The sequence below is a fragment of the Drosophila hydei genome, unplaced genomic scaffold (genome assembly GCF_003285905.1).
Source record: "Drosophila hydei strain 15085-1641.00,03,60 unplaced genomic scaffold, DhydRS2 tig00000001-arrow-pilon, whole genome shotgun sequence".
Classification (NCBI taxonomy): domain Eukaryota; kingdom Metazoa; phylum Arthropoda; class Insecta; order Diptera; family Drosophilidae; genus Drosophila; species Drosophila hydei.
In genome coordinates this window covers 1,754,599-1,990,303 of record NW_022045643.1, presented here as the reverse complement: position 1 = coordinate 1,990,303, position 235,705 = coordinate 1,754,599, and the positions used below count along the sequence as shown (strand labels likewise).

Genomic DNA, 235,705 nt, shown 5'->3' with positions numbered 1-235,705 from the left:
CGTTCTTCCAGTAAACCGCTTAAATAAATATTCACTCCGTCATTTGCTCGTTAAATGGCTTATTTCATTGTCTGAGCCCGAGGCCAGCAATAAGAGGCACAGTCGCCTCTCAACCTAACTTTCAGTCACCACAGGACTGGAAAACATATAATTGGCGCCCAACTAGTGGTCGGACTCCACAACCAACAACAATTAAGACAGCAGCGCGGGAGCTGCAATTGACAGATCTTATAAAGGGATTTTTTTTTTTTTGTTTTGTGTTAGTTGAATCTTGTAAGTGGATACTCTAGCCAAAATTTTTCTTCAAACACAAAAAGTGTTAAAATTTATTTTATAAAAAAATACCTAGGACTAGCGAGTATTTTATATTGCAATTGCATGTAAAAAAAAAAAAAAAAATTAATGATCAGAACCAAGTGAGAGTGACTACTTTGGGAATTTTAGTGGCAGCAATTGATCATTCAGATCGTCAATAAAATTACATTGTGTTACTTTCTGTGTGTCTGAAGTTGTGCATGCAGTTCTCGTAGTTCAGAGCTGTGACGTAATTCGACCCATCTTCTGACGGTCCGTTTTATTTTTCGCGACCACTGACCTGCGCATGTCTCGGTTCAACCAATAGAGAAACCCTCGCAGGCAGTCTAGCGACTCAGATTCCGACTGTGCAGTTCTCCCACCATCAGGTAGAATGGATGTAGATCAGCTTACGGAAGTAATAAGGACGGCTATCAGCAAAGCTTTAGCCGAACAGGCTGCTGTAAACCAGCAGAGGGAGCATGCATGGACTCAAAAAATTAATGAGTTAGCTGAACAAATAGCAGATGCATCCCCATTAGTTAGAAGTTCTTTTTTGAAAATGCTGAAGACCAGACAAAAGGCCTTTGCAGACCCAGACGAGACGTTGCCGTATAACACATCAGTCGTGGCTACCATTAGGACCATAGATGAGCAACCGATCTATACCAAGCTTTACCCATATCCAATGGGAGCGGCTGATTTCGTTAATAAAGAAATCAAAGATCTACTAAAGAATGATATAATTCAAAAGTCCGTCTCTCCCTACAATAACCCAATATGGGTAGTAGACAAGAAGGGCACTGATGAAGCGGGCAATAGGAAAATGAGGTTGGTAATGGACTTTCGTAAACTTAACGAAAAAACCGTGCCGGACAAATACCCTATGCCAAATATATCAATGATATTGGGGAATTTGGGGAGAGCCAAATTCTTTTCAACATTAGACCTCAAGTCTGGTTATCACCAGATCATACTCGCTGAACGCGACCGTGAAAAAACCTCTTTCTCTGTGAACGGGGGGAAATACGAGTTCAAAAGACTCCCCTTTGGATTAAAGAATGCAGCAAGCATTTTTCAAAGAACCATCGACGACATACTGCGAGAGCAGATTGGCAAATTTTGCTATGTTGATGTCAATGACGTAATCATCTTTTCAGAAGATGAGGAATCCCACATTAAACACGTGGATCGGGTCCTAAAAAGCTTATACAAAGCAAACATGAGGGTCTCCGTCAAAAAGTCACGTTTTTTTAAGAAAAGCGTGAACTTTCTTGGTTTCGTAGTCACCAGCACTGGCACCACGACGGATCCTGAAAAGGTTAGGGCAATACAGGAGTATCCAGAACCAAAAACGCTGTTCGAGGTTAGATCATTTCTAGGCCTCGCAAGTTATTACAGATGTTTCATTAGGGACTTCGCCGCAATAGCAAGACCCATCTCGAATATCCTAAAGGGTGAAAATGGAACAGTCAGTAAGCATAGGTCCAGAAATATAAAGGTTCAATTCTCTGAAGTGCAGCAGAGGGCATTTCAGAAGTTGCGCGATATTTTGTCATCCGAGAATGTAATGCTCAGGTACCCCGATTTTAAGAAGCCATTCGATCTAACGACCGATGCTTCGGCTCACGGCATAGGTGCAGTTTTGTCTCAAGAGGGTCGTCCTATAACAATGATTTCAAGAACATTGAAGGACAGTGAGGTTAACTATGCAACCAATGAGAGAGAGTTATTGGCCATTGTATGGTCACTTGCCAAATTAAGGCACTATTTGTATGGGGTGAAAGACATTAATATCTTCACTGACCATCAACCCTTGACCTTCGCAGTTTCGGAATCTAATCCAAATGCGAAAATCAAAAGGTGGAAAGCGCGCATTGACGAGTCTAATGCACGTATCTTCTATAAACCTGGCAAGGACAATCTGGTTGCGGATGCCTTGTCAAGACAGCAGCTCAACGCTATAAATGAGCAAGAAATTGAGTCCTGCGCAGCAACGATCCACAGTGAGGTATCTCTCACCAACACCATTGAGACGACAGACAAACCCTTGAACTGTTTTCAAAACCAGATAGTGCTAGAAGAGGCGCGTTTCCCCTTAAAACGAAGTTTTATTCTTTTTGGAAATAAGAAACGCTACTTGATCAGCTATACATGCGTCGAATCGCTGCTAGACGAGCTCGAAGATGTAGTCTCACCCAAATGCGTAAATGCTCTCCACTGTAATTTACACACGCTTGCAATGATACAAGATGCATTGGTGCGAAGATACCCAGCCACAAAGTTCTGGCATTGCAAAAATCGCGTAGTGGACATATTTGCGGTTGGAGAAGGAAGGGAAATCCTCACAGTCGAGCATAATAGGGCCCATAGGTCTGCACAGGAAAATGTTAAGCAGGTACTCTCGGAGTACTACTTTCCACGGATGGCAAAAATTGCCAAGGAAATGGTACAAAACTGCAAAACATGTGCTAGGGCTAAGTATGATAGACACCCCAAAAAACAAGAGCCACAAGAAAAGATAGAAGAAAAGATCAGAAACGCTCAGACGACGCTCAGAGCTAGGGAGAACGCAAAGCGGCAGAATAGAGTCTTCGATGTTGGTGACAAGGATTTGGTCAAGTCCAACCGACGGCTCGGAAACAAACTCACACCTTTATGTGTCGAGAAGGCCGTGGAAGCAGACCTGGGGACCGAGGTCCTCATTAAAGGAAGGGTGGTCCACAAGGACAACCTAAGATGACTCCCTTGTTTTTTTATTACACCTTTTATTATAAGCCGCTAGGCAATTTAGAATAAGTTAGATATAGTTTTTCAATTTACCTTTAGCCACTTGGCATAATTTTTATAAAACAATTTGGTGGCGGGTACACCCGATGCCGGTGATTTAGAGCAGACTAGGTCCACTGAAATGCGACTAATGAATGCCAACAGTAGACGGATAGAAGTAAACACTGAGGTTCAAGACCAACTTAACCAGTTAACATTTGCTGTCAGTGGAGTTCTCGGGATAGCCAAAACTCACAAATTGATTTTATTGATTTATTTATTTGAAACACTGAAACACTGTCCAGAAACAGAATGCGGACGATGGAGTTGCAAAGTTTAATGCTTGCTATTACTCTCGCGAAGGCTCATTGTTAGCCCAAACATTTTGGACTCCTCAGATTTAAAATCAATTTGGCTAGAGGAATCCATCAACACTATACATTTTATAACCAAATTCCCAAAAATTAAAAAAGCCTGCAGAAAAATTACGATTTATCCTGTCGTCCACAAGAACCAGCAACAGCTCTATTCGCCCCATAGTTGGATGCTAAGCCAGAACCACAGCATGCAAATCTACAAGCGGAATCGTTGAGGAAACCCCCTTGTTCACGGCACCACCACCAACAGTAGAAGCTCATCAGCCAGCAACAACTAACGAACTCTTCGCGGCGGCAGAGCCAAGCGACTCTTCATCCATACTAGAACCAAGTCAAGAAATCCCCAAAACACCGCCAACTGCATTAATTCAAGAAGTTTCACAGCCACAGGTTGCTCCAACCGCTGCCCATCTCTGTCGACACCTGCCACGGCTGCCTGCTCATCCTCATCCTCATCGGCAGCGGCGTCACGTCAACTGCAGCTGCCGGCATTGTCGGCAGTTGCCGCACGGCAACAGCAGCTACTGCTGAACGGCTCTCTGAAGAGCAAGACGAAGACATTTCCTGCGTATCGAGCATCGGTGCGCAGCGAGAGCGACGACAAGGAGTACAGGGCGGCTAGCAGCAGCAGCAACACGATACCGACGACGGGCAAAAGTCGGCCAAGATCAGCGGCAAGAACTGTAACAATCTGCTGCACAACGCCGGCAATAAGCTAAGCGTGAGCAGCAACTCCTTCGGCCTATACGCAGCATCTGGCATCATCGCCCAAGAGCCCTGTCTCCAGCAACGGCCATCTGAACAAATACTGCCTGACGGACTTGACGCGCCGCAAGGCCGAATTCAATCGCCAGCTGAGCGCGCCGACAGACTACACACATCACTCGTCCAGTAACGGCTCATAGCATCGCTGGAGTGGTGGGACACAGTCATCACGGCCATCACGGGCACGTGCACGGCCAGTCATCGACGGCGCCAGCCACACTCAAGTCGCTGCAGCTGCACAACTTTGGTATGCATCATCCGATGCCAAGGCCCACGTCCACGTCGTGCACCAACAGCTTCAACAGACGCCACATACGTAGGCGCAAGAGCAAGCTTAGTAAGCGCCTGCTGAACGGCGATAGCGAAGAATCAGTACGCTGCTCATACTGCTCCGTATTGAATGTGAATGAGAACGACTTGCGGATTTCATTCGAGAACACCTGCACCGACTCGCTGGTCACCGCTGCTAATATGCGACCAAGGAACCGAAATGGTGCACTTTGATGATGTGTCGTTGTACGGCACTCCGAAAGAGGAGCCATATGCTGTGCTTTAATCTGCATTGGCTTCACTCTTTGGTGGATCATCGACGCAAAGAAGTCCGCGAAGCACTTGCGAGGAGTCGTCGCTGGAATTGGGTCGGTCGAGGACGACCTTACACTTGAGGGGGGGGTAGTTAACTTATAACACTTAGTTAGCTTATAACACTTAATGTAAGGTATTATTCAACACTTATTATCGGGTGCTAGACAAGTTAAGGAACAGCCCTGGCAAGGGCAACTCTACTTACGCCGGTGAGGCTATGATTTGTAAAAATATAGATCAGTCTCGTGTTTTAACTCGTACTGATAGGACATGCTAAAAATTGGTGTCATATAAGTAAAACTAAAAATAGTGAATATAATAAGAAAAACCAATAAAATTAACTGTTTCGATTATTCAAAAAAGAACAATTAAAAGCAGGGTTAAAAAGCGTTCTTCCAGTAAACCGCTTAAATAAATATTCACTCCGTCATTTGCTCGTTAAATGGCTTATTTCATTGTCTGAGCCCGAGGCCAGCAATAAGAGGCACAGTCGCCTCTCAACCTAACTTTCAGTCACCACAGGACTGGAAAACATATAATTTGTATATAGTATAAATATATGTGCCACAAAAACAATTTTGCGCAACTTTGGAGCGCGCTAAACGAATTTGAGCATTTTTGCAGCCACCAAAACAGAAAGCGAAAAAAAAGAAGAAATAGACAGCGGCGGCATAGCACAGCAACAAACAAGAGCATTACGTCCAGCTGCCATTTGCCACAAAAAGGATTACGTAAAGAGAACGAAAAGAGCCTGTATGTGTATCTGTGTAGAGTATAATATATAAATTTGTGATTTCGCAGTTAGAGACAAGGATACAAACGAGATGAAATAACATAAAGAAATACGTTTTCTATTAAAGCTTTCAAGGCACACAACTGCTTGACAAGCAGTGCAAGAGAGCTAAGTCAATGCACTGCTTGCTAAAAATAAACCAAATACAGTCAAATAAATTATTTATAGGAAATTAATTATTTAGGTAAACTTTAATTAGTATTTATTGCTACTAATCAGAAGTATAATGAATTAGTTTTTGAAGAGAATAAGAGTAGTATGTCCTTTATTAGGCACAACCTTAAGCAAAAATGTTTTCATAATCAGTATGCTTAGACTGCAAAAAACATGCCAAGCCTGTCGGAGCACACATAAATTTGCTAAAAATTAATAATAAATTATAAAAAATGCCCAACAGTGAACTTTGTTTGTGTATGCATATATATTGAAAAATACAATTAGTAGAGCGGTCCACAAATCATTTAAAAATTCATAAGTAAACGACTCATAACTTTAAGCTTGGCATGCCCTAAGGGTGCGCTCAAGGCATATTTATGATATACAAGTTATTGACTCTAGAGAGATGCCAAAACATGTTTATTTACAGGTCATTCATCGCAATGTAAGCCTTAAATCAAATTAAATGCAGCGCTGCTGCTTTTAAGTCCAAAACAAATCAGCCATAGGCCAAAAAGTTGGGCTATTAAATTTGTGTAAGCTTAGCTCATAAATATGAGAAAAATTGAATTTAATATCACAGACACAGGCAGAGCCAACACTCACACACATACACATACACATATATATGTAGACACCCCCGCACAGTAGGCAAAGAGCAAGCAGCAAGTTGAGTGAAATTAAGCGCAAAAGAGCAGTGCAAATGGCTGGAAAACAAGAAGCAGCTAACTGAAAGAAGACAACAACAACAATAACAACAGCTACAGCAGCGACAACAGCAGCGAGTAACATGTACAAACAGTTCTGCGCGTGTGTATGTGTGTGTGTGTTTCTTTGACTGACAGTTGTGTCTGTCCGTCTTGCGGCCGCTTGGCCTTGACGCCAAAAGTCCGGAACTCGTGCGCCTTTCAAATGCTGCAGCCACAAAATGTTTGCGACTCGTGAAATTCTCGGTCGAGGCGCATTTAATTACTAACATTAAGCTGCTGTCATGAGTGTGAATGTGTGAGTGTGAGTGTGCGTGTGTGTTTGTCTATGTATGTTAGCCCGAATTAGACTACATGCATATAGCCTTTTCGCTTTATTGTTGTTTATCTTGATGCTGTCGGCCTGGCTTTTTTTACACTTTAACTCATATTTATTATCGCGTTGGTTTTTGGTTTCCTGCTTCCGTGAGTGCCTAAAATGTCCGGAGAATATTCGCGTGTGTGTGAGAGTACGTGTGTATGTAAGTATGTGTGTGCGTGGCCTTTTTGCCCATGCCATGCCGCGCTTGTTTATTATGTGATTATGCTTGAGTTTAGCGCGGGGAGTTTGTTTTTTTTCGTCTTTCATTTTTTTGTGTTATGCTCTATACCGGATATTTTTGTTTGCTGGCCGACGGCTAGATTTGTCCTTTTGCCTGTCCTGTTTATTTTTTTAAAGCGCCAACGACCCAAGCGCTCACACTTGCCTATTGCGAGCCATGATTGTTGTTGTTATTGTTGCTGTCAGTCTGTCTGACTTGTAAATTACGTGGGTCAGGGGCCCCCGCCGCCGTCGCCGACGACGACAACGACGACATCGTTACAAATTACATTGTTGCCAATGTTGTTTGTGTTCTTGTTGCTCTTGCCAGGACAGTGACAACCTGCGACCTATGACATTTTTGGAATACTCCCATGACTCGAACGGCACTCGTATTGCAGTTAAAAACATGATAAATTGTGAGAAGGCTTTAAGGCATCCGGTGTCTGTTAACTTAATCATAAGGCCAAAAGCTCTGGCTAAGGCCTCAGGTTTTAATTCGCAAAAGTTGCGCTGGAATTCCCTTTGATTTGGGCTCACATAGCGCCGGCTGCTGCGCTCGAGGCATGTTAAAATCGAGCTGAGTTTAATGTTAAATTATTCGACCGTTCGGCGACTAGATTCAATTGAGTGGAAGCGAACGCTTTTAGCTTCAATTGCTCTCAGAGAAGTTCCGCTTTCAGGCACAAATTCCACAAATAATATTGTCAAAAAGCTGTCAAACACACTTCAAGTGCTTCAACTAATGTTAGATTTAATTATATATATGTGCCGAGCGCTTGACAAACAAATAAACAACATACAAGAGTCGACATGCGAGTGGATAGATACACGCCTGTGTGTGCGTGTGTGTAGCCGTTATTGTGCAGCATTTGCTAAAGCAAACAATTACAGCAGCAACAGCAGCAGCAGCGGCGGGAGCAGCGGCAGCGGTTAAAAAGCATTTTCAAGTCAAGCACAGCAGGCGAACAGTGGCAGGGGCAAAAGATTTCGCATTTCGCATTTCGCATTTGGCATTATTTCGCGCAGAGCTTGACGGAGTTTTTCGCTGCTTACAAAACAGTGCGAGTAATTAACTGACTTGTCACATAAGCCGCATTAACACAATGTCGCAAATGTTGCCGCTGCAGCTGCATGGCATTACGATTACGTTTGTGCCACATGTGGCACATTTACATTGCATATGCAACGTGCTCCCCGCTGGCTTATTAATTCTACTCGCAGGCTGCTACGTGACGCAGCTGACAAAAGTTGTGAAAGCCTTTGGCCAATGCAACTTGAAAGCAGAACCTTTTAAGTTTTTGCTTCAATTACTTAAAAACTTCCATAATTGATAGTTTTTTGTTGGCCAAAAGCCGGGAGCAACCCTGAATTGAGTTAATTCAAAAATTCACTGTACCGCAAATTATCAACAATATTTTCTGCGGTCGCACAGTTCTCGTTTTTTTTTTCATACGCGACGCGTGTGAATTGAATCGGCAAAGTGCGAAATTGAATCGAATGCCTTTTGATTTAATTTTGCAGCCAGCGGCTAAAGCGATAAACGGAATGGGAAAGCCGATTGAAAGAAATATTAAATTTAAATTCATGCAAACGTGCGACAAATTGTTGTTGTCATGTAAAGGATATTGAAAACGAAAGTGAAGCATGGCGAAAGCAAGAACGGTATTCGAAATATACATTAAAATTATTATCTTTATAACTAACGTAACACTTTTCAACAATATTCAATAGCTGCTTAAAATATATACCTATATATATTTATATTTTTATTCTGCTATAAATATTGCTCAAGTATCTGCCTCGGCACTCATTTAATTACATTTTAGCGTACCAAGCGGCGTATGCGCAATTTCAACAGCATGTGGAATGCAAATATAGCTAGCTACGTGTTTATTGACATGCTGTACAGCACTTTTTATACGTGTTACTCTGTAATACTTGTAGTGTGGGGTATATTGGTTTTATTGGGGCAAGAGACGTATGCAAACATGTCGAGGGAAGGGCTCTAGTTCTACTGTCTATCTCCCTATGCAGCTGTCTAATTATCTATCTATGCATCTATCTGTTTCGAGAATATAAAAGCCATTATTTTTATATATTTCTTATTTATAGCATTTATTTATGTTATATATATCTTAACTATATCTAGCATATCTTCTGCCTTACAGCTGATCCCCTCGACTACTATGCTATCCAGTGTTCATTGATCTCAAATGTTTCGTTTCATATATAAATATATATTTATATACGTATAGATATATTCGACATTAAGCGTATCTCGTAGTCAATCACGTCCCAGCAAATCGAGAAAATCTCACTTATTTTCCCTGAAATATTGCAATTTTATTGAATATTGCAAGTAAATATTTTTGATACGTGTTTTTTATGTTACTTTCGACGTTTTTACAGCACATCGCCAAAATATATACACAGCATTCGGCAATAATTTGAATCAACACAATAAAATAAATTGTTTTTAACACATTGGAACGTGGTTTACATAGCGTCTCGTGTAGCAACTTGGTCTAACAACGCACGCACACAATTATCACCTCAAAATATTGATTATTAAGCGCATTTCGAAGGCTATTTAGGCACGCCCACGCCCACACCCACGCCGACACCACATCCATCCCGGCCCTGTATCAATATAGAAACAAATGCCTTGTTGTAGTTTTTGTGTGCGCTGTTTAGCAAATTTTTTGTATCCGCAGCTGCTTTGCATAAAAAGTGACAGTCCTCAATGCTGTCTCTCTCTCTCTCTATCTATCTGTCTCTGTCTCTGTCTGTATGTATTAGTATTTAGCATGCAGGTCGCCATTTGCGACTGCTAATGAAGTAATTTCGAGGCATATCACGCATAATCCAAAGCACGTGAGCTACTTACAATGTAATTCGTTGTCTATTTGTTTGATATTGAAAAAACGTACAGTTAGTCAGGGCTTGATGTGCGGGAAGGGCGGCGTTTGGCTGTCGCATTCGGTTTGGGGGCGTTTAAGCCTTGTCACACAACTGCTGCATACTTTCAGGCAACCAGCTCGCCTGCTGGCTGGATTTCAAGTGCAATTCATTGTCGTTATTACGTGCCATGGCATTGAAAGCCTTCTATACATACGTACACGCACACACACATAGACACAGCTATCGATAGCATATAAATCCCGCTCGGTTAGTGCCATTGATGAGCCACAAAATGGCCTGGCCATGGGGCATGTTATTAATTGCTTACAGCATATTTCAATATGCGTTGCCACAAGCTGCGCTAGCAACAGCAACAGCAACAACAAAAACAGCGGCAACAGCAAACAGCTTAATAACTTAATGCCCAAAAAGTTTCACACGCAGCCACATCGATATCCCAGCTTTGTGTGGCGGCAACGGGGATTGACTATTGCCCAATTGGCTTTTGTTGTAAGCCAATACGCACCATAAGTAACGATTACAATCTCAATTACTTGCCCTTTTTCTTTTGCTGTTGGTCACTTGCCACGCCCACTCATAAACAGCACACAGCATAAGAAATTAACTTAAATGCCAAAGCAGAAGACGCTAACGTCGACGCCCACCAAATAATCTCCAGGGCCGAACTTGCTCTAATTATACGCAACATAAAATTTACTCAGCACGAATAAAAGTTGTTCCGCGTGCGCGTGCCCAGCCCCCGCGCAGAGCAAGCTCTGCAGAACATATATTGACTTGGCGCAGGAATTAACGAGCTGCAGATAATACCACCTGAAGTTAAGGGAAACAAAAAAGCAAAGAGAGAGAACTGCAAGAACAACCGGAAAAGCAAACAAAACGCAATTAGATAGAACTGCGCCGGCAACTGACTCCTGCTGTTTGCAGTTAACTTCAAGTTTTCGTCTCTGTACACAGGTTTTTACAAGTGATTTATACAGCAAACTGAATATTATTAAATTTAAAACAAAAAGTAAAAGTCAACTAATATATATCACGCCTTAATGACATACAAAATGGATTCAACTTGAGTTGAACGAAGACTTTTTTCAACTGAATTTGAGCTGGTTTGAGTGAAATTATATTATATTACATATTAGACTATATATATATATATTTATTAAAAATTTATATATAAACCATATTCTCACATGTTATGCTAATGAAGTTCAAACGCCAGGTCAAGTTTTCCTTAAGCAAGCAAATCGTGTTACGTATACGTCACGTGTGCAGCAGCTAATAACAAATTTTTGTGCTTAAACAAAGGCTTTAAAAAATGTTTAATAAATATTAAAAAATTAAAAAAAATGTAATTATATACGATATATATCATAGTTGAATAGCGCACCAAATTGAGTTGGTTTAAAAGGAACTTGAAGTTGTTTTACTATATATTTGCCTTGAGTGATAAAAGCTAAAAAATATATAAAAATTATTAAAATGTTTTTCATAAAAGCCCATAATATCTCAAGTTGTTTTTTATTACACGCAAATCATGTTGCGTATACGCCACGAGTGCAGCGAGAGCTACTTGCTATTGTTGAGCTTTGGCTTGCGACTTTTATTACAGCCACGCTTAATGCTAGTTGCTGGCGCATCAGCAGCGCATTAAAGTGCATTGAAAATTGCCATAAAATAGCGCTGCAAGCGATGCTGTGGTTCACGTCTGTTGTTCGAGGGTATTCATGCTATGCTATGCTACGTGGCGTATGCGCAATTTATGAAGCACAGCGAAGTGTGTGTAGGGCGCAAATGGCAGAGGTGCTTGCTGTGTCTGGCAAGCCCCTATAAAGCTAGTGTGTGATGATAACGAGAGCTAATGCCGCACTTTAAGCACTTTTCAAACAGTTAACAGCTTTATGCACAGCTCATAAACTGACCCCACATTAAGAGTGTGCGTGTTTGTGTGTGCGAGTGTGCGAGTGTGTTTGCTGTTTGTGCAACTTAATTTCAAGTCAGCTGCAGCTAAAAACGTGTCCATAAATCTGAAGTGGGCGTTGCTGTCGCTGCAATTTCCGGCTCTGCTTTTAAGGCAACTTGTCGAGACTTTTATACACTCCAACGCTTGGGGCATAATCAAATTGTCTTGCAGCAGGAGTGAGTCTAGTCAAAGCTGAAATTCCTTGAAAACAATTCAATTGTCTTGTATCCTGCAGAGTATATAAAATTCGTTGAGCTTGGCCTTTGTTTGCTTTCTGTTATTGAAATATATGTAAGCCAACAGAAATCTGGCATTTGCATTTGAAATTTGTTTTGTTTTCGGCTTGTTCTGAATTTTTATTTGACATTTGATGGCATTGCTGACATACTTTGTGCTTGCTTTGGCTATTTATTGCATTCCGCTCTTATTCCTGGTACAAGCACTCGCAGCACTGTTGCCGTTTAACTTCCATTTGCATGCTCTTTAAATCAGAAATGGTTTTTGCAAAATAATTGCAGAGTGCGTTTACGCAATGTGACAAATCCTTGGGAAAGCGCATTAAAACACATTTTTAATTAAAATGAAAGCAAAGTTGAAGGCTTGAGCATTAAAACATGACACGAAAAAGCGGTTAAGCGAGCCAGTTGACACAACGATGCCAAGTGCAACGCGCTGGGGACCTTAAGCTGACCGCAAAAAATTAATTAAAATTACATAAAATACGGTCGCCGTTGCCGTCGTCGTCGTCGTCGCATTTGGAATCGCATCGGTGCGTAATTCACGGGCGAATGCAGAACGCAACTCGAAAAACTGAGCGCAATTCTTTGCCAACTTCATTGGGCGTCAAACGTGGCATAGTAAACATGAGTTGTATATAGTGTGCCTGTGTGTGTGTGGGTGGGTGATTTCGGCAAATAGTGTGCCATGCGTTGCTCAAAATGTTCGTTATTTGAATTGTGCAAATCGGATTTGTACGTGACCAGGCCCGATGCAAGGGCAGTCCAACAACAAGGACACAGCATGCGGGCAGAGCTTGCACTAATGTTTGGCCATGTGGTTGCCCTCAATGTCTGTGTGTCTGTGTGTGTGTGTGTGTGTGTGTGGCTTTGTGTTAACATTTGGGCCCAGACCGTGCATCTTTCTATTTGCCTTTGGCTCCACGCAGTCGCACACACACACAGACACGCAGGGACAGAGGGATATACATGGATTCGCGTTTATTTTTTGTTTGATTTCAAATTTAGCGCACAATTTCGTTTTTTGCTTCATACTTTACAGCGCTCAGCTCTGCATATGCGCCGGCCCTGCCGCTGACTTGTCTCTGGGTTGAGTGTATTGGTTTGGCAAAAGTTTTTTTTTTGTTGTTGGACCCGCCTGGCTGACTGCCACTTTGACCCATTTGGCAGCGACCAAGTCAACGTATATTCAACTCACACGGCATTTGAATTTGCATTCTGACAATGCTTGCAGCCATAATAGCAGGGGGCGCACGGGCCTGAGCAAACAAGAATGAAAACGAAAAACAACATTGCGGCATATATGCGCACAGTGAGTGCAAGCAGTATGCAAACAGCTGCATTTATTGCAATTTAAATGGATAATTGTCAGAAAAATTGCAGCAAATGGCAATTAATTTGTCTGTTGCAGAAAATGTTTATATTTGAGCAATTGCCGTTGCATTGTTTAAGCACTTTTTGCACTCACTGTACGCTAGATGCTTACATATTTCACATATTGGTCGAGCGAAAAAAATTTATGCGCTTTTGCAGTTTATTGAGAGAGCTCGTTACAAACGTTTGTCTATAAATTTGTTTATTGGGCGCCAAGCCGACGTCCAAATACTTGAAGCCATATTAAAGCGACGAGTGCGCACCTTAATTGTTTTTCATTTCACAGCGAGTCGAGCGTTGTGTTCAAATTTTCAATATTGCTCTATTGACACAGGACTCGGGGGCATTGAAACGTATGTCCATGCGGCTTCAATTATATACGTGTAATTACAATTATATCAATATACAGTAAATAATATATATATATATATATATATATATTTGTGTGCTTGTGTAAAGCCACAAAATGTGGGCAGCATGTGGCAGTAGTTTTGTGGCCACATTTGTCGACTTGGAAATCCGATTATAAATTTATATTTCTTTTTTTTTTGTTTAATTATATACAAATATATGTGAAATACTCTGCAATCTGTCCGCCTCTGCACTCTGGCATGCAGCTCGTAACAATTGAAGCGCCTCAAGCATTATCATTTGAGCATCATCCATCGTTCTCTGTCGCTCGTTTCTCATTTATTTTTTGCCGCTGCATTTTAGCCCAATTTGCAAGCAATTCGCATTTTGCATTTTGTGTGCGCTGTGTTTTTATTTATGGCAATTGCCAACTGCTAATTATACCATGCCCAATGACTGGGAAATGGTTTAATGGCAATTGGTTGCATTTGGCTGCTATTGTTACGGCTTTGCTCAATTACCGTTGCGTGGTGAATGTCTGCTGCCTGCTGCCTGCTGCCTGCTGCCTGTTGCCAGCCCACATGACTCCGCCGCAAGCCGCATGCATGGCGCCAATTAAAGACTCAATAAAATTCAATTGAATGAGCGAGCGAGCGAGCGCAGTTCGCATTGCAATCGACCTATCGACTAATTGAGCCTGGCCATAAAATGACAGCAATTGCAGTTTAACAGGAACTGAACCATTCAACAGATTCGACAGCTTTGACAGATTTTTCCAAATTCTCGTTATCGCGCCACAAATAATATTTGTTTAAGCCAGCAATAGTACATATTGAGGTGCTTTGTAACTAAGCTTAGCTTATACTTTTACATTCTATCTTCTTCTCTACTGCTGACTGCTTGGTGCTGCTTTGGCTATCAATGCTGGTGCTGCTGTTGCTTGATCTTATGATTGCAGTCTTTTGACTGAGTGTCTGGCGCCTCTCCTACTTGTGCTCTATCTCTACATCTGTCTGTGGTAGTCTCTATCTTATCAGCTGCCTCCGGCACTACCATTTGCTGCCTGCTCTCCCTCGTGGTATATCCTCTAGGCAATTGGAGTTGCAACTGCGCACATCAAATTACCCTAATGGCTAAACCTGTATTAGAACTCGCTTAAGTTCAACCTAGGCAATGTGCAATGCTAAGCCAAGCAATCGTCTTAATATTAAAGAGTTGTCATAACTGATCTGCCATAGTTTCCAAACTCTTTTATAATTCACAATTGCCGCTCAAACTGCAATTAGCCCAGTGATCGCTTGGCAAATTGATTCTGTGTTCGCAATCTGCTTCGCTAAATTAATAGAAAGCAGTTAAAGCGTTTGCACTCTTGCAGCCGCCACTTGCATATAAGTAAATGGCAGCAGTTTTTTTGCGCGTTAAGGGCAACGACAAATGAAAATGGCGGAAAACTGTGGTAAAAAAACAATGCTCATTTTCAGTATCATTGCACAACAAAATGCCCGGCAATTAATACAAATGATGCTGATGAGTAGGATAATGCGGCAGCGGCATGAGATGAAGCAGAACTTTCGAAGCTGCAAGTTGGCAGCTGAAAGCTGAAAGCCAAAGTTGGCGCAGGGGAAGCGGGCGGAAAGCCAAGCTGGAGCTAAGAGGAAATGGGCACATCGTAGTGTGTGTGAGGGCGATGGGGCGTGGCGTGTGCGGCAGCTGCAATCTCAACTTCGCATGCATGAAAAATGCAGCTCATCTACTTAATGCGCGCGACGTGCCGTGCTATGTTGTTAGAGGGGGTGCAGATGCACAGAGAGAAAGGGAGAGAGAGAGAGAGAGAGAGAGCTGAATCGGAGCATGAGCTCATAGTCAGAATGAGTTGGGCAACCAGCTTACAAGCAAAATGAATGCCACTCACACCATAACCCCCTGCCATACTTCGCACGCCTTGTCTGACTAGCTGTTTGTTTGTTTGCTTGTGCGGATGTGCTGCTGAGCATGCTCTTTTAGCTGCCTTGGCAAATTGCCGTCTAGCTGCGCTAGTGTATGTGTGTATGTACGTGAGTGTGTGTGATTGTGTGTATTAACGCTTTATAAATTGTTAATTATAATGAGTCCAAAGCATGGAGTCCAACAAACAGGGCTGCTTAAGACCAACAATGTCGACATGATTTACATTAGAGCTTAGCAAATTTATGCTGATGCGAGTTATAGAAGAAGGTTATGCTATGTATATATATAAAGATATAGATATAGATATAGATGATACCTAGAGCTGCTGCCAGGTTGCCTGCTTGGATTTTTATCGACGTTGCTTACGCTCGCTGCTGGCGCTAATCCGACTGACATTTTCATTTTACACATGAACAGCAGACGCACACAGCGAAAAACTGTCATTGATAAAAATGAAGCACGCGCACGTGCACACACACACACGTACACACAAGCACTGCTGCCACGTAGCGTGTCAGACATGGCGTATGTGTAATGTGGGCCCCCGCAGCTCCGCACGGCACTGCATAATTAGAATTACAACAATAATAATCATGATTATAATGACAACTTGCCAGGCAAACAGCCCTTAGGCAACAACATTGTCAACATCTGTGTGCGTGTGTGCCTGTGTGTGTGTGCGTGCGTGCAATAATTTATATGCAGCTCAAGCAAAATGTGGCTCACAACTAAAAATTTCTGTTCATTTATAATGCACGGCAAAATGCTGCAGAATTTGCACAATATCTTCAAGTGCACAACACCCACACTCACTCACTCACACACACAGAATACGCTGCCACGTGCTTAAGAAGATGATGATAGATTTGCTAACAATTGCCAGACTCAGTGAGCTTCATGTGCGCCGTTATCTGCTATCTGTGCCAACGGAACAATGGCATCTAGCAACATGGCAAAATGGCAGAGCCACACTCAAGCTGCTACGACGATGCTCTACACTTCCACCAAGGATAGCAAACGCCAGTTTGACAGTCGGGTGTAACCAACACCAATACACCTTGTGAGAACAATTATATCTTAAGATATGCATTTCGAATTTAATCCAAATATATTTTTAAAAATCTTTTGGTGCATTTCCTTAGTCAATATTTTTAAATTTATTCATATTAATTTTGATATTCATTTTTGTAGTTTTTCAATGGATTTGATGTGTATTGAAAGCATTGTAAACTCTTTTTTAGCTATTTCAAATCATTTCAGGTCAAGAATTTGTAAAATTTTGTGCTGATGCAATTTACCCTATTTACTTTTACTATGAGCTTAGTTAATACATATAAAACTGACCCCTAATAAAATTGAATTGCTTTATATTACCTATTCTTTATATGTCTTTTATATGCCTGCAAATTGTCAGTGTCACAAACTGTTGAGGAAAATCCGAATTCTTTTGAGCGTCTCTGTTATAGAGTATTAAAAAATTACTTCAACATATTGCCTGACAATGCCGTTGCCCGCTTAACTATGTGTGTGTGCGTGTGTATTTGGCCACTTTGTGATAAATTTGTAGCCATTTAATGGTTGCAGCAACACCCACGCGATCGGCTGACAGTCGTCGCAGTCGCAAGATAATTTTTCAAGCAGCCAACGGCGTCTTTTTCTGCCGCGGCATTTCTGTGGCTGTAAATGTTGCAGATCACAACTTATTCCTTTCTTCTGTGGCACAAAGAAAATTACATCAATCAAAATGCCTGAGGCGACGGGATTTAACTTTTATAATTTTTATTAATGGCCAAAATGCGCTTCGATATAAAAAGAAATGCTGTTGAATGCTTATAATTAATTAAGACATATTTATGGCAGAAGACATTGGGGAAATTGTTGTTGTTGTTGTTGTTATTATTATTATGGTTATTAGTGTTATTGTTATTGCTGTTGAGACGTTGTTGTTGTTGCTGTTGTTGTTGTTTTTGGCACATTTTGTGGGCTCCTTGAGCTGCTGGTTGACTGTCAACTTGGACCGCCTAATTGGGATTCAGCTTGAGTTCAGCGCTGACCGCATTGAGGCGCGATTTGGTTGGCAAATTGCGCTCCTTCTTCTCCACGAAGATCTGATAGTGGCCCTCGCCATAGCCAAAACTGTGCATGGTCTTCCTCATGGCATCCGGTATGAGCTTGAATCCGCCACGCCGCTCCATCAGCGGCGAGTCCAGACAGTCCGTTTGGCCCGGCTCGCAGTGGCAGTCGGGTTGCTGGCATGCCTTGTTCTCGATGATGCAGAACAACTGCAGGCACTTGCGCATGATATAAATCATGAGGAATATTATCAAATTGCTGGCCAATAGATGCTTGCGCGGCGCCAGAAACAACATCCTGACTGGTTAGACACTGGGCACTCACTATCACAGCACGTGTGCGGTATTTCTTTGCTTTGTTTGCTAGACGCTGCCAGACAGAGGGCCGAACGAGGATTGAGTGAAGGATGCCGCCGTTGCTTGGCTATATATAGGAGTTGCGCTGTTACCTACTTAGGTAATTTTTAGGGTGGTCAGGTCAGGCAGGTCCATGCAGGCAGGGTACAGTCGACGCGTTAGTCCTTCAGATTAGGTAATCGGTTTGCCTGTCAGGCAGACATCAGGCAGCCATCCAGCTAGCGTCTGATGTGTTTATGAGTTTGTGGAAAATATTAACTCAAAAATTGGTTTATCACATACAGGCAACGGCGCTTCTAGCGAAGTCTCAGCGACAGTTGGCAAACACAAAGCGACGCGCACACACACAGCTGACGGAAAAGTGAATTTCCCGTATGTCTTGATTCCTAAAAAAACTTGCATAAATTCGCAAATTGAATATAAATAAATTTCCTGCAAAAAGGCGAACGAAGGAAATCAATATCCATGCTGTGCATATGGCACGTGCCACGCCCATAGCCCCCAGTCCTGCATGGTAGAGCGCCCAATCTGCAGTCAATTCAATTTGACGTTGAGATGGCACAAAAATATCAAGTGAAAAAATATGGAGAAAGAAGTCTGTTGGCCATCTCCATCTTGCAGAAGGGACTTGGTCTAGGCTAATCAATGTGGCCAGCGCTCATTAGGACGTCAAAAAGTTGGCTCCTCTTTTTGCACCTCTAAATGTTGGTTATATATATATATATCTATATATATATATATTCTCACCTTGCGCGCTCTCGCTCTGCTCTGCAAAAAGTTGCAAAAACTTTAAGGCGAAGCTTCATTTGGACATCTGCTTTAGCTTGTTTTTCATTTATTTTGGCCATCGATTGATTATTTTTTATTTAATCTACTTTTTTTTGCAATTTGGCGCTGCAGCCCCAAACAATTTGACTTCATTTGTTGACTTAATCATTTGATTGCGTTTTTCTGCATGCGCTGATTGAATTTCTGCGCCAGTTCGTGTTCAGCCCGGGGAAATCGAGCTAATTAGTTTAATTGATAGTTTTGGCCGGGCCAACAGCACTTTTTCCTCTTTTTTGGCTTAAACTTTTGTGTGGCTTTCTCGAGTATATGTGGAATTAGGGGCAGCTTAAAGAGCATCAGCTTTGCTTTAAGTAGAGCGATTTGAGAGATTCTCTTAGCTGAGATGAAATCGCATTACTATCTGTGTAAGCTCTATAAACTGAGCTAAAAAGAATTCCAGTTTAAATTTTAACTGCTCGCTTTATGGCCGTGCATAAAGTATATATATTTCAATCTACGTTTTATTATGATTTTACGATTTTTGGTTTGATACTCGTTAAACTCTTTCAAAAGTGTTTCATATTGGATTTGCCACACGGGTACAATTGAATACATGTGAGTGCAGAGAGAGAGAAGGAGAGAGAGAGAGAGAGACAGAGAGAGTGAGTGAGACAGAGAGAGAGTTATACATGTTGTGGGCAATATTTATGTGCCGCATGTGTTGGCATTTAAGATGAGTTTTTGATGAAAGCAAATATACATATATATATATATATACATATCTATACGATATATTGGTTTGAATGGCGGCATATAAATCGTGGCATGCCACACGGCGCACGTGCTGAGCAGGAGGTCTTGAGCTGCCCTCACGTCCTTGCACTTTTTGGCAGCTTTCATAAATATTTATGATACGGCGGCGCTCCATACCACAGCTGTCCCTCCTTATAACAGACACAAGCCCTCACACACACATATATATTTATAAAGATATATTTGTGTTTGAGACGTAACAACAAAAGAAAGGTGCGTTGCCTTAGCCCGCAAGTTGACCCGGGGTTGGCGGGCCAATGCCGGGCTACGCGCCCCTATAAATTATGCATTAAAAAGTTCAACATTCAACTTGATTTTGATTGTGTTTTCTAGCTTCGTAATTGTGGCAGCAGCGCGTGCCGCAGTAAATCTGCAACGGGTTCGCTGCTCTCACCGCCCCGCCACCCACTGTCAGACTGCTCTCTAGCTACCTGTCGCCAAAGTTGGCTATTTTAAGCACATTATCCTGCAGTCACGGCGGCAAAAACAAAAGACGGAGCAAAACAAAATTTACTTTCAACGCGATTTGCATTTATTTCCCACTTGGCTGCCAACAAATGGTGGTCTTTAATTCCATTGAAATTGCGATTTCGTATTGCTGAAGAAATGTGCAGTCCGTGTTTGGGGCCACAACAAATAATGCGTCCACAAACTGTCTGCTTACTTAGCCAACTGATGGCCGAGACCTGCGGCAGACAGGGAGACACCGAGAGAGAGAGAGAGGCCATTAGGCAAAGGTAACTGAAGCACACTGTGGATGGGCCTTTTGCAACATCAACAGCAACAGCAACAGCTATAACAACAGCATCTGCATCCATCAGACCAAACAATTTCCGTCAAATTTCCATGCGCTGACAAAAGCTTTTCACTTGAGTGCCAGACAAAAGCCGAGAGCAGGGCGAAAGGCAGTCGCCCGAGCAGGCTGGTTGAGAAATGTTTGCATTACGTAGCCAGAAATTAAATAAGTACAAAGTCGAATCTAAAATGCGCTTTCTCAGCTAGATAAAGGCTATAAGAGTATTAAAATGAATTGTTCTATTAGAATTTCAGCTGAAAAAGGATTAGAGCTGCAATCCAATTGTCTGTACTGAAGCCTGAATTCTGGGCTTCCATGGGACGTTAAGCGTTTCATAGATATGGCAGCCCTCGATTAGGACCTGTCAAGCAGCAGGATTGAGACGTAAAGCAGGCCTTCAAATGACTACCTTGATGTTGTGCTGTTTACTCTGGGCTTCTGGGAAACATTTAGTGCTTCATAGGCATGAAACGTCAGCAGCAGCAAGCCAACTGTGAGACAGGAAATTGGATTCAGTTGCATACCTCAAGGTTCTATTACTGATCTTGGGTTTCTAGAATTTGCCTAGCGCTTCATATGAAAAAATCAAAGTCTTTTGGTGTCTCTCATCACTTCCTGACTTTAATTCTAAAGTTAGCGAAAGCAGCTTTTCATGTAACTGCTCCAAAAACTAATATGGATTTGTATTTATATGAAACTTAAGCTTCGACTGTCTGTGCCTTTGCTTGCAGCTTTTGCCAAGCGCTTGAGTTAGCTGAAATACTAGAATCGGTGTTAGGCTCGCTTAATGCTCAAAGCCAGTTAGGTGTCTGCCAGGGATCTGCGCCTGCCAGCCTCTTAACAGACATATTCAAAGTCATTACTTTGCATTTTACACCTGACAACAAGGTAGCGTAAAGGCTGAGCCACCAACAAAGGGCGCAGCTAACCATGTCTTTCGGCTTTTGGCATGGATCCAGAAATATTTACATATCTATATATACATGCGATGGACAGCAACATGACTGAGGCAATTGTTATCTCAGCTGGAGGCTGGAGCTCCTGACAGCGTGGACAGCTTGCGAACTGAGCCACTGCAGCCAGTTCACCCACGGATGGTCATTAGCCAACTTTGCTGTGACCGCGGCTGTGGCTGCGACAGCGACTGCGACTGCAACTGGCCGGCCAGCTGTTGGCCCTGCTGCTGTCATTCAAATGTCATTAGTCCATAGACTGGGTCAAGCCTGTCCAGCCTGCAGGTGAGGCGTGTGCGGCGCATGCGGCGCAGTCTCGTAATTTCATTTCGAAAACGAGCGCAAATTGGCGCTTGCTGCATGTGAGCAGCGCCTTGCCGGCTGCATTTGATTAAATGTTGCCACGGCTCCATTTGCTGCTCTTAGGTGCGCTCGATTCTTTACTTTTAATTGCATCGAAATTAAAACGCTTTGCATACTTCTCTGCGTCAGATTTATGATTGCAATTCGTTATTTATCACACAGCTGCCCCCACTTCGATGGCATTTTCAATTTTGAATTGGAAAAAGATTTATGCTTTTCGCTTGCTGCACTAAATTTCGCTTTTCATTTTCCATTTTCCATTTTCTTTTTTTGTGGAGTATCAAAAATCTAACCGCGGGCTGCAATTTTCGACTGTTCATTTTGATTCGTTATGCGAGTGGGCGGGCCGCGCCCTGCCAAGCCTGGTCTGGTCTTCTGCGCGAAAAACTAGTCTAACAAATTTATTGTGTAAACTGTTGTCGACATCGGTATTCGACGCATTGCTAATGGGTTTTTGAATATGTTTATACAAGTGCGCTCGCTGCGTGGATCTCGGCCAAAGCGCTCTATAAATATTTATTGATATTTTATCTTTTTTGTTTCTGCCACAAAAAGTGCAAAAGTGGCAAACGCAATTAAATTCAATTAAATTGATTTGAATTGCGTTTTTTATTGCCGAATATCGTATACAATTTAATCGCATTGATGCTTGCTCTCTTTTGGTTTTTTTTATTGTATTATTTTGGGTCTCCTGCATGGCGGGAATATCGCTAACAAATTGTTAATTGAATTCATTTCGCTGGCATTATCTGGCATATGAATTATTGCTGCGGCCATTTAGCAGCTAAAAAGCTGACAACATAAATAATGTAAATGTTAATTGAGTTTTTTGTTATGAGTTTTTGTGCATTTTGATTTGCGATTGGCTGATTTAGTGGCAGAGCGGATTGATGTGTGGTATGCATGTTAGATATAGCCAGGCTTATCGTTACGTAAGGGGATAATGTTTGTAGGCAAATACATGGGACAGGCAGCACAAGGCTTGGCTGAGAGCGAGGTGAGTTTGCTGTAGTGTAGTCTTTGATCTCAGCAGGGCTATAGACTTATAGGTAAGTACTTGTATAACAGCCGCATATCAAGTTCATTTGACATCAGCTTTCTTACTTTTTGTCATCGTTGACCGTCTCGTACTTAAACCCATCTCATATGTGTTAGTTTGATATATATTTATAATCTTCTAAGCTAAGCGTTGTACCTTATAGATACCTCCACTATATCCCTCCAAACTGCATTGTTTAAAATAATAATTCATATGATTATATTAATACTCGTTCATATACTTATATTCCTATTCATTCATAAGCGCATATTTATATGCATTTATATGTATATCCCGTGTCTGCATTGCTCCTATAGCAGCTTCGCACGAGGTATAGAGTATCGTTCAGTGCCCACTAGAGCACGCTTACTTGTTCCTCTTTACGATGTTTCCATGTGAAGTTTAATCAATGCCCAACAGCGTAAAAGCTTTTTTATGGAACGCAAGCTTTTATAGCAAAACTTATTCGCTTAAGATCACTGAGTGTATGCAAAGTTTATATGAATATATACAATCAAACAAGCGCACACACACATACGTATTTATACTTAATATAATATATATATATATATATATATATATATATATATATATATATATATATATATATATATTTATATAAATATTTATATATCTATATATACACTCTTTAGTAATTATCTTTACATTTTAAGCTTTAGTATTTATTTGCTTTTGCGATCCAGCTGTAAAAGATAAAGCATTTCTGAGTAAAAGCTCGCGCACTTGGTAGCTTGAGCTTTTCAGAAAGTTTGGCAGCTTTGCTGTTGCGCTGAGCTGAGGGAACGTATCAATACGATCAAATGACAAAGACTCGCTCTGCTACCTTCTCTCTTTCTCTCTCTCTCTCTCTCTCTCACTGCTCTCAGTTTCTTTCGCTCAGCTCATCTCTTCAGGTGTGTTCCTTGCCCAACCATTGATTAGCTCAGCTAATGAGTCCGATTAAAGGTCAGTTGGCACTCTTTGCTCGCATTTCCGTAGAACTTAATGTGAGCGACAAAACAGAATTTGTTTTAGTTTAGTTTGCGCGCTGTTCGCGTTCATTGCTCCGTTCCGAGTCACATAAAATCGCTTGCGGCAAATTAAATAACTTTTGCTATATTAAAACATATATGTAAATCGAATAGAAAGCATTTAGTATATGCATGTGCGTATACCTAGATTATATCATATTAAACGACGCGAGTTGGCACCAACATGACAGCAGTTCCAGCGGCCGGGCAGCAAATTGAACTCAATGAACAACTGCAACAACACGAACTGGTAATTAATTAAGCAACAACTGTTTGGGGCTCATAAACATTTATTAAAGGCAAATGCTGAGTTGCAGTGCGGCTTATCAGAGTCAGATACAAATCACACACACTGGCTATGTCGTGAATACCTTTGAACCGGTTCGATTGCAATTTGAACCGTCTCCGCTTATCGCCGCCGGCCCATATGTAATATGCCTGCCTGATAAGATTTTTAAGCCACGCGAATCAGAAATCAATAGGAAATTAGACATTTGCTGCAGCTGAACAAAAGTCTCAAGTTGAAATTCCGATTGCAAGTTAGATAAGTGGAGTTGAAACTTGCTCGGTTGCCCTTGCTGTTATTAAGCTCATTAGAAGTTCATCAAAATGTCGGCAGCGGCCGGGAGGAGAGGGGTGGCAGCGCCGGCAGTTTTTGGTATGAAACTTTTGCAGACTCTGTGTCACAGTTGAAAGCATTTTGCGCTAATTTTCAAGTTGAACGAGCGAAACTCTTCGGCAACAACAAAGACAATTGAAAAGTGTCGTGAAAAGTTTTTTTTGTGGCCCAAAACTACGAAAATCCATTTGTCGACATTTAAAGTTTGCATGCGCTACAAGTCAATTGCAGGCGGGCGGCAGGCATCCCTGGCTCAGCCTTCTCCTCGCTATCTCGGGGAGAAAAAACCTAGATGATAAATTGTTGGCTAGCTTCGTACTGACTGCTGGCCATCAATCTGCTGCGGCGCGGCTCAGTTGTCAATTGTTTGAACTTCTTTCACGTGTAAACCAAACGATTGATCAAACCAATATGAGCTGCCGAAGCACGACACCGCCTAACGAATACCCTAACAACCGCTAGAAATTGTTATCATACGGGTAAATCAACATTTGTGTATTTGCCTTGAATGATTTGTAAGATTTACACTTTGATTAGATTAGGTCGAGATTAAAGTCGAACATCGATTTAGTTATATAGTATTAGACAGCTACCGTTATCAATTTCTGTTTAGTTTTCTCGTCAATTTCGTTACGAGTCTCAATATATATTATTTGTACCCACTCAGGCATACTTACGAAATGAGCTGCCAAACTGCCATCCTTTTGTTTTGTTGCCGCTTCGAACCCTTTTCGATTGCTCAAACACCCTCGGGCTATTCCGTACACTATCAAGTTTTGGCATGTCAATTAGCTGTGTGTGTGTGTCGCTCTCTCACCTTTTTGCTACCTTTGCAGCCGATGGACGTGCGCATCAATATGCCCTGGGGCTATGTGGTAGGCCGCTGGTATGGCAATCGACAGGTACGTCCCATACTCGCCCTGCACGGCTGGCTGGACAATTTGGGCACATGGAATGAGCTGCTGCCGCTGCTACCCAAACACCTGGGCGTCCTGTGCATTGATCTGCCTGGGCATGGGTTTTCGTCCAAGCTGCCGGAGGGGATTGCCTATCATTTTGTGGACTACCTGTGCGTGATACTGCGCATTATGGAGGAATATGGCTGGCAGAAGGTGTCGCTAATGGCGCATTCGATGAGCGCCATGTTGTGCTTCATCTTCGCCTCGCTCTATCCGCATCGCCTGGACATGCTGATCAGCATTGATATTGTGAAGACGCGCTACCGCAAGCCACCATCGCAGATAGATTACCTGCGCACCAACATCGAGCGCTATATGGTCGAGGATGAGCGTTTCGCCAATGCGAAGCGCGAGGAGCCGCCAGCGTACACCTGGCAGGAGCTGGAGTATGTGCTGCACAAGGGCTCGGCGGGCTCGGTGCCGCTTGAGAATTGCCACCACATCCTGCACCGCAATGTGGCCAAGTCGACCAAGTATCCGGACAAGTACTACTTCTCCCGCGACGGTCGCTGCAAGTATTACTTCGAGTTCCACACGAGCCCACCCTTTGCCGCCGAGCTGGCGCGCACCATACGCAACGTGCCCTATTGTGTGATCAAGGGCTCCGAGTCGAACTTCATAGACGGCGAAAGTCAGGAGGTTATTGACATACTGCGCTCCAATAATCCACACTTTGAGCTGCACGAGGTGCACGGCACACACCACGTGCATCTGAACAATGCGAAGGGCGTTGCCGAAATAATCAATCCATTTATAATGCATCACAGACCGCCGCATCTGGAGACGTGGACGGTGGATGAGCAAGAAGAGCTGCCAGAGGTCGTACAGAAGTTCGCGCTGGCCGTCGATGAGGCCGAGAATGTGAAGCGCAGAAAGAGAAAAAGCAACCTCTAGCTGTTGCACTCATCTCTGAGTCGTTGACAGCGCGACACGCTTGACACCAGAACAGAATTTAGTTAGAACCTTAAATCAATCAAATCGTAGTTAAGCAGAAAAAGAAAATCATAATTTAAGCGTCAATATATTGATTATGAAGCACAATAAAAATATATATTTGGTTTGTTTTGCTTTCTTGCTACAGTTTGCCAAAATGCAGACGATTTTATCTTAATTACTTTCGGAATAACCTGGATTTTTTTAAGCTTATCTAATCCCTGCTTATATTTACTGCGAGCATTTGCTATGTGCAAATATATATGTACTTTTGTTTTCAGTAAATTACACCACATGCACCTTTTTCCATTCGATCAATCAAGCTCGGGCTGGCATTTAATTTCGCTTTAATCTTTGGGTCGCAGTTCATTGGCCACTTCATTAGTGATAAGGGAGCAAAGGATGTGCGGCATCCACTTAAAAACAATGGCGTTGCAGAAAAACAAAAGGGGCCACAAGAGAGTGTGTGTGGGTGTGTATGTGCGTGTGTGTGTGCGTGGGTGTCTCTGTGAACATTTTCAATGTGTGCCTCGAGGTATGCTACACTAAACAGCAAAGGCAGACGAAGTATCGATATTGAAAGCGAGGCACCCGCCATCGGCCACACAGCGCCTGCCAACCGCCGCCATTCAATGGGTGAAGCTCCCACGGCCCAACTTCTGGTTTGAAAAAATAAACAAATTTAACGTTTTTATTGCCATAGCACGTTGCGGCCGGGTTTTCTACGTAAATTAAATTAGGTAGGAGCCGGAAAAATTGCGCCACCGACGCTCGCAGTGGCAGAGAGACAACGCTGCTCCGGCTGCCAGCGGCTGCAATGCGATTACGTTTCTCCGACGTAACGAAATTGATAGCGGATATAAATGTTTAATGTTTCGGCAATAAAATTGTGGCAAAAGGCTGGCGAATCACGGCGAAGGGAGCAGGCAGCAGGCGGGCATTTCACTTTTGTGGCCAGCGCAACTTCTGGACGCTGGACTGATAAAGCATCTTTATGATAAATTCTGTTGTGGTTAACGCGCAATTTAATTTGTTAAAAATCAATAAAAGCGAAAATCATTTATGCGAACAGCACTCGTGCCTCAACTATTAGAGCGAGAGTAGCTAACCTGCACTTAAACTCTTATCATAATATTTACATTAAAATTCAGAGGGCACTTTTGGCAAATTGTATTGAGTGAATTAGTTCATGGAACGATGTTTGAGAAATGAATAATGAAAGCTTCAAGTAGTTGAGCTTAGAATGTTTATGTTGTTTTTCAGCTTCATTTCATACATTCAATTTGATAGACATTTAAAGAGAAATAACAAGTTTGATGTAGATAGGGGGATAGAGAGTGTTTCTGATGCATTTCCAGTAGCCATTTGAGAGTCTGTTTTGCTTTCAGTTTTGCTTTGTCTCTTTACTTTTCACATGCTCACTGAACTTCGTGTCCCTTACACTGCCGCTCTGAGCGTGCTTCACATTGAGTTCTACGAGAATTGCGCCACACTCGGTCGATGCGACTCTCTCACTGTCAAACCTTGCCCTTTGCACACATTTCTCACTAAAAGTTAACATTTAACAGTTAACATTTGTTATAACATATACAATCTGAATCTTCTTATACTGTGAATGGTGTGCAGTAGTAATAATATAGGTCAAGAATTTTTTGCCTTTGCTTTTATTGCCTTAGACTACATATACCATTTAGCCTTGGGCCTTAACAAAGGCGTGGGCCCATGGGCCAGCATACACATCTTAAATTCCTCTGTTTTGCCTTTTCAGCCTTCACCTGTTGTTGTTAACTGTTTAAGGGAGCTGTGTAGCCGAACTGTGGAAATTGCTAGACATTGATGTAACACTGAGTCTCGCATAAGCCAGTCAGTTCCAGTCCATTTGCGTAGAGCTTTGTTTTGTAAAATACGAATTTTATTGAAGTGAGACTGCATTGCAGGGCAGCATTGAGCGTTGAGCATTGACTTGGTGACTTTGCTGTTCCCTATGGGACTTGTTAGATACAAGTAGCTTTGCACTTAAAAAACTGAATTTGAAACCCACTCTCACATTCGGATTGATATCTATAAGCATCCAAGTGCAAGCCAAAGTTAAGCTTGGATATTGAATATATTAAAGTGGTTTTCTTTTTATATAATTTTTCTTTTAAATTCTGCCAAGTTAACATAAGTTTTAAAACTTGGCTTTCTTCGAATTCTATTACTACAAAATACATGTCTAGATATAGCTTGTTGTCTGTGTGCATAACTGACGACGTAACCTTCAGAAACTCAAAACTTATTCGCTTTGTCATTGCCAGCGTAGGAGTTAATTGGAAACTGTTGAAAGACGCGCGACTTGTCGAGCTGAACGGACTGCAGCTCATGGGGCTGCTTGTTGTGGGCGAGAAAGTGATTGGTGTGCCAGAACTGGGTCTGGGCAGCTGGCAGATTGAGGCGTCGTATGCCCAGCAGACGGTTGCGCACGTCAACCAAACTGGCGGAGCGCGGCTGTAGCCAGAGCACCAACATGATGGCCAACAATGTCAGCAGTAGATATGTCAGGCTGCTGGCCAACAGCGCTGTCCACACATTATCCACGCCCACCTCGTACTTGCTGGCCTCCATTATGGCCAGCTGCAGCACAAGGCCCACGGCCAGCGACAGCTCTGCATAGAGAAATGGCGAGCATTCCAGCAGCCAGTGTAGGGCCTGGCTGGACAGCATGCCCACGCAGGCATAGATGAGGCACAGAAACAAATAAGAATGCTCCGATTGATCCTCATCATAGATGCAAAGCAGGGCAGCTACCAGCGTCAGCTGAATGACGCCCATCAGCAAATACAGGAGCTTTGGCGTGTAGCGCAGCAGCAAGAGGGCACTCAGAGCACAGCCGCCGGCATACAGAGCAAATGGTGTGAATAGTTGGGCGCCTTGCATAAGTACCGTAGTGGAGGTCCACATGAGCTGCAGGTGGACAGGCGAGTGCAGCAGGCAGCAGCGTTGTATCACCAAGACAAGTCCGCCCAGCAGCAGGACAAGCCATTGGCGACTACGCTGAAGCCGATAGTCCTGGCGGTCCACAAACTGAGCCAAAATGGCCTGGCGTGGCAAAAAGACCAGACGTTCCTCGTTGAGCAGATTGAAGACCAAGTCACGTGACTGCTTGTAGTTGTGCACGCCCAGATGCTGCAGCAACTCATTGATGAGCACGAACATCAGCAGCAGCAAATTGATGCCCAGCTCGATGAGCCCGCAGCGCTGCGGCTCGAACTCGTTGAAGATGACAAAACCAATGACCAGGCCGCAGGCATGTGAAGCGTTGCCCATGGCAATCCTCGCCGGGCGCAAGCCCGAAGCATCGCTGCGCAGGCTCACATAGCTAAAGCTGGCCAAATAGACCACGCTCAAGCCAATGAAGCTGAAGTAGTAGCTAACCGCTGAGCGAAGCAATGTGGATAGTTAATTTAAATATGAAGTCAGCTCTACTGCCTCGCTTACCCAACTGTTTGCTGAGCATGAAGCAGCTGCCCAGCAGCGAGCACAGCAGCCCATAGAAGATGATGTAATAATGATCAAAGCTATAGCGCTGCTTGCCATGCTTGCGCAGTGTCCAGCCGAGGGCCAGGGCCAGCGCCATAATGCCAGCTAACAGAGCATACCAATGTGGCCACAGATTGTCATAGACCAAGGCGGACTTCAGATAGTAGCCCAGCGAGAAGCCGCTGCCCCACAGGCAGCACAAAGCTGTAAAGCAAGAGACATATCAGACAAGCAAACAAGTGTTCATTTCAAGTTTGTTTACACGTACCTAGCACGTCGGGCAGCTGGAGCATATTGCGTACTGCCTGCCAAAGGGAATCAGCCAACGAGCGGAACTGCATCGATGGGCATGGACATCTGTGTGTGCTGAGAGCGTTGTCACAAATGATACCAAATGCATTCGGCGAAGCGGGTAAGAGCTGTCAGTGGCTGCTGGCAGATAGCACGATCTTGTCATTGTCGAGCCAACTGATAAGATAAATGAAGCCGAACATGAGACGCCATAATTAAACGACTCACGAATCAATAAGGTCTGTGAATCAGCATGCTGTTAGATGGCATTCTTTTCTCAGCTCAGTTGCAACATAAACAAATCAAAATTTGACTGTGAGAATGAAAATTATAAAAAAAATAATAAATGATAAAATAGTAAAAATCTATATTTTAGGATTTGCCATTGCATCCAGATACTCTTATCACTTTTTATATCAAAACTGTGCAGAGAATAACTAAGCACAAGAATTGGTTTACATATGGCATATAAAAATATATATATTTAAATTTCAAGCTTCTGCTTCTTGTATTCATTTGCATAAAAACCATTTACCCATTTAGGGATATAAAAGTTATCTCTTAATTTATAGACATAAAATATTTATAGCCAACTGTCGATAAATTTTGAGTGAAATCAATTGAGAGCTGAGGCTATTCATGAAATAAATTCATTTCATTTTAAATATTGATAGAAATCTTCTGAGCAATTTCTTCTAGTGGGCAATGTATATGCTGTCAGCATTGCAAGCTATAAAATAAATCAAATTCAATCGGAAATGCAATTTGTTCGAGACTTAGAGAAAATATTTAGCTTGTGTTGGTGTAAGGTATGCTTGCTGGCTTGTAAATTTCATAGTTAATGAATTGGATCTAAGATATGCAATCAATTGAAACAAACGACTCGAAGTACACAAATCAAAATATTTGCAACAATGAAACAATGAAATACGATAATTTCAGGGTAAATATTGAATTGTGAGCAATGTTTGGCTCAGTACTAGATATGCATCTAAGGTGTGCTTCAGTTGAACTGCAACTGTTGCCGTTGGCAACTAAATGCAACTTGCCACATGCAACCAAGTGGCACATAAACACACATAAACACTTGACGCACACGCATGCATATCTAGCTAGACTTGCGACGTGAAGTGTTTGCGGAATTCTAGGCAGCGCCTAAAAGCATGCAACACTTTTTTCTTCCTGTCGAGCTCTGGCCGAGGGGCTGCTGAAGAGGCACCCACAACCCTTGAAGCCAAGCACTGGCTAATTAGTTGAAGTTGTTGCCAGTGTTGCCAGTAAATTGACTTTTGACGATGCGGTTGTTGGTGCAGTTGGTGTTGCACTTGCTGTTGCTGTTGCAACTGCCATTGGTTTTTATGCTTATTTTGGCATTTTGCACGCATTTGCTTTTGACCTTTTTCTGCGCTTGGAGAGTTTTCTTTAGACTGCAGCGAGGCAGACAGCGAGCGAGAGAGACTACGAAGCTTATGAATTCAGTGGAGCAGGCACTAAGCTGCTTTCATAGAATTTCCATTTAACATTTGCCATTTTCCTTTGCCAGTTGAATGAGTGTCTTAGCTTAAGAAGATTTGCTCTGTAATTACGCATTAAATAACTCAGCTGCGGGCTGAAGAATGCAGTTTAGTGCATAAATATTAGGCATCTTATGGGCCATAAAGCTAAGCACATTGTGTTGCCATAACAATAAATTGTGTTTAAAAACAGCAGCAGCAACAGCAGCAGCAACAGCAGCAGCAGCAGCAGCAGCAGCAGTGGCAACAGCAACAACATTGTTGACTGCATTTAATTTTGCTGAGGGTGGCCACTTAGTGGCTCTCGACAGGGCTTCCGTTTTTGTTGCTGTTGTAGCATAAATTAAATTAAAGCTGCACGAGCAACAGAATCAGTTGTGACCAGGCCAAGACCGAACCAATGGCTGGCCCACCAACGTGCAATTACTCAGTTCAGAGCAGGGGGAGCTGGCGCCTAAATCATGCCACACCCATGCACACACACGCCCCCTGTTTGACCTTCAGACAGTTGCAAATGTGTAAACATTTTTCAGCAGCAGCAGCCCACATGACAAACAACAACCCGACCTATGTCACCCCGGCCCGGCCCGGCCAGACCAGGCGAGGCCGGGCCATCTTTTGCGTTGTCACAGATACTTTGCGCTGATTTATGTAAATTGCTTCGGCCCCGCACTGAAATCATGAAAAATCGTTAATTGTGGCAAGTGCTGGACACTCGTTTGGCTTGAAAAACTTCTTGCATGCATGTGTTGCATGCAGCAACAGCAACAGCAACTACAATTATAAAAATCCGTTAACTCCCTCGCACGCTCTTTGACTCTCGCCTGACTCGCAGCAATTATGCAAATTTTAATGCCGCCTGCGCGGCAAAAGTTAATGCAACTTGCTGCATGTTTGCATTATTAAATTAATGCACTTTAAAGCATTCGCTCTTGCAACCTGCTTTTCATGCTTTTATCGCTACAAATATTTTGCCTTCTTTTTCTCTCTTTCGCTCTTTTCTCTCTCTCTCTCTCTCTTTGTCTCTTTCTCTCTCTCTGTGCAACCAAAGTGCATTTTAAATGAGCGCATGAAGCGAACTCTTGTGCTGAATTTTTCATGCAACTCGTGCAGCTGGACGACAGTCTATAGTGTATAGAGTGCGGGTTGATTGAAGTTTTCTAAAATACAAACATATTAAATTACTTTATTCGCCAAGGATATTGGCAAAGCTAAGGAGAGCAAAATATTGAAATATAATATGAATAAAATAGTGAATGAAATTTATATAAACCGATAGATAGAGCTGCCTGCTGACAGCAACTTTTAGCTAAACTTTTAAGCAAGTTGATGAAGTATCAATCAAGCAATGGAAATATAATTAAGGCTTAAGCCAACTGACAAAAATAAATGCTTCTGCACAATGATCAAAGTGAAATGTGCAAATTAAATAATTCTCAAAAAATGGTTGAAATCTATAAGAGCAAAGCGAAATGAAATAAATTCAAATAGAATTTCAAATTGTATTGAATAGAATAAATAATGGAGCAAATTAAAATTGCAAAAGGAATGAAATGAAATAATTGGAAAATAACATGTTAAATAAAATATGAAAGAAATGAAATATAAAACAGAATGGAATGGATTAAAATAAATTGCAATAAATGTTAAAATGATTTCAAAAATATATACAAGAAAATGGTTCAAATGGAATGGAACAATTGGAATGGAACAAACGGAATGGAACAAATGGAATGGAACAAATGGAATGGAACAAATGGAATGGAACAAATGGAATGGAACAAGTAGAGTAGATAATGTAATGACAATTGTTATCAATTCATTTTAAATATGAAACTATATGGAATGGAACACAATGACAACATATTTATTCACAATAATAAATACTTATTCACAATAATTATGATATACACGAGTAGTAATATTATTAACTGTTATAGAGCAAAGATCTCACAGAGTTTTACGCTTTGCCATATACATTTTTCATTGCCATTACTATAAATAATGAGTAAAAAATTAAATAAATTGTAGTCTTCTTCGTTACATGTACTTGGTGTTGACTCTGTGCTATTTGCCTGCAACATAGAGCTTAATTTGATGATGATGTTGATATCTGACAAGGTAAGCAAACAGCGTGCGCCTGCAATTACTTAAATTCATGACGTTTGTCTTTTATGAAAATGATGAGGCACTCAGTTGCTGCAGTTTTATTGACCAACGTACAGGTAGCTGCAGATGAAGTCAAACAAATGGTAGCTGTAAAAGTGCGAGTGGCGCAAAAAACTACATAAAAAAGGTTATGTGGCTGGCGAAAAACAAAAACTGAAACCCAAAACCAGAGCCGAACCCAAGCCCGAATGCGAACTCTAAACCAAAGCTAAGCCAAACCCCAAGCATTGCCAGTTTTTATGTGACGCTATAAATAAAGTAATAACATCATTTTGAAGTATCTCATTACGTGTTACGGCGGCTATGAGTATGTCAATTTTTTACGACATTCAACCGAACACCGACAAAAAAGAGAGAACAGCCGGCGTGCACGGCTCTGCCAAAGACATTTGCAGCCAAAAAGGAAACTTTCGAGTAGTTTTGGCCTTAAAGTGTGCCACACAATTGTAAGTGTGTGTGTGTGTGTGTGGGTGTTTGTGTGTGTTAGGCATTTATGCAAAACTTTGCTGGCTGACCTCAAATCCCAACGCTTTGGCAATTAGTTTTTTCTTTCTGCCAATGGCCAGCAGCCCAATGCCACTTGTGCTGTGTGGGTGTATGGGCGTGGCATGTGACAGCCTGAAAGCCATCAAAATGATGGCAAACTATCAAATGGCCAAGGCACACATTTGCACAGCTGCCGCAATTAGCACGTTTCGCACATTGATTTGACCCACACACAGACAATTTAAGAACTTAAGAACTTGAGTAGATAGTGCTTGGGCATGAGTTATTAAAATACTTTTTCTACTGTAATTATTAATTATGTAATATGTTGAAATGCGCATTCCCTGTTAGCCTCAAGTATTTGGCCAAGTTAAGAGCAATTCTCAGTTGTGATTGTGTTTGTGGATGCGAGCTTTGTGAAGTGTTTCAAGTGCTGAGCAAGCCAAAAGTTTTATTTCTTTATAAATTCTATTGTTAAGGTCTTGTTTGCTCGAATTACTTTTAAGGATATGAACTTGGAAGTTTCAAATAGATTATTTTTCGTAGCTTTTATCAATTTGTTGCTGTTGTCGAGCTCATATTGAAATTCATTTTAATAATCCAAATCATGGCCTTGCTTGCCTTTCTATCTGCTTGCGGCCCAGCTCTAAGCTTAGCTTAGTCACACACTTTGGCTCAAATTGTGTTCTTATAGCTGACAGAATGCACATCATTCAGGCTTAAAATTCTCTTTGCTTCAACTTTATGCCTAATTCTTGGCATGCTCGCTCTTGCTTCATTCGTTTCATTGATTTAGTTGAATTCGTGCACTTTTACACTCTCCAGCACAAACATATTCTCTTTTATTTTTAAATTAACTGTCTGTTCATTTTTAGCATATTTATTTGGCCCGCGCCTAGCATTTGGGTCTCGCATTAGCATAAAATGTCAATTTTATTTATTTTATCGCCTAGAAGAAGAAGAAGAACAAGAAGTAGAAGCTCAGCGACTCATTTAGTTTCGTCTGCTTTGCTGGCAACGCATTTTTCACTTGCAATTTACATTTCTTATTTTCTGTGGGCCTTATCGCGATAAGAAATAGCTGTTAGGCACTGTAGCACTCCATAGATGCCGTCAAAGCAAATGCTACTGAGAGAGAGAGAGCAGCTAACGCTTGGCTGTTGGCAGCGTTGGCTCATAAGAATTGAGTGCACTTTGGGCATGCATAAATATTTCGCATGCTCTCGCTAAGCATGCTTCAATTACAAGCTTTTGCCATTTGGCAATTATCGCGAGGGTACGAAATAGTGAAGCCAAGCAGCGACAACGTCTAGACTAAATAGGGGCAGCCAACACGTGTCTGACAGCGCCAGACACGGCCAAGATTGGCTCGCTGGCACGGCCTGGCTGACTGACTGGCTGTCAACAAGCGTCAGCGGCAGTAGGTGGTACTTTCTTTAAAACTGTCGCTTGAAGAAATTCTGAAGTGGGGAAAAAATTACAAATTGAAAACAGGCTGTCAGAGCAGAAAGAGTAAGAAAAACACAGCGGGAAATGCTGCCTCACACACACACACGGACACTCACAAATACATGCTTGCCTTGCTAACTGACAGGACGCTGCTGTTGATGGCTGGCAATGTCCTGGCATGCGTGCAAATGCTTCGCCACTTAGTTTTGATCAAGTTGCGAACTTTACATTTTGCACTCAAATGTTCCGACAATCAGAAGTGAAACAACTTTTTGCCTCAACACAAACTGTGTTCAAGAATTTTGCCCCACTGCATTTTGCAGTTGCTGTTGCCTACTTGAATGCATGTGACAGACAAGGCTACGACCATTGGTATACCCTGTATTCGTGTTAGGTGTTCCAGATAGTACAGGGTATGCCGTTGCCTCTCTCTCATAGAGTTTCAGATCTACTTAGGAATTGCATTCATATATCTCTCCTACACTGGCAACCAGTAAAGGCTTTCCAATCTAAATAAGATTTCATTGTGTAAATTTCTGCTTGTATTGTGAGCATTGCAAGTCCCAGGCAAATCCAGGTTTTTATACGGTTCAAATCCCGCCTTGCATTTATTTGTACAGTTAAATTTGCGTGCTTATAGCTAAATGGCTTGGTTTTGGGTTGTTTGTGTTTAAATTTGTTTATGGGGCTGGTTCATTTTGGTTTTGGCAATTTCACGGCTCAATTCATGCCACAGAATGTTGCCAGAAATATATTTGCCAAACAAATTAAAATTTACATTGATATCAAAAAGTTGTTGCAACAAATTACACGGCATTCGCCATTGGCAAACAGGCAAACAGCAGGCGAAGAGGCAAACTCGCAGCGAGAGAGCAGCCAAAAACTGAATAAATACAAAATGCAAGTGCAAATAAACAAAACGAAGGATGCGAATGCAAATGACGGCCAATGCGGAGAACAAAGTGCAGAGCAGCCCAGAGCAGAGCAGAGCAGCGCAGACAGGCGGTTAGCAAGGAGCTGCGTGTGGTGTGGCACATTTTTAGGCACTGTACGTGCCGCGTTGCCAGCTTTGCTTTATTCTTACTTTATTTGATGAATTTCTTTGGCTTTCGCTTGCAGGCACACTGTGGCACGTCGCCCGCCTGGCAAATTCCAGCAAATGGCAATCAAATTTCGCTTGGCTGCTGCTGTTGCTGCTGTTTAAATAGACCGAAACCCAACTACAAAGCTTATCTGGATGAGAAACTAATGTGCACATGTCAAGCTGTCTGGCAGCTCGGATATTTATCTTGATTGCCCTTTTTCAGTTGTTGTGGCAAGTTGGGGACAACAGTGCGTATGATTTATTTGAATTGGTTAGATAAAAAGTTTAATTGGATTTCATGCAAATTGCAGCTTCGCATTGCATTTATGCACTCGCTTTTAATTAAAAGCTGGCGCATTATTTGACTTTGGAGTACTTGGGAAATTATAGTTAATTGTGTTTAGCCAGCCAGCCAGCGAGAGAGATAGAGCGAGTCTCTTTTGCGGAATTTATTAGAATATTCAGCATGGCATAAATTAATACGCTAGCCGCAAATTCACAAGTTTTTGGGCCACAAATTGAAACAGCAGTGGAAATGGCCATTTCTAATTACTGACTCCGTTTGAACTATTGTGACAGTTCGTAGTTCAATTACGGGCCAAAATGCCAAAAATTCCAAACAGACCACACAATTAAGCACACAGACGCTAACACACACTCACAAACGGACACAAATACAAAAACTATTGTCTCTGCTTGCCTCGGAGTAAAATCAAAAATAAACTTTTCAATTACAAACTTTTTAACTACGATTTCCAATTACAAAGGATACGGCCAGTTGCATTTTCGTCCAACTCCAAACACGCTGGGGCCAGGAAAAACAACAAAAAATGCAAACTATCCTCTTTTGTTGCTGTAAATTCCCTGAACTAGCTCACTTACAGTGTAAATCGTGGTCTCTGTGGAAATTTTTGAAGGCAAAGCTGGCAACAAACACTGGGGACTAAGTCCTGCAAGCGTTGTAGCAGCAGTTAACCAAAAACGCAAATTTATGACCAGACTAACACTAAGCATCGATACATACAACTGCCGGGTAGTAAATAGCAGTTGCAAGCCAGCAGTCACTAGTCACTGCTAGCTGGCGGTCAGGTATGCAATTGTCTTTGCATAGACAACCGAAGTGCGTTTTTGTGGGTAATCGTAAATTACGAATGGCATGCGGCTCAAGTGGCCAAAAGCTTGAAATGTCTGTCCACGGACAACAAAGCAGACAACTCTCGAAAAGTTTCGGGCACATAAATCGAATGATTTGAGTTATGAAATGCGGTGCGGCTTGGGGCAAACTGCAAATAGATTTACGCTTGACAAATGCCCAAATATATATGAGCTAGCATTATGAGAAGGCATAAATTGGCTACATTAATTATTAACTGGGCAGCGAGGCGCAACTAATAAACGGATGAACAAAACAAACGAAGCCGATCCATGGGGAGAACAATGCGAGGCAGAGCTGAAATAAGAAAATAACTCAGCTCGGGCGGAATCATAAATTTTGTGGCTAATTAATTTATCGGCACTGGGATTTCCTGATTTGCCACAAAATGTGGCGCGTGGCATTAAGTGGCTGCGCATTGAGCATACGCCCCATGCGTCAGCATTAAAATCAACACCAAAAGACAAGCAGAAAAGCCATTGCATAATTTTGCGAGACATAATTTAAGAGTATTCGACACAGATTTAAGCGCACAAAACCATTGCATACTTTTGTGCGCCATCAATAATATTATGTCAAGCCCATTAGCTGAGCAGCTAAAACTGTTGCATACTTTTACGGGCAGCCAAATGTTAACAGCCAAATTGCACCAAATGACAATAACATAATACATGCATTTAGGATACATGTTTTTAATTTACACACACACACACAGGCGTTTTAAAGCGCATTTTCAACATGTGTTTTTGTTTATCGACAACTTCCTTTTAAATAAATTGCTGCAGTCCAGTTAGAGGCCATCAGCAACGTCGTGTGCCTGTCCGAATTGTGGTTTTTGTGCGCATTCAAATTAGAAATGCAGCCAAAAATGTAAATTTGCCTGGTTTTGTATAATTGCACGGCTCATACAATTCTAAACACATACCGCACACACACACACATAGAGAGAGAGACACACACACAGGCATTAACGTGGCAAATGCAGCAGTGAAAGAAACGCAAACCGTAAAACGGCACCACAAAACGAAACTTTTTAGCTTAAGTAATTTTCGTGTGAAAATAATTCATTAAAATTAGATTAAAACGCTGCACGGAAGCCGAACAAACCAAAAAAAGCCAACAAAAAAAGGAACAAATAAGAGCAATAGAATGAAACGTAAAACTCTAACGTGCTGCACATTTTGCCAAATGATTTCTTAATGCAATTTCTTCTACGTTTGTTTTGGGCCCGGTTCATGAGACCGGATGCTATTGTTGCTCTTAAAGCCCACACACATGCACACGCACACGCACACGCACACGCTTTAGCCGGAAAATTCGGGGTAGAAAAAAGCAAAAGCACATAAAGAATAATAGCAGAAGCAAGGCAAAAAGTTGTCCCATTTCATACTGTTGCTGCTGTTGTTGTTGCTGCTGTTCTTTGTTTGGCTGATGTGCGTATCAGAAGCAGCAGGCGGCTTCCGGCGTTGTCTTTTGTTGAAACATCCACCTAGCTGAGCTCGGCTCAGCGCTCTGTGCGCATACTTAGCTGGCAGGTTGAACGCGTCAGTCCATGAATTGAACTGAGTCAAGTTGTACGGAGTCGAGTTGAGTGGAGTGAAGTGGAGTGAAGTGCACTATTCTATAGATCCTCGAGCATTGTTTATCTACCGTTAAGCAAAATGAAAAATAAACGTCATGAATGTGGCTCTAAGAAATGGCAAAGCTCCGGTTTAACCCTTTTTTTGTCGGCCCCCATCCATTGTTGCCCTTCACTGTGCTATGATAAATATTTATCGAACAACTGTCATGGGGCTGGCAGCACTTAATGTGTCAAAAAGGACACACAGGACAATATGCTATAACCGCAAACGCAAGTAGGGCACGGTCAATAATGAAAGCAGTAAAAGAAAAAGGAAAACCAAAAGCGAACAAAAAAAGAAAAGAAAATTAATTTGCATATGTTAAGTGGCAGAAGCAATTAAAGGCGAAAGCACGACAAGGCAAACGAGAAGGCGAAGGAGAAGTGGCATGAGATGGTGGAATTGCTGTTGCCAGGACGCGGTTGATTGAGATGTGAAAAGGCGCAAACGACGCCAAACGGCACAAAGAAATTCGAGGGCCCAAAGTATGACTACGACCCTTACGGTGGGAAAATGGAAAATGGGAAATCATAATTGGCTTCCAAATGCTTGAGCTCAATTATGTGCGCAAATTGTGGGTGGCTGCTGTCGTTGACAGGCAAATTATGGATTCAAGGCCGACGCATAAGCATACAATATAATATGTACATAGCGTATAGATGACACACACCCACACACACACCCACACACAGGCAGATTTATATAAACATATATGTAGTAGGTAGTTGCCTGGGAAATCGCACTTTCACTTCGAGCTTAGGTGCCCAAGATAATTTGCATAGCATTTCCAGAGGCAACGGACACGCACAGCTTGCAAACCAAAAGGGAAATGGCACTGGGGCATGAGCAGCGCCTTGCACTTGAGCGGAGATCACAGACAGACATGATAAATTGCTCAAACACAAATTAAATATATAAATCATAGCGTTCACATACAGGAACTCAAGCAAACGCATTCCGAATTGCGGGCGTGTCAAGAGACTTAAGTCCAATTTAAAGACGGCAGCGCTGCTGCTGCGTCATTTGAATGTAAAGGTGATAAAAGTATTAAGTGCAGTTTCAGTTTGTATAGTCTTTATATAGTTAGACTAACATGAGATAAGACAATTTTGGCTGATCAAAACAAGGCAATAGAAATTTATTTAACTATCTAATGAAAGTCAAAGCGAATCTACAGTTACTCTTTAATAGTTTAAAGGAGCTGTGCATATATTTACTCTTATCATATATAAATATATCTCATTAGAATCATCATCTGCTCAGCTATATAGATATAAATTCACATACAACCATATAAAATATGTTATCGATAATTGTGCAAGCTCAAAGCGAATGTTAGAATTCATACAGTTCACAGAGTTCAAGTTGAGTCGTACTCCGAGCTTATCTACATATGCCCCATAGGGTATGAATATTTTTTTTATCACATAACACTTGCAGCATAGTATTAAGCCATATATATATTTTGGTCTGTCACAAGTTCAAGTTCCCAAGTCGAGTTGGAGCATTTGAAGGTCACGCGTAAGCAGATCGGTTGAATGCGCAGAGAAGGAGCTGACGGTACGTGTCGCTCAGTTGTTCAGTTGTTTTGGAACTAGCAAACCGAAAGGGGCCACGATGGACAGCAATGAGGTAAGTGAAGTGGAAAATTCGTTTCGAGAGTCACGTGCTAATCGCAGCGCATTCCGAAAATCTCTCGGCAGTTTATTGACTTTGACATCGGCGCGCCGTGGGGCCGCGTCGCCTGCCGCTGGTACGGCAATCGTCAGGTGCGTCCGCTGCTCGCCATTCACGGCTGGATGGACAATATGGGCAGCTTTGCACGTCTTATACCATTGCTGCCCGACCATCTGGGCGTCCTGTGCATCGAGCTGTCTGGCCATGGTCGCTCCTCGCCATATCCGGCTGGCATGCAGTACTCCGTCATTGAATGGACGAGCATTATTCGCTGCGTGGTGTTGCATTTCAAGTGGCGGCGCGTCTCGCTGATGGGCCATTCGTTTGGGGCCATCGCCTGCAATCTGTATGCCTCGTTCTATGGCCAGGATCATGTGGATATTCTGATTGCCATCGATCTACTCACCATACCCTACAAGAGCAGCAGTTTCTACATCAGCTACCTGGCCAACAGTGTGGAGCGCATGCTTCTGCCCCCGCCAGCGCCAAAGCTCTATACTGCTGCTCAGCTGAAAGAGACGCGCTGGGGTCCCGCGCCTACGATCAGCAAAGAGCTGGCACTTCCACTGGTCAATCGCTGTGTGAGGCGAGTGCCTGACCAACCTGAAAAGTTTTACATATTCCGCGACTCGCGACTTGCCCATCACACGCTCTTTCCACCCGGCGTTGGGTTTGTGAAGGAGCTGAATCGTCGCATACGCAACATACCCTACATGGTCATCAAGGCAAGCAACTCGAACTTCATTAACGAAGGCTTCATACCCGCCTTCGAGATTCTGCGCAAACAGAATCCCGACTTTGAGTATCATTTGGCCCAGGGCCCTCACCATGTACTCATCAGTGATCCCAAGCAGCTGGCTGCATCGGCCAGCCACTCGATGGGAGCACCCAGGGCAGCTAAATGGAATAAGCAAGCTATGAAGAGCTTAAGAGTTGCAGCAGAAGCTCCACTCTGTTCCTGTTAGAAGTTATTTATTTAATAGAAATACACATAAATGTTAATTTAATTATGTATAAAAATAATCATAAGTGTTATAGATTACGCATACAACTTTTTATTCATATGAGCTTGCTGCAGTATATATATATATATTTATATATTTCTGTATTTTTTTGTATTTTGTTGTGTTTGAATTGAAGCTTTTAAGAGCTTTCGCCGGCTGCCCAAGCTGCATGAGACTCTTTGGCTTCAGTAATTGGCACGCTGCTCTTGCTAAAAGACACAACCGGTTGTCAAATTTAGTTTGGCTGAGTTCATTTATGCAATATTTTTGGAAACAAATTTGCAAAATACATATGTATAAGATAAGTCGGACAAACTTTGGATAATACCTAAGCAAACCGCCGAAAGTTCCACAAAATTAAAAAAAACCAATGGGAACTTTGTCACTGAACGACGTGAGTAAGGAAATTCAAAGATTTTTGGTCTCGTGGCAAGCCACTTTCATATGTTTATACACTGTTCAGCATGAAATTATTTCTTGTGTGACATTTGATAGTACGAGGATGTGCGCATCTGGGCTCCTTGGGGCCACATTGCGGGTCGCTGGTACGGCAATCGATCGGAGCGTCCCATCCTGGCCATACACGGCTGGCTGGACAACCTGGGCACTTTTGATACACTGATACCTTTGCTGCCCGACTACCTAGGCGTGCTATGCATCGACCTGCCTGGCCATGGATGCTCCTCGCGGCTGCCACCGGGCATGCAGTACAACACAGCTGAGTATGCCCTCATCATCGCTCGAGTCATGAAAGAGTACAAGTGGCCAAAGGTTTCGCTGATGGGTCACTCCCTTGGCGGTGCTCTTTGCTTCATTTATGCCGCACTCGCACCACACACCGTCGATCTGGTTATCGCATTGGACAATATTTTACCATCCATCGAATCCTCTGAATGGATAAAGAGATTAGCTAATTGCGTGGACAGGTATTTAGTGGTGAGTGAGCATGGAGAAAAGGAGCCACCTTGCTACACGTTCTCCCACCTGCGCAAAGTTCTCAGCCAAGGCAGCAACGACTCCGTTCCGCCAGAGTTGGCTCATCATTTGCTCTATCGCAGCGTGGCCAAGTCGCAGTTTCATCCGGATAAATTCTACTTTACAAAGGATGCTCGTACTAAGTTTTACAATTATTTATCGGCCAACGCTCCATTAATCGCTGAAATGTCTAGCCGCATCAAAAAGAAGCCGTATCTGATCATAAAAGCATCAAAATCCAATTATATAAACTCGAAGGCAAACGAGGCTATTTCCATTTTAAGGAAACAGAACCCGCACTTCGAGTACCACGAGGTGCCAGGCACTCATCATGTGCATCTGGTTAGCCCCGACCTGTGTGCTCAGTACATCGTTCCCTTCTTGAGACACCATCGCCCGCCCGCAGTGTCAAGCTGGTCACTGAATGGCGAGGAGAAGAAGTTGAGCATGAAAGAGCATTGCAGGTCGCAGGAAAATTCGTTTGCAGGCCATTTGAATCTTCTTAGCAAGCTTTAATTGGAGAAGAAAATAACACTGAATAACATTCAAGAATACTGTACGGTATATTAACTATAAGGTAAATTTAAATTATTTTTTAAGAAACGTGATTTACTACAAAACATTCAGTTAATTTTATAAATTTAATCTTTGTCTTTGTATTAATTGCACTGAATTTTATAAGCTTCGTTATCAAACTTAAACATCTCTTAGGTCTTCGACAATATTGACTGCATTAAAATACAAATTTTGAAATTGTATAGATACAAAATACGTTACATTTCCAGAAGGAGGGTCTGATAAGGGTTACAGCTTTTCAATTACAAATAATTAATACTATAGAGCTGTAATATAATGCGGAACAGCTGATTGTGCTTGTTTATAGCATAAAGCTTTGTGCCATAATTGCGATCAAAAAGAAGCTTTTGGAAGCTTTTGCACGCTACTCAAAACACAACAAGCTTCTTCTCTTCAGTTTGCGGTGAGTTGTTGTAGCTAGAAAGCAAAGCGGGTTAGTCGAAATTTGTTTGTTTTTCACTATTCATTAACTCTGAACAGAACCATATTCATTAGAGAATACTAATGGTTCGATGATAACATAATCTAGAACAAGATAATTAGGAAAAACCTTTGGAAGTTCCGAAATAAGCAGCCGAGACAATTATAAACAGACGGGCAAAGTTCAGAGAGCCACATGGGAACTTTGTCACTGAACGACGTGAGTATAAACATTGAAAAGCTTCAGCCGGCTGGCCATGGTATTTGCTTTGTTTATACACTGCTCAACATTAAATTATTTCCTCTGTGATATTCGATAGTACGAGGATGTGCGCATCTGGGCTCCTTGGGGTCACATTGCGGGTCGCTGGTACGGCAATCGATCGGAGCGTCCAATTCTGGCCATTCACGGCTGGCTGGACAACCTGGGCACCTTTGATACACTGATACCTTTGCTGCCCGACTACCTAGGCGTGCTCTGCATCGATCTGCCTGGCCATGGATGCTCCTCGCGGCTGCCACCGGGCATGCACTACAGCACAATGGAGTATGTCCTTATCATAGCTCGAGTCATGAAAGAGTACAAGTGGCCAAAGGTTTCGTTGATGGGTCACTCCCTTGGCGGTGTCTTAAGCTACATTTACACCGCACTCGCACCACACAGAGTGGATCTGGTTATCGCATTGGACATTCTTGTGCCGCCCTTCGAGACGCCTTACGCATTATCGTATATTGGTTATTCGTTGGATAAGCATCTTGTGGAGGATGAGCGTGCAGAAGAGGACTCTATACATGAGCCACCTTCCTACACGCTGGCCCAGCTGCGTACTGTCCTCAGCAAGGGCAGCAAAAATTCGGTTGCGCCAGAGTTAGCTCAGCACTTGCTCTATCGCAGCGTGGCCAAGTCGCAGCTATATCCAGAGAGATTCTACTTTTCAAGAGATGGCCGCACCAAATTCTATAGTATTTTACCGGTCAATGCGCCCCTAGCCGCCGAAATGGCTAAGCGCATCAAAAATAAACCCTATCTGATCATAAAAGGATCAAAATCCAATTATATAAACTCGAAGGCAAACGAGGCTATTTCCATTTTAAGGAAACAGAACCCGCACTTCGAGTACCACGAGGTGCCAGGCACTCATCATGTGCATCTGGTTAGTCCCGACCTGTGTGCTGAGTACATAGTTCCCTTCTTGAGACACCATCGCCCGCCCGCAGTGTCAAGCTGGTCACTGAATGGCGAGGAGAAGAAGTTGAGCATGAAAGAGCAACGCAGGTCGCAGAAGAACTTCCTTGCGCGACAGTTGAAGCGTCTTAGCAAGCTTTAAGTATTGTAAACAATTTATAATAATCCTGTACAGTATATATTGAGTAAACGAATGCTCAACGATAATTTTCGGAAGGGTTTTTTTTGAGTGTATGCTCGCACCGGAAGCTAGGGCTGCAGCGACGCAGTCAGATTAGGAGGCATTATTCGATTAAGGTACGCAAAGAATAAGACTGTAAAAAAAGCAGCGAACTATGAAAATGAACTCTCATTGTGAGGCGGGCAGCTTTTTGAATTCGTTTGCTTGGGCCGTTGTAAAAGCTTGATTACTCAGCACTTTGGCCTAAGAATAGATAGTTTCATTGATTCAAATAGCCAGAAGATATTAACTAATTAAAATCCAATGCTTATCAAATCCATTGTTCGTTAGCTTACTACAGATAATAGAATAGAACATCGGACAGTTTGCATATAAGCAGCTAGTATCAAACAGTTACCAAAGGCCATCGCTGCCATAGCTACCATGGGGACTTTATCGCTGAGCAATGTGAGTAAGACTAAATGAACACAGGCAGCCTATATATGTGCGTTTTGGTCTTCAATAGTACGAGGATGTGAGTATCTGGGCTCCTTGGGGTCACATTGCGGGTCGCTGGTACGGCAATCGCTCGGAACGTCCCATCCTGGCTATACACGGCTGGATGGACAACCTGGGCAGCTACGATACGCTGATACCCTATCTACCTGACTACTTGGGCGTGCTCTGCATCGATCTGGCCGGGCATGGGTGCTCCTCTCCACTGCCACCTGGCATGCACTACAGCGCGGACGATTGGCTGCTTGCCATTGGACGGGTCATGAAAGCCTATAACTGGCAAAAAGTTTCGCTGATGGGCCACTCGCTTGGCGGCATACTAAGCTTTGTTTTCACAGCTCTTGGGCCACACAGGGTGGATCTGCTGATCACATTGGACGTAGTTATATCACCAGTGGACTCTCCTGCGAGTATCAAAATTATGGCCAACTTCATGGAGAAGCATCTCGTGGAGGAAGAGCGTGCTGCCCGGCCTGCAATGAGTGAACCGCCCAGCTTCTCACTGACTCAGCTACGCAAATATCTTAGTAAGGGGAGCAACAATTCGGTGCCACCGGAGCTCACTCATCATTTGATGTACCGCACTGTGGCCAAGTCGAAGCTGTATCCGGATAAGTTCTACTTCGCGAGGGATGGGCGAATTAAGTTTTATACGCTCTTTCCGATGAATCGTGGCCTGGGAGCCGAATTGACGCGTTGCCTCAAGGACACACCCTACCTCGTCATTAAGGGTTCCGATTCCTCCTTTATTGGACCAGACAGCGACGAGGCAATTGCCATTTTGAAGAGCCAGAATCCGAACTTTGAGATCTACGAATTACCAGGTGCGCACCATGTACATCTCACCAATGCCGAGCAGTGTGCCAAGCACATTGTGCGCTTTCTGAGACGCCATCGCCCGCCCAAAGTATCAAGCTGGTCGTTGGCTGATGAAGATGCTGCCCTCAGCACACGGGAGCACCGCGGTGCACAGAAGCGACAACAACACAAGCTGTAAGAGGTCGCAGGGAAAAGTTCAATCGGTAACTGCGAAAAGTGACGATAATATGGATGATGTTGAAGGAGCAATGGGGAACAAAGAAACATGTACTTAAATATATACAATACCTGATTAAAATGCCAAGCTTTTAATTTAGTTCCTGAGTACAAAGGAACTCTATAATTTGTTAGCTTTTCAATGTGTTCCAGCATGTGTGTGTGGAAGCAGGTTTAAGCTGCTTTAGAGACACTTGAGCTCCTTAGAACAATTAGCCAAGTCAGATTTAATGGCACGACGCGTTGACTTGCCAAAGTTAAACAAGCAGCGCGCAATGACTGCCAACTGGCTTAGAGCATAAGCTGCAGATATGAAATTCTGAAATTTGCGCATGTTCATTGGATATGCGCTGAACAATTAACCACATGTACTGGGGGACAGAGATGGGCACTTAAATGACAAGAAATGTAATCAATTGCTTGCCGAAGAGTATTTGAGAATAATTTCACTGTTGGCGTGACGACAAAAGCGTTGCCTACTTTTAGGCGGCGCCGACAAATTTAATTTCTCGCAGCCGCACAACATTTTCGTTGCCTACTCTTAGGTGGCGCATAGTAACGTACGGAGAAAGACGAGCGTCGATTTTATTTAATTTAAGCAGTTTGCCAGCTGCTGTAATACACTGTAAAATGTGTTTAAGTGGGGGCATATTCTGTATGCAAAATAGACAAAATTGTTATGTATGGAACTATCTCTTTGATAGAAGTTACGAGTCAAAGGCGGGAGTATTCAGCTCTCGTTTCATTTTATTTTAACAAACTTTATCGAATATACTTTTGGTAAATTTCAAACATTGACTCAACAAAGCAGGGTATCTGACAGTCGCACCAGCAAGGCGCTTCCTTTCGTGTGTCCTTGGAACATCTGATGTGCTTGTGTGGCAACGTCTGACGCGGCAACAGCTGCCTCAATTGCTGAATTTCAAATAGGTATTTGCTTTCCCAGCGCATAATTTTCTTGTCATACATTTTGATTGCTGATATTAATATTTATGCTTAAAGTTCCGCCGTAATTGCACGGAAAATTCAATCAATTAAGAGTCAAATTTCTCACATATTTTCGTACGTTGATTAAACAACAACAAAATTAAAACACTATCGATTTTGCAATTCGCCAGACTCTGCGCCTTTTCCTCTCCTTTGCCCACGCAAGCTTCGCCGCAGGACGTCTGCGTGTGTGTGTATAGCTAAAGCCATAAACTCTCAGGTATGGCATATGCCCAGATTTTTAATTTAAGGAGCAAGACCGCAGCAAGTAAAGCTGACAGCATTTTATGACGAAATTCGCCTTAGTTCACGTTTCGCCGAAATTCACGCAGCATTCTTTCAGACGCGCGTGTACTAAATTAAGTTAGCCAAAGGAAAAATGAAAATTTGAGCCTAAATTTGCTAAGCGACTAAACGACAGCCAATCAGGCTTAAATCGGAAGTTCAATAGAACGATAGCGATTTGGGTGGATTATTACTTCAATGCAGCAAAAGATATCTTCATGAGGGAGAGAGAGAGAGAGAGAGTGAGTGAGAGAGAGAGAGAGAGAGAGAGTCTACTGTAGTCTACTGTAGTCTACTGTAGTCTACTGTAGTCTACTGTAGTCTACTGTAGTCTACTGTAGTCTACTGTAGTCTACTGTAGTCTACTGTAGTCTACTGTAGTCTACTGTAGTCTACTGTAGTCTACTGTAGTCTACTGTAGTCTACTGTAGTCTACTGTAGTCTACTGTAGTCTACTGTAGTCTACTGTAGTCTACTGTAGTCTACTGTAGTCTACTGTAGTCTACTGTAGTCTACTGTAGTCTACTGTAGTCTACTGTAGTCTACTGTAGTCTACTGTAGTCTACTGTAGTCTACTGTAGTCTACTGTAGTCTACTGTAGTCTACTGTAGTCTACTGTAGTCTACTGTAGTCTACTGTAGTCTACTGTAGTCTACTGTAGTCTACTGTAGTCTACTGTAGTCTACTGTAGTCTACTGTAGTCTACTGTAGTCTACTGTAGTCTACTGTAGTCTACTCTACTGTAGTCTACTGTAGTCTACTGTAGTCTACTGTAGTCTACTGTAGTCTACTGTAGTCTACTGTAGTCTACTGTAGTCTACTGTAGTCTACTGTAGTCTACTGTAGTCTACTGTAGTCTACTGTAGTCTACTGTAGTCTACTGTAGTCTACTGTAGTCTACTGTAGTCTACTGTAGTCTACTGTAGTCTACTGTAGTCTACTGTAGTCTACTGTAGTCTACTGTAGTCTACTGTTTACTTTTGGAAATTTATGGACTGAAGGGAGGATCTGTTAGGAGGGAAGTCTCTGTCTATATAAAGCAGCAAAACACTATCTATAATTTGCTCTCTAAAGAAATTTAATTTAATCTTAGCAATAGCATTAGATTTTTGGCTCACACGCACACACACTCACTCGCTTGCTCGCACACACGCATCGATGCCTTGCACTGAAATGAAAAAAAACCCTTAAGCCAAATGAATTATGCATGTTAAGGCCATCACATTGAGCAGCAACAGCTATAGCTGGCCGCTTAATAAACTGCAGCTAAAGCCGTTGCTGCTTAAAATTCTAGTTGTGCAGCTCTCGACGCAGCAATAAATCTGAAATTGCACTCAATTGCTGCAGCGCATGCAACGCAGTCGACGTCGACGTCGACGTTGACGCAGACGCTTGTTTAAAACGTGCGCGCAATTTTCGCAATTTTCTAATAGCCGCTAACGCATTGAGCCAGAGTCGGAAACAGTTGGGCGTGCAGCGCTACGATATTCACTAGGGTTGATTATTAAAAAGAAACAGAAAATGGAAAGGGGAAGCGAAAGTGAGAGGGAGAGGGAAAGGGACTGGGAATGGGAAAGAAAAAACAAGCCGAAAAACATTTCACGTACGTTTGCAGAGCTGCATATAACGGGTTTTTGTTTAGCAACTTGGCCGGAAGCGCTTTCGACGCCATTTTGCGGCCAGCTTTTATGGCCACTATGCAGTGCAATTGCGAGTGCAATGCCAGCTACAAACTATACGCCGAGCTCCTTGAATGCCCCTTATCAGCTACGTGCCCATTTAACCCATCACGCGCTTTAACATCCATCTCCAGCCGAAACCAAAAAAATACAAAAAGGGCAAAAAAATTGCAAAATAACGCGCCTATGCTAGAAGATTGCCAATAAATTGTTGCTAAGCAGCGGCAGCACTCGTGACCATGGGCTTAGGCAACAGCTTTGGCTGCGTCATGGTCTCGTCCTTGCCATTTGCTTGCTGCGTCAGCAGCCATTGGCCATTTGCATTTTCTCGCCATCCATCGACCCACATTCCGGGCTGGCCATTAAGTCCTGCTACAATTTACTTGTGATTGACATGTTTATAAGGGTCGCACAGCAGGACCTTTGCGGCGCTGGCATCGCGTCCCTTTTCTTAGGGGATTGCCGCTAGATGCTGTTGCCATAGCAAGTGAAGCCTAAAAACTGGTCTTCGATGCCAGTCCCATAAATCTTTGATATTTGCACTGTCCAGAGCATACTAAATATCCTTTTGCATTTGCAAGTGCTTTATAGAGACAGCGGCCCAGACTTCAAATTCCACGAATCCCATACGCACACACAATTAAAAGTTCCCACGTTTGCGGCAGCATGAATAAAACAACGAGAGAAACACCAGATGAGCAGCTACATAGAGGCGATTGCATACTCTAACCATGCATAAGACGAGAGATGGAAGACTAAGATTCGACTAGATTCAATTGTGGAGGCTTTTACTAGACGATAAGCTTTAGAGTGAAAGTATGTTCATACATTCATATTCATATGATTCTATTAAAACTAAGGACTAAACTAAAGAAGGTATCCATATTGTATTTGTATTTGTATTTTAGAAGTCTCCTTCTCGTTGCCTTCGCCAAATCAACTTCATAGCTAATGTATCCGCTTGAAGTAAACTTCAACAACTGCACACACTTCGATATCAACTGCAACAGACAAAACGCATGTTTTGCTTTTAATTTAGCAGACAGCGAAGAAACCACAGCTTCGGCTCACCTGTGAACAGGTTTTTATGTGCAGGCAAACCATAAAAAAGAAAAAGGGCGATCGGCAGCAGCGACTAGCCAATTGATATGCAAGCAAGAGGCAAGAGTGAAAAACAGCTGAGCTGACACGCAACGCCCGGGGGCCAACAGTCACAACAGTCGCTTGCAACTCAAACTCAAACTCGAACTCGCACCGGGTTGCAAAGCGCGCGACGCAGGCGCCAAACAACCGACAAAGCTACAAAACGAACTTTCAGTTGAGCGCGCAAGCTGTTGGCCGACGCACACAGACGGCACGGACGGGAGAGATTAGCTACGGGTACGGCGGCGGCTGCGGCTGCGGGTGGGGGTACGGGCATTATTACGGGTTTACAGCCCAAACAACGGAGCAAGTGCAATTTTGAAAGTCAATAACTCGAACTGTGCCGCAAAAAGCGCTTAAATGGAATTTAATGTCAAATTACAATTTGAGTGCCACATAAAAAAGTCCAAAAGCGAAATAATTAATTACAGCAAAATTGTAATGAAGCCAAAAGCCAAATAAGAACAAAAAACAACACACAAAAAAACATTTGTCAGCTGTTAAAACAAATTTTTTGGTCGAAATGCTGATGGGTTTCGTGTTGCTGCTGCGGCCAGTTGAACTTTTCAATTAATTTAACAGCTCGAACAGAGACGTCGCTCATTTTCGCTTGGCCCGCATAGATCTTATCGCCATATCATAAAAGCAAAGTAAAAGAGTTCTTAGGAAAGTTTAAGAAAACGCCACAAAACGGTTTCTCATTTGTTATTGTTTTTTTGTTTGTTTTTTGTGTCTATTTTAGTAGCAGATTTAACTTGCCGCAAGGCCTAAAAACCGCCTGCCAAGGTGTGCCCCAAACAAAAGCGGGGCATTTAATGCCCAGCAGGCCTACCTAACTACCTCTTCCTCCCTCTCTCCCACTCTCTGTCTAGCTCTTTCTAAATTACTTCTTTATTTTTTTTGGTTTTATTTTTATGAATTTTTGCCGCGTTGCCACTTTTTGCCCCTGCAAATTATTCAATTTGAATCTGACATTTGAAACTTGAAATTCATGTTGCTGCTGGAAGTTTATGTCGAAGTTGTTGCTGCTGCTGCTGCTGCAATTTTCGTTGTTGTTGTTAATTGTAATTCGATGCGGAAGAGGCAGCGGGCCATAACCGCTAGCTGGCTCAAAAGTCTTGACAATTATATTGCTGGCAACAGGTTGGCAAGTGGTGCAAATTGCCCACGGGCCGCATTGAAAATTCTTGGCCATAAAACGGAGCAAGTTTTAGACTCACTTAACGCATAACTGTAAGATAGACAACGAGCTGGCCGAACAGAAACAGGATTTCTGCACAAGTGAAAGATTATGAGAGTGGCTGTGTGTGCGTGCCTGTCTGTGCGAGTGTGTGCCACGCCTCTTATCAGTCAGCAACAAATTAAGCCAAAACTGCAGCTGCCGTTTGGCCTGGCATAGAAAAAGTTTAGCGGCCTACCCGCTGACTACAATTTGTGTCAAGTAATTTTCAAAAATAAAAAATAACGCAAATGGCAATGCTCTAAACGAGAGTGCGCGAGGAACAGCTACCCTGTAACTGCAACTGTGAGGCCAGCGATAGAAGCGGCAGATAAAAGTGAAGAAGCTTTGGTTTCATTGGAGCTGAACGCAAGGCGAAGTCTAGTAGGTGGAAGCGGCTTTTGTCTATAGTTCATAAATTCTTAAGTTAACATCCAGCCCAACTCCGCTTAAACTCTTCAGACGACTTTGAAAAATGTACAGGGTATATGGAAAATTGGTATTTTCCATTAGTCGCTGACAAAAACAACTGGCTAGCAGGCAAAACGGGCAGCTCTGGCAGCCCAAGCAGCACAGGCAGCTCTTAAACTAACATGAAAATAGTGAAAATCATGTGTGCAGTTCCAGTCTTCAGTTCAGTCTTCAGTCTGCGACTTGTCAAACGTGTTCCACAACGGCATTGGAAATGCATTGTGCAGCAGCAGTGGCAGCAGCGGCGGCAACAGCAACAGTTGCTGCAACAACAACAGCATTAACTGTGACTCGTATTAATTTTCAACAACAACAGCAACAATAAGAAGCTGAAAAGGCCGCCCCAATGAAAAAAAAAACAAATAGTCATATGTACAAGTTTTTGCCCCTTTACACAGTTTTAACTTGGCTGCTTTGTGTTTTTATTTGAACCCTCGGCCCGTTAATAGAAATGACGTTTTCTGAAAGCTGAAAGCTGAAAGCCCTCACAATTAAAGAGTTCTTTACGGCCAACTCATGGAGGAGGACGTCTTGAATGCGCTGCAGATGCGCAGCGCTTATCTGTGCGGCGGCTACGATCGGAACAGGCGAATCATATTCATTGTGAATGCATTCAATGATCAACAATTGTGGAATCGTCGCTGTCTGCAACTGACGCTCGACTATCTCAAGCGTTCGCTCAGGTGAGTCTTTGAATCGCCAGGTGTATAGCAGAAGAAACAGGCCGCTAATCGAACTAATTAGCATAGACCAAATATGCAAATAGCCCGCAGATGATTTAGGCTCTATATCAGACTCTTTTCATTAGTTCTCTGCAGTTCTCCACACCCCGATATGCTAATACCATTTTATGAACTTCTTAGCTTTTCGTAGTTAGATCAAAGCGAACAGCCTGCCGCAGGCCAACTCGTATGATATGTCAAAGATAGATCACCCAACTATATCTAAATTTGTATCTCAACTGATGGACTCTTCTCTAGTTTTGAACACGCAACTTTTCAAGCCACAATAAAAACAAGAAATCAAATAAAATATGAGCAAAGATATTTATGTGATCAATCAACTGGCATTAGGCCCAAAGCCAGCTCCAGCTTAAGTTAATCAACAGCTAAACGAGATTTCTATGCCTAATGAACACTTTGTTAACTTTTCTCCACGTCCTCCTCCCTCTCTCTCTCTCTCTCTCTTTCGCTCTATCTTTGTAGCGCGTCCGTATTGCAGAATGGGGTGAGCGTCGTTGTCAACGCCCAGGAGATCAGCTCGCGCATATCCAGGCAGCACGTGCGGCAAATTTATGCGCTCTTTGGCGGCGACATCAGCGTCGATGTTTATCTAGTCAGAGCGGAGGGCTTCTGGGAGAAGCACGTGGAGCCTTGCGCCAAGTCGCAGACCAAAGGCGAGGTAAGCCACATATGCAAATGAGCCGCACAGCCAATAAACCGTGTCTGTCCTACAGCCCCTGGTGCTGTCGAAGGCGCGCCTGGCCAAGTTCATAGATCTACACCAATTGCCCGAGGAACTGGGCGGCACGCTGCAATTCAATTATGATCTGTGGCTGCAGCAGCGCAAGGTAAGCGCCAGTAATTACCAATGGAATGCCAACTAAGCAATGCTCTTTCCCACTCGCAGTCCATAGACGAGTTTAGCAAGACCCACGCGCAAACTTTGGCCGGCATGGAGCAGCTGTTGACGCTGCTTAAGTCGCTGCGGCCAGCGGAAGCGGATGTCGAGCTTAAGAAGTGCGCTCAGCTGCATACGCACGTGCAGCGCAGCATTGAGTCGGCCATTGAGATGGGTAAGCGAAACAACAGCAGCAGCAGCGACGGCAAATTCGTTGCCTGAGTCTTTCGTTTTGCGTGGTGAGCGAAACAATTTACATAATTTCAATGATCACCGTCGCCGCCGATGACAACGACAAACGAAACGAGTTAACAGACAGCAAATGTGACAAGTAATCCACAATAACAACGACAACTACGAGCATAAGTCGTGTGCGTGTTTCAATTAGAAATGAAAATGTTTGGCAAACTTGTTTTTTGGCTTTGTGGGTAGAGTTTTTATTACACTAATTAACATTGAAATTGATTTTGCGTTCTTGAAAACGTGCGTGATCTAGAAAGTGTTTTGTTTGAATTGAAACTTCAGCCAAGGCATAATTATAAATTTATTCATTTTAAATGCGCCTTTTGTACCTTTTCCCAGCTCCCACTGCTTAAATGTGAAAAGCTTCTTAAAAATCTGATAAAGATATAGGTGAAAACACAGAAAATCCAGATAAATTGCATTGAATAGTTTTCTATTGTTTCATTTTCATGTTGTAAGCCCATTTTACTTTTTCACATGGCGGGAGCAGAAGTTTCTTCAAGCCATTGTAAGTGTTAGAAATTAGAAAAATAATCCCAAAAATTATCATAAATATGTTAAGTAAGAGTAGGAGTATGGGAGAATGGAACTATAAACGAAAATAGAATAACTAAACACAGCTCTTTTGGATAGTAATTAATTCCAGCAGCTCGTAGGACTGAAACATGCGGGATAACTCATGCGTGGTAGATTTGATAGCTTTTATTTTGTATAGAAATTAGCTTGAAATTGGCGTTGAATATCACCAACCAAGCTAAGCTATTAGAATATTTGGAATATGAATATGCTTGACTTGCTGAATTCGAACTTCAAACTAAAATATTCTTATTTCTTATAAAGTCACATGCGTAGCAAAATCTTTATTTGTCTTCGATACACATGACTTACACTTCTACACCCAATCTCTCACTCCTCCACTTAACACTCTGTTTAGGCAAGCCTCTTACTCTTTCTGAGTTTCGCATAGCCAGCCTCAATCTTTATGCGTCAGAAAATGTTTAATATATAAAGTTAACAATATGATTGAATAACATCGCTTGAAGTTTCAAAAGTTTCAGATTTTGGGGCTCGCTAAAATTAAGTTGATTTTTGTGATCAATTTTTGTTGAGTGCCAATGCACACAGACGCATTTTACAATTAAACTTTATAGAGCAGAAATTCAGTGAATTTATATATTGTTTCACACTCTAATCTATTCTGTTATTTACATAAAACTAGTTTGACCCAATTAGTCACCTGTAATAACCATTATATTCTAAATGTAACTATCTATATTAAAATAAATCTCTTAATTTCAAGCCCAGCTTAGTTCACAGAGCTAAACTTCAAACACTTCCGATGCAACCATTTCACACACAGCTGAACCCAGAATTGAGCTGTGTTGTGCTGTGTCTTTGACGAGTGTTGAACAAATGGAGAATACCGCAGAAACCGCACAACTTGATGCTCATGTCATTTTTGTTGTTGTTGTTAGCGTGTGGCGCGTGTGTGGGTGTCTGGGTGACTGCTATTTGTATGTATCGTGACCCTTCACTTAGGCAGCTTTTTTGTTTTGCTTTGTTTTCGTTATATCTGCGTTGATGCGCAACGAAACTGGCACACAATTTGAGCGCAGCTTTTCACTTTTTACATAGGGCATAAGCAAATAGAAACGTTGTGTTAACTAAGCAAACGCACGGCTAATAAACAGATTTTCATTGAAACTTAAACCCTTTTCCCCATTTCTCTTTTGCTGCAGGTAATGCGATCTTGGCGCGCTTTAACGAAGTTTACGAGACGCAAACGACAACGCCACATGCCGCACCTGCTGCCAGCTCGAACACAACAACAGCATCGCCAACAACAACAAGTGGCCACGCCCAGAGCCCTGCTAAGCCGCTGCTACCGCCCGATCTGAACTGCGAGCGAGCCCGCATCGAGCTGCGCCTGAATGAAATAGAGAAGAAGCAGACGGCAATACGCACCGCTTGGCTGGAGCTGTTGCGTGCGCTGCGTGAGGCACGCGAGCTGTGCACTTTGGCCGAGGGCGTGGCCTTTGTCACCAACTGGATTCTGAACCAGGCCGAGCAGCTGCTCAGCCGCCAGCGCAGCGTCGGCAGCGACGTGCGCGGCTCCGAGACGCTGCGTGCGGCACACGATCAACTGGAGCTGGAATGCCGCGACACCTACGGCTGCTATGCAGAGCTGCTCTACAAAGTCGAGCAGTTTGCCAAGGAGCGCGCCACAGCCACATGCCAGGATCTGCTTTCGCAGCGCGACTTTATGCAGTTTGTGTGTCGTTCCTTTGCCGAGCGCCTGGAGCGACGCCGCAAGGTGTTGATGACGGCGCTGCGCTTCCATCGCCTGCTGGATCACTTCGAGGAGCAGCTGCTCATAGCCAACCAAGCAGCCAATGCGGAGCCCAGCGAGTTGACTGCCCAACAAGCCGAAGACATGCTCATGCAGCTAAAGACCAGTCAACAGCTCTTGGGTAAGTCTAGATGCAGACCTGACCTCCATGCCAGTTTTATGTGCAATCGTAACTATTTAATGGCCACAGATACCAAGTGAAAGTCTGTAAATTGGCTCGCTTGATGTAAATGAGTAGCTGTTGCAGATATTTCAACAGACTGTCTAAGTATATATAGCTATGCAGCTATAGCTTACAATCTCAAGTAGAAATAGTTGACGTTGCCCAAACTTTTCTTGAATATTCCAAGCACAACTATCAAGAAATTCTCGTTACCTTGATAATACTTGATAAGAGTTTCGACATAAATATCAGCTATGTCACTCACCTATATAGATAAGGTAGCATACAGCAAATTAGCATTACAAGATCTTATATAGACTCTGTGAAACAGCCAAGGCTTGCCTCTATATGAATGTTTATCTATACAAATTGTTCAGTTGCAACATGCAATGCTCTCCTTATCAGAGTCTCTTCTCTTATACCTTCAACTCCACCAATAGAGCAAGCCCTATGCACAGCCAAATAAGTTTCATAGTTTTGGTTGCGCTTACAACAATCGGTTGCAGCTGTTTGACTCGAACCTTGATCACAATTTCCACACACGCAGGCAACATCGAACACGAACTTGTGCGCGAGGGCGAAAAGCTGAGCGACATGTTGGCAATGCCAGTGAAAGATGCCTTGGGCCGTGACCTCCAGCTGGACTATAGCAACGACATTGCCCAGCTGCGGCGGCAGATCGATGCGAGCCGCGAGCGCCGGCAGCTGTGCGGACAGAGGCTGGCGCTGCAGCGGCTCACCTTGGAGCAGGTGACCCACATTCATGGCTACGAGCAGGAGGTGCGCTGCGCGCTCCAGTGGCTAAACGAGCTGTACGCGGTGCTGTTGCGCTGTCACTCCCATGTTGGCTGCAACATACACGAGATTCAGCTGCAGAAGGACGAGCTGCAGGGGTTCGAAGAAACCGGCCGGGTGAGTTTTCAGCTAGCACAACAACAGATCGAGAGGCAGAGAGCGAGTGAGAGAGATCTGCATTTTTTGGCCGGCCAGTTTGCGTGCAATTTTTGACGCCTTCATCGACTCTTCCACTTTTCCATTCCCCTTGCAGAGCATTTTCAACTATGGCTGTCAGCTGCTAGAGGCCTCGCAAACACTGCGCCTCTGCTGCAAGCTGGAGCAGTCGGAGCCTGAGCAGTTTCAGCTGCAGCTGCAGCGCACCTGGCACAGTCTGCAGTCCATTGCCCAGGAGCAGATGACCCGGCTACGCGTCTCCGCTGTCTTTCACCGCAGCGTGGAGGCTTACTACAGGCAGCTGCGCGACTTGCGCCCTTTGCTGACCCATGAACTTGCCACGCAGCTGCAGCAGCAGCGGCAGCAGCACAACCGCAGCAGTAGCGGCATTAGCAGCGATGCAGAAGCCTCGCCGGAGCTCTCGCCAGCTGACGGTCTTGGCGCACGCTTGCAGCACCACCTGCTGGCGAGAGAGCAGCTCCTGGTTGAGGTGGGTCGCATGGTGCGGCTGGGTCGGCTGCTCAAGAAGCGCCTTAAGGAGCCCTTTGTGCTGGATGCTCTCACAGGCAAAAGGTGAGTGAGATGCAGATTTCTAATCATTTTCCAGCTGAGGCGGCTGCGTGAGTGCTCACAGAGAGAGAACAAAGGAAAACCACTCAAAAGCGAAAACCACTCAGATATCTGACTAATAATTTCTTCAGATAAAACCAAAATAAAAGCTGACAAAACTAAAGCGAAAAGTGCCGCCAACTACACAGAATTTGGCTCTTGGTGGGCCACAACAGTCTATTTCGGTGCGTGATCCAGCGCAGAGCGTCTGATGCTCGACGGGAGGCGTCTTTGTCGTCGGGAATATTCATAAATACATATAGCGTGGCAACTTGTCAAACTGTCAAGTGAATGAAACAGCCGGCAATCGGTATACAGATAGTATATATAGACTGTGTATATCTTTAGCTTCAACCCGACTGGAAAAAGAAAACGTGTGTGCCAGCCAACAAGTAGGTCAAAGTGGAACTTTACATTTTTCTTGTGCTTAAAATAGAAGTGTCTGCATAATTAGTGCGCCCCTCGCTCCTGATCGATCCGTGTCTTGTGGGTGATCCTGAAGAGTTGAGTACTTAGCGCAATTGACATTTGCCCGCCTGGCTCGGAGCCAAACGCGTGTTTAGCTATTGCGTCAAACTACTCAATTGTGGGAGGCGCCAAGAAACGGAAGCAGAAATGTTTGCCAGATTTCGGAATATCTTTGGCAAGTCCAAAGCCGATGAAGTGCCCACAATAGTTGTAGACGAAGCACCGGCTGAGGAATCGCTGGATGCGAATCAACACACTAATGCGCCCTTGGCCTCTGAGGAGGAAGATTTGAGCAATGGCCACGAGCAGCCGCTGAGCGCCTCCACACAGGAGCTATCCCAGCAGCTGGACGCCATTAATCTAAGCAGCCAATTGCCAGACTTCAGCAGCGACGATACGGAACAGGATGAGCCAAAGGACGAAGACGATGAAGATGACGATGAGACGGCGAGCACTTCCAGTGTGAAAACCAAAATAGCCAAAGCTTCTATCGAGCGTGATATCATCTTGGAGGATGCCTTAGAAGAAGAGGAAGAGGAAGAAGATGGCTCGCCAGAGCAGCCTGGCCAAAACAGTCTTGACAAGATTAAGGCCCTCATACGCAATGACAGCGAAACATATCCGCAGAGCGACTACACGGACACCGATGAGCCCTCGCCCTTGCACTCACGCACCGCCTCAGTGGATTCGACTGCAGAGGCAGTGCAACAACAGCAGCAGCAGCAGCTGAGTAAACCCAATTTGTTTTCATGTGATTACAGCGTTGTGCCGGATGAGCTGCCGCTGGACAGCAGTCCGAGTCCGATGCACGACAGCGGCCGCAACAGCAGCGCAGGCAGCGAGCCCATTCATGTGGAAACACCAGCCACGTTGACTGTGACGCCGACGGGCAGCAATGACCTGGCCTGTGCTGCCATCTCGCACAAGTTGAGCGCAATTGCCGAGGTGGCCGAGTCCTTGGATGCGGTCATACGAGACTGTAGCGGCGCTGAGCTGGATTTGTCGAATGCCACGCACAAAAAGCTGGGCATGGGCAACGAGGTAAGTGCGGCAGGCAGTTGCTTTCGCTTATGTTTCTCCAGATTCCTTCTTCACTTGGTTTTCATTTGATGCATGCAGGACTGGCAATCGCGTTCAACGGAAGATGAATCCTTTGCCACGGCCTCCGAGGGCAATTTTACGCCCAATTCGCATTCGTCATCCTTTCAAACGGCCTCGGGTCGCACCAGCTCCTACATTGGCTCCGCCAAGAACTCCTTTGACGAGGCAGACGACTCGACGCTGAGCAACTTTGAAATACCCGAGCTGCCGCAATCGCCAGTCAACATGTCCTTTGAGAGCTCCGAGCTGAGCTACTTCTCCGCGCAGCAGCCCCTCAAAGCCGACGATCAGGATAGTGTGGTGGGCGTGGCCGAGCTGCACAGCCAAAGCGTAACGCCAACACCAGAAGAGCAGCAGCATCAGCAGCAGCAGCTGCAGCTGCTGGCCCAGCCCATCGAATCGGACAGCGAATTAGAGGCCTACGGCCTGGACGCCGCCCACATCAGCACCGAGCTGCTGCCCAGCGTCTCCACGGCCGTCACGCCGGAGGTGAGTGCCCAGTGCGCTGCCACGGCTGACAATGCGCAGCAGACGCCGCCAGCATCGTGGCGCCGCAGCAAATACTACGAGAATATAACGAAGCAAACGATCAAGGGATTTCTCTGAGAGATTCGCCCTCGACCCGCCGTCCGCCCCTCGAGACCCCGCCCCACTAGAACCCGCCTAATTAAGACGCGCCATTTGCCTTCGCTCCGCTTTGTTCTTTGTTGTTTGTTGGTTTTATTTTTTGCTCTTGCCAAAAACGAATTTGCTGGCATTTTATCTTATTTTATTTGATGTCTAATTTTATTTTAAGTTCGCTTCTATTTTAGCTATTTTAGCCCATGAGCAAAACGAATGCTTTCGTATTTATTACTTTTTAAGCGAAACGCATGTTTTTATTGTATTTATTTAAATTATGAAACTAGCTTAATTAATTAGTTTGTTTTGCCTGCGACAATTAGAGAATTCCAAAACATTTCCAACGCTTGGCATTTATTTTTAATTTATTTTTTATTGCTAAAGATTTAATTGCACAAAAACAAAACTTTAATTTTTAGCTATAAATTAATTTTTTATATAAATTTTTAAACACTTTTTAGTCACAAATAAGTCACACAACTAGTTAAATTGATAAATGAAACAAATATATTTCTATAAAATGTAATGCGTTTAGGCTGTAATTTATTGTTGCATAACTTTTGGCTGCAGCTGTAAAAGCCAACGCTTAACCCCTGTGCAGCCGAGTGGTCCAATTGCAACCCACAACACTTGCCCAATTTTAATTGCCTCGACCTGGGCTGTTCATAAATATTTATCAAATGCTTTTTAAGTGATTTTAATTAATGTGTGAGAGCTGTCATAAGGGTGTCGCACACACGCACTCACACATTCAAGTCAGCTACTCAAATGTCTCATTAATCTCAATGAAAAAAACATCATAAATAATATGTGTGCGAGAGGCGACACAGCTTGGGAGTTCTAGCTCAAAGTTCTTGTAACTAGGGGTAGTGCGCCGTTGGTCAGCTGCAGCCAAGCGCCATGTAGCAATCAAATCAAATTGGCCGCTGCTCGTGACGGCTGCGAAACGCTGGCCGGAAAATATAATTCAATAAATTTTTGGTGCCGTTGATAGGCTGCAAAATAATAACAGAATACGTTGATTGGATGCAGCAACACGAACGGCACGAACTAATCTACCCCTCACTCCCTGCACCCTCTACATGCCTTTGGTCAGCTCTCAAGCATTGCCTGCCACACGCATTTCGAACGCTCAAGTAGCGTAAAACTGCGCTGAGGGGGGAGCGGGTTAGCTGTGAATGCGGGCGGCCGCCTGTTGCATTCTATTAAGACACGATGCAGTCAGGTTGATGTTGTTGTCGTTGTCGTTGTTGTGGCCTCTTCGGTTGTGTCTGTTATTAAAGTACAAGCTTTGCTTGAGCACATTGTTGCAGTTGTTGTTGCCGGCGCAGGGCATTAAAAATTGAAATCATGAATTAACGACGCAACGAATGCCAAGAGCACTTGTTTATTTATGTCGTCACCGCCTCCCACTCTTCCACCGCCCGCTCGCTCGCTCGGCCCAGCTCAGCTCAACGCCGCTCAGCCGGCATCCAAGCTGCAGCTCAGTCGCGCGTCGTTTGAGAGCGCAAAAGCTGAGCGAATCGGTTAAGTGCCGGGCTCCCCCGTTTTGGCACTCGCACTCGACCCGATCTCGCGTCGATCTGGCGGCAGCCGTCGTCCGGTTGAGCTGCTCAGTCTTGTTCGAAGTTCGCGTCGTTCGGTTGTGGGGCACGCGGCGCGCGCGTTTCTTTTCAATTTATTTGCTCATCAATCCGTGTTGCTTCTCTATTTTTTCTCAACAAAAAATGTGCGAATAAAGTTTTTGAATAATGTAAATTTGGCATCGAAATGTAAATGAATTTCTGACGCTCGCAATAAATTAACAACTAATGACATTGAATGCTATATAAATTATATTTAATACAAGAGAAATAACAAACACACTTCAAACACATATATCTATAAACACATATATTTTGATGCGGCGGCACAAATTGTGTTCTAATTTAGTTATTGTTGTTGGCCGTCGTCGAACGCAAGAAGAATCGCAAAAAGAAAAAGACACGAAAAATAAATATCATTTCGCTAGAGTTTTTGGGGCTGTCTGTTAAAATTGACATTTGTCGAGGAGTTCGCGAACGACAGGCAGGCAGGCAGGCAGGCAGGCAGGCAGCCAAATTGTGGCAGCCACGCCTCATTTCCAGGCATGTGCTCTCGTTCGGTGTGTGCAACATTTTTATAGTGCCTGTTTATTTTTAGAAAAGTACAATTAAAATCATTTACATTGCCTCATACGAAAATCGCTTCAAATGGTTTGGCCATAAAAATCAAGAAACAGAAAAGAAATTACCTAATGCCACAGCCGGGCGCACACACAGGGCAGCGGGCAGTAGGCAGCAGCAGCAGCAGCTCACGTTGCGTATGCGTAATATTTCAAAAATAAATGAAAGCTGCCATAATTTCTGCCAGCCCAAAACAGTTGCAATTGATTGAGCAGCCAAGCATCGAACAGAGCAAAGGCACAACAGCCAAAAGGTTAACATTTTCAGACACTGCAACAATTTTGGCACATGTGTGCGATTGTATCTGAGTATCCCAAAGATACAGCAACAATGATTAGCCTGACGCACATCCGCCAAATGTGGGCTATTCAAACAAAGGCAGCAGCAGCAGCACCAGCAGCAACTGAGAATTACTCAATATGCGCGTAGTTCTACGTTTTAGTTTGATTTTCAAAAATAGCGCAAATTGAGCATTGTCATCGGGCCGAGCAAAGATCGGTGCGGCGCACGCATCAAAGGCAGTGCTAAAATTTGCTCAGGCGCATATGCAAAATACATTAGTATAGGTATACTCATATATATATATATGAATATATATATATATAGACATTGTTGTGCTTAGCACACAATAATAAACAGGCAGCGCGAGGCATGAAGTCATAGTCGATTTATTTGCCATAGTTCTTCGCTCTGAGCGTATTCTATGTGTTGGGGGGCCGTCAGACGATCGCCAGCATTGATAGTGAGCGCGACAAACGAATAACTCGAGCAAATTCGCGAAAACGAACAACGAAACAACAAACAAAACTCAACTAACTTAAGCTAAACACATTTCTTTTAGAGAAAAATAAAAAACAAATACAAAATGCACAACAACTAAGCGAAAGACGCGCGCAATAATAAATATATATAAAATAGAAAACAAAAGAAAACTAAACGGGAAAGATTAAACGACGCCCACGCCTACACACAAAACAACACGTAGCCACTAAGCCGAGAACAACACTCAACACACACACACATAGAGACAGAGACACAGTTCAGCAGCCACAAAGACAAAGACAGACAGCGCAACAGCCACAACATGGAACGTCGTCAAACGTTAGACTCATCGATGTCTTCACTGTACTCGGCCAGCTCCTCGAATCGCCAGCTCCAGCTACAGCCACAGTCGCACTCTCAGTCACAGACGCAGCTAGACGCCTTCAATTATTCAGCAACAATGTCATCATCGTCGCCAACGCCAAGCCAGGCAACGACGTCCTCCTCTCTGCGTGCCACCACAATTGGCACCGTTGTCGTACGCTGTGGACCCATACAGCTGGTGATAGCGCTCTTGCAAGTGAGTTGTTGTTGTAGTTGTTGCTGTTCTTGTTGTGACTGTTGCAACATGAACATAGTTGCAGATACCAATAGATAACTATGTCTTCAAGTAGCAAACGCTGCAATTTATGCAGCTACACTTGGCCGTTAAGTCAAAAGGGCAAATATGTAGATGTTAGTCCTGGCAAACAGAGAGATCTCGCTGGGCTACATAAATAAGATATCAGCGTAGTTTATTGCCCTTCTAGGCGATTTTCATGACCTCAAAAAGCGTGAAGATCTTCATGTTCATGTTCCTTCTATGATATATATGTTGTTCAGAGAGATGTTTGTTGTTGCATAGCTGATATGAGTTTTTCTCTATTTTTCTTTTCGAGTCCCTCAACTGCAATGCTTATTTGTCCTTCTCATTTTGTCGATTCTGCCACTTTTTGGCTTGAAGTTTCTATTCCTTTCTCTTAATTGATCTGTTTTTCCTCTTTTTTCTCCCTCTCTCTCACTCTCTATCTCTTTCCTTTCCTTTACTCTATCTCTTTTTAATTGTATCCCTTTTTACCCAATCTTGCAGATTCCTTCTTCAGTTATGCATTAGTCTTTCTAGTGTATGAACCTTTCATTCTTACTTTTATTTCTTATTGCAGAATAACTTTGTATGCTTCCCTTCTCTTTTTCTCTCTCTCTCTCTCTCCCTCTTTGTTTCTCTGGCCGAATTTATCCCTTTTTGGGTATCACTTTAAACAAACATTTACCCCAGATATGGCATCATTACACTTGAAACACATAACTGATTTACTTTGAATACGCTACCTCTCTTGGGGAGGCTAATAAGAAAAAAAACTCCACAACAAATCAGAAAAATTCAAAATAAAACTCAAATATTTGATTTTTATTTCGCCTAATGCCGAAAACTGGTTGCTTGATTGGATTGAAACCGGCTTTAATATAATTTCCGTGCCAATTAGCACATTGAGCGCCCCACAACGAAAGCAAAAGTTGTTGATAGCACTCATTTGAGTAGTGTGTGTATTTATTTACTTGTGTCTGTCTCTGCGTATGTGTTTCAAACTAAAACAAAAGGGTTCAAGGTTGTCTGACATCAGCGGAGCGAGCGTGCGCGTTCTAACGTGACAAAAGAAATGTATCTGCAAGATACTTTGTCAATTAGGCGCAGCTGCTACCTGCATGACCAAAAGAATATAAAAAAAATATATATAAAAAAATAAGTGCTACACAGAGTGAAAACGGTAACGGGTAACCCAGCAGAAGACCAACCACAGCAACACCAACAAGAAATCAATGAGAAATTTTAGGGCCTCACATGCGTAGCCAAAAATCTGTGGCCTGAACTTGAGTTTGGAGCGTTTCATGCGCCAGACAAGGTTCAATAATTATAGAAGACGTCAAAGTTTTATGCCACGGGCGTGTATATGTATTTTTTAGTATTTTCTGTTTTTTTTTTCGTTGTTCATTCAACTCGTTTGGCAAAAACTCATTGAAATTTTTTTGGCCACTTTGTGCCACTTTTTCGACAGCAATTTGAATGGGTTGCCCAATCTGAACACTCTCCATGTGTTTAGCATTTGATTTGATTTACACAATTTATATATTTCGCGCTACGTTCTCTCGGTACGCATGAGTCAGTGGAGGAACAGTTTGTTAAGCGCTTTTCAGCACGTTTTCATATTTTGGCAAATACATTCAAAAAATTCTACGAAATGAAAATAATATGAAAAGTTGTAGACCCACCCACACGCTGGCAACAGTTAAATTGATTTGTCGAGGACTTACCTGTTGCAGTGTTCGCAGTGTTGAAAAAAACACACGAAAGCATTTTAGTTCAGCAAGCAGGTAAACAAATTAGCTGACTTCGAGAGAACAAAGTCAAAATAAAATTCCCAAAAAACAGCAAACAGATGTGTGTAGCTATACATACAAGTACGCCAGCTATAACAATAGGCGTGGCATATGCTTAAAGATGCTTTTCGATGAGCTCAGTTGTTTCTTCTGTTATTGTTATGTTTGTTATTGTTATGCTGAAAGGAGGAGATTGAGAACGCGTATTGGGGGCGGAAGCACATCCAAAGTTATGGATAGTCTGTGAAAAGATTGAGGCAGCAGTAAGTTTCCATGCTGCGTAACTATGTTAATAAGTTCGAGTACTTATGCATATGTCAAAGTTTCAGTTACAGATAAATATTTAACTCTTTCTTTTCGAAGTTTGCGTAAGTTTGATTGCGTTTGCTCAGCACCAACTTTGCTGCTGAAGAGCAGCTGTGCTGAATATTTGAAAAGGCAATTTCTGTCATACAAACAATGTGATGGCAATTGTTAAGATAACAGCAACTGCTTCCTCTATGGCATAATTTTGTTGAAATTCTTCTGTTGCCCATTTAAAGAATATGTTGGCCAAGAGACTCCGAGACTGCGTGACTGCGAGCCTCCCGAGTCTCGTAACTCATCGACATGATTTACATTTTATGTTTCAATCTAAATCAGCATCTTTTGCTACGTATCTGCCATCTGAATGATGGCCCAACCCTTGGCCAATGAAATTCATTTACCAAACACATGTAACTCTTGGGCAACACTTCAATCTCAATGGCTTTAAGTTTATTATCTTGGTCGCACTGTTTGCTGTTGTAGCTTTCATGCTCCAAATGAAAACATTTCTATAAAAAAATATTTACAATTGATACAAATTGTATCTTTCGGTTTGTTTAGTTTCTTTCCCAAGTAAATTCCACGGGCTGGTCAAAAAATGGACGGAAAATAAAGCAAACAGACCAAGAAGCTAACTTCAAAGGGGGCCTTTAAGATTTACGTATTTCGCTTAGACTTACTCTAAATAAATAGTTCTCTGAAGCGTGCCAAGCGTGCAGACGCCTCCAGTTGCTCCATAATTGGAACTAATGCGCGAAATTAATTTGGCATTAGCATTGGTTAAGACCGTTTGATGGCTATAAATATATGTATGTAGGAGGAATTGGTGCGCAAAGGCGACCTGCTTTGTGCGACTGAAGATACTTGAGATCTATGGCTGATTGTTGATTCGCTCTGATTTGCAATTGAAGCGCAGCTATGGACCAGGGCAGCGCCACTAATTGAATTTATGGCATTTTCATTTGTAAAAGTCGCAGCTTTTCACTCATAAATTGCGCAGACATATGAGCAGCACACACACTCGCACACCCAGCTCTGTAGCTGTGTGAGACTAAGTTATGTGCCGTCGCTTTGGGCTGGCGTGGGTGAAACGCTGCAGCTGCGCAAAGCATGGACACTCAGCCAGAGTCAGCGTCAGCGTCAAAGCTGAAGCCGAAGCTGTAGCTGGAGCTGGAGCTGAAGTCGGGCCTGGCAAAAGAAAGCCGTGTGCCAAGTTAGAGAAATGTTTACGACGCTTGGCAGGCACATAAATTTACGCATGAAAAGCTGCGCATTCCACTCGCACTTGCGACGAGGGCTGGGCTAACCGAAAATCACGGCCAGTCACGATTGTCACTGTGATTTATTGCACAGTGATCCCAGTGATTTGCTGTCTGATTATGCACTCAAAAGTAAAGCCATAAAAGTCACAGCATGGCAAGACGAACTGAAGAGATATAAATTTGCAATTACAATTTTGACAAAGCTTTGATAACAGAAGAAAGTTACATACGATACAGATACATACGATATAGAAAATGAGGAAAATTTATTCCCTTTTCCGTTTAAATTACAGTTGTGCTTGGATTCTGATTAGACTATAACTTAAGCTGGAGTTTTGGTCAAGTTCTTAGCTTTTAGTTGGGCAGCTCCATCGATAGCAGGTCAACTTGATCAGCTTTGGAGTATCAGTTAGTCTGCATATATCCTTCTAATCCAGTTATGCTCTGAGCCTGCATTTTAGTCACTCGAACAACCAAGTGGGATTAGCATAAATCTGAGTGTGCAGCCCTAGCTGGCCGTATGCACAAGCCAAGAGGTGGCGCTGGACATTGTCAACATGTCCGATGTTAAAAAGCAAGAGATGTTAAATAATGTATTCTATGCGCAGACGCTGTTGCCGGTTGGCAAACGCGGCCAAGCCGGTCGCTTTGGCAGCTGGCTATCGTCTATCGTCGGGGCTAATGCAGCTCCTACTTTGCGCAGCTGACAAAACAGTTTTGGCACGCACTGATTGATAATCGAAGGCAGCGGCATAAATTCAACAGCCCCAGCAGCAGCCGAGGCATCCAAGCCTGCATTCGAGCCCGGCTGCATCTGCTAGCCAAGTTATCTGTGGAGCAGAGCAGCTGCCGTAATTACCAGGCACGTTTTCTGGTTTTCGGGTAGATGCGAAATGTATTGCATGTTTACATGAAAACTGATATTTACCGATAAATGTTCAATGAAAGTCGACGGTGGCTGCCGCAACTGCGGCTTTCGGCTGCTGCTGCTGCTGCTGCTGCTCCCGCTGCTGCGAGTCGTGGTTAGCAATTTGTACAAACAATTATAGAAATTATCTCTCGCCTGGTTGCGAATTAAATTGAAATTTAAATTGCATTCGATTGGAGCGATGCGATTGCAGCGAGCCTCGCTCTCACACACTCTCTCTCTAGCTCTCTCCCATAGGTAGCAGCAGCAGCAGCTGCTGCCTGGGAACTAGGCAAGTGCGAGAAACAAACATAGCCCAGAAATAACTGAAACATATTTGATGTTTATTTTGTTTATTCTACGTGTATTAATAGAAGTCTGACATCACACGCAAGCGACGCGAGCTAACCTTTGTTAGATCATTAAAGCTGACACAATGCAAATTAATGGAAAAAAAATAAAACAATGTTTTATGACAGAAATCAAGTCAAGCTGAACGGCTATAACTGATGGCCCAATGCTCTACAATAGCTGTAGATGTGGGGGATACCCTCTTAATGAGTTATCAATCTACGCAGTTTCTTTGATTTCCATTTAATTAAAAATTAATTGAGATAAACTGATTCACTTTAAGTCATACCTTGATCTATTCAGCTTGCACATGACAAGCCATTACCTGCTTCTGATACTTGAAGAGACCTCCAACCAATATACCCCTTCACTACCCATTGAAATGGATATTTAAAAAAACAATAACAATGTCCCACAAATCATTTGCATATGCGTATTTGCTAAATCTCAAAATTGTTGTTTAGTTCACACATACACAATACGCTAGAGCTAATGCTAATGCCAATGCTAATGTGGTTTTTATAGCATTTGGCTATTTGTCCAAACTCTTAAATCTATATGCTCTACAATTGGCAGTGAGTGCGGGTCAGTGAATGATTGATTTATGTCTTTTTAATGGACTCCATTTCATTGATATGCAGCTCATACACTGCCTATTGGGAGCATCCAAGTATATATTAGATAGATCTGAAGGTACTACTCTATGCTACTACAAATTAACTTTGACTCAGTTGTAGATAGTCTGTCAGGCAGTTCTCAGTTTGTGGCCAGTCGCGTGTCGCGGATTGCCAATTGCTGAAATTGCAAACGTTTTCCAATAAGAATCCGCCAACGCCCACGCTACAACGCGTGCAGAGCTGGCGAGATACTCAATCAAATCATCAAACAGCATCGGCTTACAAAAAGCCGGGCTCTGCGAACTAATAAAAGAGAGAGAAAAAAATGAAAATAAAAGCGCGCAATGATTTCATACAAACGATAACCACGTCAAGGTAATTTTATATCGAAATCGTGTTCTACCCGCTGACACAAAGTATTAATTTAAAAGCCAAAAACGTGTTTGGGGCTAAGCGCCTCAGAAGTGGACTTAGACAGACGGACGGACGGACGGACAGCTGGACATACCCTGTTGCCCATGGGAGCGCTTGGGTATTATATCATCGTTGTATCCTACTGACATGATCGTCTTAGACTTCCGTCTCGTTACCAGAGCTTAGCCAAATGGTGTCCAAACTCTCTTTATAAATGGCCAAAATACACACACACACACACACGCTCAGTTGAAATGGCCCGCTGCGTGCGGCACTCTGAAATATGATTCAACTAAAATGTTGCAATGAATGAAGCGCCGTGCGCAGAGTCGCGTATGAATATATCGCATATATGTATGAGTGCATGAATATAGTTATGGTCTATGGCTGCCTATAGTGATGTCATACCATATATGGTTCACATTTCAGTTAGTCGACTCTGACGTGATTCGTATTTTGGTGTAACGTGGCCCGTTACATCGACTTGAATTATCCGCAGCCATCTATTTTTGCATATTGAAAACTCACTCACGTCCAACTAGTCTAGCTGGAGCTGGGGAGCCGAATGCCCCTGGGCGCCAATGTTGTAATTTCAGTCTAATAGCACGGTTATTAGTTTTCATTGTAATTGATTGATTACGGTCATTAGTGAGATGGTTGATCTTGAGCGTATGCATTTGGGAACGGCAGCTGCGCACGCTGTGGACCCACAGCAAACAAATTAAAGCTCAATTTAATAGACAGCTAAACGATGCGTTCCGCGCCAGATATGGTTAAGAGACGCTAACATAAAAAACAATAACAATAACAATAACGAAACGAAGAGCCCTATAGGAAAACGCGTATAAAAACATTAGAGATTTCCGTGACTGTCAAACGAATTGACACCCACGCGCATGGGCCTCTTAAGTATTTGATGGGGCAGACGCTACTTAAAAAATGTCAGCGAGTGGCTTTCACTGCGCGTGGCTGGCAGGCAGGCAACAGCTGAAATGTTCTCCATGCTCCGACATGTGGCACTTTTTCTTCCAGCAAACTGGAACCACATAACTCAGGCCAAATATGCGCGAGCAGCAGGAGGAGCAGGCAGCCACTGCATCTGGGGGCGGTGCTGGCTGGGGTATTCCAACAAGCATATACATATCAACACATGCGCATCCCAACAGGAAAAACTAACGGATGCCATTACCATATAGAGTCGCAGCTGACCTTCATTGCAATCACACACAGGCTCCAATAGAGCTGGGAACTGTTGTTATTCTCCTGGTTGTTGTTGTTGTTGTTGTTGTGCATCGATAACTCGACAACTACCAAAATTAGAAGCTGCTGTGCAGCATTGTCGTCGCCTGAGCAGGTTTCGCGGCAGATCTGCGACGCTGTCAACGACTAGTTTCATGAATGAGAACGCAGCTTCGAGTCCGACTGAGCAGCAGAAGGCCGTGAACGTGACTCTGAATAATATTTAAAATAGGCACATTTATGAGGCTAAGGGTTAAGTTTTATTCCTGAACTGCTCTTTCTTTTCTATAACTATTCAATCAAATAGGTTCCTTTAGGTTGCCATTTCTTTTCGAGAATGTATTCAAGTAAGGTCCATAGACTTTAGAGAGTCATAAACTATAAGCAGTTCATAGTTTTTGAAGCAGTATAGCTGGCTTGGCTTGCTTATATAGCTTTTTCATTTAAACCCAACTTGCAGAGTCCCGAAAAGATTTACATCAAAGTTGTGGAGCTGGAGCCAAAAATAACAGCGCTCGGCGACAATCTGGACGAGTCGCTGCACATGCAAAGGGAGCACGATGAGACGCTGCGTAATCTACAGGTAACTAGACGCACAAACTGAACAGTCTCGCATATATAACAACCTTCTTCGTAATCCTTGGTAGAACCTGCCTGGGCCCATGGATGAGTTCGTGCAGAAGGCCGACAAATTGCTGGCCAGCAAACGCATCAGCTCGGAGCTAGTCAATGCCATGGCCGACACACTGAACATCATTTGGCAGGATATACTGAATCTGCTGCAGGATCGCCAGCACATTTTGCACCTGTGCACACAGTTTCACGACAAGATGACGCAGTGCTTCAGGCGCATGGATCAGCTGGAGGGGGCTTGCAACGAGGCGCCGCTGCCCGCCGAGGTGGCTGGCGTTCAGGAGTTCCTCAACAAATTTAAACAGCTGCGCATCGACATGCTGACCGGCGTAATGGCGGCGCTACAGGATGGCAACGAGCTGCTGTCCCAGCTGCAGGAGTTGGAGAAGCTCGAGACACTGGACACACGACCGGAGCACATCAAACGCGATGCAACTCGAGCTGTGCATCAGGTGCAGCAGTGGCTGGAAGCGTTGCACGATCGTCGCAACTCCCTGGAGCTGGCCTGGCAGACGCGCAAGGCACAGCTGGAACAGTGTCTGGCCCTAAAGCTGCTTGGCCGCGAGCTAATCGAGCTGGAGGCAGCACTGCAGCAGGCCAAGCACGAGCTGAACACAATGTACAGCCTGGGCGAGTGCGAGCACACGGCCAATCAGACGCTGCTCAAGTATCGGGAGTGGAAGCAGCAGGCGCTGCTGCTGCGCGATCGTGCTCTCAAGATTACGCGCGCCAAGGAGAAGGTTCAGGCGCCGGGCTACTTTGCTGGCGATGAGGATTGCGCTCGTGCCTATGCTGTGCTCAGCATCTGCACAGAGCACCTAGATTTGGTGGATCAGCGTGAGCATTGGCTGCAACAGTCACGCGACTTCTTTGCCAAAGCGGAGCATACGCTGAGCGTGCTGGAGAAGCTGGAACTGGAGCTGGCCAGCGTCAAGCTGCCGCCCAATTCACCCGAAAGCTATGCCATGTTCGCCAAGGTGTCGCGAGACGTGCGCACTTTCACCGAGGAGCCGCTGCGGCTGGGCTATGGCATACTGGACGAGGTGGGACGCACACAGCCCGAGACACAGGGCATCAAACGTGTGCTGGACGAGCTGGAGAACCGCAAGGCGTACATCGAGGGCATCTGTGCGAACAGCAGCGAGGATCATCAGCGAGTGCAACGAGCTCTAACCGAGTTTCTCTCGCAACACAACGAGCTGCTCGCTTGGCTGCGTGCCTCTGGTCAGCTGCAGCTGCAGCAGAGCGTGAATATGGGTCGCAATCTGCATCAGGCCAAACAGTTTCTGCTGCAGCATCATGAGCTAATGCAGGATCTGGAGGTAAGCAAAATGAGCAACTCGTAGTGGACTTTACTTACCCTTACCCTTACGCTCACACAGATTAAGGGCGAGCTGATCAATCTGCTGCTGGAGTCCATTAAGCAGCATCTAGAGTCGCTGAGCCCGCAGCAGCGCTTCGATGTGGACTCCAAGGCCGAGGCATTGCACAAGCACTGGATTGAGCTGAAGGATCTGGTGCTGAAGCGCGTCGACTACGTGTCGCTGCTCATCGAGTTCTTCGAGCAGGCCAACGAGCTCTCTAGTCAGTTCGATCATTTGCAGCGCCAGCTACTGCAAACGCCCGACGAGCACAAGCTGCAGTTCCTACAGGCCACATGGGCCAACATTGCCGCCAGCTACGCGGAACTCAAGTCATCCGGCCAGCGATTCATCAGCCTAAAAGTCTGTATCGCTATCTTTATAGGATAGGCCTCTTATTGGTATATTTAGTTAGCTGGAATTCTCTAATGTCAGGCCAGGGCTTTGCATGAGTTTCATTCGACTAACCGCTGATGTCAGCTGCTGACGGCTGGCAAATTTTCAGACTGTCTGTCAGATCCAGAGCAGACTAATATGCTCCAACATGCTGCCACGCTTGCTATATTTAGCGCTCATTGCAAATTTGCAAAACAAAAACCAAAGTACATTGGTCGCTGGCTTTGTTTATGCTTATCCCCTATCCCAGCAGTTACTCTAACTCAAAGAGTTGGGCATATCAGACAAATAATCAGTGAGGAAAGACTTTAAGATTGTCTTGCAAATAAGTGAAGCTTACTTATCGATAGAGTGAAGACTAATTTCCCAAATGAAAAGCTATAGAAATCATATAAAAATTAATTTAATAATGTCTCATAAATTATATTTCAAGAGCATTAGCCCAGACATCTTTAGTCTGGCATAATTTGGAATTTCCCTCGCACCTCCTTAAGATATCCATCAACAGCTTAAGAAGAGTATCTTCCATAGAGAGCTAAGAGAATATATAATTCAAGTGTTGATTGCATCTTAGCCAAGTTATGCAGCAACTGCTTTGTACCTGCCAGCTAGGGCACATAAATTTCCAACAATATGATTTCGGCTGGCTATAGCCACACCATAAACATATATTTGAGAAACGACAAGCCATTTTCCCCTCTTACATGAAGGAGGGGTGGCGAGAGGCGCCAGAGTGCGGCAGTCGCATACAAAGATTTGAAATTAGAAAATTCGCTTGGCTGCCAACGCCTCGAGTCGAGTTGGGTCCATAAATAAAAACAGGCAATTTGCGCTGCTTGTCTATAGATAGAGAGACGTATCTTGGTTCGGTTGGGTTCTGGTCTGGTGTGGCCTGGACTCTTGTGTGCCAGAACGCGTCAGACCCTGATCACAGGCAGATGCGTGCCACGTGCCACGCGCTTTCCACGAATTTTCCAACTTGTCAGCCAAGACACTTGAGCAAGAAATTATAGAAAAGCCAAAAAGGCAAACGCAAAACTAAAATAAAAGGCAAAAAAAAAAAAACAAGAAAACTGAAAGAAATAGAAACAAACTGAAACTGATTTTATTTTATGCTATTTTTAACGACATCGCTGCGTAGATTGTGGATCCATATCTCGAGACGAAGCCCTCAGTGCAGGCAGTGGAGGAGACGCTGAACGGCTTCAGTAAGCGGCAAGTCGACGTGACGAGCAGTCTGGAAAATTGGACAACGACCATTGCGGAAAAGCGCGAAGTAGAATATCTGCTAGAGAAAGTCATGAGTGACAACGAGGAGGTAATGTGGCTGTGGCTGTGGAGTCGACAGAGAGTTTCTCCATTTAATATTTCGCACATTTTCTTAGACTGTGGCCAAGAGCACGCAGGTGGACACACAGCTGTATCCGGTGTTCAGCACATCCAGCTTGGACTCCAAGCAGCTGCTGACGAGCACACGCGAGAAGCTCAGCTATGTGACACAGGACATAGAGCGCGCCCAGGAGGAGATACAGCAGCGCATACAGACGACGCTGAGCATACAGACCAAGGATCAGCAATCGCTGACCAAGATCGAGCAGGTGATCAACAATTTGCGCATGCTGAAGGCGAAATTGGATGGCATCAAGTACGACTATCGCACGCTGCTGGAGAGCGTGCTGCAGTTCCTCGAGAACATCGTGCAGCTGCGCCGAGAGATCGATGGGTATTTTGCCAAACAGCAGTCGAGCGCGACGGGCCCATCTTCGGGCGTGGAGCGCACCATAGCCGAGCATGAGAAATTCCGCGATCAGTGCATGGATAAATTTAGATCGTTAATCACACAATCCGAACTGCTGATCGATCGTGTGCGCGTATTGGAGCCACCGGGCGCTCGCGAAATCGACACTGATCGCATTTTGAAGTTGTTGGAGAATTTGCGCATTCACTTCGAGTCGAATAGCAGCGCCACAATGTCCACTCTGGAGCGTCTCGAGAAGATCGAGCAGTTTCGCAGCGACCTGGAGGATATCGATCGCAGTCTGGACAGCGTCAGCAAGCAGCTGCACGATATTAATGGCCAGAGTGTGGATAGTCTAGCAGCTGCCAAGACTACATCGCTGGCATTCGAATACTTTGAACGTACCATAGAGGTGAGTGAACTCTACTTGATGTGTGTGAGGGGCTCTTTCCCCTTCCTCTTCTTCTTCTTCTTGGCTAACATATAGATTCAGCTGCGAGGAATTTAATACTAACATCAATCTTATAGTGTTCAATGCCCAGATTCGTGAAATCGACGCCTCATCAGCGACGCTGGGGCCAGTCAGCGCATACGTTAGAGGTAGCCACTATGAAGACCTAGTTGTAATCCATTCCAATGCATGTGGCAAGAGTTGCTTGTCCCTTTCCCTGGGTTTTTGCATTGCCTGTCGGCTCATTTTGGGTGGCCACATCTCGACATGGTTTCCGTATGGAAGCAGCCCCGGCACATTCATCAAATTTCCAAATGCGTTGAGACATTTTCGAAAATAAGTACAAATTCAAATTCAGCTTTCAAAATGTTGTCGCTGTCAGCGCAATGTTGAACGGACAGCGGCAGCTGTCGTTAGTTTGTAATTAAAAACTTGAGAAATACATCTTGCAGCTAGTGCGGCAGACATAGATATAGATATAGATACAGATACAGATACAGCCACAGCTAAAGATACAGATACACAGCTAGAGATATGAATATTTGAATGCTTGGCACTTGGCTGTTTTGAAATACACTCCTCTTAGCTGCACATTTGCTGTTATAAATTGCTTTTGACGTTGTGATTTTTATGGACTTTTAGCCTAGGCAGCACATGCTAAAGCATCTATATCTTTTAAGCTCATTGCGGCTGCACTTGTGTGCCTATTTGCCCAGACATTTGTTTTAGCTGCGGCTGCTTAATGGGTTAATTAGCGAATGAGCTGCAGTAAATTTTTTTTGGCAGCCTTTTTAAACAATATGCCCTCGACTCTTTCCATTTCCCAAGCTGCTCGAGAAGCGCATCGAGAAGTTTACAGAGACCACGAGCCAGCAGCTGTTCATTAGCAATCCCGAGAGCGAAGCGTATGTGAAGGACGAGCTGCGCAAGCTCAACGATAAATGGCAGAGCTTCAAGGATCAAGTGAAGCAGAAACGAAAGAGCCTCAATCAGGCTAACGAGTTCTTCGAGGTGGTCGAGAAGGTAAGCCCAGAAATAAGCCCATTGTGCCTCTCTCATCATATTTCGTATCTCCATTGCAGATCGATGCGGAGTACCGCGAGATCAGCTACTTCTACAACAGCGTCTCCAATAAGGTGCCCTATTTACGCGATGCCGTCGAAGCCTCGAATCTGGTAAATGACATTGAGAAATATGTGACCACTCGAGAGCCAGCGCTGCGCTCCAAGCTGGACAGCGCTTCGCAGTGTGCGCACGACATGAACAAGGTCTCAACGCTCTACAACGACGTGATGAATATTTTCCAATCGTTTATCAAACTGAAGACGGACATCAACACGGTGCAGGAGCGTCTGAGCCAGGAACAGCGTCAGCGTGACCAACGGGAGCGCGAGGCACGCGCTCAGGCCGAGCGAGAGAAGGCGATTCGTGAGGCAGAGGCCAGAGAGCGTGTGGCACGCGAGGAGCAAGCGCGTCTGGAGGCGCAACGTCAGCAGGCTGCCATTGAGCAGGCGCAGCGCGAGCTGGCGGCCAGACAATTATCGCTGCGCGAGCAGGCGGTGCGGGAGGAAGAGGCGCGTCTGCAGGCCGTGCGCGAACAGGCGGCCAGGGAGCAGTTGGCCCGAGAGCAGGCTGCGCGCGAGGAGGAGCAGCGCATACAAACGCTGCGTGACATAGCCAAGCGTGAGGAGGAGCTGCGCATGCAGGCGCTGCGCGATGAGGAGGCGCGTCTGCATATAAAACGCGAGGAAGAGTTGAGAATAAAGCGTGAAGAGGAGATCCGGCTAAGGCGCGAAGAGGAGACTAGGCTGCAGCGCGAAGAGGAGGCCAGGCAAAAGCGCGAGAATGAATTGCGCATACAGCGCGAGGAAATAACGCGCCTGCAAACGCTGCGCGATCAGGTCGATCAGCAGCGCACCGTCACGGAGAACATACGCAAAGACATTCAGGTGAACCAGATTTTCACGGAGCTGCGCTACGCCTCGCCGCTGTTCGTGCGCCCACTGAAGGATGCGTTGACCCGCGAGGGCGAACGCTTCGTATTCGAATGCGAGGTCACGGGCACACCAGAGCCCAGCGTCGAGTGGTTCAAGGACGGCATCAGCATTCAAAGCAATGCGGATTACAAGACCAGCTTCGACAAGGGCATTTGCCGATTGGTCATAGAGGAGACCTTTGCCGCGGACACGGCACGCTTCAGCTGCCGCGCCTCCAATCTTGTGGGCACCTGCGACACCAATGCCACGTTGACGGTACGCGAGAATGCCGCCGAGCTGCAGCTGGTGCCGCCGCGCATCCTGCGCTTCCTGGAGAGCGGCAAGGCCACCGAAGGCACCGCCTTCCAGTTCTCGTGCGTGGTCAGCGGTGTGCCGCTACCCACCGTGCAGTGGTTCAAGAACGACAAATGCATCGACGACTCGCCGGACTATGTGATCAGCTATAACAATGGCGAGGCCATGCTGCGCTTCGACGAGGTGTTCCTCGAGGATGATGCCGTCTACACCTGTAGCGCCTCGAATCCCGCTGGCATAGAACACTGCTCGGCTAGTTTGATTGTTGAACGTAAGTTGGAACATAGTAAACATTTATAACTAGGGCTGAGTTAACTCACAATATCGTGTTTGCAGCATTAGAACCCACTGAGCTGCCCTGCTTCAAGATGCCGCTCCAGAACGCAATGGCGCGTGTTGGACAGAAAATCAAGATGGAGGCCTTGGTCACCGGAATACCGCAGCCCGAAATCTGCTGGCTACACAATGGCAAACCATTTCAGCCACGCGACTCAAAAGTGAGTAAAAACTTTAATGACATTTGGGGAAAATTCTACTAGTCATAGAGGAAAATTGTAAGCAAATTCTTAGAGCAATGCGAACTTCAGATACTCTTGCTGAAATATTGCCAGTTGTCCGCTACTCAAATAATTTCGAGGTCATCTTGCGGTCCATGTCTTTCTCCTGGGACGAGCATTTCTTTATGTGCGTCTCTGTTTTGGCAAATTCCATGCCCAACTGTTACCCTCATTCTGTCTGGCATAAATAAATATATGCATATTTGAATATTGCGAAAAAGAAATGGCACAGCGCACGATTCCCCAATGGCGCGATCCCGCAGATGATATATACGGCTTTATATATAGTATAAACAAACTTTGCTGGAATTGCGCAAAAAAACAGTCAGAAATTTTGCGGTGGGCGTTGCATATACGAAATACATAAGCAACATACATACTCGTATACAATAGCTGTGTGCGTATGAATATGTGATAGTTCCATAGAATATTAAATGAACATGTTTAATTTCTTGACTCGCTTTCGCTGCTGACGTCAGCGCTTAGTTGTGCTGGAGGGGGCCTCATCATTAGCGTGTTGCAAAAAAGACAGAAATGAAACTGAGTGAAAATATAAATGAAAGATAAACTATAAAATTCAAGGCAAATGTTTTAAAAATAAGCCGACGCATAGTATACACTGCACAACTATAAATTACAGGCTAAGAAGTCCCCAGCCATAGAGCTGCAATAATTTTTTTGTGTTTTTGGCAGCAGCGTCTCGCAGTTGCAACGAGCCGTGCGGCCGTGTGGTGCGGCGCAAATCCAATTCACCACAGTCGTCTTTCGTGGGCGCTGTCAGCCAATTTGTTTATTGTGGGCGCCGTTATTCGGCACAACATATGTACACACGCACACACACACACATATCTACTGTGTATACTGTATGCTTTAAAAATTTCATTTAATTTTTATAGAGATCAACGCTTTTGGCCAAATTCAAAATGATTTCATTGCTTTTAATTGCCTTTTTGACAAACCAAACATGATCTCATTGCGTCGAGCTGATTAAACAATTAAATCGATTCCATATACAATCGACTATTGTTCAGCCTCAAGTGGTGCACAACACCTGAACTCAGACGCTTCCTGCAATTTAGTTGCCTAAACAAAACCAAATTTTCCAGTTTCTTTATCAAATAAACAGCACGTCAGACGCATATTATGGAACTTACCTTGGCTCCCTGCCCCTGCCCCTGCCCATCCACTATTTTATTTTTCAGTAGACGCCCGCGCCGGATACGCAGCACACAGACATAGGCGGGATTGTACATCCGTGCGCCAAACATAAATAAGTTTTTGGGAATGAAAATTGAAAATTGAATTGCAAAAAACCATAGAAAAGCACACAAAAACTGGCACAAATTGGACAGCATTAGCCATTAGCTAGGAACTCAACACACGGCCTCGTTGCCGACGAACTCACCATGTGGTGAAGTTCGCGCAGTCAACGCTTAACATATTTCAATATTTTTTTTAACGAATTTCAGTACGAAAACGGACGCGTTACGCTTACAATACCGCAAGCTTATCCAAACGACGCCGGATCCTACGTGTTGAGTGCTAAGAACTTGGCTGGCGAAGCTTACAGCAGTTGCAACATTATTGTCAAGGGTCGTCTGCCAAACGAGACGTCCGATTCTGAGATGGCTAGCGACATCGAGCCCATCCGTCCGGCGGTGCATATTCCGCTGAAGGACGTCTTCATATTCGAGGGCAAGCCAGTGCGCTTGGACTGTGTGATTGTGGGCCAGCCCGAGCCGGAGGTCATTTGGTATCACAATGAGCGACCCGTGAAGGAGTCGGCTGATGTGCAGCTGCTATTCCAGGGCGATCGGTGCTCGCTGTTCATACAGGAGGTCTGCCAAGAGGATGGCGGCAACTATAAGGTGGTTGCCATCAATTCAGCGGGCGAGGCTTCGAGCAGTTGTGATCTGAAGGTGACTTCGCTGAACGCGGAGGCAGCATCTAGAGTGCAGCTTGATCGGCAATCTGTGCCCAAGGAGTCGCAGCCCAAATTCGAGCGTTTGCTCTCCGATGTGCTGACCGATGAGGGCGAGCAGGTGGTGCTAGAGGTGCACGCCAACGGCGATCAACCATTGAAAGCTCAGTGGTATCTGGCCAACAAGGAGCTGCAGCTGAACGAACGCGTCACCACGCAGTCCGATGCCGAGGCTGGCATATTCAAGCTCATACTGAACAACGTGGCTGCCAGCGACAAAGGCGTCTACACGGTCAAGGTCTCGAACAATGCGGGCGATGCCAAATGCTTCTCTCATCTAATTGTCAAGTCAGTGAATGCCCCTGAGAATCGTCGCAGCAGTCAATCATCTGTGGAGATCGTCGAGCGACAGCTGTGCCCCGAGTTCAAAGAGCTCTTCAGTGACAAGCAGGCCCACATCGACGATGTGGTCAAGTTCGAGTGTATTGTGGTGGGCAAGCCAACCCCCAAGGTGCATTGGTTTTTCAATGATCAGCCGGTGCACGGTCACAATTTCCTCGTCTCCACCAGCGGCGATCGTCAGGTGTTGACGATTCAGCAGTTAACGCACGATGCCGTAGGCAAGATCAGCTGCACCGCCGAGAACGACGCAGGCAAAGCAACTTGTGTGGCCTTCCTGAATATCATTGGCAGCAGCCCAGTGCCAGCCTCTAGTAATTTGCAGACCATGACACAGGAGCACAATACCGAATCATCGCGTGTCACCATCAAGAAGCAAACCTTCACCACTACCTCCACGTCGCAGGTCAACTCGTATGAAGGCAACGCGCCACAGACAGAGGTACATCATTCCTCGGCGCACATTGATCAGTCGCTGAAGCAGCTGGGACAACAGCGGCCCGAGATTGTTGAGAGCCATCACTACCAGGAGCTGCACAAGAGCAAAGGAATGAGCAGCCCCGCGGTGCAACAGAAGTCCTTTACGCTGGTTCAGTCCACCAATGGAGCTGCATCAGTGCCAGCAATTGGTATGCCCGAGTCGCCAACGAGGCTGCGCAGGGAGATAGCGCCACGTTTCACCACACCACTAACGGGCAAGATTGTGGATCAGGGCGCCAACGTGAGCATGGAGGCCATCTATGACAGCTATCCCTCGCCCGAGATCAAGGTGGAGAAAAATGGCGATCAACTGTTCGATACTCCGCACACCAAGATATCCAACAAAAACAATCGCGTGACTATTGAACTAAAGGACGTGAGCGTGGCCGATGCTGGACGATATGCGGTGACAGCCTCGAACGCGGCGGGTCAGTCAACAAGCACAGCGGATCTGGTGGTGAAAAGTAAGTATTAACTACTTGAAATGAGAGCTATGTTAAGAGTATGTTAGCTTACAGCTGTTAACTGTTTGCATTAACAGAACAGATATATAGCATGGGAGAAAGTCTGGTTAACATTTGATGTTAACAAATCATTTCAATTAAATTCCAAGTCCTAATGAGCTAACGAATGTGTAGAACATTAAAAAGTAGAGCCTACATATGGGTCATATCGTATGTCAATATTTCGTGCGTCTGTCCGTGCGCCACATCAATCAGTGGGGAGCATTAAAGTGTCATTGTCGGGGGCGTCAATAGATCCACAAACGTCAATGTCGACCGTTTCGCATATTGATGAGTTTTTAGTGGCGTCGCTGCTTTTGTTTATATTCAAATGATTTTTCTAGCACGCAACGGGAACGAGCAGTTTTTTCTTTTTGTTTTTCTTTTTGTTATTTGCTTCTTACACAGAAATTTCTAAATAATTTTTCGGTTTTAATTTTGTGGGTGGGCCTTGTGGGCTGGGTTGCCAGGGGGGCATGAAGTGGGCAATAATTATGTAAATTTATCTTGAACACAAGTTTTTGCGGCCGGATTTGTCGTCTTGTGTGGTTGAAATCCGTTTGAAAAGAGAAAAAACTTTTATTTTTACTGCCTGTCTGCACGAATTACTCATTATAGCTGATCATTTGGACGGCTGTGCAAGTAAATTATTTTTGCAAGATCTTCAGCGATCTTCTGTTGCAATGACATACAAAAGCCAATATTTATTTTCATTGAATTAGCTGTGTGTGTTGTGGCTTTCAAATGAAAGTGGCCACAGCGAACCGCAACACATGTGGACCCCAACTGTTGCTCGATTCGAACGATGCTAACGAATTTTCGACCTCTTCTATCCATGCAGAGACCATCTTTCCGCCAGTCTTCGGTCGTCGTTTGCAGGCGCAGGTTAGCAGAAAGGGTGAGCGATTGATTATGGAGGTAGAAGTGACTGGACTGCCAGATCCTACTGTCACCTGGCTAAAGGATGACATACCACTCCAGGATGCTGGCATCTCTGAGCATCGCCTGCTTGCCCAGGGCAACTCGTACAAGCTGATCATCGAGAAAGGTGAATGCCTGAACTTTCCCTAATACTATGGCTTTGCTAGCTTTTCTTTACACGCAGCACATACAACGGACTCTGGCAAGTATATGGTGAGAGCAACGAATGCTGGCGGCGAGGCCAAGAGCATTGCGGACTGCGTCATATTGGAGCCATCGCCAGAACGCATGCAGGAGGTGGTCAAGACCATCGTCTATGAGGCGCCAGCCAGTGAATTCAAAACTGAAGTAAGTGTGCATGTGCTCAATATATAAACACGATACTGCATTATCCATCCGATTTTGTATTTATCATACTCTGACTGCAACTCTATCTATCTATCTATCAACCTGTCTATCCTCCCATATATATAACTTTATCGAATTGTCAATTCAATTCTTTACTTTATACTATAATATTTCTTCGACTTGTTACGTTCTTGACATGATTTATATATATATATATATACATTTATTTATTTATAATAAACAAATCTTGTGAATTTCTTCTCTCATTGATTTCGACGTTGTTCGTTTCGCTTTGCTCATTACACTCATGTGGTTCTCATGCAACAACATACATACTCACTCACATATATATATAAATATATATCTGAATTGAATCGTAAACAACTACCAGAGCCACTTCAACAAAGAGCCCCAATCCTATCAGACCAATCAAACCGATGAAACCACTGCCAACGATCTGCATGGCCTGTCCGAGTCGAAAGTAATCACTGAGCATCGTTGCACCACTGAGGCAACGATGCGTCTAGAGCACAAATCGACATATCAAGACCTGCCCGAGCTGAGTCAGCGACCAAAGACACCAACCACCAACACCACCAACACCACCACCACTACCAGTACCAACAACACTGCCAGCATGGACCAGACCGATACACAGACCAGTTATAAGACTGGCGTCACACAAACCCCGCCGCCAGTGCCACCCAAGCCCTGTGCGCCCGTTGTGGGCACGGCTTTTGGCCAGCAGGCGCAGGCGCAGCCACAACCACAACAACCACCGCAGATGCAGACGCAAATCAACACCAGATACGAGAGCAGCAGCAACGAACACAAAATGTCCTCATCCTTTGAGTACTTCAAGAAGATCGATGAGGAAACCGTGACACAACGACCCAAACCACAGGCGCAACGGCCCCTAGAGACGGTGGTGCGTCAGCCGCAAGCGCAAACGCTGGCCGAGGAGCTGAGAAGCTTGAATCTTATACCAGGAGCACCGCCAGAATTTTGCTATACGCCCAAATCGGAGAAGCAACTACCCAAGCAGCCGCTCATCCACGAGAAAATCAAGATTTTGGAGGAAGTGCAGCCCAGAGAGCCACCACCACAGGGTGGTGTGCCCGTCTTTCCACCACCTCTAAATCTGCAGAGTGTGCAGCACGAGACAACTCTCACCAAGGAGGTCAAGGTGGAGTATGGACAGCCAATTGTGCGCCCCGCAGCGGTGCTAGCCACGCCGGCCCAACAGAACACGCGCTCGCCGTCGCCCAAGCCTTCGGCTGAGGGCGTGGCTATGTCTAAGCTGTGGACTCCCAGTGGCACAGCTGGCTATACGAGTGATGTGGAGCAGAAGACAGAGCACCAAATAAGCATCACCAAGCTTCCCACGCCCACGCCCACCAAGGAGCTAAATGCGCCCTTCCTGGTGCAGCAGGTGGCTAAGAATATCACGCCACCGACTCCGGCGCCAGTCACGCGCCTGGTCACCGTTGAGCTTGAGCCTGGCACTCCGCCCGAGATTTGCTTTGCGCCCAAGCAAGAGGAAGTGCGTCGTCATTCGTTGGTGGAGAGCATGGAGCAGAAACTGGAACAGAATCTCATGCAGGGTCCCAGCAAGGTGCTGCCCCATTCGGTGCCCACGTTGACGCCCGTCACGGCACCCAAGTCCAATGGCACCACCAGCTACCGCCCGCCACCCCCCGTGATGCCCAACCGCCTGGGCGCCCACTATGAGAGTGACTACGAGAGCGATCGCTACAAGTACAGCGGCAGCGAGTCCGACGAGCCGGGCAATCGCGCACGCCAGCAGCAGGCCACCATGGAGTCGTCGTTCAAGTCGAGTGGCTATGCGGCCGATACGGAGGAGCACTCTAGCTATCGCAAGTCCGAGAGCAGCTTCTATGAGACTAAATCATCGACAACAACAAACCCGCCTGCAGCAGCCAAGCTGCAGCCCGAGCCGCCAGCACAGCTGTACTTTGCCCCACCAGCGGCGCCACAGCAAACTAGCTACAGTCAGGAGGCGAAGGTTCGCATAGACTACTCTCTGTACTGTATATGTGCAATACGTGTTGTTGTTGTTGTCGTTGTCGTTGTCGTTCTCGTTGTTATGTGTAGCACTTGGAACTGGCTGCGTCCTGTTCCCCCTGTCACCTTCTCTTGTTGTTTGTCCTTGCCTAACCACATTCATAAGTTGGCTTGCCTCTAACGCTCATTAGCCCAAGCATAAGCCACATTAACACTGCGTTTTCTACAGTTCATCCGTTTTAGGTATCTAATTCAGCTCAATTCATTATTCTGATTATATTTATGCATTTGCCTGAATGTCTAACACTTTCTCGTTGTTCGCTTAACTTGAACTTTGACCCTTAGTAATAGCTTTTGTCTTTCACAGAATTACAAGTACACCTCGTCGAGCATGACGAGCAATATGCAGCAGAGCAGCAGCAGCTCCACACATCACGAGACCAAGTATTCCTCGAATGCCACGCCGCTGGTCACGCCCAGCCCAGTGCCGGCGCAGCGCAAGACGCCCGCTGCGGAGTTCAGCGACTACAGCAGCGAGGTGGACGAGCGTTTCCGTTCGGTATCGCGAGCCAATGAATCCGACTCGGACATCAAGGGCTATCGCGTGGTGTTTCCACCAACTCCCACGCCGCGCACCAACATCGCCAACGGTCACAAGTCGCCGGTGGTGGTGGTGACGCCATCGCCCATGGAGTTTGAGCCGATGCCACCGCAAGTGGGCAGCTTTAGGCGTCCCAAATTCGAGCCCATTGGCAAGGAGATACGCCACGAGATCAAAACCGAGAGCAGCTCCAAGCAGTACTCGAGCAGTCAGCAGCAGCAGCAGCAACAACCGCAGCCCGTCTTCAAGCCCAAGCCGGTGGCGGCCAAGTTTATAGCCGCCACTCAGCAGCAGCAGCAGCAGCCGCTGCCGAGCTCACGGCCGACCATGTACTACAATGCAGTTGCCGGGACGCCAATGCACATGGCTAAGGTGGCCCATGAGACGAAGAATGTGATGCAGATGCACGAGTCTACGGAGAGCTCTCAGCGTGTTGTCAACATGCAGCAGACCAAGCGCGTCATACACTTTGACAACCAACACCAGCAACAGCAACAGCAGCAGCAGCAGCCAGCTCAGGAGCCTTTTCCTTACAGCCCGGCGGGCAGTCGCACGCCGTCGCGTCAGTCGCATCTGCCACCACCGGCCACGCCCACCAAGTTCATACCTGGCGAGTATCGGGAGAGTGACTACGAGAGCGAAGTAGAAGGCACACGCATTCAGCCACTCTGGTCGCCGTACGGCGATGGCCTGACCAAGGGCTACCGTCGTGTGGCAGCACCGCAGTCTGGAGGCCGCTCCTGCAGCTTGCCACGCAGTTACGAGCGCGTGCTCTCGCCCATGGAGTTCGATCGTGGCCCGGAGATGCCTAGCAAGATATTTGTGGATGTGAGTACACTGCGCAAGGAGCAGCGTGGCGGCAGCACTGTGACCACACAACATCGCACGCAGTCGCTGAATCGCAACAGCACCTTGAGGCAGCAATTTGGCAATCGCTTGCCGGATGGGTCGCAGGATCAGACAGATCTGCAGCAGCAGCAGCAGCAGCGATCGGGCACGTTGCCTCGTTATGGCTACAGCACACTGCAGCAGCAGGCAGAGGGTCAGGGCAAGCGTATGGGCTCCTCGTTCCTACAGAAGTCGCATCAGTTCATCGAGGATGTCAGCAGGGACATGCAGAGCCAGCAGATCAGCTCGAATGGCGGTCTGCGTCCAGGCTTTCGGCGTGCGCCAAGCGAGGGCAGCAATCAACCGCAGGCCTACAGAGATGAGTCGCGAGTGTCGCAATACGGTGAGTACAGTGAAGCTTCTTTCGTAGACTCTAGATACTAAAACGTCTGTAGAAATGGGCGAACCAAACCCAAAAGAAAAACACATTGGTTCCATTCCAATTGGCATTGAAAGTTGAGATTGAATATTTTGAAATTTTAATTTTGGAGTGCCTTTTCTCGCATCGACAACTAACTGCCCATGAAAGAATTTTGTATATGCTATCTCTAAGTTCTGTACATATACCTTTCCAATTGTCAACACAAAACGTAACCAGGCACCAAATGCGTCGATCCCAATACCGGTTTAATCTATTTCAAATATGACTTTGGCTACGAGTTCGGCATACTCTTTCCCGGCGAGGGCCACAAGTTCGTGAGCAGCCAGTGGAACAGCAAAGGCGCTCACAGCTCCATCAATAATGGCCGCCATTCGCCGTATCCTTTGAAGATTGCCGCTGGCAATGAATTGATAATACCCGTGCAGCACGAGCGCACCCGTCAGCAACCTGGCTCGATGCCTCACGGCTACAGCTCCGACAGCGAGGCAGCTACGCAGCGTCGCAGCTACGGGCGCGTCAAGTCGCCAATGGCGCCGCGTTTCGCCCACAAGCGCTACAGCCTGCCCAGCTGCCACAGCCTCGACATTCATCTAGATCGGCTGCATGCGCAGGCGCCGCGTCTGCCGCCCGATCAGCTAGTGCGCACAGGTACAGCTGGCAGCAAGCCAACCACCAATCAGGCTCGCAGCCTGGCTGGCCGGCTGGCTGGCTAACTATCGATGTTGTCAACTAGTCTAGGACAAATTGTCATTGTTGTTGTTGCTAGCACAACTTGACGGCGTTCAGCAGCAGCCATTCATTACCTATAACAGCTAAATTGTGTGATGAATGCTAAAGCATATGCATTCGACCCAGAGTTAGATTAGGGTTAAGATGGATACTTTTGATAAGACTGACTATACGAGAGAGTAGCTGTTACAAAAACATTCTATATTCTATGCTCCTAAGCTATACCTGATTTAGAGACTCTCATTTGGCCCATAGAGCTGAAATATCTCTGAATCAGACAAGCCTTCAGCTGCGACAAATGCACATAGTACAGGCTATCTTAATGCATATATACTGAATAGAGTTCATCACACATAAATCAGAAAGTTGCTGCTGATCGCCGCCAAATGCTTTGCTTAGTCCTCATTAGCAGCGGCTGCCACGTGGCGTATACTTAACTTAAGTGCCTTCTTAGCTAACCCCGTCAAATTGCATGTTAAACCACGTTTTGCTCGTTTTTGTTGCTGCATGTTTCAATTTCTGTTTGTGTCTTGTGTTTAAAGTGAAAGTCCTTAAACAAAAATCGAAAAAATTAAAACAAAAAACTAAGAAATCGTATGAAAAGTATGCTCAAATGTTAAGTTTGTTGTGCTGTGTTTTGCCTTGCTGTGTGTTAATCCCACTAATGGATGCTGCTATAAGCAAATTTCTGCAGTTTCTAATGGCTGTTCAACCTCATTAGTGCCGGAACTGCCCAATACGGAGCCCGTCAATGCCCATTTGAATCGCGATGAACAGGCACAAAGGCCGCCATTATTCATAACGGTAAGCGAAGTCATTAACCCGGCCCGTGGGTCTGGTCTTCCGAGCTGCCTCAGTCGCAACTAAACTAAAACCCGGCAATTCCGTTGCAGCCCCTGAAAGATATAGCAGTGGGCGTGGGCGGTACGGCACGTTTCGAGTGCATTGTGCAGGCGCATCCGCAGCCGCAGGTCAACTGGACGCACAACGGTGGCCATTTGCAGCTGGGCAGCCGGCATGTCATTGAGTACCGGAATGGCGTGTGCCGCCTAACATTGCCGCAGGCCTATCCGGGTAAGTTGCCAGCCATTTGCAATTCGACTGTCGGACGAGCTCATTAATCGTTCCTCCTCCCACCCACCGCCTCCACCACGGCAACTTTTTGATTCATTGCAGACGACAACGGGAGCTACGTTTGCAGTGCCAGCAATGCGCTGGGCGCGGCCAGCACCAGCGGAACTTTGAGCGTTTCGAGCACAAATCGCGGATTTAGATATTAAGATAAACATTTAAATGAGAGATTTGCATATATATATTTATTTATGATTTGTTCATGCCAAAGTTTTACATTTTATTGTGTGTGCGTGTCCCTAATTTTGTTACTTGATTTTGAGTCCTGCTATCGCATGGATCAAAATTTATAGCCCTCGCCGCAGTCATGCTGAGGGCGCATAGTATTACTTGTGTTTTTGTCGACAATTCAAATAAATCAATTCAAAACGAAGTCCCCACTTAGTTTTATTTGAAATCTTTCGAGCTATTCGCTGATCTCGTGCTGTTTGAACTCGCGCCAAGAGAGATGCTGCTGGCGCTCTCTATGGTGAAATGTGCGCACTCAGTTCGAAAAAGCTGTGCGGCATGTTCGAAAGCTTTCGAAATGGAATCAAGCGTTAGATGGCGCTAGCTGATCGTCGATCCGCAGTCCGCGAAAATTATATTTAAAACTTTTAGCTGATTTATGTGCACCGCATGGATAAATAATATAAACTTTTCGCTTACAGGAAGTCATTTTTCACAATTTATGTTTATATAATTGGGACTCAAGGCCATAAAAACTAAGTGTGTACCATTAATATTTAAGTGCAAATATTAAAACTTAGTCAATTACGTATGAAATTAAATTTAAATACAGAGCAGTCTCATATAGATATATTATTTAACTTGCATTTATGCATAATAAAATGGCTAGAGAGCCTGAGAATTAGGTCAAATAGTTTATGTGCCAGATGTTTTGCGTTTCATTAGAAGATTCAAGTGTTTTTAAAACACGATTTTTCATATAATAATATTTCAAAATCAGAAATCAGAATTGGCTAAAACAAACATTTCTTTCCTCGAATAAGGGGAAGGGGGATGCTTTTCGTGTGGGTGGCTGGCTGACTGACTGACTGACCGAAAAACTGTTGTTGTTGCTGTTGCTGTTGCTGCTGCTGTTGGACTGCTGTTCATAAACGATTTATTTGAATTTCGTACAATGTTTATTTATCTATTTTTCTTCAAATTTTCAAAGTGCTCAGCCGTCGCTGTGCAATGCGAACGCTTGCCAAGAATAAGAAATGAAACAAACCGCGCAATATGCGAGAAATTTGCACAAAGACAGCCCCAGACATAATAAACACTCGGGCTAACGGACCCATGGGGCTGGGCTGTCAAGGTGCCATACACAGCATTAGCAGCGAAACTAGTCCAAAACTAAAGTCCTTGACACTGACCAAACAATACCTGACTATCAGATGGGGCTAATTATAGCCCACCGATTCGAAAAGCATTTTGGATGACACACTTTGCTCTGATGCGTGGGCACCCAACTGCCTGCCAACCTGTCAATTCTCATGTACTTGGCCCAACTAAGCAGCAGCAGCAGCAGCAGCAGCAGCAGCAGCAGCATTTGGATGCTAGTCAAGAAACACTGAATCACTTATCTATTAGTTGTCGTAGCGCTCTATAAATGATATATAATTGCGCGATAATTTCTCTAAATTGAATCTGCAAGTAAGATAAACGAAAGATTCTGCAAAAGATTTTCTCTGCAAATGATTCATAAAATTGTCGTTTCCTGCGCAACGAGCTGACAACGTTTTTAATATATATATAAAAATAATGCCAGCATAAATCTTAAAATTTTTCAGTGCTTTTTTTTGGCCTTGTGCAGCATTATATTTTATTTATTTTTTATATATTTTTCTTTTGGCACATTCGCCAAAAAAATATTCACATGTTGTTCACTGCATAAACAGATTATGTTTGGAAAGGCGATATTGAAAATGTTGTCTTTCGCTCTCCATGCAAATGCTGTGCCTGTTTTCTATTTGTCTATAATATATGATTTATGTCCTGGCCAAGGAAAGCTTATCATCATTTCGCTGGCCACGCGTTTTTGTCCACAACACAAAATCCGCACGCAAAACCGTTCGTAGATCGAAAGAAAATACGAATAGTTGTGTGATGAATATGCCGCAGCTATACAAACACGCGTTGAATGGTTTTGTTTCTCTGATTTTCTAAATTAATTAGGCAATTTCTAAAAATAAAAAAATGAACTCAACGCCAGTCACACAACAATTTTCCCTCTTCTTATTTTGCTACTTAAAATTTTTCAACATTTTGCCATCATCCACTTCAATAGCAAATTCATCTCATCATTTTTAACATGCAAAGTAAAAATTGATGCCCCAAAAGATAAAGATCGATTGCATTTGAAATTCCGATAGTGATGAGAATTAGAATTTAAAAAGTTAAAACTCTACTAAAATAGTTTATAAATGCTAATTAGAATTGTGCTTTAAGGATGTTTCAGCTAGGATTATTTTTTATCGTGAGGCATAATAATAAAGTAGGCTTCATATTTATAGAGATTTTTATAGATTTATAGCTGGATTAAGTGTGCGAAAAATAAGAAAAAATTTAATTTTTCTATAAGTTTATAGCTCGAATCACCTTGAGAATCTCCCGCAGAGCTCCTCTGCTGCAATTGGTTTAGCTAAACCCCTTTCTCAGTTATGGTAAATGAGAGCATATACTTTATATAAATATGTTCTGATTGTATATAATTATATATCTTAATTACGTTAAGCGATCTACATACTGAATATTCACTCATATATTGCTTCTTTATGGCTTACCTCCACGTTAAGTTGTCAATTGCCTTTGCACCGAGCATTGCATTTTAACAGTAAAAGAAAAACTTAATACAAAATGGAAATGTACTTTGCATATACAGCCTAGAGACCGCCAGCGCGCTGGGCACTTGTCTTGAATAAATAATAAAATATTTCCGCATGAGTGTGTGTCAACGTAGCGAGGTATAAATATACGTTTATACATTTGCCTAATGAGCATTAGCCTTAAGCCAAAATATAGATAAATATATATATATATATATATATATATATATATATATATATATATATATACATATAGTTGGATGGATAAAAGCCAAGAGCATTTGATATTATAAACAGTTGGGCGCATCGTAAAATTTCTTTCCTACATGCTCCGCCCACGAGAAGTGTAATAAAACCAGACGCCTCGAAAAATGTTGCAAAACTACGCAAATTCAAATGCCAGATACTCTTAGCACTTCAATTTCCTTAGCACATTAAGCGTTTAGCGAGCAAACACACAAAATTTAATGTGTATATATTTTAATTAGGCAAACAAGAGCAGCTAACAGCAGACAACTGAGACAGAGATGCCTCAATATCAAGAGCCAGGCGAACAGGCGTACAAATTGAATTACATAAGCCCCTGTTGACAGACTGTCCGATTTACATACAGCATGAGATATATGTACTCTGCGGCTCTGTGGCACGCGTTGACCCTGCCAGTTCTCGGTATCCCACTGCCAAAATGTTGGCAACACATTTATTTATACGCGCGCTGTAAATTAGCAAAAGCATAGAAATCAAAACAAATGAAAAACGAAGCAAAAAGCATTGCAGATGCAGCAAACAGAGCGAGTGCTGTGAATTTTATTTCAATTTGATCAAAATGAGGCCAAGTTTTTAGCAGCAACTAAATTTCGCGCACGCATTTTGGCATTCAACTCGTAAATCTGCCGTTAATTGCTAAACGAATATAAATACAGACAGGCGGCGATCGCCCATTTCAGCGGAGAGGGTGTTTCTTCTGTTTTTATTTTGTTATTTGTTCAGGCAGCGCCTAATTGAGTTGAAAATCAAAGGAGCATGCAGTGCATGCAGGCCATAAAAAGCATTTGGGCAAAAACATTTCCGCATATCTAATTTGTGGCTGCTCAACTAATTGCAGATCAGGGCACTCAAACGGACTGCCTGCTTATAACCGAGGATGAGGAACAGCGCCAACAGCGGCAGCAGCAGCAGCAGCCAGCCTGTCAGCAGGAAGCCAATAAAACGCCACTGCGTAAATCCGCGTCGTTCTCATCCTCGACCACGGCCTCGACCCAATCGCCGGGCAGCTCATCGTTGGGCTCGGCCACATCGACCATGTCGTTGCGCTCCACGACACCGCAACGCGTCAGCTCGACGCGTGCGCTACGCAGCGATACCATCAACACGTTCCAGAAATGGGAAACAACAATTGAGTCCATCAGCTATGTGAGCACCAAAACTGTTTCCATCTCCGACTTTAGCCAGGAGCCGCAGCTGCAGACAAATGGGCAGCAGGTGCAAGCAGGTAAATCTAGCTAAATCAACTCACTAACTGGGTTAAGATCGCTTTAATAGCTCTTTCACTCGCTTCTTTGTTTACTTAACAAACTCGTAATTCATAAGCTAATGCACTGAAAACTATTTTCACCAAACGATCTGGAAAATCGCTAACTACAAATTTGGGGCTGGGCTCGCACACACACACTAGTCTCTCTCTCTATATATACATATATATATATATCTGTGTGTGTGTGCATATTTCGAATATCTTTTGAGGCACCGCATGTAAAATCACTAAATATAGATTACAACCACACGCACCGCATCGCAGCACATTGCAACTTTCATTTGCTCAAAGCGAGCGACAGAGACGAAGAGAGAGAGAGGGAGAGAGCTACGCCCAACTCTAACTATTCCCTGCCTCACTCTCCCGTTCTCCCTCTCTCTCTTACTCTATATCTTAATTGTATAAACAATTGATATGAAAAACGAACGCATTTGGACATTTTATACCTAAATTGCCGCTTGGCATGCAGCTTGCTTGAGGCGCAGCTCGTTGCAGCAAGCAGCAGCAACAACAACGTTTCGTTTCGGTTTTCTGGGTTTGCTGAATGGCTGCGGCGGTCGCAGTAACTCGATGCCTAATACTTATGCTGACTGGCAAACCGAATTAAAACGCGTCGCAGCATCTGTGTGGCAATAAGAAACAAAAGTATCTACAAAGAGCATGTGGCGCTTTGCTTGGGGTCGCTCATTCGCCTGCATCTTGCATTCATTTCATTTGTTGTTTCTTTCGGATCTGCATGCGCCATACATACGACATTTCAGCATATGTTTGTGTATATCTCATTAAACTGAACCTAATTGATATGCGACTATTCTTCTTCTTGTTTGCAGTAAATTGAATGCAGTGTTGCTCCTACTCCAATGAGCTGGGCACCGCCTCCCCCAACACCTTCCCCAACACAAAACAACTAACTAAGAGCAACTAAAAATATAAACCAACAACAACAGCAAATTTAAACTAAGCAATTGCCTTTATAATCTACTTATTATTACTAAAAGGAAAAACAACAACAAAATGCTATTAATAATACTAATTAAAGTGAAAGATTTATCTGAAGATTAGCAGTTGTCTTCTTTTGTGTGCCAAACAACATTCTACAGTCATGACATAATTGGGCGAATATTATTTTTGCAACTCTTGATAAGATAACTCTGACTGCCTGTGTGACTGACTGACTGATAGGCTGCTGCTAATCTCCGCTATAGCTGACAAGAGGCAAACTACAAGATACATTTTGTAGCGCATCGCTGCAATCTGCTGTTCGGATGTTCATCTTGCAGAACCGGCTAACTGATTGTTATTTTCTAGACACTTAGCAATAGGCATTGGATATGCTGCGTGCCTTTGCTTATCTGCCGACGTTCTTAAGACGAAGAGAAATAGCTACGTAGATACTTAGCTGCACATGGATACATGGATACATAGATACATAGATACATAGATACATAGATACATAGATACATAGATACATAGATACATAGATACATAGATACATAGATACATAGATACATAGATACATAGATACATAGATACATAGATACATAGATACATAGATACATAGATACATAGATACATAGATACATAGATACATAGATACATAGATACATAGATACATAGATACATAGATACATAGATACATAGATACATAGATACATAGATACATAGATACATAGATACATAGATACATAGATACATAGATACATAGATACATAGAGACAGAGACATAGATACATAGATAGATAGGCACATAGATACATAGATACATATACATATACCTTCTTATCTCAGCAGAAATAGCTTGAAGTTGTCTGTTGACGTCTTTGAGACAAAGATAGATAGCTGCAAAAGTACAGATACATTTGTATCTCAGCAGTGACGGCTGGCAGTTGCGTCTAGCCGTGCGTTAAAATGTAATTACTATTATTAGTTGTTGTTCTCTTAAAGCGTAACTTGTGATTTCATAACTGTGTCCGAGCGCCACATTAACAATTAATTTGAGCAGTGGCTGAAATGATGTACTTACATTCATTGCATTGCCAACCGGGTCGCCTTATAGAGTCCCATTCAATGCGCATCCCATATAAGGTCAAAGCGAACTCAATCGCCGTCGAGTTGCAATTTGTAAAAACTGCAAGCTGTAAAAACTGTTTTTCTTTTTGTTTTTGTTTTCTGTTTTTTTTTTTTTTTTACTATTTTAGCCAAAAGAAATAGAAAGTTTATTGCCAAAGGCGACATTTTTGCATTTTTCATTTCAAAATAAAGAAGGAAAAAAAAACAAACATCTTGGTCGCTATGATTAAGACACGAAATGAATAATCAAGTTTATATGTAGCCAAACAGCCATCCAAATCGTATGTATGTGGTTTTTAAATTTAGACAAACCAAATAAATTGTGTGGAAAATTTGAAAAGAAGGTGCAAGAAAAATATTTTGAAAAAATCCAATATAAATATATAGAATATACAGAAAATGCAGTTTGAGTATGGAATACCCAAAATGCTGGCAATTTATATATATCTAAAGAATAAAAGTAATTTTTTAGTGCAGCTTCTGGAATTAGGAGTTAGTTTGAAGATCAGAGTGCACTTTATCGTCCACTTCTACAGTATCTAGAATTTCTTTAGATTTCTTTTTTGTTCTGCAGCAAAAAATAAAAAATAAAATAAAATAAAAATGTTGAAAAATACGTGTCAAAAATAAATCGTGTTATATTTTTAGGCAACTTACTCAAAAGCCGAACACTTGCCGAATCCCAACGATCTGAGTTGAATGAGAGAAACGCAGAGATTCTGTGCAAGTCAAATTGCTGTGAGCTTATGTCAGCCTCATCTCTACTTGGGCAGCAGGAGAAGCAGAGCAATTTGACTTGGCAGATGGGACCTGGCTAAAATTGAGATCGACGAGACTGAAAGTCGAAGCTGTGAGCTGCTACAGTTCACTTCTTCTTCGGCAGATGAAAGCTAATTGCACAGCTCACAATCTGACTAATGTCACTTCTGACACTAAGTCTAACCAGCAAAGCCTGTTTCCAAGATTAACAAATTCTTAGCTGCTGACCCGTTTTCAACCACTGAGGCGACAAAGATGAATGGGCTGCTCATAGGCCCACATGGAGACTGTGTAGCGCATTCGCGCTCTCTCAACATTTTCCACAACAACAATCGGGTGTGGAAAGTGCAAAAATATCTCGTGTAGAGCGAGAGCAGTCGCACACGAAGCTCGTTTGGCTCTCGCTAGATTCGTGTGCCTTGTGCAGCAGCTATTTGATCGCATTCTCAAAGATATTTTGTCATTCTTCGCTCGCACCTCACAAACGATCGACGTCTTGGTTTCAGTCTCGGGGATTATGACTTGAAACAGTTTGAAAATAGATATTATTTAAAGAAATATATATATAAATATACGGTACATATATCTATATATATATGTTCAGCCATAGAGTTCGCATAGAGTTTTTTACGAAATAGTCACAGCATATACATATAGAACGTCGCAAGGATAACGCATTAACGTAAGGATAACCGAGTTCTACTCTCATTTCATCTGTGTAAAGTCAGTGGAAAATATGAAGAAAAAATGTTCATGAAATCTTTTGGTTTCGTAACCACTGAAAATTCCGAAAGAATTTTTCAGTGCGCTAAATATCTAAAAATAATATCCGAACGGTGCTTCGGTCGCGTTCGACGGGTGATTCGGCACACCGCTCGGCACCAGATCGTGGGGTCCGCACCCAATTCAACGAATGGACTGTGAATTCGTGAATACACACAAACCGAAATGTGCATATAGATATGAATATGTGATCTGATAGAAAGATATCCAATATACACACACATAAATAAGATATCAATATATAGATATATATATATTCTGATAAACATACTCAAGTGCATTATCCTGGCTCATCCTGCCCCGGATTACAGGCTGTGAGGGCTACGATAATGCACGAAATTGTGAAAATCAATACCGCATATACTGTGTAATCATGAAAAAAAACTGTGCAGAGTTTTTCGCATTGGAAATGCCAGAAAAAAAGAAAGAGAAATGTTAAAAATAGCCCCTGAAAAATAAGTAGATACCACCGACATAGTGTGTATGGGAGACGTCTCTCTGTATGCGCTGCTTGAGTGTGTTTGTGTGTCGCAGTGAAATGTTCGAGTGGCTAAAAATAGCCAGAAATGCCTCAGCGGAGGCTGAGAATATGAATATGAAGAAGGATGGATGGTGTTGGTGATGCTAATGATGAAGAAATCTTTTTTAATTTTATTTTTATATCGAAATCTATATGCAGCTCGGTCTAAAATACACCAAAATATCAAGATAAAAAAACAAATATGTATATGTGTCAAAACTCAGAAAGAAATTCAAAAAAAAAAATAAATAAAATTAGGAAAATAAAATTTCAACATTTGCCAAATGTCAGTTTTGGTGTGATATATGTTTTAAGTGTAAAATTTTAATTAGCATTTCCTTTTCTATTCTTGCTTTGTATTCAATTTCAGCAATAAAGAAGCGAAAGTATCAGTAAAGAAATATATTACATATATATAAAGTGAAGAAGCAAATCAAAGAGAAAAGTGATCGAGAGGTGTTTTTATTTTAGTGCAGTTGACAACTGCATCGATTTGGTTGTCATTTTCAATGATATATAGTGATATATAACGATTTAAAATGCAACGACAAAATCCGAACCCATACCAGCAGGAGCAGCACCAACAACAGCAGGTGCAGCAGCAGTACTCCACTCAGGAGTACTCGCACTCCACTCAAGAGCAGCATCAGCAGCAAAGGATTAGCCGCACTGAACAACATGTTCAGAGGAGTCAAATCACCACTCAGCAACGAGGTCAGTCCGTCTGCCTGTCTGTGCCCGTTGGCCAAACCACGCCATGCCCCCATCGCTGCGACTTGCCTCGCCTACGGATTTCAGCAAGCTGCTTTGGCCAGTGGGATTCACACCGTGGATTTAGAATCCCCACTGCTCCAAGCTCTTGTTACTGAATTTCCATACGATACAGACAATCGCCTTTTTCTGTTCGTGCCAATTTCATTGTAATCCTCACAACATGCATGCTTTCTCAGTTTCATGTTAGATTCGCCTGCTGATACTGGGGACTTACCTTTAACAATCGAATCTCCTTATGTACACATTTTGCATAGCTTTAACATAATTTTAATGCATGAATTAATTATGTAGAGGGGAGACCGGGAAATGGTTTCACTGCTATCTACTTGACATTTAGCCTACATATATGTTTATCTACACTCCACTCTCTAAAATATATTTAGTGTTCGATAAATTAGACAAGTTGATAGGTCGATGGACTCTGATAAACAGTTTATATTAGCGTAAAATCAAACACCCAATCATCTGAATTTCTTTCCTAATAATTCTCATGACAAATATTTTTTTTGTATGTGTGAAATATGATAGATAGAATGCATTTTCTTAGCTATAAACATTTGAACAAATATATATAAACACAGTGGGTGCAGCGTTTCTACAAATGTTGAAATTATATTTACATTGATAACAACAAAGTGTATGAGATAAGCAAAAAGTAACTCAGGGATATCTCCTATAAAGAGAGATAAACCTATAAGATACATTTTTTATGCAAACACTCTTATATCTTATATCTAAGTTCAATCTAACAACTGAGCTGATCATTCAAATCCGAAGCAAAATCTGATTCACCAAAGAATATAAAATTAAAAAATTAATTGACAAAGAAAAGCATTGGTAATATTCCATGTATTACTCATCATATAGGTGTGTTTCTATATATATATATGTATAACTGCAAGCATACGAATTATTCATTCTCATCTTATATTTCAATACTTATATCTTAATTGATAATCAGCCAAAAATTTGATCTATTTATAAATATTTCCATTCATCTGCCAAAACTGTGAACGCGCGCTGTATTGACATACTTATGCATAAGTAAATATATATATTAGAATAATAGTATAAGAGCTCTTATACAGCTCATCTTGTTTACATTTGACAGTGCTGCATTTCATATGAGATGAAGTGAATAAGATATATGGCACTTGAAAACTCTTATACTGACAGCCGAAGATAGACGAAGTAGAATTGCCGAACTAATTGAGAATGCGCACAAAACAAAGAGAGAGAGAGAGAGAGAGAGAGAAGCGAGAGAGGGAGAGTGAGGGTGAGAGAGATTAATGATATATTAAATGAGAATAGGAGCCGAAGAGAAACAGCTGATCTTTGTTGTTTACATTCACCTGTTTGAATTGGAGAACCAAACTGTTGTACATATTATTGACACACTTTCGTGTAGGTTATAAATGTCAAGGCATATACATATATAAGTTAATATATCCGTACATATATATAGACTTTTAATGCGTGCCAACTTCTAAATATAAGTAATCCAAGCTACAAATATATATCCTCGACTATTCATTTTCAAGTTCTTGTTTACATTTCTAAGGCAGAGATAATACAAAGCATTTCATCTCTCTAAACTTTTGACTAATGCTGACTGAACCTATTATTCAATTCTGAATTATATTTTGAATCTTAATTTTTTAATTTTGTATTTATTTAACTTAACATAATCAATTTTAATAATTATTTTTTAAGTTTTTAAAGTTTAAATATTTAATATTAAAACACATCCGCTAATGCTCGCATCGCTGCTTCTTGTTAGCTGTACCCAACTATAATTGTACCGTTATTAATATTACAGTGCAACAACATCAAGGCGGTATCGGAGGCACCTATGTACCGCCCTCGTTGACACACGTTTATGCCCAAGGTGACATCTCACCGCCTGTATTCGAGCAAATCTTTAAGAACGCTCGCTTCGCTCAGGGTGGCAACGCCCTGTTCGAAGGTCGGCTGCGTGGCAACCCGAAGCCATTCGTTACATGGACCCGAAAAGGCGCACCACTTCTCGAGTCGCAAAAGTTCCGAATGAGCTACAACGAGGCCACCGGTGATGTGTCCCTGCTGATCAACCAGATCGGACCCGGCGACGAGGGCGAGTACACGTGTACGGCTCGTAATCAGTACGGCGAAGCTATCTGCAGTGTCTACATTCAACCGGAAGGCGCCCCAATGCCTGTACTGCAGCCCATCCAGAATCTGGAGAAGAACATCTACTCCAATGGTTATTCGTATACGTCCATTGAGGAGGAATTCCGTGTGGATACGTTTGAGTATAGACTTTTGCGCGAAGTCTCCTTCAGGGAGGCCATTACGCGCCGCTCTAGCTATGAGCAGGACACTCAGCTGTCCCATGAGCTCGACCGCTCTCTTGGCCCTGCGCACGCACCACAAATATCGCAGAAGCCGAGAAGCTCCAAGCTCATCGAGGGCTCTGATGCTGTTTTCACAGCCCGCGTGGGCTCCAATCCGAAACCACGTCTCACCTGGTTCCACAACGGACAACGTTTGGTAGCCTCGCAAAAGTATGAGATCTCTTATTCAAGTGGCGTTGCCACACTGCGCGTGAAGAACGCCAACGCCAAGGACGGCGGCCACTATACCCTCTTGGCTGAGAATCTGCAGGGCTGCGTCGTCTCCTCCGCTGTGCTCGCCGTCGAACCGGCAGCTGAAACTACCTATGAGCCCAAGCCCGTGGATATGATGGCTGAGCAGCTGGAAGTCGGCAAGGCTTTGCCGCCCACTTTTGTTAAGGCCTTCAATGAACGCGAAGTCACCGAGGGACGCATGACGCGTTTCGATTGCCGTGTAACTGGCAATCCCTATCCCGAGGTATTCTGGTTTATCAACGGCCGCCAAGTGCGGGACGACGCTTCGCACAAGATTCTGGTCAACGAGTCTGGCAGCCATTCGCTGATGATCACGAACGTGAGCCGCTTAGATGGCGGCTCTGTTCAATGCTTGGCCCGCAACAAGGCTGGTGAGGTGGCCATCGAGGCGCCGCTGCATGTGCTGGAGAAGGAGCAAGTTGTCGCACCACAATTTGTGCAACGCTTCAGCACGATGACAGTGCGCGAGGGTGAGCCCATCAGCATGAGTGCCAACGCCATTGGCACCCCTGTGCCGCGCATCACCTGGCAAAAGGACGGAGTTCAAATCTCATCAACTGCTGAACGCTTTGTGGGCATCGATGGCGGCGCCACCTGCCTGGAGATACCGCAAGTTAAGGCAACCGATGCTGGCTGGTATCAGTGTACCGCACAAAATATTGCTGGTTCTACAGCGAACCGCGCAAGACTCTATGTCGAAGTTCCCAGAGAGCAACCAAGTCAAGAACAAAGGCGTCTTAATCTTCCAAGACCAACGAAAGTTATCGAGCCTGAGTAAGATCTTTAGAGCTCTTAAGCATTTGGCATTCTGACATCAACTTTTGCTTTTTTTTTCAGGCCAATCCCTGGGCCAGAAATTATTTATTTGCGCCATGTGGAACGCGCCAAACCCCATCTGCGGCCCGGCGAGGAGGATCGTGTTTATCCTCCACCACAGTTCATCATACCACTGCAGAATGTGCAGCAGACTGAAGGTGGTCGAGTTCACATGGAGGCGCGCATCGAACCCGTCGGCGATCCCAGCATGGTCGTTGAATGGTATCTCAATGGTCGTCCACTAGCAGCTAGTAAGTGACCTCGATTCGTATTGCGCTTGCTGTGGGTATAATCTGTTACGTTTTCACAGGTGCACGCGCCACGTCTGTCTTCAAGTTTGGCTTCATTGCTCTGGACTTACTGAGCATCATGGGCCATGATTCTGGAGAATATATGTGCCGCGTTAGCAATGCCAGCGGCGTGGCAGAGTCGCGCGCCATTTTGTCGGTCGTGCAGCGACCTTCCATTGAGCAATCGTCGCAGAATCCGAACAGCTTGCAGTATATCAATCAGCTGGAGGATTACTCCCGCTATCAGCGCCAGGAGAGCTCAGAGGAGTTGATGAATCAAGCTCCACAATTCATACGTCCATTGCGCGATCTTGGTGAATTCGAAGAGGGCAAGAATGTGCACTTCGAGGCACAAGTGACGCCCGTGAATGATCCCAGCATGCGTGTGGAGTGGTACAAGGATGGCTTGCCAATCACCGCCAGCTCGCGTATCACGGCTATATTCAACTTCGGCTATGTCTCCCTAAACATATTGCACCTACGCGCCGAAGATGCCGGCAACTACACCGTCCGTGCCGTTAATCGCATTGGCGAGGCCATCAGCCAGTCCACCATACGCGTGCACTCGCGCTCCCAGGTCACCGCCGATCTGGGCATACCCGAACAGCAGCGTTACATTGAGAAGGTTGAGGAATTGGAAGACTATCGCAAGTCTCAGCAGCGTCGCCATGTCCAGGAGGCGCCTGAGGCCATTGCACCTCCCCAATTCAAGACACCAATCCAGAACCAACTGGATCTGCGTGAGCACGCGCATGCGCACTTCGAGGCGCGCCTGGAACCCATTGGCGATGCTACCATGCGCGTGGAGTGGCTCAAGGATGGGCAACCGCTGGAGGCCAGCTCACGCATCACAACTTATCACAACTTTGGCTACGTCGCGCTGACCATCAAACAGATTACCGTCTACGATGCCGGCACCTACATCTGCCGCGCCTACAATGCCATGGGTCAAGATACAACCACGGCCCAGTTGACGGTCGTATCGAAGAACGAGATCGTCTCGGACACGCAGCATCCGGGTGGTCTGCAAAAGATTCAACATCTGGAGGACTCCTCGCGTTATGGTCGCCGCGAAGAAGAAGAAACGTCCATAACACAGGCACCGCGTTTCCTGGGCCCTCTCAAGGGAACCACCAAGATCTTGGAGGGTCAACGTGCCCACTTTGAAGCCCGTGTCGAGCCACAGAGCGATCTGGGCATGCGCATCGAATGGTATCATAATGGACGCGCCATCACCGCCGCCAATCGCATCCAGATGTACTACGATTTCGGCTACGTTGCCCTGGATATTTCCCAGGTGCGCGCTGAAGATGCTGGCATCTACACTGTGGTGGCTAGAAACAAGCTAGGTGAAGCTCAGTTGCAAGCAACGATGGTAGTGGAAAGTAAGTAGCAAAGCCACAAATTAATTACCCATAGTTTAACCCGATCATCTGCCTTACAGCTCGTTCCAACATCGACACATCTAGCATGCATCGCGGCCTATATGAAAAAACCCAGAACCTGGAGAATAAGCAATTCGTAGAGCCTCAGTATGATATTGAGGAGATCTCCAAGTCAAAGCCCGTCTTTGTGCAGCCTCTGACCGACCCCAAGCCCATACACGATGGCAAGAATATTCATCTGGAGTGCCGTCTGGAACCCATGGGTGATCCTACTATGCGCGTCGAATGGTTCCACAACGGACGCCCCGTAACCGTTGGCTCGCGTTTCCGCACCTATTACGATTTTGGTTTCGTCGCCCTGGACATCATCCAGGCCACGGCAGCGGACTCCGGCGAGTATACTGTGCGCGCCACCAACCATCTGGGCACCGCTCATACCTCTTCTTGTGTGCGTGTGATTGATCGCACCGATGTGGTGACCGAAACCCAGAACGAGCAGTCGCTCGAGCAGATTCAGCTGCTTGAGGATTCGCGTCGTCGTCACCATCAAGAAGAGGATATAACCATTATGCAGGCGCCTCAATTTACACGCGCGCTGCATAACATCGAGACCGTTGAGGGCACCAATGTGCACTTGGAGTGCCGCCTGCAGCCAGTGGGCGATCCCAGCATGCGCATCGAGTGGTTCGTCAATGGCAACCCGGTAAAGACGGGCCATCGTTTCCGTCCCGCCTACGAGTTTGACTATGTGGCGCTGGACTTGCTTGGCTGCTATGCCATTGACTCGGGCGTCTATACGTGCCAAGCCCGTAACCAGCTGGGCGAGGCCGTCACCTCCTGCTCCGTGCGCATCATTGCTAAGAAAGATTTGATTCTGGAAACCCAGAACGAGTCTGGCCTGCAGAAGATTCAATATCTGGAGGACACCTCGCGCTATCGTCGCAATGAGTTTGTGGATGAGGTGGTCAACATTCGCCCTCGCTTCCTAACCCATCCGAAGAGCCTGACCAACACTCGCGAAGGCGCCCACGCCCACTTTGAGTGCAAAATTGAACCAGTCACCGATCCCAATCTGAAGGTGGAATGGTTCAAGAACGGTCGTCCCATCACCGTGGGCCATCGCTTCCGTCCCATTCATGATTTCGGCTACGTGGCCCTAGACATTGTTGGCCTGATTGCTGAGGACTCCGGTGTCTACACCTGCCGCGCCGTCAACTTGATTGGTTCCGATGAGACTCAAGTGGAGCTGCAGTGCCGCAGTGGCGAGCAAATTGTCACCGTCACCCAGAACGAGGCTGGTCTCGAGCAGATTCACTATCTAGAGGATCGTTCGCGCTATAGCCGCCGCGAGGAAGTCGACGAGAGCACCAAGCAGGCGCCAGTGTTCACCACCTCGCTGAAGAACATTGAGATCAAGGAGAATCAACGTGCTCACTTTGAATGCCGTTTGATTCCCGTTTCCGATCCATCGATGCGTGTGGAATGGTACCATAATAATATGCCTCTGAAATCGGGCTCCCGTTTCACCGAGACCAACAACTTTGGCTTCGTTGCCTTGGATATTATGTCCACCCTGCCGGAAGATGCCGGCACCTATACGTGCCGTGCCTTCAATGCAGTGGGTGAGGCCATCACCTCAGCTGTAGCCGTGGTGCACACTAAGAAGTCCATTTATCTGGAGTCTCAGCACGAGACTGCATTGCCGCGACTGCAGCACTTGGAGGATGGCTCCAAACGCCAACGCGTCAGCCTACAGGACGAGTTCGTCTCGCAGGCTCCGGTCTTCACCATGCCCGTGCGCGATGTTCGTGTAGCCGAGAACCAGGCTGTGCACTTTGAGGCACGCCTTATTCCCGTGGGTGATCCAAAACTCACGGTTGAATGGCTGCGCAACGGCCAGCCCATTGAGGCGTCCAATCGCACCACCACCATGCACGATTTTGGCTACGTGGCTCTGAACATGAAGTACGTGAATCCCGAGGATTCCGGCACCTACACCTGCCGTGCAGTCAACGAGTTGGGTCAGGCTGTGACATCAGCCTCGCTGATTGTGCAGTCAAAGACGGCCATTCAGTTGGAGACGCAGCACGAGGCTGCCATGCACAAGATTCATCAGCTGGAGGATCACAGCAAATACCAGCGCCGTGAGGAGGAGGAATATTCCGTTACGACTGCGCCAATGTTTGTCACCAAGCTGATCGGACCCACCAATCTGGTTGAGGGCCAGAGTGCCCATTACGAGTGCCGCATTGAACCTTATCCAGATCCAAACCTGAAGGTTGAGTGGTTCCACAACGGCAAGCCCTTGAGCACCGGCCATCGCTTCCGCACCACCTACGACTTCGGATTTGCCGCGCTCGACATCCTCACCGTCTATGCGGAGGACAGCGGAGAGTATACTTGCCGCGTCACCAACAATCTGGGCGAGGCCGTTAACTCGATTGCACTCAATGTTACTTCCCGTTCGTCGATTATTCATGACACCCAGCATGAGGAGGCGCTGCATAAGATTCAGCATCTGGAGGACGCCTCGCGCTTCCAGCGCAAAGCCGAAGAGGATCAGTTCCACGCTGAGCGTCCGCAGTTCGGACGCCCACTGCGTAATGCCAAGGTCAACGAAGGCACACCTGTGCATCTGGAGGCAACTCTGATCCCAGTTAATGATCCCACAATGAAGGTCGAGTGGTACTGCAATGGCAGACCTATCCAAACGGGTCACCGTTTCAAGACCACCTACGATTTCGGTTTTGTTGCCTTGGACATCCTGTATGCCCACGCCGAGGATACCGGCACCTACATGTGCAAGGCCAAGAATGCTGTTGGGGAAGCTGTCACGACTTGTGCTGTAAACGTAACAGGTAAGCTCGTAGATTCACAATCTGAATCCAACACTAATCGCTTTCGGCTTTTAGCAAACAAGACACTGGATCTGGATACACTCGATGCCCAGCGGCTGGAGAAGATTCGCCAGCTTGAGAGTTATGCGCCACCCACAAAGGCCGAGGTGGAGGAGAAGGGACAGAAACCAATCTTCCTTACCCCACTTAGCAATCTGGAGCATCTGAAGGAGGGTGAGCACGCACACTTGGAGTGTCGCGTTGAGCCCATCAACGATGCCAATCTGAAGATCGAATGGTTCTGCAATGGCAAGCAATTGCCCACTGGACATCGTTATCGCACCACCCATGACTTCGGCTACGTGGCCCTGGACATTTTGTATGTTTATGGCGAAGACACTGGCACCTACATGTGCAAGGCTACCAATCTCCTGGGCGAAGCAGTGAACACCTGCAATGTCCGCGTGCTTAACAGACGCAGCATGATTCTGGATACCCAGCATCCGGATGCCTTGGAGAAGATTCAGAAGTTGGAGTCCAAGGTAGTCACCACCCGCACTGAAGTCGGCGATCATCCAATTGGACCGCCACACTTCACTGCCGAACTGCGTGGCTCTACTGAGATCTACGAGGGACAAACGGCCCACTTTGAGGCGCAGGTGGCGCCAGTGCATGATCCCAACTTGCGCATCGAGTTCTATCATAATGGCAAGCCTCTGCCATCGGCTGCCCGCTTCCACATCACCTTTGACTTCGGCTACGTGTCCCTGGACATTACCCATGCCGTGGCTGAAGATGCTGGCGAATATTCCGTGCGTGCTGTAAACGCTTTGGGTCAAGCCGTCTCTTCAACCAATCTGCGCGTGATTGCCCGCGGCACCATTATTTCGGACACACAGCATCCTGAGGGCCTGGAGAAGATACGCAAATTGGAATCTACGGCACCGCACCAGCGCCAGGAGGTGGAAACACCGGGCACACGCCAGCGACCAGTGTTCACCCAGCCGCTTCAAAATATTGATCGCATCAATGAGCACCAGACAGCTCACTTTGAGGCGCGTCTGATCCCAGTGGGTGATCCCAACTTGAAGGTCGAATGGTACCGCAATGAGAAGTTGATCGAGGACAGTTCCCGCATCACCAAGCAACACGACTTTGGCTTTGTTTCGCTTGATATATCGCACATCCGCAAGGAGGATGAGGGCGTTTACATGTGCCGCGCTGTCAATCCTCTCGGAGAGGCCGTTACCACCGCTTCCATGCGAGTAGTTACTGAGGCCACCATCCAAATGGATACTCAGCATCCGGACAGCATTCGTCGTATACATCAGCTGGAAAAGCCTCTGGCTCCACTTCCCACCGAACCTGAGCGCCTCTTCGAAAAGCCCATCTTTACGCAGCTGCTTACGGGACCCTCCGAGGTATGGGAGGGTGCTCACGCTCACTTTGAGGCACGTGTGGTACCTGTGGGCGATCCCTCACTTAAGTTCGAGTGGTTCGTTAACGGCGTTGAGCTGCAAATGGGCTCACGTCTGCGCACCACACACGACTTTGGCTTTGTCACGCTCGACATCGCCGCTGTGGTGCCTGAAGACGCTGGTGTCTACATGTGTCGTGCTTACAATGCTGCTGGCGAGGCTGTGTCCTCTACGGCCATGAAGGTGAAGACCAGAGCCAATATTGATGGACAGCCCTTGATACCCGAGTCCTGGGAGGCCATTCGTCTGAAGGAGGCCGCTATGAACCGTGTGCCCGAAATGTTTGTGGACTCTACTCCTCAGCAAGCGCCAGTGTTCACTACGCACTTGCAGAGCTACGACAAATTGCACGAGGGTCAACATGTGCATCTGGAGGCTCAGGTGGAGCCACGCGCTGATCCTAATCTGCGCATCGAATGGTTCAAGAATGGCATCTCACTGACCACTGGCTCACGCATACGCAGCACCTTTGACTTTGGACTAGTGACCTTGTCCATCAATGGCTTGCGCGAGGATGACTCCGCTATTTACACCTGCAAGGCAACCAACCAGGTGGGCGAGGCTGTGTCGACTTCATCACTCAAGATCGAAGATCGTCCTTGGCTACATGCGGAGTCCCTGCATCCGGACTCACTGCCACGCATTGGCGAACTGGAGGCACCTAAGGAAGGCCGTAAAGATGCACCTGAGCCCACTTATGAGACTCCTGTGTTTATCACACATCTGAACAACATTGAGTGCAAGGAAACGGACAGCGTGCGCTTTGAGTGCAACGTGGAGCCAGCGCGTGATCCAACCATGAATATTGAATGGTTCTACAATGGACAATTGTTGCAGGCAGCTGCCAAATTCAAGTCTATCTATGACTTTGGCTACTGTGCTCTGGATCTGAACAATTCGTATGCAGAGAACAGCGGCATCTACACTTGCAAGGCCACAAACAGCAAGGGCTCGGCCACTACTTCTGGCACTCTGAAATGCACAGGCGGCAAGACCATGTTCTTCGACACTCAGCATCCACAGGGTGAGAGCGGCCTTGAAGCCGTGCAGGAGACGGAAGAAGCATTGGCCAATCGCTATGCCCAGAAACCAAGCAAACCTGAAACTCAATACCCACCGCCGGTATGGACCAAGCCATTGCAGCAAGAGTTCCATCTAAGTGAGGCGCAGCCCATCCATTTGGAAGCCAACGTGGAACCGAAAGAGGATCCAAATCTGTTCATCGAATGGTATTTCAACGGCAAGCTGCTGCAGCATGGCTCACGCTTCAAGATGACCAGCGAATTCGGATTCGTCACTATGGACATGATTGAGGTGTACTCCAGAGATCAGGGCATCTACACTTGCAAGGCCTACAACAAGGCTGGCGAGGCGTTCACATCCACCACTATTTTCTGCTCAAGCAAGGACAGCATCATTGAATCCACGCAGCATCCCAAGGGTGCCGAGGGTCTGGAGCAAATTCAGGATTTGGAGGATTCTCTACGCAAGGATGGCAGCAAGCCTGAGCAGCCAGAACAGGGCATTGCACCACGCTTCACCACCGAATTCGTTAACATTGTAGACATTGGCGAAGGTGAGTTGGCCCATTACGAAGCCAATCTCATTCCTCTGGGCGATCAGAGCATGGTCATTGAATGGTTCTTCAATGGCAAAGTTCTTGAGGCCAGCCATCGCGTGCGCACCATCTACGCCTTTGGCACCGTCGCTCTGGAAGTGCTGGGCACCAAGATCGAAGACACCGGCACCTACACCTGCCGTGCCACAAACAAATATGGCTCGGCTGAGATCAGCTGCACATTGGAGTGTGTTGAGAAGCCTCGAGGCCAGAAGCCTCACTTCACGTCGCACATTCAGCCGCTGCAGGGCCTGAAGGATGGCCAATCTGCTCACTTTGAGTGCACCTTGATTCCGGTTAACGATCCGGACCTCAAGGTTGAGTGGTACCATAATGGCAAACTGCTCCGTCACTCAAATCGCATCAAGACGGTCTCCGACTTTGGCTATGTGGTCCTGGATATTGCCTACCTGCAGGATCACGACAGTGGCGAGTACGTTTGCCGCGCCTACAACAAGTATGGCGAGGACTTCACTCGCACCACTCTGAACTGTGGTGGACGCGGTGGCGTATTCTATGACAGCTTGCAGCCTGATTCTCTACAGAGGATTCGGGAGCTGGAATGCCCGCAAGGACAGCAAGCGGATACCGGCGCTCCAGTGGTTGCCGAACCACCCAAATTTATCACACAAATCAGCGATGTTACCAAGTTGGTGGAAGGCCAGAGCGCTCACTTTGAGGCCCGCCTGACGCCCATTACCGATCCCGACTTGGTGGTCGAATGGTATTTCAATGGCAAGAAGCTGCCACATGGCCATCGCTTCCGCACTTTCCACGACTTTGGCATTGTCATCTTGGATATCCTGTATTGTTATGAGGAGAACTCTGGTGTCTATGAGTGCCGCGCTTACAATAAATATGGCGAGGACGTCACCCGTGCCACGCTAAAGTGCGCATCCAAGGCCAGTCTGATCTTGGACTCCCAGCTGCCACGTGGCATGGAAGGTGGCCTGGAGAAGATTGCCAATCTGGAGTACAGCATGGTACGCACCCGCGAGGAGACCACCGAGGAAACCAGAGGAAAGGCACCTGTGTTTACTGTGCCGCTGGAGAACATAGACAACCTGCGCGAGGGCGAGAATGCTCACTTTGAGGCTCGCATTACGCCTGCTGACGATCCCAAGCTGAAGGTAGAGTGGTACTGGAACGGCCGTCCACTGAAGGCTGGCTCTCGGTTCCGCACTTTCTGCGATTTCGGCTTTGTTATTCTTGAGATTTCGCCTGTCTATCCCGAGGATTCTGGTGAATACTCGTGCCGTGCCATCAATGAGTATGGAGAGGCTGTGACCACCGCAACAATGAAGATCCAGGGCAAGCGTAGCATTATTATGGAATCACAGCTGCCCAAGGGCATGGAAGGAACCATCGATCGCATTGCTGAATTGGAAGGCCTGGGCTCTCGTAGCACAGAGTTTGTGCCCGAAGACGATACCGGCAAGCCACCTGAGTTTATTACAACGCCGTTCGACATGGTCATCGGAGAGAACTCGCTGGCCCACTTCGAATGCCGTCTGCAGCCCATTAACGATCCGTCCATGCGCGTGGATTGGTTCCACAACGGCAAGGCCTTGTGGGCCGGCTCCCGCATCAAGACCATCAATGACTTTGGCTTTGTCATCCTGGAGATTGCCGGCTGCTATCAGCGCGATACGGGTCTGTATACCTGCAAGGCGACCAACAAGCACGGCGAGGCCACCGTGTCCTGCAAATTGCAGGTCAAGGGTCGCCAGGGCATTGTCATGGAGCCGCAGCTGCCCTCGAACTTCCGCACTGGCACTGAGAGCTTGCAAAAGCTGGAAGAGAGCATGCACAAGCGGGAGGAGATTGTCATCGACGAGGAGCAACCAAATCCACCCAAATTCATTGAGGACATCAAGGATAACTTGGACGTACCCGAAGGTGGACCAATTCACTTCGACTGCCGCGTCGAGCCCGTCGGTGATCCAACAATGCGCATTGAATGGTACTACAATGGACGTGTCATGGCCACTGGATCCAGAGTGCATCAACTGAACGACTTTGGCTTCATTGCTTTGGATATTGACTACATCTATGCTAGGGACTCTGGCGAATATACTTGCCGAGCCACTAACAAGTGGGGCAGTGCTACCACCACTGCCAAGGTCACCTGCAAGGGCAAGCACAGCATTGTCTACGACTCACAGCTGCCTGAGGGCATGACCGCCGAAAAGTTGAAGGAACTGGAACGTGGACGCATACCAGAGGCGCCCAAGGTTGTCGAAGAGCAGTTTGGACCACCGAAATTCATCACACAAATCGCGTCCTGCACAGCCGAGGAGTCTGAAGCTGTGAGATTCGAATGTCAAGTGGAGCCAAAGACCGATCCCAATCTGCGTGTCGAGTGGTATCGCAATGGCAAGCCTCTGCCCTTGGGTCATCGCTATAGAAACGTCTTCGACATGGGCTTCGTCTCGCTGGACATTTTGTATGTGTACAGTGACGACTCTGGTGAATACGTTTGCCGTGCTGTCAACAAATACGGCGAAGATCGAACCAAGGCCACCGTCTCGTGCAAGAGTAAGTCATACAACATACGAGTCATATCTATTCTTTCTAATCTGTGTCGATTTTCCTTAGAATTGCCGACGATTTTGCTGCAAAATCAGGTGCCACGTGGCATGAAGCGCTCGGAAACGCTCACCCAAATGGAGGCCACCATCAAGAAATACACCTCCGAGGTACACTTAACCGAGGATGATCTATTCGACCCCGATCGCAAGCAGCCCCCACGGTTTGTTACGCAGATCAAGGAGCAGCTCACATTGACGGAAATGGCTAAAACCAAGTTTGAGTGCCAGTTGGCGCCTGTGGGCGATCCGAACATGAAGGTTGAATGGTTCTTCAATGGCAAACCCTTGCTCTACAGTAAGTGTCCACGGTCTTTACATACAACTCTTACGTACAGCTGTTATTTGTATCCTTGCAGAGAATCGCTTCCAGCCCATTTACGATTTTGGCTATGTGGCCATGAACTTTGGCTGGGTTTATCCCGAGGACAGCGGTGAATATGTTTGCCGTGCTACAAACTTGTATGGTATGGACGAGACCCGTGCTATAATAAAGGTATCTGGTAAGCCAGGCATCGTCTACGACTCCCAGCTGCCTGCCCATATGCAGAGCATTGATCGCATTCGCGAAATGGAAGCTTCCTGGCAAGTGTAAGTTCTCTGCAGTATAAGCTAAAAGAAGTCATTGGATACATTCGTCATCTACTCCCGCAGTGTACCAGAAGAGGTTGATCCTGATGCCAAGCCCAGAACGAAGCCTGTTTTCGTTAGCAAGCTGGAACCACAGACGGTTGAGGAAGGCGATCCAGCCAGGTTCTGCGTGCGTGTCACAGGATATCCACGTCCTCGTGTCATGTGGCTAATCAACGGTCACACTGTTGTTCACGTATGTTTTCTCTAGCATATTTATTAGGGTCAGAGGCTAATTTTCCAATATGCAGGGCTCTCGCTACAAGCTGACCAACGATGGCATGTTCCATCTTGATATACCCAAGACGCGTCAATATGATACAGGCAAGGTGGAGGTAATAGCGCGCAATTCTGTGGGCGAATCACTTGCTTCGACCGAACTGAATGTTGTCGCACGCTCCGATGACTATCGCAATGTGCTCAAGAACTCACCACGCCGTAAGTCACACCCACACACACGCCCATACACACTTGTTACAAACACATATTGTTATACAAGCAGATATATCTAAACAGCTATATGAAATTAACACAAATTTTAAAGTGCAGTAGACCTTAGCTGGCAAAACTAAAAAAAACACAGAGATATCACATTAAATATCGCATTGTAAATATACATATACATATTATATATATCTATACATATATAGTTCACACATAGTATGCCTTTTTATCAGTAGAAGTAGCTACCAAGTTAATTGCGTTTCAAAGCACATGCCACAATACAATAGTAGTACTACTGTATAGGTCAGACAATTGAAAACCACAAAATCCCTACCACAATACACCCAGCTCCCTATGCAAAAACTGCTCTCCTTGAACTATCCCATAAGAGCCTCTTATTATCCACTCAACGAGCCGGCAGAGGACCGACCCAGCGGAAACTGCGCTTTTATGGATTTCATCAATGAATATCGCCGGATCATGGGTATTTTGGTTGTGCAAGTTTTTAGTGTGCGTGTTTTAAAGACTGTCTATTCTAAACTGTGGCTGATCATATTCAACTTTTGTCTGTCAAGCGATTGAAATTTAAACTTAAAGGAGTTAGCAAACCTCTGTGAACATCATCAAAAAAATAATGTACCATCCATGTGTCATATTTTCTTTTTACTTATTTAAATCATGTACTAACACTGAAGCTATACGAATGCAGTTTTACTTAACCAACCGGCATGCTAATAGTTGAATTTTTCTTGTGGATAGCTGAACGTATTCAGGCCTTCTAGAAAGTGTTTAAATTCGCCAATTTGTTTTGAATATAGCGTGGTACGATTACGAACTAGCAGCCTATCAGAAGGAGCGTCAGGAGAACGAGTTGGAAAAGGTATTCGATGAACGTAAGCAATATTTGTCCGAACAGAGTGCGCACACCCTGAAGGGCGTTGAGCACCTGAAGCCCAAACAGTACAAGCCCCAAACACCCGACTGGCAGCAGAACGTCAAGGCCAAGAAGAGCGAGGAGTACTACAACAAGCTGCAGGAGCTGGAAACCGAGCAACTGCTCAAGGAGACCACGCTGCGCAGAGACAACCATCAATATGCCATTCCCGGTGAGAAGGTTGTGAGCAGCTCAGCTGCCAAGGGCATGGCACAGTCTTACGAGGAGAATCTGTAAGTAGAAATTAAATACAATCCTAAGTCATGACGTAACTCCAACATTTCCAACAGTCAAGAGCAAACGAGCACCACCCAAATCAAGGCCGCACCACCAAAGGGTACAGCGCAGCCCTCCGAGTCGTCGGTGCATGGACGCGAGGTGCACATGAACAAACAGCAACAAGTGCAGAAGGAGATCCAAGGTGACTTGGAGATTACACGTAAGATCACTGCCACCGAAACTACCGAAGTGGAGCACAAGGGCACCATTCAAGAGCGCGTTGTAAAGGGCCCCGTCAAGCCCTCTAAGGCACCTGTCTTCACCAAAAAGATTCAGCCATGCCGCGTCTTTGAGAATGAGCAGGCCAAATTCGAGGTGGAGTTCGAGGGCGAGCCAATGCCAACGGTGAAATGGTTCCGTGAAAACTTCCCCATCCAGAACTCACCTGACCTCCAGATCCACACGTTTAGCGGCAAATCCATATTGATCATACGCCAGGTCTTCATTGAGGACTCAGCTGTATTTACCTGTGTGGCAGAGAATCGTGGCGGAACTGCCAAGTGCAGTGCCAATTTGGTTGTGGAGGAGCGAAGACGCGCCGGCAAGGGCGGCATACAACCACCAAGCTTTGTGTCCACCATCCAGAGCACCACCGTGTCCACTGGCCAGCTGGCACGCTTCGATGCCAAGGTAACCGGCACACGCCCCATGGATGTTTATTGGCTGAAGAACGGCATGAAGGTTCAGCCCAGCATCAAGTTCAAGATGCTGGAAGAGGACAACATTCACACCTTGCTGATCATTGAACCATTCGCTGAGGACTCTGGCCGCTATGAGTGCGTGGCTGTCAACGCCGCTGGCGAGGCACGTTGCGATGGCGATTGCATTGTTCAATCTCCCACCAAGCCGGAGAAGCCAACAACGCCCGGTAGCGAGAAGGCGCCACACATTGTGGAGCAGCTGAAGAGCCAGTCCGTTGAGGAGGGCAGAAAAGTGATCTTCCGTTGCCGTGTGGACGGCAAGCCCACGCCCACAGCACGCTGGATGCGTGGCGAGAACTTTGTGAAGCCATCTCGCTACTTCCAAATGACGCGTCAAGGCGAATACTATCAGCTGATCATCTCGGAGGCATTCCCCGAGGATGAGGGCACCTACAAGTGCGTCGCCGAGAACAAGCTAGGCAGCATTCAGACCAGTGCACAGCTCAAAGTGCGTCCAATCGAGAATCTCGATGCTCCACCAACCATCACAGCGCTCAAAGACGTCTCTGTCACCGAGGGCATGCCAGCTCAGTTCAAAACCACTGTCACCGGCAAAGTAAAAGCAACCAGTGTGCAGTGGTTCCGCGAGGGACAGCTGATACCGGAAACACCTGATTTCCAGGTAGGTTGTATACAAATTAGAGCAGATTAATCAGATAATCCCCTGAACTATTGAGAAGCTCTGACTGAATGCAATCTCGATATCGTTTCAGATGATCTTTGATGGCAACAGTGCCGTGCTTTTGATTGGCACCACCTACGAGGAGGATTCGGGCATCTTTACTGTGCGCGTGACATCGTCAACTGGACAGGTCGAGTCATCAGCCAAACTGACTGTTAAAAGTAAGGATTAAACTAAAAACTAAGCAAAACCAAAACCAGAGTTCGTAAACAACAAGAAAACAAAACGTAAGCGAACAGTGTTCGAAAAGTCCAAAGAATGCTCAAAAAAGAAAAACAAACACACACACACAACGACCAAAAACTTAAAAAAAAACTATACGTATATTTTTTTTACTTAACGGATCCTTCTACTGACAACGTTACAGCCCAACTAACTGAGTACGGTCAATAACTAGTCCAAGAGTTTGAGTGAAGAATATTTATCTTAAAACGAATATTTCGACAGATTCAAGTTTTATTTTTTCTTCTTCTTATTTGAAATCTGATTTTTTCATTGAATACAACGAACGAGTTCTTTTAATTACTAACCCAATTTCAATATCAATATGTGAACCCAAGCAACAATTAAATGAAAGATGTTTAACACGAAAAGGTAACAAAAAACAACAAAAAAAATCAAAGTTTATTTAAAAGAAATTAATATTAATAATAAAAACAATTACAAGTATTTTGCAATATAAATATTTATAGAACATTTTCTTTTTGGCATAGCCAATCAAGAGGGAATTGCTTGTCGGTTGTATATAAAATTGAAAAGTCTTGAAATTTGAGTGAAAGTGAAGTGAAAACAGAAATATATATAAATATAGATATACAAATATATATATGTAAATCACTCAACACTTGCCCCTTTGAGTGAGAATTATAAATAAGACAGCTTATGTACTTTCATATTGCTCAGAGAATACCCATACATACTCAAGTTTCTTTGTATATACCTACATATATACGGCTCAGGCACTTTATAAATATGTTGAGTTCTTCTGTATTTAGGCTGCATATAGGCGGAGCTATGTGTATAGTAAACATATAGAAACATGTGTCGGAATAGTTTTGGGGCCGTGTGCAAAACGCACATTTGTCCCGCCTCCGCTCGAGCATGAAAGTTTTATTTTTCGTTTGAATATTAGCATTAAATATTGTGGATGACACATCTAGCGCACATACGGCTCGCAGCTTTTGCTGTATCCATGTCCATACTGCCACCAAATACTTGAATATGAAAATCTACAAATGAACGTGCGCAAAACTAGCACAGCCCAAGGGGGGATACGTTGATAATAAGTAAAAAGAAAAGAAAACCGCCGAAATATTGAAAGGCATTGCAGACATTGAATTTGTTCAGCTGCCAGCAGGCAGATTATCTATATGCTCTACTATACTATATGCATCTATATACATATATATTTATATATGTGCTGGCTGTCTATTCTATTTTCAATTTCATTTTTGGAAAATGTTTCTGCTTTGAAAACTAATTTCCAATAGATTAGCTAGAACAAACAAGAAAATAAGCGCAACAACAATTAAAAAGTAGAAACCATTTGATATTTTTAGACAGCAGCGCAGACTGGATATTTTGTTTGCAGCTACAATGAAAAACATTTTATGTATTTTTCAAGTAAATCGTGAAATTTATTTCAATTTTCTTTCATTTAAAAATTAGAAAAAAAAATAAATGAAAAGCGAAAATATTATATTGGCTTTCAATGTATGAGCGCAGATGAAAATAAACTGACATTTAGTTCAGGCGAAAATAAAATAATTAATTACCTACGAGTTGTTTTTTGTTTTGTTGTACCATGTAGACAAGATATGAGTAGCCGATTTGCCCAAGAGATCTACTCGAACACACACACACACACACCAACACGTATACGTGATTTGTATTTGGCTATGTGTGTTAGTCATTAGACAAGCCAACATGAATAAATGATTCTGTTTATGGTGCAGAAATGGATTTTAATTAAATTAATCAGTTACGGTAGTTTACTCATCCAATCGTCCTCTGGCGCTGATTCAGATGCCTTTGCCTTTATTTATAGACGCCAGCCCACAATTTTTGTATCCAACCGACTATTTAGATCAGCAATCCCTCTGAAATTAAGAAATGCATATTAGTATTGAACGTTAGATATTGGAACGATACTTTTAAGTATTGTGATCAAACTTTGACCATGTACTCGTACTCGTACGTGACCCAGACAGACACAGAGACCTATATGATATATGATTGGTCAGACGGACCTCGAAACGTATTATGATTATTTGACGTTTGATTATAATCAATTTGTATTGTTTATTTAATTTACGTTTATTTATTTTGTAGTGATGTTGCATGAGATTTTATTATTCATTTTTTATTGCTGCTTTTTACTACTAATTCGTTTCGTTCTCATTTCGTCCACTTTCCACAAAAAACACACAAAAGAATCAAATTGCGAAACTTTCAAATTATTTTATTTGCGTGTCAAATTTCAAGTATACGCCGCTTTTGCCGCCAATAAGTTTATTTTTCGTAAATCTTGTGGTAAAAAATGCTTTACTAAAAAATTAATCATAAAAACTCATGCGACGTTTGTTTTAAGTTTTATCTACAATACATTTGAGATACTCGTATTCCTCTGTCAATTAAATAATTTATGTTTATGTTTACGTTTCGTGTTTTAAGTGTTTATCGATCGAGCGAACGATCAAACGATAGCGCGATCAATAATCAAATATCCAATTCGATCATTCAATTCAATAATTATCTTCTGTTCTTCCATATCACTCTTGTTGTTTAATTGTATTTCTCATGTATTTAATGCTTAAAACCAATATCGCGTCTTTCAAATAAAAAACAAAGCAAATGCATCATCAACTGATACTCGTTTTTGATAACTTCCAAACTGCTCCATGCTTGCGCATCCTTTGCCGCTGCTTGCTCGCGCCGATATAGGTAATGTATTTATATATATATATATCAATATAGTATGTTTTATGTTAACGATTTAAAACACTTGATCGAGGATTGCACTTTCTAAATGAACCACACATTTGCCCCGTGTGGCAATTGGCTACCTTCTGCGCTCGATTGTTGTCTACATCCGAATGAGATCGGTCGAATGCGCCGCGGTGCGCTGACTGCGCTGCGCTGACTGCGATGCTTACCCCAAAAATACCCCGTATCGATACAGAGGCACAGAGAACCGCCTAAGAATCTGGCCGAGCTGTTTACCCCACCTGGTGACGTAGCAGCCACTAATCATAAATCTATTTCGGGCAGCTATTGTAAACACAAGCGTTTTAATTGTGTTTGCTCTCAAACTCAATTGCTCTCGCTGAGCCTGATCATTATTTTGGGCCCATACTTCATTTTGATGATCAAGCAGCCGTACTTAGCTGATGATAAATACATTCATTGAATATGTGCCAAAAAAGTAGCTATAGGTTAATGCAAGAAACACAGGTGAGATTCGTCACAGACGAGTAGTGAATCATGCGACAGATTCGTATCTTTTTCCTTTATCAATGTCAAACATTGAGTTGAGATGTGCGTGGCATATTATTTAAGTACCTAATTATTGATTCACGGCCAACATAGAAGACCTCTCTGATGCGAGTGCCCAATAAGATTTGCGATTTGTGGCTGTCGTGCCCCTTCTTTGGCATCCACATATACCTTTACATCCAAGCAGAAATATGCGTTCTGCCACGGTATTTGAATTTTCATTTTGCACACTACATTAATATTTTCAAGTTCATTGTCCATACATATATCTTTATATATACACATATGTGTGCAAGGTATTTTGATTTATTTTTAATATTGAGTATGAGCCATATGAGCCATGAGGTATATATATCAGAGGTATGTATCAAGTTGCCACACCCTTTGCTTAATAACATTTTCAAGGTAAGCGACTCAACCGAAATGCTACGTCGAACACTGTTGTGAACTCTGGAAAATGTCAGGCGATTCTCGATCCCCCATATACTATACTAACACCTTGACTTCCCCTTTGAACTTCTAGAACGACGTATCTCGGCTTATCAATTGCGTACGATTGATTCTGTCGAAGATGAGTCTTCGTCCTCTGGCAGGGAAGATAGTTCTCCTGAATCGCCCAATCAGTTCCAGCAGCAACAGCAGCAGCCGGGCACTTATGGTCAATATTTGGGCGTTAATGGGCAGGTACAGCATCAGGGTCGCTCGCGCACTAAGAAGACAAAAGTACGCAGCAAGTCCTTGCAGCCGCCTACTAATGTTGTACCTTGGCGCAAGTCCTCGCGTCCACACCGTGGACGCTCACTAGACAAGCAGCCATTCCTGCCGGGTTTCAAGCCAGAGCCAGTTAAGTCTTGGACCGAAGAAACAATTAGTTTAAAGGCCACGCCCATTGAGAAAAAGAAACCGACACCTAAGCTAGAAGCCGCTCAAGTTGTCCTCAAGTCCATCAAGACTGAAAGAGATCAGGGCATCATGAGTCTGGGAGCTACTTTGGAGCAAATTATTGCTGGCAAGACTGAAAAGGAGGCCGTGCCTTGGATAACAATGCGTGAGAAGCTTAAGCAGGTGGAAAGTGTGCAGCAACAGTTGAGCAAATTCGACCTTGATGAGGTCTACTTGCGACCGTTGGAAGGTCAAATCGAAACTGACCAGCAACTGCCACAGCAAGCCCAGGTAGAGCAAGTGCAGCGCACCAAGGAAATACAGCGCCTTAAGAGCATGGAAAGCGTGGAAATCATGGAAATGACTGACCAGATTGATAAGCTCATTACACAGCAGCAGAATAACAAGGATCTCATTCCATGGAAGGAGATGCGGCAGCAACTGAAAAGCGTGCAGCGGGTAACCAAGCAAATGGACAAGTTTAAGATTGAGGAGGTTGAGCTGCGTCATCTGCAGGCCCAACAGAGTATCGCCGAAGAATTCCAGAGTGCTACCCAAGATACAGTTGTCATGACTATCGACGATAGCTCTAAGAGCTCAATTTCTAAGATCATGACACGCGATGAGATTCAGCATTACGAAGATCAATCCAATATCTACAAGCAACAGTTCATAACCACTGAAGATGTTAACATAATGCATGTTTCAGAGCGCGAGAAGCTCGAGGCCCAAAGGCTGCTCAGAGAACAACAAGCTGTCAACTGGAGGCAGCAGCAACAGCGTCCTCAACTGCAGCCACTAACCTCAGTGGAGGACACAATCTCACAGACCAGCGAACGACATAAGATTGTACAGCAGCAAAGCCTTATCGAGGAGGGACAACGTCAACAGTTTGTGCAAGTCGAGGACTCTCAGATGATGAGCATTGAGCAATACGAACACCAAAAGATGATCAACCAGCGCACTCAAGGGGAATCCTTCAACTGGCGCCAACCACGTGAGCCACAGAAGTTTATTCAGGTCGAGGACTCATCTCTGCTACACCTGCAAGAGCGACAAGATACACAGGAGCAGAAGTTTATACAGCCGCAGCCCGTTATGTGGGAGCGTGGTATGAAAAAGCCGGAGCCTGTGCAGCCCCAAGCTCCTGTTCCACAACAAGAACAACAGTATGTGGAGAAACCAAAGACGTACGAGGAAATGCACGATGAGTTAATTGAACCTGTTCCAGTCCAGCAGCCGGAACCAGTGCCAGTTATGTGGGAGCGTGGCAAGAAGAAGCCTATTCAACCACAAGAAAAGACATATGAAGAACTACACGACGTGCTGGATGAACCGATTCCAATTCAACAACCGGAACCTGTTCCTGTCATGTGGGAGCGCGGTAAGAAGAAACCAGTTGCTCAAGAAGTCACTGATACTCAACAAATTGTGCAGACATCGAAAGTGGTCGAGCAACAAATTGTCGAGGAGACAAAGAAAACGGCAGTGCGTCGGGTAATACCCCCTCGAGAGCCAGAACAGAAAGTGGAACAAGTGACTCTTAAGCCAACACCACGGCCGGCACCTAAACAAGTCCAAAAGGCCGAAGAATTCCAATTGAAACCACTCAAGACAACGCGAACCATTCAGCAAACTGTTCAAGAGTCGGTTCAAGCCACCGAAGAAGTTCAACAGATTACTGAGGTGACAGAGGCTCCCAAGACACTTGAAATTGTCACGGATACTTTGGAAGAAGAAACCGTCAAGCCAGTTGAGCCTCAACCGCAGCCTGTAATGTGGGAGCGTGGCAAGAAGAAGCCTCAACAACCTGCAACTCAAGAGATTCCCCAGTCTCATGAAGTCGCTGTTGATACTCTGGAGGAAGAGACAGTTCCAACTGTTGAGCCAGAGCCACAGCCAGTGATGTGGGAACGTGGCAAGAAGAAGCCTCAACAGCCTAAGGCTCAAGAAATTCCCAAGTCACAGGAAGTCGCTGTTGATACTCTGGAGGAAGAAACAGTTCCAACTGTTGAGCCAGAGCCACAGCCAGTGATGTGGGAACGTGGCAAGAAGAAGCCTCAACAGCCTAAGGCTCAAGAAATTCCCAAGTCACAGGAAGTCGCTGTTGATACTCTGGAAGAAGAAACAGTTCCAACTGTTGAGCCAGAGCCACAGCCAGTGATGTGGGAGCGTGGTAAGAAAAAGAAGCCAGTTAAAAAAGAATTGGTGGAAGAGACCGTTCCCGAAGTACCAACAAAAACATTTGAAGAAGCAGTCGATACTCTGCCTGATGAAGTTAAGGTTGAGGATAAGCCAGAACCTGTTTTATGGCAACGAGGTAAGAAGAAGACACCACAACCTAAGCCAGCTGAAGAGCAGCATCCTGATGAAGTCGACGCGTACATTGAACAAGTCATCGACGTTGAGGAGGAACAAATTGTTGAAGAGAAGCGTAAAATCAAAAAGGTTAAGAAGCCTAAGCTTCCGCAAGAGCCAGTTGAACAGCCTGAAGAGGAGGTCCCACATGAAGAGACTATTGAAGAACAGGAAGATATCGTTGAAGAAGAGGAAGCAATAGTAGAAGAAAAGCGTAAAATAAAGAAGGTCAAGAAGCCAAAGAAATCTGTAGAAGTGGCTGAAGAGCCAGAAGAGCCTACGGAAGACATTCCAGAAGAGGAAGTTGTCCAGGAGCAGGAAGAATTGGTTGAAAAGAAACGTAGAGTTAAAAAGACAAGAAAGCCCAAGCAAACAGAAGCGGAGCAAGAAGAAGAGGAAGAAGAAGAACAGGTTCCCGAGACGCAACCCGAAGAGGTTCAAGAAATCGAAGAGCCTTCAGTTAAAGAACCGACTAAAAAGAAGGTTATTCCTAAAGTCCAAGAAGTGGAGCAGGTGGAAAAGGTTATGTTGAAGCCTGTGCCGAGAAAGCAACAGCAACTGCCTGAAAAAGAACAAATTGAAGAAGTAACTCTGAAGCCACGTGCAAAAACGTCAGTTGTCTCCGAGACGCAACAACCCGAAACAACTGAAACTGAGTTTGTCGAGACAGAAAAGGTTGTTACGTTCGAAGACCAGGTGGTAGATGTTACTAAGAAACGCGTTAAGAAGAAGAAGCCGAAGGCAAAGCCAGAAAGTCAAGAATCAATCGAAGAGCCAGTTGAAGAACCTGTTGAAGACATCGAGGAGCCAGAAGATGAAACTCTACCGGAAGAAATTGACGAGCCTGTGGAAAATATGGCAGAGGAACAAGTTATTGAAGAAGCTCCAAAGGAGAAGGTTACGCGATTCAAGCCCAAAAAGGAAGAAGTTGTTGAAATGGTTGAAGAAGTAGCTTTGAAACCAGTAACCAGACCAAAGAAACAATTACCTCAGGAAGCTACAATTGAAGAGGTACGCCTCAAGCCGACAAAGCGCACAACTGCCAAGCCTGAGGAAGTCAAGCTCGAAGAAGTCGATTTGCAACATGTTGAAAAGGTAGAAGAGAAAGTCATTCAAGAGGAGAAGCGAAAGGTTAAGAAGGTAAAGAAGCCAAAGCATGAAGAACTCCCCGAAATCCCAGATGCAGAGCCTACCATCTTGGAAGAGGCTGAGCTAATCGACATTGAGAAAGAGCCTAAGCCTGAAGAAGAGAAACCACAAATACCTTGGAAACGTGGCGAGAAGAAGAAGCCAGTGGCAGAACCCTTAGAGGAAAAACAATGGCCAACTGGCAAACGACGACCTCTGCCTGAAGAACAACCTGAAGAGGTACAGCTCAAGCCAATTCCAGCCAAACCTGTTGAAGTACCTGCAGTGCCTGAGAAGACAGTTTCCCCACCTGAGCTACAGCCTGAAGAAAAGGTTGAAAGCGAGGAAGAGATTTCTGATTTGGAGCCTCTGAAACTACCAGAAGAGAAACAACCCAAAGAAAAGGTCAAAAAGGAAAAGAAAAAGAAACCAAAGTTGAAGAAGGCGACACCATCAGTGGATGAGGTATCCGAAGAAGTGGCCGAGCCATTTGCAGAGCCAATTGCTGAAGAAGATCAAGTTGAAGAACTGCCAGTTGATGATGTAAAAGTGGTTGCTGTTTCTGAAGACGTGCAGCCGGAGGAAGAAGTTGTGATAACTGAGAAAACACCCGAAACAAAACAAAAGGCACACAAGAAACGTACAAAAGCACTCAAAGAAGTTTCGGTTGAGGGACAGCCGCAACTTTTGGAAGCAGCTGTTGCCGAAATCGAAAAGGCTGATGAAATTTCTCAAGAGATCTCACAAAAGACTATAACACTACTGAAGAAGACTGAAGATACAAGACCTCAATTCATAACAACAGAACAGCTTATTGAACTCGACGTGGAGGATGTAAGACGCGATCTCGAAATGAAAATCACTTCAAATATTATTAAGAAGGAGAAACGGCGTGTTGTGCTCGATGACAGCCAGCCTCTGCCCGAATTGGAGCTAATAACACAGAAACGTATTCAAGAGGGCATCGACAAAATGGCCGATGAGGAGTTGATCGAGGATCAGCAACTGACTCAGAACCTAGAGGAAACAACTACGTCTGAGGTAATTGGCCAGGAACGCAAGCTAGTCAAAAAGAAGAAGAAGGAAATCAAGCCACCGCGCATCACAGAGAAGCTGCGACCACGTCAATGTGTTCCCGAAGAGCCCACCGTCCTCGAATGCAAGGTTGAAGGCGTACCATTCCCAGAAATCAATTGGTACTTTAACGACATGCTATTGTTTGCATCGGAGAAGTATGAAATCACCGTCGTGGAGCAGGTGGCACAGCTAAAGATTGCCAAGGTCACACCCAGCGATGTGGGCGTTTACACCTGTGAGGCGAAGAACGAGGCCGGAGTGGCAACAAGTCGTACCAACATAATATTAGGTAAGTTCAGTAAATATTTTAAATTGTTCCATCAAATTTTGTTCCTGTCTGTGTGAGTCACTCGAAAGCTTTCAACAAAGTTGATTGGTGTCTTATTATCTATTTTAACATCTTGGAAAAACCACTTAACAAACAACTTCCATGATATTTTTCCATTTCTATGCCCAAAACACAACAACAACATCAACAACACACTTTAAAATACTTTTTATTCACAATGAATACAGAAAAAGAACAAGGAGTCGCACCACAGTTTACGAAACCTCTTAAGATCGTGTTTACAGAGGAAAAGCAGCCCGAGCGGCTTAAGGTAACCGTCACGTGTCAGGTGACAGGCAAACCCAATCCTCAAGTTAAGTGGTATCGTGGTATTGAGGAAGTGGTACCCAACGAAGCTCTGCAGATGTTCTACAATCAGGAGACTGGCGATGTTGTCTTGGAGGTGCTAAATCCACCTGCCAATGAAGCCATTACCTATTCGGTTCAGGCACAAAATCAATTCGGACGCGCCATTGGCAATGCCAATATTATGAGTCGTCTGGATGAAACTCCCAAAGAGATTCTCAAACCACCTACAGTTACGCCCTTGAGTGCGGTTGTGGTTCCCAATGGAGGCACCCTGCTCTTCGAGGCCAAATACGACGGTATGCCAAGACCCGAGATCAAATGGTTGCGCAATGGTCGTGAGATTATCGAGAACGAGGAAACCATTATAGAAACAACCGAAACAACGACAACAATCAAGGTTATCAATATGACTCGTAAGCGAACAGGAAAGTACGAGGTTTGTGCCAAGAATAAGGTGGGCGAGGCCAAGTCTTCGGGCTCTGTAGTTGTTTCTGATCAAGCACCAGACAAGCAAATAAGACCACCCAAATTTATTCAACCACTTGAGCCGAAGTTCTTTGGCGAACACGAAGTTGCGATACTTGAGGTTGTTGTCGATTCAGAGCCGCTTTCATCCTTCCAATGGTTTGTTCATAATGAACCCATTAAGAGTTCCAATGAATGCCGTATTGTTAGCCAGGCCAACAAGTCAACGCTCTTGATTGAGGACTTCCAAAATAAGTTCTCTGGACCGTTCACTTGTCGCGCTGAGAACGTTGGCGGCTCAGTCACATCAACAGCAACAGTTAATATGCTGGAGGCTTTGCCCCAAGAAGAGGCTGTGGAATTCGAATCGCCACGTTTCATTGAGGAATTGATTCAGCCCGTAGAGGTTATGGATGGTGAAACGCTGCTATTGACTTGTAAAGTGACGGGCAAGCCCACACCTAAAGTAGAATGGTACCACAATAAAGAAAAGATAACAGAAACAAAGGAAACCACACTCTCGCAGGATGCGCAAGGAAACTGTCAGCTCCAAATAACGGAAGTTTTCCCTGAAAATCAGGGCCAATATAAATGCGTTGCGACAAATAAGATTGGCAAAAGCGTCACGAAGACAACAGTTAATATTCAAGGTACTTTTGGATGGAATCAATTGATAGTTGATTGTTAACAATAGATACTTAGGAAATGTAGCATACACCATATGCATCGCATTCTACATAGGTTTTCCAATAACTACACTCTTTCCACTATCCCCCTATTATTTCCGCTCTGAATACTATATACAATGTTTAGTATGTTCTTTACACTAACTGACATCTTGAAGCCCTTGCATGTGATACTATCTAAACGAGAAGTTTCGATTTCGAATCTATATTATCAGCTCTCCCAAAAATCCTTTTGTAAATAATTTTCCGTTCTTGCGTTTGATAACATGCTTGTCTTTGGGCACGCTATATTTATAAAATTTAAAATATTTTTTTAGCATTTGAATATATCCCCGATTCTGAAATCACTGGACTCACAGGATCTGAGGAGGATCTACTTGATAGAGTAAGCGTGATTGTAGTAAAAGAGTTGCCTAGGTTTTTCTTGAAGCTAACTTTTCCTATATGATGACATCGTTTTTTAGACTATCTCAATCGACGAACAACCTCCGAAAATTATTAAAAAGCTACCTGAAAAAATCGAACCCAAAGAGGGTGAGCAAGCGAAATTGGAAGTTAAGGTTATTGGTAAACCAAAACCAAAAGTCAAATGGCTACGTGACGACGAACAGATATTCGCCTCCGAGGAATATCAAATCGAAAATTTCGAAGATGGGACCTCAGTGTTGGTCATCAATCATGTATATCCCGATGATTTGGGCACAATTAGTTTTGAGGCCTACAATCCGTTGGGAGTGGCAGTAACAACTGCATTATTCGCAGTCGAAGGTACTGTTATGGTTAATGATGTGTTTAACATACGCTTTATAATATCATGGAAAAGTCTTGGAATTGTTAGTAAAATTCTCTTTCAGATCTGCAGCAGCAATACCAAATTCCCTTTTATTCCTATTCCCCTTATACTATATATCTACAATCCAACTTGATAGCATTCCAACTCGTATTCCCCACACAAAACTATACTTTACTTTACACTTATACACACAAGGTTAAATAAATACAAATAGAACTTTAAAAGAATGTATTCACACATTATCTCCATTGCACTGCTGATGAAACGTTAATAATAATATACTATTATCACTTCTACTGTATTGCAACAACCCTAGGCATCGTTGGATCAAAGGATTATCGCAAACCAGAATGGGTGACCCACATGGAAGAGATGCAAGTCGCTCTCAAAGGTATGTATCAGAGAATAATAACCGACTTCTACCACTGTTATGTGTATATGTGTTTTAATTTCGTGTTCTTCAACACACAACTGTTTCCGTACTATTGTCTTAAATCACAAAAAACCACAACAACATTTCACAAAGTCTGTCTCTATTGTATTTGTCCATGTATTATACAATGTTTCGTGCACCAACAAAAACTATGTGAACCTGTCGATTTCGTCCCAAGAAGCTTACAAACTGTGTGGCTTTGTAATTGTCTCAGCCCTTACAGCTCTAAGGCTTATACACCCCTTATCCCCTCAATAAATCCAAGTCCTATTGACAAAAGTAAACGCCTTTAGAAATAATAGTATCAAATTTTCGTTTTCCCTTATCAACATATATATTTTCTTACAGTGTCAATAACTCAAGTGCAAGTAATTGGTCGTATGCTAAAACGTCTTAAATGAATTCTACTTTTTCCAAATTTCTACTAATCCCTATTAAAGTAAATTCCAAGGAAACACTATGACATTCCCCTAGCGCTGCTTGCCTACACATATATCTATGTAATCTTATGTGTTGACTGATTAAATTGCTTGTTTATTCGTTGCATTTGTTCAAGATTTAACAGAAAACAGACAAACAATTTACATATTACTCAAGCAAACTATTTCACACTAGGATTAAATACTGTAAGTACAAGGCACACGTACAGACTAACTCCTGTTGCTTGTAGAGCTTTGTATCTAATATGTAGTTAAACGATGCTATCTTTATGCTTATAGCTGCTAAATGCTCGCCATCGATACTTAATGAAATGCGTGACTGTCGTGCTTCCATTGGGGAAACAGCGAAATTCTCAATACAATTTGCAGGCAATCCGCAACCAGGTACAGTATACTGTCTGTAGTGCACTGCAGTTGGTTGGGGCTGATGGTAGATTGGTTTACTGGTTTTTGTAGATATTCAGTGGTATTTCAACAATGTTCAACTGAGGGCATCAGAAAAGTATCGCATGCTAGTGCAGGAATCAGAGGCAACACTTGAAATATTCAAGATAACAAATGAGGACTGCGGTTACTACAACTGCAAACTGATCAATGAGATTGGCATGACAATGACGCGCGCCAAATTCGACATATCCTCCACATCTGCAGTAGCAGAGGAGGAGGTGAAGGTAAAGACAACTGTCAAGAAGAAGACGGCCAAAAAGACAGCCAGCACAATGGCCAAGCGCACCAGTGCATCTGAATCTCAGTCACTACATAAGACCGAAATCAAAATCGTGCCATCGAGGGCTGTTGAGACTACGGTGAATATAGTGAAAGTCAAACAGGCTGTGCCCATTTTGGTGGAGCACAGTGAAGTATCGGAAGTGATGCAAGTCAAAGATCGCAAGGTAGCCGATGCTGAGCAACGCAGCAGAATCATTGAAGAAGTCGTAGAAGAAGCAGAAGAAATTGAGTCGGAGGAAGAGGTGCATGTCGAAAAGAAATACACATCGAGCAAAACAATTCAGCTAAGTGAAACAGTTGAGCTAATACGCACAAAAATCACAATGAAAACCATTAAGATTGAAGATATCTACGAGATTAGCCAGCATGAAGAGGTGCAATGGCTGCTCGAATCCGTCGAGGCCGAGTCGTTTGGCAAAATTGGCGAAGCGGCGCTCAGGGACTTGGCCACAATTGGTGTGCTGCTGCGTTATGGCTGCACTCATTACGAGATCACATACATGTACGAGCAGAACATATTCATATCGCTACAGAAACCCGAATCACAATCAGCTCTAGTTCAGCTAGTGGAGCGTGAAGGCCATGAGGAGCTGATCACGCAAATACTGAGTGAATCTTCGAACGAGGACGAAACTACATTAGCAGCGACAGTTGGCTTCAAAGCCTTTATACGCATGATACAGACATACGAAATTACAATAGAGACGGTGATACGAAAGTTTCATAGGGAGGATTTCATCTCTCACGATTGGAAGATATGCGGAAAGGAGGTTTGAATTCTGTTCTGTTTGTTTTGTTGCGTTCGTTCTTGCGGTTGTCTAGACAGTTGAAATGGCGGACAAAATTTGACTTAAATTTAAATATTCTTGCTTTAATTGGAAACTGACATTTCAACTGGAAAACCTGAAAATGTTTCATATTTTATAGTCTGAAGTTGTGGGAATATATTCTATTAGTTTATTGACGATTTTTTTTATAACTTTTTACACGATTTACTGAAATCTAGAGAATAGTAGAGACATCCCAAATAATTGAAAGTCATGAGGCTATAACCCGTGTGAAAATAGGTGAGTAAGGTTTTTACTTGTAAGCATATGTATATATTGCTTATTATATAGTTTTTAGAAATACGCTTAGAACAATTGAATTTTGATTACTGAAAAGCTATTTTATTTCTTTTTTACTTTCAAAAATGCAAAACTGCTTTGTAAAATACCTGCGCTTGTGTGCCAATCCCAACAAACTTAATCTAACACAAACGTAGAGGAAACATTTGTCGAGGAACGCACGATAGTTGTCGATGAAGGTTTGAACATAAACACAGATGAACTGTAAAGTCCAAAAATAATACCTCCAGTACTGATGTATCCCAATGAACTACTCAACTACAGTTACTACATCAAGTTATGACACAAGAAACAAAAAAAAACAATAAAACAAAAACAGAAAACAAACAAAAACAAAAACAATAATAGATATTGACTTTTCAAATATATAACAATTAAATTTTGTTAAACCAAATGAATCATGTGTATATTCTAAAAAAGACGCCTACCGATTACCTCAAATGCCCATTAACCGCTGATAACAACCTACTACTACTATGATTTAATGAATTTCTTTAGCCTGTTGCCATATAAGCTTTTTGGTATATTTAAAAACAATTTTTAATACTTCTACGTACCTGAATACAAATGTAGAAGAGCTTCTTTTTATTGAATGCACGAAGTCAAACAGTTGGCTTGGCTTGAGGTAAGTTTTCAGAGAGTTTTCCTTTTGTAATATGTACTGCATATGCTGTTTGTCTGTTGAGCTCTGTTTATGTGTCGCCAAGAATCTAATAAGAAGCAAAGAATGTTCATTAATTACAAATGCTTATCATATAATTATTAAAAAATGCATTTGCCTTGCTTCATGCACTTTTTAAACATTGTTAGTGAATTGTCCATAATAGCACCTGAAAGAGAAACCGACATTGTCATTGTTTAATTACATTACATTCGCAGAAACTACAACCACTAAGGTGGAAAAACAATTCATACAGCAACAACAAGAACATGAACATGAACAAGCACTAGGTCAACAACAACAATTACAAATACAGGCTGAACAAACTGTGCATAGAAAAACCAAAACTAAAAAGCATAAAAAACATACAGAAATTATACAACAACAACAAGAACAACAAATACAACAAAGTATTGAAGAGATCACAAGCTACGAGCAAAGAGAAACATTTGCAGAGGAATCGAACACTGAAGCACCTACAATTGAGACACTCGAGCAGATTGAAGAGCTTTTGCCATATAGCACAAATCTATCCACGCAAAATGTACCAAAAAATACACACGAAACAATTCCAGTTTCTGTAACAACAGAATTCTCCACACCTAAACCTATCGCAGCACAAGTACATGACGAACTCTTACCGCAAAAGACTTTAGCTGTGAATGAGGAATGTTTAGCATTCGATGAGGTAAGTTCTAGCTTGGCTCCGACCAGTCCGGCGACTAGTGAGCTAATCGAGCAAGTTGAAGTTCATGAAAGACATGCAGCTTCTATTATTGAGACCCAGACAAAGGAAACTCACAAGGAACTGAAGTCTTCTAAAATACCAAAGCTCATACAAGCTGAGCGTAAAATAAAGGAGTCGCGTCCATTGCTAATTGAAGCACCTAGCATCGAGGATTCTATCGTCGATTTGGAGTCAGCAAAAGCTCCCATTCAGCAAGCACATGGTGAAATCCTGTATTCCCATGAGCTCACCTCACAGCAGCAGTCTATTTTGGACAGCGTCGAAAGCCTGAAAACCCCAGCAGCTAATACGGAAAAAGCCCAATCACAATTGCTGGAAAACGAAAGTATTCTGATCACTGAATCTTTTAGAGGAGAGACAGTAGATAAGGAAACATCGCCAATAAAGCCCAGCAGCGAGCAAATCTCTCCCAAATTCACCCCAAGTGTTAGTCTAGGCATTAGTGAGTGCCAGCCGGAAGATTCTGTAGCGGAACTCTCATCATCAAAAGTGGTTCGTGCAGAGACCACATCAATTACAGTCGAAGAGTTTAAGGCATTCAGCACTAGTGAATCTAGGGCATTAGAGTGTGAAGAGAATATGAGCGCAGTATGTCAACCCACAAAGTCTATGGCAGAATTATCCATAAAGCCCGAAGAGGCACAGCCTGTGGTGCAGCAAGTTGACATAATGGAGTCGATTACTGACGAAAAACCAGCACCACAGCATATTAAGGAAAGTCAGGCCCTTAAACAACTAGTGTTGATGGAGAGCCTTATAAATACCACAGCTGATGCGCGTAGTCCCATTGAAGAGTCTTTGCCAGCCTTCCAGACAGATGCGCACGTAGCAGACTCTAGCTTGGAAACACAATCGCATGTTATTACAGAGCAGACTGTTTTCAACGAAGATGGCCCGAGGGAATTAGCTTTAGAGAAAATACCCAAAAACATAGCAGCTACTTTAAGCCAAACCAGTTCTCTTACAATTGGAGAATCCCAGGAAACGCAATTAGTCGAAACGACGGAAAAGCTGGTTAAGCCAACTGTTGAGCCAGCTAAGCCCGCGAAGGAGTCATTCACTACGGCCTTTGGAGCCGCTATTGGTAATCAGGAGGCAATATATGATACCGCTGAGTTTATAGAACATTCAGCCACCGAATTGAATCAAGGTAAAATAAATATAACAGAAGCAGAACTAGTGGCAGAAGTGCATGCGCAAACGATTATTGACTCTGAGCAGAAATTGTTGCCTGATCTGCCCGAAACTGGCAAGGCTAAGCTGAATTTTATTGAACAAAAGGCATTGGATATCAAGCAGGATACGGGTATTGAGAAAGAAACTAGTCTGGTCCCTAAAAAGCCACTGGACGAACAAGCCGCTGTGGAAAAAATGATTTCCGCTGAACTGAAGGCGAGCAGTGTATGGGAAGTACAACCACATGTTATGCCTGCTGATATTGCAAGTGATAGTTGCAAACCAGCATCAGCGAGTCCTGTGTTCGAGACAAAAACAGTTGGAGTAACAATTGAACATGAATCGCTAAAGGGCACAGATTATCTGGAGACCCAACGCCAACCCGAACTTAGGTCTGGTCAATTACTTATGAGTGAAAATCAACAGTCGTTAGAAGTAACAGCAGTGCAGGTCATTGAGAGCTCCGGAATTATCGAATCAGTACCGCAGCAGCCACAATTAAAGGCTGAGGAAAAAACTGACACATTAACTCATACTCAGTATGACGAGCAAATAATATTGGAGTCAACTATGGACTATGCAAGTGAAGGCAAGCCAACTGCGGCCCTTGCAGATATTACAATGCCTGCTCAAATTGGAGCTGATGTAAGAGAGCAAGCCTTACTAGAAAGCTTGCAGCCTCAGCAGGAAGTAGTACAGCCCCAACAGCAAATGTCAGCAACCACTTTTGACCTTCTACAACCATTGGAGACCAGTTCTCATCTTACTCTAGAGCAGGAAATGGTTTTGCGGCCAGATGAACAAAATAGAGTTCAGAATGCTTCTATCGGAACTCTCAGCGCTTTACAAGTGGCAAATAAATCAAGACCTCAGCACATGGAATCAGTTCAAGATCTTGGTGAGAAGACGCAGCCCACTCAGCAACAAGCTGAAGTCAATATAGGCGAAGTATCACTACCTGAATGTGAAGAGGTAACACCTTTTGATGCTGTAAAAGACTACTTAGCACCTTCTCTTAATAAATCGGCTATAACTAATGTACAAATCATAGAAAATACAACCGCTTTGGACACTACGACAGCTATAACTCATGAAAAAGCTGATGACATTGAAGAGCCAATTGTCATTCAACAATCTGCTCTTACTCCAAAATTAAATGAGTCGACCAAAAAATCGCCAATTTTAGAGCAGCCGAATGTTTTTGATCATATTGCAGAGCTGCACGACTTTAATCCAACTTTAGAGACTACTCAAAAAACACTAAGCAGCTTTGATGAAATACATGTTCAGGAAACGAAAACATTTGAAAAAGAAATTACACTCGAAGAGGACTCTAAGCCGATCAAGCAGTTGGCTAAAGTATCATTAGATTCAACAACTGGTATTGTAGTCAGCCAACAGGAGAATACTTTCGAATTGGAACGTGATCTAGAGATGCCAACTACTTCAATGGAGCAAGCAAAATGTATTGCCTCCGAATTGCTAAAGCTTCCACTGACCGAAGGCGTGCAAGACAATCAATCAACTGGAGATCTGGCTGAGTTTAAGGTTTCTAATAAATTTGCAATATCAAGTATTGATGCCTTAACAGAATCAACGACATCTGAAGCAATCATATATGACAATGTCTTATTAACTGAAGTTAGGGATCAGCCCGAATGTGTGAGTTCTCAGTCAATAATTCCCCATGAGCATAAGTTGATAACTGAGTGTGTTGTCGTTTCCGAAGTGGAAGAATATGAGAGAATACAGGCAAAGGAAAGCAGTGCTAAGCCCATTCAGGATACATTCAGCCAGTTAGCTGTAAAGGAAAATCAAAATACACTAGAGGCAGAATCGGAATTAAAAACAAAACGATCAGAGGAATTCAATGCAAAAGTTAGCGATGTTCTTTCACCTCTCTACACCAAGGGAGTCGATGAAATCAAGTTGTATGAAACAGTTGCTCAAACGAAGCCTACTGATAAAGTTAGTGAGCAAGAAGCCGGTATTTCCCATGTAATGTCGCATGTACCTATTACAAATCTACAACAAATTATAGAATCAACAGACAAACTTTTCGCCGAGGGTCAAACATGCTCGATTGCCACCTCAAGTGATAATGCCTCACAGTTAAAGGTACCTGTAAATACTTCCATACAAACTGTAGAGGACACAAATGAATTCATTCCATCAACATATATTGAGTCAACTGCTCAACCCATTTTGGAAGGACATCATTATGAAGTAACAGTAACAGATAGTCAATACGTAGAGGGTACAGAAGCTTTATCGCCAACTGACGAAGTACTTAGAAAGGCAACTGAATCATTGAATGCAATATTCAAAGCTACATCACAACTAGAAGAAGTGAACGTATTTCAAAAGGAGTGTATCATTCAACCTACAGAATCTCGAGAAATCACAGCCAAATCTAGCTTAACAGACATTCTTCAGCACACAACAACAACGGATGCAATACCCTATGAACAACCTCAAGATATTAAACAAGCCGAATCTAATACTCAGAATCTTCAGGAACCTCAATTGGTATCAACCGACGCCAATAAACTTACCGTTCAACTTGATGACCTGATTCTGCAAAGAGAGGATACGTTCTTGGACACTCAACCAACAGGTTATGGTAAACCTTTTATTGAAGGTACGCAACGTGAAATGCTTATCTCCGAAGTCATACCTATTGAAAATATTGACAACTTAGCCTTGCCGACAATTAAGACTGAAGAATTGTCGACTAATGTAACATGTCAAACAGAAATTCATAAAACTGTATCGACGGTTGCAATATACGAAAAAGCAAACGACCTAAAGTCTGAGCACCCAATTGAGAGACACGGAGCGGAACACACGGGATCTGATATTAAATGTGCTCAAGTTACAACAATGCAAACTAGCTTTATCAAAGAAGATAATATGGCTCCCCTAAACATAGTCAAAAATGTTGCTCAAGCTACCAGCACAGAGAGAGTGCCATTAATAACCGAAGAAGTTATCAGCGTGAGTTCTATACAAGAAAGCTACGATCTTAATGTACCAACAGAAGTGAATGCTGATTTAAAATGTGAAATGGGAAATCAGGCTACAACTATTACAGAGCAATTTATTTATGAGGAATCTCCCAATATAGAGCTTGAACAGAGCGAACAATTAACATCAAAGATCAATTTGGTAGAAAGTTCTACGAACCCAGTTCAAACATCTACTGTAAGCGTATACGAAAATATTGAAGGACACGGCGTTTTCAAGCCACAAAGTGCGCAACCAAAATCCGATATTTTAACGGACCTAAAGGTTTCAGTGGTGGAGGAAGTTACTGTCGTATCATCTATAGATAGTTTGCCGAAAGAGGAGCCTACACTGGCAACAGCAACTAGCGATAATATACCACATAGAAAAGTGCTGGAAACCAGGCAAGAGCCCTGTGAAAATGTACAAAATTTAGTGGACGAATCCACGCCAATGGTCTGTGCGAGCTATACACTTGCGGATACAAAAGTTGCAGCCGTATCCAGTGAACCTCATGTGAAGGAAACCATTGCTGAAACAAGCAGCTCCACTGTAGATTTGGAACATGCCAAGCCTTCAATAATACCTTTCAGCTCTCAGTGTCTCAGTGAACAGATAGTTACAGAAGAACAAGTCACTACACTCCATAAAAAGAATGAAACACTGCACACAAATGCAAATATAAGTTTTGAAGCAATCAATAAAAATCAAGCTGGTATCTTAAATTTAGAATTGATTGAAAATGTTCAACCTACAATAGAGGACAAAGAGAGTGCTTTACAGAGAACATTAGTTGTCTCTAATAATATAAATGTTCATTTACCCAAAGATGCTAAATTACTTGAAAAAGATAAACCACAAACTGACTTAGAGCTTAAATCTGACTCAAATATACAATATCTACCACCACTAAGTTCAAATGTAACAAAACATATGGTAAAATCCCATACAGGTAAGTATATAATAAGGTTAATTTTAAGATTGTCAACTGCAAAAGGCGTATTACTTCCACAACTATTTGACCCCCAAGCTACAAAACACATATTACACAAAACAATTCTCAAAATACATGCAGAATTAAGACTAAAAGCTAATTTTTCACACAGATACAAATCAAGCCACAGACACAAAACACACACAACAAAAGACACCAACACAAATAAATGAAACACACGAAGTTGAAACAAAGGATTTACCTGAAACTATTCAAATTGTTGACAAGCTCACAGAAGATGGTCAGCATAAGCAAAAAACAATACGAACACGTCTCATAAAAAAGGCGAAGGGCGACAACCAAGAAATCACAAGGATTGAAACCGTCGAAGAAGACGACAAGCAGCCCGAAACAACTGTCACTGTGGAAGAAGTTCCTGTAGAAGAGGAACAACCTGAAGAGATTCGGGAACTTCCAGAGGAAGTTCGTGTTATTGAATCAGTAACCGAAGATGGCAAGCCCAAAAAGAAGAAGATACGCACACGTATTATCAAGAAGGTTAAGGGTGATAAGCAAGAGGTCACCAAGATTGAAACCGTCGAAGAAGACGACAAGCAGCCCGAAACAACTGTCACAGTGGAAGAAGTTCCAGTGGAAGAGGAACAACCTGAAGAGATTCGGGAACTTCCAGAAGAAATCCGTGTTGTGGAATCAGTAACCGAAGACGGCAAGCCCAAAAAGAAGAAGATACGCACACGTATTATCAAGAAGGTTAAGGGTGATAAGCAAGAGGTCACCAAGATTGAAACCGTCGAAGAAGACGACAAGCAGCCCGAAACAACCGTCACTGTGGAAGAAGTTCCAGTGGAAGAGGAACAACCTGAACAGATTCGGGAACATCCAGAGGAAGTCCGTGTTGTTGAATCAGTAACCGAAGACGGCAAGCCCAAAAAGAAGAAGATACGCACACGTATTATCAAGAAGGTTAAGGGTGATAAGCAAGAGGTCACCAAGATTGAAACCGTCGAAGAAGACGACAAACAGCCCGAAACAACCGTCACTGTGGAAGAAGTTCCAGTGGAAGAGGAACAACCTGAAGAGATTCGGGAACTTCCAGAAGAAGTCCGTGTTGTTGAATCAGTAACCGAAGACGGTAAGCCCAAAAAGAAGAAGATACGCACACGTATTATCAAGAAGGTTAAGGGTGATAAGCAAGAGGTCACCAAGATTGAAACCGTCGAAGAAGACGACAAGCAGCCCGAAACAACCGTCACTGTGGAAGAAGTTCCAGTGGAAGAGGAACAACCTGAAGAGATTCGGGAACTTCCAGAGGAAGTCCGTGTTGTTGAATCAGTAACCGAAGACGGCAAGCCCAAAAAGAAGAAGATACGCACACGTATTATCAAGAAGGTTAAGGGTGATAAGCAAGAGGTCACCAAGATTGAAACCGTCGAAGAAGACGACAAGCAGCCCGAAACAACCGTCACTGTGGAAGAAGTTCCAGTGGAAGAGGAACAACCTGAAGAGATTCGGGAACTTCCAGAGGAAGTCCGTGTTGTTGAATCAGTAACCGAAGACGGCAAGCCCAAAAAGAAGAAGATACGCACACGTATTATCAAGAAGGTTAAGGGTGATAAGCAAGAGGTCACCAAGATTGAAACCGTCGAAGAAGACGACAAGCAGCCCGAAACAACCGTCACTGTGGAAGAAGTTCCAGTGGAAGAGGAACAACCTGAAGAGATTCGGGAACTTCCAGAGGAAGTCCGTGTTGTTGAATCAGTAACCGAAGACGGCAAGCCCAAAAAGAAGAAGATACGCACACGTATTATCAAGAAGGTTAAGGGTGATAAGCAAGAGGTCACCAAGATTGAAACCGTCGAAGAAGACGACAAGCAGCCCGAAACAACCGTCACTGTGGAAGAAGTTCCAGTGGAAGAGGAACAACCTGAAGAGATTCGGGAACTTCCAGAGGAAGTCCGTGTTGTTGAATCAGTAACCGAAGACGGTAAGCCCAAAAAGAAGAAGATACGCACACGTATTATCAAGAAGGTTAAGGGTGATAAGCAAGAGGTCACCAAGATTGAAACCGTCGAAGAAGACGACAAGCAGCCCGAAACAACCGTCACTGTGGAAGAAGTTCCAGTGGAAGAGGAACAACCTGAAGAGATTCGGGAACTTCCAGAGGAAGTCCGTGTTGTTGAATCAGTAACCGAAGACGGCAAGCCCAAAAAGAAGAAGATACGCACACGTATTATCAAGAAGGTTAAGGGTGATAAGCAAGAGGTCACCAAGATTGAAACCGTCGAAGAAGACGACAAGCAGCCCGAAACAACCGTCACTGTGGAAGAAGTTCCAGTGGAAGAGGAACAACCTGAAGAGATTCGGGAACTTCCAGAGGAAGTCCGTGTTGTTGAATCAGTAACCGAAGACGGCAAGCCCAAAAAGAAGAAGATACGCACACGTATTATCAAGAAGGTTAAGGGTGATAAGCAAGAGGTCACCAAGATTGAAACCGTCGAAGAAGACGACAAGCAGCCCGAAACAACCGTCACTGTGGAAGAAGTTCCAGTGGAAGAGGAACAACCTGAAGAGATTCGGGAACTTCCAGAGGAAGTCCGTGTTGTTGAATCAGTAACCGAAGACGGCAAGCCCAAAAAGAAGAAGATACGCACACGTATTATCAAGAAGGTTAAGGGTGATAAGCAAGAGGTCACCAAGATTGAAACCGTCGAAGAAGACGACAAGCAGCCCGAAACAACCGTCACTGTGGAAGAAGTTCCAGTGGAAGAGGAACAACCTGAAGAGATTCGGGAACTTCCAGAGGAAGTCCGTGTTGTTGAATCAGTAACCGAAGACGGCAAGCCCAAAAAGAAGAAGATACGCACACGTATTATCAAGAAGGTTAAGGGTGATAAGCAAGAGGTCACCAAGATTGAAACCGTCGAAGAAGACGACAAGCAGCCCGAAACAACCGTCACTGTGGAAGAAGTTCCAGTGGAAGAGGAACAACCTGAAGAGATTCGGGAACTTCCAGAGGAAGTCCGTGTTGTTGAATCAGTAACCGAAGACGGCAAGCCCAAAAAGAAGAAGATACGCACACGTATTATCAAGAAGGTTAAGGGTGATAAGCAAGAGGTCACCAAGATTGAAACCGTCGAAGAAGACGACAAGCAGCCCGAAACAACCGTCACTGTGGAAGAAGTTCCAGTGGAAGAGGAACAACCTGAAGAGATTCGGGAACTTCCAGAGGAAGTCCGTGTTGTTGAATCAGTAACCGAAGACGGCAAGCCCAAAAAGAAGAAGATACGCACACGTATTATCAAGAAGGTTAAGGGTGATAAGCAAGAGGTCACCAAGATTGAAACCGTCGAAGAATACGACAAGCAGCCCGAAACAACCGTCACTGTGGAAGAAGTTCCAGTGGAAAAGGAACAACCTGAAGAGATTCGGGAACTTCCTGAGGAAGTCCGTGTGATTGAATCGGTAGCCGAAGATGGCAAGCCCAAAAAGAAGAAGATACGCACACGTATTATCAAGAAGGTTAAGGGTGATAAGCAAGAGGTCACCAAGATTGAAACCGTCGAAGAAGACGACAAGCAGCCCGAAACAACCGTCACTGTGGAAGAAGTTCCAGTGGAAGAGGAACAACCTGAAGAGATTCGGGAACTTCCAGAGGAAGTCCGTGTTGTTGAATCAGTAACCGAAGACGGTAAGCCCAAAAAGAAGAAGATACGCACACGTATTATCAAGAAGGTTAAGGGTGATAAGCAAGAGGTCACCAAGATTGAAACCGTCGAAGAAGACGACAAGCAGCCCGAAACATCTGTCACTGTGGAAGAAGTTCCTGTAGAAGAGGAACAACCTGAAGAGATTCGGGAACTTCCAGAGGAAGTCCGTGTTGTTGAATCAGTAACCGAAGATGGCAAGCCCAAAAAGAAGAAGATACGCACACGTATTATCAAGAAGGTTAAGGGTGATAAGCAAGAGGTCACCAAGATTGAAACCGTCGAAGAAGACGACAAGCAGCCCGAAACAACCGTCACTGTGGAAGAAGTTCCAGTGGAAGTGGAACAACCTGAAGAGATTCGGGAACTTCCAGAGGAAGTCCGTGTTGTTGAATCAGTAACCGAAGACGGCAAGCCCAAAAAGAAGAAGATACGCACACGTATTATCAAGAAGGTTAAGGGTGATAAGCAAGAGGTCACCAAGATTGAAACCGTCGAAGAAGACGACAAGCAGCCCGAAACAACCGTCACTGTGGAAGAAGTTCCTGTAGAAGAGGAACAACCTGAAGAGATTCAGGAACTTCCAGAGGAAGTCCGTGTGGTTGAATCCGTAACCAAAGATGGCAAGCCCAAAAAGAAGAAGATACGCACACGTATTATCAAGAAGGTTAAGGGTGATAAGCAAGAGGTCACCAAGATTGAAACCGTCGAAGAAGACGACAAGCAGCCCGAAACAACTGTCACTGTGGAAGAAGTTCCAGTGGAAGAGGAACAACCTGAAGAGATTCGGGAACTTCCAGAGGAAGTCCGTGTTGTGGAATCAGTAACCGAAGACGGCAAGCCCAAAAAGAAGAAGATACGCACACGTATTATCAAGAAGGTTAAGGGTGATAAGCAAGAGGTCACCAAGATTGAAACCGTCGAAGAAGACGACAAGCAGCCCGAAACAACCGTCACTGTGGAAGAAGTTCCTGTAGAAGAGGAACAACCTGAAGAGATTCGGGAACTTCCAGAGGAAGTCCGTGTTGTGGAATCAGTAACCGAAGACGGCAAGCCCAAAAAGAAGAAGATACGCACACGTATTATCAAGAAGGTTAAGGGTGATAAGCAAGAGGTCACCAAGATTGAAACCGTCGAAGAAGACGACAAGCAGCCCGAAACAACCGTCACTGTGGAAGAAGTTCCTGTAGAAGAGGAACAACCTGAAGAGATTCGGGAACTTCCAGAGGAAGTCCGTGTTGTGGAATCAGTAACCGAAGACGGCAAGCCCAAAAAGAAGAAGATACGCACACGTATTATCAAGAAGGTTAAGGGTGATAAGCAAGAGGTCACCAAGATTGAAACCGTCGAAGAAGACGACAAGCAGCCCGAAACAACCGTCACTGTGGAAGAAGTTCCTGTAGAAGAGGAACAACCTGAAGAGATTCGGGAGCTTCCAGAGGAAGTCCGTGTGGTTGAATCAGTAACCGAAGAAGGCAAGCCCAAAAAGAAGAAGATACGCACACGTATTATCAAGAAGGTTAAGGGTGATAAGCAAGAGGTCACCAAGATTGAAACCGTCGAAGAAGACGACAAGCAGCCCGAAACAACCGTCACTGTGGAAGAAGTTCCAGTGGAAGAGGAACAACCTGAAGAGATTCGGGAACTTCCAGAGGAAGTCCGTGTTGTTGAATCAGTAACCGAAGACGGCAAACCCAAAAAGAAGAAGATACGCACACGTATTATCAAGAAGGTTAAGGGTGATAAGCAAGAGGTCACCAAGATTATAACCGTCGAAGAAGACGACAAGCAGCCCGAAACAACTGTCACTGTGGAAGAAGTTCCTGTAGAAGAGGAACAACCTGAAGAGATTCGGGAACTTCCTGAGGAAGTCCGTGTTGTTGAATCAGTAGCCGAAGATGGCAAGCCCAAAAAGAAGAAGATACGCACACGTATTATCAAGAAGGTTAAGGGTGATAAACAAGAGGTCACCAAGATTGAAACCGTCGAAGAAGATGACAAGCAGCCCGAAACAACTGTCACTGTGGAAGAAGTTCCTGTAGAAGAGGAACAACCTGAAGAGATTCAGGAACTTCCAGAGGAAGTCCGTGTGGTTGAATCAGTAACCGAAGATGGCAAGCCCAAAAAGAAGAAGATACGCACACGTATTATCAAGAAGGTTAAGGGTGATAAGCAAGAGGTCACCAAGATTGAAACCGTCGAAGAAGACGACAAGCAGCCCGAAACAACCGTCACTGTGGAAGAAGTTCCTGTAGAAGAGGAACAACCTGAAGAGATTCGGGAACTTCCAGAGGAAGTCCGTGTTGTGGAATCAGTAACCGAAGATGGCAAGCCCAAAAAGAAGAAGATACGCACACGTATTATCAAGAAGGTTAAGGGTGATAAGCAAGAGGTCACCAAGATTGAAACCGTCGAAGAAGACGACAAGCAGCCCGAAACAACTGTCACTGTGGAAGAAGTTCCTGTAGAAGAGGAACAACCTGAAGAGATTCAGGAGCTTCCAGAGGAAGTCCGTGTGGTTGAATCAGTAACCGAAGATGGCAAGCCCAAAAAGAAGAAGATTCGCACACGTATTATCAAGAAGGTTAAAGGTGATAAGCAAGAGGTCACCAAGATTGAAACCGTCGAAGAAGACGACAAGCAGCCCGAAACAACCGTCACTGTGGAAGAAGTTCCTGTAGAAGAGGAACAACCTGAAGAGATTCAGGAACTTCCAGAGGAAGTCCGTGTTTTAGAATCAGTAACCGAAGATGGCAAGCCCAAAAAGAAGAAGATACGCACACGTATTATCAAGAAGGTTAAGGGTGATAAGCAAGAGGTCACCAAGATTGAAACCGTCGAAGAAGACGACAAACAGCCCGAAACATCTGTCACTGTGGAAGAAGTTCCAGTGGAAGAGGAACAACCTGAAGAGATTCGGGAACTTCCAGAGGAAGTCCGTGTGGTTGAATCAGTAACCGAAGATGGCAAGCCCAAAAAGAAGAAGATACGCACACGTATTATCAAGAAGGTTAAGGGTGATAAGCAAGAGGTCACCAAGATTGAAACCGTTGAAGAAGATAACAAAGAGCCCGAAACAACTGTCACTGTGGAAGAAGTTCCAGTGGAAGAGGAACAACCTGAAGAGATTCGGGAACTTCCAGAGGAAGTCCGTGTTGTGGAATCAGTAACCGAAGACGGCAAGCCCAAAAAGAAGAAGATACGCACACGTATTATCAAGAAGGTTAAGGGTGATAAGCAAGAGGTCACCAAGATTGAAACCGTCGAAGAAGACGACAAGCAGCCCGAAACAACCGTCACTGTGGAAGAAGTTCCAGTGGAAGAGGAACAACCTGAAGAGATTCGGGAACTTCCAGAGGAAGTCCTTGTTGTGGAATCAGTAACCGAAGACGGCAAGCCCAAAAAGAAGAAGATACGCACACGTATTATCAAGAAGGTTAAGGGTGATAAGCAAGAGGTCACCAAGATTGAAACCGTCGAAGAAGACGACAAGCAGCCCGAAACAACTGTCACTGTGGAAGAAGTTCCTGTAGAAGAGGAACAACCTGAAGAGATTCGGGAACTTCCAGAGGAAGTCCGTGTTGTTGAATCAGTAACCGAAGATGGCAAGCCCAAAAAGAAGAAGATACGCACACGTATTATCAAGAAGGTTAAGGGTGATAAGCAAGAGGTCACCAAGATTGAAACCGTCGAAGAAGACGACAAGCAGCCCGAAATAACTGTCACTGTGGAAGAAGTTCCTGTAGAAGAGGAACAACCTGAAGAGATTCGGGAACTTCCAGAGGAAGTCCGTGTGGTTGAATCAGTAACCGACGACGGCAAGCCCAAAAAGAAGACGATTCGCACACGTATTATCAAGAAGGTTAAGGGTGATAAGCAAGAGGTCACCAAGATTGAAACCGTCGAAGAAGACGACAAGCAGCCCGAAACAACTTTCACTGTGGAAGAAGTTCCTGTAGAAGAGGAACAACCTGAAGACATTCGGGAACTTCCAGAGGAAGTCCGTGTTGTGGAATCAGTAACCGAAGACGGCAAGCCCAAAAAGAAGAAGACACGTACACGTATTATCAAGAAGGTTAAGGGTGATAAGCAAGAGGTCACCAAGATTGAAACCGTCGAAGAAGACGACAAGCAGCCCGAAACAACTGTCACTGTGGAAGAAGTTCCTGTAGAAGAGGAACAACCTGAAGAGATTCAGGAACTTCCAGAGGAAGTCCGTGTGGTTGAATCCGTAACCGAAGATGGCAAGCCCAAAAAGAAGAAGATACGCACACGTATTATCAAGAAGGTTAAGGGTGATAAGCAAGAGGTCACCAAGATTGAAACCGTCGAAGAAGACGACAAGCAGCCCGAAACAACTGTCACTGTGGAAGAAGTTCCTGTAGAAGAGGAACAACCTGAAGAGATTCGGGAACTTCCAGAGGAAGTCCGTGTTGTGGAATCAGTAACCGAAGACGGCAAGCCCAAAAAGAAGAAGATACGCACACGTATTATCAAGAAGGTTAAGGGTGATAAGCAAGAGGTCACCAAGATTGAAACCGTCGAAGAAGACGACAAGCAGCCCGAAACAACTGTCACTGTGGAAAAAGTTCCTGTAGAAGAGGAACAACCTGAAGAGATTCTGGAACTTCCAGAGGAAGTCCGTGTGGTTGAATCAGTAACCGAAGATGGCAAGCCCAAAAAGAAGAAGATACGCACACGTATTATCAAGAAGGTTAAGGGTGATAAGCAAGAGGTCACCAAGATTGAAACCGTCGAAGAAGACGACAAGCAGCCCGAAACAACCGTCACTGTGGAAGAAGCTCCAGTGGAAGAGGAACAACCTGAAGAGATTCGGGAACTCCCAGAGGAAGTCCGTGTTGTGGAATCAGTAACCGAAGATGGCAAGCCCAAAAAGAAGAAGATACGCACACGTATTATCAAGAAGGTTAAGGGTGATAAGCAAGAGGTCACCAAGATTGAAACCGTCGAAGAAGACGACAAGCAGCCCGAAACAACTGTCACTGTGGAAGAAGTTCCTGTAGAAGAGGAACAACCTGAAGAGATTCAGGAACTTCCAGAGGAAGTCCGTGTGGTTGAATCAGTAACCGAAGACGGCAAGCCCAAAAAGAAGAAGATACGCACACGTATTATCAAGAAGGTTAAGGGTGATAAGCAAGAGGTCACCAAGATTGAAACCGTCGAAGAAGACGACAAGCAGCCCGAAACAACTGTCACTGTGGAAGAAGTTCCTGTAGAAGAGGAACAACCTGAAGAGATTCAGGAACTCCCAGAGGAAGTCCGTGTTGTGGAATCAGTAACCGAAGATGGCAAGCCTAAAAAGAAGAAGATACGCACACGTATTATCAAGAAGGTTAAGGGTGATAAGCAAGAGGTCACCAAGATTGAAACCGTCGAAGAAGACGACAAGCAGCCCGAAACAACCGTCACTGTGGAAGAAGTTCCAGTGGAAGAGGAACAACCTGAAGAGATTCGGGAACTCCCAGAGGAAGTCCGTGTTGTGGAATCAGTAACCGAAGATGGCAAGCCCAAAAAGAAGAAGATACGCACACGTATTATCAAGAAGGTTAAGGGTGATAAGCAAGAGGTCACCAAGATTGAAACCGTCGAAGAAGACGACAAGCAGCCCGAAACAACCGTCACTGTGGAAGAAGTTCCAGTGGAAGAGGAACAACCTGAAGAGATTCGGGAACTCCCAGAGGAAGTCCGTGTTGTGGAATCAGTAACCGAAGATGGCAAGCCTAAAAAGAAGAAGATACGCACACGTATTATCAAGAAGGTTAAGGGTGATAAGCAAGAGGTCACCAAGATTGAAACCGTCGAAGAAGACGACAAGCAGCCCGAAACAACCGTCACTGTGGAAGAAGTTCCAGTGGAAGAGGAACAACCTGAAGAGATTCGGGAACTCCCAGAGGAAGTCCGTGTTGTGGAATCAGTAACCGAAGATGGCAAGCCCAAAAAGAAGAAGATACGCACACGTATTATCAAGAAGGTTAAGGGTGATAAGCAAGAGGTCACCAAGATTGAAACCGTCGAAGAAGACGACAAGCAGCCCCAAACAACTGTCACTGTGGAAGAAGTTCCTGTAGAAGAGGAACAACCTGAAGAGATTCAGGAACTTCCAGAGGAAGTCCGTGTGGTTGAATCAGTAACCGAAGACGGCAAGCCCAAAAAGAAGAAGATACGCACACGTATTATCAAGAAGGTTAAGGGTGATAAGCAAGAGGTCACCAAGATTGAAACCGTCGAAGAAGACGACAAGCACCCCGAAACAACCGTCACTGTGAAAGAAGTTCCAGTGGAAGAGGAACAACCTGAAGAGATTCGGGAACTTCCAGAGGAAGTCCGTGTTGTGGAATCAGTAACCGAAGATGGCAAGCCCAAAAAGAAGAAGATACGCACACGTATTATCAAGAAGGTTAAGGGTGATAAGCAAGAGGTCACCAAGATTGAAACCGTCGAAGAAGACGACAAGCAGCCCGAAACAACTGTCACTGTGGAAGAAGTTCCTGTAGAAGAGGAACAACCTGAAGAGATTCAGGAACTTCCAGAGGAAGTCCGTGTGGTTGAATCAGTAACCGAAGATGGCAAGCCCAAAAAGAAGAAGATACGCACACGTATTATCAAGAAGGTTAAGGGTGATAAGCAAGAGGTCACCAAGATTGAAACCGTCGAAGAAGACGACAAGCAGCCCGAAACAACTGTCACTGTGGAAGAAGTTCCTGTAGAAGAGGAACAACCTGAAGAGATTCGGGAACTTCCAGAGGAAGTCCGTGTTGTGGAATCAGTAACCGAAGACGGCAAGCCCAAAAAGAAGATGATACGCACACGTATTATCAAGAAGGTTAAGGGTGATAAGCAAGAGGTCACCAAGATTGAAACCGTCGAAGAAGACGACAAGCAGCCCGAAACAACTGTCAGTGTGGAAGAAGTTCCTGTAGAAGAGGAACAACCTGAAGAGATTCGGGAACTTCCAGAGGAAGTCCGTGTTGTGGAATCAGTAACCGAAGACGGCAAGCCCAAAAAGAAGAAGATACGCACACGTATTATCAAGAAGGTTAAGGGTGATAAGCAAGAGGTCACCAAGATTGAAACCGTCGAAGAAGACGACAAGCAGCCCGAAACAACTGTCACTGTGGAAGAAGTTCCTGTAGAAGAGGAACAACCTGAAGAGATTCGGGAACTTCCAGAGGAAGTCCGTGTTGTGGAATCAGTAACCGAAGACGGCAAGCCCAAAAAGAAGAAGATACGCACACGTATTATCAAGAAGGTTAAGGGTGATAAGCAAGAGGTCACCAAGATTGAAACCGTCGAAGAAGACGAAAAGCAGCCCGAAACAACTGTCACTGTGGAAGAAGTTCCTGTAGAAGAGGAACAACCTGAAGAGATTCAGGAACTTCCAGAGGAAGTCCGTGTGGTTGAATCAGTAACCGAAGATGGCAAGCCCAAAAAGAAGAAGATACGCACACGTATTATCAAGAAGGTTAAGGGTGATAAGCAAGAGATTACCAAGATTGAAACCGTCGAAGAAGACGACAAGCAACCCGAAACAACTGTCACTGTGGAAGAAGTTCCTGTAGAAGAGGAACAACCTGAAGAGATTCGGGAACTTCCAGAGGAAGTCCGTGTTGTGGAATCAGTAACCGAAGACGGCAAGCCCAAAAAGAAGAAGATACGCACACGTATTATCAAGAAGGTTAAGGGTGATAAGCAAGAGGTCACCAAGATTGAAACCGTCGAAGAAGACGACAAGCAGCCCGAAACAACTGTCACTGTGGAAGAAGTTCCTGTAGAAGAGGAACAACCTGAAGAGATTCGGGAACTTCCAGAGGAAGTCCGTGTTGTGGAATCAGTAACCGAAGACGGCAAGCCCAAAAAGAAGAAGATACGCACACGTATTATCAAGAAGGTTAAGGGTGATAAGCAAGAGGTCACCAAGATTGAAACCGTCGAAGAAGACGACAAGCAGCCCGAAACAACTGTCACTGTGGAAGAAGTTCCTGTGGAAGAGGAACAACCTGAAGAGATTCGGGAACTTCCAGAGGAAGTCCGTGTTGTGGAATCAGTAACCGAAGACGGCAAGCCCAAAAAGAAGAAGATACGCACACGTATTATCAAGAAGGTTAAGGGTGATAAGCAAGAGGTCACCAAGATTGAAACCGTCGAAGAAGACGACAAGCAGCCCGAAACAACTGTCACTGTGGAAGAAGTTCCTGTAGAAGAGGAACAACCTGAAGAGATTCAGGAACTTCCAGAGGAAGTCCGTGTGGTTGAATCAGTAACCGAAGACGGCAAGCCCAAAAAGAAGAAGATACGCACACGTATTATCAAGAAGGTTAAGGGTGATAAGCAAGAGGTCACCAAGATTGAAACCGTCGAAGAAGACGACAAGCAGCCCGAAACAACTGTCACTGTGGAAGAAGTTCCTGTAGAAGAGGAACAACCTGAAGAGATTCGGGAACTTCCAGAGGAAGTCCGTGTTGTGGAATCAGTAACCGAAGACGGCAAGCCCAAAAAGAAGAAGATACGCACACGTATTATCAAGAAGGTTAAGGGTGATAAGCAAGAGGTCACCAAGATTGAAACCGTCGAAGAAGACGACAAGCAGCCCGAAACAACTGTCACTGTGGAAGAAGTTCCTGTGGAAGAGGAACAACCTGAAGAGATTCGGGAACTTCCAGAGGAAATCCGTGTTGTGGAATCAGTAACCGAAGACGGCAAGCCCAAAAAGAAGAAGATACGCACACGTATTATCAAGAAGGTTAAGGGTGATAAGCAAGAGGTCACCAAGATTGAAACCGTCGAAGAAGACGACAAGCAGCCCGAAACAACTGTCACTGTGGAAGAAGTTCCTGTAGAAGAGGAACAACCTGAAGAGATTCGGGAACTTCCAGAGGAAGTCCGTGTGGTTGAATCAGTAACCGAAGACGGCAAGCCCAAAAAGAAGAAGATACGCACACGTATTATCAAGAAGGTTAAGGGTGATAAGCAAGAGGTTACCAAGATTGAAACCGTCGAAGAAGACGACAAGCAACCCGAAACAACTGTCACTGTGGAAGAAGTTCCTGTAGAAGAGGAACAACCTGAAGAGATTCGGGAACTTCCAGAGGAAGTCCGTGTTGTGGAATCAGTAACCGAAGACGGCAAGCCCAAAAAGAAGAAGATACGCACACGTATTATCAAGAAGGTTAAGGGTGATAAGCAAGAGGTCACCAAGATTGAAACCGTCGAAGAAGACGACAAGCAGCCCGAAACAACTGTCACTGTGGAAGAAGTTCCTGTAGAAGAGGAACTACCTGAAGAGATTCGGGAACTTCCAGAGGAAGTCCGTGTTGTGGAATCAGTAATCGAAGACGGCAAGCCCAAAAAGAAGAAGATACGCACACGTATTATCAAGAAGGTTAAGGGTGATAAGCAAGAGGTCACCAAGATTGAAACCGTCGAAGAAGACGACAAGCAGCCCGAAACAACTGTCACTGTGGAAGAAGTTCCTGTAGAAGAGGAACAACCTGAAGAGATTCAGGAACTTCCAGAGGAAGTCCGTGTGGTTGAATCAGTAACCGAAGACGGCAAGCCCAAAAAGAAGAAGATACGCACACGTATTATCAAGAAGGTTAAGGGTGATAAGCAAGAGGTCACCAAGATTGAAACCGTCGAAGAAGATGACAAGCAGCCCGAAACAACTGTCACTGTGGAAGAAGTTCCTGTAGAAGAGGAACAACCTGAAGAGATTCGGGAACTTCCAGAGGAAGTCCGTGTTGTGGAATCAGTAACCGAAGACGGCAAGCCCAAAAAGAAGAAGATACGCACACGTATTATCAAGAAGGTTAAGGGTGATAAGCAAGAGGTCACCAAGATTGAAACCGTCGAAGAAGACGACAAGCAGCCCGAAACAACTGTCACTGTGGAAGAAGTTCCTGTGGAAGAGGAACAACCTGAAGAGATTCGGGAACTTCCAGAGGAAGTCCGTGTTGTGGAATCAGTTACCGAAGACGGCAAGCCCAAAAAGAAGAAGATACGCACACGTATTATCAAGAAGGTTAAGGGTGATAAGCAAGAGGTTACCAAGATTGAAACCGTCGAAGAAGACGACAAGCAACCCGAAACAACTGTCACTGTGGAAGAAGTTCCTGTAGAAGAGGAACAACCTGAAGGGATTCAGGAACTTCCAGAGGAAGTCCGTGTGGTTGAATCAGTAACTGAAGATGGCAAGCCCAAAAAGAAGAAGATACGCACACGTATTATCAAGAAGGTTAAGGGTGATAAGCAAGAGGTCACCAAGATTGAAACCGTCGAAGAAGACGACAAGCAGCCCGAAACAACTGTCACTGTGGAAGAAGTTCCTGTAGAAGAGGAACAACCTGAAGAGATTCGGGAACTTCCAGAGGAAGTCCGTGTTGTGGAATCAGTAACCGAAGACGGCAAGCCCAAAAAGAAGAAGATACGCACACGTATTATCAAGAAGGTTAAGGGTGATAAGCAAGAGGTCACCAAGATTGAAACCGTCGAAGAAGACGACAAGCAGCCCGAAACAACTGTCACTGTGGAAGAAGTTCCTGTGGAAGAGGAACAACCTGAAGAGATTCGGGAACTTCCAGAGGAAGTCCGTGTTGTGGAATCAGTAACCGAAGACGGCAAGCCCAAAAAGAAGAAGATACGCACACGTATTATCAAGAAGGTTAAGGGTGATAAGCAAGAGGTCACCAAGATTGAAACCGTCGAAGAAGACGACAAGCAGCCCGAAACAACTGTCACTGTGGAAGAAGTTCCTGTGGAAGAGGAACAACCTGAAGAGATTCGGGAACTTCCAGAGGAAGTCCGTGTTGTGGAATCAGTAACCGAAGACGGCAAGCCCAAAAAGAAGAAGATACGCACACGTATTATCAAGAAGGTTAAGGGTGATAAGCAAGAGGTCACCAAGATTGAAACCGTCGAAGAAGACGACAAGCAGCCCGAAACAACTGTCACTGTGGAAGAAGTTCCTGTGGAAGAGGAACAACCTGAAGAGATTCGGGAACTTCCAGAGGAAGTCCGTGTTGTGGAATCAGTAACCGAAGACGGCAAGCCCAAAAAGAAGAAGATACGCACACGTATTATCAAGAAGGTTAAGGGTGATAAGCAAGAGGTTACCAAGATTGAAACCGTCGAAGAAGACGACAAGCAACCCGAAACAACTGTCACTGTGGAAGAAGTTCCTGTAGAAGAGGAACAACCTGAAGAGATTCAGGAACTTCCAGAGGAAGTCCGTGTGGTTGAATCAGTAACCGAAGATGGCAAGCCCAAAAAGAAGAAGATACGCACACGTATTATCAAGAAGGTTAAGGGTGATAAGCAAGAGGTCACCAAGATTGAAACCGTCGAAGAAGACGACAAGCAGCCCGAAACAACCGTCACTGTGGAAGAAGTTCCTGTAGAAGAGGAACAACCTGAAGAGATTCGGGAACTTCCAGAGGAAGTCCGTGTTGTGGAATCAGTAACCGAAGACGGCAAGCCCAAAAAGAAGAAGATACGCACACGTATTATCAAGAAGGTTAAGGGTGATAAGCAAGAGGTCACCAAGATTGAAACCGTCGAAGAAGACGACAAGCAGCCCGAAACAACCGTCACTGTGGAAGAAGTTCCTGTAGAAGAGGAACAACCAGAAGAGATTCAGGAACTTCCAGAGGAAGTCCGTGTGGTTGAATCAGTAACCGAAGATGGCAAGCCCAAAAAGAAGAAGATACGCACACGTATTATCAAGAAGGTTAAGGGTGATAAGCAAGAGGTCACCAAGATTGAAACCGTCGAAGAAGACGACAAGCAGCCCGAAACAACTGTCACTGTGGAAGAAGTTCCTGTAGAAGAGGAACTACCTGAAGAGATTCGGGAACTTCCAGAGGAAGTCCGTGTTGTGGAATCAGTAACCGAAGACGGCAAGCCCAAAAAGAAGAAGATACGCACACGTATTATCAAGAAGGTTAAGGGTGATAAGCAAGAGGTCACCAAGATTGAAACCGTCGAAGAAGACGACAAGCAGCCCGAAACAACTGTCACTGTGGAAGAAGTTCCAGTGGATGAGGAACAACCTGAAGAGATTCGGGAACTTCCAGAGGAAGTCCGTGTTGTGGAATCAGTAACCGAAGACGGCAAGCCCAAAAAGAAGAAGATACGCACACGTATTATCAAGAAGGTTAAGGGTGATAAGCAAGAGGTCACCAAGATTGAAACCGTCGAAGAAGACGACAAGCAACCCGAAACAACCGTCACTGTGGAAGAAGTTCCTGTAGAAGAGGAACAACCTGAAGAGATTCAGGAACTTCCAGAGGAAGTCCGTGTGGTTGAATCAGTAACCGAAGACGGCAAGCCCAAAAAGAAGAAGATACGCACACGTATTATCAAGAAGGTTAAGGGTGATAAGCAAGAGGTCACCAAGATTGAAACCGTCGAAGAAGACGACAAGCAGCCCGAAACAACTGTCACTGTGGAAGAAGTTCCTGTAGAAGAGGAACTACCTGAAGAGATTCGGGAACTTCCAGAGGAAGTCCGTGTTGTGGAATCAGTAACCGAAGATGGCAAGCCCAAAAAGAAGAAGATACGCACACGTATTATCAAGAAGGTTAAGGGTGATAAGCAAGAGGTCACCAAGATTGAAACCGTCGAAGAAGACGACAAGCAACCCGAAACAACCGTCACTGTGGAAGAAGTTCCTGTAGAAGAGGAACTACCTGAAGAGATTCGGGAACTTCCAGAGGAAGTCCGTGTGGTTGAATCAGTAACCGAAGATGGCAAGCCCAAAAAGAAGAAGATACGCACACGTATTATCAAGAAGGTTAAGGGTGATAAGCAAGAGGTCACCAAGATTGAAACCGTCGAAGAAGACGACAAGCAGCCCCAAACAACTGTCACTGTGGAAGAAGTTCCTGTAGAAGAGGAACAACCTGAAGAGATTCGGGAACTTCCAGAGGAAGTCCGTGTGGTTGAATCAGTAACCGAAGACGGCAAGCCCAAAAAGAAGAAGATACGCACACGTATTATCAAGAAGGTTAAGGGTGATAAGCAAGAGGTCACCAAGATTGAAACCGTCGAAGAAGACGACAAGCAGCCCGAAACAACCGTCACTGTGGAAGAAGTTCCAGTGGATGAGGAACAACCTGAAGAGATTCGGGAACTTCCAGAGGAAGTCCGTGTTGTTGAATCAGTAACCGAAGATGGCAAGCCCAAAAAGAAGAAGATACGCACACGTATTATCAAGAAGGTTAAGGGTGATAAGCAAGAGGTCACCAAGATTAAAACCGTCGAAGAAGACGACAAACAGCCCGAAACATCTGTCACTGTGGAAGAAGTTCCTGTAGAAGAGGAACTACCTGAAGAGATTCGGGAACTTCCAGAGGAAGTCCGTGTGGTTGAATCAGTAACCGAAGATGGCAAGCCCAAAAAGATGAAGATACGCACACGTATTATCAAGAAGGTTAAGGGTGATAAGCAAGAGGTCACCAAGATTGAAACCGTCGAAGAAGACGACAAGCAGCCCGAAACAACCGTCACTGTGGAAGAAGTTCCAGTGGATGAGGAACAACCTGAAGAGATTCGGGAACTTCCAGAGGAAGTCCGTGTTGTTGAATCAGTAACCGAAGATGGCAAGCCCAAAAAGAAGAAGATACGCACACGTATTATCAAGAAGGTTAAGGGTGATAAGCAAGAGGTCACCAAGATTAAAACCGTCGAAGAAGACGACAAGCAGCCCCAAACAACTGTCACTGTGGAAGAAGTTCCTGTAGAAGAGGAACAACCTGAAGAGATTCGGGAACTTCCAGAGGAAGTCCGTGTGATTGAATCAGTAACCGAAGATGGCAAGCCCAAAAAGAAGAAGATACGCACACGTATTATCAAGAAGGTTAAGGGTGATAAGCAAGAGGTCACCAAGATTGAAACCGTCGAAGAAGATGACAAGCAACCCGAAACAACTGTGACAGTGGAAGAAATTCCTGTAGACGAGGAACAACCTGATGAAATCGAGGAGCTTCCGGAAGAGGTTCGCGTAGTTGAAATTTTATCCGACGACGGCACACCCAAGAAAAAGAAAATACGCACACGTGTTATCAAGAAAGTTAGAGGAGATAAACAGGAAATCACCAAAATTGAAACTGTGGAAGAGGATGATAAAAAGCCGGAAACTACTATTACTGTGGAAGAAGCAGATACTCACAGCCCTCTTGGCGAAAAAATTTATTTGAAGAAGAGAGTTGTTGTGCGCAAACCCGAAGATGATGTGTCTGTTTTTGAATTGCCTGAAAGAAAATCAATAATTCTTTCTGAAAAAGAGGATGGGACTCCAACTAAGACAGTTATTAAAACAAAAATTATTAAAAAGGTGAAAGGCGCTAACATGGAAGTTACCAAAGTTCAAACAGTCGAGGAATATGAGAAGCCAACCCAGACGAAAGTAACAGTTGAAAACTTCCAAGCGCCTTTCCCAAATCTTCCGGAAGAAATGGTCAGTGAAGTTGTTGTTTTGCCTGAAGAAACCCTAGAGACTGAAATTCTGGACAAAGATGGTGTACAAAAACTTCTTAAGACTAAAAAGCGTGTGATAAAGAAGCCGAAAGATGAATTTAAAGAGGAAGTAACGGAAATTGATATTACTGAACAAGAATCAGGCGAACCCGTCTATACTATAACGATCAATGAACTTCCATACACTGAGCCTGTTCAAACTGATAGTAGGTCAGTTGAGTTACCAGAACAAATAACTGAACTCGAAGTCACTTCTCCAGACGGAACAAAAAAGAAGAAAATTGTTAAGACCCGAGCATTTAAAACGAAGATAGATGAAAATCACGATGAAGTCACTACGGTTAATACGGTTGAAGAAGAAAATATGGAGCCAATAACCAGTGTGCTTGTTGAAGTCGTTCCAGTCGATGAAACTTCTACTTTACCAATTCCTATTGAGGAATTGCCAGAAGAAATTGTGTTTACTGAAGAAATTGCCGACAATAAGAAGCCACGGAAAAAGACAACAAAAACACGAACATTTAAAAAACAAGGTCCTCAGGATGAAGAATATTATCAAATACAAACAGTTGAAGAGGAAGGCAAAGAGCCATATTCACTTATACGCGTTGTTAGTGATGAAAATATTGCTGACATTATTGATATCAGTAAGCTAGATGACGAACAACTTCCCAAACACAAAAAACAAAAGCCACACAAACCTAAGGGTAAGAACACAAACCACAACACTCAGCATACACCACATTTTACACTAGAACTACAATTGAAGTATACGCAAAATACCATTTATATTTTATTAATTGGGAGGCGCAAATAATTAGACACAGTTTAATTTCTAAATTGATTTTTTTACTTTTTTATTTATTTTTTTTTTTTAAATTGTGATAGTTGAGCCTAAAGGCCAAACTTTTATTAACTTATTTAAGTTAAGTTTAGATTAAAGCAACATTTCTAGACTGTTAATAACAAATTTTTTTGATCATTCCATATTAATTAAAAAAAAAACATTACAACATAAACACAGCGGAGAAACAACAACCCGAACACACTGAAACGGAACACCCAACTTACATAACAACATTTAAGTCTGTACAAAACGAAGATGGAGAAACTTCGATTCAAACAGAAAGTAAGAGAATTTCTCAGGAGGAAGGCATCGTTGTTGAGGAAGTACTCAGTGACACAGAACCACTTATGGAAGACACCACACAATCAAACATTGAAATTGTCGAAGTCAACGAGCCTACAGGTGATTTTCTTTTCATATTTTCTTTTACACATATACCCAAGTACATGCATATTTCGGTGCTATGTACTTTTATTCCTGATTCATATGACTAGAGTCTAAAAAATCACAAATACGTGAACGATAGGTTACAAAATTAATTGCGATTTAAACGTTTTGAATCAAAGCAAAACAAAGTAGCTTTCAATTTAGTAACACAAACAAGATCTACACACAAGAACACAAAATTCTGTTTGAAAACTTTTGGCACTATATACTTACTAACAAGATTGACTAGAACACTTTTACATAATCACATAAGTATTCTAGTACGATATGTATACTGAGGTTGTATTTGTACACTTAAAAAACAAGCATAAAACGTACATTACAAACAATGATCAACAATTTAGTTAACATTATATGCAAGCATCTCAAACACTTAACTTTATGAACTACAAAGTTGATGTGTTTTAACGCATTATAGAAAATGCAAATATAATCTTAACAAATTAGTTTAGTGCTAACACACAAACACATAATTTTTTCTCAAACAGACCAATACAACAAAGAGTACACTATCACAGAACCCGAAGATGCAAGTGCAGATAACACCGAACAAACACCGACCAAAGTTAAGAAACCCAAACAGAAAAAGACACAACCAGAACAATTCGAACAGATTGACGAGACAGGGGAAGATGAGGGAGGTTCTGGGGAACCTATAGACAAAACTAAACCGAAACGCAAGCCAAAGGTTGAACAACTAGAGGAAGATGAGGTTGAAAAAACTGCTAATGAAGAACAGGGTACGGAACCAACTAAGAAAAAAGATAAGCCAAAGAAGAAAAAGATCGTCAAATCAAAACGCGATGAAATGGATGACTACATACAGTTCCTAATCCATCAGGAAATACCAAAAACCGTTTTACAGCCGTATGTACGTACGGAAATGGAACATCCGCAAAATGCTCGGCGAGACTCGTTTATTAAGCCCATGAAGCTAACTCCCATGAAAATTGAGAAAATAGAAGTGAAGAAACCTAGGATGGTTGAAATAAGTTCTGTGGTCGAATTTCCGCAAATGCTCAAGCTCAAAACTCCTAAACAGCGTCCACAAGAGGAAAAGAAGAAGAAATTGAATGAAGCATCCTTTAAAAATAAGAAACTTAAGAGCTGGATAAGATTTATACCTTATTCGCCATACTGCTTCCCGTATACAGTTATTGACATGGAAACTAATCAAGATAATGGTGAACTTTCGCGAACTATAGAGGAAGCGGAAGAAGTATTAAAGAAGCGGCCAAAGAAATTCAAGCATACAAAGCCCGTAAAAGCCGAACTGGAAGAACTAGATTTGGAAGCATTTGAAGATAAAAAGGAGCCAGTAGATGAACAGCCAGACAAACCAAAATATCAACGCGGTAAGAAGGACACAAAAGAAAAGGATGAAAAGCCAAAGAAATTGAAAATTGGCAAGGGTAAAATTCCAGAAAATATCGAATCCACCGAAACCGTGGAATTAAAACCAGTCAAATTTGACGAGAGTGTCGAAGAAACAACTGAGAAGCCAGAGCAAAAGCCCAAACAAAAGAAACCGGCTAAGAAGACAAAGCCATCCACAGAGTCTGATGATAATCTAAGCTTCAAGCCAGATTTGAGTGATGAGGACACTGAAGATAAAGAAATCCAATCTCTCTTCAAATTCGAAGTCATTGAAATGGAACCCGAGGAAGTGGTAGAGGATACCACTGAAAGTGTTGTGCATCCCGTTAAAGAACCAAAGAAAAAACGCAAGCTAAAGCTTAAAACTGAATTAGAAGAGAACATAATTGAGATTGTCGAAGTTTCTCCGAATGATGCAGATGATAAGCAATATGAAGTTACAGTGACTAGTTCTGAAGTTAACGAGGATCAGCCCAAGGAAAAGAAAATACTCAAAAAGAAAATAAAACGTATGAATAAAGAAGAACTAGACGAGTTTGTAGCAGAGCTCAAAGAAGAGCCCGATCAAACATTCTATGAAACTGCTATGACTGATTTCTATGAAGTTAAGTTAACTGAACTCGAACCTGAGATGACTTCTGATGAAAATGTGCCGAAAAAGACTCCTAAGCGTAAAATTTTGCATAAGCGGGGAGACAAAGAAGAGATTCTAGAAATTGTAGAAACTCTTCCTTCATCCGGCGAGGAGCCATTATACGAGATAATAGTTACATCTGTTGAGCCCGAAGATCAGACTGATACTGAAAAGACAGTTGAGAAACCAAAACAAAGATCTAGGAAAATGAAAAAGGATGATCTAGATGCGTATATACAGCAGCTGATAAATGCAGAGATTCCAACAACTGAACTTGAGCGATATGAAAAAACTGAGATTGATGCAAAACCAAAGAAACCAAAGAAACATAAGACCAAACAACCACAGGCTCCCATCGATGAAGGTGAAGCTTTTGAAGTGGGCATCACACAGGAAGAACCAGTTAAGAAACCCAAGGTCAAGAAACCGAAGCCTGAACCTAAAGTCGAAGAAGAAAAGATAACTGAGCCGGAAACTGTTATTGAATACGATGAATTCACAATCAGCACAATTGATACGCAGCCCAGTGCTCAACAAATTGAAGAAGAAACAATTGAGACTGTTCCACTCGATGTGGATGACATAATAACCGATATTGGCGAGACTCTCCCTATTGTGGTATTGGAGGAGTACACTGAGACAATTCCTGAATCTATTGAAGAAGTTACCAAGCCAGAAACTAAATTAGTTAAGCGGCGCAAGGTGAAAACAAGGAAGGGATCCAAGCAGTACGAAATAGAAATCGTGGAAAGCCTACAGCCGGATGTTTCTGATGAGGAAGCAAAGGTTACAGTTATAACAACTGAGGTCGTTGAAGAAAGTACTGATGTACCGATTGAAGACAAGCCAGAAACACCAAAGAAGATTGTCAAAAAGGTGAAAAAAGATAAACTCAAGGAGTACATTGTCAAGATCGTCGATGAAGTACCAACAGAACTGCTTGCCAACATTTCTGAAGATGTATCCACCGTGGTAGATGTGAAGCCCATTGAGGATGATGATGTCACATCTTTCAAGACTACTGTTGTTGACGATATTAGCGAAGATGAGCTCAAGCCAGAAGAAGAATTGGTTGAAAGTCCAACTAGCAAGCCAAAGGATAAAAAGAAGAAATCAACTAAGCCAAAGAAAGTTACAATTATTGAAGAGCAGCCAGTACAGATCGAAGACAACACTGAGCAAGAGACGTATCCTGAGGAGGCTGAAGAAATAACTCAGATACCGTCCTTCGATGATTATTCAGTTGAAATAACAGAAACGGCTCCTAAACCAAAGAAGAAAGCGCCGAAGAAGAAACCTGAGAAAACAACGCCTGCTCCGATCTCTGAACAGACAGTTCGTATTGAGGAATTCGCTCCTGAAATAATAACTGAACAAGTTATCAATGAACAAGGCGAGGAGGTAGAACGTATTACAACAAAGCGAAGACTTAAGAAGAAGGAAGGTCCAAAGGAATATCTAATCGAAGTTGTTGAAACTTACGAAGAAAACAAGCCCGAAGCAGAATTAGTTATTGAGACTACTGAAATATTACCAGAAACAGAAACTGAAACACCCAAAGATCACAAAGTCAAGGTTGTAAAGAAAAAGAAACCCAAATCAGAGAGTCTAGATAGTTATATTCAGAAGCTAATAGAAGAGGAGGTTCCAAAAACAGAGCTTGAAGTTTATGAAACAACTGAAATAGATTCATCACCGGAAATCAAGCAACCGAAAAAGATAAAGAAACACCATAAGAAAATCACTGAAGTAGTTGATGGAGTCCCACATACAGTACACGAATTTACCATTCAAGAGTTCGAGCCAGAAGAAGTGGAGCAAGTTCCTGAAGCCGTTATAGAGTTAGTGGAGGAAGAAATCCCAGAAACGCAGCCTGAAGACTTCGAAGTAAAACCAACTGAAGAACAGCCAAAACGTAAGCCGAAGAAGGAAAAGAAATCTAAGGTGTCAGTGGTTGATCAAGAGCCAGTTAGCATTGAAGATATTGCGGAAACTGTTGAAATTACAAAGGTAGTTGAGGATGATGGCGCTACTAAAGAGGTTCAAGTGAAGAAGCGTAAGGTCATACGCAAGCAAGGTCCAAAGGAACACGTTTTTGAAATAACAGAGACATCTACTAACGAAGAGCCTTTGGCTGAAGTCACCATTGTTGATATTACAGAAGATGAAAAGCCTAGTGAATCAGATAATGTTAAACCGAAGCGTAAATCACCAATTAAATTGCCAAAGAAACTTAAGCCCGAGGACATTGAAAGCTATGTAATAAATATCGTGGAAGAGTTTATTGAGCCAATAGAGCAGTTTGAGGATATTACCCAAGTCCAGGAAACTCCTGAAGCGGTTGTTGAAGAAGTTACTCAAGTTGAGGAAGTTCCCGAAGAAACTGTCGAAGAAATCACTGAAGATAAAATCGCTAAAATAAAAACTAAAACGACAAAGCCTAAGAAAACCAGCAAAAAACCAGAAGATCACACAATCCGTATTGAAGAGCTTGCTCCTGAAACCACAATTGAAGACATTGTAAATGAAGAAGGAGAAGAAGTTAAGCAGGTTAAAACTATAAAGAAACTCAAGAAAAAAGAAGGACCCAAAGAGTATTTGATTGAAATAACCGAAACCTATCAAGAGAATAAGCCAGACGCCGATGTTGAAGTAATAACTACGGAAATACCTGCAGAAGTAGCAGCTACGATAGATGAAGAACAGCCAGCGAAGGTAGTTAAGAAATCGAAAAAGAAGAAGGCCGTAAAGGATGACTTAGATAAATATATTCAAGAACTTATTGAACAAGAAATTACAAAGACGGACTTGGAGCAATATGAGCCCACGGAAATCGACGCAAAACCTAAGCCTAAGAAAAAAGTCAAAACCCATCATAAAAAGAGTGTGGAAATAATTGATGGTCTTCCCGTTACTGTTCATGAATATGATGTTTCCGAATTAGAGCCTGACCTTACAGAGGAAGATAAGGAATCTGTAATATCAGAGAAGCCTGAAGAGTTGCCTTTGGAGCATGATGAACCCGACAAATACTTAGTAAACGTACTAGACGAAATCTTAGAACCAACACAGACCATTGAAGACATAACTGACGAGCCGACGACAAAGCCTAAGAAAGAAAAACCACAGAAAAAGAAGAAGGTTGAAAAAGTTCCAATAGTCTTAGATGAAATAGCTGAAACGACTGAAGTTATTCAACAGCCCACAGAAGATGGTGTTGTGAAAGAAGTGACTGTGAAGAAGCGTAAGGTTACTCATAGAAAGGGTTCTAAGCAAAGCGTATTTGAGATAACGGAAACCACTAGCGATGACCATCCCATGGCGGAAGTGACAGTCGTTGAGTTAACAGAAATTGAACTATCAGTGACTGAAGAAACGCCCGTTATTGAACAAAAAGTAATAAAGAAACCCAAAAAGCTAAAGAAGGAAGATATACAGGAATATGTTATCAGTGTAATTGACGATTTTGTGCAAGAAATACCCGTCGAAACAGTTGAAGAAGATGTCAAGGAAATTGTCGAAGAGAAAAAGAAGAAGACCAAAAAGTCTCCAAAGGAATATAAATACAGCGAAGAAGAAAGCTTGCCCGACAAACTTGAAATTCCTGAAGAGGAACAGCCTGATCAGCCTGATGATGCAGCACTTGAAACACCAGAAGAATTCACTGACTTTGCTGTAGATGTTAAAGAAACTGTTCCCACTGAAGAAAAGAAACCTAAAAAACCGAAGAAGCAAATTAAGTCAAAGCCTGTCGAAGAAACAGAAGAGGATAAACACCCCGACTATAATGTAAAGATATCTTCAGTGGATGAAATAGAGGAGCCTGAATTACCAGAGTCTGAAATTGAACTTTTGGAGTCAGAGGCAGTACAGCCAACAGAGGAACCAGTTTTCCAAATAGAAGAAATCGAAACTAAGCCGGAAATAGTTGAAGAACAGGACGAACTTGGTGAAACAACTAAGAAGGTTGTCAACAAGCGCAAGATCAGAAAGCAAGTTGGTCCCAAAGAAGAGATTATAGAAATTGTCGAGACTGAAAAGGATGGCGTACCAGTATATGAAGTCTCAGTAACTGTTGAAGAGGCTGAAAAAGAAATCGAAGAAACTCCTCAAGAAGAAAAGCCAAAGAAGGTCAAGAAGACTAAAAAGGTGCCCAAAGATGACTTACACGACTATATACAAAAACTTATAGAGCAGGATATTCCAAAATCTGAATTGGAGAAATATGAAAAGATAGACTTCGACGAACCAGTTAAAATGAAAAAGAAAAAGCCTGTGAAGAAGGTTAAAATTACAGAGGAAGAAGTACCAGATGTAACTGAACAGTTAATAACAGAATCTCCAGAAGATAAGACCCAACCATTAGAAAGTCCTTTGGATGAATCTCTGGCAATGGTTACGATTAAAGAATTCGCAGCGCCAACACCAAAAGAAACATCCTTCGAAGTTACAGTTCTAGAAGAATTTGTGGAAAATAAGCCGATCCCCGATGAGGAAGGTGAGATTAAAGTCAAGGAAGTAAAAACAAAGAAAATAAAGCACAAAAAGGGCCCAGAAGAGGTGATTCATGACATAACAGTTGTGCAGGACAAGGATACCGGTGAATCTGAAATTACTATTGTGACATCAAGTCCTAACGAAACTGAAGATCAGCATGAGGTAACTGTTAAGCAAAAGCGTACCAAAAAAGTGAAAAAGGATGATGTTGATGATTTCATCAAAACAGTTATTGAAGAAGATATACCAAAGGAAGAGCCAACCGCCGTTGTTGATGTTACTGAGGAAACAGTTCCTAAGCAAGTTCCAGAAAAGCCAAAGAAGGTTAAGAAGAAGGAAACAGTCCCAACAACAGAAGAAACTCCAACGCCCACAGATACAGTAGAAATCGTTGAAAGTCTCCCAGAAGAACAACCAACTGAACAGTTCAAGATAGATGTCGAAGACACAACTCCAGTCGTCGAGTCTGATAAGGAACATGAAATAACTGAAGAAGTAGTAGAGCCACAGAAGAAAAAGAAGCCTTCGAAGCAAAAGGTTAAAGTTTCTGAAGAGCAACCTCAGGAAGAAACTGTTGTGGAACCTTTGGAGGTTATAGAAAAGGAGACTGATATCGAAGAGCCAGAAAATCAAGAGTATAGTGTTACTTTCTCGGAGGAAGAACCTAAAGTTGAGGAGAAACCAGAAAAGAAGCCCAAGAAGGTTAAGCAAAAACCAGATCAACCAGACGAATCCTCCTACGAAATCTCTGTCAAGGAAAGCTATATTCAACCGGAAGATCTTCCATCAGTAGTTGAAATTATCGAAAGTGAAACTAAAGCGGAAGAAACCACAGACGATGCTGGCGAGGTCCATAAGGTCGTTACAACAAAACGTAAGATTAAACGTCCAAAAGGAGAAACTGATGAAATTATTGAAATAATCGAAGTAGTTACTGATGACCAGCCCGATGCAGAGATTACAATTGTAGAGTATGAACCGGTGCAAGAAGAAGAAGAAGAGAAGCCGAAGACACCGAAAAAGAAATCCAAGAAAGTGAAAAAGGACGATATCCATGACTATATACAGAAACTTATAGATATGGAAACTCCTAAGACTGAACTGGAGAAATATGAGAAAATGGAATTCGAGCCAACAACCAAAGATAAGCCTACTAAAACTGAAGATATTGAAGTGGTAGAAGAGTCGCCAACTGATAAGCCAAAGAAGGACAAAAAGTCTAGGCCAAAAGAGTCACCAAAGAAAGAGGAATCTTTACCAGAGCCTGTGGCCGAAATTAAGGTTATCGAAGAGGATGTGGTGGAGGAGCCGAAGGCAGTTGAAGTGGTTGAAGTTCAGCCGGAGGAAGTGCAGTACACTGAAACAATCACTGAAGAAGGCCTTCCAGTTCAAGAGAAAACTACTAAGCGAGTATTAAAGAAAAAGGGTCCCAAGGAAGACACCACCTTTAAGATAACAACAGTCGAAAGCGAAAATAGTGATACCGTAACTGTAATCGTTGATGAGGAACCTGAAATCGCGCCAGTTGAGGCTATTGAAACTAAGCCAGAGGAAATAGTTGAAGACAAGCCGAAGCCCAAACCTAAGCCAAAGAAGGTTGTAAAGAAGGTTAAAAAAGACGATTTAGACGATTATGTTAGGCAACTGATAGAGGAAGAAATACCCAAGACTGAAAAAGAGGTTTATGAAAAAGTAGAAATGCCCGATAAGCCGAAAGACAAATCCCCAACAGAGAGTACTTTAGAAGAAGTTAAGTCTAGCGAACCCGAAATACCATTAGCAGCTGCTGATTCAACCAAACCTAAAAAGACGAAAACACCTAAGCCAAAACCAGTTGATGTAGTCGAACAAAGACAAGACGAACCTACAGAAGAGACAATTCCCAAGACATCAGAAATTACAGAAGACACAACAACTCAAATTGCACACCCCGAGGACACAGCCACTGCACAAATTACACCAAGCGCACAAGATGAAATACCTACTCAAGATGACACTAAAGATACAGTTCAAAAAACAATTAAGCATAAGAAAGCAAAGCCAGACACAGTAAAAAGCGTTGAAACAAGTAAGTTATTAGCTGAGAGTTTATTGAGGCTTAAAACTTCCACCGCACACGCAGCACCTGCTCCTTTTGTCTGTGTCTTTTGCCTATTGTTTATTCCAACGTTGACTTCCACTATTTCGCGCCTACACCTTCCTCTCTCACTCTCTCTATTCTTTTACTCTTTCTTGCTCTCCCTCCCCCTTCTGCTGATTTTCTACTGTCTAATTTGAGTAGTCTCAGCTAAAAAAAAAATATTTTACTATTTATACCTACATAAACACACTTATCCAATATTTTGAAACACCAAACTGCATGCTATTAAATTCAATAAAAAGTCTACTAAAGTTCTTGTTTGCCTTCTCTAATCAAAATTCCACATTACTATAACTAAAAAACTATCTTTAAAATGACTAACTGTTTCGAAATACTTATATGTAAAGTTTTTAAAACATTTAGGAAATTTATTTTATATTGGACATCGTTCAATTGTTTTCGTAAAACTGCTGTAAATATTTAAATATTTTTTTATCAAGCTCAACGATTTGCTTGCATTCTTCTGCGAAGGCAATGCACGGATTCATGCTATAGCCGCAAGAATTGTATTTTACTTAAAATATAAATTTCTATAACAGGTGAAGCACCCGAGGCTTATAAGGATTATCACATAAGCATAATTGATGAAGAGCCTGAAGAAAAAGAAGAACAGCCCGACAAAATCTTGGAAGTTAGAGTTATCGATGAAGTTTCCGAAGTCGAAGAGTCTCAACCAATCGTCGAAGAAGTCGAAGAGGAGGATGAAAAGCCGACTACAGAAGATACTGTTGAGGACGTCACGAAGCCAAAGACAAAGAAAAAGAAGGTTGTGAAAAAGAAGACCAATGAACACGATGAGTTGATACAGAAGTTGCTTGAGCAAGAAATCGAGAAAACAGAGCTAGAGAAATATGAGAAGGTCGAATTCGACATACCCAAGAAAGTGAAACCAGAATTCGCTAGTCTCGAACCAATGAAAATAGAAAGAAAAGAACAGAAGCCAACAAAGGTCACAATCGTTGATGCCGCTGAAGTACCTAAGATGGTGAAGCTAAAGCCTGGAAAACGAAAGGAAAAACCAGCAGAAGAACAAACTGTGCAGCTTCCCAAATTCAGACTTAAGACTCGTATGGTTATGGTTGAGTATCCGCCAGCACCACTTGTACCAAAGTTAAGTGACATTGGTTCAGTGAAGCAGAATGGTGATCTCTCACGCAATATTGAGGAAGCCGAGGAGCTACTTAAGTTCAAGCCACACAAGACCAAGAAAATTAAGAAGATAAAGGATGACTTAGAAAAGGTCGAGCTTGAAAAATACGAAAAATATGTTAGTAGTGAAGAGGAACCTGAGGAAAAGCAACCATACCAAAAGCCTGAAAAGGTACCAAAACCAGAGGAAAGTCCCGATGAGGTAAAACTTAAGATTGGAAAGGGTAAGAAAAAGCCCAAGGAAGAAGAATCTCCAGAAAGTGTTACACTCAAAAAGATACCTCAAAAGCCCAAGGAAACTGAAGAAGAAATTGAAGCGAAGCCCAAGGAAAAAGCCGAGGTAACGATTGTAGAGCAACCAAAGGAGCCAAGGGAACAGGATATACAGGTTGAACCATTTGAACCAATCGACTATGAGCGACCGGAATATGTTCCAGAAGAACTTGAGCAAGTCGAACAGCCAGAAAAACCAGAAAAACAAAAGAAACCCACTAAAACCAAGTACAAGCCTAAAGAAAAAACGAAGCCTGAACCAGAAACGATTATTACAGAAATCGTACCTGGAAAACCCAAGGAAGAAGAACAAGTTCCTGAAGCTGAAATTAAGTTCCGCAAGCCGGAGAGTGAAGCACCAGAAGAAACTGATTCTCAAATCAAGCTGAAACCATTTAAAAAGACTGCTGAAGAGCCAGTAGTTGAAGATGTTGTTGCAGAGGCAACGGTTTCGGATCCCAAGCCAGAAGAAAAGGTTGACATCCCTCAAGATGAAGTCAAGAAGACTAAGAAATCAAAACCGAAGCCCAAACAACAACAGGAGGAAGAAACAGCTGAAGAGCAGCAACCAGAATTTGAAGTCTCAGTTAAGGAAGAAGAGGCTGTCACTGAAAAGCCCGAAGATATCGAAAAGCCCAAAGAAGTAAAGGTTAAACAAAAGAAACCGAAAGAGGCGCCAACAGCTGAGGTTGAAATCGTCGAAGAACTGCCGCAACCAACTGAAGTTCCTGAAGATATACCTGTCGAGTACAAAATTACAACGACTGTCTTAGAACCGGAAGAAGCACCAAAGGAACACCAAGTTAAAGTGATTGACTTTGATGAAAAGGAAATAACCACGGAGGAAGTTGTTGAAGAAAAGGTTGTTACCAGGAAGAAGAAGCCTAAGCCAGAACAACCAGAAGAATTCCAAGTCACTCTTCAGGAGCCACAACAAATACAGCCTGAACCAGAAGAAGCAATTGCTGAGGTTCTGATTCCTGTTCAAAAACCTCAACCAGAAGCTGAAGAGTTTGAAGTAGAACTAAAGATAACCGAACCGCAAGTAGAGGAACAAGAAGTCGTTGTAAAGAAAAAGCCCAAAAAGAAGCCAGAGAAGAAGTCAGAGGAGGTTGTCGAAAGTGTAGTGAAAGAAGTGGAAACTCTACCGGAAGAGCAAAAAGAAGAAGATATTGTCGTTGTAGAAGAAGAAGCAAAGGTCGAAGAACCACAACCAAAATCTTTCGAATTCCAAGTCACTGAAACTGAAGCTCCTCAAAAGAAACCGGAAGAAGTCATTGAAGAAAAGCCTAAAGAAAAGGTGAAGAAACCAGCTCCAAAGGTAGAAGAGAAGTTTGACTCTTATCAAATTTCCATTAAGGAAACAGAGGCCGAGAAAGTAATCGTGCAGGAAGAACAACCTACTGAGGATGTTCCCGACGAAGCAATATTTACTCCAAGGCCAAAACAACCTGAACCAGTCGAAGCTGAGTTTGTCATGACAGAACCAAAGCCGACTGAAGAGACTCATGTAGAAGCTGAAATAAAACCAAAGAAAACAAGGAAGCCAAAGAAAACTGAAGAGGTTACTAGTCTTGATGTTAAAGTTGTTGAAGAAGTGGCAGCTCCTGAAGAGGTTGTAGTTGAAGAACAACAAATAGAGATTGTTGAAAAGGAAACTATCCCTGTCGAAGAAGCACCAAAGGAATACACAATTCGAGTCTCTGATTCACAAATCGAGCAACCAGAAGAACCAACTGCAGCTGAATTTACTGTTAAAAAGGCAAAGCCCTCCGTTGTGGCTACTGAAGAGCCGGAAGCCGAGTTTGTTATGAAGGAAAGCAAACCAGTGGAAGAAGTTACCGAAGTAGCCGAATTAAAGACAAAGAAACCTAAAAAGAAGGTCAAGGAGGTTGCTGCAGACGAATTAAAGATCCAAATCACTGAAGAAATACCTCAAGAAATTCCCGAAGTGGAGGAAATTGAGGAGGTTGTAACAGAAGTAAAGGAGTCCGTTCCTGTTGTTGAATACAAGTCGTATGAAATTGGTGTAAAAGAAATAGTACCTGAGAAGCCTGTTGAAGAAGAAGTAATTGAAGAGCCCGTAGTAGAAGAACCTCAAGTCGAAGAGAAAGCTCCAACTGTTGAATACAAATCATATGAAATTGGTGTGAAAGAATCAGTTGTTGAAAAGCCTGTGGAAGAAATACCAGCAGAAGAGCAATTGGTAGAAGAGCCCATAGTTCAAGAGCCACAACCAGAAACATTCGAAGAACTTAAAGTCAGAGTGATTGAAGAGACGCCTCGTGAAGTTGTTGAGGAAGTTCTCGAAGAGAGTGTTAAGGTTCATCGTAAGAAGAAGCCGAAACCAGAAGTAACAGAAGAGCCTGAGGCCCAGATAAGCATTTCCGCTCCTAAACCTGTTGATGAAGTGGAAGCGGTTCAAAGCGTTACCATTGTACCCGAAGTACCAACAGAAGAGGAAGCTGCTGAGCTTAAGATAACTGTTATTGATGAAATTTCCGAGCCTCAAGAGCTAGTCCAGGAGATTGAGGAAATAGAAACAGTCGAAGAAGAAAGCTCTGTACCAGTACCTGAAGAAAAGCCAAAAGACTATCAATTTAGCATTAAAGAGTCTGAGGCACCAAAGGAAACTATCGAGGAATTGCCAGAAGAACAAGTTACTATCCCCAAGAAGAAAAAGGTTGTAGAGCAAAAAGAAACGGTAGAAGAATTACCGGAAGAACAATTCACTATTCAAAAGAAGAAGAAAAAGCCTGTGCCTGAGGTTGTCGAGGAGCCTGAAGCCGTTTTTGAAATTAAACAAAAGCAACCAGTCGAAGAGGTTACAGAGGAGGCTAAAATTAAGAAGAAGACGAAGAAACCAGTAAAAGAAGATGAGGCAGCTGCAGAGCTCAGTGTCACTGTGATCGAGGAATCTGCACCAGAGCCAGAAGTAATTGAAATAGTGGAAGAAATTGAAGAGAAACCGGAAGAAAAGCCTGAAGAAAAGCCCGTAGAGCAGCCCACCGAGTACCAGTTCACGATTAAGGAAAGCCAACCTGAAGCTCCAGCAGAAGTTGAAGAGGTAGAAGATGTTCAAGAGGTACGATTCCAAAAGAAAACGCCAAAGGTCGCTGAGCCAATTGAAGAGCCGGAAGCTGAAGTTACCCTTAAACCAAAACCTAAGACAGAAGAAGTACAGGAGGAAGTTAAGATTGCTAAGAAGAAACCCAAGTCTAAGGTTGTGGAGGAAGCTGCTGAAGAACTGACAGTTAAGGTAGAGGAAGAAGTTACTCCAGAGCCCATAATAGTGGAGGAGGAAGTCGTAGAAGAAATTGAACTGAAGAAACCAGAAAAGCCAACACCAGAGGAAACAGTTGATGACGCCGTTTTCAAAATTAAGAAACCAAAAGCTCCTGCAGAAGAGGAGGAGGTTGTAGCTGAAGTGACTTTGAAGCCCAAGGCTCCAAAGGAGGTGCAGGAAGAAGAGTTCTCTGTAGATGTTAAGTTACCAGCAGAAAAGAAGGTTTCAGAGGAAACATCCGACCAAACTGTGCAGCTCAAGAAGAAAAAGAAGCCTCAAAAACCAGTTGAGGAAGCTGCAGATGAGCTACAACTTAAGCAAACCGTCATCGAGGAGAGACCACTTGAGATTGAAGAGGAGGAAATCATTGATGAAGCCGTTGTAATACGAAGGAAACCAAAGAAACCCTTCCAACCAACTGTTGAAGATCTTGAAGAAACTGAATTCAGCCTCTCATTCAAGAAGCCACATACTGTTACCGAAGGCGTCGAAGAAGCAGCTACAGTTCTTAAGAAGCGTCCGGTGAAGCCCCAAACCCTTGATGAAGCTGCAGCGGAGCTGTCTATAAAACGCCTGGAAGAAGAATACGAAGAAGGCGATGACGTTGAAGAATTTGTGGTTAGTCAACGGCCCAAACCAAAACAAATGCAAATCACCGATGAAGAAGACCAGGAATACACCATTAAGAAGCTCAAACGCCGCAAGAAGGTGGACATTCCAGAGTTCTCTGAAGTTGAAAATGTCACTTTCCGAGCAAAGTCCACAAAGACCAAGGAGGACGTGGACCAAGAGTTTAATATTGCTCTTGACTCCTATGCTGAAGAGGAAGTGTCAATGTCTGGTAAAGTAAAACTTAAGAAGCCAATTAAGAAGACCTACTCTGAAGCAACTGATGAGGCCAGGATCAAAATTTTGCAAGACTATGATGATGGTGAAGGTCCAATAATTGAGGAAATCCACGACGATGAGGATACCATCGACGAAGTTGAGGAGCCTGAAGAGTACATGGTTGAAGAGCTGCCTCCAGATGAGGTTGACTTCAAGCTGAAGCCCAAGAAACAGCCCAAACCACATTACTCGATCCAAGACGAAGAAGAGGAACAATTCTTAATTGGTCTGCGACATGCCAAACGTGATTCAGTTACCTATGATGAGGACTCTCTAACATTCAAAAAGAAGCGTAAAATTGTACAACAACTTTTCAATGAAGGTAAGTTCTATTGGCTTATATTATCATTCGAGAACTTATATAATTATCAAGCTGCAATAATTTCTCATTCGATTCAAATTGCACAACTGCTTATATGGCAATAGCTTAGAAAAATGAGGTAAAACGACCCAGCACACGTAAATGTTAGTAGCTAATGCATAACTATCTTTTGTTGCCACCCATACATGTATACTTACTTCACTAAAGATTATTTTTTTAAACACATTTTAATAATCATTCCTTTACCATGAAACAGATGGCGCTTCTCTTAACATTACCAGAGAAATGGATGTGGAAGGTAAATATTTTAATCGATATTTTAGTCTTACCAAGAATTTAATAACATTCCATTCATTCTAGAATCTCAAACTGAGAATATCATGTACTCCATTTGCAATTACATTGCCGATAACGATGAGGCCATTAACTTAGTTGAGGGTGAAAAGGTGCAGGTTGTAGGACGTCACAGCTCCGAATGGTGGTATGTCAAGAAGAGCATTACCGAAGAAGAAGGTTGGGTCCCAGCCCAATATCTTATGGAGCCCGCGGAGTACGCCCAATATGTGCAGAATAAGCTGCACGAGAAGATTGACAAGCTACCTGTGTTTGAAAGTAAGTAAAATATTAGTCTAAATGTTGTTGTCTAACAAGGGATTTTCACATTGTCCTGTCTCGTTATTAACACTTATCTTAATGTCTTGTGATTTTGTGCGCCTATAAAGGACCAGGACCTCAGGACAAGCCCATTGCACCGCGTTTTATTGAAAAATTACAGCCAATTCATACACCTGACGGCTATACAGTGCAGTTCGAATGCAAGGTCGAGGGTAATCCAAGACCACAAATCGCTTGGTTCCGCGAAACAGCTATCATAAAGCCCTCGCAAGACTTCCAAATGTTCTACGATGAGGACAATGTGGCCACATTGATAATTCGCGAAGTCTTCCCCGAAGACGCTGGCAAGTTTACTTGCGTGGCCAAGAATGCCGCTGGCTTCACTTCCAGCACAACCGAATTGATTGTCGAGAGTCCGTTATCGGATCATGGCTCAGATGCCACGGCACTTTCGCGCAGAAGCATGTCACGTGAATCTTCCATGGCTGACATACTCGAGGGCATACCGCCAACGTTTTCGCGTAAGCCCAAGGCACAATATGTCGATGAAGGCGCCAATGTAATCTTGGAGTGCCGCCTTGTCGCGGTGCCCGAGCCTGACATCGTTTGGACCTTCAATGGGGAAGATATTGATGAGGAAGAGATCAAGAATATTCGCATTGTAACCGAATCGGACATGCATATGTACTGCAGTGTTGTGCATATTACAAAGGTTAAGAAATCTCAGGAAGGTACTTACGAAGTGATTGCCACAAATCGCGAAGGCGAAGCTCGTTTGCCTATCACACTGAAGGTACGAACTTCGGATAAGGAAGCTCCACAAATTCTGGAACCGTTGCGAAATATGGTCATACGTGAGGGTGAAAGCGTTGTGCTCTCGACACAAATTGTAGGCAATCCAGCGCCCAAGGTAACGTGGTACAAGGATGGCAAGCCCATCAAGAATGCCAAATCAGAAAAAGACATACACACCCTAACACTGATAACGCCCAAAAAATCGGAGAAGGGCGAATACACGGTCAAGGCTGTCAATCCATTGGGCAGTGTGGAAACCACTGCCTATCTTACAATTGAAGGTACGTTATTTTGTTGTATGTTTAGCGACACTAAAAATATACTGATTTTCACAAATATTAATAATAAACTAACTCCATCTCCAACTAGAACCGACGAGTGGCAATGCAGAGCCTCCATTATTTGTGGAGCGCTTTGAGGAGCAGTCGGTGCCACAGAAGGGCGAGATTCGTTTACCTGCTAAGGTTTCGGGCAACCCAGTACCCGAGGTACAATGGCTTTTCAACAACAATCCACTGTATTCCAGCGAGCGCGTACAGCAGATCTACGATGGTGAAAATATTGAGCTCATTATCAAGGACGCCAATCCGGAAACCGATTCGGGTGACTACAAGTGTATTGCCAGCAATCCCATTGGCAAAACATCGCACGGTGCGCGTGTGATCGTTGAAGTCGATGAGGTGACCTTTACCAAGAAGCTGAAGAAGACCATTACCATTGAGGAGGTGCAATCTCTGACTCTTGAGTGCGAAACCTCGCATGTGGTTTCTACCAAATGGTTCTTCAATGGTAAAGAGCTGAGTGGCATGGATCACCGCGTTGTCGTCGAGGATGGCAAGACACACAAGTTGGTCATTAGGAATACAAATCTACGCGATTCAGGTACTTATGTGTGCAAGGTTAAGAAGCAGGAGACACAATCCACTGTGGAGGTGCTGCAGCGTAAGCCGGACTTCATTAAAGTCCTGGAGGACTATGAGGTTACCGAAAAGGACACAGCCATTTTGGATGTTGAGCTGACAACCGAAGCCGTAGAAGTCACCTGGTACAAGGATGGCGAGAAAATTACACCAGAAAACAAAAACTGCGAGTTCATCAAGGACGGCAAGTCGAGGCGTTTGGTAATACGCGATACAACAATTCACGATGAGGGCGAGTACACGTGCAAGCTGGAGGGCCAGGAGTGCAGTGCAGAGCTGACTGTCATTGAACTGCCACCGGAGATTGTAAAACACTTGAAGGACGTCAACGTCACCAAGGGTGAGAATGCCGTATTCGATATTGAGCTGAGTAAGGGCGATGCTCTGGTTAAGTGGTTTAAGAACGGCAAAGAAATCAAGTTCAATGAGCGCATACAACTGACGATTGATGGTAAAAAGCAATCTATACGCATTCTTAAGGCTAAGCCTGAAGATGTGGGCGAGTACACCATTCAAGTGGGAGACCAAGTTTCCAAGGCAAAACTGACAGTTGAGGAGCCATTGGTAGACTTTGTACTTCGTTTGCCCGACGTCACGCTGGCCACCAAGACCACAGATGCCGAGTTCACTGTCGAGCTCTCGCAGCCCGATGTCGAAGTTACCTGGTATAAGAAGGGAAAGCCCATCAAGCCCAACAAAAAGCATGAAGTCTTCGTTGAGGGCACTGTTCGACGTCTGGTCATTCATGATGCCGACGATGATGATGCGGGTGAGATCAGCTGTGTTGCCGAAAATGTCACTAGCAGCAGTAAGCTGTGCGTTGAGGAGCTCAAGTTGCCGCCCGTGATTACCTCTGACAAGGATCAAACCATCAAAGTAAAGGAGAATGAAGACGCTACATTCACTGTCAAGTACACTGGAGCGCCCACACCCGAAGCCGAGTGGACCTCCCGCAAGGTTGTCATTCCCAAGTCAAAACGTACCATACCCACAATTGATGAACAGTCCGCAACTCTGACCATTAAGAAGGTCGTTGACGATGACGAGGGCGAGTACACTGTTAAACTTGTAAATCCCGTGGGCGAGGCCGAAGCCAGCCTGCACTTGGTCATTATGCGTAAGTATACAAAATTAATTACAAATTAAGCGATGCGGAAACTTAGACCTGTGTCAAAACTTTAGGTAAACCTACGGCACCCGGCACACCGCAGCCCTTGGAGGTGATGCACGATTCAATAACTCTCTATTGGAAGGCTCCTGAAGATGATGGCAAGTCTGAAATTATAGAATACATTCTGGAGTATCATGATGTTAAACAAGAAAAGTGAGTATCATCTTTATAATAAATAGCCTGAAATCAAACCAAAACGATTATTTCATTAGGTGGATTGAGATACGCAAGATTAAGGACACAACTTATACCATCAGCAAGCTGAAGATCGATACAGAATACGTGTTCCGTTCGATTGCAGTCAACGAAGTTGGTCCATCGCCACCCTCACCCATCTCGTCGCCCATACGGCTGGTGCCTAAGGTGGAAACCGAAGCGCCCAGCGTACGCGAGCCTCTGCAGGATATTGTCAGCGATCTAAACAAGGAAGTGACATTGTCCTGTGTGTTTGGCGGCATTCCAGAGCCAACTGTCACATGGAAGAAGAATGGCGAAGTCTTCGAGTCGAGCAGCCTGCGCTACGAGAATCGTGTTGCCAAATACACTATTGAAAAGACAACTATTGAGACTGAGGCCACCTACACGTGCGTGGCTACGAATGAGAAGGGCTCCGTGGAGACATCGTGTAGACTGAAACTGCAGCAGAAGCCAACCGTTGAGATTGAGGACAAATATTTGTCCCAAAAACTGCGCACTGGCAGCACTCTCACCATTCCAGCAACAGTTCGTGGCTATCCACAGCCTACTGTGACCTGGCACAAGGAGACTGTCGAACAGAAGTCCACCACCCAGCAAGTCACGATTGAAACCACAGAGACCAGCTCCACCTACACCCTTAAGAAGGTAACACGCGAACACTCTGGTCGCTACAAGGTGACGGTCACAAATGAATCGGGCTCCAGCTATGCGGAATGCACGGTTCAAGTGATCGACAAGCCGAGCAGGCCACAATCCCTGGAGGTGAAAGACATCAAAAAGGACTCAATTACCCTGGAATGGACGCCGCCAATCGATGATGGTGGCATGGAAATCAAGCAGTATACGCTGGAGAAATGCGACGTACAGAACAATGTTTGGATGAAGGTTTCCGACTTCGACAAGGACATCAACTCGTATGCCATTCAAAAACTTTCCATGAATGCACAGTACATGTTCCGAGTGGTCGCCATTAATCCCATTGGTGAATCGGAACCAACTGAGAGTGAGCCTGTGACCATAACCAAGAGGTTCGGTACGTATCGTATAATAAGATTAGCAAAGAGAAAGTAAATAAATGGAAATGTTCTGTTAAACTTGCAGAGAAACCAACGCCACCACGTGAGCCCACCGCGGTGTCTGGCATGAACGACACTTCGTTCACATTATCCTGGGAGCCGTCGGAGAGCGATGGTGGCTCCAAGATAATTGAGTACATTGTGGAAATAAGGGAAGAGACTGAAACCGTTTATCGCTCCTTGGGCACTACGACGGGCACTGTAACAAACATTCACGTCGACAAAGTTGTGAGAAACAAGGGCTATCTGTTCCGAATCTACGCTCGAAACGAGGTTGGCACCAGCGACGCGTTCGAGACAACAGAGAAGATTGTTGTTGGACGCAAGATAAGTAAGTGATAGGAAATTCAAATAATGATAATTGCTTAATTTGCTTTGCAAATTGCTTTCTCTCTTAACGCCACTAATGCCTCGCTTTGCTAAATAATTATTAAACAGCGAATAACCAAGAAAACATGGGTACGTCATAGCGTCTTTCGAATTGCAATTATTTTTTGTTAATAATTCTATTTATGCATCACACTCCAGCGCCGCCTTCGCCTCCTCAAAATCTGAGAGCGCCGGATATAACCAGCCGCAGCGTCACTCTCGATTGGGAGGTGCCAGCCAGAAATGGTGGTTCCGAAATCACAGGTAAAATTTATATCAAATAACCAAATGGAGACATTAACAGAAACAATTTTCGTTTATACACCCGCAGGCTATTGCGTGGAGAAACGCTCTTCAACATCGACCAGCTGGACAAAGGTCATTACACTGGATGCACACCAGCTGCACTACACCATAGACAATCTGAAGGATAAGTGCGAGTATTGGTTCCGTGTGTCAGCGGAGAATGAGGTTGGATTAGGTGCACCAGCCGTCACGGAAAGCATATCGCTTAAGACACACGCAAGTAAGTTGAGCTTGGCTAGACAAGTTAACGCAGCTCTAATTCGTTTCCACTCTTGAACCAGCTGTACCATCGCCACCAACTGCTCCACTGGAGGCCCGAGTGCTTGCGGCCAATGCACACGTATTCGAATGGGGTATACCCGAGTCAGATGGTGGTGCGCCTCTGCTCGGCTATCACATAGCCATACGTGACATGAAGAAGTCCATGTGGATTGAGGTCGGTCGGGTGCCAGCCGGTGTGCAGAAATTCCAGATAAGAGACCTGCAAGAGAATCACGAGTACATGATACGCATTCTCGCCAAGAATGAGATTGGTCTGAGTGAACCGCTCGAGTCCGAGGAGCCATACAAAGTGATGACAGCGGGTATGTAGAAATATCTATCTCCACAAAGATTTTAAGCATGGCTAATTCTAATAACTTTCATGTAATGCAGGTCATGCCAGCCTGCCCGATGAGCCGCGCACAGAGATGAGCACATGCAACACGTCCTCCTGGCTGCGGGATCACAATATGGATGCGGACATACACTCGTATGCCCGTGGCAGGCTGCTTCAACGCGATGAGTACTTCTTCCGTCTCTGGGCGCAAATGCCCAAGAAGAAGAAGAGCTCCAAATAGACAAAAACATAAAACAAAACAGAACAAACACAAACACCAACACCAACAAATAGCCATGACAAAAAACGAATGAAACTTAGGTTAGGTTAAGCTTATTTCAATTGTATTTTAATGAATTCTTAACTTTTTATTTAGCTTTTTCTACTTGTAATGTACCCATTGTAAAGGGCATGTAATGTTCGGCATATGCGTCCGGCAACAGCGATGTTCACGAAACTGAGACAGAATGGGGCGAGCGAAGACAAACTTGATGTTTGAGTGCGTGAACGTGGCTGTTGGCCTGTGACCTCATTGGCCCATTACATAAACTATGAAAGAAATTTGTTTATAATTTGCATAAATTCGTATGATTTCCTGCGCTTTATTTTTGTAAGCTGTGATAAATTTATCAAATTCGAAAGCGTCAAACGATAAAATGCCATGACATTTGCGCCAGGACACAACGCGCATCGGGCACAGGACAGTCAACGGACAACGGACAACAACCAGCAACCAAAATAGCAACAACAACAACAACACCAGCCACAAGAACACAACACAAGTGATTCAATATCCTCTAGGGAGACAAACAACAAATGGTGCAATTCGATATGAGTTACGAGTACGTTGTGTTCCTGTGTGTGTGTATGTGTTTGAGTGTGTTGCGTTGTGCGTCGCGCTGACTGTCCTTTGCCTTTGCCGTGTGCTCACTGTGAGCAAATTTATGACATCTAGAGGGTTACATAACTATACTCCTATATATACATATATATTGTGAAAGAACCCAACATGACTTTAAACTGAAGAAAAACCAAACAAAGAGAACTAAATGAAAAATAAAATAAATATGAATGAATTTTTAACGAACAACTTAAAGTGGTTTAGTTTGGGTTCAACACAACTTTTGCGCAGTTGAGCACGAAAAATCAACTAATTAATTCATTAGTTAGTTTTGGCCGACTCTGAAGAAGAGTCGAAGTTAACGGTAAGTTTGCTCTGCCAAAGTTTTCTATTAAGTTTTTATTCTAAAACTTAAAGTCGACAGCCAAACAATGGCAGCTACCAGCTGCCCAGTCTGACATGCGTGTGCAGGACCTAAAACTGTATGGAATACAGAGAGAGGGAAGCGGGAGGGGAATGTGGCATATAGATGCCGACACTAGGCTACAGTTACGCGTCGTTGAACTTATCTGGTGACATGGGCACAAAGTTTCCATACAGACAGAGAGACAGAAAGACAGAGACAGAGAGAGAAATACAAAGAGAGAGAGAGCGAATTGTGTGCGAATTTAATTAAAGTTTTTGCGGTTGCCACTAATCAAAAGATATTATCTAAAATGCTCTATGTGGTAGTTACTTTGGCTGGCAAATAACTTTCTGCTGCGGGCACAACTGTAATTTACACTAAGCTGATTGGGCGTCAGTAAAAGCCAGCTGGGCGTGGCTAGACGCCAGAAGTTTAGGCAGCAAATGGACTCATAAAGCTAAGCATATTTCCGGGCACTTTAAACTGCACACGAACAAACGAAAAGCAAACACTTCACTCGGCTGCCTCTGTGCACGGCAACAACGAAATAAAGCCACCTTTGCTTGCAGGTATATATAACAACACCTACAACTGCTATTGCTATTGATACCGGCATTCAGCCTGGCAGCCTGGCAGGAAGCATATTTAGTGTTGCCACTAAACGATCGGCCAGTCGCTCTGGAAGCTTCTCGTCCTCGTCCTCATCCTCGTGCTTCTTCTCGTGCTGGTCCTTTGGCCAGCTCCTGTCGCCTATTTGGAGGGCTTCCTATGCCCGGCACACGAGCGGAAATTTCATTTACTTGTTTGCTTTTTATGCGCTTCATTCGATTTCTGCTTCTTTAGTTGCTCTACGATTTTATTGTGTTAAATTCCAGCTGCCGCATTAGCTGAACATTTTTCAAACTTAAATACTTGAGAATTGCAAAAAAGATTAACTTTTTTGTCTTTAAGCTGCTGTCAGTCGTCAGACTCGCATGCCCATTAGTTATGGTTTATTAATGCCGCACTCGAAACTTGGGCAGAAAGTCGGCCTAACACAATTGAAAACTTGTAATAGCATTCGGCAAGTTGGCCGTATTGCTTGTAAAACAAAATTACACATAAACTTTATGGGGTGCACGTAGAAAATTGAGGCTATACTTTTTCCCTGACACGGCTCGTCAAACGTGCTAGCCTGCCCACAAAAAAAAAAACATAAAACAAAAAAAGGAAAGAAAACCAAAACCCAAACCAAAGACGAACCAAATAAAACAAAGAGACAGCAAAAAGTTTGGCTAATTAGTTGCCAAAATAATAAACGATAATAGCATGGCAAAGCCACTTCTTCTAGGCATCCAGCCATGCCGAAATGCTAAAACAGATGTTGCTTTTGTCTTTTTCTGCTGCTGTCTCTCTGTATGTGTGTGTCACACAAATTGAATTATCAACTTGGAAGGAAGTCGAAATCAGTTACATTTTGGCACTGATATCAACAAAATTAGCAAATCAAAGACAAAACTCTTAATTAATCAAGTTTTCAATTTGACACAAATTTCGAAAAAATGTACTAAGAACATTTCAGTCGAACGCCTATGGCTGCATGATACTGGCTCAAAGATAACTAAATTTAATCAAACAATCCCAATGGCTGAGTCACAATCATGTTAAGGGCCTCTCTGTAAAAGAAAAAAAGTGAACTAGCTGCAATACTTTGTGATTCGAGTTTAAGCTTTCAATATCTCAAAGAGACTCTTAGCTGTAATTTATGTTTAATCTAAAAAGAAACTAAAGCCACACTTAAATTTCTGTTGACTTTGTGAAAGAGTTAAAAAGAAGTAGGTAGAGTCAGACGGATATGCACAACTGGTAGATACGCTGTAAATGACGTTCAGCTGATTTGCTTTCAAATATTTATGATTTCTGCTCTAGATTGATACAAGATAGTTAATTTTCTTGATGGGCAGACATAATAAAAAATAAATGAAAATGAATTTTTTTATTACTGAAAGAGCTGTAAAATAGACTATCTAGTCATATATATGTTATACACATAAAAGTACAGATTAAACAAGCTAAATAGAATGCTTGGAGATAGCATTAGGCGCATATATTACACTTGTTAGTACGTACGTTATACATGCATACATATACTCTTAATTGCCCTGACGAAAGATGTGTCATAAAATGTTAGTTTCAGCTCATTTTTATTGCAGGGAATTAAGCAACCGAAAGAGTCGCTAGGCTGCAGATAAACGGATGCTTTGTAGAAGTGGGTAACATTATAAATGTATCTGCGCAGTTATTTACGGGTCTACATGGTCCCCGAATAGCACCAAAATGACAGCCGAAATAGCTGTATGTATAATTGCCCAACAGCTCTGCCCGGAGCCATGAACCACGCCCATTAAGTACAGCAACAAAAACTGCAGCGCAGTAAAGCCAGCAAAGACGTCTGCTTCCTGCCTGCAGCCGGGCCGATAGGGTCGATAGTTATATATATATAAATGTGTGCAGGACTTGAGGAAAATTAAGAAAATGTTTTCACTCTTTGGGAAAGCGCTCGGAGCGCAGATCCATTGCTCTATTGTATACATGACTTGCAACTGTTTGTGAAAACTAAAAGAGTTTTAAAGTAAATCTTACTCTTACATATAGCTGTGGGGCATAAGAAGGTATGCACATATATATACCTATGTACTTTAAGGTATTATGGCCGGAGATTTGCATGAGCTTCTTAGCGTAAGCTTGCGAATCGATATACCCAGCACACACTAGGGCATATTGTAAATATAAAATATTTATTGCCAGATTGCACACGCATTCAGCATGTCCTTCGGGCAGCAACAGCTACATGCTGAATGCTGAATGCTGAATGCTGAATGGTGTATGCTGAATGCTGCCTGCTGATATGTACACAATGTTCTTTCGACCTTATCCTTTCCTTTGACTGCAGCGACAAACGCATTTTACATGCATTTCACCCCTTTTGCTAGCCAATTCATAACATTTAACAGCTCGCAGAGGCCAGTAAAAATATTCTTACACTTTACAATTTAATGGAGACATTTTTGGTACAAATTATCCACCGACCCCACAGCCAGAGGCACCATTTAAAAATCAAGTGTGCTGAAAATTAAATTTCGCAGAGCTGTGCAGCAGCAGGGCAGCGAGTCAATGCAGTGAGATGGCTTCCAGCCAGAAACTAATGAAACTGCCTCGACTGCTGCTCCACAGCTGCTGACATTTCGTTGGGACATCATGTTTCCCACACACTAATACACATAGTAATATTTACTAAGCTTCCCTGTGCATGTGCATGACTTTTTAAGGCAGCGCAATTAAAGTCAATTGGCATTTTACCAAACGCCCAACGTGTCGTATACGTAATGTCAAGCAAATCTGTGTGTGTGTGTGTGTGTGTGGTGTCAACAGCATTAGCTTGCGTTGACTTTAGTTATTAGCACGTCTCTGGCAGCACAAATGCTTTCATAATTCATTACGCACACCCAAAATGAAATTTTCGACATTGCGCATACGCCGCGTTGTCTAAGCATAAATTAATTCATTTGCCAGAGGCAACTTTATAGTTATTTAGGTGTCTTCCTCATTTGCACTGCCACAGATTTTATGGTTTCTTCGGTGTATTGTTTGGCAATTCCAGAAATCAACAGCAACAGCAACATCAACCTGAACAACAGCAACAAGCAATGAACTGAAATTTATTTGTATTTCGTTTCGCTCTTCGAGAAGTTTTACAGCCTAACTAGGTGCCGCTGGCTGCTGATGTTTGTTTTATGGACTTTTGCGGAACTCAGATCTCACTCCAGTTTATTTTATAATGTGCCCATAAAAGTTGTAAGCCATTTGCATTTTTATTTAGACCCACACACAAACGCAGACTTTGATTTGGCTGTTTGACTGATTAGTTCTCATTATAAAGAGCTTCGACATTTACGAGCATATTTCGGACAGCATCTATAGCCATTGAGAAAGCAATCATAAAAGGATTTCTTTAATGCAAATGGGCACAGATTAGCAAGCGCTTTATTGAGTTCGTCCTTCAAAGTTTCAATTTTGCGTTGATTTTGTAATTTGCCGACCCTTTTTCGCCTGGGTTTATTACTCTATTTTTCAAGTTCTGTTAAGCAAACTGTTGGATGTCAGCTTGCAGCTACTTTACACGCCGTTGACTTAATTCTGTGCCAGTTCCATTGGCCTTTGCATAAATGCATCCTAATGCGCCTCAATTTTGTGGCGGCATGAGGTAGCCGAGGCACGCTAAACAGATTTGCACCTTGCATATAAAGCCAAATTTACACGCTGTAACGAAAATTGCAACGCAAATATGCAAATAACTATAGAAGCTAGAAGCAGCATCAGCAGCAGCAGCAGTGGCAGCAGCAGCAGCAAGTCTAAAGAAGTGCAACCCTCGGTTAAATTTTGAGAACTAAAAAAATGTTTTGTGCCAGGTTTTCATTTGGCAAGCGAAATATCCAGCTGAAAATGAAGTTGTTATGTATCTATATATATGTGTGTGTGTTTGGGTGTGGGTGTGTTGGGGCGGGAATAATGTACAAACGTGTTGGTCTTATCGACCAAGATATGCATGCAACAGCAAACAAAGCTCAATTCAGCTGCATTCTTGTTGCAGCTGCAGCTGCAGCTGCCATTTGGCAACGTTTCCCACTGTGAGTGGGAACGCAGTGCTCAGTGCTCAGGCTGTTTACGTGCTTATCGAGCAATCGATGTGAGAATTATAGTCGTGCTGGCATGGTTAAGCTGCTTAGAATGCACTGCCAGACGGCCAACGTGTCGTATGCGTGCTGTCGTTTCACAGATCCTCGTATACTTTGCAGCACATTAAATTGCCAATATGGCTTTATTGTTCCACCATATAGTTATAAGTTAAGGCGATTGGGGGCTGGTGGGCTGGTTGAGCAGCGATTTATGCTGCCACAAGTTATAGGCAGCTGTTGCCCCCAAGGGCGTCGAGTGCGTCCAGGTCCGTATAGGAAGATAGAAAATGCGTGGCTTCGTGGCAGCCGCCTGTGGGCCATAACAACTACGACTAGGCGCACTTGCACAGACGGCCAGCCATAAAAAGTGGCACTCGATGATGCCTATGGGCAAGTTTTGCACGTTGAACGAGCTAGCGCAGTCCTCGCAGTCGTTGGCCTGGCCTAAACATCACTTCACAACTGCCAAGCCAGCACATCCGGTTTCCGTTAGTTGGGCACGTCGTTGTCGTCATCGTCGTCGCTGCCTGGCTGCCTTCCTGACTGACTGCCTGTCAGGTTGATGTTGCTACAGGTAATATCATTTAACAGAGGCGCAAGAACAGCGACTTGCACGAATATCGTATGATGGTAAAATATTATCTCGTTACAATGTTAAAAATATTTTTGCGCCCCTGCCAAGCTCTCGCCTTTGGCTTATGAGCGGAACTACGTGTCGCAGCAGCAAAAACTACACACACAAGCACACACACACGTACGCGCACGCTAACACTTGGCAACGGCGAATGTCAGTCGAGCAAGAATTTACCCACCCACACACACACACACAAGTATAGATGTTTACATTTGATTTCAAGTGCTCGCATTTTGATGGCCATCTAAGTGAATGCGTGTTGTGGCTGTTTACGTGTCCTTGTTATGAAAACTACGAGTGCCACGAGCCATCCGAGCTCGTATGTGTATTTAAGAATATAGTTAGCAATGCTCCAACTTAAAGCTATTCACATGGATACATGGACGCTGACTGTTATTGTATATACATTTTATTGACTTACGCCTGGAGATGAAGTTTGTTTACTTAAAGAACTTGTAGCTTGTTTGGAAATTTGATTGTGCGTGGGAATGGAAAATAATTTAATAGACATAACAGAAGCTGTCATAGAAATTGTCACAGTTTGTGGGTTTTTATTAAGAAATTCGAAACAGAGTTATTCACTTGGAGATTTCAGTATTACCCAAGCGAAAACAAGTCTCTATGGGCAGAGATGTCACAGCAAAGCTTCAGGAATATAGAAAGAAAAGTCGTGGTCCCCACATTCAGCTCTTAAGATTCGAAGTCCCTCGGTCAATCTCTCTGTCTGCTACATACAACTTACAAAGAGACCTGCCCATATGCAGCTCGCCATTCATTTCATGAAGTCTTCAGAGTTGTCGGCCCGCAGCTTCGATTAAGTAACTGTGTTGCAAGCCTTTGCTAGTGTTGCACATTTGTCGTAATTTTTTTCTCTTTACATTTTCTTACGCCATTTTGCCAGCCACTTGTGGCACTTTAGGGCAGCTGCTTTTGATTTCTCATGCGTGCATAGTTTACACAGGCGTTGGCCAAAATAATTTTCACACACACACACACACACGCACACAATTGCAGGCTGGTTCGTCCCTTCACAATTACGTTACGCATGAATTTGATAGCAAATGAGAACGCGTTGCGCTTCACGCTTGACTCTGCTTGGCACTCACTTAATTATTGCATAAGAAAATGAAACGAGGCCACCAAGGCGCTGCTTGGGGCGACATACAACCACCCCAACACACACCCACACACCCACGCACACACGTGCAGCTGACGGCTAGCAATGCAACTTACAAGTGCAGCTGCAACTGGGACAACAAACTTTGCAGTGTGGCTATGTGCTTGACATGCATGCTTACCCACAACGCAGCGTTGCAGCCAAGTTGCAAGTTCCCAGTTCCCAGTCGCCCATTGACTGCAACTCAGGTTGTACGGGGAGTGATGGAAGCCGAAGGGAATCGAAAGTCTTTAACTATAACAGCCACAATTTGTATGCCCTGTAGCTGAACGACCGTGAATAAGGGGTAGCTTGTAGTAAATGGAGTTGTATAGAATAGACCCTAAGCCTTATTATACTATGATATACAGGGTATCTACTGATAAGAGTTGTTCAACATTAAAATACTTCTACTTACTATCCTATATATAATACTATACTTTTTTATACAGGGTATCTCCTGTTAGGAACAATAAATTTTATTTTTATGGGCTGGCTTATATCGATTTAAGTTCATAATTAAATTTATATTGACAATTTGTTGAATTTTCAATTTCGTTGGCAGCTGCGATTAATTAGTAGCCGAAAACTTGAATTATCCATTATCCATTATCCTTTTTGGGTCGATTTAATTGCTGCTTGAATAATTTGCGAGCTAATTATGTTCAATTCGAGCAGCTTTAGGTATCGCCAGTGGGGCCAGCTGTTACCTGTGCTCTCCACATCCGGCGACAACTTTTGCACTTACGTTCGCCATTTCACACACAGAGCTAATGGTGAATGGGATGAGTTTTCGTTGGCTGGAGGGGCAACTCAATTAAGTTGGGCTGCTGCAATTTATATAAGCCTGCCGATATCGCTGTTATCGGTCAGTTACACGCTTTATAATGGCCTAGGCAGCCTCGACGCCATTTCTCATTTAATTTACCGCACATTTTATCACGGTGCTATGGCGCCTGTTTATCGCCGCAGTCCAGAGAGCTGGGGCTGGAACTAGGACTGGCTAGCTGGTTGGCTGAATTGCTTATTTTGTTATCATTATCCTGTTATCCTTGTGCCTGCTGGCGGCACCTAATTAAATTATCCCGCAATCGCCTGCTAAGTGCACCTGCACTCGCTTCTGTCCAAATGTTGCGGGCCCTAAAGGACTCGCCAGCCTTGCTGCCAGGCATATTTATTTATTGAGCGTCCCTTTTTTTTTTGCTGGTCACTTCCTGGCCTTTGTCCTTTCCTTTTGCGCCTAATTATTATCTGCCCTGCGCACTGAATTTTTGAACACACAAAACTTTTCAGCAACGCCCGAGAAAAAGTCAATAAGCTTGAAGGACCTTAATTATTTTCTCTCTGTGTGTGTGTCTGTGTAGGTGTGTCTGTGTTCATTTCTTGGACCTAAGCCGCCAAAGTTTTTGTGTGCACAACAAAGTTACTGCTACACAATCGCTGTTGACCCATTTGGCAACGGCTCAAAGCGAATAACTTTAACAACATTCGAAGTATGGAAAAGGGAAAATGTTTTTCTTTCGCCTGTTTAATGGGAAGCTGATTTTGTCATTGACAAGTTGTTGGCTGCATCCTGCACTCAGTGCGCCCAAGGACAACATCAAAGGCTTTGCATAACAAATGTTTTGTTTTCATTTCGGCTGGCAGAGCTGCCTCCAAGCCGGACTTGCAACTGCTCGTACTATTGTTCTAGCTAGATCCTGTGTGCCACCTTCTAGCCCCACCCAGCCAAAGCTGCTCACAGCATATCCTGTTTGCTTAAAAGCTTCCGTTTGCCATTTGCCTTCGTGTGTGTGTGTGTGTGGGACTGTGGGGAATGTGAATCTGAATGCGAGGACGAGTAGTCGTCGCCAAGACCTTGCACCCAAATGCGCAATTATGACAACCATGAGGTATGTGCTTAGTGTGTGTGTGTTTCGGAAATTCTTGCTGCTGACAATGATTGAAGCTGTAAGCTGTCATTGTAATAAATCAATAAATGCAACTTGAGCCAAATTGCCCAGCATACAAAATGGCAAACAACAACAGCAGGCAGAAAGTTGTTCACTGCCTTCGCTAGCTCATGTGGCTTGGCCAAGTTTATTTGCAAAAATAATGCACATCATTGTTAATCAAAGCGAAAGCGAGATAGAGTGTGAGAGAGAGGGAGAGAGATGGTGTCATGGCAGCGTGGAAAAGTCTGTGTGGCTCGGCTGCTGCTTTGCAGCTCCGGTTGTGTTTATTGTTGCGTGCCAGACTTTCTGTCACAGCACTGTGCATATGCATAGAAACAGTTCCCCACAGACAGTTGTTTATTGTCCGGCTCCATAGAAAACTCCTCTTACAGTAAACATTGTTTATGCTCAAGCCTTTTACTGTATGGCCACACTCAACTGCACAGCACTGTCTGTTTGTATGACCAAACAATGGATGTATACAAACAACAGCAGCAACAGCAACAAACATACCCTGTTACAACAATGGTGCACAAAATTGCCGCTGTCATCAGTGAGGAAATTTGCATTTTGCACAAATTGCAATACGTAAAACTCTTCGCACTTTGCGCTCAGCCCCCTCCACATACTCTGGCATGGCTGCCATTGTGTTGACAACTGAATGTTGTAGAGTGTTAAATACTAAATGCTTTTGCTTTTTGGCAAATTTTGTCAAATTACAAGCAGTGAGACCAGGCCACGCCTACAACTGGTACAGCATATTCCATATCCAATTATGCTCGGAGTTTACGCTGGGCGTGGCTTATCAGTAAGTGGGCGTGTCAGCACCGCATCCCCTAATGCAGCTAATCGACATTATTTTCCAGTCAACTGCACAAGTTGCAGGCAAATAGTTTCGAATGAATCCAAAGATGAGAGCTCAAGCTAGCAAAAAGTTTAACCCATGCCCAATGAACTGAACTCTGTTTTTTTCTAATTTTTTCGTATTTAGCTTGGGCATAATTGAATTGATTATGCCTAGTCAGAGTGGGGGACAACTGAGTTTTAATTCAATCATTTACAGCTGAGCGCGGAAGGCGTTCATTAGTCGTGTTAATCATACGCCATGTTGCACGGCTATAGCCTATGGGACAGCAGCTAATTAGGTTGGCAGCTCTCATAACTCAGCCATAAAGAGACTTAATAGATTTCCATCAGCCTCATATAACTCTTAGCTTCCGCTGTATGTGTAAATCTGTGTGTGTGAGAGAGAGAGAGAGAGTGAGTTGAGTTTGAGTTTGATTTAGTTGATTTTTCAGCTGCACTCGTTCTACTTTATGGATTAATTTTTAAGCAGAAAGCACTCTGTCAAACTTCAGTTGCTATTGCTCACTTATTTATTTAATGCTTATGCACAAACATTAATTTTATAAACTTGCACCCACTTTAAAGACGCTTCAATTGAACCACCAGCTTAAATTTCTGGTATCAAGGCTTGGATAGCTGGTATCATCAGGTTTCCAACCAGGCAGCTTATAGCTGGTCAAATTTCTGTGCCAGTTGCTAACATTAAGGTCCCAGCTTATTGTGCATTGCTCTTTAAAGAGTATTAGCATTAGGGGCAGGCTTAGCAGCAGCCAGCAAAGCAGTTGCCCCAGTGCTGTGGCAGTCACTGGGCAGCCGGGCAGCTGGCAGAGCAGCGTCCGCTTGTTACGCAGCTGATCTGGTCGATTGCCAGTGCAGAGCTGTAAGGGATGGGAATGAATTAAAAGTTTTGTTAATGGCAGCAATAACCCCAGCGCTTACCATTAGATCTACCACATCCAAACATTGTCTGCGCTGCTGTGGCAAGGAAAGTTGTGGCTGCTGCTGCTGCAGCGCGCGCCACAGGCTCGACTCGAATTTTGTGCGCTCATTGCGAAAATCTCGCCCAGCCAACATCAAAATAATGATCAGGCTTAAGAGATTTGCTGCGTATGTGAGCTGCTGCAGTTGCAAGTGAACGATGACGACGCCTTGCTGCAGCTCCAACTGCTGTCTGGCAGCCAAATGCAACTTGCGCAGCATCAGCACCCAGAGTGATAACAAATAAACGCTGAAGTAATGCGTCATGTGTCGCTGTATCTTGTGCAGCGCTGGCTGCATTGCGAGCACTCTGTGCAGCAACTTGACGCGTTGCCGCTTGCTCAAGGAAGCTGCGAGCATTCGATTTATGGCCAAATAGCTGCTGTATAGCCAAATGAAGCAATTGAAGTGCAGCAGCAGCTGCAGATAACAGCAGAGCACACAGAAGGCCACACAAAGCAGCCTTCGGTAATCATAGAGCTGTAGCTGCCAGTAGATTGTCCACCCCAGCTGCACGGTCATGAGCAGAGACCAGCAATAAACGCGCACCACCCGAAAGCAGAGCCAGTCCGCCAGCTGCCGCTGCACGCCAACCATTGCATTGAGTTCTTCTAGCAGCCATGGTCGCTTGCACATATAGAGAACGCAGGGCGCGGCGTATAGCAAGTGAAGGTATCCATCAATTTGGCAATCAGGTCCGGCTGAGTAAACCACGGAAATCCACGCGAATAGATTGAGCACAAACATCCAGTAGATAAGTGTTTGCTGGGCCAGTTCAAATCTTTTCGTGACCTCATTGTAATAGATGTTGCTCAAAGCAAACAGCTCGCTAACAACTTTTTGGGCACCAAAGTAGCCGAAAAGGCGGCAGCAACAAAGCGGCGAGTGCTGCGACATGTCAGCAACTGGACAGCCGGGCCAGGTGCTCGGCAACAGCAAAAACACGAAACAGTAGAACAAATGGTGCATGGAGCTAACCAACAGCAGATGGAAACTCAAATACACTTTACTCTAGAGACATTCTCAGCACTTATTGATGTCAGCTTTATTTCTGTAAAGCGAAATGGTCAGCCTAGAATTGTGCAACATAGAAGCTACAACAAGACAGAGGCAGAGAGATAAGAAAGAGCAGATAGGAATAGAAAATAGAGCGTCAGTAACGTTGATGATGGGAAAGCGCATTCAAGTGGATATAAAAGTGCTGGAGAGTGCTGAGCTGGATAAGTAGAAGAGGCTAGCCCTGCAGCTACCCCTCGTAATTACACGTGCCAACCACTTCGACATGGCTCAAGTACCCTTTCCGCTTGGTTAGGGTACACATAAAACAATAACAATTTACTGGAGCGCTTGGGCGCTAATGTGATGACGGACTGTGTAAATGCTTTTAACGCGAAATAGCACGAAAAAGCATTTGTGAAGTGCGAGTAATTGATGGCTGCACACATTGAGGAGGCAACCACTTCAATTAGCGCCATTCGAGCAGGCGCAATATGCACCGCATGCCACATGCCTCATGCCACATTCCACTTGCCACCAGCTACCAAAATCGATAGGTTTCCACAAGCTTAAATATTTAAAAATTCGAATGCTTCTAATTCCAGTAAATTATTGGTAACACATCCCAGCTATCCAACTTACCTCCCTGCGTGGAACCGCTGTCAGACCCACTTCAGATTTGCGTCGCCAATCGCCCACGCGGCAAACTAATTTATTTTCAAACTGGGAGTTGCCAGGTCAAAGTTGGCCGCCCGTCTCGTCCAGGCTAGGTTGAACGATTAATTCGTTCAAGTCTAACTCTCAATCGGTGCCGGCGCCAACTCCCACATCGCCAGCCATTAGAGGATTTGCATGCCCAGGCACGTGAGTATTTTGGCATGTTCATTGGTTCATCGCAGCATAACCCAAAAATGTCAGCCTTAAGCGGCTCACTTGCTTTTACATCTTCTTTTACATCTTCTCTGCCCACTCTCTATACTTTTCGGCTGGCTCTTCGCTGCCATTTTTCTCGGCGTTTGCTTTGTCATTTCAACTTGGAATTCATGTCGCAGCGCTTGGTGCGCCTTTATGTGGCATTTTAAAATCCTGTGCATGTCGGCAAAAGGACAAGCCAGGCGCCGCTGGAATTCAATAAGAAGCCCTGGGCGCACACAGAGCAGTAGCCAAGGGACGGCGGCAACTCCTACAGCAACCAGCATGTTTGACAAACAATCATTAGAGCCATCAGTGTTAACAGCAGCAGCAGCAGCAGCAACCGGAGCAGCAGTAGCAAAAGCCGTAACTGAAGCTGCGGCAGCACAAACAGCGTACTCAAAAGGCCGTACATATCAGCATTACCATCAGCCACATCGTTAGCAGCTCGAGAAGCAGTCTGTATCCTCGATGCCAGAGCAGCTGGTGGGTAAAGCAGACTAGCGGCTGCTGTCTTGGCTATATTTTCTGTGGCGCTTGGAACGTGTGGGCATGTGCTACATGAGGCCTCTACAATTATAATAAGATTAAATATTTTAATGTATTATAAAGGTATTTTAATTATATGATGTAATAAAGCTTACTTAATGTTATTGTTGTATTGTTGTATCAGACGACGGAGCTCATACTCGACTTAGGTCTTCTTAATCAATTAAAATTTGACAAAATTATATTCTTATTATAGCTCAAGAATGTAAGAGCTAGGAATTATATAATTTCTTAAGATGCAGCATGATTAAGCCGAGTTACATTAGCTGATAAATGCGAAATTTATTTATGTTTAACTTGAATATGTATATCATTAATCTATAGAATACACTTAATATATAACTTGAAAATGCATTAAAATTTCTCCATTAAAAGTATATTCATATGAACTACATATTTTATGTCTCTTGACCTATGGCCGCTGTAGTCATTTGCATGGGCTAAAAACATTTGCAATATCAACTAAATATTTAATAGATATTTTTTTCTGTTTCTGCCACCGCCGAGTGCAAAGTGGATGGATGCAAAAAACATGCATAAATCATCAAAAGCAGCGCTGACAACTAATGAAAACATGCACAAATTTATAGCAGCCGAAATCGACTAAAAGAAAGCTTTGCTATGCCGAGTTCTTTTTTCTTTTCGTTTTTTTGTTAGTTGCCCGCCGTCGGACAATTTAAATTGAAAAAGAAATTTAAAAGGGTGGAAAAAGAAGAAATAAATTCATTTGCGGCACGCAGCAAAAAGCAGCAATAAAAACTGTCGAGGCGGCCCACCGGAAATGCAGCCCAATTTTTGTGCGGAAGTTTATTTGTGGCGACACTATCACAGCCCGTGCCGTGCGTCCCATTTCTATCCATTTTTTTCTGTTCTGGATTTGCTGCTGCAGGTGCAGGCTGTGGAATGTGACACGATGCGACGATGGCAATGTGGCTGCGGCCATGTATAAAATTTTCACAATTGCAATTTGTAATAAAAACATGCAGTTTTTTGTCATTGTTATGGGCGGCTTTTATCGCACACTTACACAGCGATACGAGGCACATGAGGCGCATGAGGCACATGTTCGGTACGGCTGCTTACATGGCTCTTAAATCATCGGTGCCGCTGGGTTCGTGCCCTTAAATGCTGCCCAAGATACATATGAATTAAAAAGTGGCCCGTGTAGTGGCATCAACTTTGCTACTCTTATAGAGAGCTTTCAGTTTCCATTTTAACTTTATGCTATTTTAAGTGCTCTTTCGATTTCATGACCCCACATCAGAGTGTAAAATATTAAAGGTCGCCGTGCCACAATATAAACAGAGCATGAAATATTGCTTGTCGTTATGGTTCAAGGGCTCGTTCTCGCACTTCTCGCAGCGAGAATAAATGTCGCACTTATCATTCACTGTAAAAGCTAATTAACATGCAGCGACAAATTTCCTTTCTGTTTTGTGTTTTTGTTTGTGTTTGTGGCACTCAGTGTGGCAAGCGGCTGGCAGCGATGCGAACGCATACGACGGTCAAAGGCTTCTGCCTGTGCCACATACTCTGCGTGTGGCGTATCATCGGACGCCTGGGCATCTATCTGGGCTTCTACAATGTGAGCTACACGGAGAGCGCGCACTTCGTGTGGGGCGAACTCTTCTATGCGCAGATGATGACCGTGCTAAATATGATTGGCTCATTGGGCTATCTGTGGCTCAGCCAGGGCTGGGCTTACGATGAGCTGCTGTTCCTGCTCTTCGTTCCGCTCTACATCTACTTTCTGCGGCTGCGCCAGCATCTCACCAAGCTCCTGAATGCTTGCACCCAAATACACGCCACGCTGCAACGCGCGCTGGGCAACTGGATGTGTGTGCCGCTCTGGCGAGAATGTGCTCTCACATTGATGCTGTCCGCCGAGCTGCTGGCCCTGTTCTTCTGGCAGTTCCATATGTACTACAGCTATCAGGCGTGCTTCATAGCCGGTGCCGCTCTCATCTACTACATGCATCTGCTCTTTCTGGGCAACTACCTCATCTGGCTGGCCAGCATCTATCGCGCGCTGAATGTGTTTCTTCAGCAGCACATGAAGAGCTCTCGCCTAGCCACCCTGCGCACTATACTGGGAGAGCAGCTGGGTATTTGGTGTCTGCATTGGAGCATCATACGCTACTTTGCTTTGCATCTGCTTAGTTTTGTGGGCTTCATTGCGATTCGCTTCGGTCAGCTGCTCCTGGACTGGCAATCCTCCGACCAGCTGAATGTGGATCGCACGCGCCTGTCTCATCTGTTGCTGTTGCTGCTGACTTTTGTGACGCTGATGCTCTGCTCGTACGATGTGCAGGACCAGCACTGGAAGTTCTATGACAACTATTTGCAGTTGGAAGATCGCTTGGAGTACTTCAAATTGAGGTCCTGGTGCCTGCTGCGCCAACAGACCCTGCCCATGCCCTTCGGCCTGCCCATACAACGACTCTGCGTCAAGCCACAGCACAAACGAGACGTCATCAGCATGTTGGTCAGTTGCTGCCTTTATCTGTCTACCTCTTGGCCTAATCAAATGTTTTTCACAGTTTTTCAGCAATTTGCCGGTGACTGAGCTGCGTCGCCAGCCCCTGCTTGTGGCCATCCTGGGCCTCAGCTCTGAACACCTACAATTGACGCTGCCCATGCTGCTGAACATCTCTATCCGAGGGGGCTACGTATTTCTACTCTCCCTCTATCTATACTCAGCCCAGCACGCAGAAATGCAAATTAACTTCTACAACGGCTATACGAAACGCAATTTCGATATAAATGTTACCCATGCAATTAGCCAGATATATCGCAGGTATTCCCTTGATGAATTTGAGTGAGCCATCAATCAACAGAGCGCAATAAATGAATATGGCTTCTATTACCTTCACTTCAGTTTTCTATCAGCATGTGGCGCTTCAACTTGCTTTATTCTCTGCTTAAGTTGCAGTTCTTGATTCTGGATGGTGCTGGTCTTCTGAAGTTACGCTTCGATAGGGCTCATCAGCGTTATCGTCTGAGATGTGGCTCCTGTGACTCTATTTTCACATATTTGCCGTGCTGGCTGCTGATTTTTCTTAACTTTGTGCAGTTCACTTTGCGCTACGACGAGGAGATCTCCGACGATATTGTCCCCGCTGCGCGACCAGAACTTAAGGCGATGGGCTTTTTTAGCCAGTTTGCTCAGAACCTGGCCTACGTGTGGATAGTAATCATGCATCTGAATAGCAGACTACAGCTCTGGTATATGATAAACCAAGCTCAATTAGTCTACAAGCATCTGCATTCTGTACTACGTAAGCGGTTGGTGCTCGAGTCCTCCTGGCTGCTCTTGCTGCTGGGAATCTTACAGCTATTCCTCTTTCTGCTGCTAAGCTTAAGGGTGATCTTGCTGGAATTTCTTTATGATAGCAACTTTGTAATGGGCGCAGTGCATTTGCTTTTGATGCTGCTGCTGTCACTACAGCTCTTTCAGCATTTGTTGCATACTGCAATGCTGCAGTCATTAAATCAGCTGCTCAAGCAGCTACAGCTGCCAAATGAGCTCAGCCTGCTGCGTCAAGTCCTGCATGCGCAGCCTCTGCTCAAGCGCATTCAACACTTGGCTGCCTACTACTTCCGATCAACTTTCTGTTGGCTCTTCTTCCAACTTTGTCTCAAGTCTGGGGCTTATGTAAGAGAATGCACAAGTCCTCAAGATCTCGAGAATACAACGGAGCGGCTGAGTATAGAAATAAACCCACTTACGCGTGACCAGTTGTTGTTCTTCGCAACTTCGGAGCTAGCCTTGCCAGTGGCCATGCTGTTGCCACTGCTCTGTGCAGCAAAGCTGCAGCAGCGAGAGCAGAAGAAACTAATGAACAACATCTGGAACCTGGAGCTGCCAAGCAGCAATCAGGAAGTAGCTCCTAGAGCATTCAAAGAAAACAGACATTACAAGGACATTATCAGTTTCTTGGTGGGCTTAAATTCCGTCAGATATAAGTATATTTTCTAAATAAACTCAACTCCTCTATATTTCAGCTCAGCACACGGATTCCTTTGGTAGATTATCGCCCACGTTCCATCAGTTTTCTGGCCTGGAAAACAAAAAAGAATGCCGCTGTTATTACATTTGCTGGCATCACAAGCGGCTGCAAAATACTGTTGCAAGTGGTGCTCTGCACCACAATCGTTGACTATGTGCAGCAGATGGAGCTGGATCGTCTACAAAGTAGCCTAAGAACAATCCGCAGCTAAGCCAGAAGTTAGCAGTAATCATTTGAGCTTAGCTTCAATAAACTATGCAAATTGTACAATAATCAAGCTAAAATAAATTTTTAAAATGAGATATACGAAAAGGGGCTGCATGCTGCACAGCTAAATTCGAGGGGGCAGCTTGGCGCTACCCCTTGTATCTATTCTCACTTCAACTACTAGAACAGCTATATGAAAAGCCATTTCGATATTGATGGGACCCAGGCAATTAGCCAGCTCTACTGCTGGCACTTCCTTGATGACTTTGAGTGGGCCATCAATCAACTGAGCACAATAAATGAATATGGCTTCTGCTAATTTCGCTTCAGTTTACCAACAGCATGTGGCGCTTCAAGTTGCTTTATTGTCTGCTTAAGTTGCAGTGTTTGATTCTGAATGGTGCCGGCCTTTTGAAGTTACGCTTCGATAGAGCTCATGAGCGTTACCGTCTGAGTTTTGGCTGCTGTAGCTCTTTTTTAGCATATGTGCCGTGCTGGCTGCTGATTTTGCTTAACCTTGTGCAGCTCATGTTGCGCTGCGATACGGAGAGCAGCAATGCTAGCCACAACGAGATTGCACCCAATACACGGCCGGAATTGGACGTTGTGGATTTTTTAACTCTTTTCTTTCAGAACATAGCCAATGTGTGGATGTTAATTACGTGTTTGTGTGGCAGGCTACAGCTCTGGTATATGGTAGATCAATCTCAATTGGCCTACAAGCATCTGCATTCTGTGCTGCATGACCGTCTGGTGCTCAGGTGCTCCTGGCTGCTCTTGCTGCTGGGTATTTTGCAGTTATTGCTGCTGGTGTTGCTGGGCTTCAAGCTGGTCTGGCTGGACTTTCCGCAGCAATGGGATGCAAATATCATCAGCTATGTGATGGGCGCAGTGCCTTTGCTGTTGGTGCTTCTGCTTTCTGTACAGCTCTTTCAGCATTTATTGCATACTGCAATGCTGCAATCATTAAATCAGCTGCTCAAGCAGCTTCAGCTGTCAAATGAGTTCAACCTGCTGCGTCAAGTCCTGCATGTGCAGCCTCTGCTCAAGCGCATTCAACACTTGGCTGCATACTACTTCCGATTAACTTTCTGTTGGCTCTTCTTCTTACTTTGTGTAAAATGTGGTAATTATGTCAGTGAATTCAGCTACGACGAGAACGTGATCTTGCAGCGTCATAAGAATCGTGACGATCTCGAGGATGAAGCCGAGTGGCTGGGCATGGAAGCACCGGCCCCCACGCGTGACCAGCTGGTGTCCTTCGCAGCTTCGGAGCTGGCCTGGCCAGTGACCATGCTGTTGCCACTGCTCTGTGCAGCAAAGCTGCAGCAACGGGAGCAGAAGAAACTAATGAACAACATCTGGAACCTGGAGCTGCCAAGCAGCAAGGAAGTAGCTCCTAGAGCATTCAAAGAAAGCAGACATTGCAAGGATATCATCAGTTTCTTGGTGGGCTTAAATTTCATAAAATATTTACAAATAAACTTATCTCCATTGCAGCTTAGTACACGCGTGCCTTTGGTAGATTATCGCCCGCATTCCATCAGTTTTCTGGCCTGGAAACCAAAAGCGAATGCCGCCGTGATAACATTTTCTGGCATTGCAAGCGGCTGCAAAATGCTGCTGCGAGTGGTGCTCTGCACCACAATCGTTGACTATATGCAGCAGATGGAGCTGGATCGTCTACAAAACTGCCTGAAAGCGAGCCGTGGCTGAGGGGTCAACCCTTTAGTTTTCAGTTATCATTTCGGTTGAGCTACAATAAACTGTGCAAATTGAACAATAATTAAATTAGCATATCAATTATTCAAATGACAGCCGCAAAAAGCGCTGCATGCTGGGTCTTTAACCTGTACGCAACACAATTACATAATGAACAGCAGCTTCATTTGAACGACCTGCCCCGAGGGCCAGCCAAGAAGGGCAGCAAAAAGCTCGCTTCACATAAATATGCAGGAAAGGTAGACAAAAAAAAAAGGACCAAGGCTTTCAACTTGAAACTTTTGCCATTATAAAGATAAAGTGAGGAAGAAACAAGTTGTTGTTGTAGCTTTGTTGTTACTTCGATGCGCCTTGGCCTGAAATTTACCTTTTTTCTGTTGCTTACTTGCTGTCTGGTAATTTATGCATAAACTTGATTGAATTTGCTCTCGCACTCGCATTTGCAACGCAGGATTTCAGCACATTGCAAAAAGGGCAGTGCGAATCAAATGAAATTCAATAAATTAACATAAATCTGAGGCATTCGCTGGCGCATTTTACTTATATGCAAATATCGGCTGCACATCACACGAGCAACACCAACAACAACAAGCAAACACTCCAAGCGGAAGTCGATCGATTTCAATAAACTTCATGCCACGAACTGGCAACATACGAGTGTATGCAACATCTGCCACAACTGCCGCATCTACCGCAGCCAGGAAATTCAATCAAAGAGCGCAACAGAAGGCAAGAAGTCAAACGTGATTTTTTTTCGACACTCACCGAACGGTGAATGCGCTGCCTGAATTGGCGAGACTACGAAGGCTCACAGCATCTTAATAGTGAGTCCGATAACCCGAATGAGTCAGAAACTGTCTAATTAGCTCAAATAAATTTGCTTTTGACTTTGGACATTGGCTGAAATGAAGTTATCGCGTGTCGATTGCCATTTGCGGCTGTTAATCTCTTTAAGGGCCTGCCAAATGGCTTTAAAGCGCACCTTCAGCCACGCTGTCGCCATTTTGTCGGCCATTTTGTCTCGCTGTATAGACGCCATGCAGCGGCCATGGCTGCTGTTTCTTCTTGAATGCCTGCCAAATGGCCGCCATCGAGTGCACAGAGCGAAGGGCTTAAGTTTTTTTTGTATTATTTTGGGGTCAAACATTTGCTGGGGCGTATCGAGTTACGAATTAAGCTCGCTCGCTTTACACGTGTTGCCCGTGCAGGCTATTGATTGTGCTTAGCTTGATGAGGCCTTGGTGGGTGTGGCAGCTGTCAATTTGCGCTTGCATGCATAATTAATTTGCAGTGTACTTGTTTACCAACATGTTAAAGCCAAAGCGGCTGAGGCAGCCACTGACAGCTGATGGCTGTCGCAATGCGTCGCGTTAGCGGCCTAATGAAATTTTAATTAGCCCAAGACAAGCGATAAAACAGTGGCCAAAAATTACCATAACTGCAGAAGCAAAACGCCGGCTGTGCAACCACAGCGGCAAATCAATGAGAAAGATCGTATAAGGGTCGAGATGGCAATTACATGCATCAAAGATTCATATCGCTAAGCGCTGCGGGGAGCCGCTTGCCATCTTTTATAATGCCGCAATAATGACTTTATCTTTGAAGCAGGCAATAAATCTTGCAGACCCAAAGGAGCACAGAAAAGTGGGCTGCCGCCACGGTCCTAAATGAAATATTACACATACGCAGCGTCCTTGCTAACAGTGCGTGTGAGTGAGTGTGTGTGTGTGGGTTCCACTCTCATAAAAGTTAATTAATATGCCATGGTAAGCTGCTAAATACAGCGCAAAATATGCCAACAATTTGACGTTAGTTGTCCGTCCATCTGCCTGCCAGCCCCGCCGCATGCATGGGCAAACGTGACGTATGCGTAATGCGTATAGATATTCGCCTGATTTGGAGCATCAGCGATTGCTGCGCACCGAAACAAATTTCCATGCAAATTTCAATGGGCTTATTGTCGAATGTGGATAACAAACAAAAAATAAACAAGGCAGCTGAAAATATGCAAAAAAGGTGAATCTGAGTATTCGAATCTATTTCTGGCTGCGCTGGACTTTACCTGCCATTGTTGCCCTTGCCTCGCTCGTGTTGCGGCCTGAAAGAAAAATATGTTGGATTTTAACAAATCCGAATTCAAATCTGCGCATAACAATGAACTTTTTTGTTCTGCCGAACTTTCGGCTGGGGTCCCCTTAAAATATAAATTCAAAAAGAACGAAGGCAACTTATTTCTGTTTCTGCAACTGGAACTGATAAATGCGTATAGATATTGAAATCTATTTGTAAGATTTGAATAAAAGCGAGCAGAGAATTCCTGATGAAATTGTTTGCAAAACATTTCTTTATACACTTTTGATTAAATTTGTTTCGGTTTTTCGTTTTTTCGCTTCTCGTTTCTCCTGCCGTTGCCTGCAGCCAATACAAGTTTGAAAGGGAATTTTTCTTTGATTTCCCGCTGTGACTTTTATTTGGAAGCCACAAATGAGAATACATCGAAAGATGGAACCTTAAAACTTTATAATTAACATCAGGAGCGCATAAATTGTAATGCAATTTTACAATCAGATAAGCCAACAGCCGAGCCAATTAGCCACACGCACTTGTTAATAATTATTGCGCAGCAATAAACGAGCCACAAACAATGTATAAATAAAATCAAATTAAAAAAATCGATTGACAAATATGTGCATAAATAAAGATAACGCATAACTTATAAATGAGCCAGAAATTATGCACAAATAAAATACAGTGGGCATTTTAATGAGATTTGTGGAACTGGCAACTGGAAATGGAAATGGAAATGGAAATGCAAAGTGAAATTATTGTTAAGAAGCGCAGCTGTCAATTGAATTTATTGTATTTAATTGAGTGTCATTCGCGCGCGCTAATTGCAACTGTTTGTCATGCTTCAGCTAATTGTTTAATGTGTTTAACACACGAAAAATGCGTAAATCAAATCAAATACGATTTATCAATAAATTCAACTGCATTTAACAGTATTTAACAGTAAATCATCAAGTTTAAATATGCTCTGCAGTTGGCCATCAGAAATATAACAAGAGGAATTTGCAGCGAACTTGGATAATCTCTGAATAAGTGACAACTGCAAACAACTAAGATGAGAGCACTTGTTGTGTGTATCAGACTAGCAAATACCCTGCCCCTCCTTGTACATGTTATGCAAACATAAATCTATATAATACACACACACACATAAGCACATGTGCCACTAACTGCGCACTTTGTGAAACGAAGGCGTTGATTCTGTCTGCAGCTTCCCACTATGAACAAGATGATGCTGGAACTTTGCTTCATGTGTTTCAATCTTCATGAAATTTTTAGGGCACAAAGCTGATCTAAGAAGCTAAGAAGCTTACTTATATTCAAATACAGACACAATTGGCTTACCTAAAATTTTGTAAAGAAAGACGCTGTTTAAATAAATGGAACTAACTCTAAAATACTCCAAGTTAAACCCTTGAATGGTGTTTGATCACAGCTGATGTTGTGGACCGAAAAAGCAGAGTCAAACACGTCTCCTTCTACACATATACCTTTCAACAATAAGACGTTGAAGTTACCTTTTCTACAAGCTCTGAGCAAAAACATGAAACGATTCAAAACTCGAGCCGCGCTTATCTTAGTTGAAATCCATTAAGACAATCTTCATTACATAAATATACATTTAAATATATATATATATATATATATATATATATATATATATATATATATATATATATATATATATATATATATAGACTTTAACTGCTTTTCAGTTGCCAGCATTTACTGATACCACTAAATAATAATAATATTAATTTATGGTTTTAATTAAGCATAAAACTAAATGTGGTTTCGCCTTTGGCGTCAGTCACATTGTGTGTGGTTGGTGCAAAAATAGCAAGCTGGTTATTCATGTGTGAATTTTAATAATATTTTGCTGTGATTTTGTTTGGTTTCTTTTTTATATTTCATTTTTTTTTGGTTTTGTTGCTTTAAAGGGCATGCGGAGATTTTAATTAATCAGTGACAATTGGGCCACGTGATAGCAAACTTGACCACAATACATATGTCTGATTAATTGAACAACAATGCGAGTGGACAGCGTGCAAACTGATTTTAATATTAATTATCAAACTGTGCGCATGCATTAACATTATTTGTGCAATTTTTGTTACAGTTTTTCCTTGCAGCTTTTCCTTTTTTACAGCTGCAATTTACACACTCATTAAAAGCAGACAGCGCTACAACCCATTTGCTTTTTGTATTGTAGGACTGATGCCCTGTAGCTGGGAAAGCATTAGGCAGGCATGTGTGGGAAGGATATCTAAAAGGATTACATCATCAGAAATTGCCTTTGGTAATTAAGACTTGTTGGAAGGAAGCAAACCTCAAATAGAAGCAAGCTCGTTCAGTCTGCCCATACGATATCACATTCCCAGTCCCCTTGCGGGGTATTCTGTAGTGTAACCCTCTCCAACTACACTTATTTTTTCCCTCTCATTTGGTTTTTGTGTGCATATTTAATGATGTTTATATTAAAAATATGAAAATGATGCATTTAGTAAATAATGCAAAGCATTTTTATTTAATTTCGCAAAGTTGTGCAAATTAAATTGCTGGCCCTAGTGAAAGTCACTGGTGCCTGTACAGTGAACTCGTGTTGCTGCTACTTTTTGACATTTATTAAGCTGCCGCTGCGGACTGTGCAACGGAATGTGGCGGGCGGAAAGCTGCTTCAGCTTGTTATAAAATGCAAGTCGCCTGACAAAGAGTGCGGCACACTTCCTGAATTATGAGCAGCATCAGCAAGGAGCGCGCAGTAAAGAGAGCGCAGAGCGGAGAGTTGGCATCGGCAAGAAGTAGCAAACAGTCAGCAGAGTCAAACGGTGCAGGCGTCTGGCAACATGAGAAGCTGATTTTGATTCCAGTTGCAGTCGGCGCTGCTTCTCGTGCCACACGGAAGTTTATACATTTCTTTTATTGCGTGTTTATTCCCGTTCGTGATGTGAAAAGAGCATATTAGTTGTGTGTCATGTTTGATCTGCTCTCAATAGAAAGCTGCAGACTTAAAAATTGGAATAGAAACTCTTGACTTTCTATACTTGCTTACATTGAACTTTTCTTGAGCCATAAGCGAGCATCATGCAGTCGGTTGCACCCCACGGCAACTTTCTTACTTTTTTTGCGGTTAAAAAAATGTTTATTTCATGTTTTTAAGTCCGGGCACGTCGTTTGCTTCTGGATGCTCGACTTGGTTACGGCTCTGCTGCTGGTCTTGCTCGACTGCTCCAAAATGTTTCTCTCAGTTTACAGACCCAGACACACACACACGCATGCACAAACTTACAGACACGCACACACTGAAGTGCGCTTAATCTTACTTATTTATAGTGGCGCTCGCCCGCCCACCTGCCCACCTGTCCACTTGTCTGCTCGCCTGTTTGTCTGTCTACCTTGCATACTCGTATTGCATACCTTGGATAAGTACTTGCAGCTCTTCACAATTGTGGGCACTATTTACACATGAAATACAGCGCATAGCTATCGATGCGATGCTTAAAGCTTTAAACAGAAAACTGAGCGGATCTACGTTCAGGTGTAATTGAAGGTGTTCGAGTGTTAAATGCCACAGCCACAGCCACTTCAATGTGACGCTCGATTCAACAATAAAAGAGCTACTTAGACAATGTTTCTAAACTAAGGAGTTCCACTTAATAATTGAGATATATGTTATGATTGTGCTTTCCTTTCAGTCTCTCTCTCTTTCTGTTACCAGCTCCTGCAGTGCTCTTAAGACTCGCCCACTCGGCAGCGATGCAGCACGCTACTAGCTACCCAGTTAGATTGGCTTTACAGCTGTGGCTGAAGTTATCCCTGCCTTCGTGGCACTTTAAAAACATTTGCATTTGAATCGGAATACGAAACGTTATCGACTCGCTGTTGGCAGCTAAAAAACTTGCTGGCAATCAAAGTGTTAACAGCAGCAGGCTATAAAACTTTTGCCAAAAACAAACTTTTCAGCCCACACACACAGCTAGACAGCTGCTGTTTTAAATAGAGGCTTGAAATTAACACCTGAAATGCATTTGGCAGCGCCCGAAACGTCATCATGTTCGGGCTTAGAGCGTTTCAGGCGCTGCCCCAACTTGTTGAACATGCAAATTTTCATACGCAGCAAAGTATCGAGCTTCGCCAATGGCAGCTAAAATTTATGGCCCTCGTTCTGTGTTCTGCTTTGCTCGGGGAATTTACACTGTATATCTTTTCTATGTGTTTATTTGATTTTGTGTTCGCACTGGGCTTAGCCAATGGAACTTTAAGCCTGAGGTTGGCATTAAATTTTGCCGGGTGTCATCAGAAGTCAAACAGCGGCGAGCAGCTAAGCTCATTTGCCATGTATGGGTTTTGTGCTCTCGCCTTCGGTCGACTCTGTGTTTACATGTGTTTCCACAAAAACACACAGAACATTTGTTTGGTTAGCCGCCAAGGAGGGTGTTCCGAGCCCCAATGTTAAGCTGCCCGTTGAAAAGCAACACAGATTTATTTGCACTGACCGACCCGCTGGCCAAATCATGTCTAGACAGTTAAGCACATATTTAGCAAAGATTGCGCTGCCGAGCCACACCCCAGAAAGGTGTGCGCCTGCCCCGCCTCACTAAGCCACTTGACTAACGACCGCCAATTAAAGCTTTCTTCTTCCATTGTTTCGCAGCACTTAACGCAATCAATGCGCTGGCTTTAATTAAATAATGAGTTTTCAATAATTATTGCACAAAGAGCACTTTAAATTGCAACAAAAGAACCGCCCGCTCATTGCGCAATCTGCGTATCAATAATAAAATGGCTGGCGAAACCACAACAAAAAATGTGCGTGCAACTGTTTTGTGTGGCAGCCGGCCGGAAGGGTTAAAACACTCAGCTGGCCAATGCTGCTCTGTATGTGGCATAGAGACCGAACGTAACCATATATGGTTTTCTTGTATACCCTGTAGCTTTTGGAATGTGTAGATATGTAGCAGGCGAAAGATCAGCTGAATGAATCGAGCCAAATTCAACTCGCTGTCTTCCTCTGCCTATGCTGAATTTATAGAGCATCTGCCATTCGTTAACTTTCTTATGCCTTTCCCTTTGTTCTTTGAGCTCAGAAAAAACTGCGTGGGATATTTGGTATCGCCAGCCATTTGGCTATAAAATTACAAAAATGCACCAACTACAAAGTTGTATAAAACAAATTTCATATTAAGCACATCTACATACACTCCTATAACTAACCGAAAAAAGGGGACTTTCAACAGCTAGTTGAAAAGTTTGTAGAAAAAATATAATTCCACTAAAAATATGCCACAGGTAGCGTAGCAAAAACACATAAAAAATTGAAAGCGCAGCATGAAAATTGTCAAAGAATAAAAGTAGAGGAAAAAAATGGAATTTGCAGCTCATGCATAAACACTTTTTGCTCGTAGAGCATTTAAATTTTAATGCACAGAATCGGGCTTAAATTCAGCAGTTTTTTTGTTTGCCTCAGCTGTGGCAATAAAATTGCAAATAATCAACTGCAGATTGTGGGGTTTGAAATAAAACGTTACGCATACGCAGCGTTGGCCCACTGACAGACTGCGTCTGACTGACTCTGACTTGCTGGCTGATTCGCAACGGTTTTTGTTGACATTCACGCCTGAAACGGAATGCAAACTTCATTAAAAGTTGCAGGCAGGCGCAATTATTAATGAGAGTGCCGCCCAGTCGAGTTCACAATTAAGCTCGTTACGGCATTTAAGTGCTGCTCATTAAAGCAGCAAACGTGCGCCAGATAGAGCATGCGAAATACACGTAATTAGCAGGCGTTGCTCATAAATCAGTTGCGCCCATAAATTTAATGCAACATTAAAGATACAAAGATACAAAACTGCAGATACAAATTGTGCGCTTAACGCAATTACAGCCTCGGGCAACACGCAGACACCCAGACTCCGTCAGCCTATGACTAGTTATTAAAAAACTTTCATATTGGCTGCGAAGCTGTTTATAAGCAAGGCTATACTTCAGCTTCAAGGTCACAGCCAAATGCCAACATATTCGATGGCCTTAAGCATAAGCATGTGCCAGTACATTTATTAAACAACTTTTCGGACAGCCTAGCAACAACAACGGCAACAAGCTCAAGAACTGGGCAATAGTCCCAAAAGGACGCCAAATACTGGATTTGTTGAGTTCCAGCAAATCATTTCGCCCAAGTTTCTATCATTTTTGTAAGTTACTGTGGTGTAGTTAGTTGAAGTTAGGTATTATATAAATTATTCAAGGAACTAGAAATGCAGCCAAGCAAATGGTATAGCTTAGCAGGCATCAGACTGTAGAAGGTAGTTTTGCTTTATGACTGTTCTCTTTTTCAACATGAAAATGATGAATAAAATAAACTGTCTGTTTTTATAAATAGTTAAATATAATGACAGACCTTGCACTTTGAGTGGCCTGTTAGGCTGTGCTAATATGCAAAGTTAAGCCAGACTTAGCTTAGCTTGCAGATAAGTTCGAGCTTATCTTTATCATAATTACCTATAGCTAGACAAATATTTGCAATTATATTTATCTCTTCAACCAACGGTGCGCAAATGCACTCACATTTACTTTAAATACTTCTAGCTCTAGACTACAATTCATTCAGTCATAATTTTAGTGAATTTCTGAGCCGGAACACTTGCATAGACGATTCTCTTGTGCCATGTTGTTCATGGCCACGCCTCACACACACAAAGAGTAGGAGAGAGAGAGAGACATGCCACCCACCCGCTGTGTTAAATGGCCAAGCCTAAAAGCATGCTAAACTTTTTGCGGAAATGACACGAGTTCCGATTCCGACTGCGGCACTCTTAACTGGCAGCCAGCCGCAAACGCCCCATAATAATAGACCATTGCAGCAACAGCATGAGCAACAACAACAGCCGCATGCCCATACAAGTTGAATGACTGCGAAAACATTTGACATGTGGCTCGATAGTTGACCAACTGTTTATTTGCTTTTAGCTTGGCAAATCGAGCATTTTAGCCAAGTTAATTGTATACCAAAAATTTTCCCACAAATCTTATTGACTTTGTAACAGAGCTGCTACTGCTGCTGCTGCTGATGCTGTATTTGTGATTATTTATGCAATTGCCGTTGGTTATTTGCTAGCAATTGGCAGCTGGACATGCCAATAAAATGGAAAGAAAGCAAAGCTCTTTACTTAATTAAAACTCTTTGATAGATTTGGATTCTCAGCTTAATTTCAACGATGAGATAAAATGTGTTTATTTGTGAAATGTTTTTGGCAAAAGGCAACTGCAATTGACATTTCGATACAAGCATCTCTTAAGTATCTGAGGGCTTCCAGCTAAGTGAACCATAATATCTGCAAGCATTTTAAAGTTCACAAACTTTGTGGCTGTGGCAAAACGAAAGTCAACAAACAACTTGGCAACTATTGTGTCTATTGATTGCTTTCGGCTTAAATGTTTTTGTTAGCTCACTATAAATACATTTCATATTCAAGACTAACTTGGCTAAAGAAAGCCAGAGCACTTAAGGTTGTTGAAACTAGTAAGTGTTTGGCATATAAATATTTTAATACATAAATATATATATGCAGAAATCTATATACCCTGACATATATATATATAATTATCCTTTATATATAAGTGCTTTAGTTACCTCAGATCTCAATGGGCTGACGCTTGTTCTCCCATTCCTCAAAGATCTCTTTATTGGCCAAGCTATGTTCTCTAATGTCTTCTGACAGCTATACGCTGTGTCGCATCACGCATGACAACAAGCAAAATCAAAACAAATAAATTATTATGCAAGCAGATTTCCACAATATTATTATTCAACATCAACGCTGGCAGTTACTCTCACATTTCTTGACACATTCACTGACAACTGAAGCAGCAAAAGAATTTCCCTTTAACATTCAGCTGCAATTAAATGCACATCACATCAAAAAAGTGTCAAAAAATATACAAATATATGTGCGTGGGACGTGTCGCATGACACATGGTGACAACAAACAAAAATAAACGTGTTCAACTGACAGCACAATGCGGTGGTGCCCAGCTATAAGCTGGTGCGGCGCTGCGACAACAACTTATGCGAGCTTATAGCGCAGTGTAAAAAACCATTGCCTACTTTTCAGCGCAAGCAAAACAGAAGAACACAACTTTGCTCTGACTGTGTTAAGGTGTGTGTGTGTGTGTGACTGTGCGTGCTTATGCATGTGGGTATGCGTGCGTAATTAAAAAACTTTTATTATATGCAGCAGAGACATGTGGCAAGATGCGAGCGACACAGCTAAATACACATTTTACAACCGCGCTGCGCTTTGCACAAATTATAAATATTTAAAATTATGACCTGTTCTCAAATTATATGTGTAATCCGGTAAAATTGTACAAAAAATAATACTGTGCACTCTGTGTACAGCATAATGGAGCGAGTTTTCATTAAATTCAGCTGAAGGTATGGCGCGCTGATAAGAGGACTTACAGGCAAGCCAGTCAAGTGTGCAGGGGGCAGGGCAATGTCTTAATCCTTTCGACCGACACGAACTGTTCAGAGTGCAAAGAGGAGGATAGTGGAGAGTGAAGAGTGAAGCCGTGCCCGTTGGTCCAGACAATGCAATGGCGCTTTAATTAAATTCTTTTGTCGCCGCCTTTGTTCACTCTTTGTACATGCAAAACGCCAACACTTGGCGCCAGCTGCAAAAACGAAATTAATATAAAAACGCGCAGGCCAATCAGGCTGATATACCGAGGATTATGCCACGCATAGCTATCTATGTGAAGGAGCATTTTAATAAATGTCGACGGCATTGATTTCCTTCTGCCACTGCAACTAAACAAATGAACTTTCGTCTTCTGCCACGCTCTGTTTGCTGTGCAATTTAGCATTGCCTAATTCCACAGGCGCCTTCTATTGACATTGCGGCTGTGCCAGCTGCCACAGCTGTTGATGATGTGGTGACAATATTTGATTGCGTAATATTGAATTAATTCAACATATTTGTGGCCGCAATGCGTATGCGGTTGCCTTATTGACACAGCCTGTTTGCCAGCCTCTGCCTCTGCCCCTGCCTCTGCTTGGGAGTGTGTGTGTGTGTGGGTTTGGCAGCCATTTAAAATGCAATTAGAATATGGCTGACTGTGCAGGAGAAAGTTGTGCTCATCAAACATCTTCAGCACATCGCTAGCCCAGGCTGTGTGCATGCCAAGCAACTTATAGACAATGCTTAAAAAGTTTCAAGAATGCGCTGACCTGTCGCATATTTAAAAGTAAATTCCAGTAGACCTTAAACGACTGAGTGATACCCTATTGGAAAAAGAAGCTTTCTATAAGAAGTTAAACAGTTTTTTTTTGTAATTTTGTAATGTCAGAATGGGCGTGGCAAGCCACCTTTATAGTAATTATATTTAACGTATACGAGTATATTCCAAATATGAAATCTACACTCTCTATAACAACTAAAAGCCTCACTTAATAACTAATATAATCCATATGGCGCTGCAATTACCATATGATCACCAACAAGCAAAAAACACGCTCATATAAAATTAATTAATTCAATAAAATCCACATGAGCTCTGTGAAGCTGCCTTTAATGAAGCTAAATACGCACACTTCCGCATAGTTTATTAATAGTCAACCTATTTAGCATATATTGTTAGGCACTTAATTATGCTGCATAAAGCCAAGTGCAGTGTATTGTGAGGCTGCACTGACCAAGCGCAAAAACTTGGTCCTGGACCGAAGGCTGTTTGCCTAAATGTATGCAATACAATTTTTTAACTTTTGAACAAAACAACTGAAGCATGATAAAATTGTTGAGCAGGCAAAGCAGCGATGCTAGTATTAGAGGACGTGAGAGAGAGAGAGAGTGAGAGCCTGTGAGCTGACATTAAAAATCTGAAAAACTTATAGAACCTGCCCAACAGCCAAGTTCACACTAATAAATGCGTTGAGAATTCTTCTTCTTCGCAGTCCATGAACATTTCATATATTTCGTTTTCTTGACCAGGCAAATTGTTTGACTATGCGTCCAAATTGAAGCGCTTGGCAAATATTTTTAGCAGAATCCGTAGCTCAAATGGAGGACTAGCAGCAGCGCCAGCAACGTGTGCGACGACTTCTGGAAAATTGTTGCCGGAAAATAACAACATAACTGCAAATGAAATTTCGTAGATTTCGCTGCAAAGTAAATGAAGAATAATGTGCAAAAGCAAATTGCCAAAAAGGGGCGTAAACGACGTAGCGGAAGATAGAAGCAAACTGGCATACGACGCAGTATAAATACACTTCGCAGAGAGCTAGAGATTATAGTGCGTCATATGTCTAAGAAGTGTATGGAGAGTAAGTGAAGGCTATCTTGAAACAAGCTTCTCTTAGGCAGATTATTCCCATGGCAGATATAAGATATAGTTAATGAATAAAGCTGATTCCCATATGTTTAGAAAAAGTCAGTTCTAGGCACAACTTACAGAATTTAGAGATACCTCAGGGACAGAGAAAGAGCATAGTAAATAAGTAGGACGATTCTATCACATAGCGAGCTCAGCTGAGAGTTACCCCAGCAATTGCCAAGTCATGACCAAATGCTTTTCCCACCGAAATCAGCTGAGCTCGACAAATTGCCAGTCTTTGCATTCAGATTCATTTTCCAATTGCTCACCAGCTATGCCCGTTGCATCACTAGGCGCCTTACAGGGTATGGCATAAACAAGAAGAGCTGAAACAAATTTCATTGTTGCTGACACCTCTCTTGGCGCTTGCCAAGATGTCGACAAAGATGTGAGCGCCTCGGTATTGGAGCAACTTTTTAATTAAGAAATCTTGTGGCATTGCTTAAATATTTCAACTGCAGCTGTAACGGCAACGGCAACGGCAACGGCAACGGCAAAGGCAAAGGCAAAGGCAAAGGCAACGGCAACTCTTGCAACTGCAATTGCTTACTAATTGAGACATAAACGCACGCGCTGCCACTTGAACGCTTCTGGCCAACTCATTGTTTCGTGGGCCTGGCACGCCCATTCAAACTTTCATTTATGGCAATAAAATGCAATTACACATCATCTTTAGCACGGCTGAGCGAGCCAAGCAAAAACCGTTTGCGCGCAACAGCCCTAATCGAACATATTTCTCTCTTGGCACACAGAAAGCAAAAAAAAACGAATGAAGGAAACAACCAATAAAATAATAATCAAGTGGCTACTAAACAAGTAGATACCCTATAAAAAACCAGAATTTTTTCCGCTTATATGATATAATCAAGCTTGAACTACATGGCGTATGCTTAATGCTAATATAATTTTCGTCTTTAAGAGTTTCAAAATATTTCTAAGAACTAATATATCCACGCTTGTTTGGCATGCGAGGTATAACAATAATATGGCGCCAGTTTACTGGGCCGATATTTATGGTAAGTTTATGAGTTTTTATGGGCGCAGTCACAGTTTTTCGGGCGACGTGTTGGCTATGATTGTGGGCAATTTTCTGTGGCCTGCCATATAAAATATTGAAACGAGTCATATTCTTATTCAATTACGTGTTCAAGAGAGTGAGCATGTGGAGTGAGTAGGAGTTTGTGCGAGTTGTTAGGTTAATCAGCATAAAAATAAGCAGCCATCAGATAGAATTGAAAGCTGCCTTCGACCTTGTCACAGACTCGTGGCTATTCAGCTTTTGCAGTTCTTGTGCTGCCCGTAAAGTGTCGCAGCGGGATTCACGCCCACACAAACATTTGCATACACACACACAGACACGCAGACAGAGACAGTTTATGTATGTGTGTATGAACTGCCATGCAAATATACACAATATTCTCGCATCTCGGTTCGGCTTTAAGTCAGTTTTTTGCTTGCTGCCACGCCCACAGAGCGCACGCCTTGTGCGCCTCTGACAACTCGTCTGCTGGCAAAATAGTTTCCTGTGGCGCACTCAAGTCGTAAAGCTTCTTTAGAGTATTTATGTTGGTTATTAAATGGATTTGCCTCGCACCATGCAACGATTTCAATTGGATTTGCGTGGCATGGCAGTCTTTATGCGTTACACACACACGCACACACATTCAACTGTGAAAAGTAGCTACATAAATGTTTATGCCATGGCTATCACATGCTTATTACTTGCTCTCTCTCTCTCGCACTCTCACCCACGCACACACATATTGCAAGCGTTTAATGTAAGCACTTTATCGAGAGCTACAAGTATTTACTGGGCTCTGCGTATATATAAATATATGTACATATGTATAGAGCTATATATATTTCTTTCGCGCTGGCCTCAAACACCTTTCAACTTTATTGAGGCTTTTAGTTAAATTGCAAGGCCGAAAAAAACTTTTGCCACTAGAATAACTCTAAATGCTGCCACGCTTGACTGGGCTCGCTGGGCTCAGGCTTCCAAAAAGCACACGCTCGCAGCTCGCAGCAATTTCTAACCTTAACCTGATTCAATTTGTTACAGATTTTATAAATGTTCGCCATAACCATTTTTAGTCGAATAAAAAACTAAGCAGTAAGTTTTATTGTTTAACAATTGAGAGTTATATTTTATGTATCTTGACGCTGAGTCCCATTTTCACCACTTCCAATTCCATCTAGCATCCATCGATATTTATTCAAGATATCATTAAGTTCGTGATGTTTTCTTTAATATAAATCAATATTAATTGATTGGACTTAACGCAATGTGCGTCTTGTCAGCGCGTTTTTAAGATACTTATGCAAATATTTTAATTGCTGTCGCCATCAAAAATAAGTAAATTGGAAAAGATTTACGCACCGGCTGGTGCGGATGCTGTCGTTGATCAATCTCAATGTGATTGCGATTAATTGGCGGGCCATAAAGCGACAGGCAGAGGTTGCTTGATTGATGTGCCAGGCGAGGGCACACAGAGTCTACGGTGTACATTGGACTGGGAAGCCTGTTTAACTTGTTAAGGTTGCGTAATATAATTTGCAGCTATTTATACATTGTATTGGCACTTTTTGAAGCTCACGTTTGTTTGGGCTTCATTTTTGCTTAACGCTCGGCTTGAGCAGAGCTCGGCAACTTTTTCTATTGTTTGAGCGAGTTAATTAATGGCCCAAAGGGTCGACTTGGCCCTTTGTTGGTCGGCGCTGCCGCTGCCGCTGCCACTGCCAATGCCGCCATCTTCTCGCTAGCATTTTCTCTCAGCTGATTAGTCCCGCTGCATTGTCAATGGAGAACAAAGAATGGTTGGCCGCGGCTGCCACACTGTGTGCAGTGCGTATTTATTTAATTTGCTGCTTGTTGGGCATTTAATTAAGCGTAGCCACTGCCACAGTTGCTAAGCTGCAGTTAAAAGTTGCCTTTTGCCCTGCTGAATTTTAAAATTATCGAATCGCCAGCGGACAACTTTGTAATGAGTTCATTTGTTTGCTTTTCCGTTGTCTGTTTGCTTTGGCTAAAAAGATGCTTTCGATTCTCCTCGACCAGCAAATGACCCAAGTAACCTGCCAATGTTCCAGCAACAACAGCCTTTCCCCTCACTTTTTTTGCATTTGTTTTGTTCTCATGGCCGCTGCTTTAAATGCACAACACGACTGCAGCTGCGCTCTATGAAAACAGCAACAACAACACGAATTGCAGCAACAAGCAGCACAACAACAGTCCAGTCAAAAATAAACAAACCAGGTGCGCATTATTCAGCTGCTGCTGCTGCTGCTATAGAGGGGAGAAGCAGGCGCTGCGGTGCGTTATATAGGCTACCAGCAGCCGGCACTGCGGATATTGTCTACCCGCATGGCCGACTGAAGTGTCTGTGAAAAAACCAAAAACAACGACACAACAGCGACCACTGACTAACGAGACCCAGTAATGCCACACATGTGCTTGGGTATGACTGCGTACGTTAGCTTCTGGCGTAGACAGTGCTGGTCAAGTACTTAGAAACAGATTTACGTTATGTATTTAAATAGCATGAATATTGTTGGCTTAATAATTATAATGCTTCTTTAGCATTACCAATAGCATTTTCATTATCATTATCACTATATTTATTATTATCATTATCCTTATCTAAAATATTTTCAGTAACATTATCCTAATTATAATAATAATCATTAGCAATATCATAATCACTATCATTTTCATTACCTTCATCATTATTATCATTACTCCTTACATCAGTTTCATCGTGTGCTGAGCTTACAACTCGAACATTTGTTAAATCCAAGCAACCGTTCAGCTAGATGCCAATTAAGTCGTAGGAGAGCCCGTCTCAGATTTGAAATGTCTCATTCGAAATTTAGCGCTGCACATTAAGAAACATTTTTATTAATTTTATTGCCGAAAAATCTTGAAAACCGAAAGGAGCCAATATTTCATTCGTTTCGTCAATCATGTCCGACTCCTTCTCAAACTGGATGCCATCGTTGAATCTCATCGTCAACAACGAGGACGACGATGAGCAGAACGAGACCTTTGCGCAGAATCGAACATTTGGATCACGCCTATCCCTCTTCCAGAGCGAACTGAGCAATCTGAACCCATTGACAAAGCTTTATCAAAATGCCACAGTCTATGGCAGTGGCCCGTTGACCGACGATGAAAAACGCGACATTGCCAGACGGAATAATGCATTTGTACCCGGGCCTGCGGAGGCCGACAATCAGGAGCCAGATGCCCAACAGAATGAGAATGAATAATGGCTCGTAACGTATTCAAAGAGTGCTCCAGATGCGAGTCTCAAGCTGTTTGGTATTAGTTGAAGATAAAACACTTTTCATTTGCCTGGTTGTAATTGGATGTTAAGAAAAAATTTGATTTTACTGTTTACAATTAGTTAAACGCGTATCTCTTACTATGCAATTCGAAATTTGGTTCAAAGCTTAGGTGATAAATTAAAATCAAATCAAAAGTCTACCTAGTATGGAGTTTTATTAAAGAAAGGAAGAAACGAGTAAGAAAGCTCTAGACGGGGTGCCCGACTAGGAGATACTAAACCCAGTCCTTTCTGTGGTTTGCCTAGCTTGTAATTTGCATTGAAAACAAAGTCAAATAATAGCCGACATTAAGAAACACAGATTCGAATCAAAAATGTTACCAAAGCAGTAAATAGTTCTTAAAAGAGAATTAAATATAAATATAATATAAAATATATTATAATTAAATATAAATAATATATATTAAATAAATATATATTAAGTATAGGTATATATTAAATATAGCTATAAATATTAATACATTGTTTTTTCTCTTATTTTCTTTTTTCTTTACTTTTTCCTACTTATTTTAGACATTTTTATAATTTTAAAAAGAGAAAATTGTCAAAGATTAAATTTGTAATACATAAATAGATTATTTAGCAAACATTTCTCAATGTTAATACATTATTTATATTTATATATATTTATATATATTTAATTATAATTATATATATTTATATGTTTAGATATATAATGCATTTATATATTCTTATTCTTAAATATTTTTAAGTTGTAAATTTACATGTATATAAATAACAAATATATAGCGTTATTAAAATAAATATTAAGAGAAGACATTCTCTCTGCCTATGACAAACACTAAGTACACAATGCAAATAACTTAAGTATATCACAAGGAGTTTCAAAGAGAACATGGGTGTTTCGAATCGTCTCTTAATTAGCATTTCGCAAATGATCATGAAAAGATCATAGTGCTAATGATCATTATCATCAATGATCATTGACAGTCATAATCATGTACATAATTTATGTACATAAGTGATCATTATTCTTAATGATCATTATCGCTAATGAACATTACGACGAACTTCATTATTATAATAACAATTAGGGCTTATTAATAACAATTAAAAATTACTATACTACAAATTATATATTATTAACATTTAAACAATTAAATAACAAACAATAAAAACTTAAATATATATTTAAACATTTATTTAACAAAAAACCTTAAAAATATTTATTTAAACAATTACAAAATTTATTAAATAAATACAAATTATTTAAACTTAAACAATTTAACAAAAAAAAACTTAAATTTATTCACCACTTGCACTGAACCACACAACGACTGACCTAATCCAGGTCACAAATTTGACTGATCGCCACAGCCGCTGCAGCGCCCTTTTATACGCAAAAGTCACTCAAAAGGCAACGCCGGCAGAGCTACTGAGCCCTTTTTGAGTGAGAATTTGCACTCATCTTGTGTTAAGTGAGAAGCAGTAGGTAAGGCGAACCGACAGAGCTAGCTATATGCACTCAACTTGTCATTCTGATCGGGAATATATGTGTTACGTATATATATATATATATATATATACATATGTTATATAGTTGCTCAGCTAAATACAACATTTTGGGCACTACCTCTTAAGCAATATGATAGCTAAATCGACTCTTGTTCTGATCAAGAATATATATATTTTATGAGCTCTGCCACGCCTCCTTCTGCCTGTTACATTTTAACATAACAATCAACCACTGATTGGAAGTGGTGTAGAGCTTAACATCTTGTCATAACTTTAAGCCCATTAGTTGCCCTAAAAGCCTGAATAGCATAGTATAGCCATGTTTGTGTCTGTGTGTGTGCGCATACGTTGCTTTGTTAATACATTTTTCATAATTTACATGCTGTTTGTTTGTCTGTTGACTTTTTTTATGTACAACCAGAGACTCGACTAAAAGCTGCAGCCAGCTTTAGTCAGCTTCCCTCTCGACAGAGTACACACACACACGCACACACATATGTAGACAGTTGCTTGTGTGCTGACGGCTTTTTGAAACTGGTTCAATGCTCAGCAACTCACACACACCGCTGTCCATATTTCTGTGTGCAGTTTTTTTCCCCATGTAGGCTGCTTCAATTTCCTTGGCGTCCCATAACAAAATAAGTCTATTTATTTAATTGAGGCGCAGGAAAAAAGAATAAATGATGCGCCCGGAACAGTGTGTTTTTCGTGATAATTTTTTCAACCGCAGGCGGCCCACCCGCTCCGCCTCCGCATTTGTCAATATTTGTGCGAAATTCGCTGGAAAATACAAACAATTAAGCATTTGTGCAAATAAGTTGCTTTTCTTCTTGTTGTTATTTGTTTTTTTTTTCTGGTGCGTGTTTCATTTGGCGTGAAATTGATGAGCAAAAGTTGAAATAATAAGAAAATGTAAATTAAAACTGTTGCATAGCGACGGGCGACAAACGACAAAACTCGAAATAACTTCTGTTGCGGCACAAAGTTTGCTGCAATTGTTTGTGGGCAAATAAGGAGCTTAGTCCAGCTGAATGGAGAAAGTTAAAGTAGCTGACTTTATGTATTCCCACGCCCTCCAACTCGCAGCATTAACTTTGACCTTAACTGCAATTGGCGTGGCCGTCAGTTGCTGACAATGGAGTCGCCAGTCGAGTATCGCATAACAAATGCCAAATTATAAGGAAAACGTAAATTTGAAAATTGTTTTTCATTTCTATTGTGGCTTATTTTATTGCCGCTTATAACGAACGTGCGAATTTTCACACATTATTAGTGCCCATTGCCGGCGTTCATTGTCTTTCGTGCTTGGCAGTCATAAAACGCAAATGCTGCGGGCATTTCCATCTAGATGTACAGCACGTCTAAAAATAAAATATGTTAAAAATATAAATGAAAAACGAAAAATATTTTGCCCAGCTGCTGGAAACGCAATTAAAACGTCCTTTGAAGTAGCTGCCAAAAAACAAAATGTAACAAAAATCCAGGCAAAAGAAATAACAAAGGTTAAAAAAGCCTAAAAACCAGCAAAAAGTTATTAAAGTGACAACTTTATAAGTGCGCACATGAGAGAGCCAAAGACCTACAGTAGACAACAAGCAAGAAATAATAAGAAAAACAACCGACAAGCAAGTTTAAGTGCACTAGTTGGGTAAGCCACACTATGAAGTACCCTGCACCTCACACTTTGATAAGCTTTGCTACTATCAACTATGATCAACTTTGATTACGTCTGGAAAATAATTAAATCAGTTACAGAATGCCTAAATACAAATCTCTCTCTTAGTGATTTCTGCCAATAATATTAAATTCAAAGTTCAAGCACTATTATAAGCTATCATAAACCAATGAATCAACAAGATATTTCATTAGCTAGCAACAACATAAACATATAATATTAATGGCAACAATTAAGCCTCTGCCTATTACGTATATAACCGCAAAACGAACATACCCCATTAAAACATTTGCAACATTTGCAGAGTGTAAAAGCAAATCCAATTTTAAGCCGTCTCAAAGCCGCAGGGCAAATCAACAACAACAAAAAGAAAAAACAACAACACTAAAAACAATGGCTACTTAAGCGCAAGGGCCAACGCCTACGTCGAACATGCGTAAGAGAGAGACGGAAAGAGGGAGAAAGGGAGACAGACACGCAAGCGTGCATGACAAAACAAAAGTGAGAATAAGCACTAAATATAACATTAAATTAAACCGTTTAGAGAAAACAACAGCAAATTAAAAACAAAATCAAGTTATATCGAATTACAAATGCACTCAAAAGCAATTTATAATAATTGTTCAAATCAAATGGACAAAGCTATAAGAGCGAGGGAGATAGAGAGAAATATAAATGTATGAACTAAAGATAAGAGTTATAAGTGTGACTGAGTATAAGTACTCGTGTATTGTATAAGACAATCATAGTAGTGAACATGCAAGCACACTTACTTCTCTATGCATCTCTCTCACACTGGTGCATGCAAGTGTGGGTAGTTAGCATATGTGTGTGAGCAAGACAAGCATAACACCCAGTTGTCACTGCAACAAATGTTTGAGTAGAGCAGCAATAGTAGAAGTTAATAAAGGGAAGAGCTGATTGAAACTATAAACGTGGGAGTGGATCAGCAATAGTATAAGTTAGGAAAGAGACGAGCTGAACGATCATATACAAATGGCTGTTTATAAATATAACAAATTTTCTTATATACATAAATAAATCATGATTTTATCATTTGCTCATATATAATATATATAATATAATATATATAATAATTAAAACTACAAACTACATAAAGAAGCGAATATTTTGTAATTAAAAGAGCAGGCAGCTTTCTTGTTATTTGAATACAAGCTCTTGCCTTAAATATGACAAAGGCTGAAATTACCTTAAACTGTCACAATAAGCAGCTGTCAAAGTACAGCACATAGTTATCATGCCCTTAGCGGACAGTTAATTGTTGTTGTCGCCTTTAACAGGGCAGTAAAGTGGCAAACAACGTGGTCAAATTATAGTGAAAGTCCAGGTAATTACGCCTTGGACGACACTCGCCGACCAAAAACTACACAAAATTCTGAAAATGTCCTGCGGCACAGTTGTCGTCGCCACGACAACAACAACATCAGCAACAACAATACGCCACAGCCGCAAAGTCACAAACTGTGCGCACATTTTCGCCGGTTTAGTTGCTGCTGCTTTTGTTGTTTTCTGTGGTTATGCAAAAAGTCAAACCACCGTAAGCGGCCAGTGTGGAGGCGAGGACTGAGGGCTGAGGGTGGCGGCTATGTCGCGACATTGCCGTTTGGGGAACGCTTTTGACGCTTTCCGCTAATTTTCCGGTTTGACTGCTACACCTGTCTGCCAGGCAGCCTTCGGCCCTATGCCCTGCCAGTGAGTTTTTTATACTTTGCACAGGCAACATGACCGCCTTTGCTGCTGCCTGCCACGCCCTCAGTTTTCTTTTTGTCGTAATCCCAATGCTTTCATTGCGCATAAATTACACGCCCAAAAAGTTGGGCCCAGCACCCAGCCCAGCAGCTTCCGGATCGTAAGGGGCTACGCTCACACGCAACGCCGCCGCGTTCACCTTTTTAGACAAATTAAAAAACTCTTATCGAGCCGTGAAAAAGTTTTCTTTGCGGCCTGCCGGATTGCGTTGAGTACGATATTTTCATTGCTGCTCTCGTTGTTGCTTTAAAATGCGCAATTTGCTGCTGTTGCTGGCGAGAAAGGTTAAACGCTGCGTATGCGTGATATTGTATGGGAATTATTGCGCATACGCCATGTGTGGCGGCGACTGCAAAACGAAGCAGACAAAAGCAATTTCGAAATTGTATTAACAACAACCACGACTACAGCAACAACAGCGAGAGCAATTGCTACAAAATATTTTGTACGCTGCAATACGAAATTAAAGCCTTAGCCAAGAAGCACAAGCTGTCGGGGATTAGTCTGAATTTCGCAACTGAAACTCATTCACAGTGAATGCCAAAGAGTAAAATTCTGGGTTAATCAAAAGCGAAACTCAAACAAGCAAGCAGCCCCAACAATACATGAAAATAATCACAATATTCTCCAGCTTTGAGCTGGTTGTTGCTAACCAGGTAACCGGCTTGGCTTTACCTGCGGCCCTGGCCACTGCAGCTTTGGCAATGTGGCCGGGCCACATTTTCTAGCTGCCTGCTGAACAGATGCTTGATCCAAATGTAATCCTAGACTCCGTTCTCGGCTTTTGCGGTCAAACATTTGCTGCAGCTGCTGCAAATTTCGTGTGCCGAAATATTACGTATACGCCGTGGCGACGGCGCCTGTAAATTAATCACAGTTTGGTTGAGCTGCGCTAATTAACTGTGCCACAAATCCAGCTAATTAGGTTGAACAACATTCGCCACACGCTCAAAATACTCAAGTGTGGCTCGCCTGTTGCACAACAGCAGCTGTCGCTTGTCGCTTGCCGCTGCTGCTGCCGCTGCTGCTACCGCTGCTTTATGGGCCGCAATAATCAAGGCAAACCTAACTGTATAAGTAGTACAGGCCAAGGGCAGCTGGTCAAGCGAGTGGCTATAGACGTTCTGGCGCCATTACTGGCTTACAAAGCGCAGCCAAGAAAACCTTTGACTGGATTCCAGTTGCTAGTTGTTGTTGCTGGCTCAGCGGCGTGTAAACATTTTTATTTGTTGCTGTTGCTGTTGCTGTTTCTGTTGTTGTAGCTGTCAAGTTATGTTTCGTGTACATTCAAGTGTAAAATATTGAATTATGATGGCAGCTGCTTCTCAATAAACATGGCAAGCGTTAAAAATGCTGACAGCAACTTGAACCCATTGTTGTCATGCATGAATCGCAACAGCAGCAACGGCAGCAGCAGCAGCAAAGCTGAATGGAAATCAAAAGACGAATGGGTCAAGTGCGGAAACGGTGTATAAATTACAGCCAGCGCTCTGACAGCTAATGCAATTTGCAAGGCACAAACCCAGTGCTTCACGTCGAGCATTTCAATGGACCAGCTGTCGAATTGAATTATAAGCTGACAAACGGCAGCAGCAGCCACGCGGCGTATGTGTAATGTGGAAAGCGTATGTGTGCATATAGTCAACTACAAATTGAGCGCTACCTGAGCTACGTGAGCCAGCAGTAGTCACAACAGTGAGTGCCGCTGTGGTTAAAGCAAAACTCTTGCGTTTGTTTGCTTTTTGGAGCAGTTACAGCAGCAGCAGCAGCCGCCGCCGCCGCCGAAAATGGAATCTAGGTTGAGTGGGCGGCCAAGTGATTGCGATTGTCATCAGTCAACGTTCTATAAGCAATTGTCTACATTGTTTGGCTTGTTTGCCTAAGATGCACACACACACACGCATGTTAACAACAAACATAGCTACACACACACATACACAGAGAGCAATGCGGCTATTGTCTTCAAGCTCAGTACACGCCTTTGTTTGCATGTTAGTGGGTCAGTTTGATTGTTAGCAAATGGGGTAGCTACGTGAATTTCTGTACCATATATTTTGGGGCTCCTTTCAGATTCGCGTTGCTCAAATATTATTTATAAACAAATAACAAGCGCTGTCTAGGTACGAGCTAAATATATCAATTCAGATTCAGATCCAATAAGTTGACCTCAAGTTATTTGAGTAAAATTTTAATTTTAGGCAGTCTCGAAATTAATTAAATTCTTTAAACAACACATTATTTATTACACATTTTTCTTTTATTCATAAATTATTACATTTTCTGCTTAACTTTGGTGCAGCTTTATTCGTATTTAATTCATCTCTGTGCTCAGCTATTCATGAACTTCTCGAACCCCCCTCATTAATATTGATATTGTCGGGCCATGTCCATGGTATTTAAAGCTGGCCGCCATTAAGTGATTTGACTGCCACAGCACTTACGCCTAATTAAAATGTTTGCCTTCTTCTAATTAATTAAATAATTAGCAAAAGCAAAAAGAAACAAAAAGAAAACAACTTCCTCTGTCGTTATCAAAAATGCTGCGCTCAATTTATGTTTCGGTCAGCTCGAGTATATTTATTTACTTACGTTTTGTCACTAAACAGCAGTTGATTGTGCCACGCCCCCAACTTTATAGGCGCCGCCCAGGCACATGCGAACTAAGCGCATTAAAACGAAATTTATGTGCAGCCAGAAATGTTATCACAGAAATTGACTTGCCAACATGCAGGGCAAATGTCGCTGCCACGCCTACCACCCACCCACCCGCACACACACACACACACCCCCAGAGTGTGTCCTTTTTGTGTCATTTCACTTTCACATGCCCAAAAACAATTGTGAACTATTCGGCTGCATAATTTAGGAGGCTGCTCAGCTCGACAAAAAAATAATAAAATTCCTATGCAAATTTAAAGTAAACAGAAATTTAAAGCCCAAATCTCAATGGGGGCGATGCGGGGCTGCGTAGCTGGGCGAATAGTTGACCCTTATTGGCTTGGCGTTGCCTCAAATAAATGTTTTTTTGACCGGCAACATGTGTTGGCCAGCTAATCATATCGAAACGGCAATCGGACGGCCCGTTTACCCAATTCGTTGTCATTTATGGCCATTATATGAGATTTATAAAACACGAGCCAAGGCAATGTCAATAAATTCAGCCCCAACCAACGGCAACAATGCGGGGAAGTCTCCTCGCGAACTCAACGGCATTTCGACCTAAATTTTCGCCTTCGTTAAGTTTCCCCTTAGCAGAGACTTCCCCAGCTTCGTGGTGAAGTTGAGTTCTGGCGACTGCCTTCGATGCAGGCGCCTTAATTTATGCAAGTTATTACAAATTCACACGAAAAAACAACATTAGGCGAGGGCTGGCGGGCGCAGCGGGGGCGGCCAAACAAGCGTTCAGGCCATAAAGGAAGCGATGCTTAAATTCTCTGATTTTTTTACATTTTGAAAATTTTGGTCTGTGGCTGCCTTTATGAGCGCCAAGCTCATAATGTACATACATGTCGGTGGGAAATCAAAATAAATGCATGCAAAATACACAAAAAGACGTAAAATGATTAACAAAATGCTGCTGCCACGCCCACAGCAGCAAAATAAAAGAAAAGCAAAAGCAAGAGAAGTGCGAGCCTCAAGCAAAGTAAGCCGTTTCATGTGACGTATACTTGATATCGTGTGGGTGTCGGGCCATTAAGCGTGAATGTGTGTGCTTAACGTTTGGCGAGGCGCCAATCAAAGCAGAGAGCGCGCAAACAATTAAAAGCAGCTACCACATTGGCTTTTAATTGCCGCTGGACACGCGCGCGCCATGCCCTCAACATGCAATTAGAGTAAGAGGGGGAGAGGTGAGGGCGAGGCGAAGAGGGCTCGACTCAATCAAGCAGTCAATCAATCAAACAAATTGTGCAACTAGCTTAACTATGCATATTGAATGCTGTCACAGAGACGTCCAGACGTTCAGACGTCCAGCCAGCTCTAGCTCTGAGCCCAACTCCTGCCAGTGCATAATTTATGGTCCTGTCTGTCAGGCAATTCACATTTTTGCATAACTGCTCAAAAGAAATCAAGCCAATACGGCGAATGCGTAATATGAGTAATTTATGTCTTTATGTCTGTGCACCTTAAACGTAGTCTTTCCATATACAAGAACCAATTAAGTTTTTAGCACACATACACACACACACAAACACACCCACACAGACTTGATTTGATGTAGCTAACCGCAGGGTCTGCCTTTTTTGTGGTCTGCCACACATAATGAAGAGAGTGCCGAAGCAACAAAATAACCACAGCAACTGACGAAAGATGTGCAAAAGTTTTTATTGTACATTCAATGGCCAGATAAAGTTCGACTACATTTATAAGCAGCATTCATTAACAGTCCTCAAGGCGAACCGCATACTCAGCTCTGGAAAACCGACTGAAAATAGTCAGGCCCAAGCACAATATGTCTGCCAATCATTTATAGCAGCAGTAGACACCTTTTTGCCTTTTCGATGCTGCTGCGGTCATTAAACAGATTTTATCATATGTGCGTTGTCAACAAAGTTTTTCTGTTTTTTTCTTTTTTTTCTGGATACCAAAAACAAAACTTGCATAATTAGCTTTGATGCGGCATTGTGTCGATTTAATGAGCTGCAAACTGTGTCAAGTGTAGCAGACAGCTGATGGCTCTATAACAAATTGATGTATTAATCAATCAGATCAGAAGGCAGTTGCCAAACGCCCACAGCACGCATCAGTGGGCAAAACATTTTTCAAAGCAGGCGGCGCGGCGCGACTAACGACAAATATAGAAAAAATCGTCAGCTATGCTGCTGTGCATATGTTCGTGTGTATGTGTGTGTGGGAGTGTGTGTGTGAGTGAGTCGTGTAATGTGTGTAACGCCTAGAAGGCGCTTTTATGATGTAGCATAAAAACAGACGCTCAAAATGAAAATCTATCATCAGCAGCGGCGAGCGCTAACAAGCGAGATGTCTCCTCTCCTGCTTCCTGCTGGTCCTCCTCCTCCTGCCACTTGCGCACATGTAACGGTCACTCATACAAATGACTGTGGTCAGATTGCCCAGCTTTGACTAGCCTTGAGTCTTGAGTGCCTGTGTGTTCGGCCACACCCCCCGCCCCACACTCGTGGCGCATTAAATTTTATGACTTTTTGAGGCGCACTAAAGTTTAACAAGTTCATCGACATCATTCGCATTAAAAATCCACGAAGCAGCGAAACAAATTTGTTTCTTGAATTCCTGGCATCAAAATTAAAGTCATTTCGCTTCGGCGTTGGCCGGGCCAACACACAAAGAGCAAGGAATACGTGTTAATAACGCAACTTGCGACGTGCTGCGCATTTTTGAGTTTGTCGCGCAGCCAAAAAAGGCCAAGACGAAAGCCTAGTCAAAGCATTTAAGTTATTTGTGTCTTCCTTTTCTGTTCTGTTTTTGGCTTTTATGTGCAATTTAATTTAAATATAATGGGCATATTTTATGGTACTTAAGTATGGATATGGTTAGGTGGGCCCAAGCTCATGTATATACTACACTCAATACATTTCTCGAAGTGTTGATATCCATCAAAACAAGCTTCTCTTCGATCAACTTCGAATACATTCTGTGCACAATGGCTGGCAGCTGCATAGCCCATTAACCTTTAAGTTATCCCAGCGATAAGCCCCACAACAAGCTGTACGGTTATTCCTCCCCCGTGATCCAATTGACAATTGCACAACAAGCTTTGTTCAATCCAATGCAGCTGCACTTATCTAAGTGCACGGGCAGTCACAGGCAGCAGAGGACGGGGAGCTACTCGCGTTGCGCTCGCTACTCCTGGTATTCTCTTATTCGAGGGTACATTTAATATTTCATTTCGGGCAGCTATGCGCTGCTTTTATTACCTGTGCACCGTTGACACAGTTAAGTCCCGCGCCAATGCCACTGACAACGGCAACTGGCAACGGGGAGCTTGCCCACAGCGCAGCGCATCGCAGCGCAGACCCAACTTCGCAGGACACTTCGTCAGTCCGTTGCAATTTTACGTTTTATTGTCAAGTGGTTTCAAATGCACGTTGAAAAGCTTCTGATTTTAGTCGGTATATTCACGGATGAGTTCGGTTTTTCTATTTTTTTCTTTTTTTGCTCTTCCTTCCCTTTAAAGGCTGAGGCAAACGAACTTTGAGTTGCCATCAATCAAAAAGGCAAGTTTTTTTGCACACGTCGCGTATACGCAACGTGAGACTGTGACCAAAATTCCTGCAGCGCTCAATCACTGACAACGCTTTTCGGAGGAGCTGGAAGACTTTGATTTCTTTTCTTTTCCTTTTTCTTGTTGTTGCTATTCTTCTTCTTTTATGCTTTGTTTCTTATGCTTAAAATTCTATTCAATCATTTATGTTGAATTTGATTAGTGGCCGTTCAGCAGGAGGCGATTCTAAGCAACCGGAGCCCTAAGTAAACCAAAATCTCTGCTCATCAATAATTGCACAGTCGAATCGAGGCCCTCAACCCACGCACTCACTTAATCGGGCGAATGTGTAATAAATTCGCTTATGGCAAAAGCTGGCATCTTAAATGGCAACTGATTTATTTGAGCGGACCCAAACGCACTCTACTAAGCTCAAACAATTTTGTCAAATTGACCAAACTTAAGCTTATTTATTATGTTTGCGGCTTACACACATTAAGACCTGCCTCCAAATTGCGCCCACTAAGCAGCTAAGAATTTGAATTTATGGCAGTTGCGGCCCCCTTGAGACATACCTACATACATATATGGACGTTAATGCCTGACTGGACGTCATTTAAAGTTCCGACAGCGAGATAGCCATGAAAAATTATCAGTCATGGCTACATAATCAAAAAGCATAACTTTGGCTACTTACTGGAAAACTATTTATCCACTGACAAATGATGCTGCTGCAAACTTTTCTGCGGCACGCAAAAGGCAAAACAGTTTGCGCAACTTTCAAAAACGCAAAGCATGAAAAAAATAAGAGAGAAAAGAAAATAAACACAGGAAAAAATAAATCGCCGCTGACAAGACGGAGCTGGAACTTAGGTTTAACGGTTGTAGGCGCGGCTCTATACAATGACAGAGGCCAACAGTGTTTGCTAATTAAATATCAGGCTGAAGACTGAAGAAGAATCAAAAGCCTCATAATATCCCTCAAGTCAGGCTTTAGAAGCCAAAACTTTCTTTGCTTGATAAATAAAAAACATATTTTTAAAGATAAGAACTTAATATCTGTAGTAAATTTCTAAATATATTTATTAATATATTTTAAAAAATCCTGGCAGTGTTGAACGCAGAATTCCTCACATTTACTACTCAACTTGAATTTAAAATAAATTTAAAATAGAACAAAAATCAAAATGGTATAAAATATACATAAAACTCAAGACAATATTTGTAGACTCTAATAACTACATTTCGATAATGTTTTTAATCGATAATATTAAAACGGCTATCGATTATTTGAAACAAAATTGATATAGGCGAACCTATAAAATAAATTCAAGCCACTAGCTCATAAAGGTTTTAAGATCGGCGTGCTGATACATGCGGACAGACGGACATAAAGACTGCTAATAAAATGAGATTTGAGGCAAACCCTTTCTTGGTGAAGCCCAAGCAGTGGAAAAGTGCGCTGAACCGCTCCTGTGCCTAGTCAGCCGCTTGCAACTATATCCGAGCATCTAGGAAGCAGCAACAGCAGCAGCAACTGTAGAAGTAGCCTTCATTTTCTTTTTGCTCAGCTGAGTTTCAACTTTCGCTGCAATTACGCGTTCTGCAAGACAAAATCACTCAAACAAAATGGCGCGCGTGCGTTTCATTGAAATCATCATCATGGCCAGAAGAGAGAGGGAGAGGGCGAGCGAGAAAGACGCGGCGGCGGGGGCGGCAAGTGAGTGGCGTGCGGTAAAGTTGAGGGAAAATATGTGCAAGTGTTTTGCGCAAACTGATTTAATTTTTTATGGCCGATGCTTGTGAATTTTATATTTGCGCTGCTTGCGGCACAAGCTTTGCGCTTGCTCTTCCTCTTCTTGTTGTTGTTTCGATTTGTGTTTTCCGTTTTTATGACCAACAGCTGCAGTCGCTTCATGCCAGCTCTGACTGTCTCTCTGTGGGCCTGACGACAGTGGGCAGTGTCAATATATATTTTTAGTGCCTGGCCAGAGACTAACGTACACACGAAGTACATGTAGATTTTCTTGCAGTGTACAGCTGCGACAATTGAAACATTTTTTATGCTCTTTTATGGTTTATTTGCCAAGCGGCAGGAAGAAGCACAGCAAGCACAAGCAGTAGCAACAGCAGCGGCAGTAATAGCAGTCAACACTTAAGTGAAAATAAACAAAGCAAATGTTGAGCGGGAGCTCGACTACAGTTCTGTTCAGTTCGGTTCGATGGACACTTCCGCATGTCGGCCACAGGCGAAATGAAATGTGTTGGGCTTATTTCAATTGCGGTGCCAACAGCAACAGCAACAGCAACAGCAACAGGCTCTATTGGGCTGCTAAGTAAAGGCAAATAAATGAAACGCATTAAAGCAAAATTTAAATACGCCTTCACGCTTCTGTAAGAGTCGGCCCACAGCTTGGCCTTGCCAGCCAGCAGGCAGTCGAGCGTAAGGCTGCTGCCAGCTGCTGCCTAACGCCTACTGCTTGCCACGCCTACGCACACATATACAGAGCTGCCTTTTGCTGCGGTTGTCAATGCACAGAGCTGCAAAAGTTTGCGTAAAATGCATTTTGACTTGCTCGAAAGTTGTGCGCCTGCAGCAACTTGCAGCAGCAGCAACAGCAGCAGCGGCAGCAACAACGAGTCGAGCGGAAAAGTTAATTCACCTGTGAGACCTGACAAAGTTTGCCACTCACTCACTCACACACCTACATATCGACATGTCCCTACACTGCACCATATTTGATGTTTCGTAAGCAAAATCAGCAAAGCGTTTAAAAACTGCAATAAAAGACATTTATAGTTGCTACAATGTCCTTCAGCCGAAACGTGGCACCGTTCCCAGCAGGAATCGTGCGCTCGCAAAAAACTATCAACAAAAGTGAAAGCTCAACCCAATCATTAAATGTGAGCACAAGCGCACAGCATGGCCTTCAAGCAGCGCTTGTTAAGGCGATAGCAGAGCAGTAGGTTGCTTTGTTTCCATAGGTAATTGCTTAAAAAGTAAACTGCTAGCTATCGATAGTGATGGCAGTTAGACGATGTTATGCGATAGTAAACGCAAAATAAATCGAAAGTTTCAGCTGATATATGAAATCTTGATAGTATTTAGGACAAGATCAGCTCTGAAAAGAATAGCTAATGGTATTATTGGTGCTATCGATACTTATCGATAACATATTTGAAATTGGTAGCACAAGAATATGAGAGCACACTGAATAGATAACATTATTGCCAAAACTTGATTTTAAATATGAATATTGTTATACGATTGTAATAGACTTATCGATATATCGATAGTAAGAAAAAGATAATTTTTAAAACATGGATTGTATATATATATATATATAATGAAATTTTTATCGAGTAAAATATAATCGATAACTTTTCGATAACTTTTCGATAACTTGACTTGCCACGATTTCCTCAATCGCTGCATTTTAGAAAACTCTCGAAAACATTTCTATAGTTTGCTTTTCGTTTAGAGAAACTATCGATAAGTTTGCAAATATTCGATAAGCCTGTACCACTATTCGTATGCCCATTGACTGCGATTATCGCATAGCTTTGTTTGGCGCATAGTTTAGCATAGTTCCTGCTGGCAGCCAATTACTAGCCAAACGCTGTCATCAATCACTGAAGCTGCAGCGGAACTAGCTGAGAAAGCAACTTGACTGACAGAACGGGCGCCAGCGACATGAAGTAAGTGATGAGCCACGTGCTAAAAGACCCGCTAGTTGATAAATGAACCCTGAACTGAAGACTAGCTGTTCAAATAGCGACAACGACAGGGAAAGCGACTCGTAAGTCGAGTAGTTGGAATGTTTAAAGTTTGACTATTAATAAATATAGCAGGCTAACAAGTGAGCAGATGCGATTATATCAGCGTTGGCATGGCACGTGCAGGCGCGCCCACGCGACGTATGCGTAATTTGTATGTGATTGTGTGTGGGCAGCTGTGGCAGGGGCAAAGGTAGACGCAGAGTCAGTGGCAAAATCAGCCTTCAAGCTTGTCAATAGTCATAAACAAATTCAAAGGACCTGGACATGCGTGTGCTCTGGCCTGACGTTTGTTTGCCCGCCTTTCCGCCTGTCCGCCTGCCCGTCTGTCCGCTTGTTTGTCAGTCAGTTGTTCAGTCAGTCTGTCAGCTCGTCTTCGCCTGCTATTTTTACGCGTGTTGACATTCAATTTGGCAATTTGGCAGAAAGTTTTGCCAGCTTTGCCTTTGACACGCTCCAACAATGTTTGCCTTTTTGCATTGCCAGCAATTTTTATGAATCGAACACTGATTTGCACCCGCCACCGCCCCCATCAATTTGCTTTGAATATGTGTTAATTTTTCGTATACATAAATATATTTACTCTCGTATGAACTTTAGCTTTAATCTTGTCTCATATTTTTTTATGCCACTTTGATTAGTTAAATCAATTTGTTGATTATGATAATGCGCGCGTTTTTTCTTTAGCTATTAGCCGTAGCCGTAGTCGTAGCCATAGCCACAACCATGGCGATGACATTCATTTACAGGCCGAAGCACATGCACGTACGCCATAAAAAGTATTTGCAAGTGGGCACAAAAAAACATGACAACTTTTCGCATGAATACCGAATGCGAGTTTAACAAACCCCATGCAACGCATCACTAAAAAAGAACCTACCCAACTCACAGAGACACTGAGACACAGAGACACGCACACGGGCTTGATAAAACTGTGAGCTGCCCTTGTCAGCAGTGCAAACACTCAAATGGGCAAACAAAAAGTAGCCAAAAAAAGGCACCTAAAAGGGACACCGAGTGGAAGATTGAAAATTGTAAAGAGTTATTCCACATTCAGCACGCTCCAAATGGAATAAATGTCACAATTTAGTCTCAAATAGTGCACTCAGCGCTCAGTTCTCGGTCTTGGCTTAGAGCGGAGAAGCTCTTTTTGCATTAAGCAAGACAATTTTAATGCGCATTAAAACCTCTGAGCACTATATTAAATTCTCTTAGTGTTCTCATTAAGTGGCAGAGCGAGGGAAGCAAAGTGTTAAAAGTAAAGTGAAAATTTGAGTAGGATAATTAAAGTGAACTTTTATTCTTATACAAAGCGGAAAGAGCTGCTGAAAGATTTCATCTAGATTGATTACAAATTATCTACGCCTCTTAGAGGCATGGCAATTGGCAAGCTTTGTAGTGGCTCAGCTGTCAGCCATCTTAATACATAAGCCCTTAAATGATATAATACTCTCTCAATATTTTATTAAATTTAACAGTAGTTAGAACATTAGTGGCAATAGAGAGAAAATCTAAATAAAAAATAACTCATACGCGCCGTAAGCCACTTGATTAAAGGTTCACATCTCAATTTAAAGCAAACTACAAATTTTTGCCACACATTTTCCACCGTTTAAACAGCCAGTTTAAAAATTGCCTTCGTTTTGCTTTAACACAACGTGTACAAAAGCGTTTGCCCTACTCTTGAACCAGTTAATGTTCATTATTTCATGTTGTACGTATGACATGCACAAAGTCAAACGCCGCCTGCTGCTCTACAGCCAGATTACAACAGCCACTTTGCCGGGGTTTTTTCTTTGGCATTTTTTTTCCTTTTCATTTTCGTACGTTTGGTTTTTGACTTTTTGGCACGGTTTCAAAAGATCAGGCAGATTGCGACGCGGATTTGCAACCGAGACGCCGCCAGAGCGTCGCGACGCCGCCTGGTTTCCAATTCCAGTTGCCAGTTTATGCATAGTCAATGCATGTCAAACGCAAACTCTGCCGAAAACAAATGCAAAACAAAAGCCCAAACGGCTCACCTGACCACAAAACCAGCCTTTCCTCACCTTTGCCTGGGCCAAAGTGCGTGCAAAAAAAAACGAGAATACTCGCATATATATATATATATATATATGTATATGCATGAGCTTGGTTGCTTGAGAGGCACACGCTTCGTTTAGCCTGCTCAGAGACACGCCCCCGTGGCTTGTCCCAGCAGAGCAGGGCTTGAGCTGAAGAGGATGTGGAGGCGAGCAGGCTAAGCGCTCGCAGTGGGAGCAGCAGCAAAGTTTCATACATTTGAATGCATTTTCGAAAAATGCCAACTAACAACTTTCAGCACGGCTTACGCCTAACTTTCGTCCGGCTCACCTGGCCGCAGCTGGCTGGCGCTGCGGTCACAAGGTCAGCGCCATGCACAATTTTCATGCACTGGCTCTTGCGTGGTGCGCCAACAAACAGAAACGAGAGTGCAGATGCAATAAGTGCCGGCCATTTAGATTTTGCTGCCTAAACATGGACACAACACGGCAACCGGAATACTTCCATATCTGCATAAGTGCTCTTAGGGCTTCCACCATAGAAAGTAACCGAAAAATTACGGCTCTTGTGGTCAAACGGTTCTATCAAGGGCACAAAACTGAAGTGAGTTTCTGTGGGTGCGCGTGTGGGTGTATATATTTGTGTGTGCTGGAGTGTAAATGCCTAAAAGTGTGTTTTGCTTTTTTTGTGCCCCTTCGAACACTGAAACCGCAAACATTTATTGCCTGCAAATGCCAGCTTTCATGTTGGCAAGCTCGATGTGTGCGTATCGGTGTGTGCGTAGGTGTGAGTGTGTGCATGTGTGTGTGTGTGTGCGTGTTTAAAAAATCATTTTTTACACTCCAATGATGCCTGAATCCACACCATAGAAAAGTTAGTTGCCACAAAGGCTAGCCCATTTGACAGAAATGGGAAACTTGGATGAAAGCAAATATTTCAAGCACCTTTTTAGAGGTTAAGGAAATAGTTTCAAATAGATTATAATATGCAGGCTTATCTATAGCTATATTTTGAGTAATCTGAAAGCGCAAAACCAACTTAATTTCTAGGAAATCTGCTTTGCAGTCTTTTCAGTATCCATTTTTAGGGTATCCCAAACACTGTACTGCCGCTTTCTTTTCCTGAGCTCATGTTGATATTTGCAAATATATTTTTGGCCAGCATTGAAATTTGTATTTGCACACATCGTACTGTTGGCATTTCTAACGTTTTATCTAAGCCCGCCTACGTGTTAGAAAAATAACTGAAACTACTCCTATCGCAAGGCCCAAAAATCAATAGAAGTGCGCCCAAAGCTGGGCAGCTGCATGATGAAAGCGCTGCCGCTGCGAGTGCCCCTGGTGTCCAACCAAACACAGCCACAACAGCAGTTAGAAATGGGAAAGTCATTGTCGGACAGAGGGACGGGAGCTGGCAAGGGGGCGGCGGCTGGTTGGCTGAGCTGAGCTACTGCAGGTGCATGGCCTGGGCGTCTCTTTCTGAAATTATGAGCAAAGTTTAGCATGCAAATATTTTGCAAAATTTTCACTTCGAGCGCCAGGTGAAGCGGATGGCAGCCAACAAAACTTTGAACAGTGTATATATTTCAAGCGCCTGGCTTTTATTTATTTGGCAACTTACACTGAAAGCTGAGTGGGTGTAAGTATCTCTTTGTGTGTGTGTGTCGCAGAGGTCGCAGCTGGTTAGCTGGCATTTGTTTTTGTGGCTGTTACAGTTATTGAATGAGGGCGTATCAAAGTAGCGTGGCTAGACATCGTGTGGGTGGTTTGTGGGCGTATCAAAAACTTTTGATTTTATTAGCAATTGTCGACGAAGTAATGCAACTTAACCTCAAATGTTGCCTGACAGCTGTTGTAGGTGTGTATACGATAAGAGAATTTAATGAGAATTGCATAGAAAGGCGATAGATTGGTCTTTGTTGCCAAGCAGAGTTAGCGTAGATAGATTACTTTAACTATATACTACGCTTGCCTTAACATACCCAACAGATATTATGCCTCCTTTGGGGAGCCCCTGCTAGTCCACTTACATTGACTTCAGATGGCTTCAAACATTATCTTAATTCGAAAGCTATTTTCACAGTCAGCTGATTTGGAATTTGAAAGCATGAACTAAATCAAATTACACATATATCAGATTGTACAATTAGACAATGGTATAATCCGAGCTGCTGAGCCAGTAAATATGCAGCAGAGCCAACTGCAGGCAGCCAGGCATTGATGGCTGCTAAAGCATTCCATACATGCTCGAGCGAGGGTCCCAATTGTGCCTTGCAGTTAACAGGCAGGTGCGAAATGCTTAGTTCTGCATTTACATACGCAGTTAGAGACTTTGCTTGGATTCCAGCTGCAGCTAATGGCTAGTCAAGTACACTAATGAGTGTGTACACTGCAAGAAATCGGCATGAGATACGTTCAAGTTGTAGCTAAAGTTTCATCTGTTGTTGGTCAGCTGTTTCGGTCAGTGTATGTCTGAGGCGCATTTACATATCATATTACAAACTTTAAGTTATCACATGCAAGATTATGCTATGTCCAGCACCATGTTGAGCCAGAGCAGCCACTGGCAACGGCTACGCCTGGTGTTCGTCTGGCAATGTCATGCAATATTCACATGAATGAATTACCTTTAATTGATGCAACATAGCCAAAGAGCAGCCAGCGCAGGTAGCAAGGACACTTGTTCATGCTGTAAGACAATGCAACATAAATTGGCATTAAATATTGAAGCCAACAACAAACCGAAAACTCTGACTGCGAGCCAAGGGAACGGCAGAGCCGAGTACATATTATTCGATTCCATGCCTTGTTTGCTCTGCATATTGTGCAATTCATTAGCCAAGCAAAATATTTCAATAACAAATTGCCAATTGAGATTTGCATTGGCAGCAGAGTTGGGTGCTGCAGCTGCTGCTGCTGTTGCTGCTGTTGCTGCTGTTGTATGTGGCTCAATGGCTCAATTAGAAGTTTATGAAAAATGCAGTATGTACTCCGTTATGCAGGACAGCACAGATAATTAAGTTTTATTTGCCTATATATAGATAGATTTTTATACGTATTTGTAACGTTATATCTGCACCTGGCTGCAGCGACATGGCCAAATGCTGTCATAGCCATGGCCATTGATTCGCAATGCCAGTTATAACGAAACCAATCATAAAACAAATGGCCAAAAGAAATTGCAAAAAAAAAAAAAGAGAAGCAGAGAAATCGCTGAGCCAGCGCAGCTCTTGGCCAACAACAACAATAAAAACAAGAACTTGGCTGATACCAAAAACCCAGCAGCAGCAAGGCCACTTAACCGCAAAAACGTTGTGAATTTACTGCAAATGCCATGCAGGCCGCTTACACTAGCAACTGGGCATAATAACTAAGTCATTTGGCTTAGAGCAGCCAGCTCCAAGTGACTGCATACACACATACATACGATATACATACATATCTATACATATATATATATATATATATATATATATATATATATATATATAAAGAAAATATATAAAAAGATATAGATACGACTCGCAATGCTTGTTAAATGGAATTAAATGCACTTTTCCTGGGCGCATATGTCTCTTTCAAAAGTCGTCAACTGTGTGTGTGTGTGTGTGTGTGTATGTGTGTGCGTCCATCTGGTCATACAGGTCGTTCAATTTGCTTAATAGACACTAGTCTGTACGTTAATACTTGCGCTGAAGTCTACCTTTTCAACAGGGCCATTGAAAGGCAAGTAAGCGTGAGGCAGTTGAAAGTAGACGAATAGGAGATACACTGAAAATAAAAAGTGTTGAATGAAAGACATTCAAATACACTAAATGCTAGCTCATACAATCTCTTTTGTTTAGATTTGATTGAATAACTGAAATCAATGCAAGGAACTGCAAGTGAAATTAAAATTAGCTGAAAGCCCCGCAAGCTACAAAAACATTTCTGCTTCTATGTCTTGAGTGTCTTTTGTTTTCCAGCTGAACAAATACATAGAAAAAGCCATGTAGAAGCCGATGGCAGAACAAACATACTTATATAAATAGAGAGACAGAGAAATGCATATGATGAGACATAGATGGGCTGAGATAGAAGTACTGAGAAATATATAGATTAATAGATCAATAGACTGATATATAAACAAGCGAAGAGATCGCTTAATAGGCAAACTTGCAGGTAGACAGACTGAGACACTTATAGACTAAGAGTAAGACTAAAATATGACAGACAAATAAATAGAATTAGAGATAGAGAGACAGAAAGGCATACTCACAAATATAGAAACTTAGAACTACACAGACTGACAGATTATCAGATAGACAGACTGACTTCCAGATAGATAGACAGAAAAATAGATATGAAGATAGATAGGCAGACAGACTAACAAGCTGACAGATAGACACACTTAGAGATCGCCAAATAGAGAGACTGATGAATCTACTGATAGACAACTTGATATAATGAAAAATAGAGAGACTAACAGATAGACAGACTGACAAATAGACAAGCTGCAATATGAGCAGATCCTCAAATAGACAAACTGCTAGACTGGCAAACTGACTCCCAGATAAATAGACAAACGATAGACAAAAGATAGACAGCCTAACAGCTTAACAAGCTGACAGATAGATAGACTGAGAAATAGGTAAACTTACAGATAGTTTCCATATTTATACATACATTGTCCAGACTATCAGTTAATCAATATTCCACCTGAACAGTAACTGAAAATGAAGAGTGTATTCCAACTTCGTTGTGTGTTGCGTATGGAAAGATTTCTCACAATGTTTTGCTTTTATTTCGCAGCTGCGACAACTGCAATACCGATGCTGGGATTGGCGCTGAAGCTGGTAGCCGTGGGTCGTTGCTCGACGCTCAATGCTCAACAGCATGGATGCGAAAGTGAATGTGGGGATGGAGAGGGAGAGGAAGATGGAGCTGAAGGTGGCTGTGTGGACGTGCCCTGTCCGTTGCTCTGGACCACTTATCAGCGCTGCAATTGTTTTCTTGTAAAAGTCAATTTTTGAAGTGCAGGCAGCGGAAATCGGAAACGGCAGAGAAAGAAAACGCAGTTGACCTTATTCCAAATGGGTGGCCATAGCCACCGTGGCCAACGTAGCCACCATGGCACGCCTTCGCTTTCGCCCACTTTCATTTTTAGTTCAGTTAACTG

General features: G+C 43.4%; 13 protein-coding genes across 15 annotated transcripts; 10 read left to right on the top strand and 3 right to left on the bottom strand.

Moving 5' to 3' along the window:
• Positions 1–17,837: 17,837 nt before the first annotated feature.
• Positions 17,838–18,185, bottom strand: LOC111596145. The gene has a single exon (XM_023310229.2). The coding sequence runs from the start codon at positions 18,183–18,185 to the stop codon at positions 17,838–17,840; it is 348 nt and encodes a 115-aa protein (XP_023165997.2).
• A 5,817-nt stretch (positions 18,186–24,002) lies between these two features.
• On the top strand, positions 24,003–26,618 carry LOC111596141 (probable serine hydrolase). Its single transcript, XM_023310224.2, has 2 exons — positions 24,003–24,258; positions 25,464–26,618. The coding sequence occupies exons 1-2, from the start codon at positions 24,193–24,195 to the stop codon at positions 26,478–26,480; spliced, it is 1,083 nt and encodes a 360-aa protein (XP_023165992.2). The 5' UTR covers positions 24,003–24,192; the 3' UTR covers positions 26,481–26,618.
• Positions 26,619–28,622: 2,004 nt separating this feature from the next.
• Positions 28,623–30,534, bottom strand: LOC111596143. Its single transcript, XM_023310226.2, has 3 exons — positions 30,307–30,534; positions 29,997–30,242; positions 28,623–29,935 (listed from the first exon to the last, which is right to left on the bottom strand). Exons 1-3 carry the CDS (start codon positions 30,377–30,379, stop codon positions 28,788–28,790), a joined length of 1,467 nt encoding a protein of 488 aa, XP_023165994.2. The 5' UTR covers positions 30,380–30,534; the 3' UTR covers positions 28,623–28,787.
• Positions 30,535–41,423: 10,889 nt separating this feature from the next.
• Positions 41,424–42,448, top strand: LOC115483468 (probable serine hydrolase). The gene is made up of 2 exons (XM_030225552.1): positions 41,424–41,438; positions 41,510–42,448. Exons 1-2 carry the CDS (start codon positions 41,424–41,426, stop codon positions 42,446–42,448), a joined length of 954 nt encoding a protein of 317 aa, XP_030081412.1.
• Positions 42,449–42,774: 326 nt separating this feature from the next.
• Positions 42,775–43,991, top strand: LOC115483358 (probable serine hydrolase). Its single transcript, XM_030225039.1, has 2 exons — positions 42,775–42,881; positions 42,983–43,991. The coding sequence occupies exons 1-2, from the start codon at positions 42,858–42,860 to the stop codon at positions 43,976–43,978; spliced, it is 1,020 nt and encodes a 339-aa protein (XP_030080899.1). The 5' UTR covers positions 42,775–42,857; the 3' UTR covers positions 43,979–43,991.
• A 432-nt stretch (positions 43,992–44,423) lies between these two features.
• On the top strand, positions 44,424–46,000 carry LOC115482933 (serine hydrolase-like protein). Of its 2 annotated transcripts, XM_030223274.1 has the most exons (3): positions 44,445–44,471; positions 44,534–44,678; positions 44,779–46,000. In XM_030223274.1, exons 2-3 carry the CDS (start codon positions 44,655–44,657, stop codon positions 45,784–45,786), a joined length of 1,032 nt encoding a protein of 343 aa, XP_030079134.1. In that variant the 5' UTR covers positions 44,445–44,471; positions 44,534–44,654; the 3' UTR covers positions 45,787–46,000. The 2 variants fall into 2 exon arrangements, with proteins under 2 accessions (XP_030079132.1, XP_030079134.1); XM_030223272.1 differs by having other exon boundaries at positions 44,424–44,678.
• A 155-nt stretch (positions 46,001–46,155) lies between these two features.
• On the top strand, positions 46,156–47,437 carry LOC111596142 (probable serine hydrolase). The gene is made up of 2 exons (XM_023310225.2): positions 46,156–46,272; positions 46,331–47,437. Exons 1-2 carry the CDS (start codon positions 46,249–46,251, stop codon positions 47,315–47,317), a joined length of 1,011 nt encoding a protein of 336 aa, XP_023165993.1. The 5' UTR covers positions 46,156–46,248; the 3' UTR covers positions 47,318–47,437.
• A 4,193-nt stretch (positions 47,438–51,630) lies between these two features.
• LOC111596140 lies at positions 51,631–61,317 on the top strand. The gene is made up of 10 exons (XM_023310223.2): positions 51,631–51,686; positions 53,589–53,822; positions 54,345–54,540; positions 54,596–54,709; positions 54,769–54,934; positions 56,742–57,473; positions 58,063–58,427; positions 58,564–59,039; positions 60,305–60,584; positions 60,663–61,317. The coding sequence occupies exons 2-10, from the start codon at positions 53,656–53,658 to the stop codon at positions 61,248–61,250; spliced, it is 3,084 nt and encodes a 1,027-aa protein (XP_023165991.2). The 5' UTR covers positions 51,631–51,686; positions 53,589–53,655; the 3' UTR covers positions 61,251–61,317.
• Positions 61,318–64,170: 2,853 nt separating this feature from the next.
• On the top strand, positions 64,171–116,360 carry LOC111596139 (titin-like). The gene is given in 25 exon segments (XM_023310222.2): positions 64,171–64,811; positions 72,203–72,325; positions 72,390–74,099; positions 75,274–75,450; positions 75,518–76,282; positions 77,150–77,344; positions 77,404–78,883; positions 78,949–79,109; positions 80,639–82,433; positions 83,314–83,520; positions 83,578–83,741; positions 84,133–85,767; positions 86,134–87,598; positions 100,570–102,151; positions 102,215–102,444; positions 102,504–103,868; positions 103,928–106,726; positions 106,781–112,339; positions 112,400–112,687; positions 112,749–112,980; positions 113,044–113,215; positions 113,271–113,457; positions 114,282–114,630; positions 114,688–115,999; positions 116,091–116,360. Coding segments are annotated over 25 exon segments (24,351 nt in total). The 5' UTR covers positions 64,171–64,553; the 3' UTR covers positions 116,232–116,360.
• A 2,599-nt stretch (positions 116,361–118,959) lies between these two features.
• Positions 118,960–121,774, top strand: LOC115483467 (titin-like; the record flags this gene model as incomplete). The annotated part of the gene is made up of 2 exons (XM_030225549.1): positions 118,960–119,002; positions 120,078–121,774. Coding segments are annotated over exons 1-2 (1,740 nt in total), but the record flags the coding sequence as incomplete, so codon positions are not given.
• LOC111603056 (titin-like) lies at positions 121,760–178,035 on the top strand. Of its 2 annotated transcripts, XM_030225973.1 has the most exons (21): positions 121,760–125,288; positions 125,516–126,751; positions 127,105–127,172; positions 127,252–127,555; positions 127,897–127,971; positions 131,189–136,852; positions 156,077–156,301; positions 156,835–164,922; positions 165,534–170,912; positions 171,169–171,210; positions 171,273–171,524; positions 171,635–172,603; positions 172,692–174,359; positions 174,425–174,566; positions 174,626–175,644; positions 175,713–176,018; positions 176,126–176,146; positions 176,216–176,320; positions 176,388–176,582; positions 176,644–176,946; positions 177,017–178,035. In XM_030225973.1, the coding sequence occupies exons 1-21, from the start codon at positions 121,808–121,810 to the stop codon at positions 177,199–177,201; spliced, it is 29,727 nt and encodes a 9,908-aa protein (XP_030081833.1). In that variant the 5' UTR covers positions 121,760–121,807; the 3' UTR covers positions 177,202–178,035. The 2 variants fall into 2 exon arrangements, with proteins under 2 accessions (XP_030081833.1, XP_030081834.1); XM_030225974.1 differs by lacking the exon at positions 125,516–126,751 and having other exon boundaries at positions 121,761–125,288.
• A 10,047-nt stretch (positions 178,036–188,082) lies between these two features.
• Positions 188,083–189,367, bottom strand: LOC111603068. The gene is made up of 2 exons (XM_023320526.2): positions 188,432–189,367; positions 188,083–188,370 (listed from the first exon to the last, which is right to left on the bottom strand). Exons 1-2 carry the CDS (start codon positions 189,365–189,367, stop codon positions 188,083–188,085), a joined length of 1,224 nt encoding a protein of 407 aa, XP_023176294.1.
• Positions 189,368–192,413: 3,046 nt separating this feature from the next.
• On the top strand, positions 192,414–193,749 carry LOC111603067. The gene is made up of 2 exons (XM_023320525.2): positions 192,414–193,412; positions 193,468–193,749. Exons 1-2 carry the CDS (start codon positions 192,414–192,416, stop codon positions 193,747–193,749), a joined length of 1,281 nt encoding a protein of 426 aa, XP_023176293.2.
• Positions 193,750–235,705: the final 41,956 nt, after the last annotated feature.

Bases quoted from the DNA above. Each gene is read 5' to 3' on its own strand.
- LOC111596145 (XM_023310229.2), bottom strand. From the start codon at position 18,185: ATGTTGTTTCTGGCGCCGCGCAAGCATCTATTGGCCAGCAATTTGATA.
- LOC111596141 (XM_023310224.2), top strand. From the start codon at position 24,193: ATGACAGCAGTTCCAGCGGCCGGGCAGCAAATTGAACTCAATGAACAA. The intron at 24,259-25,463 runs GTAATTAATTAA...CTACCTTTGCAG, and splicing joins AACTGCAACAACACGAACTG to CCGATGGACGTGCGCATCAA.
- LOC111596143 (XM_023310226.2), bottom strand. From the start codon at position 30,379: ATGCAGTTCCGCTCGTTGGCTGATTCCCTTTGGCAGGCAGTACGCAAT. The intron at 30,243-30,306 runs GTACGTGTAAAC...CTTGCTTTACAG, and splicing joins CCAGCTGCCCGACGTGCTAG to CTTTGTGCTGCCTGTGGGGC. The intron at 29,936-29,996 runs GTAAGCGAGGCA...TGCTTCGCTCAG, and splicing joins CATGCTCAGCAAACAGTTGG to CGGTTAGCTACTACTTCAGC.
- LOC115483358 (XM_030225039.1), top strand. From the start codon at position 42,858: ATGGGAACTTTGTCACTGAACGAC. The intron at 42,882-42,982 runs GTGAGTAAGGAA...GACATTTGATAG, and splicing joins GAACTTTGTCACTGAACGAC to TACGAGGATGTGCGCATCTG.
- LOC115482933 (XM_030223272.1), top strand. From the start codon at position 44,655: ATGGGAACTTTGTCACTGAACGAC. The intron at 44,679-44,778 runs GTGAGTATAAAC...GATATTCGATAG, and splicing joins GAACTTTGTCACTGAACGAC to TACGAGGATGTGCGCATCTG.
- LOC111596142 (XM_023310225.2), top strand. From the start codon at position 46,249: ATGGGGACTTTATCGCTGAGCAAT. The intron at 46,273-46,330 runs GTGAGTAAGACT...GGTCTTCAATAG, and splicing joins GGACTTTATCGCTGAGCAAT to TACGAGGATGTGAGTATCTG.
- LOC111596140 (XM_023310223.2), top strand. From the start codon at position 53,656: ATGGAGGAGGACGTCTTGAATGCGCTGCAGATGCGCAGCGCTTATCTG. The intron at 54,710-54,768 runs GTAAGCGCCAGT...TCCCACTCGCAG, and splicing joins TGTGGCTGCAGCAGCGCAAG to TCCATAGACGAGTTTAGCAA. The intron at 58,428-58,563 runs GTGAGTTTTCAG...TTCCCCTTGCAG, and splicing joins GGTTCGAAGAAACCGGCCGG to AGCATTTTCAACTATGGCTG.
- LOC111603056 (XM_030225973.1), top strand. From the start codon at position 121,808: ATGTGGGAGCGCGGTAAGAAGAAACCAGTTGCTCAAGAAGTCACTGAT. The intron at 156,302-156,834 runs GTGATTTTCTTT...TTTCTCAAACAG, and splicing joins CGAAGTCAACGAGCCTACAG to ACCAATACAACAAAGAGTAC. The intron at 171,525-171,634 runs GTAAGTAAAATA...GCGCCTATAAAG, and splicing joins CAAGCTACCTGTGTTTGAAA to GACCAGGACCTCAGGACAAG.
- LOC111603068 (XM_023320526.2), bottom strand. From the start codon at position 189,367: ATGTCGCAGCACTCGCCGCTTTGTTGCTGCCGCCTTTTCGGCTACTTT. The intron at 188,371-188,431 runs GTAAGCGCTGGG...CATCCCTTACAG, and splicing joins TGGATGTGGTAGATCTAATG to CTCTGCACTGGCAATCGACC.
- LOC111603067 (XM_023320525.2), top strand. From the start codon at position 192,414: ATGCGAACGCATACGACGGTCAAAGGCTTCTGCCTGTGCCACATACTC. The intron at 193,413-193,467 runs GTCAGTTGCTGC...TGTTTTTCACAG, and splicing joins GAGACGTCATCAGCATGTTG to TTTTTCAGCAATTTGCCGGT.